The sequence below is a fragment of the Notamacropus eugenii genome, chromosome 6 (genome assembly GCF_028372415.1).
Source record: "Notamacropus eugenii isolate mMacEug1 chromosome 6, mMacEug1.pri_v2, whole genome shotgun sequence".
In the NCBI taxonomy this organism is placed as follows: domain Eukaryota; kingdom Metazoa; phylum Chordata; class Mammalia; order Diprotodontia; family Macropodidae; genus Notamacropus; species Notamacropus eugenii.
Window position 1 is genome coordinate 337875017 of NC_092877.1, and position 222926 is coordinate 338097942.

The 222926-nt window shown below is 38.4% G+C and overlaps 4 protein-coding genes, 2 long non-coding RNA genes and 1 pseudogene across 18 annotated transcripts; 4 read left to right on the plus strand and 3 right to left on the minus strand.

Moving 5' to 3' along the window:
- Window positions 1–11817: 11817 nt before the first annotated feature.
- HPS3 (HPS3 biogenesis of lysosomal organelles complex 2 subunit 1) lies at window positions 11818–53759 on the plus strand. Of its 4 annotated transcripts, none has more exons than XM_072618261.1 (17): window positions 11819–12089; window positions 17814–18314; window positions 19556–19742; window positions 19831–19916; window positions 22181–22373; window positions 25918–25999; window positions 28030–28175; window positions 31909–32017; window positions 33823–34004; window positions 34863–35043; window positions 37493–37726; window positions 40432–40617; window positions 40978–41166; window positions 42893–43000; window positions 46613–46822; window positions 49063–49153; window positions 52902–53759. In XM_072618261.1, exons 1-17 carry the CDS (start codon window positions 11867–11869, stop codon window positions 53027–53029), a joined length of 3036 nt encoding a protein of 1011 aa, XP_072474362.1. In that variant the 5' UTR covers window positions 11819–11866; the 3' UTR covers window positions 53030–53759. The 4 variants fall into 4 exon arrangements, with proteins under 4 accessions (XP_072474363.1, XP_072474362.1, XP_072474366.1 ...); XM_072618265.1 differs by having other exon boundaries at window positions 11840–12089; window positions 19543–19742; XM_072618264.1 differs by lacking the exon at window positions 11819–12089 and adding an exon at window positions 13051–13142.
- On the minus strand, window positions 42658–112736 carry CP (ceruloplasmin). 3 transcript variants are annotated; one of them, XM_072618258.1, is made up of 20 exons: window positions 112307–112736; window positions 99724–99974; window positions 98683–98895; window positions 95850–96017; window positions 94897–95151; window positions 93094–93244; window positions 90009–90148; window positions 86258–86398; window positions 85647–85864; window positions 81155–81305; window positions 79301–79513; window positions 77821–78031; window positions 75866–76005; window positions 73895–74023; window positions 70107–70213; window positions 67288–67504; window positions 66454–66593; window positions 57760–57922; window positions 45008–45112; window positions 42658–44140 (listed from the first exon to the last, which is right to left on the minus strand). In XM_072618258.1, exons 1-19 carry the CDS (start codon window positions 112450–112452, stop codon window positions 45015–45017), a joined length of 3252 nt encoding a protein of 1083 aa, XP_072474359.1. In that variant the 5' UTR covers window positions 112453–112736; the 3' UTR covers window positions 42658–44140; window positions 45008–45014. The 3 variants fall into 3 exon arrangements, with proteins under 3 accessions (XP_072474359.1, XP_072474361.1, XP_072474360.1); XM_072618260.1 differs by lacking the exons at window positions 42658–44140; window positions 45008–45112 and adding an exon at window positions 54840–54971 and having other exon boundaries at window positions 112307–112732; XM_072618259.1 differs by lacking the exons at window positions 42658–44140; window positions 45008–45112 and adding an exon at window positions 56905–57141.
- LOC140512925 (U6 spliceosomal RNA) lies at window positions 87570–87668 on the plus strand (annotated as a pseudogene).
- On the plus strand, window positions 93304–95934 carry LOC140510014 (uncharacterized). The gene is made up of 2 exons (XR_011969047.1): window positions 93304–94390; window positions 95775–95934. It is a non-coding gene; the product is annotated as an uncharacterized lncRNA (long non-coding RNA).
- Window positions 106760–194261, plus strand: LOC140510013 (uncharacterized). Of its 8 annotated transcripts, XR_011969040.1 has the most exons (8): window positions 108546–109987; window positions 113409–113470; window positions 113757–113862; window positions 118039–118116; window positions 118234–118335; window positions 137280–137330; window positions 183121–183195; window positions 193987–194261. It is a non-coding gene; the product is annotated as an uncharacterized lncRNA (long non-coding RNA). The 8 variants fall into 8 exon arrangements; XR_011969041.1 differs by lacking the exons at window positions 108546–109987; window positions 113409–113470 and adding an exon at window positions 106760–107639; XR_011969039.1 differs by lacking the exon at window positions 113409–113470 and having other exon boundaries at window positions 108565–109987.
- LOC140510012 (ceruloplasmin-like) lies at window positions 120915–175843 on the minus strand. Its single transcript, XM_072618267.1, has 19 exons — window positions 175055–175843; window positions 173514–173764; window positions 169185–169397; window positions 165243–165416; window positions 163253–163507; window positions 156362–156530; window positions 150978–151117; window positions 149050–149190; window positions 148421–148632; window positions 146631–146781; window positions 144132–144344; window positions 141240–141447; window positions 139958–140100; window positions 135003–135131; window positions 133741–133847; window positions 132361–132577; window positions 129400–129539; window positions 127801–127963; window positions 120915–121045 (listed from the first exon to the last, which is right to left on the minus strand). Exons 1-19 carry the CDS (start codon window positions 175210–175212, stop codon window positions 121029–121031), a joined length of 3201 nt encoding a protein of 1066 aa, XP_072474368.1. The 5' UTR covers window positions 175213–175843; the 3' UTR covers window positions 120915–121028.
- A 533-nt stretch (window positions 194262–194794) lies between the features above and the next one.
- On the minus strand, window positions 194795–209563 carry TM4SF18 (transmembrane 4 L six family member 18). The gene is made up of 5 exons (XM_072618266.1): window positions 208813–209563; window positions 205607–205696; window positions 201869–202011; window positions 199925–200105; window positions 194795–195405 (listed from the first exon to the last, which is right to left on the minus strand). Exons 1-5 carry the CDS (start codon window positions 208987–208989, stop codon window positions 195391–195393), a joined length of 606 nt encoding a protein of 201 aa, XP_072474367.1. The 5' UTR covers window positions 208990–209563; the 3' UTR covers window positions 194795–195390.
- Between the last annotated feature and the right edge of the window lie 13363 nt (window positions 209564–222926).

Sequence of the window (222926 nt, forward strand, 5' to 3'; positions counted from 1 at the left end):
CCTGATTTAACGCTATTCTTCTTAAAATTCACCTGTACCAAGGTACTCCTTCATATGTGTGTATATGTGAGTGTGTACATATACATATATGTGCGTGTATGTGTATATATACATACATGTGTATATATACATACATATGTGTATATATATATATATGAGTGGATCAAGAAATGAAGAGAATCTTCATTTTTCACCAACATTATTTACCTATACAGAATGGACAGATACCTATCTCTCATCCATGTAACTGTTAAGATATAGTCCTCAAGTTCTCAATATACATGTCTGTATATATACATATACATATGTCATACACATATACATATTGTAACATTTCCCATATTCTCCAAATGTTATATATGTATTACAGTATATAGGTATGTATGTACACATATATATGTATGTATATGTGTCAATTATATGATTTAATTTATCATAATTTTATTTGATTGAATATATAATTTATATACTTATATAATGATGTCATGTCACATACTTATATATACATATATAAGTATATAATATGTAATTTATTAATATAAATTTTATGTGATATGCAATATGTTAATATTTAACATACACATATAAATTATAACTATGTAAACTGTACAGTGAATTTGTATACATATAAATTAATTTTCACAGAGGAGTCACCCTCGTATCACTAAAAGAATGTTGGCATATTATCATCATAATCAGTAACTGTGTCTGAAGTCTAAGGCAGGAATTTGGAATTGCTATTTTTGCCCTAAGCCTGGTTACCATTTTCCAGAGTCCCCTTTCCCATTCCCAGATTGCCTTCTATTTGGGTGGATTCCCATAGAATTTCCTTATCAATGGAAATCATTTACACATTTTGTATTTCCAGATTTGTTCCAAAAACCCTGCTCCCAAAAAAAATCCCTTGGAGGCCCCAGGATGAGACTCAGTAACCTTTCACAACTCTACCATAGGACCAAGACCATGCTTCTTTCTCAAAAATTGTTAGTTTTTGTTTGATTCCATTACCCAACACCCACCCTCATTCTAACGCCCTGGCAGGAGTTCCCATGAAACAGATCTGAAACTGCTCTGAAACACCTACTTCCAATTTTCTCCAGTTCCTGATTATCCTTATATTGGAGTAAAAATTTTCCTTTCAAAAATAAGAATAACAATCATTACATACAGAATCCTGGAATCATACATAATAAAATGATAAATATTTATTAATTGATTAAAATTGATAGGGTCATATCAGATGTCATCTAGTCTAGCATTTCAAACTGTGGGTCGTGATCCCTTATGAGAGCATGAAAAATCTAGCAACAGTAAAAGATTTCTGAAAGTGCACCAACCAAAAATTAATTTAAAATCAAACATGCAATGGATCCAAGGTGTTTCCTGGTAGCACTTATATCTGCAGCTTCACTGCAGCCTTGGTTTTGAATACACACACACACACACACACACACACACACACACACACACACACACACACACAGAGCATGTGCACTTTGCACTTTGAGTGCCCTTAGACCACGAACGCCATCGAATGCTGGTGAAACACAAGATGGGGTCAGAAGTGGAAAAAGTCTAGGAAGCCCTGCCTAGTCTAACCTGTGCATGAATGAGAATACTCTCTACAATATAATATCTGCTAGTCTTTGTGTGAACAGTGTAGACTCTTAGGTTTTCAAAGCACTTTACAAACATTATCTCACTTGACCCTCATGACAACCCTGTGAGGTAAGTGCTGCTATTATTCTCATTTTACAGATGAGGAAACTAAGGCAAACAGAGGCTAAATGACTTAGCCAGAGTCATACAAGTAGTAAGTGTCTGAGGCTGGACATTAACTCATCTCCCACACTTCAGGTCCAGGCTTCTATCTACTGCACCACCCAACTGCCCCAACGTGCCCAAGAAGTGGTCATCCAGCCTTTGCTTGAAGACTTCTGGGTTGGGGTGATGGGGAGAGTGACACCCACAATTCAGGATACTTTTAAATAGTTCTCACTATTAGGGAAGGTTTTAAGGCTGTTTTTTGCCTCTGTAGCTTCAACCAATGACATAGAGCTCTACCCACTGGGGTCATGAAGAAAAAGGTCTTAATTCCTCTAACACATGAAAATCCTCACAGAGTTTTTTAAAATGATCATTTCTGCTCCAACTCTTCTCTTCAATAAGGCTAAACACCCCTACATCTTTCTATGTATGGTGATGATGGTGATGAGGATGATAGCTAACATTTACAGAATCCTTAATATGTGCCAAGCACTGTTACCTCATTTGGTCCAAACAGCAGCCCTGTGAAGTAGGTGGTATTATTATCCCTATTTTACAGATGAGGAAACTGAAACAAACAGAGGTTAAATGATTTGCTGAGGATCACACAGCTAGGAAGCATCTAAGGTGACATTTGAACTTAGGTCTTCCTGATTCCAGGTTTATAACTGGTTTCCTTTGTAATCCTATGAATTTATCTTGCCCATTTAAAAAAACATGATTCTGAGAAGGGGTCTTTATGTTCCATGTATTTTGCTTGACTGCCAAAGGGATCCTGGACACATAAAAAGCATTAAGAACCTGTGCTTTAGATGGTCTCCAGCTTCTCAAAGTTCTTTCTAAAATGTGGCATCCAGAAATGAACACAATATTCCAGCTGAATTCTGATCAGGACAGAATGCAGCAGGGCTTTCCCTTCCTTACTTCTGGACCCTATGCCTATCCATGAAGTCTAAGGTCTATTTACCACATGGCACTATTTCACTATTTGGGCAGGTAGGTGGCACCATGAATAAAGCACCAGACCTGGAGTCAGAAAGACCTGAGTTCAAATCTTACCTCAGACATTTACTACCTGGGTTCCCCTGGGCAAGTCACTTAATCCAGTTTACCTCAGTTTCCTCATCTGCAAAATGAGCTAGAGAAGGAAATGGTGAAACACTCCAGTATCTTTGCCAAGAAAACCCCAAATGGAGTCAGAGAGAGTCAGACAACTGAAGAAAGACTGAACCACAAAAAAAAAAAATCTATGTTACTAATTCATATTGAACTTAAGTTTCACTTTTTCAGATAAACAGTTGTCTATTCTGCCCCACTCCCTCCCCCAGCATCACCTTGTACTTGGGAAAATGTTTTGTTTTTGATGTAAGGATAAGGCTTTACAATTTGATTAGTGTACAGGAGGCTCCGATAGACTCCTCATTTTATATTTAGAGACACTGCATGGCGTTGTTTGTTTCAGAACTTTGTAACTCACCCTGTGAAAACATTCTTTTCCTCCCATTTTCCACATTGTCATTATTTCTCCTTTTATTGTTGTTACTGCTATTATTTCTTGCTTCCACTCACCAAAATAAATGGGGGGGGAGGTCTGAAAAACCCAGAGATACCAACACTGCCTTTCAGTGTTATCATGAAACAATTCAGTTTCCTGTTTTGACCATGTGCGGGGCATAGAAATTTACCAGAGGTCAATGGAGTCCTATCAGGAAATTCATTAATCAAAAACATTTAATAAACATAAGTGTTTACTATGTGCCAGAAACATCACTGGACCTTGCAGATACACAAAGACAAGCAAGATATTCCCTGACTTTAAGGAACTTACCATTAAATTATAAGCATCTCTGAAAAATGTATCATTGGATATTACTTGTGTTAATGTGTGACCATAGTCTTTATTAATATGCTAATGTTTACATTCTTCAAATTGAAAGATGAATGGTGAATAGAGGGTCAGTTCTGGGTACGAGAAGATCTGGTTTTAAGTGTTACCCTTAATAGACTAGCTATATGACCAAGAGTGCTGGGCTTGGAATCAGGAACACTCATCTTTATGAGTTCAAATTCAGCCTCAGACACTTACTAACAGTGTGATTCTGGGCAAGTCATTTAACCCTGTTTGCCTCAGTTTCCTCTTCTGTAAAATGAGCTGAAGAAGGAAATGGCAAATCATTCCAAGTGAGTGGGATAGGTTTAGTGAAGACTTCTCAGATTGTAATTCTTCTTCCAGGGGTGAGGTAAGACTGAGAGGCTCAAGGTTACTATATTTTTAGAACAGAATAATTCCATATAAGGATATAAAACTGTGTAGTACATTAGGGTCTCAATGATTGGATAAAGTTTACCTAATTCTTCAATGTCTTCATTTCCAAAGGGATTGGTTAGATTTCATGTCTAGAATGTAAGATCATATTTTCAGCTAATGAGAATAATGGTCAGTGGGCGGGGGGAGGGACTTGCGTTAGAGTCTATATAAATCACTGTCTTTTCTTTGTCTTCGGCTTTTCCTACTCCAGGTGAACTGGTGTAGGATTGTCCAGATTCTCGAGAATCGAATAAATCTCTTTTCTGTCATCACTTTGAGAGGCCTCTGAGTAATTGATTTATGTAGGGACCTGAGCCATCCCACACACAAGCAACCCAAATGGGGTCACCAAGTGTTGGACACAACTGAAAACTACTGAACAGCAACTTGACAAAGATCGTGGCAATTAACCTCTGTTTGCCTCCAGCAACACATCAAAGACCTTGACCCTATCAGAAGAAGACATAGTTTTATCAATGGCAATGACCTTTGAGAAGAAGTCATCTGCTTTGCCCCAGCACCCTAAAGACCCCTAGGCTTTTCCACTTGACTTACATTAGAAAGCTCTATTAGGATATAAACTCCATGAGGACTAGGATTTTCTTTCCTTTTTACTCTATTTTCAAGGCTTTCATTCATCCAGTCATTAAAACAGTGGATGACCAGAGTTGCTGGTTTGCATTGGTGAAGGGAGGCTGGGAAGTATCACACATCCACAAAGAAGGTTCTTTACACTGATGACATCATAGGTCTGAATTGCCCTCACAAAACTTTTTTTCAATTAAGTTGAAAATATTCCCTCTATAGTCAGCCCCCTTAGTTTTACCTCATCCTCACAAAGAGCAGCTAAGACTGCATATACAATGGAGAAGAAATTTGACTCATGGGTAGAGTTGGAGGTGTATTTTGCAATCCTGGCATCCAGTTGATTGCCTTGACAGCACTGGCATCAAACCTGCTGAAGAACAGAAAACTAGTGTGATTTATGAGTAACTCAGAAATAGACTTCAGAGCTTAATACCTAAACCCTAGGTTCTGGTCTAATTTGGGATTTCTGGAGGGGGACTCATCCTAAGTCTTCAGGTGGAGATCTAATGATTTCTTGGCAGAGATGTAAGAAGAAAAGGGTTGCCCAAATTGGGATATGCCTCTCATCAGTGGGGTATGTGTGTTCATGCTTCGTTGCCAAAGAAGACCATGCCATCAGAGAAATAATGATATAACTTGCACTTGACTTTGTTTTGAGTGAGGGGGGGCTGTGCAGGTCACCAGCCTCACCTCTCCTCCAGAGCCATCTGAATCCAGTGACCAAATATTCATCAGGATGACTGAAGATGACCCAGGATAAGGCAATTGGGGTTAAGTGACTTGCCCAAGGTCACACAGCTAGTGAGTTACAAGTGTCTGAGGTGAGATTTGAACTGAGGTCCTCCTGACTCCTGCACTGGTGCTCTATCCATTGCACCACCTAACTGCTGTAGTGGAGTATGAGAAGAGATCAGGGGAGGAGGGTAACACTGTGGAAAGAGTCCTGGATTTGGAACAGAGAACCTGGGTTCAAATCCTCGTTCTGCTACTTAATCCTTTGCTATTTTTGATAAGTCACTTCCTTTTTCAGGGCTCCCACTTCCTCATCTGTAAAATGAGGGTGTTGGGTGGATGGTGTCTAAAGTTCCTTCCTGCTCTAAATCATTGAACCCATAAAGCCCCTAGCTGATGATGTCCTGAAGAGCCAAAACGGGGAAGGAAAGGAGATTTTTCAGTGTTCCCAATCTCTGGTCCTAAATGGAGATGACTTCCCGATTTGCATCTCCATCCTCACCATTCATTCATTAAAGAGTGATTTATTTAGTACTTGTTACGTGTATAGAGTAACTGACTGTGCTGGGTACTCCAGATGTTTGCAAACAGAACCAACCCAAAGACTGGGTGGTGTCTCCAGGACACGTGCAAAGTCTCCACCCCCTTTCTATGATGCTGAGGTTTCTGCTATAAAGTTTTGGCACTAACAGGGTTTCAGATTCACCCTGCCCACTAGGCTGGCATGGGACATTTGAAGTTGTCATATGATCACTACATGACAAAGATGCCTTTGAAGAATTTAATGCAGCAACATTCTCATCAGAGATCTCTTCTTTCTCAATGTTTAGATGTCTGGCCCAGAAACTAATGATTAAAAAAAATACTTTTATTCTTAAAGCAAAATTTTTTTTTGTATAACAGGAAGGATTTATTAAAATACACTGTGAACAAATCTAACTTACACCATTAAAAATAGATCACTTTTTTTCATGTGTTTGGGACTTGATTCATTCAAATATATAGAAAAGTAATTTTTTAAAAAACAAGAATTTTTAAAAATTCCATTCACTGCTTTTAGGGGAAGAAGCTAAAGACGAAGCTCAGAGTGCTTGACAAGTTTCAGAGGCAGTCTGACCCATGTGGAGTCAGGGGACTGGGATTCCAATCCTGGCCCTTTCATTTACTACTTTTGTGAGGTTGGAAAAATTGCTTTACCTCTGATCTTCAGTTTACTAATTTGGAAAGTGAAGGAGTTGGGCTGGAAGACCTTTAAGGTCCTCCTCACCTCCAAATCTATAACTTGATAGCTGCTTCCTGTTGCACTGACTTATAACATACTTAATCACAATTCTGAAAGGCCAAGAAGACTCTTTTTAAAAATAAATTTTTATTGAGCCTTTTAAAATTTTAACTAATTTTATTATCAAAGTGAAAACATAAAAAAACACAAATCTCTATATACATAAAATAGAAAACAATGAGATTACATATGAAATTCTGAATCTGTATATCACGTGCTTGATTTTTAAAAGTATATATCATCACTACACATGAATAACCTATATCACATTACTTACCTTCTCAAAGAGATGAAAGAAGGGGGATGGAGAGAATTTGGAATTCAAAATTTTTAAAAACTAATATTAAAATTGTTTTCACATATAATTTTGAAAAAATAAAATATTCAGACAAGAATATGTTAGATTTAACATGGAAGTACCAATATTGTCCTAACTTTATCCAAATCCTCTTCGGAATTTCCTTCTGCTCTCCCCCAGAACAAGTTCTAAAACCTCGATCTCATCCCTAGGATCTGCCCTCATCCCACCTTTAGGAAAACTGGCTTTTCCTACTCTTATACACTTCACTCTAAAGAAATGCAAAGTGTGGGAGGGTGGGGGGAGGGAAAAACACTAGAGCTTCTAAAGAACAATTTTTTCCAATCTTTTTTGGAGTGCTACAGTTTTTTCTTATTTGTTTGATGCAGTTGGATGGTACTCCAAAAGTACTTTAATGACATGTTAATTTAAAATATGAAAAGTGAATTAAAATTTATTTGCAAGTTTAAACCACACTCAAGGTAAACAGAGGTATTCCGAACTGACTCATGAATGTGAGAATTTGGGAATCTCTCTCCTAGGTTCTGAATGTCTCTTTCTTTTGGAGCTGGCTGGGATAAACGGAGAGGTTTCTGAGTAGAGGAGTGAGGTGATCGAAGCAGTATTTTAAGTGTCTTTAGTCTGGTGAGGCAGTGGGTGAGGCCAAGGAAGGCACTGGAAATCAGATTAGTAGGCTGTTGAAATCTGGAGGGATGATGATGATATCCCGGGCCAGGGTGGTGGGAGTGATGAAATCCAGGATCAGGAGAGTAGTGGTAATGGGCACAGAGAGGAAGCCTTGAAGATGAACCTTGAAGGCTCTTCAAAGAAAGGCTTGAAAGCAGCTGAGGAGTGACTGAATTTGGAGAAGTTAAAGTCTAGGTGACAGGGAAAATATAGGTGCCATAGACTTCAAGAGCTGAAACAATTCAAGTTTTTAATTAGGTGTCAAAATGTTTGGTACAGACAGTGCCACTGCAGACCCAAGGGTCAACAGGTTATTTGGGGGCAGCAATTGTCAGGGGAGGCTTCATGGAAAAAGTGGAAATCAGATGAGACCTCAGAGAACGAAGAGGACAGGAAGGAGAATGCTGGTTATGAGAGCTCACCACCAACATCTGGCAACAGCATGTTAAAACCAACCTTGTTTCCAGTTCTTCTTTGTCTTTCTCTGTCATCTCTAGGATATTATTATCTAGAATGATTAATTAGGAATCATATGCGTGTGGAGAGTACTCAATTATTACCAAAACAATGTTTTCCATTGCTTCCATGTACCTGAAAACATGGCCAATGTTCCAGTTCTTTTGGTTCATCCTTATAGGATAGATACAACACTGCATTGTCCAGAGCTGCCTGGGGAAAAGGTCTATTGTTGGCCACCTTTTAATCCATCCCCACAGGAAGTCAGAACACCCCTGATCAATGCACTATAACCTGATACCATGCTCTGGGCAATATCGATTACTTCCCAAACACAGTTGTTGTTAACCTCCTGTTTATTGGTCTCACAGCAGGGACGCTACTAGTGGGTCCATGTGTATACAGAATTGAATCAGTGACTCAGGGTTATAATGGACCATGGAATCTCTCTCCCCACCATTCCATGCCAGGTGCTGGGCATCCAGCCTTTCCTTGAATTCCTCCAGCCATGAAAAGCTCACTATCTCACTATGCAATTTGCTCTATTTTGGATCAGGCTGAATTGTGAAAATATTCTCCCTTACATTCACTTAAAATCTATCTCTCTAGCCCTCCCAGCCTGATGACTTTTTTTGTTGACCCCATTAAAGGGGCCATGTTCTGGCTACCTCTTAAACAGTCCTATTCAATGAATGGGCGTTGCCTCACCCTAAGTGAGTACCTGCAAAGATCTTGGCCTAAAGGGGTCAAGGTCGCCCAGTGCATCCTGCGTCATCTCCAGTCATCCTGATGAATATCAGGTCACTGGATTCAGATGGCTCTAGAGGAGAAGTGAGGCTGGTGACCTGCACAGCCCTCCCTCACTCAAAACAAAGTCAAGTGCAAGTCATGTCATCATTTCTCTGATGTCATGATCTTCTTTGGCAACGAAGGACAAACACAACAGCCTCTCTAGCACTTCCAACTATTGCTCCTAATTAAGTCTTCCAGAAATACACAGGTCTTGTGTAATATCCTTGGAATTCTTGGTTGGATTGGATAGCCACTGAGGTCCCTTTCATATCTGAAATTCTGTGATTCTGTGCAATTCCTGGCAAAATATTAAAAACAGCTAACATTTCTATGAAGCTTTAATTTGCAAAATGCTTTCCATGTATTATTTCATTTGGTGGTCATCACAGCCCTGTTTGATCAGAGCTATTGTTTTCCTACTTTACAGTTAAGGAAACTGAGGCAGAGAGTGGTTAAATGCCCTGCCCAGGGCCACAGAATAGTGTCTGGGGTAGGATTTGAATCCAGGTCTTTGTAAGTTCAAGTTCAATGTCTAGAATATATTCGATGCTATCTGGACAGAAGGCACAAATGAATCCTCAAACCACCCGCTCCTCACAACACACACAGACACACACACAGACACACACACACACACCCTACCAAGAGTACAGAAGCAGCACACACACACACACACACACATACACACACACACACACACACACACACACACACACACACCTTACCAAGAGTACAGAAGCAGCTAAAAGTATCTCTAGGACTTCAAGGACTTCATCTAGCCTAATTATAAAAGGTGCTTTACGAAATTAAAGATACCTATAATCATATGAAAAAATATTCTAAATCATTTTTGATTAGAGAGATGCAAATCAAAACAACTCTGAGGTACCACATCCCACCTGTCAGGTTGGCAAACATGAAAGAACAGGAAAATGATAAATGTTGGAGAGGATGTGGGAGAGTTGGAACACTAACTCACTGTTGGTGAGCTGATCCAACCGTTCTGGAGAGCAATTTGGAACTATGCCCAAAGGGCTACAAAAATGTGCATACCCTTTGACCCAGCAATATCGCTTCTAGGACTGTATCCCCAAGAGATCATAAAAATGGGAAAGGGTCCCACATGTACAAAAATATTTATAGCAGCACTCTTTGGAGTGGCCAAGAACTGGAAATCAAGGGGATGGCCATCAACTGGAGAATGGCTGAATAAATTATGGTATATGAATGTAATGGAGTACTATTGCGCCATAAGAAACGATGAACAAGAAGACTTCAGGGAGGCCTGGAAGGACTTGTATAATTCTGATGCTGAGTGAAAGGGGCAGAACCAGGAGAACTTTGTGCACAACAACGACCACAGTGTACAAGAGTTTTTTCTGGTAGACCTGGATCTTCATAGCAATGCAAGGACTTAAAAATAAAAAAAATTCCCAATGATCTTCTAAGGCAAAATGCCTTCTACATCCAGAGAAAGAACTATGGAATTCAGTCACAGAATGTAGCAGATCATTTTTGTGTGTGTGTGTTTAACGTTTTGGTTTGTTATATGATTTCTCCTATTTATTTTAGTTCTTCTACACAGCATGACTATAGTGAAAATGTATTCCATAGGAATGCATGTGTAGATTCCATATAGAATTGTATGCCATCTTGGGGAGGGACGGGGGTGGTGGTGGGGAGGTAGGGGGGAAAAATCTAAGTTTTATGGTAGTGATTGTAGAACACTAAAAACAAATAAAATTAATATAAAAAAATAAAAGGTCCTTTAGCTCTGTTGGTGCATTTGTGGTCGAAAGATAGGAACAAAGAATTCCTAAAAGAAGAACTGCATATTCTTAATGACTACATGAAAGATGACTCCAAGTCACTAATAATAAAAGAAATGCAAATCAAAACAACTTTGAGGTTTCACCTCACATCCAGAAAATTGGCGGGGCGGGGGGGGGGAGGAAATGACAAAAAATGGGAATAGTGAAAGGTGAAGGGATCATAGAAAGATAAACATAAACATGAATCAAGAATGTTTATTAAGTGCCTACTACACACATGCTAGGTGCTAAGGATACCAGTACAAAGGATGAAACCATCTGTGGCAACGAGTGTGCATTCTAATGGGGGAGACAACAGGTACATATAAAAAATTCCTGTGTGTGTATCTGTACCTGTAGAACATAAATCTTAAGTTGGTGAGTTTCTTTGCAAAACAAGTAACATCTCATATAGTTGTGGGGATCAAATGAAGTAATGCATAATGGATGCAATATAAAACACTCAGCATTATCTATAATCAAGTTAAGATACACGTGTGTATATATACACGCACATACATATATACATACATGCAGGTAGCTAGATGGGACAATGGATAGAGAATCTATCTTTTAAGATACACATGTATACATACATGCAGGTGTGTGTCTATATGTATGTATAATGGATGATACACCTATCTTTGGGACACATATGTGTATATATGCATATATGCCTGTACATGTGTATGCATGTACATATATACATATACATGCAGGTAGGTAGCTGGGACAGTGGACAGCGAATGATCCTTCTACCCTGAAGATACACATGTATCCATGTATGGAGGTGGCTAGATGGGAGGACGGACGGAGGGACGCACCACGCACAGAATGACAAGTCTCTATCTGGTTAAGCTTACACTGGGGGGGTGTGGATGGGAGCGGGGCACCGCGCTCGCTCTCTCTAAGACACACACGCACAGCAGGGGGCCGGACCCGACGGCGGACCGAGGGCGAGGTCGGACGCACGTGCGCGCACACTCAGGCAGGTGCCCCGGGCGCAGGGCGCTCCCGCCGCGGTCGCTTTAAAGAAGGGGGCGGGCTCCGCCCCGCCGGCCCACGTGACGCGCTCGCGGCGCTCGCGGAAGCGGGCCCGGCGTCCCCTCCCCCTCCCGGCTCGGCGGGGGGCCGCGGCCCCAGCCATGGTGCGGCTGTACAACCTGCACCCGTTCGGCTCGCAGCAGGTGGTGCGGTGCCGGCAGGAGCCCGAGCGCGTGTGCTGCGGCGGGCAGGACGCGCTCTTCGTGGCGGCGGGCTGCAAGGTGGAGGCGTTCTCCGTGGGGGCGCGGGCTCCCGAGCCGGCCCAGCCGCGCTGCTGCTTCTCCACGCTGGGCCGGGTGCTGCACCTGAGCTACAGCGAGCCCGGTAAGTCGGGGCGGGCCCGGAGACCTCGGAGCCCGGGCGGCCCAGCCCCGCCCTCCTGGGGCCCCTCGGACGCGCCCCCCGGAGCTCGCGCCGGGCCCCTCGGGGCCCCCCCCAGCCCAGGTCTCTCCGGACCCGTGCCCCCTCCCCCCCCCCCCCGGTCGGGCTCCCGCAGGTGCTGGCTGTGGGCGCCCTTCTGAGCCCCGCATCCCCGCCCTGGGCGCCCGCAGCGCGGGGACCGCTCCCTGCTTCTGCCTCGGTGCCGGACGCCCGGGGGTCCCGAAAAGGGACCGATCCTGCCTGCAGCCGTGTAAACGGGGAAGCAGTTTATGCACGTGACCGAAAAGAGGAATCTTTTTCCAGAAACCCCCCTGCGGACTGCACCCTTTGACCCCAGAGGTCAAAGTGGACGAGTGCGTCCGCAGAGGCCACTGTGCGGCTGCGTGGGGCGGGGAGGCACGGAGCGGTCCGGACCGCAGTGACCTCTGCCCAGCCCCTGATAGCCGGAGCCCAGCCCGCGGTGCCCCTCTCGGACAGCCCCGACCGGACGTCTGGACACAGGGGTGCCAGGGTGGAGCATCGGTGTTCACGTTGCTGACCCCTCCTGGTGCTGGGGCCGAGACGATGGGGAGGGATCCCCGCTCGCCCTTGTCCCGGCCCTCCGGGGCCTCCAGGGGATGCCCACAGCAGAGGCCGCCAGGGTCACGGAGGCTCTTTGGCAGGGTCTGCGGGTATCCCTGCGTCCCCGAGGAGGGCTAGAGGTCAGGAGGTTCGCGAGCTTAGGCTCTTTTGGTCCTTTGTCTCTTATTTTGCGCATCAGCGCCAGGGGTGTTGGACTGATGACGTCGTTGGCATCGGCGATCTCCCAGGTGGGCAAGGACCAGTGCGGGCCAGCACCTTCCCTGCAGCATGCAGAGAGCTGGCGAGGTCTCTCCGAGGCTGCGGGCTGCCCTGGGTGACGCCAGCGTAGGTGAAGGGCAGCCCTTGAAGCAGAGGCGCTTCTGGGTGATGGCCTCTCTCCCTGCGTTATACCAGGCTGCTTGTCCTGCTATACATGTATGTATGTACACGCACCACGCACCCTGTGCACATGTAGGGGCGTGTGTGCAGGGGAAGCTAAGAAACCATTGTTTTATTTTCCTTCTCGGGGTAGTGGGCGAAAAAGGAGTAGGGAGATAACATAAAACTCAATTCCTTTCTACTTAAGACGTGTTTGAAAAAATTAAAAAAAAGCCTAGGTTGCGTGGAACCCGGAGGGTTGATTACACTTGGCTCCAAGGCATTGTTTCTGACGCCCCCGGGGTGTGTCTTCCTCTGAACCCTTTGGCCCCTCTTCCACTTTCACTTTTCTTTCATCAGAGTGGTGAAAGATGTGAAGTTAGAGCTACTTACATTGTCTTCCTTTGACCCTAAGTCCTTGAGTGAAAATCTTTTCTTTGCTTATTCCTCCCCTGAAATAGAGATTCCCCAAATCCTCCAGTTTTCATTTCTTCCCCCCCACTGACACCCTCAGTCAAAACGAGGAAGGTGTTATCTGTTATTGATTATACTTTTTGCATTTTAATATCTTACTTTACTAATAACTGTAGAAGAAAAGACTTCCTGCCAAAGGCATTTTATATGCATCAACTGGGGGGAAATTTGGGGATAAGGATGATTATCGAAATCATTCCTATGGTGGAGTTAACTTTTAACTCGTGGTCTGTTGAAACCCCCAGATTCTTTTTCATAGGAATTATGATACAGTCACACCTCCCCCATTCTGCACTTATAAAGTTGATTTTTTTAAACCTAGATGGGAATTTACATTTATTCTTATTTTCATTTTTAAAGGTTGCCCTTCTGCGCCCCCTCTCTCCCCCCAGTTTTTTCCTAAAGTCTGGCAAGATACTTTTGGATCCCTGTCATGTCGGTATCATCCACAGATTCAATTAGCATGCATCAATTCCTTTATCGAAATCTGTGATAAATGGCACATGGCCCACTGGGTCTTTCCATGAGAAATCTCTCTTTAAGTTAATGTTAAGCCCTTCAAAAATGTTCACTGGTTCCAATCGTTGAACAAACCGTACCACTGTGTAGCCTCCATCTGCCTTGCTGTAAGGTCTGGAATTCCCCTGCTTAGGGAACCCTGTGCCTCCCCCATAATCGTGGGGTATTTTGATACCACAGGAAGAGGCCAAGTGTCTCCATATTGTTTGTAGGTTGTAGTTTAATCAACCATGAATAGTTACAAAACAGGGACAATCTGGGGCAGCTGCCAAACAGTTCACTGAACCCCCAAAGTCCAGGTAAAGTCAGGAGGAGCTGAAGAGTGCATTACTACCGATTGGTGGTTATTTTTAGTTTTCTGCTTAGTTATGAGTTTGCGAATTAAACCTTTGTTATACAGCTCAAACATAAGTTTGTGTATCAGTCACATCCTAGTCATATAAAGGTCACAATATTCTTATTTTGCTTTTATAGGTCAAAGTAGCTTAAGTTTTGACCCGATGTCTAAAATATAATTTTGTTTCTAAGTTATGTTTGTAAACAGGTCGTATGTTCAGGTTTTCACCTTTCACAGGGTTTAAGTTTTTCTGGCTTTTCACTTGTTACTATATTTTATGGCTTTTTCTCAGTTAGGATTCCACACTTGTCAACTACAAGTAGAGCATTAGGGACTTTACCAAATAATTTGCTGAAACCTAAGTTTACTCTACATGTACAATTATTCCACTAATCCATCCATCTAAAAATTACTTTGTCAGGAAAGGAATTGAGTTTATCCTAACCTGATCACGATGAAGTAATGCTGACTTTTATGATTAGTGTTTCCTCTTCTAAGTATTCACAGGACATTCCTTTAATGATGTATTTTAGAATTTTGCCAGGATTAGAAATCAAGTTCATTACCTCATCAGTGAAAGGCGCCATCCTCTTCCATTTTTAAAAAATCAAAACAGCATTTGCTCTTTCCAGTTCTAGGCACCTTTATGGTCCTCCAAGGTATTTTAAGATCACCCTTAGTGACTCAACAGTACCTAAAGAAGTAATTCATCCAGGTGACTCATACTCATTGAAATGCCCTCAGGTCTCTCTCTCTCTTACTTTCTCCTCACTTACTGTTTCCATAAACTTACTTTGCCATTAATTAATGCTTATTCTAGCTTTCCCTGTCAAAAGACAAAATCAACAAGGATTTATTATGTGCCAATTCTCTGATGATGTAAGCTTTGGGGTTACAAAGATAAAATGGAAATCTATTGGGGGATTTTTTTGTGATTCTTCTTTCACAAAGTGACTGATGTGGAAATATGTTTAATATGATTTACATGTATAGCTCATATCAAATTGCATACTGTCTTGGGGAGAGGGGAGGAGAAGGAGGGAGAAAAAAATTTGGGACTCAAAATATAAAAGTGAATGTTGAAATCTATCTTTACATGTAATTGGAAAAAAAATAAAGTCGGGGGAATGTCTATTGTGGGAGCTAATACATACTGGTATAAATTTATGAAAATACATTTATATTTATTAAAATTTATAAAACTAAAAATTGGGGGGATCAGGAAAGGCTTTATGCAGAAGTGATGGTTGGACTGAGCTTTGAGGGAAACTTGGAAGTATAAGGATGTGTATCCAGGCATAAGAGACAGTGACCAGTACAAATTGATATTCTGCTGTATGCAAGGGCCAGCAAAGAGGCCAATTTACCTTGACCTTAAAATGCATGAAGGGCGGTGATGCATAATAATAAGATTCATACGGTCCTTTGAGGAATTGCACAGTTCTCTCCATGTTATCTGGTGTGATCCTGACAACAACCCCCTCAGACAGATACTGTTATTCTCATTCTGCAGATGAGGATACTGAGGTGGAGAACAGTTAGATGACTTGTTGAGGGTTACACAGCTGATGTCTGAGGCAAGATTTGAACTCAGGTCTTCCTGACTCCAATCCAGAACTCTCTCCACTCTATTTCACCTCGTTGATAGTAGTATATGGCTAGAAAGAACTGTTGAAATCTGTCATAATAGATTTGGAGCTGAGTAGGACCTTAGGCATCATCTAATTCACCCCCTTAATTTTCCAAGACCCAGAGACCCACTAAACATGTCACTAGCAGTGAACTTATGATAAGGAAATCCTGAGGAATGCTGGAAGGGAAAGGAAATGAAACTCTTTTTATACCCAGGAGAAAATTATTTATAGCCATAGGATGATGGTGATTGCTGACCTAAATTTTTTCAGTAACAATAAGGACATGGTATGGTTTGCCTCAGGGGCAAGGAGGAATTAACTGGTACTGATTACCTCAGCCTGAAAGAAGTGAAACATCTTACTCGAGGCAGTCATATTCTGTTCACCACCTTTTGTTGTGGAGTCTTGTCTGTTGCTTGAAAGGTGTGTGTGTGTGTACACATGTGCATGTATGTCTACATATGCATATGCACACGTATATATGTGTGTATATACATATATGTCTATATATGTCTATAAAACTGTAAACCTTAAAGCACCATAGAAATGCTAGTTATCATTGTTAATGATTATAATTCTTACATTAACAGTAGAGGGACCCAGATGCACCAACTGATGCAAAAATATTATAACTTTAATTTGAAATAAAAATGTTTATCTCTGTTTTCTTTAGTTTATGCAGAAAAAATGCAGTATCAATGGATAGAGCTTAGTCCTTAGAAGTATTCCTAAATTCTGGCCCTTCTAGTGTTAATGAAAAAATAATATCTATTAATTAAATAAACCATTTGGGTTGAGAAGAAACATGTCTTTCCAAGAGTCTACCCGTTTTCTGGGGATTCACGGATGGTAGCAGCTTGAAAGGCTTCAGCCAAGCCTGTAGTTTAGGTGGGATAAGCAAAACTACCTTAAATAACCAATTTTCATTAGTTTTAAAGTATACTTTGTTTTCCTGATTACTTTTTTTATGACTCATAGTTTTTTCTCATTTCTTCTCTATGTTTCTTATGAAGATGTGATATTTTGAAATAGAGATTCCCCTGATTCCTGCCAAGTTTTCCACATTGCACTTACCTTTAATATGTCACACAAGTACTAGAAAACCACGAGGAGAGGGGAGAGAGAGGAGGAGGACAGTTTGTCTCCCCTATAGATCCAGGGCCAGAACAATATTGACTAAGGAAATAGAATTGAAATTGACCACCTGCATGAATACTTTACAACAGTTTATTTTATACTCTTAACATTCCATAAATACAAATGCCTCATGGGAAGAAAAAATGAGGATCCCTAAGTTGAGATGACTTGATTTCTTAATTTTGATTTTCTTTTTTACTTTAACTGCTCTTCCAATCATATTCAGTAAGGTTTCCTTTCCCCTGCAGAGGAGACTCATGCCTCTTCTTCCACCCCCAAACACAATATCTTACATTTAGTAGCTGTCCCATAACCTCTATAGTAGAGAGTGCCCCGGTTTAGTGAGTAGAGGGCTGAGTTTGGGGTTATTGTGAGTCTGCAAATCACCAGACACCCCTTTGTCTCAGGCAATTGCCTAGAACAACTACCAAGATAATATTTTGAGCTCTGGAAAGGATCTAGAGTTCATTAAGGCTAAATTCATTATTTACAAGTGAAGAAACTTGAGACCCATAGATCACACAGGTAGGGGGTAGATCACAGGTCCTTCCTATCTTGTATGCAGTAAATGTGCTTCCAAATTTTAGGTTCTAATGACATTGCTATTCCCTCTTTTCCCACCTCCAGGAGACTACTTAGTGACAATTGAGGAGAAAAACAAAGCCACCTTCCTTCGGGCCTATGTGAACTGGAGAAACAGGACCACAGAAAACTCTCGAGTGTGTATTCGCATGGTGGGTCACCGAGTAGAGGGCTGCTTCAGGGAAGCTTCCAAAGACCAGATGTCCATCATTGAGATCCCTCTGTCCGAGCCACCACTCTGCGTTGCTTGTTGTCCTGTGACAGGGGATCTCCTCGTTGGCTGTGTCAATAAACTGGTGCTGTTTAGTTTAAAATGGCAGGTTGTCAACGAGGGTTTCTCCATGTTGGACTTCGAACGTGCTTTCATCATACACATAGAGAGTATTCTCCCCATAGAAATTTCATTTTGTTCTGGATATATTGCGGTAATGATGGATCTGGAAGTCTTAATCCTGCATTTGGAGGCTGCTCCTAAAGGTGAAGGAAATGTTGACCCGTCCCCAACGACAGAGGACGCCCTGGCCAGACAGGTCACCACTGAGGCTGGTAAATGTGGACTTTAGCTTGCTTTGGCCTGCTGGGGGAAAGTCAGTACTAGGTGACCTAGGCGAAGGGCTGATGCGTTTTATTTTTAAAATGTGACTATTGAATGAAATGAACCAGAAGAACAACATGGCCCTAGCAGATAGAGTGCCGGTCTTAGAGTCAGGAAGCCCTGAGATGAAGCTGGCTATGTGACTCTGAGCATGTCATGTACCTTCTTACATGTCTTAAGTAATTCCCTGTGACTTGCTTACTAATTCGTAGCCAGGTTATGATCGGCCCGGGTGGAGGGAGGCTACATACATACTTCATGCTCCCCACTGAAGAAATCTCTGGTGTTTTGCTTATTGATGTAGGACACTGAATGTGTGCTTAGGATTTAGGGGGCTGGGGGTTTGCGGAACTTCTAGTAGGAATCTTTCTGCTATGTGGCGATAACTTGGCCTACATTTTTTTGCTTATAGAATTTCCTTGTCAGGGGTAATCCCACCTAGGCTACCTATATCATAAGCTTTTTGTGGATGGGGATAGGGGAGGAACAAACAAGGCAAATGTATGTTGAAGCAGTTTGAATAATATAAAGTGCCATAGATTAGAAATTTGATATTCATTTGCATTAATAATAGCATGTTTTTGCTAGTACAGTGATGATCCCTGTAGAGTCATTATAATAACTACTAACATTATGTAGTGCTTTAAGGTTTAGTAAAGCCCTGTAGAAATATTACATCATTTTATCCTGACAACAACCCCAAGTGGTAGACATTACTTATTATCACCTTTTTACAGTGGAGGACACTGAGGCAAGCAGGTTAAGTGACTTGTCCAGGGTCACACAGCTAGGAAGTATCTGAGGTGGGATTTGAACTCAGTTTTTCCCAACTACAGGTTCAACGCTGTGTCTACTGTGCCACCTTTTATTTTTTATTAGAAATTAAAACAGTTTTTAGGTAGATGTATTTAGTAATGCTGTGAAGTACAGCTCATGTTTTTAAATTACTGATGGAGTCTTGTAAGCTATTGTGATGTGGGTAAAAAGAACATGGGAGTTAAGAGACAGGAGAGACCAAGGTGTTTCTTGTATTTTTCTCACTGGTTGTCACTAAACAGAGCCTCAGTTTCCTCACCTGTAATTCATGTAAAGTGCTTTATTTAAATCTTGAAGTACTATGTAAATGTTAGCTGGATCTATTCTTTGAAGCGGCTTGCTGCCTCTCTTTACTCTTCATAGCTTATTTTTACAGGCAGAAAGAGTGATGCCTGTACATTGTCAGCTCCTCAGCTGGAGTCAGAGGATTTTGTTATTTGTCAAAAGCCCACAGAGCTCCTTGGTGAGGTGAGCAGACAGTGTGGCTTATCGGTTACCTTGGAGTCAATGGGGTTAAATGATGAAAAAGCAAGTCCTTCCCAGTTACACTCCATCCTGTACAGGTACAAGGTTCTACTCTTACTACAACCTTGAAGTATTTTCTAAGCAGAAATGAGTTCAGCAATGAGTTGGGTCTGTTTTCTCCTGTAGACGTTTTACTCCTGATGTTTCCTACTATGCCTTCCCTGATGACACCAAGTTACATTCACTCCAGTTGCTGCCTATTTACCAAACAGGTCAGTGTGAAAGTGTGGGTGGTTGTGGGGTGGAAAGCACTGGACTCAGAGCCAGAAGTCTTGAGTTCAGATTTTCAGTTCTGCTATGTGCCAAGTAACATTTACTTACTAAGTACTGTGGACACAAGACCAAAGTGTTAAACAGTTCCTGTTCACAAGTTGCAGCTTTCATTCTAAGACCTGTTGGCATTATCTTCCTTTTTGTTTTCTTAGCTCTCGTCTTCCAGTTAATAGTCTAAATCAGGAATCAGCAGACACTGGCTGTGGGGCCAGATTCAACCCATTATAAACCATTCCTAGATCTTGGGCTATACAAGAACAGCCTGCAGGCTGGATTTGGCCCTTGGACTGCTGATCTATATTCTGTATCCATCATTCAGTGTACAAGAGCTCCTACGTGGAGGACAAGTTCCCTTCACAGAGATTAGTCTTATCAACGGAGCAGGGAGATATTTGCCCAAATTGCAACATTAAGGAGAGTGGGTTAAATATCATTAGAAAAGTGTTTAGGAAGTTCACCTGAGAAGGTTGCTTGGGAAGTGGCATGGAGGTAGATCCGATTACAGAATCACAATTTCAGAGCTGGAAGGGACCTCAGGATAGTCCAACCTGTACCCTAAAAGGGGTTCCCCACAACATTATGCTTAACAACTGTTCATCCACTTTCAGGGCTTCCAGTGAAGGGGAGCTGTGATTTAATAAGGGCCCCTCTTCCACTTGTAATGAGAGGGACTGCACCTGTGGTTTCATTGCCATAGGTAGGGAACCTTCTCAGGTGAGGAAACTCCTTTCAGCTCAGAAACTTAGAGTCCAGCTACCTTGAGCATTAGGAGCTGAGGTGAAATAGCCAGTACGCATCAGAGGCTGGCTCCAGGGCCAGCTCTCTATTCACTACACCATACTACTTAGCTAATATCTATGTAGTACTGTCAGGTTTGCAGAGTACTTGATGTATATTATCTCATTTGATTGGTAACATTTAGATAGGCAGAAAATTGGCTAGGATTTAGGGATAGGGAGTAGGGAAGAGGGCATTCCAAGAACCTAAAATGTCATGGGTTCCTTTTATTTTGAGATGATCTTGTGTGAGCTTAAAAAAAAAAAAAAAAGCATGTACCTTACAGAAAGTGTAGCCAAACTACTTGAATATTTCATGAATCCTCAGGGGCACCATATGTGGCAACTGCCAGAAATCACAGCCAAACCAAACGTGAATGGCATTGTGAAGGTGGTGAGGTAGAAAACGGGCCACTATTCCCCTAGTATTCTCACTGTGTGTCTTCTGGGTACCTCCCTGGTCTGATACATGCAAAGCCCTAGAGCCAGCCCTACCATGTGCTCAAAACATCTACCTTATACGCAATCAAAGTATTTTATTTTCTATGATTCTTTCTGTCCCTTGTTTGATCATAAACTTTTCCCTATCCATAGATCTGACAGGCAGTTTCTTCTTTGGTCTTATGAGTTGATGGTGTCCCATTTCATGTCTAAGTCATGCTTTCATCTTGGGTTTGTCTTGCTTAGTATATGGTATAAGATGTTGGTCTATACCTTATTTCTGCCAGACTGCTTTCCAGTTTTTCTCAGCAGTTTTTGTCAAATAATGATTCAACCCTGGTAGCTTTGGTCTTTGAGCTTATAGAACACAAGACTATTATGTTTATTCCTCTGTATGTTGTATAGGGAATATAGATTTGGTCCACTGACTGCTCTCTCTTTCTCTCTTTTTAAAACAAGTAACAGATCATTTTAATGGTTACTACTTTGTAGTAGAGTTTGAGATTTGATCCTTCTAGGCTCTTTTTTTCTACTTTTCTCCCCCCATTCTTTCCCTTAAAATTTTTCACCTTTTGTTTCTCCAGATAAATTATATGTCCTGCTGTTTCTTAGGACCTCTAAAGGAGGTCATCAAGTAGCTCTTTGAAAAGGGCATCCTTCTTACATTTTCTGCCTCTCATGATAAGATTGTGTATGGTTTTTTATTGTTTGCATTATTTATATGAATTCAGTTTATATATTTCCAGTGTCTCACTCCTGGTGTGTACTTTGTTTATTGAATTAAGTGCTGTGCTTTGTTAAAAAGTACCTCTTATGGTTTGGAGGTGGGATTTAACTAGTAAGAGAGTCAGGGATAGGTGAAAAGGGAAGAGGGTGAAGTAGCTAAGGAGCATTTTATAACTGGATTTATTTCTAGAATGTCTCTGAATGTTTCAGCAAGGAAACAATATTCAGAGTAATACTGCTTTCTTCTCTTTCTAATGCAGGTGCTGTTACTACTGATGGGAAGAGCTCCCCTCAGGAAAAAGAGTTGCTAAGTCTCTTCTGTTTTTTCTCATTACCTCACATTGGATATCTCTATATGGCTGTTAAATCAGTGGAATTAGTGTCAGTCTACCAGTACCCAGAGAAATGTCAGCAGGCAGTTCTTACCCCACAATTCCTGCACGTCATCACAAGGTATAGGTTGTCTGCCTCTTGTCCCTCCTTCTTTGTTTTGTGAATGATGCCTCTTATGACCTTGTAAACTGTATTTACATCAGGAAGGGATATATTCCAGACCCCTGATTTCTTGGATGTGGGGAACTCTCCAGTGAGGAAAGTGCCTTTACCAATGCAGACTGTCAACCACCCTACATAGTCTTAGAAAGTTACTTTGAACATTAAAGTCTAAATGACTTGTCCATGATTACAAAGCCAGTATTGAACTAGCATTGAGTTGAATCCAAGACTGGTCTGTGAGGCCAAATCTCTGTTCTCTATGCTGTCTCCCTTAAGGCATAGTAGATTATGTATTGTCTTAAATGAACGTTTCATATTTATCTTTTCAAGGCAGCATTTAATGACTCATTGCTGTCTTTTTACAGGCCAGTGCTTTCCCAGTCTAGGGGCTGAGGTCCACTGGGAACTATGAAATTTTTGCAAGGCATTTTTGAATCCATATGCTTATGGACCATTTTTATCTTGAGCTTTATTTACCACCAGCAAAATAGGCATCACAATAGCTTATATCAACTGAATAAAATGTCTTGCAGATATACATATTAGTGGGTTTTTGTTTGGTTCCAGATGTCTGTAGATGCTACTGTGTGTAATACGGTGTGGTTTCATTAAAAAGCAAGCTTTTTGTCAGTTTCTATTTTCTCAATTGACAGATAGCCCTGCAAAAATTTTTGGTGTTAAAAAGGGGACTTCTCATTGTACGTTCTTGGGACCTACTATTCTGCTCTTTTCTACATTGAACCTTTTTTTTCCTCTTCTTTTGGAGGTCAGGTTCTTTAAGTTTAGATATTTAGATATTATGTTCTAATCTATTATTATAACTACAATTAGAAATTTAGGCATTATGTAGATAAGTTTGTGTTTTTATTTTTTTCCCATTTGCCCCTTCATTAATGGGCTCAGCATGATACAATGTCAGGTAGCTGATTTGAGCTTCAAAAACCTGAGTCAACACCATATGGTATCAGTTTAAATGTTTTTTTCCTCAGGGTTTTTTAATTGTAATTTTTCCTGGTTTTAATCACTAGCACTTCTATTATTCTATTATGCTTTTACTTTCATTATTCAAAGCCAATTGAACATGATTCAGATATTTTTATCTGGTATGAACTGATGTGAACGTAAGAGTTATGACCCAGCTATCTTGTATTAGAGATAAGAAGACCATAAGACAAAGTCACTTCCCCAAGGTTTTCACTTAGCGTCAGAACAAGGTCCAACTCTAACTGGAACTTGAGTCTTCTAAAAACTCCTACTCTAATGTACTTCTTACCATACATATCGCACTGATTCTTCCTTAAAAACAAAACTTTCCCCTAGGATCTTTACATTTAAAGGAGGTTCAGGAATTTCTTTTAGTCTCAGGGGTTGGAAATACTGGGTTTTGTTTTTAGGAGTTTTGATCCCTCCTTTTTTTGTAAAACCATTTGTAAACCATTAGAATATTTCCGAAAGAACTGCTAAGTCATAACTATTAATAATGGCCTTCTGGGTTCCAAAATAACTAATCCATTCAGTTATTCATTTAGCCTATGTTTATTGAGGAAGAAGATGATGATGATCTGTTGTGTTGTTGGTACTGAGCTAGGAATAAAAAGATGCCCAAGACCTTTGCTCTTAGAAGTGTGCCTTGTAATCTTACTAGGTGATAAACAGTGTACATATAGCTATAATATTTGTTTGTGTGGGGTTAAGTGATACAGGAGTGGTAGCGAATTTTCTGGAGTCCAGATGAAGGAGAATTGTTAGGAGGGAGGGAGACTCTATGGAGGTACATGAGAGACAGACTTTTGATGAGAAGGGCTATTTCAATAGAGAGAAAGAGATAGGAGCAAAGCCAAAGACACAAGAATGTTTAGGGGAGGGCAATGGACCTTGTTTCAGTGGAATGAAAGGAAGTCCTGAACACTGATTGTGGCATTGTTATGGGCCTGAGTAGAAGGTAGAAGCACAGCAACAAGCATTTATTAAGCACCTACTGTGGTTAAGACACAGTGTTGGCACTGAAGATACGGTGATGAAAAAGCACACCCTTGTGTTTTTGACTGACACCTGCTTATTTTATGTGGTTAGTTTCAAGTTTTGTCAAAGTGAGACCTCCCTGACTTACTGACTCTTTAAATTTCACCTCCAAACCATAGGAGGTACATTTTAACAAAGCACAGCATTAATTCAGTAAGCAAGGTACTTAACAACAGTTTTTATATAAATAATGCAAACAATAAAGGACTTTCAGAATTGTTTGTTACTTTTAAGAGCAGAGCAGTGGTATTCATTGATCAATGTGTATTTTAAAAAATCTTTGTTGAACACCTTCCATCATGTTTTGCAATGGTCCCATATAGCCACTTTTCTGCTAGGAAGAGACATCATGGGTCACGCCACAAAATAATGGGTCAGAAGGGAGGAGACCCAGCTCTGGTTGAAGCTGGGCTGCTTCCAACAAGCCACTTAACCTTTTTACAGTCTTCGCATGTGTAAAATAAGGGAGTTGGGATGCTCTCTTTTGGCTCTGATATTCAAGGATTTTCATGTCGGGGACTGGATTCATGTTGCTTATTTTGCCTCCCCAGATCAATATGTTTCCTTCCCATTGACTCCTATCTTTGTGGCCCTGGGAAAGTCGGTCTCACTCTTGCTTCTTCATCTGCAAAATGGGAGTGTCAAATCTCAAGGTTGTCAAATCAATGAGATAATAGATGGAAAGCTCCTTCCAGCCCTTAGAGTGCCACAGAAATATTAGTTGTTGTTGTGACAGTGATGATGCCACTGTCAAAACTGGAAGGCTGAACGCTTTTGTCATCTCATATATTTGTGTCACTTGTTATTCTGCTTTTCATGGGGACAAAGACACTGATTTAGGTGTTCACAACTATATTTTTTTAAGGTAGTCTTATTTTTCTCAAGGGAAAAAAACCCCTGTTTTTGTTTTTCCTCCTCTTTCTTTTACTTTAAAGAACTCCCTTCTTAGAGGGGTTGGTGTGCTTATGTACTGTGTTGTCCATCAGCCTCACTTTTTATTCAGAACCCTCCCTCTTGGGGATGATTTCAGAATAAAAATACCTGGGAAAGCTTACATGAACTGATGCAGAGTGAAGTGAGCAGAACCAGGAGAACACTGTACACAGTAACAGCTACATTATCACAGTGATCAACTGTGAAAGACTTAGCTCCTCTGATCAAGACAGTGATCCGTGACAATTCCAAAGGACCCAAGATGAAAAATGCTTTCTTCCTACAGAGAGAGAAGTGACAAACTCTGAATGTGGATTGAAGCAGACTTTTCTCACTTAATTTATTTTTCTTGCTTTTTTTGCTACATGGCTAAATAGGAAATATGTTTTATGTGACTTCATATGTATAATCGATAACGTGTTGCTTGCCTTCTCAGTGGGTGCGAGAGGGTCTAGAGGGAGAGATTGCAACTCAAAATTTTGAAAAAAGAATGTTAAAATATAATAATAATTATTTTTCAAAGAACCCTTTCTGTCCTCTTTCTTAGTAACAACTTGCAGTGTTTCACAGTCCGATGCAGTGCAGCAGCTGCAAGGGATGCAGACCCCTACATGGATACCACGCTCAAGGTTAGTAAAATTTCAGCATCAATAGAAAATGTCTATTTTAATAATAGCTAGCATTTATATAGTGCTCTAAGGTTGGCAGATTACATTACGTCATTTGAACAGCTCTATCAGTCTGGAACTTTTATTATCATCCCGATTTTACAGATGAGGAAACTAAGGCTAAAAGATTTTGAGTGACTTGCCCATGGCCACACAAAGTAGTAAGTGTCTGGGGTAAGATTTGAATTCATGACATCTTGACTCCTTGCCCAGACCTATGTCCACTTCTCTACCTTCATGATTTAAAATAAATTAATGTTTTTATTGATGCCCTCATAGTCATTTCCCCACTTATCATTAATTTGTCTCTCCCTCAAACCCTTCTGCTTAAGAAGGAAAAACAATTAAACAAAATGGGCCATTAGAACTACCCTCCCTTGTAGCATCTGAATGCAATATTCCAAATCCACAGAGGAAGGAGGGATGTAAAATTTTAAAAGTAAAAATCAGTTTGAACATATGTGAATGCAGTTGCCATGCAAGTGTTAACGTCATTTTGCCAGGCCCAGCCCCATAGGACATTATTTGTTACAGACAGTATCTGTGTATTGTACAGTGTGTCCCTGCCAGAGTACTTGGTACCTGAAGACTTAGGACATGGACAGAAACTGGATCTGAGATTTTATTGCTATAGGCCACTCACTTCAAGCTTCCGAGCAGTCAATGTTGGTCAGCCCTTTTGTGCAGCTGATAGACTCATAGTGTTGCCTAGAACCTTGAGAGGTCATGTAGTAAGAGTCTAAGGCAGGATCTGAAGCTTGGTCCTCCTGGCTCCATGGCCACCTCTTTATCAATGCTAAGTAACATCTTCCTGTGGGCTAATATCACCGTAGCTTCTACTTTACATTGTTTTTCTAGTAAATTGTGAAACATTTGATATTGTGACCAATGTGGCAGATGTTTAATTTTGTAAACTAGAACATTCAAGATATATAGTTTTAGGTATTTATGATTTGTGTAGGTTGATATTTTTATTTTCCACATTTATTTGGTGAATCCGTGTTGGCCTTTTTATTTACCCTGTAATGTCTGGTGTTTTTTACTTTGGTTTTTTTTTTAATGTCTATCACAGGAATTGGTTAATTAGCCTAATGTAAAAGCTAAATCAATATTTCCAAGAGCAGAAAAGTAAGAAAATCACATTAGTAGTGATTTAATTCACCCACCATGATGTGAAAATACCTGAAAGATTAATTCTCTTATCATCTGAGAAGCCTCAGAAATCTCTCAGCATTTCCACTGTTCTACCCAGAGAGCCTAATGGCTATGCTAAATGGATACTCTGAGTCTACTGAGACAAGGCTAGTGCAGACTTTAAAAGGTTTTTGACCACAAAAGTTATCTATGGTGTTCGGTGACAGAAAGCACTATGTTTTTTGCCCTTGTATTCTGGGCGTCCAAACTGCAGAAAATCATTCAGATCCCATGATAGAAATGCTAAGTCTTTAAAATGATGCGGGATGTTCATGTGACTGTTGGTCATGAACTTTTGAGTTATGTAGCAGTGGGTTTGTTTGTTTTTGTTTTTTTTTAAGATGCTCATGAATTCTTTCTTTTCCCCTCCGTTACCCCCATTCACAGAGGAATCCTTTTATGGTGTCATGGGTGCCCAATCTTAAATTGAATTTTATAGTATTGACATTCTAGATAGAAAATTGGTCAAAATACGACCTTGGAAGCCCCTAGAGGCAGTTTTCCTGAAATGTCAGCTGTTGGCGCCTCTCAAAAATCAACAAAGGTTACTTCCAGAATGTGGACTGCTTCTGGCCATGGTGGGCTTCTTGTGGGCTAGACATCCCCCCTTTTCCTTCCCCTAATAGTTTAGCAAACTGGGGAGATCAGAAATCATTTATATCAGGTTTAATCTATTGGGATTATATTATAAAATAGGGCAAAATGTTTATTCGAAACACAACTCAGACCGGCCTGTGAAGACTCAAGTATATGGTCCCTGTTTCCAATTTCTAATGATTCTTATTTTTCTTTTATAGGCTTGTCCACCTGTTAGTTTGGATATCTGTGCCTTAAGAATGCAGCTCTTCATAGGACTGAAAGCAATATGTCACTTTAAAAATCATATTATCCTTTTGACCAAAGCAGGTGCTGGAGATATCCCAGAAAGAAGAAAAAGTCTGCTGTAAGTATATTTTCCAAACAGCCCAATGGGCCTGTGGCCTCACTGACACAGGTACTCTTTCCAGCTTTTCGTTTTACGGTGCATCCATGTCTACTCATCCCAGGCAGTTCTTGGAAGGATTGAGTTTGAATCCCAGCCGTAACACTCCCCGGTTCTTTGACCTTGGACAGGTCATTTGAATTCTGGACCTCAGTTTGGTCATCTGCAAAATGAGGAGTTTGCACTATGGCCTCTTGAAATTCCTTGCAGCTTTAAGGCTCTGATACTGTGAGGTCCATCCAACCTGTTGTGTTCTCTGGCATCTTGGTAGATTGGGTACCTGTGGGACACAACAGTAATTCTTTCACTTAAGCCTTTTTTTTTTGCTATTAACCAGCCCCCTTTGTCGCTCCTAAATTTCTTTGTTTCTTCATTTTTCCTTCATAATTCCTGGTTAAACTCAAATAAATAGAAGAAACAGCTCCTAGAGTTTTTTTGTTTTTGTTAATTTTTTTCAGTGAACAGAAATCTGTTTTTTTCTTCCTCTAACTTCCCTATCCCCTCATGTAATGAATATGCATAATTAAGCAAAACAAATTCCCATATTAGCCATTTCCCCAAATTGTATGTCTCAGCCTTTACCTTGAGCCAGGGGGGCATGCTTCACCCTGGGTCCTCTGGAGTCATCCCATAATACTTTCAAAGAAACTGTAGTGGACTTTTTTACTGAATGAAAATTGGCAGTTTTGTGGTTGAAATTTTCCTCTTCAGTTTCTTTGAAAGAATGCTGCTTGTATTCTTTAGAGTCTTTTTCTTTTTTTTCAAGTTTAAATGATGAGATGCATTTTTACAGCACTTAGAATTAACTGAATATCTTTTGGACAGTTCCTTTTATTTAGAGGGGAGAAAAAGCAGAAGGAAGGGTCCCCATTCTACTGAGGCTTTCTCTCAGAACTCTAAGAGGGAAGTGAATCCTACACAGGAATGCATCTGTACAAATCTGTGCTTTTACAGTTGAAAACTTAGGGGACATTGATATCTTTTGCAAAACAAATAAGGAAGAAGAAAAAAACTTTTATCATATCAAAAGTGAAAGTTTAGTGATCATCATTTTCTAATTTGGTCTTTTAGTTCCCTGCAAGTAGGGACTGTTTTATGGTCTTGCTTGTACGCTCAGTGTCTAGCACACAGTACCTGGTACATAGTAGGTGCCTAATCAGTGCTTATTGATTGAGCTGTTTTTCTTTTAATCTGAGGATTTTTTTCTGTGTATTTAAAAAGGAGTTGTGACACTGTATTCCCATTCCTGAACCCATTTATGCAGGTCTCCTTCAAAGCTTAATGACCTAGGTAAACTGTGTATTCAAGTCAAGTCAAATCAACAAGCATTTATTAAGCACTTTCTCTGTGGGGCAGCTAGGTGATGCAGTGACTGGGGTACTGGGTGACTTCAAATCCAGCTTCAGTCACTAACTCTGTGACAAGACAAGTCATTTAAGTCTGTTTGCCTGTTTTCTCACCTGTAAAATGAGCTGGAGAAGGAAATGGCAAAGCACTTCAGTATCTTTGCCAAGAGAACCCCAAATTGGGGAGTGGTTGGGGGACTGTTACTGAAAAGGTACAGAGCCTAGAGATGGAAAGTCTTGTGTGATGATCAGCAAGGGCACAGCACCACGTTTCTTAGAATACATAGAAGAGAGATCAGAAAGGTGAAAATGGACCAGGTGGTGAAGGGTGTTGAAAGCCAAACAGAAGATTTTAGGTTTGATCCTAGAGGCAAGAGGGAGTCACTAGAGTTGGCTGAATCGGGGAACAACATGGTCAGACCTGTACTTTAGGATGATCAGCTTGAGAGCTGAACAGTTGATGGACCAGAGAGGGGAGAGATTGGAGGCAAGGAGACCAATCAGAAGGCCATCCTTTGTAGGGGATGGTGGCGCTCTTGATCATAATAAGGAGGGTTTGGGGGGAGATAATGAGTTTAATTTAGACATGTTAAGTTTAAGATATCTACAGAACATCCACTTTGAGATACCCGACACGCTTGCCTACCATGTTGATCACCAGTTAAGCTTTGATGGTCTGGTGCTCTGGATATTCTAGACTCGCTACCCCCAAATATTCCCCTACCTTGCCCAAGGAATGCAAACTACTGAATTATTACTCCCGAGAGACCTGTTTAGAAAGATAGACTGATAGGGGGAAAGGAAACTACATAGTTCATGAAAAATAAAGTGCAGGATTTTGGAGGACTTTTCACTTCAGCATCCTTCATACCAATTCTTTTCTGTACCAACAAGGAAAATCAGAAGTTGCTTCTTATCAGTGAGGGTTTATCTTACTCTGGGTGAAAAGCTGTCCAGATGTGTTAGCCTTAGATGATCTTGCAGCTCATTTATACTATATCCTGTATGCAGTTTTTAATCTGTAAATATCTTGAGCAGTTTGTAAGATTAATGTACTTTGTCTCTGAAATAACATAGAAGAATTTTTAAAAATGTCTCTGGAGGACCAAAATGAGAGTTTACATGAAAGCATTCATTGGCTAATTCTTAAATTTAGGAATGTCACTTTTAGGCTGAAGAGAAGATAATACTTACATTCTATTTTCATAAAGTTTTCAGATACTTAGGCCTTGAAAAAAAATACATCCAAATATTTGCTGTTTCTGCAACTGGCCAACTAACTCCTCCGGCTTAGGAAGCTTTTTCCTGTCTCAGAGCCTTAGTAGCGAGAGAGGAACTGACTCCTATGCATGTCTTCAGTTTCAAAATGTAATGTGAAGAGCCAGAGATTATTTTTTTAAACAGTTTAGAGAAGTCCAAAATAATTGGTTTAGCAGTGAACATTGGAGTTATAAAAATCTAGAATCAGTCACTAAGCATTTATTAAATGCCTGCTGTGTGCCAGGCACTGAAATAAATCCCTGTTTTCAAGGAGTTTACTTTCTGTCATTACTTAGCACAGTACAATAGTAGGCATTTAACAAATGTTTATTGAGCTATAGATTGATTCCATCAGATGAGGCAAAATGTAGGCTTATGAGTATATGCCAAATAAATATAAAGAGAAAAATACAAAATAAGTATTACAGGAGTTAAAAATATAAGAGATGGAGTTAAAATACAAGCTAGCAGTGGTTGGGATCAGGAAAATCTTTGTGCTAAGGGACATGCTTGAGCTGTCTTGAAGGGAGAGAGGATTGCCAGGAGGCAGAAGTGAGAAGGGATGTATTCCAGTCCTAGTGGACAGCTAGAACAGAGGCAGGGGACAGGAGTTCAGAGTGCTGTGAATGAATACCTGAGAGGCTCATTTGATTGGATTATCATGGCAAGTCAGTGATTGAAGTAAGCACTTTACATATGTTATCTCCTTTGTTCCTTACCACAGCTCTGTGAAAGGATGCAGTTGCAATTTTTTATTAAAAAAAAAAAAATGATTGGCATCTGCTGTTTTGCATTGTTTTAAAGCCCAGCAGTTATTCCCATGTTATAGATGAGGCCAAGTGACTTGCCCATGGTCACACAGTTAGTAATGGTCTTTCCAGGTTTTCTTGACTAGGCAAATCTAACATTCAAATCTACGACAGGGTAGCCCAACTTAAAATAGAAAATTCACTTATTTACAAAAAAATTCTTATGATCTGTAAATGATTGTTAGTCTTGTTGGAAGGAATTTATTTTTAAGCCACTGACATTAACCTTGTAAGAGTAAAATATTTGATATCCATGTCAATTTGGTTGTTTACTTTCAGCTCCAGAAAAGATGGCAGTGTTAAACTCAAGACGCCTTCTGCCATGGAAGCCGGGTGGAATTTATATATTGTGAATACGATTTCTACTATGCAGCTCTACAAAGAAATGGTACCTTTGGGACTACTGGTTCTTGTCGATGGTATTAGCAGTCAGTGTCCCTTTGCATGTTAAAATGCCATTGATAGCCAGCCTCTAGGGTTTATGAGAGACCTGTCTCTGCCACATGGGCCTTGCCTTCCCTGTAGAGATTTCTTAAAGACAGGGTAGCTCTCTTCCCTCTACCTTCTGTTTCTTTCTGGAGCCTTAGTAAGCACTATTCCGTTCATTGGCCAGTCCCCCTTTTCACCTTTATACTTCTAAGAGGAAAAGTGGCCATTCTAGCCTTGGTCCCTATACAGCTGGCTGTGACCTTAGTGTTTTCCTTCAGAAGAAAGGACCAATAGCCTTATTTTCTTCCAAGAATTGAAGGATTGTCCTGGGGAGTTGGTCCTCGGGAGGCAGTATGGTGTGTGGAGAGTGTTGAGCTCGAATCACAGGACTTTGAGGTCAGATCTTGATGCATTCACTTACTCTTGCTCTTCTCATGGGCAGTGCACTGACTTAAATTCCTTGCAGGGTCTTCATCAGCAAAATGAGAGGGTTGGAGGTTCAGACTAGAGCTGGGCTTCTTAACCTTTTTTGTGGCCCCTTTGGCAGTCTGTTGAAGTCAATAGACCCCTTTTCAGAATGTTTTTAAAGACATAAAATCAAATACAGAAGATTTTAAAAGAAACTAATTATAATGAAATGTAGTTAATAAAATATTTTTAAAAACAAACTCATGGAACCCCTGGGTCAAGAAACGCAAGACTTAGTGAACTCTTAACATTTCTTACAGTTCTAGTATCTCTTCCAGGTAAATGAATGAAAACACATTTATTGATTATTGTGTACCAAGCGCATAGTGTCTATGATTCTTTGGTCTCTGCTATGGGTAGAAATAGGAAAATGAAAATTTCTAGGAGAATTAAAGGGAAAAAATGATTATATTATATGTATTATATTGTACTTGGAACATACTACCAATACTACTAGTAATAACAGTAGCTAGCATTATATAATGCTGTAAGATTTACAAAGTACTTTACAGATATTTTGTTTTATCCCCATAACAGCCCTGGGAGAAAGATGCTTTGTTACAATCCCTTCTAACAGGGATTACATTTTACATCCCTCTTAAGCTCTCTGCTTTATTTCTCTGCATTTTAGTCTCTGTTATAATGGATCACAATCCATTATAACAAAGAATTTAAAAGATTTTAAAAGCAGTTCAGCAAAACCATCAGCTACATCAGCTAAGTCTGATGTATATGTAGTGTTCACTGCTTAGTCCCCTGCCTCTGCCACCCCGCCCAAATAAAGAAAAGAAGGGAGGTGTAGTTTCATTTCATCAGGGCTCAGTTTGGTTATTATAATTACAAAGCATTCATTTTCACTTTTTTATTGGCTCTTTTCGTAAACATTGTCAGACTCGTATGTATTTTTTATCTGGTTCCGTTTACTTCTATTTGTATCAGTTCATATAATTCTTCTCATACTTCTCTGAAGGATGATTGAAAATTTCACAGCATAAGAACATATAGTATTAACAGTAATTATTACTCAATTAAAAGAGAATATTACTATCTCACCATCCATAAAACTAACCTTGTTTAAGCATATAGTAAAATCTTAGTAATACAATGACATCTTATCCCAAATTCCTAATGAGGAGAATCTGGATTTGTGACATTTTCCTTTTAAAATTGAACTTGAATTGACTGGGAAGTTTAGATTTTCTTTCTCTTACCTTGGGTTTTCTGAAGAGTGACTCAGACTTATGGGGGTCAGCATTTGCCAGTAGCCATCATGACCCATCTGTCCCCCTGTTCTAGGTAGACTACAGTAAGACCTACAAGAACGTGAGAACTCAGAGCTGCATCCATCTCCTCAGTGAGGCCCACCTGTTAGTGAGAGCTGCACTGATGGACCCCTCTCTCACAGAACCTGGAGAGAAAGAGGAACTTTTAGAAGCTTTCAGAGAAAGCTGTGGGCACCTTGGAGACTGTTACAGCAGGTTGGTGACTTGCAACAGGAATATTCTATCTTGAAACCATGGCTGTAGGCAAGGGACTCTTACTGCCATGGAGACTTTTTAGGTTTGGGAGCTGGTGGGGAAGTATCTGGGCAAAAAACTTATACATAGTTGCATGAATTTTTCTGGTCATGCCTTAAGCTGAGGTTTGTCTACAAGGGGTAGACTCCCTTCTCCCACCCTCCCCCCAAAAAGCCACAACAGAACAACAAAAACAGTAAGGGAAAATCCTTGGGATAGTTTGGTGGTCTGAAAGGAGATTGAACCAATGGATACATTTACAGCATCATATAGTGTTGGGGACAGGGCTTGGTATTTGTATGTTTGTGTACTTGTCTCCCCCATTACAATGGAAGGCCCTTGCTAGGAGGGCGGTTTCTTCTGTCGTGTTGCATTACTAGCACCTAACACAGCTCCTCGGAATACAGTAGGTACTTAATAAATACTTATTGGTTGATTGATAGATTCTCCACACAAGGTCCACCCAACTTAACAGAGGTCTTTCTCATTTTTTGTTGACATCACCAGAATATCAGTGGGCCACCCTTTACTTGTGTCATAGAGCCAGCCCAGCTGCATTTTTGTTGTTTGTTAAACCCATCTGTGCAATCATGAACCATCCTATAATTTTAACATTTCCGTTATAAGCAAACCCAAAGCACATTAAGATGTTTGACTTACGCATTACAAAAATATGTTGGAAAGCTCCTTTATACTATAATAGGTACATGGAGTAAAAGCAGTTTTGAGTCTTCTAGAAAAAGTCACCTGTCCTATTACTGTTTGCGCTTAGTTTGATGTCCTTTATTCATTCATTCATGATGTGTTTTTTTCATTTAGGCTTGATACCCAGCATTCTCATCTGGCCCTGCCTTATTATAAGATGTCTGGTTTATCTATGACTGATGTCTTAACCAGGATAGACTCAGTAGTAGAGGATGGATCACAGAACCCTGAGAGAGGTTTACTTTTCTACATAAACCATTCCCTTTATGAGAATATGGATGAAGAATTAAGTGAAGTAAATATGCTTTTCTGTTTGTTTGGTTGTTTATGTTTCCATCTAGGCATCCAGGTGTTCAATACATAGAGTGCTGGCCTTGGAGTCAGGAAGACCTGATGTTAAATCCCGCAATAATGATTAAAGTACTTTGCAAACATGGAAATATTAAGTATTAGCTATCATTACTTAGTTTTATTACTTAATCTCTTAGCTTCCCAGTTGCCTATCAGCAGATGATTGCTGAACTGCATTATTTTTGAGGAAGGTTCCACAATAGAATTTTCTTCTCTATATTAATTTTTTTATACAATTCAGCAAATTCCTTTTAAAGTTGTATTAGCTTTTTTGATGGGGAAAAATAGCAGATATTCTCTTTTCTCCTCCATTAATCATGGAATCATGGAATTACAAGGTTGGAAAGGCTTATCTCATCTAACCCCTCGCTTCCAGACCAAGAAACTGAGGCACAGATTGGTTAAATGACTTTCCCAGTATCAAGCAGGTTGTGGCAAGACTCAGGACTTCTAAAACCCAAAACAATGCATCCACCACACCACAACTGCCACACTCTCCAGAACGTTTGTGTTGGGGGCTGCTTGTAATAGACAGCAGCCAAAGTTTGTGAACTTCTTGGGGTTAGTTCGTTTAGGATTCTTTTTAGAAAGCTGTTATAGTAAATGGTTATGACTATGCCAAGTAGAGTCTGAGATACTAATTTATTTTTAAAGTTCAGCCCAAATGAATATTTTTCATCAAAACTTATCATATGGTTTGTGTGTAGGTATATGTGGATATTCACACATATTTGCGTATTTATGCCTATGCGTATATTATGTGTGTGAGTCTATCATAATACTATTGCCCTGGATTTTCATTGGTGTTGGGGACTCCCTGTACGGAATCTCCTTCACTGATAAACATTTGTGACTGGTGCCTGGGGCACTGGGTGGTTAAGTGATGTACCATGGGTCACCTAGTCACTGTATCAGAAGCAGGGCTTAAACTCAGGTCTTCTTGACTCCTAGTTCAGTCCTCTGTCCGTGATGGCGTTTGGCCTCTTGTATTTATTACCAGATTATAATTTTGCAGAATAGGATTTTGCAATTAAAATTTCCACTCCTCTTGAAATTATATTGGAAGAAATGCTGTTGGCTTCTACTTGTGATGATACAATCACTACTTGCCCCCCATTCCATCCTCATTACTTAATAAAGAGCAATTCAAGGCTGACACCAGAATATCGTGAGCACCTCATTGGACCATAGATTTCAGGTTGGGGAAGAATGTTAAAATTTAATTAGATTCAGCCTCATTTTGAGGATCAGGAAACTGATTTTTTAAGTGTGGACCTGGGCTTTCATCCATGTGGGGACTTGTGTGAAAACTACCTCCACGAATATAGGTGCTTACCTGTAATTTACATCCTTAAAAAAGGCCTGGATGCTGAGAATCTCAGGTGTTTGCCTAATGTCAGGTAGCTCGTACGTCTCAGGCAGTCAGCTCACGGTCACCATTGCTCATGTGGGTGTGAAGAAGGGTGACTTAGGATTTAGTAACATTATACAGGTGATGCATTTTTTATGCGTAATCTCTGTGGCAAGGAGAGATGATTTCATTCCTTGTATGTGTATATCCAGCACCTAACAGTGCCAGGCCCTTGTAGGCACTTGATAAATCCACAATAAATGCATAAATATACCATAACTATGGGGGACACTTAAATTTATTGATTGACATAATCACAGTAGGTGCTTATATAAATGTTTGTTGATTAATACACTTATAGTAGGCACTTATTAGTATACCCATAGTAGGTGCTTAATAAACACTTGTTGATTGTTTGACACTCCCATAGCAGACACTTATTAAATACTTGTTGATTGATTACTGTAAACATAGTAGGCACGTAGTAAATACCTGTTTATTGATTGTTACAACCACAGTAGGAGATTAATAAATATATGTTTATAGATTGGTAGATCCATAAGAGGCACTTACTACATTGTTTATTGAGCAATAGAGCCACAGTAAGTGCTTATTATGAATACTTGCTTCTTAACATAACCACAGTGGGTGCTTAACGAATATGTCTATAGATCGATATGGTCGTAGTAGACACTTATGAAATGTTTATTAATATGACTATAGATGTTTAATATGTGTTTATAGATTGATGTACCAATGGGAGGTGCTTATTAAATACTTGTTAATTAATATAAGCGTAATAGATGCTTAATGCGTACTTGATTACTGATATAACTATGGTAGGTGCTGTTTATTGATTGATATAATCGCAGTAAGTGTTTAATAAGTATATGTTTATTTATTGATATAACCATAGTAAGTGCTTAATAAATAACCGTTTATTGATTGATATACTTTTAATTTATTGGTTGGCACCTATCTTTCTTTGCTGACTTTATCTCATATTGATGTCTGCCTTTTTATTTCTTTCCATCCACTATAGGAATTAGCAGCCAAAGTGAGCCAGCTATTTAGTGTTGCCGAGCCCAAACAGCTACCCCATGCTCTCTGCAGTCCGTGCATGAAGAATATAGATCCTTTAACTGCCATGAACTACTTGAAAAAGCTGAATACATCTGGATTTTCCTCTGTCTTGGTGACCTTGACTAAGGCAGCAATGGCTCTGAAAATGGGTGATCTGAACACGTACAAGAATGAGATGAAGTGCCATACGGAGGTGAGGTGCATGGCCAGATTATTCTCTCTTGTGAACATGGTGGAGTATGGAATCTAATGTTAGCTCCAAGTCAGTTCCACAGGCATTTGCAACTTGGTCTCTGATTATTGCAAATAATGAATCCTCTAAAAGGGTCCCATTAATAGAATTGACACTACTGATTTCCACTGGGCTGTAACCAGTGACCACATTTTACATAATCATAACTTTGAATGGTGCAAATTTGATGAATACAGACAACCACTTCAAGGGATTCATGATTCACTTTAATCAGGACCCAACCATATTAAACTCCTACAGGGTTTCTAATGCAGATTAAAAAAAACCAAAATAACAAAAGCAGAATCATTAACATTTAGAGACAAGTAATGTTAGAAGTCATCTTATCTAATTCTCTTATTTTAGAAGAAACAGCAAAGTCAAAAAAGTTAAGTGATTTATGTGGTTTAAGTTAAGTGATTTATGGTATCTAGAGTTCTGGCCTTGGATTCAGGAAGACTTGGGTTTCAGTCCTGCCTCTGACACTTAGCTGTGTGAACTTGGGCCAAACACTTTAAAGACTTTAAAGTCTCTGAGTCTGAATTCCCTCATCTGTAAAATTAGTGAATAATACCCATAGCACCTATGACCAAATGAGATAATGTATATAAAGGGCTTTGCAGACATTAAATCAGTCTATATCAATGTCAGTTATTGTTACCATTATTTTTATCCAAGACCACAAGGGGTAGTAAGTTGCAGCATCAGGATTTGAACTCCTATCCTTAAGTAACTTAATTGTCTATTTGAAGGGGAAGTGGTGAAGATATAATGTGTGCTGATAAGCCTAGTATCAGACACAGGAACTCTAGAAGAAGGACAAGAGGCTTTTAGCTGAGCAGGGAGGGGACAAGTAAGGGCAGCTCAGGGAAGGATCCCCAGGAAGTGAAGACAGAGGGGAGGAAGGAGTGTATTCCAGGCATGGTGGGAGTAGCCCAGAAACACAAGGAGGATGGGCCATTCATTGCTGTGTGTGTCAACTGGACTGGACCTTAGAGATCATGCAAAGGGAAAAGTCTGCAGTGAGACTGGAAAGGTAGGCTTGGATCAGCTTGGGAAAGTTTTTGCAAGCCAAACAGAGGAATTGGTATTTGATCCCAGAGGCAGTAGGGAGCTGCTGAGGTTTATTGAATCTGGGATCAGGACATGGTCATCTCCATGCTTAGGAAAATCATGTTGGCCAGCCGTGTGTGGGGAGGATGGATGGAAGACTTGAGTCAGGAGAAGTAATGAGGATGTGGATTAAGGCAATCCCAGTATGAATAGTGAACAGGGAGGGGACAGACAGACATGAAGGGAAAAAAATGGCAAGATTTGTTCCCTGCACATGTGAGGGCAGTGCTGAGGTGGCAGACCTGGGAAGAGATCATAGGGCCTTTTATAAGAGATTTTTGGAAGAAAAAGAGTAAGTTTGGGAGGAAAAGATAACGAACTCTTGTTTGCATAAGTCAAATTCAAGATTTTTTAGGATAATAAGTTTGAAATGTCCAGAGGGCAGTTGGAACTCAAGAGAGAAGCACTAGATATCTTTTGTATAGAGATGATAATTAAACCCACAGGAGAAATAAGCAACAAGTATTAGAGAAAAAAGCTACAGAATAGAGAACTGACACTTGAATTTTAGAATCAACATGTGTTTGGCACTTTTCCCTTTTAGGGGGGTATGGGTGGGAAGAGGGAGGAGAGTGTTGCTTATGTTATCCGATTGGTCATTTTTGCTTAAGGGTGTTTGTGACAAGGGATGGTTCTTTGAGGAGCAGGGAAATATACTGGGAACTAGCACCAAGAATGTGTGTGTGTGTGTGTGTGTGTGTGTGTGTGTGTGTGTGTGTGTGTGTGTGTGTGTGTGTGTGTATACATATATATACACATATATGTACTATTAAGACTATATGTGTATATATATACGCATACATACATACACACAGACATACATATATACACATACATACACGGACACACACTGACACAGACACATACACACACATACGCATACATATATACATATAAAATTTATTTGGAACTGAATGTGATAGGCCATTAGAGACTCCTGGATGGATAGATTTGAAGTCCAGAAGACAAGTTTGAATCCTCCCTCATATACTTACTAGTTGTGTGACCCTGGACAGGTCACTTAACCTCTGTTTGCCTCAGTTTCCTCATCTATAAACTGGGATAATAATAGTACCTACCTCCCAGGGTGGTGTTGAGGATCAAGTGGGATACTTGTAAAACATTTTGCAAACCTTGTAACACCATATAAATGCTAGCTGCTGTAATTAGTATTAGTAGTAGCAGTTGTCATTATTTTTATATACCTCTGGAGACTGAAGCTGGCAGGTGATGAGCTTGGGAGTTCTGAGCTCCAGTGAACTCAGCTGTTCAATTTTCCTCACTAAATCTGGCACCATTAATGATGAGACCTTGGGGGCAGGAAGCCACCAGACTGTGTAAGGAGGGAGAGACTTGCCCAGGTCAGGAACAGAATAGGTCAGACCTTCTGTGCCCACCAGCAGCAGGGTCAGGGCCAAGATGCATCATGACACTTCCAGCTTTGGCCAGATAGGGAACCCCAGTCTCAAGAAGAAAAAAACATGTCTGGGAGATTTGAGAGCCTGAATAGGCTAGATGTTGTTTTTCTAACTTGGGTTTTTTCTTTTCTGAAGATGGAGTTGGTGTGTGGCTTTATTTTGGAACCCCGACTGTTGATCCAGCAGAAAAAGGGACAGGTTGTACCAACAGAGTTTGCGGCTCACCTGAAGGAGACTCAGCCAGGATTGCTTGTGGCCGCCGTACTAGGCTTACAGAAAAACAGCAAAATGGGAGCAGAAGAAGCAGATGCCTTCTTCAAGGTTTGTCCTTCGGGAAATGAGAAAGTTGATCTGTCTTGTCAGAATCTGGGCCACTGCTGCTGCCTTGGGGAGAAGAAAGGCAGACCACCCAAAGTAGCTTCTTCAAATATCTCCCGTAGAAGCCATTTAAGACAAACACGTACATTGAATGGCTCTTGAACCCAAGGAGGGTTTATGAGTGCACCCATATGTGTTTTCCAGTGAACATGGCACAGTTTCTTTTACTGTTAGATTGTGTTTGGCCTTGTTCTAATGGGATAATTGATTGGGTGCTTTGGGGTCCTGTGATATCGATTCTGTAGAAATGAAACTGATGTGTTTGTTTGGGTCTGGGGTGGGCTTTATTTTTATGTTTTCAAGGTGCTTTGTGGCAAAAATGAAGATGTCATTCCCCAGCTGTTGGTAGACTTCTGGGAAGCCCAATTGGTAGCATCTGTCCCTGAGATAGTACTCGAGGAACTTTTCTTCAAGCTTTTATCTCACTATATATGGAGACTCTCCCAGAGGCAGCCCCCGGATACCAAACCGCTGAGAAATCCAGAAGACCTGGTAAAATGCCTGGGAACACAGGGGTGCTCATTGTAGGCTAGAGTTAAGCTAAAGTCTCCCAAAGCAGAACGGTGGAGAATTGGAACTTTCTCTCCTTATCAGCTGTCTTGTTTAATCCACAGAAAACTCAGGAAAAGGATAGAAGCTGCCTTCAGGGCTCCTCTGGGTCTGCTGTCAGGACACTTAGAGCAGCTGTAGCCACTTCTAGAATTTTTACTATTTAGGTCTCCCCCAGGGCTGTTGGTCCAATGGGAGCCATGGCAACCCAGGACACAAGCCAAGGATACCACTTGGACCAACAGCATCCTGAGTCTTGTCTAAGATTTGGAGAGTTCCAAGACTTGTGTATGAGGCTGGTAGTACTGGCCCCAGAGGCAGGAAGACCTGAGTCCAAATCTGGCTTCCAACACCCTGATCAAGTCACTTAACCTCTGTTTGCCTCAGTTTCTGTATAAATTGGCATAAAAATAAGCCCTCCCTGCCAAGATAGTTTTGAGGATCAAATGAGATGATAATATGTCTGAAGTGTTTTAGAAACCTTAGAGCGATATATTAAGTGCTGTCTACAGCCTTTTGTTATCTTACTGAGATAGAGGGTGTGTGTGTGTTTGTGTGTGTGTGTGTGTCTGTGTGTGTGTGTCTGTGTGTGTGTCTGTGTCTTCTCTCTGTCTCTGTGTGTGTGTGTGTGTGTGTGTGTGTGTGTGTCTGTCTGTCTTGAAGGATGTCTTTCCCTTAAGAGCAAGCCTTTTCCATTGATTGCAAAAATGGAAGGAGGCAGATTAGGAGAGAGTCCCTGCAGCATCTATCTGGTGATGCCCATCTCCCCCACTGTAGTTGCCCCAAGTCAGATAATTAGGGATTGTTTGTAAAGTGCTTTCAACCCATAAGACACTTTGTAAATGCCAACTTTATTGCCAGTGTACTGCCACCAAAAATATATGTAGAATTTTAAGAAAATGTGTCCTATGTAAGAATATAGATAAACTATGTAGATAGGTTTATATGTATATATCTATAAATGTGTAGGTATGTATGTGCATCTACATGTGTAGGGTATATATAGATATATCTGTGTATGTATACTAATGTACCTCTACATGCATATACATATCCATCTACACACATATACATACATCTACATCTGTTTCAAATGTTACTACTGTTAACATTTTGGAATGGATTTAGCTGATTTATTAAATGTCCATCTTGTTCCAGGCATTGAGGTTGGCTCAGTGAGAATATGAAGACAACCCCCCTCACTCTCGACTCATTCCTGCTCTTCAAGAGCTCACATCCTAGCAGGGAAGATAGCATGAACACAGAAAAGAATTTACAGAAACACTCTTGCATTTTTTCACTAAAAAGCTGAATTGTCCTAAGCCTTTATTCCTGCCTCTTTGCAGTCACAAAAAGGAGAGCAAATCATGAAATTCTGGAACGTGTTTAAGGCCAATTTGTATAACAAAAAAACAATAAGTTAGTCATATTAACTGATATTTTAAACAACTTTTGTGTAAAATTTATTGAGACATTGATAACTTCAAAACTAATATGCATTTTAAATTGTTACCTAAGAAAATGTTAACTTAATATTACAGTTGAATTCTTTTAAAAGATAGCGTGGTGCTTATACATGTTAAAAAATACTTTCAGAGCAGGATAAAAATCATTTTGTGAGGTGGTTTGTTTTTTTCTGTCTTAATGGGAAATTTATTTTCCTTTTCAGATAAACTCCTGTAGTCATTATGGCTTAATCTACCCCTGGGTTACCTTCTTAACATCATCAGACTCCTTACATGATCAGAATTATGCAGAGGACCTTTCTAAATTACAGGTAATTTTATAGTATTTCTTTTCTTAGGAAGGTACATTCTATAGTGAATAGCTTTCTTTGACAAAAATCTCTGGCTAGCAACCTGAGAACATAGACTTGCTTTTCGACTTGCACTTCCTAATTTGATAATTTGTTTTTATTACTTTTGCTGTTCTGTGCTTCTCACATCTAATCAACTGCAGAGTTATTGCCAAGACTCTCTCCCCCCTTTGGAGGAACAAAGATCGGAACAACCAGTCCATCCAAGGCTTCTTAGGAATTTTGTCTTGTATGTATATTTGGATGAACACTAAAGGAAATCAGAATCTCCCTTTAATTCTATCACTGGCAGGAGTCTAACGAATAGGTGGAAAGTAGAACAGATTACTCAGAGTCCTTATGATTTGATTCCACAGACATTCGTTATTAACTGTCTACTGTGTGAAAGCACCGTTCTGGGGACTGGAGATACATAGACAAAATGAGAAAAGAGTCCTACCCTCTATGAGCTTATAAATTCTTCTGGATGAATGATCTTGGTTTAACACCAAGGACTATGAAACCACCACATTGGTGTGTTCAAATGCTTTTCAGTTCGGTAAACATTAAGTGCCTATTGTGTGCCAGCTACCATGCCACGCTCTGAGGATACAAAAAGAGGCCCCAGACAGCCCCTTAAGATAAGGAACTTAAAATCTAAACACTTCCCTCTCTGTTGTAAAGTGTGATGGGATTGTTCCCCCAGAATAGAGGTAGAAAGAGGTTTGGGGTTGGTGGGAAGGGCTTTACAAGGTGTTGGGTCAGAAATCTCAACAGTCAGGAGATAGGGGTCCCAGGCCAAGAGCTGGAGTGGTTACAAGATTGGAGTTGGTAGCTGGAGCGAGGATCATGGCAGGGTGGCATGGAGATGTCTGGAGTGTGCAGGGTCCCAGAGCAAGAAGGGTACTCAATATATTTAAAGGCCCTCTGGATGTTCCTGTTTGCAGATGGCATTGCCTTGATTAAGTCAAACTTCCAGTTGGTATGATGTGATCATATATGTTTATCAGAAATAGAGCTGACAGTCCATAGAGGGAAAATCAAGTAGCTGATACAAATGCCTGTTGTCCAGAATGTGATGTGCCGTTGGATGACTTGTTCCTTCGGTGATATGTAGTATATCTATATTAGGTTACAAGAAAATATTAGAGAATATATTAAATTTTAGAAGCCCTTTGGATTAGACGTGTTTTATTTCCCTTAAAATAATTTTGACACTTTAAAGCTTGTCCCTTATAAATATGTATGTGCATACACTGTATATGTGTGTATAAATACATACACACTATACATATACATACATGCGCACAAATGTTTATATATGTGCACACACATACATACGTTATACATACACACATTTTTGTGTGTATGGAGCATCTAGGTGGCATAATGGATAGAGCACTGGCCTGAAATCAGTAAGATCTGTGTTCAAATCTGGCCTCAAGAACTTAGTAGCTGAGTGATCCTGAGCAAGCCACTTAAGCCCCGTTTGTAAAATGGGGAGACACTGGAGAAGGAAATGGCAAACTGCTCCAGTATCTTTGCCAGGAAAACTCCATGGACAAAATTCCATGGGATCACATGGACTCAGACATGACGGAACTACAACAGTATTCATACTATGCATGTAAGGGGAGAGTGTGGTCTGAGTTGTTGGAGGAGGTTCCCTTCAGCTGTAAATGACCCTTTGATTCTGAGATTGACTAAGGGGACAGAGAAGGTGAAATATGTTGTATTATGTGTAAGTGACCTACCATCCAGAGGGGACTGTTGATCAGGGTTTGAGTTGAGGCCAAGCCATCACTTACAGCTAAGTCATTATATAGCTAAGCATTATATCTAGGCATCTTTAGGGATTGTCTAGCCCACCCTGGCCTCCAGGTAGGGCTGTGTGAAGGGGAATCCAGATACCAAGTTGCCTGACTCTTAAAACAGATATTAGGACCAGACAAAGAGAAAACCTCTTAATCATCTGTGTTAGGTACTAACCTTATTCTCAGAGTTGTCCCATGGTCGATAGCTGGAAAAAGACTGTTACGAGCACTAGGAATGAATATTTCACATCTTTTATCCTCCTGTGAGTCTGAGATGATCCTGTAAGTAGGAGGATGTTAAAAGATAAAAAATATATTAGGATCTATTCTTTAAAAAAGATCTTCTTTGTTGGTGGCCAGAGGGAAGATAGGGACAAATTTCATAGTAGAAACTGTAGTTTTTGTTTTAATGATTTAATGGATCAAAGATAAATGGATCATCATCATCATTATAAATTAAGATTTCTATAGGGCTCACGGTATGCCAACCACTGCGCTAAGTGCTTCACAAATACTAGCTCATCCGATTCTCACAGCCCTGGAAGGTAGGTGCTATTACTGACCCCATTTTCCATACGAGGAAATGGAGGGTAAGTGATTTGCCCAGGGTCTTGCTGCTAAGAAGTGTTTGAAGCCTTGAATATTAACTCAATACAATGTACCCAGTTTCTGATTTATACAAAATATGTGCATGCTTTCTCTTCTATTAGAATTTGAGCTTCTCGAAGGCAAGGACAGCTTCACCTTTGTCTTTAAATCCTGAACCCTTAATACAGTTCTTGTCTAGTCTTTGGCAAATGTTTGGTGATTAGATTGATGACCACTGAGACCGGGTGCCAGTAGAATGTTCCTTGAGTGCTTCTGTTTTTGCCCTCCCAGCTTAGCACAGAGCCTTGTCCATAGCAGACCCCTCACAACTGGTCATTCCATCTCCTGCTTTTGCATAGGCAGTATTTCATGCCTGGAATGCCCTTCCTCCTATGCCGTCCCTTGTGGAATCCTTTCTTCCCTTCACTTCAGCTTTGGGGCCACCCCCTGTGGGGGCCTTTCCTCATCCACTACCTAGTACTTAGTGTTTACTTCCTCTTCGCATGACCATTGCATATTTACTTACCTCTTCATGTGTCATTTGCTCCAGGAAAATAGAAGCACTTCAGGGAGCTTAGCTCCGTGCTTTGTATGTAGTGATCATTGAACTGAGTTGAGTAAATGTTTATTGAATTGATTAAATTCTTGGTGAAAAGTCCAAGAAAGAGAGAGCTCTAGTGTGAATCTATAAGATTTCAGCAGCCTTCTTTTTAAAATACTCTGTTCTATAACTTGTTCATATAAGAAATCTGGTTTTTTTAAAGCATTCATTAGATTAGTCATTTTAAAGTATTATTTAGCATTTACCTAATTCAAACAGGACTACCATAATGTGTCAAGTTTAGTGGAATTCATAAAATGCAGAGTAGTGGATACAGAATTGACCTTGGAACCAGAACGACCTGGGTGGTAATCCTGCTTCTGACATATACTGGCTCTGTGACTGTGGATAAGTCACTTTTAACCTCTCTGAGCCCGAGGCCACTATGCACAACTATAAAGGGGTAAGTGGACTCCATCGAGCACTTGGATGAGAGAGTTCCCACCCCTACGGAATCGTAGGTCTTTGACATGCTAATGGAGGCACCATCTTTTCTTGACCTTGTACATGTAAGCCACACTGAGAATTGTCTCCAGTTCCTTGACTGTGTGTATTCCAGCATCATTAACCCATTTGCTTTTCTGCCCCTAGTCTCTGATCTGTGGTCCTTCATTTGACGTAGCTTCCATTTTGCCTTTCTTGGAACCACTGTCGGAGGACACTACTGCTGGCCTCAGTGTGCACGTCCTCTGCCTCACCCGCCTGAAGGAGCACGAGCAGGCCATCAACTGGCTGCTGGACAGATGCCCAGAGGCTGTCATCCCCTATGCCCATCATGAACTGAAGGAAGAAGGCCTTCGGGTATGCTTTCATCTCTTTTAGCTAACTTTGCATTCCTTGACTCATCCCTCATGTTGTGTAGTTGGAGATGTTCAGCTGATTTTTTAGGGGTGTGGAAGAAATCAGCATCTCCAGTTCAGTTCCACAAAAGTTTAATTTCTAAAAGTTTAATCTGTGCCCCTTATTCCGATGTCACTTTCATTTCTGAATAGATCACCCTCTTTCCAGTATCTCCTTATTGCAAAGGCTTAAAAACAAAAAATATTCAGCGTAAAAGAACTGTTATACTGACTGCATTTGACAACATATTAGCAAACTTTTATTTAAGTTATGCAATATACTGCACTAGGTACTCGTGGAGGAAAAGACCTAAGTGGAATATACAATGGAAAGAGATTAGTTTTGGGGCTGGAGGAACTGGATTCAAATTCCCAACTCTTATACAACAGTCACCTATGGCCTCAGTTTCCTCATTTGTAAAATGAGAGGGTTTTGACTAGGTATTCTCTGAGGTCTCTAGATCTGTGATCAAAGACAACGTTCTTCCATTTCAGGGACTTATTATTTAGTGGGGAGAAGAAAGGATGTGTACACAGATAATAGTAATACAGGTTAGAACATGTTTACTGGAGATAAAAAGGAAGTTCTCACAATTCAGAGGCAGAGAGATCACTTGGGATAAGGATCAGGGGAAGGCTTCATGGAAGAGATGACATTTGAGCTGTGAAGGACAAGTAAGAAATCTCAGTATCAGAAGGTTGCGGGGGAAGTGTCTCAGGTGGTCAGAATAGTGTGAGTGGTAAGGCAACAGGGTGGCAGATTTTCAAGGTGAGAAATCATTTTAGTTGTGGCATAGAACATAGCAGCATTTCTCAAAGAGCAGTCTAGGGGCCTCTAGGACCCTTTCATTCAGAAGGCTTATGGGGATCAAAACTTTTTGTAATGTGAAAATATTGTAATTTCTAACACAGGAAGCATTATAGATGTAACTCGCACAAACACAAACTCTTGGGGGAGGTGGTCCTTAACTGTTTTTAAGTTTCTGAAGGAGTCCAAAAAGTTTTGAAAACAATTAGAATATAGAATAAAACAAAGATAAGTTAGAATCACAAATAAAGTAATATAACGTTCATACTTTACAACAGCCTTGTGATGTTGTCTGAGTAAGTTAGAAAGCATTTATTAAACACTTATCATTTGTCAGAAACTGTATATTCAAGCTCTGGGAATAAAGAGGAAAACATGACCCTCATCCACAAGGAACTCTAGTTGTAATGGGGGAGATAGCATGCAAAAAAGTGAATATAGATGATCCTGGAGAGAAGGTATGGGGATGGGGTTGGGCTAGACTGGGAAAGGCTGCAGAAGGAGGACTTTGAGCTGAATTTAAAGGAAAGCAGGACATAGGCATGAGGAGAGAGAGCGTTTCAGACATTTGGGACAACCATTGGCAAATGCATGAGGTGGAAAATCTTGTAGAAGGAATTAAGAAAGCCTGTGTCACTGGATGGTAGGTATGTGGAGAAATAAAGTATATCGGGACTGGAAATGTAGGAAGGGAACAGGCTGTGAAGAGTTTTAAATACCAAATGAGGGTACGACCAGGACTTTTGGCCAAAGTACATAATGATGGAAAATTTGAAGTGCAATCATTTAATTTATGAATGTTTTCCCTTGAAGGAATTTTTACACTTGAAATCTGGTCCCTTGTTTCGGTGCTGTTTTCAGTACTTAATTCCAAAGCATGCTACTTTTTTCATGAGACACTAGAGGGTGCTAATGTGACGTGTCTTCACTTCTGGATGAAAACATACCACTTTCAAATCCTCTCTGTGAACACGTGTGCAGTACACTCAGGACCAGATTTTCAAGCCATGCAGAGGTGTGTGTGTGTGTGTGTGTGTGTGTGTGTATGTGTGTATGTGTGCACACGTGTGTATACACACATGTATGTATCATCTACCATACATGCACATTTAGTAATACATGTTAGAATATGCTTACTGGGGATAAAAATGTATACACATGTACACATAGATACATACATACATAATACATACCTTATAAACCTCAGTTCAGACAGAGAAGTATTTCTTCTTAAGGACTGACTTCTGAGACAGATTCCTTTGTAATAAATTTTTGCCCTCTCATTCAGAGACCTTCCTTGTCCTTCCTCTTTGTTCTCTTGTCTACATATCTCTTGTTAGCTCACTTACTGGTTTTTATTGGGCTCTTCTTATAATGTGAATTCTTCATACCAGGCTTTATGGTGGAAAAAACTGCTCCCTGACCTTTGCCAACGAATCAGAGAGGGTGGGGAGAAGTATGAAGTGCACCTCTCCTCTTTGAAAGGTAAGGTGTCTACTTTTACTGAAATGTAAAGAAACAGAGGATAATTTTGGATGCAAGGATTTGCTGAGATGTGTGTATGTGTTCGCATGCAAGTGCATGGGTATATATTGGGTATGTGGTATGTGTGTCTGTCCGGGGGGATAGAAAGTGTTCTTAGTGTCCAGAGCCTCCATTTAAAACTCTGCTGTCAAGATTGGCCTATAGGCAAACCTGTATAATACCAAGCTCTAGTTGGCAGAAGTGACTTCATGTTTGACCACTAATTGACTTGAAAGTTTACCAGGAAGGTCCTGTGCACCAGCTAACTGGCTTGGTCAGCTACAATTAGGCAAAGAATGCACATTTAGCAAACTTCATCTAATCCATGTGTGCACTATTAGTAGACCTTCCCAATCATAGTGCCCTTGTGGCCAGTCTGTAAGAGGGGTATCAGAGTCCAGAGCTCCCTCTGACTGGGGACTGCCCCTAAGGTCTCCCTCCTACTCAGACATTGTGAATCTGCCCAGCAACAGTGACCAGAAAGAAGGTCAGAGACCCAGAGATCTGGGTGCTTGGTTAAAGTACACAACCTACTTTACACTTTAATGGATCTTTGGGATTGTAGAAATGGAGAACCACATCCTTGCATTCCCACAAGTTAAAAATTGTTTGACTCATAATCCTTGAGTGCTTATGTTCCTTCTTGGTACCACCTCACCCACAATTTTCTCACCCCTACTTTGATGGCACCAAGGCAACCTTGGGCTCTGGCAAGCTTGAGCATGGACGAGGGTACCAGCGTGAGCAGGCTGACTACAGGGGGATGAGTTTTTACCAATTGTTGAAGACCATTTACTAAATCAGAAAAAGGTTGAGAACTACACTGATGGAGCAAGTATCCCCATGGAAGAAATTCTGGAGTTCTTAACCTTTTTATGGCATGGCCCTCTGGGGAAGTCAGTGGACCCCGCCTCAGAATACCTTTTGTTAATGTATAAAACAAAATATATAAAATTACAAAGGAACCCAACTACATTGAAATATAGTTATCAAAAGATGTTTTTGAAAGTTCATGGATTCCTACGTCTAAAACCCCAGTAGAGTCAATATGACATGAAATGTGGAGTCAGGAGCACCTGGCTTCAGGTCTCAAGACAGTTGTGACTGTGTGATCCTGGACAAGCCACTTAACCTCTTTGTGCCTCAGTTTCCTCACCTGTAAAATGAGAAGGCTGGTCTCAGTGGCCTTCCAAAACTCCTTTTGACTCAGAGTCCATGAACCTGGTATGATTATCCATAGTCTCTTGAAGTGTCCTGAGTACTGGGTTCCACTTCATTCCTTTTTTTGTGTGTGATGCTGAGTGTATTAGCAAATCAAGAAGCATTTTTTGAGAGCCTGCTGTGCCATATCACAAAGACAAATGTGTCCCCTCATCACATAGAGCTGGTGATTTACCGAAGTGTATGGGACAGCTAGGATTTTTTCAGATGGTGATGGCCATCATAAATTCACCAATCATATTGAGAAAGACAGTTGGGGACTTTCCAGATTCACTGCTCTGTTAGCCCGTTTTTCACAGGCCACCTGTGGTTTCATCAGGGTAAGTAGGTCCCTCTTCCAGTACAGCTGTTTTTCAGCTTACAGTGCTTGAAAGTTGCCTGGGTCACTGGGAAGTCAAGGGATGACTAGTGACACAGTGTGTACAGGTTGGAACCTAGGTGGATGCCTAGGTACACCAGTGTGGTGTTCTCCAAGAGGAGAGGAAAAGACAGATGGGCATTAGACCACTTACTTCATCTAGCCATAGTCTACTGCTGTCATTTCCATGACAAATAGAGTGGCCATTAAGGGATCATTTCATATTTGTCTTTACATCTCCTTAGGATAGTGTGGCATTATGCATAGTAGGTACTTAATAAAGCCTTTACTAATGGATATGTTCTGCTGATAAGTTTTTACTTGAATGGATAAGTGTGGATGAATACATTTTACTGAAATATTTAATAATGTAGAATGTTCCCATCAGTGGGGGTTTTGTGTACCTGGACTTTCCTTCATCCTGAAATGACTGACATCTCTCATCTTTACCTTCTCCATAGTGAACCCTAGCATTTCTTTTTTTTCCTGCATTTCTCAAGCGCTTGACTCTGCAGTCATAGTTCACTCATGTCAGCAGAAATTCCTGTTTTTGGTCAAGTCAGTCAACCGATCTGCTTGGAACCAATGATTACTCTGTCACAACAGCCAGGGACGTGGTTTGGGGAATGAGAGTGATTTGTTGGTCTTACTTCAAGCCTCTACTTCTGACCTAGAGTGCTAGTTGTGAAGGTCCCTACTTTTATGGGAGAAGTGATCCGGTTTTGATAAGTAAGCTGGTTCTGTATTCATAGTCAGCTCATGAAATAAACAAATAACAAGCCACCTTACCAATGCCCAAACTCCTTCCTGGATTAAAATATCCTGTTACTGTTGACCAAATAAATCCCCTAGGGAGATTCTTAAGGTAGACCTTTACTGTAGTCACTTTTATTTGTAATTGCCTTTATGTGCACAGAGGAGAGCATAGAAGGAATTTCAGAAAGGAACCAAAAAAGTAGGGCAGTGTTGCTACTTCCTTGTTAAATTTAATATATCCTTTTAAAAAAACCCAAGATGTATTAATAGAGATTGATGATTTCATAAGCGATACTATATTTCTGCCTTCTTTATATGGAAATGTTTATGTTTGTCTGTTACGTAATTTAAAGTTTTTAAAATATAAGGAGAGAGTATAAGAATAGAAGAAACACAGTCAAGCTTTCTATACTCAGTATCGTTTCAGAGCTATCACTTTCAGGGTGGAGGGAAAAACTGGATAAACCAGTTTGAAGAACCTTCTTTTCAGATGGAGTTAAAGGAGGTGGCTGCTTCCTGTGCTATTGTTAACCAGCCTTTGGATTACAGTCCTAGGAGCATTCAGTTTGATTGGGAATTTAGGTTTAAATCTTTGGTTCCACTAATGTGGAATTTTCTGTGAAAGTATCCCTCACCCAGCTGTAGCTCAGGTGTCCTATTTGTCAACTGTATTCTGAGATTTAGGTGTAGTCATAAAAACAGGACCGTTTTAGCGAAGCATAATTAGAGTAATAATAAGTAGTCAGCTACCCAGAATGTCAGTTATAATTCCTATTCTTAAATCTAATAATCTCTTCTTGCCCCACTAACCTCAATCTCTTGCAATCATAAAACTGAAAATTTTTAGAGTGACCATTGAGGGACAGTTGTGCTGTTGCTAAATGCTTGTTAATAATTAGCAATAGGTATTGCTCATTTTCACATGACACATGTCCTCTTGCAATTTTGAGAAATGTATGTTGTTTCAAGAGGTTTTTTTAAATGTTGTTTATGTATGTTTATTTTAATTAATAAAATGTTAGTATTCATTTCTTAAAATGTTAATTTAAAAATTAAACATTAAAAATATGTGTATACATATATACACATGCATACATAAAGAAGAGATTTAGGAATCTGTTACCTAAAGGTTTATCATTCTGGCAACTAACTTTGATAAATGAACTGCTGTTGTAGATCTGACTTAAGGCAGACAAACTCACACAATTTGGATATAAAGCTAATGGGACATGACTGAAAGAGGAAGACAGCGCACTAGGTAGCAAGCTATCCTTTGGGGCTCAGATATATGACTTCCCAAAATATTCTCTGTTCTAGTTGATGTTTCCATCACAAATCTCAAATTCTAACCCATGGATTCTTTCTTTTCAATAGAAACATTGTCCGTTGCTGCCACGGAGTTAGAACTAAAGGATTTCTTGAATGTTCTACCCGAAGATGGAACAGTAGCATTCTTCCTACCTTATCTCCTTTATAGCAGTAGAAATAAATCCATGATGTGAATACAACAAAGTATTATATATGGAAAAAAATGCCACCGCAGTATGGAGACCCCAACAGGAAATCAGCCAAATGAGTGGGTCTCAAGTAGAGCAACTGCAAATAAAGGACTGTATAGACCCAATTTTCCTACTACATATGTGTATTCTAGATCTGTGCAGCACTTGAGTGGTGATACTAGTCTCTAAATTTTTAGTGACTTGAACCAGTTAAGTTTGTAGTGTGAAAGAGCTTTAAGAAATGAGAATCGTGTAAAGAAGCCATATTTCAGTAAAGTCAGAAGGCTGATTTTTATGTATCTCGAACTCACAGCTGGATGCAGGGCAGTCTTTTTGACTTCAGGAATGCATAAAGGAAACTTTTTTTTTTACAACAATATTGAAAATTCCAGGTTTTCCAGAGCTCCATTGTTTTCCATCATTTTCTGAGACAGATCGTAGGAAAGGAAACTTCATGCAGGCCTCAGATTTCCGGACTAATATTTTTCTAATTCTCTTATAAGTTGTGAAGGAGAATATAAAGCTGGTTTTTTTTTTTGCAGCCATCTAAGGTTCCCAACCTCTTTTCTTTGAGAAATGGGAGCTACTCTCATCACTGTTTATTTGAACGTCATTAAAAGAGTTTACAAAGCTTTCAGCCATAGGATTTGTGGATATGTTTTCATTGAAGGCTTTTAGTTTTACTGAAATATTCTATTGCTTTGCCAGACAGAATCAATGTAAAGTAAACGAATGCTCTGTGAACAAGTGTGTCTTCTTTCCCACCATCTCTTTACAACGTAAAAGGTGATGTTCACTCATATTCACATACCTTTACTTGTTCTTGAGATACCACAGTTTGAAAATGTCCTACCCATGGATGCTTCACCTCCTTCATGACTGCTCTGGGAAAACCCCTCTTCTTTCCTCATAATGAAGTCCTGGTCCCCCTCTATTCATCCTACAGTCTAAGTTTATAGGATTATGGGAGCCATACAAGATGTTAGATATACAAGATACTGTATTTGCAAGATTACTAGGTGGTATCAGTCAGGGTACAGAATCAGGAGGCCTGGGTCCTGTTCCTGGCTCCATCACTTGCTAGTTCCTTAGGTCAGGTAAATCTAAAGCACAAAACCTCTGCCAGCCTCAGTTTCCTCAAATATAAAATGTGGATGATAACAACGCCTACCTTCCAAGGTGGTTGCGAAGATCAGATGAGATATTTATAAAGCTCTTAATGCAGTGCCTGGCACATACTGTATACTTAAAAATTCCCCTCCCACCTTCCTTTCTTCCTTTGGCACCCTGAAAGAGGAAGGGGCAATTGATGTGTATCCTAAGACTGGAGAAAATGGCTAAGCTTCCATGGTAAGACTGTTCCTTGTCTTAGCTCTTCTCCAGTCATAACTGCTTTTGTGACCCCATCTTGGACATGCAGAACATTACCTGGCCATGGCTTTGCCTACCCCACACCAGGGTGCCCAGTCAGATCAATAAAACCAGTGAGAAATAGATGACAGAGACCTAGCAGAATGCCCATAGGATGGGGAGGTCAAGAATGTAAGCCAAGTAATGATTATCGCCATATTTGTATGAAGATTCAAGAACCATTTTGGCCACTAGTGAATATAATTTGCTGAACCCTCTAAAATAATGTATTTGTTGCCTCTGTGGTAATTATAGCCCATTTTGCCTCCCCATCTTAGGTACAGATTTTTAATTCCATCATTTGCGATTAGATTTAATATACAATTAATCATTTTTAATCAGTCATCTTTTGACCTATCCAAAAATATTGTCACTTCTCAAAAAATGCGCCAAGCCTCAGTGGTTGTGTTTTTGAAATGTTTTTTTTTAATGCACATAAATATGCCAAATCTGCATTTCTACTCTGTTTTTTAATTTGTGTTGTGCTGCTATCGGAATTTTAGCATCTTTTGATTCCTTCAGCCAGACTTTGTCTCTACAGGAAAGAGAGTTCAAAGAACATTATTAAGTATTCTAAATTTACATTTGAGATGTAAAGTTAGATCATGATATTTCCAAATGAATATTCAAACATGGTAATTTTTTAGAAGGTTAAAGACTGTTTTAGTTTAGGCCTCATGAAATCCTTTAAAAGAAAACTTAAGTTTTCCCATATTCTGTCTGTTTCCTTGCTCTGTTTTGGGTTTTTTTTTTTTTACTCCCAACACCACTTTCAAGAGTCAAAAAGAAAATGCTTCTATTAAGTAATCTCTTCATCATTCAGTATTATATTTTTTGAAAGTGCTGCATTGAGGGGCTGGAGCCAAGATAGCAGAGTGAAGCCAGCATTTTTGCCAAGCTCTCCCAGCACACCCCCTTAACAGCTTAAAAGTGCTGTATTGGGTACTAAGAACTGCATAGAAATGCAGAAGATGTAGTCCCCTGTGTGTGATGGGAGACAAAGAAAAAATGCATAAAATTTCTCATAATCCAAAGGTCGTGTTTTCTCTTCCTTAGTCTATTACTTTCCTCCATCCTCCGTTTCCTTCTGCCTCCCATTCCCATTCCCCTGGAAGAACTAGTTTGTCTTCATTTTTCCTGATGAGCATCTTGTGTATTTCTAGAAAATTACACGATACTTTGGAAATAAGTTCTAAAAGAATTTTTTTGTAAACAAATTTTTTTTAAAGCAATGGAAAGCCTTTAAAAATATTTTTAATGATGGGGTAAAAAACATTTCAATGTAAGACAGCACACCCAATGTTGTTTTCTAAAGATACTTGTTCCTTAAGGGAAGAAACTCTTTTTCTCAATCATAAAATGTTTGCTACATTTGGAAGGTACCTCCCCAGAGATCTGACCCTTTCATTTTACAAGTGGGGAAACTGAGGCCCAGAGAGAGAATGTGATACTCAAGCTACAGTTCAGTGACTCTTAGGTTAACATTCTTCAATTATATCTTACCATCTCTGCATGTTTCATTGTGTCTTTGAGTGTTATGTTGTGTTTCTCTGTCCTGGTACACCTTCTAAATCTGTGCTAATAATGAGGATTAACGAGATTGCCCAGAAGCATTGTATTGCTTGTACCAGCTTGTAACTGGAGCAAAAGTCAGACTATTCAATTGGACTCTGATTTTCCTTTTGAATCCAAGTCAAAAGACTTTCTTTTCAATGCTTCCTTTACCTTGAAGGCTTGGAGAGTTGTATTCTCTGCTTAGGTCATGCTTCCCTCCCTCCACCCCTCTTTGAGCTCCTCCTTTATCCCTGTTCTTCCATAATTCTCTCTAACCCTACAGTAACCTTCCTCTTGTCAACCGACAGCTCATTTCCCTTCTGACCTTCAAGATCTGTATACAAAGAAATGCCTTCTTAACTTAGACTGCTAGGATGTGACTCTTCTAGAACTCAGAATGTATCCTTTCCGGCCACTTTTTTCTCAGTCAAGCCAGACTTCCTCATAACCCTGTTGGTAGAGGACCATGCTGGCCCTGCCTTTCTCAACTGGGGCTCTGGCCTTCCTGGCCCAGAAGTGAGTTTGTAATACCCACACACAATAAAACCAAGGTTATGTCTGTTTGAGGCATTTATGTTTCCAGTAATGCTGCTAAACAAACTCCATAATAATGTGACCAAGGGAGAAGTTTTGGTGTCACTGTTGGTTGCAATTGTCAGTGGATGTTATGCAGATTTAGGAAGTCAGGTTATTATCACTTAGGTTAATTTTTCAGTGCTCCTTACTTAACTCATGGAGTTTTGTGTATGTGGTATATAAGTACACATGGTCTTTTCCTGCCACCCCCCAATTCTAAGGAGATGCAAAGATTTTTTTCCCTTTGCATAATTCCTGCCTAATGAACTTCTCTTGTCAATGGGCCCACAGGAAGACTGGTGCTTGCAATCTCAAGGTAGAATTTTATATTGAGATGATTTTAGGAAGTCGATATTTATTGTTTTTTGTATACCTGGATATGAGGAGAGAAAGGGGGAAGGTCATTCCGTACCTCACCAGGATTTCACAAACACTAGTGCTCTGTGCTACCGCTGCTAAGCAGAACAGAGGAGCCCAGCTAGGCTACAGTCATTGCTTGGAGTTTGAGTCATGCGTGGCAGGGCTTTCTTGGAAGGGGTATTTGTGTGTGTGGTGGTTGCTGTTCTTACACTTTTCTAGAGAGAAGATTAGGAGAAGCAAAGGGATTAGGGTGGTGTTCTAGTTCTATATTTAGTCCATATCTGTGGGGTGGAGCATCCCAGTGTGGAAATGCTCTCCACTTATGCAGATATGTTTGCCTGGAGTATTGAGGGGTTAAATGCCCAGATTCACACAGCCAGCATGTAGTAGGGGTAAGAATCGAACCTGAGTCTCTCCAACTCTGAAACCAGCTTTCCAGGCAATATATCACGCTGCCTGCCTCTGATGAGAACAGTATTACCATGTAATTGTATATACATATTCCTTTCCCACTCTCATCTTTCTTTCTCATCACCACTTAACAGTTAATATGTCTGATTAGCCATTAACTAAATAAATGGAGATACCTTTCCCCTCATAGGATCAAAATTCTAGGGAGCCTTGGTCATCTTATTCAACCGATTCATTTTATAAAGGATGAAACTGAAGCCCAGATAGGCTAAGTGACCCTTGTGGAGGATCACACAAGTACTAAAGCATTAGACATGGTAGGATTTGAACCCAGGCCTTCTGCCTGGGTTTACACTCAACGCTATACCATGTTTGTTAACTACATCACTGTTGTTAAAATGGCACATATTAGTTATCATTACCTTTATTTTTAAGGACAGTGTAGGTAGTTTCCATTCCAGCATGAATGTGGTCAGCCACGTGACAATGAAGCAGCCAAGTTCCAGGCACATTTGGATACATGTCTATCGTTTGGAATGTACCAGGGAAGAGGTCAAAGACATCTGAGCGATAAACTCCTCCGAGCTTAATTAGAAAAAAAAATGCAGTTTTATGTTTGAGGGAGTCCAGGATCCAATAAAATTGCTGCAACAATCTTAGTGACCAGCTGTGTGACGTTAACAGGCACAGTAAAAAAATGGATAGATTTGAACTGATTGTGATCTACATTTATAGGAGGAAAAATATACATTGATGAGATCTCAGATAATCAAGAAGCATTTTTTTTTAAACACCTACTGTGTGCCAAGTACTGCACTAGGTAAACAGACAGAAATAGCGACTGCCCTGACAGAGCTTATATTCACCTGAGGTGAAACAACAAGTAACCTGAACCACTGAAGTTTTATGGAAGTTCATTGTCAAAGCCTTTGGGCACATGTATAGAAATATATAACTTTTAATCTGGATATAAAAATGTTTTGTTTTTATTACCACAATATGTAGAAGGAGTAGACTATAATGATGGATAATTGAATCTCCTTATGTTTCCTTAACTCGTACCCTAAAGGGTCAGGGTGGTGCTAGTTGCATCTCAGCCCACAGTTTGTTTGCCCATGCTCTTCTGCTGACCCAAGCCACTGTATGCCCCTTTAAAACTTACATTGAGAGAAAGAGTGCCTGAATTGGAGCATGGAGGTAAAGAAAACAGAGAATGAGGTTCCAGAAGGGTCCCAAATGGGGTGAGGTCAGAGTTGGAAGCAAGAGTGGTTGTAGGTGTTTCAGAGAATGGTTGAAATAAATTTAGATGGAGATATTGACCATTTTTTAAGATTAGGTCAGGGCTTAGAATTGGAAACAGGGTCAAGAATAAGAGCTATTGAGACAGAAGTCAAGGTTTTGGCTGACACAGTCTGGTAATTTTCTATTCTGGAAGCAGCTCTTAGAATGGACAACCAGGCCAACAACAGGGCACAATTGGAAAATGACTGTTGAAATACAATTGCTTCCTTTATTGAAGTGTGATCTGTTACCCATTTTGTTCATGCCACAGTGGCAATTGGACTCAAAATGTGGAATGTACAGAAGATGCCAATGAGTAGAACTACACAACAACCCACTGGATGTAGTCTATAGTGTGTATGTATACTGTATATGTAGCTTAACATATACATATTTTATGTACATATGTACATAAATAGATTCATATGTATAAAAGAAAATTCCAAAGCAGTTTGTCAGTATTTGAGGCTAAAGTTTTTTGTTTGTTCATTTGATTTTTTTTCAGGGAAAAGATAACACTTAAAAACTGTATTTAAAGGAAATGACAGATTTATTGCTGGGTGGAAATGTGATTTTTTTTCTGACTAAAAGGCAGAATAGGAAAATTTTAGAGCACCTTCAGTTTCCAAAAGAATAGAAGTAAGTAGAATTAGAATGTGTTTTTACCCTTCTGTTGCTCACTACGTTTAAACAACCACCCTGAAGACACCAGGCAAACCTTGTTATCAGCCGCTAGACTGGGACTCCCAGATTCTAGGTGAATCCCAATGTACTCTCAGAGAGAGGAAAACTTGTTTCAAAATTAGGAAGCAACTGAAAAGTAAATAAAATTTAATGTTTTCTGTGAATGCTATGATGAGGTAAAGGGGAAAAAAAGAAGAAATGAACTTAGCCTTTGAGTGATTTGAAAGGAAATAGAAAAAGAGTTATACCTTGAACCCTTCAGAAAATTACAGTCTCAATCAGTTTTTTTCAGTAGTGTAATTTCTATTAGCTCTAATTAATATTACTGTTAACTCTAATTAATATAGTTTTAATAAAAGCAGATGCTTTAAATCAAGAAAATATTACACCACATATCAAAGGATCTTTCTAAGGCAAATCATTGTTAATAGTTTGACAATGAGGCAAATTTTATTATAGATGTAATTGCACAATAATCTGCTTGAATTAGTGAAAATGGCATAGTCATTAGGGAAGTCTCTTCAAACATCAAAGAATTTGTAAAAGGTAGTTTAATTTATATTTAATTGAACCAATATGATGCTCACAGTTACATCCCAACACTTTTAGTCTCATCGTCAGTTTTCTACATGAGTTAATTTATTTTTTAAATTAAAGCGTAAGCTAATTGATAACAGTGGGAACTGAAATTTGATATCCTGGTAGTTAATTGCCCTTGTGAAAACTGAGATTTTAAAATTATTAACTTTAGTGATTATATTCTATACTCGATTTCAGTGAATCCAAAATTAAATTAGTGTGATAAAGATTTCTGTTCTCTTAAAATCATTACAAAATTAACTCCTCTTTGATGAGAGACAGACCTAAAACTTTTAACTGCTTAATTAGATGCAATAACTTAATAATCTACAAAATATCACAAACTTTGTAAAAAGGAAGAAGTAATTAAAAACTAAGACTATTCACAATCAAGGAAAAAGTGCTTAGAAATTTCTTTACACATTTAAGTTCCAACACCAAAATGAAAGACTTTTTTTATATGATGCTATTTAACCGCAGAGAAAAGGAAACAGTTAAAATATGGAGAAAATTATAGTCATAATAACTTCCTATTGTGAGAGGAGGCATAGAGACTTTTTGAGGTTCCGATATCTGTGAGGTCCATGTGCCTTTCCTGGACTCTGGCTAATCCCTCTGGTCATTGCCAAGTAAACGCCTTTGTGAAATAGGTGGATGAATGCTTCTCTAGCATCAAAAACATTACCACTGAGCAGGAGCTAGATGATTTATTCTCTAGAGTCATCCTGCTTACTGAAATCTGTGACATTCTACAATGAGGGACCTTAAACTTTCTGAGTGAGTTGTATTTGGTCTTATTTTATTAGAAAAACTATTGTAACCAATTCTAATTGACCACGGGCCTTCAAATAAATTGGAATGAATTATGTATTTGTAAGCCTTTAAGAACACACACACACATCCGTATGTGTGTGTGTATGTGTGTATATATATGTATATATAATATATAAAATAAATGTGACTAGTGCAATCAGTTGGTTTTGTGTAATTAAAAAAAGTATTAACTTGTGAATGAAAATTCACTAGAATGAAGATTAATCTGTAGACAGTCTTGGATATAAGGAAAGAAGAAAGTTTAAGCAAGTGGAGATGAGAGGATAATAAAGAGTTCAAGGAAAGCTAGATTCTGTTTGTCCTGACATGATGTGAATGGAGAATTTGAAAGGAAAGAGATTTGAAAAAAGGTTTTTATCCCACTGAAATAAAAAAAAAAAGATTTGAGGAATTTAGAGAAATGCCTCTTTCTGCCACTTCAATCAATATAAGGTTACAAAAGGAATTTCATGAAACTTTGAAGGAGTAAGTGAAAGCTTAACAAATACATATTAAGTAACTGATTGATACGAGAAAATATTGTTCCTTTGGTCTGGTTTAAATAGTTATACTAAAGCCCTTTGCAAAAGAAATTTAGTAAGTTTCCTGCCTGGGTTAAGAGGAGATATACCATTTATACTTAAGACACACTGATGGGGTTCAATTAGGAAAATAAAAGGAATTGATGGGTTCCTTGTGTGATTGAAAGAAAGAAACAGTTATGGAGAGCTGGGAATGCCACTATGAGTTCTTTCTTTTTAAAAAAATTTATTTATTTTTGGTTTTCAATATTCACTTCCACAAGATTTTGAGTTCCAAATTTTCTCCCCTTTCCTCCCTCACCCCAAGACTGTGTACATTCTGATTATCCCCTCTCCAATCTATCTTCCCTCCCTTCTATCACCTCCCCCGTGCTTCTCTTATCCCTGTCCCCTTCTGTTTTCCTGTAGAGCAAGATAGATTTCTATATCCCATTGCCATATCTTATATCTTATTTTCCAGTTGCATGTAAAAACAATTTTTAACATTCATTTTTAAAACTTTGAGTTCCTAATTCTCTTTCTCAGCCTCTCCACCCACCCTCATTGAGAAGTCAAGCATTTGATAGAGGTTATACATGTGTAGTTATGCAAAACACTTCTATATTGTCATATTGTGAAAGACTGTATTTCCCTCCATCCTATCCTGCCCCTCTGCATCCCCATTTATCCTGTTCTCTCCTTTGACCCTGTTCCTCCTCAAAAGTGTTTGCTTCTGACTATTCCTTCCCCAGATCTGCCCTCCCTTCTATCATTCCCTCTTCTCTTATCCCCTTCCCCCCTACTTTCCTGTAAGGTAAGATAGATTTCCATATACAATTGAGTGTATTTTATTCCCTCTGTAAGCCAAATCTGATGAGAATAAGTTTCACTCATTCCCTCTACCCTTCCTTCTTCCCCTCCACTGTAAAAACTTTTTCTTGCCTCTTTTATGTGATATAATTTACCCCATCCTACCTCTCCCTTTTTCCTTCTCCCAGTACATTCCTTTCTCATCCCTTATTTTTATTTTTTAGCTATCATCCCTTTATATTCAGCTCACTCTGTGCCTTCTGTCTACACACACACATATCAACTACCTTAATACTGAGAAAGATCTCATGAGTTACAAATCATGAATAGTAGGCTCTTGGGGGGAAATGGTATTTAAATATTGTCAGTAATTATAAATCAAGAATTTAATTTTGTTGAAATTTGTGTCCTGAAACTAAAATGTAATGTGATCTCATTTACAATGACATGATATATTTGCATCTACCTCCCAGGGTAGTTGTGAGAAGCACAAAGTTATGAGATGCTTAACCCAATTCCTTTTCAGATTGTAATGTTCAGACCTAGGAATTCACTTGGACAAAATGCTCAGCCACTTCAAGGATACTTTTAATAAGAAAAATTGGCATTGAAGGTTAACACATTTACTGATGCATTTCAGAAATTCAAATCACAACTGAAAAAAATCAAAACCTAAACATTTTAAAGCATACAGATAGCTTGGATCTGAAACTCTTTAGATTAAGCTTCTCAAACCAAGAAAAAAGCCTGGCGTGGGGAAAGCACTATAAAAACTGTTGTTGATTGTGATTATTCCATACTAGATTAAGATGTGACTAGTATAAAAATGTCATGTGTTTGAAATTTGACTTCCCTTTTTTTTAATCTGGATTCTGTTATGAACTCTTAAAGAATGTGACAAAAATGTTTGACAACCGTTAAATATTTAAGGGATTATATGTTGTTTTAAACTAGAAAATAATAATGATGATGCCTCTGTTGGGAGAAAAGACTAGCAAAATCCTCTTAAGAGATCCAAGCTGGGTCACAAGATCTTACCAGACCTGACAGCATGTTGTATAGCTCTGCAGTATTGTAGTCTGAGGACCTAGGACCTCTTCCAGCCAAAGTAGAAAAAAATTTCAAGTTAAATAAAGAGTGAATTTCATTTAAGATCATTTAGAAAATCATGAAATTGTATTTATAATAATTAGTATGTAGTGAAGTTACATGTATCTGTTGTACACTGTATATGAGTGAAGGTCCAGAATGTAATTATTCTTACATGAAAGATCAGTAGAATGTCCCAATATTTTTTAGGCCATAAGAAAAGTGATAATAATCTAGCTCTAACACATAATGAGTGAAATTTTGCTTTTTGAGGAAAAGTTTCTTGAGACTTTAATTTGCTGCTATTCTAAGTTTTCATTTTAGGTATAAGTGTCTGATCTGTCATAAGGCCACTGGTCCATCATTCAAAGGAAAAGTCACGTATTCCTATAGTCTGAGGACTGTAACGAGTGTTTGGGCAAGTTGAGGGAATGACCTTGTGAAGGTGAAGGGAGGATTCTCTTAACTTAGTACATTTTCCAACCTGTGTATATCTGAGCCTGGCTGTGATATCCTGTGGCTCACAAGGAGCCTTTCTGTATGACTGCCTGTTGGCTATGTCTCATATCTGAAATCAAACAAGACTGAGGAGCAATACTGATTCTAATCTCTACCTTTTTGTGATCTTTCACATAGTAAATTCCATTGATAAGGGCAAGAATATAATCATGCCTGATTTTTCATTGTAATAGGAATAAATCCTATTGGTGACTTCTAATTGAGAAGTAAAGGTCGTATAGTACTACTACAATGAGGAATCATTTTAAATTGTCATTGGAGTTACAAGTGATAGAGATGGTGAGGCCTTACGACTGATAGGGTGTTTAGTTTATAGTAGATTGATACTACAGCATCTTTTTGTTATGTTAACATAATCAAAATATCTTCTTGAGGGGGGAATGAGTTGGAATCAGGTTTAGTTAAAAATGAAAGATAAAGATGAAAAAAGATGAATGTAGATTTAAAAAAAATAAATGGAGCATATTACAAGGGTTATATGTTGTAACCAATGGGATTTATATCAGGAATGCAGGGATGGTTTAAAATAAAGAAAATTATTAACATTGATTTTATCACTAACAAAAGTAACAAAAATCATATGATTGTATCAATAGATGTAGAAAAAGCTTTTGACAAAATACAACACTCATTCCTACGAAAAACTCTTGAAAGCATAGGTGAAAATGGATTTTTTCTTAAAATGAGCATTTACTTAAAATCATCAAGAATTATTTGCAATGGAGATAAGCTAGAACCTTTACAGTAAGACCAGGAGTGAAACAAGGATGTCCATTATCATCAGTATTATTTAATATTGTATTAGAAATGCAAGCCAAAGCAACAGGAAAAGAAAAAGAAATTGAAGGAATCAAAATGGACAATGAGGTAATAAAACTATCTTTTTGCAGATGATATGATGATATCCTTGGAAAATTCTAGAGATTTAAATAAAAAGCTAGTTAAAACTGTTAATAATTTTAGCAGCATAGTAGGCTATAAAGCAAACCCACATAAGCATTTCTGTATGTCATCAACAAAATTCTGCAAGAAGAGACAGTAAGAGATATCCCATTTAAAATAACCATGGACAGCATAAAATACCTTGGAATATATCTTCCAAGACAAATGCAGGAACTACATGAACATAATTATAAAACACTTTTTACACAAATAAAGTCAGATGTAAATAATTGGGGCAACATTAATTGTTCATGGATGGGCAGAGCCAATATGATAAAAACAGCAATTCTAACAGCGAGGGGACAGCAAACCTAAACTAATCTATTTATTTAATGTCATCTCAATTAAATTACCAAAAAAATTATTTCATTGAGCTAGAAAAATAATAACAAAATTCATTTAGAAAAACAAAAAGTCAAGAATATCAAAAGAATTAATGAAAATAACTTAAAAGAAAGAAGTTTAGCAGTACCACATCTTAAGCTGTATTATAAGGTGGTAATTAACAAAACTAACTGGTGCTGGTTAAGAAATAAAAAGGTGTTACAAGTGGAAGAGTAGACACACAATACACATAAGAAGTGATTATAGCAGCCTTGTGTTTGACAAACGTAAAGATTTAAGCTTTTTCAGGTATTTGCTACTTGATAAAAAATTGTTGAGAAAACTAGACCAGTATCTGACATCATTTATCAAGATAAGGTCAAAATGGATACATGACCTAGATATAAAGGGAGATATCATGAGTAAATTAGAAGAACATGAAACTTTTCAGACTTATGGAGAGGAGAAGAATTTATGAATAAACACGAGATAGCATTGTAAGATATAAAAATTACATTAAATTCAAAAGGTTTTCTACAAATAAAAACAATGCAGCCAACATTAGAAAGGAAAGCAGAAAATTAGGGGACAGGGAGGAATTTACAGACAGTTTCTTGGATAAAAGTCTCCTATCTCAAATATATAAAGAACTTTGTTAAATTTATAAGAATCTAAGTTATTCCCCAATTGATATCTGGTCAAAGTATATGAATAGGCAGTTTTTGGATGAAGAAATCAAAACCATATGTAATCATATAAAAAATGCTCTAAATCATTATTGATTAGAGAAATGCAAATTAAAACAACTTTGAAATATCTCATACCTATCATAATTGACTGAAATGATTGAAGAGGAAAATGACAAATGTTGGAGGGGATGTGGAAAAATTAAGACTAATATACATTTTGGAGAGAAATCTGAAATTAGGCCCGAAACTATGTATACTGTTTGACCCAGCAGTACCTCTATTAGATCTGTTTCCCAAGATGATCAGGTCAAAAGGAAAAGAACCTATGTGCTCTAAAATATTAATAGCAGCTTCCTTTGTGGTGACTAAGAACTGGAAATTGAGGGGATGCTCATCAACTGGGGAATGGATAATTGTGGTATATGGTTATGATGGAATGCTACTGTGCTGTAAGAAATGATGAGCAGGTTGATTTTAGAAAAACATGGAAAGACTTGTATCAAATAATAAAGAGAAATTAGCTGAACCAAGAGAATGTTGTATACAGTAACAGCAATATTGTTCAAAGAATAACCATGAATTATTAAGCTATTCTGGGAGTTATAGTCAAATCAGCTACAAGGGACCTATGAGGGAAGATGCTGGCCTTCTCTACTGCAGCGAGGGGACAGAAGGAAGAAGACAGTTTAGAACTTAAAATGTAAGAAAAAAACACAATTAGATTTAAAAAAAATTAAATGGAGTACACAATTTTGAGGAGCAACGATATACGTGTACATACATAGCCTTGGTTCTCAAATACAAATGGTTTTCAAAAGAACTGGGTTTTCCAGTTGCAGAAAATTTTAAAACAGAGAAAACATACCTTATACTCAAAGCTGTGTCCATGAAAATGCACACTATGCAGGTCAATTTCATTTCCCATGGCCATCAGATACCAGTTGACTTCATCTCCAACATGCATTGTCAGGCCGTGTAAATTTCCAAACATTAGTCCATTAATTGCTAAAAAAGAAAGAATCAATTTTTAAAAAATCTTTCATCTCATCATCTTGTTTCTAACATCAGAAAGTATTTTAGATGTTTCATGGAAAATATAGGGTTTGAATAAATATGTGAAATTCTTTCCAAGTAATAAAATCTTTGCACATAGGAAGTGCCGAATAAATTATTTCATTAAGTTCAAATGAGGGTAGTTGATACTTTTGAGAAGTGGTAGTAAGAAAGGCAAGGTCAGAAGTCAAGAAATCCCTTTCTGGGAGTTAAAAACAACTCTACTTTAAATTTTGTGAAAATGCAATGAAATCTTTTTTTCATTTTTCTTTGCTTTGAATGGGTTAAAGGAAATTATTCTAAACATGGGAGATTACCTAAAATGAGGGATACTGAACTGGAAAAGGCCTTAGAAGCTAATGAGTTAATTCTCCTTATTTTACAGATGAGGAAATGGACACAAAAATGAGTTAAATGAATTTGCCAAAAGTCACACAGCTAGTAAGTGTCTGTGGCAGGATTTGACTCAGGGCTTTCTGACTCCAAGTGTTGTGTTCTAATGGATTCTAGTCAGTGGCAAGGGTAAAGGTGGATGAGGCTCACGCAGAGAGTTACAAGTTACGTGTTCATAGACCTCAAACTGATAGTGTAAGAAAAAAAAAAGAGAGAAATGTATCGATATTTTAAATGTCATATTAGATACTACCATGCATTTTGTTGCTTTCTAGAAAATCTTCATCTTCCTTGTTTACTTTTTTTGGGTCAGCAGAGTAAGTTTGAATATTTTCATCTAAATACCAAGATTCATTTTCATCAAAAACCAAAAATAGGAGAGAAAACTGGAGTTTCTTTATGGCTCCAAATACAGCTCTATGATGTCTGCGGCAAATAATCAGAGGACCAATTAATCCACTGTAGAGATCCTGAAAACACAGACCAAGGGATAACCTTAGTGATTTTCAAGCAATTCATCACTAAACATTTTATTAAATATTTACTATATGCCAAGCACTCTGCTAAGCATGGGAGATGCAAAAATGATAGTAAAAAAAACCTGTTCTCAAAGAGCTGACATCCTTACCAGAGAGATAACATGTAAATAATTATGTGCATACAAGACACATACAGAGTAAAACCAGAGTATTTATCATCTTTCTAGCATAACTACAGGTTTCAAAATACTTTATCTTACCAACAACAATCACCTTAGTAGCTAACCTTCAATAGTGATGGATAGCTAATAGTGGAATCCTAATTTGTAATGGGGAAATTGATTGAAGTGATATGAATGGGAGGCGGCATTATATGTTAGATATGGTACTTAGTCCTTTACTCAGGAAGACCTGGGCATGAACCTTGCTTCAAACATTTACTATGTGACCCTGGACAATAATAATAGCCAGCATTTATATATCACTTTAAGATTTGCAAAGAACTTTATAAATATTATCCATAATATTTGTAATAATATGTAATGTATGTTAAATTATGTATATTAATGTATTGTTACATCAATGTCATTAATGTCACATTAATATTGTGTGTATTAATAAGAATACATACAATATGTGTATATTAATATTATATTATGTGTATTAATAATAATGTAACATGTAATACATAATGTATGTTATATTATGTATATTAGTATGTTGTTATATTAATGTCATTAGTGTTATATTGATATTGTGTGTATTAATAAGAATGTACATAATATGTATGTATAAATATTATATTATGTATATTAATAATAAAATAATATATGTAATAATATGATCCTGACAACCACCCTGGAAGTTTACAGACAGAGATAAACTCCCAATTTACAGATGAAGAAATTGAGATGAACAAGAGGTTAAATGACTTGCTAGTCACACAGCTAACAAATGTCTGAGGAGGGTTTTGAACTCAGCTTTTCCTGTCTCCGGGTCTAGCCCTCTGTCCGCTATACCACCTAGTGATCTCAGAAGTCAAATCAATTAAACCTCCTTCTGTCTCATTTTCCTCATCTGTAAAATGATGACCTCTAAAGTCCTTTCCACCTGTAAATCAGTGCTACTCTGAGCCTCTCCAAATGTTTTGCTTCTTTCCATAGGCTAGAACGATCTTCAAACAATGGTATATGGTCAGGAGATCACTGCAAACATACATTTTATTTCAGTGAACACAAATCTAAATTTGCAAAACTCATAAGCAGCAGTTTGAAAAAGAGCCAAGCTGTCCTGATCTCCTGCATCTCTGGAGTGCCTGCTGGTTCACATTTACGAACACGGCTGCCCATTATTAAGAGAGATGTTTGTTATTAAGATGCCTTTTTTGTGCATGTAAGCTAAGTAGGCACTCTTTTTTGTTCTAAAGTATTTTCATGACTATAGGAACTGTATTTGCTTTTATCACTGATTTATGCAGTTAGAAGCATGTTGCCCAAGGTCCAGTAAAAACCATAATTAAGTTTCAAGGTCCTGCCCTCCCCGCTACGCCCAGGTGTCTTTAGTTTTAGATACCAGCTTGTCTGATCTCCTGTGATGGTCATGTCAGCCAACAGCAAATACTGTTCATCGGTAAGTTAGCTACCTGTGGTTCCTATGGTGATTTGAGGCAGTGTGTATGGAAAGAAAAGCAGATGTGTGCCTCCATTTTTTAGCAATCATTTCATTTACGTTATTGTGGTCCTTTGGCATCTCCAGCACTTAGCACCATGCCTGGTGTACAGGAGGTGCTTAATGAATTCTGGTTCACTTGATTTGGCTCTTGTTTTCTTGGTTTGCCCCTCTCACATTTTCCAAGTTTTCCCATGTTTCTCTGCATTTCTCCTCTTTGTCCTTTCTTACAACACAGTACTATCCCGGGTGTACTCATGTCCCACACCTTGTTCAGTCGATGGGGACCCATCTATTTGTTTCCAGTTTTTTGGTGCCCTCCTCCCACACTCCCAAAAGTGCTGCTCTGACTGTTTGATAGTAAGTGGGATTTTTCTGTCCTTGGCTTCCTTTGGGGCATATTCCCAGGAGTAGGATGATTGGGTCAAAGGGCTGTAATTGTTATTTATATAGTACAGCGGAATCATCTTTGGCCTTGAAATGTTTCACTGAAAGGCAGCAATTGTTTGCATCTGCTACAATGCTGGTCCTGTGGCCTATCCTTCAGATTGTTTATCCAAGTTCTGAAGTTTTTGTACAAGTTGCTAGTACATAGTTTCCTTTGTTGTCTCCTCTTTTGACTTCATGCTTATTTTAAACATTATCGTAAAATGCCGTTTTATGTATTTTATACCAACTTTAAAAGAAAACTAAGTATTTGATTCATTTTTATTTTCTTATTTGTGTTGCCAGTATCAGGAATCGTCATGGGCTTAACTGTTCCTTTAACAAAATATCAAAGCAAAATGAACTGACAAGCAGCCTGTGTTCCTGGGAAGTTAGCTTAGATCCGGACATGGAAAAAGGCTGATCTCGTTTTCCTTCAATTGATATCTATTTTAAGAAGATGTCAGGAAAGCAGAAATAGGATACAGATGAAACATACCTTAACTTGATCTACAGTTGAATAATAAGCCCAGGGAATACAAGGAGAATCTTCCCTTCCAGCGCCAGATCTTAGAGGGATTTCCCAGATATAAGTTTCTGTTTCACCTGAGTTAATTGAATGTATGAGTATAGAGTTAGATCAGTTGTATTTGTCCAGTTTTATGACACTTCCTTAGAAATTTTTCTAGAGTACTTTGATAACTCAGTGACTTGGTAAAGAAACATTCATAGGATTAGGTTAACTCCCTCCCAAAGAAGCAACAACCAAAATAACCCCTAGTATGTCTCAAATGGAATATAAATCACATTGTATTTGATGTTACCCACTATCCCCTTTAGGGCAGCTAGGTGGCCCAGTAGATGGAGTACAAAGAATAGATGTAGATGTAGATTAGATTTAGATGTGTGTATGGGTATAGATAAAGGTGGGGCAGCTAGGTGACAGAGTGGATAGAGCTCTAGGCCTGGAGTCAGGAAGACCTGAGTTCAAATTTGGTCTCAGATACTTACTAGCTGTGTGACCCTGGGCAAGTCCTTAACCCTGTTTGCCTCAGTTTCCTAATTTGTCAAATGGGCTGGACAAGGAAATGGCAAACCATTCCAGTGTCTTTGCCAAGACAACCTCAAATGGGGTCATGAAGAGTCAGACATGACTGAAATGAATGAACAACTACCCCTTCAAGTATTCAAAATCAACTGATGGTTACACCTACGCTGTCCCTGTGGTATCCGGAAGCTGGCTGCCCCATTTCTTCTGATTTGCAAAGAGATACCATAACAGATATTCTCTTACCTTGGATAACAATAATCCACACTTATATAGCCTTTTACAGATGACAAAGCACTTTTCTCACTATAATCTTGTGAGATAAGAAGGGCAAATATAATTCCCATTTGAGAAATGGGAAAATAGAGGCACAGAATGACTTGTTTAAGATGATACAAGTGTCAGAATCTTGGATTTGTCCCCATTCCCCAGCCCCACTTCTTGCCTTTAATGCTAATCTACTTTTCAGTAGATCTCATGGCCTCTCATAATAACTAACACTGAATATTTATGTCCCACTTTCCTCACAACAACCTTGTGAACTAAAGTATGCTATTATTAATTCTCTTTGACTTAGTCTCCATCATGTGACTTTGAATAGGTCAATATGCCGTTATGGGCTTTTGTTTCTTCAGCTATAAAATGAAGACTTTGGATGAGATGGCTTTTGAAGTCTCTTCTGGTCCTAGAGCTCTGAACTCATGAACTTCCTTTCTTGTGATGTTCCATTTCCTCAGCTATAAAATGAGAGGGGTTGGACTTAGGTGGCCTTTTCAGCTGGCCTTTCCAAATCTGTCTATCATCCTTTGGTCCTGTTAGACCCTTAGAGCTGGAGAGGTAACTCAGGCACAAAGTAGTTTAGCAGAAGTCGAGTGTCTTTTTTTTTTCTTCCTAGGTCAAGTGGGTTTTTCCCTTTTCCTAACTAGCATTCTTTTCTTCTTCTCTCACTTCCTAATTTTTATCAGCTCTCCAGAAGCTTCTTGCTCCACCAGAAATAGCCAATAGTTATTCCTCCTCCCCAGTGAATCTCGGTTCTGCTTTCCACCACCATGTTTCCTCCATCCATGATCTCTTTCCTATCTCCTTTTGGCTTCCCTGGCTTTCTTCACGTCTCAGCTCAAAATCCACCTACTCCAGGAGGCCTTTCCCTGTGGTCCCAGCTGCTAGTGTCATCCCCTTGGAGGTTACCTTCCATGTGCTGTATATAATCATTATATACAGAGCATGAGTATACATAGTGAACAATGGGTACATGTACTCATTGTTTACATGTTATTTAGAATGTGAACTAGAGGGCAGAAGCTGATTTTGCCTTTTTTTGTATCCCTGGTACATGGGCATTAGTTGTTGACTGACTGATCTCTATATTTAACTCTTTGGACACCAGCCTTTCACCCCTTCCCCTCATCCCCACAGATGTCAGATCTCCTTACTACGTTATTCATACCCATGCATTCTACCTTTTACTTCCTAAATTTACTCCAGACCAACCCCCTTCCATCATATTTCATGGAGTCCTTAGTGCATTAGGCATCAGATTTTTATTTCCTCCCCCCAGCTCCTCACTCTGAACTACTCCTCTGCCACCTCTTATGAAAACTTCTCCTCCTAATCCATCCTCATCACTGAGATAGAAGATGAGAGATAGACCTTAATTTCCCATGCTACTACCCCTCTCTTTTTCTCATCATTTACCATACCACACCATATATGATATACCATTTGCCATATCATGTACCATGTGCCATATCAAGGTCATTGCTACTGTTTTTTACCACTTCCTAAAACTCATTGTCACCATCTAAGTCTATTGTGGAACCTTCCTGAGTGAACCCAAGATTCAGGGATGACTGTCTACCAGATCACTTAATCTCATTATAAAATATAAGCTCTTTAGGAGTAAGGATTGTTTCATTTGTATTTTTATCCTATCTTCAGTATCTAGTACGTGCTTGGCACATAGTATGAGTTTAATAAATACTTTTTCATTGATTGATGAGTCTTTGATATTCTTAACTCTGACCTATTCTCCACTTTAGCAATCAAAGCACTCCCCGGACCTTGTCAACACAAGCCACTGTTCCACTTACATCTCAGACTTGATGTCCCACCGTCTCTTTCTCTGTCACTCCCCTACAACCACTGGTATTGTCCTTCACCCAGACCTTCCCTTTAATTCTTCATTCCTCTTATTACACCCTGACCATTAGCAGCTCTCTTCTGACTAACTCTGATTCCTTATCTCTCCTGACCTCTGTCATTACCTACACCATGGTCCTCATGTTGTTTTTCAGTCTTCATTTTTGAAGAAGACCAGTGGCATCATGGATTATGTCTTGACTTACTTATGAGTTGGATTGAAGTGAGGCACAGTTGCACAAAGTTATCAGCCTCATTCTCTCTCCCAGAGTCATTGAATTCCAGTGGCAAGACAAAAGTCAAGATGACTGGTGATGATCCGGGATGTAGTGGATGATCTTGATGTCTTTGAAGCCTGATGGAGCTCTGAGTGCTCCACAGTGCCTGCTTCAGCTGCCTCCATGGATGTTGAAACTCATTCACCCATTTGGATGGGAAAATCTTCACATGCTTGGGATGGATAGCCGCTTAACTTAATGAGAAGTTTGAAGTCTATGGATCACCCTCAACCTGGCTTAGCCCATCTCCCTATGTGTGTGGCCACTGCACATGCTATAGCTTCTTGGAACCACAGGTGAGACTTGGGTGGAGGTGGACACAAAAGGTGAATAATGCAAATGGCTCTGCAAACCCTCACACCATAGATGTTAAGTCCTCCCTGAGCACCCCATAGCCTGACCTTTGTTTTCAGCTGTATCATCATTCTTGTACTAGTCTAGATTCATGTTCCCCTTTCATGTTCCATACTTAGCCTGCTTTTAGCCTCACTTTCCTCATTCTCTCAGGATTGTTGTGAGGATCAAGGTAACACAAGTAAAGTGCTTTCTAAAACTGAAAATACTGTATAGAAGCTTATAACTGTACAGTGATAGTTGTAATACATTTTACTAATCCTTCAACCTGGATTCCTTAAAGATGTGATCCCACTCCTCTTTCCGAAAAGAACTGTCATCCAACCATCAATTCCCCTCAAGTTTCATTTATAAAGGAGGTTCTAAGGAACTTTTTATATTATTGTCTTGTATGTTAGAAGTATAATCATTATATATTACATTACATTATTATTTATATTATAAAATGAATCTTCTCTAAATGATTACCTGGTTGTGTTGGAACTACCACAGAAGTAGGAGTTTTAACTCCATGGGCATGTATTGAGTAAGCTCTCGATGCCATATTTTTAAAGACAATCTTAATTCTGCCACCAACATATCCAAAAAGTTGTGGACCTAGTGGGAGGAAAAAGAAAGAAAAATTATTGAGGAAATTAAAAGGCACAGAATATATTGAAATCATCATAGGGGCAAAATACCATACACCTTCCTTATTATGTAGAGTATGAATTCTTCCTACTTGAGACCAGAGAATTTAGAATTCCAACAGATTTAGCCCTTGCTAGAAAATGACTTTCTCTGAAGATGGAGATTTGAATTGACTTCTTATGATCCAGAGTTCTGGAAGACCTTCCCAAGACCTCATGGACCTCTTTCAGGTTCATAATCTGATTGTGGATCATTTTCTCATTGACTCATATCAGGACTCCCAAGCTTAGAGTAGGAGCTTCCCAAGAGTCACTCTTCAGTTCCCTGTCTTCTCTTTGCTCAGGGCTTACTTTCCTAGAACTTAAGTGAAATGTAGGGGTCACTAGAAATCTTGGTCCCTCTTCTCTCCTGGGAGAAATCTATGTGATACCTTTACTCTTTTTTTGCTTGAAGCTTTAGTTTATTAAAATAAAAGTGTCAAGAATAGTTGAGTCCGCAGGAAACCCAAGAAGCAGGAAATAGGTAATAGATATTATGATCTTTTATGGTCAACCTCTCTTCTCCAATGACTAGTTTTCAAGAGATCCCCAAAGAATTGAATTTTCCCTGCGTTTTCAGAGTCCCTTCAACAATCACCAAAAATCCAAAGGCGGCTTCTCACTGCCTACCATAGTGATATACCTTTTGTCTCATCTTTCTATTTTGAACTGATGTCCCAGTTATCCATATATACATTTCTTATGGAACATCTGTATATTTCTTCTGAGAGGCAGCTTTGGGTCTTTGAAAAAATAGTTGATAAATTGCTATGTCCTTCTAGTGTTTCACGCGATGGAGTGTTTTGGTGGGGGGAGGGCTGGAGGCTGAAGAATTTGGGCAGCACTGTAAGGTTTGAAAAATACTTTATATTTATTATCTCATTTGATTCTCACAACACTGTAAGGTAGAGGCTCTATTATTATTCCTATTTTACAGATGAGGAAACTGAAGTTAAGTTCTTGGTCCAGGGTCACAAAGCTAGTAAGTGGTAGAGGTGTGATATGAGCCAAAGTCTTCCTGACTCAGGTCTAGTACTCCATGTTTTGTTCTACTGAGATCCCTAAGAAGCAAACCTAACTTAGCTGTTAAGAATCAAATTGGATTAGTGATGCTAGAAACCATGCCAACAGCCTCAGTGCTATCAGTCTGGAGGGAGAGAATTGTAATAGTGTAATGATAAATGGCAGTCAGCTAGATGGCTCAGTGCATAGAGTTCTGGGTCTGGAATCAGAAAGACCTGAGTTCAAATCTGGCCTCAGAAACTTACTGGTTGTGTGACCATAGGCAAGTCACTTAACCCCATTTGTCTTAATCTACGAGAGAAGGAAATGGTAAGCAACTTCAGTGTCTTTGACAAGAAAACCCTATGGACAATATGGGTGCATTATGGTCCAGTGGATCACAAAAGATAGATCTAAACGACCAAGCCAATGATAAATTCAGTATTTCTGAGTGACATAGAAAACAGCATTTTATTTCACTTAAGGACCTTTTTTTTTTTTTTTTTTTACTGGTTTGGGATTACTTTATGTTTTTTTTTACACAAAGTACATGAACTCAATTATAGACTTTTTTTAACTTTTAATGAATAATTTCTCATATGTGGGGCCAGAAATAACTAGAAATAACTAGTCAAATATCTTGACTATTCCTATGAGTCAATAAAAAATGAGGAACATTTTATTTCTTAGAATTGCTTACAAGCCCATTTTTTAAAAAAAAAATTAAAACTCGTGATTTAGACTTTCAGGTTTAGTACCATTCTAGTACCTAGAATTCCCAAATGTTCCTCCTCTTCTTTTCTCTGTGTTGGAGTACTGAATGTACTATCAGTGTATTGACGGTACACAGCTTTCTTGTACTTTGAGCCTATGAAGAGATCTCCTTTATCTAAAAATGCATTGGAAACACTTAAAGAAAAAAGAAAGAAAAATTTAAGATTAGATACCACAATAATTTTTTTCAAAGAAGAAAAAATTTAAATTGTACAAGGCTGGGTAATGAATATAGGAATCGTGTCTTAACTAAATTTTATATCTTCTCCAATGCCATAGGTACTTGATAAATGTTTATCAACCAAGTACTAATTTTCAGCATAATTTTATCCTAGAGAGACAAGAATAACACCTTCAAAAGTAATATGGTAGCTGAGAGGTTGGCTTAACCAATCATCAAGATATTTCACATATGAGAGAATCTGCAACTGTTTTTACATTTATTTCTGCACGTAGCTCCAATAATACTACTCAACTGTCTTCTAAACATATCCTTTGATTTTCAAAAGTCTTCAACAACTCCGAGTCTCCTTCCCAATGAAAGATTTTTGCCTTAGCCTTTTCTATTATTTGACTCATGTTTTCAAGTATTCATTCATTTGCTCATTCATTTTTTTAAAGATGATAAATAATACAGGATTTCCATCATCAAGGAACTTAGGATCAAGGAGAATGAAACATGTATGCAGATAAATAGAATATGAAGTAGAATTTGGTAAGCAAATAAGGAGAGTATAAATAAGACTGTGCGAGGGAGAAATTCCTTCCATTGGAGAAGGATGCTTGCATGTGCTGTTTTTGTTGCCTAAAATATCTTTTATGCTCATTCTATTACATTATAAGTTTTGAGGATCAAATGATATAATTTTTGGGAATGTGCTTTATAGAATGTATTGGTGTCATTGATCAACAGATTACACAAAAGATGACCAACCAATATTAGAATACAACATTTCACAATCTATGAAAGTTTTGCTGACTACTGTACCCTTTAAGTATTTATTAGCATTTGTTTCATTTATATAAAATTGTTTGTCTATGGTTATATGGCTGCTTCTGTTAAATTGGAATTTTCTAAAGTTGTCTTGTCTTTAGTGTTCTTGAATACCTCCCTATAACCTATACAAGGAGAGATGGTTAAGATACTATAATGATCAGGTGTGTCAATGGCTGCAAAAATTTTTGACACTTAAGACTTAAAAATACTTAGTTATTTTTTACTTCATACTTTGTGACTTTTTCTATGTCTTTGTGACGAATATTCCTTAGCATTCTAAAGACTTTTCGAATAATGAATGAAATAAAACCTGTGATTCTGCCTATAAGGATGGGAGGGGTCAAATGAGGCAAAAGCGTAATTAACATATTATATGACAAACTCAAGATCCAAAAAGGACCTTGACAGGCTAGAGCCCAAGGCTGAATCTAATAAGATGAAATCAAATAGGTGTAATTGTAAAGTCTTATAAGTAGATACAAAAAAATATTAAATCTGTAAGTGCAAGATGAGGGCAAAGTGTCATGGTTAGATGGGAGTTTGTCTGAAAAAGACCTTCAGGTTTTAATGGACCCAGAATTCAATGTGAATCAGGTTGGTGATGTAACCAAATAACGTCAACAACTGATGTGATCTTGGACTGTATTCTACTTTAAGATTCTTAAGATAGACAGAGATGTATTAATATATTTCAGGAATTAGGAAGTGATAGTCTGACCAAAACAAATGGGAACCAAGTGAGATACAAGATTTCAGAGTAGATAAAATGGAAATCTGCCTGATAGAAAGTGGGAAAAGACATAGACCTAAAGTATAAGAGTAAGTAAGTTTGTGGAAATTTAAACCAATTAGAAAAACTGGTGTGCTTCCTTAAAATATTCTCTCCCGACCAGCTGAAAGAAAAATAATTCTACTCCATGAGAGATCAAACGAGTTTGGAGCTGCCAAATTACTTGTGTTGTTCCTGTAAATGATACAGTCCTTCTTCCCAGTCCCTCGTTGGGGAGTAATCCCACTCCACCTCCTGAGCAGCGATGTAGTAGACTTTCTCATGTAGATAGAGTGTGTTTTCAGCTGTCGACGTCTCACATTGTCTCACTTGATATTTCTGTTTCATGCCTCCTGTGTAGTGGTCTGTTGTTAGGCACTCAACATCAAAAAGTCCTGAGGAGGCCAATCATGACAACAGCAATAATTTCACATGGTGAAACCCACACTTGTGGCAAGTAGCATACAATAAGAAATGTATGGATTGGAATCATAACTAATCCTTAGGTCATGCTTTTAATTTGTAAATTCTCTTTTATCTATTTTTTTGGTTTTTTTTTGGGGGGGGGGTGTTCCCTTTGAGGGGAAGGTATAAGACACTGGATGGGATAGGAAAGGCTGGAGTTAAGATCCAGTCTCATTTCTTTCAGGTCCCAGGTTTGTGATTCTATTACAATGTGAACGGCTATTTCTAGGATGAGAAAATTATCTGATAGACATTAGGATGGTAGAACAATGATCTCAACACTTGATAAGCATAGAGTGAGTGCTCTAGATGTAAGGGGTACCCTGTATTTTGGAAAATTGTGACTTTGGAGTTCTAACGGGAGTCTTAATCAATCAATTAATAGACAAATATTTATGAAACAAATACCTATTATGTGTCAGAATTTGTCCTAAGCTCTAGGCATACAAAGCCAGAAGTGAACCCTCAAGGAGCTTATATTTTAACATATAGAAGAATATTTAGAATTTATACAAAATGAATACAAGATAATTGAAGAGAGAGGGCATACCTAGCTAGGGAGAAGCAGGAAAGATTTTATATAGAGGTGCTGATTGAATCTAAAGGAAGCCAGAGATTCCAAGAAGTGGAGGTAAGAAAGAAAAACTTTCCAGGGATATGAACCAGTGATGCAAAGACAAGGATGTGGGAAACAGAGTGCTGTGCATAGGAACACGAGGGAGGTCAGTGTGTCTGGACCATAGAGTGAGTGGAGGGGAATAATAAGTAAGAAGCTGCGAAAAGTAGGAAGGGGGTAAATTGTGCAAAGATTTAAATGTCAGGAAATCTATACTTGATCCTAGAGGTAATAGTTATCTTGCAGTCATCCCCTAATAACATGGAAGAGTCTGAAAGGCACACCAAAAGGAAATAAGGGGACCCCCTTTGCAGTGGGTACCCCACATAGTCATTACTGATCCATCTACCAGATGCACTCACTTTCAGTGTTTAGAGACTGGTTAGAGTATAGGGTAGAATGAAACATGGGAGACCCAAAGCAAAAGAAGTTATACTGAGATATTTTCACATTCTCTAGAATCTTCTGGGGAAGGTGCTCACCACTCAAGGGTTCTGGGCACAGCTTGACCAATGAAACTTAAGGGAGTTCATTAGAATAAAAATTACAAAGAAGGGAAATAATCGTAGCTCAGACTACTCACCTGCAGAATCGGGTGTCATAAGGAGTGTAACAGATGTCTGAGGGAAAAGGTTTGCTGTGTCCCTCCGTTCCTCTTTAGAGAGGAATGTGTTTCCTGTAAAGTATATCCCATGTATATCAGCTTCATTTCCAGCACTGAATAAATGCCATGAAACAGTATCTCCTAGGCACATTTCAAGTCCAGGCTGAGTCCAATACATGAATCCATTAATAGCTGCAAAAAAAATTGTGATGATGAAAAATCTTCCCCAAACTGCTCACTAGAGTGTCCGAAGTATGTCCCTTCAATATCCCAGAATCAGCTCATATTTATGCTAATTAAAGAGGACCCCTTCTTCCTTATTTCTACAATGGGAGGAATGTGTCTGGAGCAAGGATCACAGATGGGGGACCCATCTGTGTATTTCTCTGGCAGCCCTAGGAGCGAGATGTAGGTGCAGAGCAGCCTGAGGTGTATGTGTTTGCAATAGAGCTGCCATTGTGTTCTCTGGCTACCCCACCCCTCACTTCTTCCTATATCTCCAAATGGCCATCTCTTCTGGATATGGGGGATCCATGCTTTCAAGTCGCTCTTCTGAGGCATCATTACTTCATGAAATTCATTACTTGCTCAGACTACCCAGGAGAAATGCTTTCTTACATCTCCATAGGATTTAGAGCTGAGAATGAGTTTACAGAAACTCTAGTCTACCCATTTCAATTGAGATATGAAGAAACTGAGGCCCAGAAAAGTATGTTCCTTTTTTTGAGCCAGTTGAGATTAAGTGACTTACCCAGGGCCACATAGCTAGTAAGTATCTGACATCAGATTTAAACTCAGGTCTTCCTGACTTCAGGGCCAGTGCTCTATGCACTGTGCCACCTAGCTACCCCCATAAGTCTTAAAGGTAGCTACTAGCAGAGTTAGGATTTGAATCCAGATCCTTCAATACCAAATTGAGCATTCTAGTAAATGATCATACCCTGCACAGCCCGCCCTCATTCAAAACAAAGTCAAGTACAAGTCATGTCATCATTTCTCTGATGGCATGGTCTTCTTCAGCAACAAAGGACTAATACACATACCCTTCCAACTGTAATATCAAAATGAATATCTTGGAGATAGTGTATATAATAATTCATAACACTCAAGCTATATAGATCCAATACTGGAACATAACTCTTTAAATCTACCATTTAAGAGCATTATTAAAATATATCCACTTCTTGCCCCTCCTCCTATATGGTGTACTGATTTTCCCATAATGCCCATCAAGAGGCAGTCCTTACTGAGCTATAATCTACTTGAGAATGTGGTCTGTACCTTTCTACATGCTGCAACATTTAGTTAGTGTGAGTATTTCACATTTCTGTTACTTATCATGGACAATCAATAGCATTTTTAAATGGTCCATTTTCTGTGTAGATTGAAAGGATTAGAAAACAAAATGACTGGCATCTCAGGCAGAGAAATAGCATAGCATGGTGACTATTGTGCCTGATTTGGAGTCAGGAAGACCTAGGATTAAGTCCCACCTCTGAAATTTACTAGTTATGTGACTATAGGTAAATCACTTCACTCTGAATTTCAATTTTCTCATCTATACTACTGGAAAAAATGATAACTCTTATACTTACCTCATATGCATGTTGTGCAGATCAAATGAAAAACACATACAGTACTTCACAGATTTAAATACTATTATTAAATACTAAATTGAATAGCAAAGAGTGTTACACCTCAGGCCATTATTTTAAATCAATACAATTTTGTTTCAAATTAAACTAATGGGTAAAGTTGTGGATAATCTTGTCCAATAAAAAATATGTATTCTGTGTTGGTATTCAATGGACCACCGCTTAATTTGGAACTCACAGTGCATCTTATTGGATTCTTGAAAATCAGCATCTTCTTTATCCACCTGGTCAGGTTCTTTTGCAAACATTTTGATATTTTCATCCAGGTACAGGCTTTCATTCTCATCGAATACTACGGGGAACAAATAGAACTCCTTGTCTATTCCTATCTGTGAAACAAAAGATCAAGAGGAAATATCAAATGAAGCCTGAGCAGATGTCCTCAAATAATTACATTTGTGTTGAAGCAAGTGCAAGCTGAGTGTGTACTTTTTCAGGGTGTCCCAGAGGTTCTTGTAAACTGAAGCTTGAGAGTGAACGATAGCCACTAAAGCAGGAGTTCTTAACCTGGGATCCATAGATCCCCAAGGGGCCCATGGCTAGATTTTGGGGATCCATGAACCTGAATGATAAAAAAAATTACATCTTTAATTTCACTAAACTTTAACTTAAATTTGTATTTCCTTTGCTTATGAATGTAGGCAACAAACAATATTTTGAGATAGGCTTTATCAGTTTGTCAAAGGTGTCAATGAACCCCCAAAAGATTAAAAACTCCTGCGCTAGAATTTCTCGCTTAGAGTGAACTTAAGGGCTGGAGATCCAGAATTAGGTCTCCCTGTTGGTCTAAGCTGTCTCCCTCCTTGAATTTCTCGTAATGCTTTTGTAGTTGTTTCTAATTTGCATTATATTTGTTTGAATCAATGCATTTCCTCTTCTAACTCTTTTGTAAACTTTGAGTGGGATTGGAACTAGGAGACTGGAAAGAGTATTGACTACGGTCAAAAGACTTGCCTTCAGATTTCTCTTGTGAGATCATTGTTCATGGTAGCAGAGACATTGTGTAATGATTCACCAGGATGGACTTAGCTCTTCTCAGCATTACAATGATCCAAGACAATTTCCAAAGTGCTCATGATGGAAAATGTTATCCACATCCAGAGAAAGAATTGATGGACTCTGAATGCAGATTGAAGCATACTATTTTCACTTTTTTAGGTAGTTTTTTCCCTTTTGCAAATTGTAATTTTTTCCAAACTATTTCTTCTTTCACAAAATGACAATATGGAAATAGGTTGTATAAGATTGCATGTATATACCAGATGTCAAATTGCTTACCATCTTAGGGAATGGGAAGGAAAGGGAAAGAGGGAGAAAATTTGGAACTCAAAATTTCATTAAAAAGAGTGTTAAAAATCATCTTTACATGTAATTGGAAGAAATGAAATACTATTGAAAGTACCCAAATTCCTGCTTTGTTACTTACTACCTAGGTGACTCTGGGCAAGTCACTTAATCTCTCCGTGCCCCAGTCTCCTCATCTACAATTTTAGGACTTTGGAGAAATCCCTTATTCTTTCTAGATCTCAGTTTCACAGCCGGTCAAAATGAGAGGTTTGGACTTAATGACCTCCGAGATCTTCTAGCTCTAAATGAGGATCTAGCTCCAGGGCCCTATGACTCCTGGAGGGAAACAACAGCAGACATTTCTTAGACCCTTGACATGCAAAATCATAAGATCCCTGATCTAAATGAGAAGAAGCCTTAGAAGTCATCTGGTCCAACCCCATCATTTTACAGACAAGCAAAATAAGGGGAAAAGAGGTATATGACTTGCTCCAAGTCACAGAGGGAGGGAATAAGTCTTTGACTCCAGGTCCTCTGACCCATTTCACCATACACTTGTCAAAATGGCTTTGTAGAACCTTAAAGTGCTATGCAGATGAGAGTGATTTTAGAATAATTTTTTTCCAACTGAATTGAGGTCATCCTATTTACTGAATAAAATTTGACATGTTAACAAGACTGTCTCTCAGTGAAAGGAAACTGAGATGAATGTGCTGATATGAATTAATCTATCAATCAATAAGCATTCAGTAAGTGACTATTATTGATCCAGTACTGTTGAAGATTTCATGAAAACAAGGATTTTCCCTGCCCTCAAGAAGTTTATATTCTCACAAAGAAGAACTGCATTGGCAACTGCCAATGCAACTATTTAGAACTGTAACATAAATCAAAAGCAGATGCAAGTTAATATTGAGAGGATGGGATGTTCAGGCACTGTGATAATAGGCATGGAGCATGAAAAGAGACTATGATAAATGCACAATAAAAGATGATAGTAGAAAAGGGAAATACAGTCCTTGCAATTATATTATATATTCCTCAAATTAAGAGACAAAAATAATGGAGTCAGGATTCAAAGGAATCATAGCTTTAGGGCCCATTGTTTTCCCTTGCTTTAAAAGACTATTTTCTAACACTGGTTCTTTTTTGCACTTTTTTTCTATCCAAGTTTCTAGCTCCTCATTGGTGGGTGCTTTGTTTTTCTCCTTCCTGCTAGCAAAATGCGCCTATTTGGCCACCAATGAGGAAGAGAAAGTTAAGCAACATTTCCATGGTTAATTTTTCTAAATGGAATGAAATTATTTGAAAACGAAGTGAGCAATTCCACAAACTTAGTTGGTCAAGCCCAAAATGAATGTTATTTTCATATTTGGATAATGTTTATTTCTGTGATATAAGAGGTGATATGACATTAAATCATAACCTAATCTAATTTAATTTAATCTAATTGTATGGCATAATTCAGATTTCATGGAAGACTTTATTGTCAACTTATCTTGGAATGAGCATATTCTTTTTTAATTAATTAATTTATTTGTTTTTAGTTTTCTACAGTCACTTCCATATATCTTAGATTTCCCCCCCTCCCCCCTCTCTCCCCGAGATGGCATGCAATCTTATATAGGTTCTACGCGTGTATACATCTTATTAACTACATTTTCACCTTAGTCATGTTTCATAGAAGAATTAAAATGAATGGGAGAAACCATCAAAACAAAACAAAACATAACACAAGAGAAAATGGTCTGCTTCATTCTGCGATCTGATTCCATAGTTCTTTCTCTGGATATGGAAGGCATTTTGCCTTAAGAGTCCACTGGGAATTTTTTAGGTTCTTGTATTTCTGTGAAGGGCTAAGTCTACCAGAAAAATGGAATATGCATATTCAAATGAAGAGGATTATAGAATCAAAGGTCTAGAAAGGGATCTCAAAAATCATTCAGTCTAGCTCCCTTTGTTTTACAGAAGAGGAAACTGAGGGCCAGAGAGATAAGGTGAAAAGAGCTGAAGAGTCCTTCAAAACTCCAAAGATCTATGATTTCTCTGTTGGCATACATTTCCCATCAGTATAGATGACAACTATTCCACCTCTTGATACACAGTCTTTGTAGGTTTCTATAATTCAAAAATTATCACCTGTAATCAGTCTGGTGATGAACTTCCTTATACATAGTTAGGTTGATTCTTGGATGATAAATACATAGTCTGTTGCCAAGATCCTACTTGAAACTTTTCCAAGTTGTTATAACTTACCAAAGTTTGTACCTTGCCAGAATAGCCTTCAAGAACTCACAATGATACAGAGCAGTAGAATTTTAGAGGAGCTACATAATACTTAAGTCAATAGCTGCGCAACAAACTTTTTATTGGTTTATTTTGGAAGGAAGACCTAAAAATCTAGAATTCTCTCTTTTGGATGATGAAGACTCTAACAGATGGTTTGATGATAACAGAAACAATCCCAAAGAAATCAAGGAAAAGATCTATATATTAAAAAATATTTATAGCAGCTTTTTCCATAGTAGCTAAAAATTGGAAATTAAGTGGTAGTTCGTTTATTGTGGAAGGGCTAAGCAAATTGTAGTATGTTAATGTAATGGAAAATTATGATGACACAAGAAATGACAAAATGGACAATTTCAGAAGAAACTAGGAAAACCTTCATCAACTGATGGAGAAGAAAATGAACATAGAGAAATTTATACCATAATTTATATAATGTTGCTTATCCAACAGCATTATAGAGAAAAATGATTTTGAAAGAATTTTTGTGAAAAGTTGCTTCTCAATTAATTCTTCTAAACATGAAGGGAGCTAGCAAAAATAATTTACTTGGAAGATTGGTGGAAACCATTCTTAACCATAGAAAGTCATAAGAGCAAATTCTGTTTTTAGTCAATTTTCTTATAAGCACTCTTATCAGTGCAATAATAAAATATCACTCCAAAAGATGAAGAACAGATACACTGCTTACCAACAGATGTGATGATCTTAAAATACAGAAAGAAATAGACATTTTTTTTGAACATGGCTAATGTAGGACTATATAAATATTCATTGATTGATTTTTTTAGATGCTAAAAGGGTAAGAGGAAGATTAATAAAAAAATACTCGTTACTTGAAAGATAAAAATAATCTGAAAAAATGAGACATTAATAAGCTCCTAAAAACATTAGCATAATGTTGGAAGAAACCTTTGTAAACAGATAGTCCAAGTACCTCATTTTATAGATGACAAAACCGAGGTCCATAGAGGTTAAATGACTTGCACAGAATCACAAAGGAGGTACATAATAATACAGCCCAGATTTGAACCCCAGTCTCTGACTCCAAGTGGAGCATTCTTTCCATCATACCCCATTACTACCTTATAACTTACCTGTCTGCCTTTAGAATTCAAACTTTCTTTCCTACATATGATGAGAGGGCCAACAAGCCCAGTAAACATGTCTTTAATGGGATTTACGCCAGAGTAGTACATCTTGGTTAAACAGTTGGGATCATTGTATGTGGGTCCCACTTCATCTGGGACAGTCCATTCATAGGTAAACTTTGTTTGGGGTGCCACGTGTGATGAAGAAGGAGCAGAAGCAATGCCTAAGACAAGATGAACATTAAGAGGGTTGAAATGTTACTCAGTACTCCAGGTGAAGTGTAGGCTATGTCCATACTACAGTAACTCACTTCTGAACTCAGTCTTTTGGATTAGAATGGACAAGAATCTTGGCGATCATCTGGGGATTGTATGTGGTTAAGGGATTTTTGTCATGTCTGAAACTATATGTCTCATTCTTAACCTTGAGTCCATGTGCCTTCTGTTAGGAGATCACTATCAAAAAGTGTTAAACCAGTATAGAATACTGGGGAAAGGGCTTTCTTCTCTTATGGTAATATTTTCTTAATAAAATTTGACTAAGCTAGGAAATTGGTTAAATCTAGTTCTTAACACACAGTGGACACTCCATAAATACTAAGGAGGATTAAACTCACCTCCATGGAGCGAATTGTAATGGGAGCCTTCATTACTCTTGTTGAATCTCACACCAGTTGGTTGAATGCTGAGGGGAAAGGGACTCTTATTAAAGAAAGTAACTTTGATGGTATCTCCAACTTCTGTCTTAATGACGGGACCTAGAGTTAAACAAAGAGTGATTTTTCTTCCTTACCATTGTAATGATATGAACGAGTTATGATCATTCCCCCCTCTCCCCATTCACCTGGTATTTATTTTGTGTTTGTGTATACATACATACATACATACATACATATATATATATCTTCTCTCTCTTAAGAGAATAAAACTTCCTGGAGGAAAGGAATGGATGCATTTTGTCTTTGTGACCTTACTATCTTGTACAGTGCCTAGCACAAAGTAAGTATAACTTTACAAGCTTATTAATAAGCATTAAGAAATGTTTGTTAATTATTTTTCTTAGTTTTTTTTTTGAGAGAAATATAACTGTATATGCTATAGGTAAGTACATTCATCTCACATGAGGGTGGCAGATGGTTTCGGAGGTTATTGACTTTGACCCAACCTTTATTTTGTTGCTATTAAAACAAAAGAATTTAATTCAATACCTGAATGGGTCAGCTAGTTTTCAAACATACAAACCCAGAAAATTCTTTCAAGAGTACAAACTGCTCTCATAACCCATGGCTACTCTGTTATAAATGCAACTCTCTGGTTACAAGAGAGAGGAGACCTCTAATCCTTCATTATCAAAGGCACGTGACCAAAAGTTTTGTCTATGTATGTGAAAGATAACACCTGGAGATGAGGGTAGAGGCAATACTCCTGTTTTGAATATCGTTAATTCAGTTTGACATCTTACCCAATAAATGTTGAATTAAATTGTTGAGTTAGACAAAAACTTTGTTGGGGGCAGGGTAGGTAGGAGGGATAGGGAATCACCAATACTTCAATATCTTTGTGATCTCATTGATGTGTATTACTCTGTCAATGAACATTTATTAAGCACCAACTATATGCCAAGCACTATGCCAAGTGCTGGGTATTACCTCTAATGATATAGGTAATAAGAGTTCATCCATGCAGCCATTTAGATGATCCTGTGACTCTGGTGTTGTTGTTGTATAGATATCATTCCTAAAGGTTCGTTGGTTGTATGTGCTATCCTTGATATGAGCTTTAACTTTTGTTGATTTGGAGTGCTTTCCTTCCCTTGCACCCAGGTGCCTTGCTAAGTATGGAACCAATAAATAATTTATGTCTAGGAGAAATGTTTTAATTTCTAGAATGCACACAGGAAGACACACTATTGAAAAGAGCAACAAAGGCTTGCTTCTGTAGCATGTATACTGAAATGAGACCCACACCCAGAAGACTGGCATGGTTCCTGGGCAAGAATGCCACTTTTATGAAACATTACATATTTTTCTTCTATTTGGTGATAGTGATTAAAAAGGAAAAAGAGGAAAAGAACATCAGTAAAACCTATAAAACATATACAAGAAAGTGGAAGGAAATTCAGAAGGGGACAGAGATAAGCAGGGTAGTTACTAAAGTGTTAAACTGAATATAAATTTTAGAAGAAAAAACTACCTAAATTCAGTTTCGTATCCATTCCTTTTTTTCTCTTCTGTCCTGCTTACTCTTCAGACTTTCCCTCCTCCTTCCCAGCAGCCTTCTCCACGCTGTAGCTCTCTCTTTTGATTGTTGAATTCTTGGCCCAAACCACCATTTCATGCAGGGCTGAGGCCATGTTCTCTTTGTTCCTAGCACCACTCCCTACTCTCTAGGCATTTCTACCTATTCCTCAGAAGTCTGTAGTAGACTGTCTTCTCTCATTGGAGTGTAATATTCTTGAGGGTCATGATCTGCATTTTTTGCTTGTGTATGTATTCCCAGTGCTTAGAACAGTGCCTGGTACATAATAAGTGCTTGACAAATACTCTCTTGATCACTCACTTTCTTTATCAACACATTCATATCTATGGCTACAAGTTGTTGTATTTGTCCTTCACTTTTGAAGATGACCATGACATCAGGGAAATGATGACATGATTTGCAGTTGACTTTGATTTGAGTAAGGGAGGACTGTGCAAGGTCACCAGCCTCACTTCTCCAGAGTCATCTGGGTCCAGTGACCAGATATTCATCAGGATGACTGGAGGTGGCCCAGGAGACAGTGGGAGACCCTGGCCCTTTTCAGCTAAGGCCTTTACAGTTTCTTACTTCGAGTGAGGTAAGGCCCAGTCAGTGAATAGGCTTCTTTAAGAAGTGAGTCAAGGGATGGACCCTCTAATTAGAAAAATTAAAAAAAAAAATAAGCTGGGAGGGGAAGACCCTCAGGGTTGCTGTTCCAAAGAGAGGCAGTTACCATTGACATTCACTCTAAGCCAGGAGTACCCAAATGGTAGCCATTAAGTGGAGCTTGGGCTGGTACCCATTATGGTCCAATCTATAAGCTTCACAGTGAAGCTTCACTGGGTTTAAGGTTTTATAAAAGCAGAAAGACAGGAAGGAAGGAAGGAAGGAAGGAAGGAAGGAAGGAAGGAAGGAAGGAAGGAAGGAAGGAAGGACGGAGGGAGGGAGGGAGGGAGGGAGGCAGGGAAGGAAGGAAGGAAGGAAGGAAAGAAGGAAGGAAGGAAAGAAGGAAAGAAGGAAAGAAGAAAAGAAGGAGAGAAGGAAAGAGGGAAGAAAGGAAAACTGGGTAGCTTCTGGCCATCAAAATTTACCTTCCTTTGGAGAGGAGAAGGAGAGGGAGAGGACGAACTGAGTTACCCAGCTAGCTGAGTCCCCATTCAAGCAGCTTGGTCTACTCACAGGCTGTTTGTCCTTCGCTTTTGAAGAGGACCATGACATTAGGAAAATGATCTACTCAAGTCTTCCTGACTCCAGGCCTCAGTGTTCTATCTACTATCACCTAATTGCCCCACCTGTATCTATACCTATACATATATCTATATGTACATTTATATCTATTCTTTGCAGATTGAAATATTTCTGTTTATTGTTTGTTAAGTTCATAATAAAAAATAAATTAGAAAAAATGACAGCAATCAGCAACTTAGGTTCATTGATAAAGAACTAGATGCCGCCTTAGAGATTAGATTACAGATGCCAGGGGTGTTAAACTCTTTCATGAATAATATCTTATTTTTTCACTAATTAGACATAAAAGCAATTTTTAACATTTAAAAAAATTTGAGTTCCAAATTCTCTCCTTCCCTCCCCTTCCTCCTCCCTGATATGGTAAACAATTTGATGTAGGTTATACATGTGGAATCATGCAAAGCGTATTTCCATATTAGTCATAATGTGAAAGAAAGTGCAGATCAAAGAAAAAAAAACAAAATCAAAACAAAATAAAACCAACCACCAGTGGTGTAAAACTCCAATAGGAACCGAGACTGCTAAAGTTTGCATAAGGATACCTGAAGGCTACATATTGATTTGGAAAACCACATATTAATATTATCTATATTCTATTCTATTTTCATTTATTTATTTTGTTAAATATTTTCCAGTTATATTTTATTCCAATTACATTTTCATCTGATTCAGAAAGCTCTTGGGAGTGTTGCAGCCTAGATGTGGCCTGTGGCCGCGTGACACTTCTGGTCCAATCTTTTCATTTTATAGATTAGAAAACTCATACCCAAAGACATTAACAGTGACTGGACCAAAGCCACACAGATAGTAAGTGGCCGAACTGGAATTTGAATCTCTCATTCCAAATCCAGTTCTCTTTTCACTGTTCTCCACCAGTCCTACCTAGGATGCCCAGATGTTCTTCTTCAGGAAGTCTGTCTTTGCGGTGGGTGAAGGTATCATCTCTGTACTCGCGGAAAACCAGCTTTTTATAAGTTCCTCCAATTCTATCAGGTCCTTGTTTGAAAAATACCTCTGAGGAGCTGTGCAAATACATCAACAATGAACAGTTGCTTAAACTTCAAAGTTGAGTATCAAGAAAAACCAAGAATTCAAATGGGAAAGATGACTGTTTTGGAGGTAAAGACTACCTTGATGGTCAATGATCATTTTAGTAAAATTTTAGTTGTTATTTCAAATACAAGTATATGGGTGCACATCAAAGAAATTTCTAACTGATGCTTACATAAAAAGAAGACTGACCCAGGGGCTGGATGCTGGACCTGGGTTCTTGACCTGCTTTTAAATTCCATGTATGACATTTCTGTGGCCATCTAATTTCTCTGAGTCTCGGACAACTCTCTGAGTTTTATCTATTAAGCTAGAACAATCTACCTCATTGGTAGAGGGCGTTCATATACTGGTAAAAAGATATAATTAGTATCTATAATTTATGTCAACACCAAATAAGAGGAAAGAACCAAGCATTCAAATATAATAATAGTAATAAATTACTAGCATTTGTATAGAAACTATGTACCAGGCACTGTGCTTCATAAACAGAATCCCACCTGGTCCTCACAAAAACCTTGTGAGGTACTTTGACCCTGCAATACCACTTCTAGGGCTGTATCCCAAAAAGATCATAAAAATGGGAAAAGGACCCACATGTACAAAAATATTTATTGTAGCTCTTTTTGTGGTGGCTAAGAACTGAAAATCGAAGGGATATCCATCAATTGGGGAATGGCTGAACAAGTTGTGGTATACGAATGTAACGGAATATCATCGCGCTATAAGAAATGATGAACAGGAGGACTTCAGAGAGGCCTGGAAGGACTTATGTGAGCTGATGCTGAGTGACGTGAGCAGAGCCAGTCAAATACTGTACACAGTAACAGCCACAATGTGCGAGGATTATTTTTGATAGACTTAACTCTTCACAGCAATGCGAAATATTTCCAAATATTTCCAAAGGACCCATGATGCAAAATGCCATCCACATCCAGAGAAAGAACTATGCAGTCAGAATGCAAAATGGAGCAGAATATTTTCTCCTTTGTTATTTTTTTTTTCTCCTGGTTTCTTTCATTAGTCTTAATTCTTCTATGCAACATGACTAATGTGAAAATGTATTTAATAGAAATGCATGTGCAGAACTCATATAAGATTGCATGCTGTCTTAGGGAGAGAAGGGGAGAAAATTTGGTGAAGTGGGAGGAGTGGGAAAATTGGATGGCTTTGTTTGACCTGGTCCTGGCTTGCCTAAGAAACCAGACCTGTTTCTTAGAGACCAGATATCTCAGCACCTAGATTATGCTGACCAGAAATCCAGTCAGATATGAAGATGAACGCATGAAATGTAAAGATTTTCCTCCCATTATACATCTCAACCATACCACATGTCTTAATCTGGAAACTTGTCTCCATGATGGTCAATCACCTGTTGTTTCCTTGTTCCTTCCTTTGAATCCCATATAATATGTAATTTATAAACATTGAAGGGAATAAGTTATCCCTTTTTCAGTTGTTTCTTCTGCTGGAAGATTTAATAAACTTCCTCCTAAATTATTTTAGTTTAGAAATATTTTGTTCTCAGCTAACAGAGTATAGGCACAAAAAAAGGCTGAGAATGAAAAAGTCTTCAGGGAATGATAAACTGGGATCATAGATTTTTTTCAGTCATGTCTGACTCTTTGTGACACCTTTTGGGGTTTTCTAGGCAAGGGTAGTGGAGTAGCTTTCCATTTCCTTCTCCAGCCCATTTTACAGATGAGGAAGCCAGGGTAGCACAGCTAGTGTCCGAAGTCAGATTTAAACTTCTGAAGATGAGTCTTCCTCATTCTAAGCTCTATACACCATGGTGCAATCTACTGCCCTAGGAGCATAGTGTTAGAGGCTAACTAATACAGCTCCCTTATTTTAGAGACGAGGAACTGAGCCCAGAGAAGTTAGATAATTTGTCTAATGTCACATAGCTACTAAGTGGGTGAGATGGGATTTGAACTCAGGTCTTCAGGACTCCAGGTTAGTATTCTAGCCACTATTCTAAGCTGACCAGTTTGGCAAGAACATCGAATTTAGGAAGGGGCAAAACAGGAGTTAAAATTAAATGCTAAATAAATATTTGTTTACTGAATGAACAAATATAAAATTTCAGTAAAAATTGTTACAAGATTATTAGGCATGGGAAATTCATTGTCATTATAGTTTTTCTCAGAAAAATGAATTATTTGATTTAATTGTTACTTTGTCACATTATTTGCTTACTGGCTATTTTTAGAACTTCTCAACATATATCAAGTTCTTATGCAATTTCCTAAACTTCAAAATTCCAATAGACCCATGATGTTGTTAACATGGATGTGTCCTTCAGTGATGCAGATCACAACCCATCTATAACTTCTTGACTAGTAAGACTCCTACTCAGTAGTGTGCTAGAGCCAGCTCAAGCCAGCTCAAATCAGCTCATGAGAGCCAATTTAAATTTTCAGTGTGAGCACTTATACTTCAGAAATTAGCAAAACGACACATCAAGGCTAGATTTATTGTTTGTTGATGATTTTAACTAAAGAAAGTGATGAAAGATGTTAATAATGAAGATTAAACTGAAAAGTGTGTCGTGGTATATTTTGGGGAGAGAGTTTTGGGGAGAAGGTTGTTAAATATTTATCAGCCTACCTTTGTCCCTGTTCATATTTTCTCATAAAGTTTACCTCAAGAGTTCCACCCACAGGAAAACAGAAGGCGCTCTCTCTATTTCTCTTGAAACTCTTATTTTGAAAAATGAATTAGGTTTAAGTAAAAGTAATTTCCACAATAAAAAAAGGTAATTTTAACAGTAACTTACTCCATTCTAAACTCATTCTTTAAATTTTTGATCACAGTTAATTAAAAACGTATTAATGGTACACTTATGCTGAATGATATTAACATTGGGGAAGAGGTGGGATAAATTACATGATATTCAGTGTTTATTCTGAATTACCTTCCAGGTGTGTCTAAGTCTTTACCAGAAGGGGCATAATTCCAGATGATTTCTTCAGCTGAAATGTAGTAATGCTTAATATTTTTCCCACTAACATTATCAAATGAAGGTTTTTTGCAATCCTGCACCTGGAAAAAGGCCTTCAAACCAGCTGAAATCAAGAAAAGAAGAACGCCAATTAGAAGACAAAAGAGTGTCACCTTTTTTGACAATTCCCAATACTTTCTCCCTTATCTTCACCTTGGCATCAGAGAAAGAGAGGAGTCAATGTTTGTAGATGCTTTCAGTTCTGAATTTAGATAATGGGGAGAAAGATCGCTCATGGACAAGACAGTTAATGTTGAGAAGGATGTTCAGTAGAAGAGGGACATGAGAAGAGGTGTGGAAGAGCATGTGTGGCCAGAAAACCTCAGGGTGAGGATGGGGGTGGAGGTGGAGAATCTGCTCATGGACATAACTAGGGATTTTGGCGCTTAGGGCAATTCAGTGAGGGAGGCTAACTCCAGAATATTTCCATATGGTGGGAAGGGTGAGGGGAAACAGAGACCCAAGACGCCCCTGGTGATTAGGCCACAATACAGAATAGGAGACTGATTGAAGTAGACAGGTCATGCACAAGCACACCTGTCTTGTGGTGACAATGGGAGACGAAGCAAAATCCAGTCACTTTTTTCTACTTTAATTATTCTTGAGGAGCAGGTAGTAAACTACATTGTTTTTATGCTTCAGAAGGAGTTGGAATGTTTATGGTGCATGCATTCAACAGAAAGAGACAGGTAAACAGATAAAGAAATATATGATAATGTGAGGAGGGAAGGAGAACTAAGGTGATCAGGATAAACTTTCCATGAGAAGTAGCAATGAACTAATCCATGAAGGAAAATAGAATTTCTGAGAAGCAGAGGTGAGGAGGGAGTGCATTCCAGGTGTTACAGACAGGCAGTAGAGACACCAGAGTGGTAAATTGAATGGTGAGTTACAGGAACTGCAAGGTGGTCACTTTTGCTGGGACATAGAATGCATGAAGGGGAATGATATTAAAGAAGGTGGAAAAGTAAGCTGGGACCAGAGTAAGCTCCACGACAGTAAGAATCATTTCATTCTTTGTATTCTCAGCTGTTGGCACTTTTCAGTTCAGTTATTTTTCAGTCGTGTGTGTCTGACTCTTCATGATTCCAGTTGGAGTTTTTTTGCCAAAGATACTAGAGTGGTTTGCCATTTCCTTCTCCCTCTCATTTTACAGATGAGGAAACTGAGGCAAATAGGGTGAAGTGACTTGCCCAGTGTCACACAGCTGGTAAGTGTCTGAGGCCAGATTTGAACTCAGGAAGATGAGTATTCCTGATTCCAGACCTGGCACTCTATCCACTGCACCACCTAGCTTCCTGTTCTGGGGCACATAGTAAATGCTTAATAAATGCTTGTTGATTGATTAATTTTGAAGGTCTGTAAGTGACAAGCTGATAAGTTTGAGTTTTATTCTAGAGGCAATTGGGAGCCACTTAAAAGAAAGAGTGACATGGTCAGACCTAGGCTTCAGAAAGATTAGCTTGTCAACTGCATAGAGGAAGGATTGGAAGAGGCAGAGTGGGGAGAGACTAGAAGCCAGGAGTCCACTGAAGAGGCTCCTGCAGTTATTACTTCAATATTATTAGTACTCAAATAAAAGAAAGCAACCAGCTAAGACAAATTTTATATCTTAAAGTTACCTTCAATAAAATCTTTGGGACGGTACTGTTAACTAAATTATAACTTCACATAGATGGCAAAGAAAATTTTCATAGAAAAATCAAGAATTCCTACCTTTCATATGGTTGAAATTCTGACAGCCAAGCAGCCATTCTCCAGGGTTCTTTGCCACCATAAAAGCATCCACCAGTGTGGCAGGGAATAGATTGATGGTGTCAACTCGATGATTCTGGTTAGTCAATGCTTGCCCATGGAAGAAAGCAGCATGCACATCAATTTCATTACCCATGCCAAAAAGGTACCACTTCACCCTGTCTTCTGCACACATGGTGAAACCTGGGAGGCTTCCAAAGGCGTATCCATTTATAGCTGTGGGGTAAGAGAAAAGAGCTTCAAATTCAGGGACATTGATTGGTGCTAGGTTAACTATTGAACCTGGGACAGAAAAAAATCATTCATCGATCCTGTTTTGAGATATGGTGCTTTATTCCATGTGTAATTATCAGCATAGGAATGTCAAAGGCCATAATCTTTCTTGAAATTTAGGGAAAATTCAATCAACAGTTAAAGAGCATGTCTTCCTTTCTTCCTTCCTTATTTTTTCCATCTCCCCCTTCCTCCTTCCTTCCTTCTTTTCTTTCTTTCCTTCTTCCTTCTTTTTTCTCTCCTTCCTTTCTTTCCTCCTTTCTTACTTCCTACCTCCCTTGCTTTTTTTTCTGTCTCCCTCTCTCCTTTCTTCTTTTCTTTATTTTCTCTCTTTCTTTTCTTTCTTCTTCCTCCCTCCTTTCTTTCCTTCCTTTCTTTTTCTTTCTTTCTCTCTTCATTCATTTACCATAATTTCTAGTATCATGATTTAAATGTTTTCTTTCTAGTATCATTGTTTAAATGTTCTGTTCTTTAGAAATATCTGGTTTTATCTCTTTTAGAGACCAGGATTTTCCAGTTGAGCTAGATATTAATTTATGTTTCAATGCATCTTATTCATGAGACAGATTTAATCTGAGGGAAGCAACTCGGCAAGATCGTTGGACCAAGGGAAAATATAGAAAGTCATGCGATGATCTTACAGTACATCTGATTGCTCTCTTTGAAGTCCTCCTTGTCCGGATCAACTTCTCCGGAGCAGTAGGTCTCAATGTTGTCCTCTAAATACCAACTCATATTTTCATCCACCACAGAAAACATCGCAACAAACTCTTTATCGATATTTTTTTCCTTGTCATTATCCAATGTATCTGAAACAAAGAGAGTCATTTCCTTACATTCTGGCTGATAATAAAACAGATCTTGGTCCCTAGCACATATTTAACTTCACACTTGTGAAATAATTCAGTTTTATTTGTTTTTATTAATTCTTCCTACTAACGAATCCATGTTTGGTCTGAATTTTTACTCATTTTTCAGATATGAAAATTGATTTTATGCCTATGCTATACTTCAGAAAATCTCATGTGTTCAAAAAATTTGGTCATTCAATATCTTCAGATGACATGCCACAACTTGGGGACCAGTGTTTCTGAGTTTCAGCTTCTCATTTAAAGATGTAACAGATTGATGGCAAATTGGGAGATTAATCTTGGAGTCATGTCCATTTCCTCCTTGTACAAAAAGCTACCATAGCCTATGACTTGCTAACTTTGTCAAGGGCCATATTAATTTACTGGTCACTATACTAAGAATCAGAACATCTGTGATCTAAAGTTGCTGTGCCATTATTTGCTAAGAAACCTTGAATAAGTCATTTCCTCTCCATTGAGCCCTATTTTCCTCATTTCTTAAAGAAGGCAACTGGATTTAATTAGTTAAAAAATAAGCATTTATTTTGTCTCCTATGCATAAGGCACTGAGTGCTACACACAAGGGACATAATTAGATTGTTAGATCCTTGAGTGCCTCTCAATTGTTTCTATTTTGTATCCCCAGTTCTTTACACAGTTTCTCCCAGCATGCTCTGCTCTTGCCTCCAAAGAGTCATCCCATATAGTAAACAGTGTTTTTTAGAGACAAAAAAAGAAGGTAACAATTAACCTACTGATGAATATATCACTAATTTTTTAGAGACAATAAAAGGATAGGGAAAAATCAACATAACTGATCAGCGTATCACTAAATTTCTATTTTTATGTATATTTCTAACTTCACATAATTTTATGTCCCTCCATTACCTAGAGTTAACAGCAACTCTTTTTCAGGCTTTGTTTGTCACTCAAGGCTAGATACTGCAGAAATACATTTAATCCCTGCTACTTTCACCAGAAAGTTGTCAACAAAGACTGACAGAATCTCAAAGCCAAGAAGAACCTTGGAGATGTACTGCTCTAAACCGTTTACTTTCAAGATGAGGAAATGAAGGTCCAGAGAACTGAAAGGACTTGCCTGAAGTCACACAACCAGTAAATGACTGAGTCAAGACTTGAATACAGTTCTTCTGGCATTAAATCCAATGCTCTCTCTGGTACAACATGGCACAGATCATCCTATCACTATTTTTAAAGTAAGTGGGAGATTGGTCACTGCCACTCCCAAGACTGCCTTCAGAAGCAAGCACAGCAGAGACCTGGTAGAGTTGCTGGTTTGTTTTTTTTCCACAATAAGACCCCATTTTTTTTCTTTGCTGAGCTTACCGATGCTACACTGGGGATGGGAGGGGTCAGAGATAGAGAGCAAAACAGGGATTTTTGCTTACTGTATGTCTTTCTTTCCCTTAGGAATGGACTTAAGTTGTATCTACATTTTGAAACAGGTATTAATGCATCAGAGACTATCTCGAGTATCAGAGTTCTTCATGGAAAAACTAATCATGAAAAGCGTTATCATGCTCTATACCATCTTTCAGGAGCTCAGTGCTTTACGACGTTCGCCCAAGTATAAACTGCTCACTTTCCACACCTATACTTGAATTTGCAATTTTGCTGTCGTTGTCATTCCGTTGTTTCAATTGCATCCAACTCTTCATGATCCCGCTTGGGGTTTTCTTGGCCAAGGTACTCAAGTGGTTTGCGATTTCCTTCTCCAGTTCATTTTACAGATGGAGAAACTGAGGTAAAAAAGGTTAAGTCACTTGCCCAAGGTCACACAGCTACTTAAGACTGAGGCTGGATATGAACTCAAGGGCTGGTACTCTATCCACTGCACCACCTAGCTGCCCCTAGATTTTTTTTTAACCTGGGACAAAATAAGTTTGAGGGTGGACATGGACGCTGAGGATAGTCTGCCTACAGGTATAGTTGTACCTAGAAGGGATCGGAAAAGGGTATGGATGATGGTTGCTGTGCAGACCTCCAAAGCAAGACCCTGAAGATGTCCCCCAAAGCATACCTCTGAAGCATGTGATCTTGGTTACTCTTGGAAGCAGGTTGCTCAACCATGTGTCCCTAGATGACTTCTGATGGATGTTCTAACTTTGGGGCAATGTCCTATTTGCTAGTTAGGGCTCTGATAAGTTGGATACAAGAAACTGGCTAGGATAAGAAATGATCTCTCTGTTTGAATTTCAGTGATATTTTCCAAGTAGACTTCTTCAACCAATCAACAATCAAAAAGTATTTATCAGGTGCCTTCTAGATACCAGGGGCTCTGCTATGTACTGCACGTAGAAGTACAAAGAACGCATGAACCCTATACACATTGAACTTGGACTCATCCCTGGACTCCTTAGTCTTTTCTTTCTATCCCTTTCCCTCACCCCTTTGCTTTCTCTTTCTTTCACCTGCTCAAGCTCTGAATAAGGGACTTAAAACTTAAAAAGAAAAGAGAGAATAACAAATAATCTCCAAAGATAACCAATGGGCTTGATTGCTTCTAGGTGACTCCATGACTAACTGACAGTCTTTCTCTGTTTATTTTGTGTAAGTCTCAGAAGTGGCATGGATAGCAATAGGAAAATAATATTTACTACACCTTTTTTGCAAATTATCAAAGGGCCAATGAGTCCGGATGCAATGTCTTTTGGGGCATCTATATGTGAGTGGTAAATCCTGGACACACAGTTACTGTCTCCAGAACCAGGCGCATGGTCTTCACTGACAAATAATTCATATGTGTATTGCTTTCCTGGTTGTATTTTGTCATCTTCCATGAGCAGGCCCGTGGTGTTATCAGGATAGACAGCTCCTAGGAAACATAAGAAGCATTGAAGTCCCACAATGGCAGTGCTTGCAACAAAATGGCAGAGTAGTTATCAATATTCACATAGCTTTCATTTTATCTTGACTTCCAAGCTTGTAGCGGGCTGAGCTGCCACCCGAGGAGAGTACCATCTCTTATCTCTATGATAGCATTTACACTATTATAATGATTAAGAACAGGGACACTTAGTCCATAGCTCTCGAGCTGTGTGTCTGTTTTATGTGTAACTTTCAAGGTCTTTCCTTTTTTTTCTTTTCTAGGGTCTGACTGGCAATGGAGGTGGGTGAGGGGTGCTGGAAAAGTCAGGGCTCAATGTCTAGAGACTCATCTAATAACTACACTTAATAGGAAAATACTCTTTCCCTCTCTTTTCCTCCTGTCTCACTTGGCGGCATCCTTACCTATAAATTTCTTCTCAGCCTGGCAGTTCAAGCTAAGTAAAGGGAGAACATGTAGAAATCCTACTTGTCTGGATGACTACCTGCATCAATCTGGTTATTCATTTTCATGCTTGTGAGATAGGATAATCAGCCTCTGTACTTCATCTTATAGACTTAGTGGGTTGTCTGGAGCAACTGTGTCAGAAGTTGGATGGGGTTCTAGGTTGTCCTTATTCCAAGGATGGCCCTCTATCCACTAATCCTTGCAACCTTTTTAATATTATCATTAGTACTCAGATGATTTAGCTCTAAGATAAAAATGAAATTTTTACAGAGTGATGTCTCAATGTGACAACTTTTTAAAATCTTCACATTTAGAATTCATTAAAAAACCAGGAAAATTCCAGGAAAACATTCAGGAAAGATATCTTACCTTCATGGTCCTTATAGTAGATTACCCCGTGTGTATGGAAAGTGTAGGCTCGAGAAGCAAAGTTTCTTACGTGCACGATAATTTTGTCTCCAGTCTCTGCCCGAATGATGGGGCCAACATACCCCAACCAGGACGGTTTTTCAATTGTCCTTGTAAAGAGGTTGTCGGTGTATTGAACATATATGGCTTTCTTATATGTACTTCCTATTCTGTCTGGCCTTCTTTGAAGATAGAATTGGGACTCAGGTTCTCTGCAAAAGACAAATTAGTCATCAAGAGTTTATTAAGTGTCTACTCTGTGCCAGGCATTGTGCTAACTGTTGGGGATGAGAGAGAGAGAGAGAGAGAGAGAGAGAGAGAGAGAGAGAGAGAGAGAGAGAGAGAGAGAGAGAGAGAGAGAGAACATGATCCCTAACCTCAAAAGCTCTCATTCTAAAGGGAAAGATAATGTGTAACAGTTATACGCATACAGAATACATAAAATCTAAATGGAAGGTACTCTCAGAGGATAGGGAAAGTCACCATTTGTCAGAATAACATTTGAATTTAATAGTGTTCAATGACCACTTAAACAGGACAAGCTTGTTTTCTGATATCATCTTACGGCAAATAAGCATCAGGAGGAACTTTTGGGGTCACCGAGTCAATTCCCTCATTTTACATATGAAGAAGCCAAGATCCAAAAAAAAATAAGGAACTTGAACAAGATGAAAAAGCAGCAAATTCCCTACAAAGCCTGCCTGTTTTCTTCTCATGCTTCAATGATAGTTTCTATGAGTACACAGAAAATCTTTTATTTTTGGTCCAGACCTGTGATTTCATTGGTATAGGGAACTCCCAATGAGGAAAATTCCTCTGCCAGTGATGGTTACCTGCAGAGCAGGCCTGTACAACATGCCCATGCCCTGCTTGTGGCCCACCAAAGGATTTTGGGTGGCCCATGAAAAATGTAGAAGACGTAAAAGAGGCCTATACAATATATTGCCTGTGGGTCATACGCTGTGCGGGCCTGTTTTAGAGAGTTGGCTGGGGGACCCTGAAGAGCGAAATGATTTGCCCATAGTCACACAGCCAGTTTGTATCAAAAGCAAGACCTGAAACTGACTCTGAGACCAGCTCTCCATGGACAACTCCATTTTGCGTCTTCTTCCAAGGGTTTCATTACCCTTATCTGAAAGATTTCCTCCTTTCATAAGGAGTCCTACTAGACTTGGAGCTTCTCTGACTCATTGGCTCTCATTCTTTTGTAGATGTAGCCTCAGCACCTGTCCCAGAGCCTGGTACATAGCAAGCATATTCATTGGTTTGTGTTGATTGAATGGTCTTAACACACGCTGGAAACAACAGCATTTCTTTAATGGTAACACCGTGTTCCCTTCATAATCACTCAGGTTCACAAGGCTTCAAACACAAAATAGATTTTATTTATACAATAAAGAACACAGAAATGACTCACATCGAAGCCCATGCAGAGAGTCCAGCCCCTTCTACTTAAATGGAGCTATGATTTTGCTGATGTGGGCATTATCTTTATTGGGGCAGGATGAATTTCCTTCATGCCTCCTCATCCTATATGACTTATACCCAGGGCTTTCTATAAATTCCCTACCGAAAATGAACCTAACATACTAAATGAATCTAACATACTCTTGTTCTCTTAGTAACTTGAACACTTGACTTGCCATCTAGACTTTTCTTTTTTGTTCTGTGCCAGTTTCTTCTCTTTTTCCTTGCTAATACATTTTATTTTAATTAGAGCACGTAAAACAATTTTGGCCAGCTTCTTTTGTCTTTTGGTTTATTTTGTAGTGGAAATGTAAATATGGATGTCTTTCTATTCTTCTAACAGCATGAAAATTTACTCATCATTGAATAAGATGACACATTAGAAACAGTAAAAGTTGAGTTAACATTTATAATTGGACAAAGAAATTGGACAAAGAAAGTGTAACTGATACATTCTATTCCTCTTTCTTTTATTTATTTATTTTTGCCACCCTTTCACAATCCCTGGGAATGTGTGGCATATGACTGAAGGTCATTTTGTAATATTGTCTGTTTCATGCATCACCCCATCAAGGTTTAGAGATAACTGACAGGCTATGCCAGTGGAGGGCAAATTCAGGTGGGTTCTCTCAAGCTGGAAAATCTTTGGTAAGAGTCCCATGTGAAGTGCTGACACACCATTTAGGTTTATTGAGGATGAGCATAGAGCATCACTACCAGAAAATTGGTCATAAGAGTAATGAGTAATTGAAACTACATAAGACTATACATAATATCCCACCTTGTTTTCCTTAAGCATATGGCCATGTTTTTCCTCTACTCAAAAATTTTCAGTGGCTCTTTACCTTAACCTTCTCTTCCCTACCTCAGACTCCTTGGCTTGGCTTTGCAGACTTGCCATAATATTGTAGAACTCTACCTTGCTAGCTCCATATATTGATGCTTCTCTCTGTGTAGTCTATACTCAGGCTAATCTGAATTACTCCCTGTTCTTTAAATACATCCTCTGCTTTTCCACCTTTTAACCTTTGCTGAAATTATTCTTCAAACAGGTATGTACTACCTCTATTTTTCATATGCTGAAATTCTACCTGTCCTTTAAGTGCCAAATCAAGCACTACCTTCTACATAAAGCCTCTCCTAATACATTCAATCAGTAATGATCTTTCTCCACTTAGAACACAAAGCACATTGTTTGAAATTCCTTAATGCATTACATAATATATTATTGTGTATTATAGTTTTCAGTATATTTATACTTTATCCCTAATTAGATTATGAGTTCCATTAGGTCAAAATTATGACATCTAAACTTTGAGTTACATCTAGCATAGTGTTTTGAAAATGTTATACTCAATAAGAGATTTTGAAATTGAATCCATTTGAAACTAATAAAATAATTATTTAAATGTTCTGAAAATTATTCAACTTGGGAAAAATATTAAATATCTGCAATTGTATTTTTGTACTGATTATTACCACAAACATTGCAGAGCCTATTGGGTAAGATGCTTCATCATTCAAAAAAAACTTAGCCTATTCCTTGCATTCATTCATCAAAATCTTCTGGAGGAACAAAAGGTCAAGACTAGTAAGGCGATCAATGAAAAAAATGTGAAGGAAGGGGACCAAATCTCAAACTATAATTACAAAATTTTAATAAAAGAATTTGGAACTGAACAGGAAATAGAGTGGTTGATCCATTAATATTGAAGCCAACTTATAGAAGCATATGCGCACCATAGGTTGTTATTTAATAAATCCAAAGATCCTAGCTATTAGAACAGGAACTTATTATTTGACAAAAACTGCTGAGAAAACCAGAGAAAATTCTGGCAGAAACTAGGCATAGACCAGCATCTCTCACTACATATCAAGATAAGCTCAAAGTGGGTACATGATTTAAATACAAAAGATTATATCATAAACAAATTAATGAAACTTGAAAGAAATTACCTGTCAGATCTATGGATGGGGAAGAGTTCATGACCAGACAAGAAATAGAAAAGTTCAAGAGAAGTAAAATAGATAATTTTAATTATATAAAATTAAAAAGTTTTTGCACCACCAAAACCAGTGCAGTCAAATATGAGAAGGAAAGCAAGAAACTTGGAGGTAAAGACATGCTGCAAGTTTCTATGATGAATGTTTCACTTCTCAAATATGAACCAAATTTGTGAAAGTAGGAGACATTCCCCAATCGATAAATAGTATACGTTGTGTGGACAATGAGTTGGGCCCAGAAATAAATAGGAGGAGGCCAGTAGACTATAGCAATAATGACCTCCCCAAGTTTCTCCCTGATAGAAAGACCTATCTTTTGGAGACAATATTCTTTGAATGGTTCTGTATAGCTACAAGTCATGGAATGCCACATGTGCTAGGAGGCTGGGCTGTTGCAATTTTGGGGGCTCAGCTAGTCCTCCTCCCCTCCTCCCATGTTAGCTAGCTGCCATGGTGCTTTACAGATCAGGGAGTTTGAAATAGAAAAGGATCAGTGGGGTGAGAAAGGTCATCTGAAGGCATTTCCTTCGCTTCAAATGCCAGGAAGTGACTTCTTTGAGTTCTTGATGTGAGGACTGTGAAGGGAGAGTCTTATCTTAATAGCCTATTTTATTTTTGGATTGTGTGCTTTTAATGTTTATTCATTACTCATTTAATTGGATTTTATGGTTGACAAGTGCCTGCTGCATTAAAAAAAAACTCACAAAACCTTGAACCAAAATTAAGCTGAAATGAAACCGAATTTAGACTATAGCCCACAATGCCGCAATTCCTGAAGAATTAAAGTCATGTATCTCCAAAGAGTACTGGAAAGATGCATGAAGGGTGTGAATAGGCTATAACATAGCACCAATCAAGAACTGTATAAGAAATGGAATGTAAAGGATACTATTAAAGAGATAATGGGTTGGGGAAAAAAGGTGGGTTGGCCATGTGATGAAAGCAAGGCTAAATGATGGGCAGCTTATGTATTCCATTGGTATCCACATAACAGAATGAGAATTACCTGTAGAGAGGGTCTCTGCCCTCTCCAAATGCATTGTATGGGTCATTTGTGGAGGATTTTCAGATAACATGGTCAAGAGTAGTAAGAGGATATGAGAGGACATGGGAAAAATTGCTATTTAAGTTGTTGGCAGGAATATGCAGGCAGAATTTAATTATTATATAATTGAAGTCCTAGAATTTGTGCCATAGTCTTTTCTGTTTCATGAGCCACCATAGGCAAAGAATTAATTAATTGGTAATCAACATGTAGGTTAAAATAATTGTTTAATATTATCAAGTTCTTTCATTGAGTCATTGAGTTTGCCAGAATGTGTGTGCTCTCTCTCTTTGGGGAAATGGGACTCCATCCCAAAAGGAGGCATTGAGGCAGGACTTGTGTAGTAAGTAGTAAGATTATAGTTTTTTCTCTTTTTTAATGTAAATTGTTTTTTAATAGTAACTTAAAAATATACCAACAAATGTGAACATTTCAATATGCAATGAACAGAAAAGAGAATTGTGTACGAAACTCTAAAATTATCTCTGTACATTTTTGTTAAATCCTGTTACTTGTTGGACTTTCCAAAATTCAGGTTTTCTTAGTTTTACTGTGACCTGTAATCAGATTCTTCTACCTTCCCATAATATTGTGAAACCAAATTTGGTCTGAACATAGACTTGTATCATGCAATACTCTACCGGAGGCATATTTACACTCTATGGCAAGGTCAAAGGGCCACAGCTTTGGGAAAACGGGACAGTTACTGGAAGAGTGCAAGAAGTTTTGCCAACTGCTTATCAAACCAGAAGAATCAATTGTAGCTATTCAATCAACCGAATAAATAACATTCTGCTATAATCCTTCCAGCTGGCAGCTGAACACACTGGATAATGTCACCACAAATCCAAAGCTCCAGTTAAGATTCCTGGAAGTGAATTCTCATGAGGAGTGAAACAAAAAATATATAACATTGCTACAGATTGTCAGGAAGCTACTTAGACAAAGTAATCATGTCATCTAGGCAGAATCCACTTTTAATTATTACCATTTGGTGTTCTAAGTTTAGTATTTCCTAATAAAACTGGATTTCACACACACACACAAACATACATACAACGTATGCCCCTATTTAAAATATAATGTATATGTGTACCCACAGATATGTTACATATCATATTACATTATAGTATATTGTGTTATGTCATGCCATGTCCTATTGTCTATTACATATCATGTCACATCACATCGCATCAATCACATAACACCACATCATATCATATCACATCATATCATGTCATATCATATCATATCTCCAGGACCAGTGATTTCACATACTATAAATATATTCTACATGTGTACATATGCCTGTATCTACAGATATAGCTATACTTCTATTTCTATCTACATCTATAGCTTCTATTTCTATCTATGTTTCTATCTATTATGCCTACCTCAGTCCTATTTTTTTCCAACTATACTTCTAAGCCGATTCTTCTAATCTGTGGTGGACTGGAATTGCCAAGACTCCATTGTTTTGGAGGCAGAATGACTTTTGCATTGGAGAGATATTTTCCATATGTGGGGTTGATTGTAGCTACAGCTGTATGGGTAAAGTCAGGCTTTTATTTTCATAGTTATCAGCAGAGCACGGGGCAGAGGCAGAGTCCAATCTCATCTCTCCCACTTAAAACTGAGTCATTTTGGGCACATCATCCCAGTTCTCTGGACCTCTCTTTTATTACCTACCAAATAAAGAGGTTGGATTGTATGATCTCTGAGGTTCCTTCAGCTTCTAATGCTTTGAAATGAGGTAATCAAGTCAGGCTGTCAACAAGCATCTATTAAGTGCCTACTCAGGCACTATGCCAAGTCCTGGGCATATGAAGAAAGGCCAAATTAATGAGGAAAAGTATGTTAAAACCATCAGTTCTCTGAATGAGTCATGACTCTGACCTGAGTTCAGGAACTCTGACACAGTAATCACACTCAAAATTTCTTTTAATAGCTGGAAACATATTGTGTGTAAGTGGGATATTATCACAATGATACTATAATATTATATATAATGCTACTTTATGTATAATACATATGCTTATATATCATTATTGTTATGAAAGATGTGCTCTTTTGTGTGAGTACCACTACATTCCCAACTATACTGGAAGCCCGTTGAGGGCAGGGAAGAACTTCAGCTACTTCTCTGTTAAGGAGGATAATGTTAGGTGCGTATTTGCTTTGTTTTTTTTTTTTTTTTTAGGGGGAGGGGGTTGGCCTGTGATTTCATTTAGTACGGGGAATTCTTGACACAGGGAAACTCCCTCTACCGATGCCTGTCAGAAAATACCTTACAACTTGGTCTTTAAAAGTTATCTGGTACACCACTTCCTTGGGCCAAAAGTGAGAGTTGAGCAGAGTTCTCCCTAACTCTAAGCCAGGCTCTTTCTGCTACTAATGGTAATGTCATCACCATCATCATCTTCATCCTCATCCAAACAATACTAACTATAACAATTATTCGTCTTTATTTAGTGCTTTTTTATTTTGTGTTTTCAGTACAAAGTGCTTTAAAAGGATTATTTCATTTGATCATAAAGCCTGATGACGTTGTGTCATCTGGTGATTTGAGTGTACCGAAAGGTTCTTTCTAACTGTAAATCAATGATACTGTGATCCTATGATCTGGGATCTAACTGTGGATGGCAGTCAGCCTGAGATTTGTACAGTACCTGGTACATAGTCAATGATTATTGATTTTGGAAATTTTTAAAAATCTTAATCAGCTAGCACACGTGAAATAATAAATTTACTGTTGTGTAAGACTGATGTCAAGAATCATGTTAATAGGATTAGATGATTTAGTAATTATTATTGAAGCTGAATGTAATTATTTATGTAATTGAATTATATTTAACTGTTAAGTGGTCTTCAGGGTCACATTCCTCACACAACTCACTCAATGTGGAATTCTGATCACATGACTTCTAACTGAACACTTTGGACATCCCTAATCTAGGTTAATTATTGACTACAAATGGAAAAACGGTGGTATGGATAACTTGGGGTAGAAAAGAAAATGTCTTAATACATCTAAATACCATAGTATTAGTTCCATATTTAATATTTACTCTTCACACATGGAAGGAAAACCATAGATATTCTGAGTGATTTTCCCCACTCCCACCTCCATCAACTGTGTAATTAGAGCACCGAATGCCATCACAAGAGATTACCAGGGTAGTGAGGGAGACATTTGAGCCTGGACCCACCCCTTGTAAACATAAAGGTTATCCATTACACTAAAAGTTATTGCAGTTGTCTTTAGCAACAACCAAACCCAGAAACTTCACGGTCACTTTATTCCCTTTATGCAACAGACAAAGTCTAAGAATAATTTTATATAATGAATATGTGACAATAGGTAAGTACTTGCTTTCCCACGATGCCTGGCCCCAAAATTCATTCTCAACAGAGAAAGAGATGAGATTATTGGAGGGAGAAAGTGTAGAGAACAGCAAAAGCAGATGCTGCCTTATCCAAGGTGGCCAACTCTGCTCACAGTTAGTCTTTATTGGTGTTAAGAGTTTTCCTTCAATGGGTCTAGGGGATCGACGCTTTCTTGAAAAGAAGGAAATTATCTTTTCCCTTGCTAACTGATCTTGGGTTTCATATTCCATTTTCATTATGTGTTTTATGAAAAAATGTTTATTGGGAACTTATTGATTGTGTGTGGGTGGAGGAAGGGAACTTGACTGAGTCTTTCAAGGAGAGAAGTAGGAATAAACCAAATTCAGATATTCCTGGAGAGAATTTTGGATAGATACAAAGAAAAGTCATATCAATTGCTATCAGAGAATTTTTTCATGGTTAAATTTGGTTAATCTGTCTTCAATAAACACATGAATTATACTTGTTTTTAATAGAAACACACTTAGATATGCACCCTCACTTATGTGCAAACACTCAAGCAAAGCAACATTCCTGATTTTTTAGTCTCTAATATCTGAAATTAGACTCTTTTTTGGTCTAAAGTATCTAGTATAGTGCCTTTCACACAGTAGGTTTCGACATATATTTTAAATTTAAAATCTCACGAGCAGATTTGTTGCCCATATTATAAGAGAAAGGATCCCAGATTTGGAACTGGGAGATACAGGTTTTAGCCTGAACACTGAGTGTGCAGAGTTGTGTGTCTCTGAGAAAATCACTTAATCTCTTTAACCTACAGTTTCCTCATTTGTTAGAATAATAAAAGATCAAACTGAATAATTTCTAAAATTCCGTTCAATATTATATTTGATTAATCTAAAGGATCTTTTTGTATGTTTGCTTTTTTCCATATACAAGATTCAAAACCATCATATAGTTTACATTGTATTTAAGTGGAAAAAATATTTTAAAAATCCGTAGAGGTTCTTTTGTTTCAGCCATTTAGAAATAGTAAATAGTCTTAGCCCAAGAGAGACGGGAAGGACTCAAGGACTGGCCTTGCTCCTTTCTGATGTACTGACTGTGATGCTCAGTGTGCCTACTTCTTCACCTCTGACATGAAACCTTTCCTGATTCCCCACAGCCATCAGTTCCCAGTCCCTGACAGATGACCTTAAATTTATTTTGTTTATGCTTATATCCATCCATGGTTTATTCCTGTGTATAATACGAGCTCCTTTAGGGAAATGTTTTTTTGTATCCTGAGTGACTAGTGTGTAGTAGGGCATTGGTGGGGGGAATTTCCTCACTGGCAATTCCTATAATGAGGAAATCATAGGTTCGATGTCAGCCTCCCCTAATAGCGTCTATCGTAGTGCTATAACTAACATTTATTTTTAAAATGTAGTGATATATTTACTCAGACTTTGTCATGATAAGGAACTCTTAGTGATGAAACTTCCTCTGCCAATACAGATCTCTAAACATTCAATTAAACATTTATTCAACACCTACTACGTGTCAGGCATCATGACTTCAGAGCTCAATTGCCTGACAAATATAACACTAAGATTAATAACGGAACTAGATTAATTAATCACTTAAGCAACGAACACTTATTAAACATGTACTATATGCCAGGCACTGTATTAGGTGCTGAAGATAATAAATAAATAAATAATGAAACAGTTCTCAACTTCAAGGAACTCATGTTCCATTGGGGGAAATACTATGTACACCTATAAGTACATAGAAAAAAATAAATTCAAGGTAACTTGAGGGGTTGGAGGCAAGAAACTGGCAAAGTCTTCAAGTAGGAGATGGCAGCATCTGAGCTGATCTTCTATTATTTTATGCTATTATGGCTCAAATTCCATTACAGCAAACTTTGAATGACATATATGGAAAACTAGGAGAGGGAAGAGGATTCTGAGAAGATGATGGAATAGGTCAGAAAACGTTTGACTCTCCAAATTTCCTACACAAAAAAAAATTGGAACATCACCTCAGAGCAGCAGAAATAAACATGGTAAAACAGATGTCCTTTTAAGAGAATTTGAGATGACCCCAGGAAAGATCTGACCTCCAGGGTCAAAGGTTCTGCTTGAGTGAAGTACAGACACCTCCAAGACTACTCTGAAGGAATCAGCAAACAAGTCAGCTGGGTTGAGAGGCAGCATCAGTCTTAGAAACCTTCATTTCATAGAAAATGTCAGGGTCTGATGCCTGAGTAGGAGAAGACTGAAGGACCTCCCACTGTTGAGGGTCTGTAAACACAGCTATGCTCAGCAGAGGCATCCTGGGCTTTGGCTTCCAGGGGAAGGAGTTAACACACTCCTGGTAAGTGCAGTATTGGGGGATGGGGACTCTGTTGGTTGTGGGCACTTGCAGAAGGGCAGACTCCCTGGTTTCAGTTTCAGAGCAGAGAGAACAACTGTAGTTTGCTGAAAGGACCAATGGGAGGAAGATTATTTGCAGGACAGTGTGACTGGGGGCTCTAGTTGGGGTTTAGGAGTGGAGAGGAGAGCCCTAAGTTGGGTCCTGAGACAGACCTCAGAAAATAACCACAAGAAAGATCTGAGACTTGGGACATTATTTCCCATACCTTGGGACTACAACTTGAATACACTAATAGCTTCTAAAAGCAAAACAAATAAATACACACATATTATATATATTGGGCATGGATTAAAGAGGGAAATATATATATTATATGTATATATACATATTATATATGTATAAAAGTCTTCTAAATTCAGAAAGAAATGAGAGGACAAGGGGATAGGGTGGGGGGAGCGGATAAAGTAGGGATTTTTAGAGAGGTGGTCGGGTTAGGAAATAGGAGGGCAGGGTAGCAGGTAGAAGTAAAGCAGAGGAGTGAGGAGAGATAGGCTAAATAGGGTGAGAAGAGAGTGAGGAAAAATAGGAAGGAGAAATTCACAAGTAATTGCCGTTAATAATGTGAATGAGACAAATTAACCCATAAAACATTTGGATAGCAGATTAAAGATTTGAATTCAACAATATGTTAATTTCAGGAAACATCATAAAAATGAGAGATACACACAAAGATAAAATAAAGAACAGGAGTAGAATTTATTATGTAAAAAAACAGGGATAGTAATCATGTCTAAGACAAAGGTAAAGTTAAAATAGATTTAATCAAAAGTGAAAAATAAAGTATACTGTGTGTCAGCAATATTATTCAATATTGTTTTAGATCACTTAAAATACCTAGAAATATAAAATGCCTGAGTTTGTTGGCCCAAACAGACACAAGAACTATATGAATATAAACATAAAACACTTTTTATACAAATAAACTCAGTTCTAAATAATTGAAGTAATACTTATTATTCATGGATAGCAAAACCAATATACTTTTCAAAAGGACAGTTTGACCTAATTAATCAACCTATTCAATGTCATCCCAATTAAATTACTAAAAACATGTTTTTACTGAGTTAGAAAAAATGATAAAGTTCATTGGGAAGAGCAAAAGTTCAGGAACTTGAAAGAAACCAGAAAAGAAGATGAAAAGGAAATAGATTTAGTAGTATCGGACCTTAAACTATATTATAAAGGAGAGCATTGTTGAAGTATGAAAAGGATAATTTTGATTATTTTAAATTACAATTTTCTTGTATAAATAAAACCTATGTAGCCAAGAATAGAAGGAATGCAGGAAACTGGGGGAAAACTTTTATAGACAATCTCTCAGATAGGATGTGATTGGGTTGGAATACTGCTGAGGTATAGGAAGTGATGAGCTGGTTGATTAGAAACACATAGAAAGACTTGGATCTATGAAGGAAGATCTTCCATCTTCAGAGAAACAGATGACAGGTGGAAATAAGCATAGTATGGTCTTACATATATGTATATATGAGTATATATGTATATAGATATCTATGTATATGTGTGAATATATGTACACACAGTTAATTGTAGCTTTCTTTAGGGTGGGGGTGGGTAGGGAGGAGAATAAATAATATAAAAAGTGTGCAGTAGAGAACTAAAGAAAACCAACAAGGAAGCAAAGCTGAGCAACTTTGAAAATAATGTGTAATATTTATTAAATAGGTTTTCGTGAAATGGAAATTTATTGTTTTATATTGAATCCTTTTTCATGGTCTGCTGTATGCATGGCAATGTTTTTTTTTCTCATTTTGTATTTAAGTTTAAAATTTAAAAAATTACAAAAAAGAGAAAACAAGTAGAAATACATGAGCATTGGATAAAGATACAGATTTTTTCTTTCATCTTTTTTGTTGTCTTTTTAAAAAATGGGATTTGACCTGTATTCATAGTTTTAAAAAAAGAATTTTAATGTGTTTAATAATGAATTCTAAAAGGAAATAAAAGCTAGATTCAATCCCAAAGGGTTTGATATTGTTCCTAATAGGGATTTGTAGCTCTGCTACCTAAAGGGAACATAATACTAAGATGAAGTAATGCTCAAGAGAAAGAAAAGAAAGGAAGGATAAGAATTCCAGGAAGAAAACAGCCATACATTCTTAGAAATTAGTTAATAGGAGATGAACATTTAAAAATACAAACTACTGATGATTCACACGTAGATGTATATATACACATATTTGTATATATACATATATGGGGGGTATGTATGCATTCAGAAGCTAGAAAACACTGACTTACAAGTCTTCAAAACTCGACTTCTTCTCTTCACTGATGGGAGCATAGTTCCAAGCTGCTTCAATAATCCCAATATAGTAGTGCCTCTCTCTTGCCCAGACTTGGGTACTGTAGAAAAACAGAAAGCTGACAAGGAACAAAAACTGCATTTTTCAGGCTTGGAACGTAACAATGAAATGCAAACTGAAGCAGGCCATTTTTATGTCAGGGTTTCATCCTTTATTTGCCTGATTGACACAGTTCATATTGCACAACCTTCAACTGCAGTTTCAATAAGGCAAATACCAATTTTCTTCTTTGTTCTTTGGCCCAATTCTCAGAAACAAGCTAGGGGAAAAAACCAAACCCAAAATAACCCTAACAAAAAAAATAGGTCGTTCTTTGTCAATCCATTCCCTTTACTAACAAAATCAACCGTTATTGTTTTAGGAATTAGAAACTGCTTAACTCTATCATTTCTTTCATTTACATTGGCAGGGATCTTCTGTGTTTTAGCTGTAATTCCCACAGTGCTGTGCACACACTAAATAAACAGAGATGACGATGGAAAATGAACCCAAACATGGAACTGTTAGTCATCACCAGGAGACTGATGGAAAGAACAACTTGCTTACTTGGGGATATAAAACACCCAGACTAATTGGATTAACTAAAAATAAAGTTTCAACACATAAAGTAGGCCCCCATTTTGTGAAGGAGCCATTAAATGCAATAGATTGGCAGGTTCCCCAGTTGATGCTTTATGCAAATATCTAGGCTCATTTTGTTCTATTTTCTTTTGCTACTGGACACTTTGTTGTTGGTTACATCAATTAGTCCTGTCTGACTCTTCAAGGCCCTATGTGGGGTTTTCTTGGCAAAGATACTGGAGTGGTTTGCTTTTCCTACTCCAGTTCGTTTTACATGGAGGCCAATAGGGTTAAGCAACCTGCCCAGGGTCACACAGTTAATAAACATCTAAGGTCAAATTTGAACTCAAATCCTTCTGATTCCAGGCTCAGCAGTCAGTCCATTGATCCACCTAGCTGCCCTGCTAGCTACTTTGACTTAATGAATATTGGAGCTCATTAATAAATTCTTACCTATTGATCCTTTTCTCCCAAAGGCAAAGAGCCCTCCTCCTACCCCAACCCCAATCACACTCAAGTGGAATGTTAACTCTTTGAGGTAGGTTCTGTTTTATTTGGGTCTTTGCCGTTCACCTAGTCTGAGCTCAAAATCTTTTTGAATCGAAATTTGTGTAAATAAAAGGAATGTCATAAATCTATAAATCTAGACCTTTTTGTTTTTGGTCTACCTTAAAAACACATTTCTGTAAGAAAGAATTTTAGTAGTAACAGAAAGTGTGTGGTTTTATGATTTTTCTAGCTGTAGGAGAGGCTGAATTAGACCATAGGCTCTTTACATGGATCATGCTCAGAGTAAACCTTCTTATTTCTGGTTGACCATGTAGGTGCTTTAGAACTGCTCCTTGGAATGTGGTGGTATCCCAGAGCTGGGAGGTCCCTTGGTCCTCTTCCCACTGAGGATTGTGGCAGGAAGATGAAGTGCTGTGTCAGGTAAAAGAAGAGTCAGGTTCTTCTTGGCCTCTTGGTTATGGTAACATGTGACAAGTAATATACTCTGTCTCTAGATTCCCCATGGTGGGGTCTAAGGGATGGAGCTGTGACCTTTCTTCCGCCCTGATGCCACTCTCACATAGAACATAATCTCAAACAGAAAAGCTAGTTCCTGGACCCTAGGCTGTGCTTTTTGCTCTATGTTTCCTTTCCTGAATGAGTGACTGATCATGAACATCAAGGTGGATGTGTCCAAGCTTGGAGGCAACTTTCTGAGTTAGATCCCATCAAATTGGAGTTTACGGATGGCAGGGAAAGTTTTTGCATGAGAGAATATGGCCACTGACAGGAAGGTTGGCCTAAGCCTGATCATTTTATTCACTGAGAATTATTTAGACAGTACAGAGCTGAGGTGAAATATAAAATGTCTAAATAGGAATACTTTATCTTTTGATAAGGTATAAGTATTAGCCTCCCAAAAGCCTGAAATATTAGTAATATACTGAATCCAGCTTTGTTTGTTTTTGTTAATATGCCTTGTAAGTTTTACATGTCTAGCATTACTTATATGCATAGAAACAAATTTCATGTCTCCTACCTGATTCATACCGTATACTGGCAATGTCTTTCCTCTCTTGGGGAAATCTTTCATATAAGCCATAATCTAAATTACAGGTAAAATCTCCAGGATGTTGGGGTAGATGTGTAATGAGCCAATGAATGTGAGAAAAAAGAGCCCCTTTTCATTAGAGGTCAGGATCCCTAGGACTGAACTAGACCAAGACCACATCCTTGGATACAAAATAGGGAGTGGGCATATTACCTCACACACCCCAGTGTGTGAGCAGAGAAGACATTCTTTGACTTTAGATATTGCTGTTCCATGTTCCCCCTAGAATAGTTTGTTAAATTCATGGATCTGACAAGTGTAATAATGCATTATAACCCCTGCTTTCTCACAGAACCCCCAACAATAACTATTTCTGTCTTTTATCATCTTTGACCATGGCCTTCTTAACTGATACTGATAAGATATATTTGGTTCTAATGTAGCACTTCGCATTGGCAGCTCTTGAAACATTATGTGATGATAGATGTATCTGTTGGTTTTGCTGAAATGCTTTCCCCTTTTTTTCTTAATCTTTACTACCAGGGATAGCTTGCTGGGGAGGAAACGAAGGAGGGAAATATTTGGAAATGAAGATGGTGTAAAAACAAAATATATCAATAAAAATAAGATTAAAAAGATAAAAGAGTCCCCCTTCCATCTTTTTCCTCTGCCCCCAATGAAACATTATGTAGATATTTTTGTGTCTATGTTCACAGTAGATATCTACCTGCTAAGAAGAGAGTAGAGTATTAAAATATTTAAGGATACTAGCTATAAACTGGCTGGGATTAGAATATGAATAAACCTGTAGACATTTGGGGATACTCAGGTGGTGCAGTGGATAGAGAGCTGGGTTTGGAGTCAGGAACACTCATCTTCCTAAGTTCAAATCTGGTCTCAGACATTTATTACCTGTATGACCCTGGGCAAGTCATTTCACCCTACTTGCCTCAGTTTCCTCATCTATAAAATGACCTGGAGAAGGAAATAGCAAGCCATTTGCTATCTTTTCCAAGAAAACCCCAAATGGGGCTATGAAGTGTCAGAAACAACTGAACAACAACATAGACTTTTTTGACCTTCTAGGTTGATACTGGCTTTGTGAGTCATTCTGTCATTTCCACCACTCCCTTTTTCCCATCTTAAGCTTTGATTCCCAAAAAGACTCTGAAGTGCAGAACTCAAAAGATGAGGGATTAGAGCTGGGATCCTTTCCTTGTTTTGTGTCTTGGACCTTTTGACAATCAGTAAGGTAAAACCTCTCAGAATAATATTTTTAAACACACAGAATAAAATTAATGAAATTACAAAGAAGTGAATTTTATTGAAATATAGTTGTTGAAATAGACAAAGAAGTTATGGACCCAGATCAAGAACTCCTAGAAGCCAGTTTTGGGGAAGGGAAGTAGAACATGACTACACATAGTTGAGCACCCACTATATGCAGGGACTTAAATATACCTCTAAAATGTGTCAGAAAAGACAAAAACCCAAGCTCCAGTTCTGAAGTCCCTTGGGCAAGCTAGGTGATACAGTGCATAGAGTGGTGGGCCTGGAGTCAGGAAGATCTGAATTTAAATTCCGCCTCAAATTTTGAAAGACCCTGGGCAAATCACTTAACCTTTGTTTGTCTCAGTTTCCTCAACTCTTAAATGGGATGATCACAGCAGCTGCCTCCCAGAGTTGCTGTGAAGATCAAATGAGATACCCACACGTACAAAAATATCTACAGCAACTCTTTTTGTGGTCCGAGAATTGGAAATTGAGGGAATGTCCATCAATTTGGAAATGCCTGAGCAGGTTGTGGTATATGAATGGAATGGATTACTATTGTTCCATAAGAAATAATGAGCAGATGAACTTCAGAAAAAAACTGAAAAAACCTATATAAACTGCTGCTGAGTGAGAGAAGCAGAACCAGGAGAACATCGTACACAGTAACAGCTACGTGACGTGGTGAGAAGACTGGCTTTGATAGACTTAGCTCAAAGTCTGAATGCAGATCGAAGCATATTATTTGCTCTCCTTTTTTGTTTTGTTTTTTCTTTCTCGTGGTTCTTTCCATTGGTTCTAATTCTTCTTTACAATATGACTAACGTGAAAATATGTTTAATATGAATGTATATGTAGAGCCTTACTAACAAATCAGACATTAATAGACTTTGAAATAGAATGAATTTAATTGGTACAAAATTGCAAAGTAAAGTAACAAAAAGAAAACATTTCTTTCGTTTGCTACCTTGGGCAAATCTCTTGACCTCTCTGGGCCTCAGTTTCCTTGTTTGTAAAAATAAAGGTTTTGGACAAGATGACTTCTAAGGTCTTTTTTAGTGCTCTCTTTGACACTGATAGAAGTCATTTTTACCTTTATAGGTCTCAGTTTCCTCTTCTGTAAAATGAGAGGGTCATAACTTCTAAAGTCCTTTCTGGTTCCAAGCCTATTATCCTTTTCATGCAAATCTTCAGAATTCCTGAGGGCTCCCCTCTAACTAGAATCACTCCTACAGCTTGCCTGATGAGTTCTGGGTTAAATCAGTAGTGGCCAGCACATTATCTCAACATTTGCATGAAATAATTTTTAGGGCCACAGATTCTCCACTTCATTTTTACAACTAGTTTACTACTTTCAATTATACCCCCAAATAGAGGGGTTAGGTCAGCTTTGAACCTGGGTTCAAGTTTTGTCTGTGAATAATATTGGATGTATGACCCTACATAGAGTTATTCAATCTCTCAGTGTCTGAAGAAATTCTCTAAGAATGTAAGCTACAAATCAATTGGTGGTCACCAATAGGGTATTGGCGGTATTGGTATTGGGCAAATTCTTTGTCTTCAAATCCCCCATGGTCATGAGCAGATAGATTCTTTAAGAAAGTTTCAATCAGGGATGTAAGTAGGGCAGGGTGAGTATAGTAGCTGCTGTGTAGTTCACCCTAGAAATGGATGCATGGACAGAGGTCAGGGTAGTAGAGTAGGCATTCATGACCACACCCTCTACTGTGACTGTTCACTTCTCCTGTAGCATATGAATCAGTTCTTGTGGATCTTGCTGAATGAATGAATGTTTATGAATAAACCTGTAGCTTAAATAGTACAATACATACTCCTCCATGTGCTGAAGGACAATACTTGCATGTTGGCCAGAATTCGAAATAAAAGGCAGCAATTTTATTGGTGGCAATTATGCATAATAAAGACAGGCATGGGGGATGGGAGCGGAAGCTGATGTACATAAGGCACTGAGTCTGAGATCAGGAGATTTATTGTTGATTGGAAAGTTTGTTGGAAAAATGCACGTTTTACTTCATGTGTCTTTTATTTAGTTGGTACTCTTGAGGGCTTTGGATATATTAAAATTCCACATTCGCCAGACCGTACAGCTTTAGTTCATGCTTTCAATGAATTCCTAAGGTATAGCTGAAGCCAACTTGTTGCAGGTAGAATCCTTCAATAACAAAGTGAGAAAAGTGTCTTTCAATTTGTAGTAACCATAGAATTTCTATGTAAAACAGCCAACAGTGGAGTCTGCCAACAGCCAGTTGCTCCAAATTGTTTTCTTTTTACAGGAAATTGTGTAAAGAATTGTGTAACTCTGGAATTTTGTCCGAGTGTCCTGTCACGTACAGAACTTTGATAACTCAAAGGTAAGGTGAAAGCTTATTTACCAGCTGCCTTTTGGGGGGATCTGGATGATGCATTTTAATGTGAGTTGGTGCAGTGCTGACATGACTATTTTTCCTTTTTTTTTGTTTCTATTCAAGCCAGTTCTTTATTATTCAGAGACTGAAGGTGGCCTAGTTTGTGAATTAAATAGTTTCTGTGTTTTTTCCCTCTGTGACTACTTACTACCTGTGTGACCGTGGGTAAGTCATTACACTTCTTTGTACCTCAACTTCCTCATTTATGAAGAATGAAGGGATTGGCTTAGGGTGACCTCTGAGGTCCCTTGAAGTTCTAAATTCATGATCTTTTTAAGCATCCCTTGAGAATTCCATTGAATTTTATCCCCTGGACTGTAATAATTCCACAGGCAGGGGAAGGGAGAGATCAAAAGCAATTTAGCTCATTCCCCTACTCATTGGTAAAAGATTTGATGTGGTGGAAGATCAAACCTACTGGCTAAAATGGGTTCTTCTAAATTATATGAAGATTATCATTATTCACGCCATTTTTTCATTCCTTCATTCAACATGCATTCATTATGTACCTACTACATGCTTGCACTGTAAAAAAGGAAAACAGTTCCGGCTTTCAAGAAGATTGCATTTGATTTGGTAGAAATAACATTTACCCAAAGAAGTGCACATTATACATGATTCTGTTGGGGGAGGGGCAGAGAAAGGTCTAACAACTGGAAGATCAGAAAGGACCTCTCATAGGAAGGGAAGGCACTTAAACTGCGTTCTGAAGGAGACTGGGGATCCCAGCAGGTGAAGGTGAGAAAGGAGAATATTCTAGACACAGGAGAGGGTTTGTGCAAAGGCACAGGAGTCAGAGAGAAAGTATCATGAGAGGGAAGTTTTTTGCTGGAACACAGAATACATAAAGAGGACTAATAGGGAATGAGTTCGAAAAGATAAGTTCGAGCCAGATTATAAAGGATTTTAAGTGACAAAGAGAAGAATTTATATTTTAGGCAAGTCTTTAGAAATTTATATTTGATATATTTATATACTTCAGAAGTGTTTATATACTTCTATATACTATAGAAGAATTTACATGCTTGAGAAGTTTTTTCTTCCCCAATGGGCAATGAAGTGGTTAGATTTGAGTTTTAGGAATATCATTTTGGCAGCTGCATGAAATATATATGTGTGTGTGTGTGTGTGTGTGTGTGTGTGTGTGTGTGTAGCTATAAACATATACATATCTGTATCTATCGATGCCATAATCGCATTACAGTAGTTCCAGATGCATCTCTTTCTGATTCCGAAGTAGCCTCTGGATTCAACCCTCCTCTTCCTGGGGGAAGAGGTCCCTATGCGTTTGGAGAAGTGTCTCACCTGACCTCCCTGACCCTCTAGAGGGTGCTAAGGAGAAGTTTCTTCATTATTTGAATCCTTCTCTGTATACTGTAAAGACAATTAACTCTAACAGTCCAACTGTAGCTGGGGGATGGGCTCTTCTTGGAAGCTGCTTGGTCCTCCTTTTATTACTCTTTTCCTCTTGGCTTCTATGGAATCTAACCAACTTCCTACTGAGTGATGGACAGATGCATGTGATGCATGTATATTGTCTTTTTGGGACTCTGAATATCCTCTAGAATTGGTCCTCATGGGTATTTTTTTTGGTATGTTTCAGATATTCTTACAAGGCTATAACCTTCATGTGGGTAGGCATCATTAGACCATAGATCTAGAGTAAGAAGGGACTTTAGAAGCTCTCTACTCTAACCTTGACATTTTGTAGACCAGATCGTTGATAACCACTTACACAATGTTCCAGAGTTTAGTGAGGATCAGAAGAAGGATACAAACCCAGGTCTCATGCTCTTTCCACATGTTGCCACCCTTACCCAATGAGCCTTGTTCCATATTTGGATACTGTCCTGGTATTTAGAGAAGGGTAAAAGATCAGGAAAAGGGATCAAGTGAGACTGGCCAGACTTCTAAGGAGAATTCAAGGGAAGACTTTGAAAAGACAGAGAGGATGAAAAGGAGTGGATGAGTTGGGAGCACTACCAGTGCAGGGAGTACCCTGAAATTTGGGATTCAAGATCCTTTGAAACATCTCCCCTCCCCAAGGATGTAGCAGAGTGCTCAGCTTACAATGAAGTGCTTAATAAACGCTAATTGATTGGGAAGCATTCAAATGTTTGTGCCCTTCAACATACGTTGGAACGAAATGGACAGCTGTTAGGAAATGAAAATCACTTTGAAAGCATCATGTAGTCTCCATGAGATGGAGAAAGGGATCAAGACTCCACCCAATATCGTTGAGACTGTTCTGAAGAGATGGATAATAGCCACATTTTATCTCATTATACTAGAATCTGTGTTATCTCCAGATAAGTACAATGAATGTGTTTGCCCTCTGTGCAAACCTTTCCTACCACTGTTGTTAGTCATTATCCCTAGTAGAGGGTAGCTAAGTGGAGCCGTGCATAGAGTGCAGAGTCTAGAGTCAGGAAGACCCAAGTTCAAATATGGGTGCAGAGACATACTAGCTGTATGACCCCAGGCAGGTCACTTCACCCTATTTGCCTCAGTTTCCTCATCTTTAAAATGAGCTGGAGAAGGAAACATCAAACCACTGCAGTATCTTTGCCAAGAAAACATCAAATGGGGTTACAAAGAGTCAGGGACGGCTAAAGCAACTTAACAACAGCAGTCACTAAGAGTGTCACATTCCCATGACAAAATCCTCCTGAAATCTCCAGCAGCTCATACTCAATGCTTAACAAGAAAGTTTTAATTTTTTTGTTATTTATTAAAACACTCCATTATTAATGATTACATTCATAATTTAATTTAGCTCCTCCAATTTTCCTTGGCAGGCTTGAGTTTTTACTTTTCTTCTATGCTAGTACCATTGTTGTAGGCTCATCAAAGTCTCTTCATGAAGTCTTTTGTGCTACAGAACAGAGAGATTTGAAGAAAAATTCCACATTAAAAAGTACCCAGCAAACTAGTTTACATACTAGAATATTGAATTATGGAGTAGTTGTACATATTTCAACAGAAAGATTATATGGCATGTGTAATTCTATGTGTAATTCAACCTCTATGTAATTTCTGCAGAAGTTTTTCTGTTTAAAATGTTGCTCTGTGGGGGCAACTTGTGGTACAGTGGATAGGGCACTGACCCTGGAGTCAGGAAGACCTGAGTTCAAATCTGGCCTCAGACACTTACTAGCTATGTGTCTTTGGACAAGTCACTTAACCCCGGATTGATTTCAAAAAATAATAATAAAATCTTGCTCCTTAAACTAATAAATGCTTTGGGTGTTTGCTAGCCATCAATAGACCTTCTCTGAATGGGCATTACCTCACTTTAAGTGAGTACCTGAAAAGGCCTTAACCTAAAAGGGCAAGGGTCTCCCATTGCATCCTGGGCCATCTCCAGTCATCATGATGAATATCTGGTCATTGGATCCAGATGGCTCAGGAGAAAGAAAGAGAAAGGTGACCTTGCACAGCCTTCCCTCCCTCAAATCAAAGTCAACTCCAAGTCATGTCATCATTTCCCTGATGACATGGTCCTCTTCAAAAATGAAGAGGACAAACACAACAATAACAACCACACAAGAATGTGGTGTTTGTACATCTATCCACAGTCTCTAATGTGCAGGCTGTGTTCCAAAAGTTCTTTGTTTGGAACAGAGAAGAATTTTTTTTTTCATAGAAACCTTTTAGCGCAAGCCATAAAGGCCTGCTAAATTTGAAATGTATTATTTAATCTACGACACACATTTTTCGTAAGGCTTTACCTTCTATTATAGAATGATGAAATCTGAGAGGTCATCAAGATACATTGTCACATGGTCTTCCATTAGTACTCATGCTACCATTAATATCTAATTGCTAGTGAGTCTATGTTTTATATTTATATTGTGGATGAAATTAGCTTCTATGGGAGAATGTGTCTTTGCCTCAGCAGAGATAGGGGATCTTGGTGGCCCAAAGGCAGGTCATCACATTTGATAAGGTGTGAGGTCATGGTACCTCAGGAAGGAGAGCTCTTTGTTGTACTTTGTGGTTCCCAGTGGAGGCCATCCCCCACTCTTAATAAAATATGACTAGATGTGACCTAGATGATTCTAGGTAGAGGATGCTCATAAATAAAGTATTCATAAGTTGGTGGAAATCTTCATTATTGTTAATCACTTTATCTAGCAGAATTTAAGTTCCTTGATGGTAAGGACTTCTTATTTGGCTTTCTATCTGCTGTGACTAGAGCAGTACCTGGCACATGACAGGTATTTGTTGAATTGAATTCCATTCTGTAGGCTCACTGAATATTAGAGCTTCATTTCTTAGCCCTGCTATTGAAGGAAGCTCTTTGTGAATTGTCAAGGAAGGTTCCTGGTGGATAGTGAAGACCTGGAGTGGAAGCTGCCTGAGAAAGTGGAGACCCTGACACATCCTCTTGGGGTCCCACAGGAGTCTGTGCAACATCCCTGGCCATTCTCCCTTCTCATTCACACAAGATTTAGGGATATGCAGAGGCTGCTGTCAGGGTGAAAGCCATTTTCCCCTGGTGCTGAAGAGAGATACATTCTAATAAAAATATAAGTATGAGATACAGCTGTGCTTCCCTTTGCTGTGAATTATTCCTAGCATTGAACTGACTGAAGGAAGTGCCAAGACTTTAAGTCCTTTGCCCTATTGGTTAAATATCAGAGGTGAGAACTGGGTTTAGGTCTTCCTGACTTCAAGCCTAACTCTTCACATACTGTGGCATTACTGTCTTCACTACTACACCTAAAGCCAATAAGAGTAATAACTGTTGATGATTAAATAATGCTTTGAAGGTCTTCAAACACTCTGTATATGTCAACCAAGGAGAAGAAGGGAGAGAGATAATTTTCCATTCTGAATGCCCCTTGCAATGTAAATCTCCTTGCACAACAGAACCATGGATTTAGAACTAATAGAGACTTTAAAAGTCACAAAGAAGAAAAACTGTCCTCATGGACATGAAAAAAAGAAGAAATATGTCAGGGCCTTTTGAAAAAAAGGTCTAGTTTTGAATTCTAGATGAAAAAGAGTTTTCTTTGTTTTTCTTTCTTTTTCATAATTTTCCAAGTAGATACAGTTATTACATCCAATCAAAACAAATAAGATATACACCATTGAAAGTTTGTTTATATGGATACCTCTCTTTCTTCAACAAAAGAGGTGGTTAAGACACAGCAGGCACAGTGGAATGTGTTGAATAGATGTTTGTTATAGTGCAAATCTTGGCACTTTTTCTATTATCACATTCTGTTGCTGTTGAAACCTGTGATTTCATCATTCTAAAAGATGACCAGTGTGGAAAATTCTTTCATCTATGCAAATGAACAAATCCTTCATAATTGATAGAGAGTTGTCTGGGCATGGAGAAATTTGAGTGATTTGCCAAGGGTCAAACAGCTGGCAAGGGTCAAACATTGAATTTGACCTGTTCTTCCCAATAGCAGACCTTTGATCCATTATACAGTGATGGGCTTTCATGAAGTTCAATATATCTATCTTGGATTATTTTAGGCTTAATTATATTCAGAGGATTTTAGACCTAGAGTTGGAAGGGACATTGAATCCAACCCTTTCATTTTTGCTGATGAGGAAATTGAAGACAAGAAATATGGAAGAATATTTGAAAACTTTTTGGTTTCTTCTTTTTGGTTTCTCTAGAATATTAAGAAGTAATATCTCTTTGGTCATAAGATAGGATAAAGATGTTTAGAGACAAGATAAGTCAGGAACAAAAAAGTCTTTTTTATAAAGAAATGGAATAAGAGTGGAAATCAGACTTCTAAAAAAGGGTAACTCTGGTCTTGTTAAGAATATTATTTGGCAGAGAAAGGGCAGGTTTTCACTTGAGCTCTCCCAAGTTCCCCTCCAAACGACTCTAAATAAGGCCTCAAAACAAATTATGGAGAAGGAGAACCTATAAAAGGATGCAGTGAAAAAGTTTTCTAGTCCACAACAACTTAGAAGATCAATAAGAAAGGTCTATCACACTGGAGTGATAGTGGAATGCAGGCTGTGTCATTACAGAGTGGGCCCCAGCAAACTAGCCTTGGGAACAACTGAATCAAGAGTGCCAGAATCTGCTTTCCAAGCTATCAGCCTATACAATTGATCAGAAGGAGATTATAGGGGCCTCTTTGCTAGCACAGAGGCAGAACTCTGTTGTTTTGCCCATACTTGGTTTTGCGTTGCAGTCCTGGATCAAAGTCCCACGGCAAGGAGGAACACTAGCACACCACAGATTGTGGCCTTAGAGGAACAGGGACCCTAGTCACTGTTTCAGGGCAGAAAGGAGTGCTTGTGATTACTCACAGACCAAAGCATAGACCAGGGTAGCAGTAAATACACCTCTCCTAAGATCATGCCACCTTGTAAGAATTGAAAACTTGCAGACCCCCAAAACTAGCTTCACAAAAACCCTGAGATTTTGGACAGTACCTCTGTACTTCAGGAGTAGAAGTCAAGTTAAATATAGAGTTAAAGGTCAAGAAATCAGCTAGAAAAAAGAGTAAACAATAAAAAAAGATCCTGACCATAGAAAGTTACTATAGTGAGAGGGAAGATCGAAACACAAACAAAGAAAAAGACAACAAAGTCAAAACTGCTACATTCAAAGTCTTAAAAGAATTGAATTGGTCTCAGGTCCAAAAATAATTCCTGGAAGATCTTAAAAGGGATTTAAAAATCAAACAGGGAGGGAGAGGGAAAATTGAGAAAAGAAATGATAGTGATGCAAGAAAATCATGAAAAAAGAGCCAATAGCTTGGTAAAGGAAGCACAAAAAAATACTGACGAAAATAACACTTTAAAAACCAAAATTGGCCAAATGGTAAAAAAGGCACAGAAAACAAATGAAAAGAAGAAAGTCTTAAAAGTAGAATTGGATAAAGATGTACAAAAACTCACTGAAGAAAATAATTCCTGGGAAATTAGAATTAAGCAAGTAGAATCTCATGATACCCTGAGACACCAAGAAGCAATAAAACAAAATCAAAAGAAGAAAAAATTAGAAGAAAATGTTAAATGTCTCATTGGGAAAACAACTGACCTGGAAAATAAATCCAGGAGAGATAATTTAAGAATTATCGGACAACCTGAAAGCCATGATCAAAAAAGGAGTCTTGGCATCATTTTTCAAGATATTATCAAGGTAAACTTCTTACATTCTAGAACCAGAAGGTAAAATAGAAATTGAAAGAATCCACTAATCACCTCTTAAAAGGGATCCCAAAATGAAAACTCCCAGGAATATTATAGCCAAATTCTAGACCTCACAAGTCAAGGAGAAAATATTTCAAGCAACCAGAAAAATATAATCCAAGTATTGTAGAGTCACAGCCAGGATAACACAGGATTTAGCAGCTTCTACATTAAAGGGCTTAGAATATGATATTCAGAGGACAAAGGAGCTAGAATCACAACCAAGAATTACCCACCAAGCAAAACTGACTATGATCCTTCAGTGGGGAAAAATGGACATTTGATCAAATAGAGAACTTTCGAGCATTCCTGATAAAAAGAACAGATCTGAATTGAAAAACTGACTTTCAAATACAAGACTCAAGAGAAGCATAAAAAAGGTAAACAGAAAAGAGAAATCATGAGGGAAAAGGAGATATAGAATGGGATAAATTACCTCACGTAAAAGAGGTTCAAAAGATCTTGTACAATGAAAGAGGAGATGGGAGAGAGAGGAGCACATAAACTTTACTCTCATTGTTACTGGCTCAAAAAGGCAATAACAAACACATTCGATTATGTTTAGAAATATATCTTACCCTACAAAAAAGTAGGAGAAAAAAGGGATAAGAAAAGTGAGCAGTGGTGCTGATAGAAAGAAGGGGACACTGGGAGAAGTGGTAGTCAAAAGCAAAACACTTTTGAGGATGAACAGGGTGAAAAGAGAGAGATTAGGATAGATGTGGAAAATAGGATGGAGGGAAATACAGTTAGTAATCAACTGTAAATAAAATTTTACAAGTTTCTTTGATAAAGGCCTTATTTCTCAGATACATAGAACTAAGTCCATTTTATAAAGATAAGATCCATTCCTCAAATGATAAATGATCAAAAGATATGAATAGGCAGTTTTCAGGCAAAGTTTTCAAAGCTATTTAGCCATACAAAAATGCTCTAAAACACTATTGATTAGAAGATGCAAATTAAAACAACTCTGAGGTACCACAGCTATTAGATTGGTTAATAGGACAGAAAAGTAAAATGATAAATGTTGGAGGGAATGGAGCAACTATATTATTTTGGACATTCTCTCTCTCTCTCTCTCTCTCTCTCTCTCTCTCTCTCTCTCTCTCTCTTTCTCTCTCTCTCTCTCTTTCCTCTTACTCCCCCCATCTCTCTGTTGCTCTCTGTTTTTTCCCCTAACAGAAATGGCTTGTAATTAGATTATTGTTAAATTAAATAATCTTTTTTTCTATAAGCTATCTCCAAAATGAAGTGGACATTATAAATAGTGTTTCTTTGACAGGAGTTTAGGTGAGTTGCCATACATAGTAAGCATCAAAGGAGTGTTTGGATTCCAGGACCTCTGCATCATTGTTCCTTCCTCTGCTTCCCATTCTCTGTAATGGGCTAGATGAGGAGATTCCATTCCATCTCAATGGTGGCACTGTTCATTGAGGACAGGCAAGTTTCCAGTGGATTTGAATCCTGGACTTGGAATGTGGATCCCTGGCTTTGCAGTTCAGCTTTGGCATTCACTACTTGTACGGACTGGGACATTCAGTTAAGTTCTATGGACTCCAATTCCCTCTTCCTCCAAACAGTAATAGAAATACGTGCACTATCCACTTTGCAGGATTGTAAGGAAAGCATTTCATAAACCTAAAATGATGGATCCTCCTCCTCCTCATAATGAATATTAATATTATATGGTCTAGGAAATGGAGTTTGGCTCGAGCTTTGCCACCATACATAGCTCCTTTCTTTTAGACATCCTACTCCTCTCTCTTGAGAAGACCTCCATTCTCTATCCCAAAGTGAGTTGCTTGCTTCCAACTGTTTTCCATCGAGAAAATTACTTTGCAAAGTTGGAAGTTGTGCCAAACCTGATTACCCATGGATAGGTGATGCATACACAGTTTCCATATTGCCTGCCTGAATTCAAGTAAAACTAATCTAGAAATAAGTATAGAACCCACTTCTATAAACAAGGACTATTAAGGAAACAGATTGATTCCAAAAGTCAAAGCCATAAATATTAGTCATGGCTTTATGATTATGGATTGCTTAGTGATGCATTATCCACTTTAAAATATAACTGGCAGGAGGTAGATTTAGGTGCTTGATTCAGAGTTCGCTCACCTAGGTTCAAATCTGCTTCTGGTTTGTTACCTCTGTTATCTTGGGCAATTCACTCACGCTTCTCCACATTTGTAAAATGAGGGTATTAGACTATATGGCCTTCAACATATCTCTTCCATTTGAACAATGTCTAACACTAGAGTTCCTGATATTTGATAAAGAAGGACTACTTTAGATTTCATCTAAGAAAAAAAAAAGCAGTGTCTCTATCTTTACAAGAGAGTAACTTCTGATGATCTCTCAACAAAGGATGTTCCTTCTTACTTTCTACAGATACGTTAAGCTGCCGTGGTCACGAAAACATTCTTCAAGCCCCTTAGTTTCCTTTACCTTCTCGCTGTAAAACAGTATAAGTGCTCTCCATTCCACTACTAAGGTGTTCACTAACATGACAGTGGAATAACCAAATTCCAGCATCTTTTGGAAACATTTGAACGGTTTTGTATACTCCAGGAAGAAGGTCGTAAACATCTGAGCGATAAAATCCAGCACCCTGAATGAGGAAGATGAAATGATGTCAGTGTATTTATTCAAGGTAGTTCAGGTAATGGCATAATTTATAACCTACTGACTTATAATGATTAATCAGAGTCCCTCAAATACAGGTTTCATTAAGGTCCCTAAGGCCCTGGGTACTTGGATTTTTGTAGGCACTTTGGAAAAAGCATTTTTTAAAAGAGCATCAGATTTTGTGAGGAAACAAATCTTGAAAAGCTCATTTCTTTCATTTTATGGAAAAATAAAGATTGGCATTAGCATGACTGTTTCTCTAGGTAAATACTGTGCTTAATTTTCAAGGTCCTGATTAATCTGAAACCATCATATGACCCCTCCAACTCCTCAACACAAATGCTAATTTTATCAGATGACTTATTTTACCTTCCTTGGAATGTGGCATATCCCGTGGTTCCCTTTTTCATCTCTTTGCCCACTTTCCATTGAATTGGAGTTTCCTGGTCACTCTTTCTGTCTTCTTACCCTCATTCAGATCCTACCCATTTTTTCAAAGCTTAGCTCATCTCGTTCCCTCCCAGAGAACTACTCCAACCCCCATTAATCTGCCCTTCCTCTGTACTCCTATCATATACATAATGTCTACCAGCCAATTCAGAGCTTAATTTTGTCCCATCTTGTACTGTCTTGTAATTGTCTCATGCATAATGAATCTTGTCTCTTCAGTTAGATTGTTGAACAACCCATGTCTTTTCATTACTCCAGGTGGTCTCCTACCTAATTTGCTTTTGAATTTTTTTTTATTCAGAAGCTAGCACAGTGCTTAGCAAATAGAAGGTGCTCAATAAATACATAATTGTTGATTAACCGATCAAAGAGGTCCTGGGTTCAAATTCTACAATTGAAACTTACTATTCAAATGACTGTGAGCAAGTCAAGTAAGCTCCTTGGGCCCCATTTTCCTCATCTATAAAAAGAGGGGGTTTGGGCATAGTGGCATATGCTTGTAATCCCTGCTATGAGCAGGTTGTGAAAACTGGTGGATTGTTTAAGCTCTGGAGCTCTGAATTGCAATAGATGCACACACAATTGGCTGTGTGCATCAAGACTGCACTAATATGGTGAATGTCCTGTCGCCAGAGGATACCAGGCTGCCTAAGGAGAAGTGAATCAGTCCAGCTAGGAAAGGAACAGAGCTTCCATGATGATCATAGTTCAGGAGTCTGTGAATGGTCATTGCTCTTCCAGTTCTGGGATAGATAGGAAGACTCAGTCTTTAATAAACTAAAATTTAGAAAAATTAAATGACTGACTAAATGAATAAATTAATGAATAAAATGAGAAAAATTGGACCTTTGAGGTCCCTTCCAGTTTTAGAGCTGTGATCTTATGTGTCATTTCATAATTCCACGCAAGTCCAGCAATGAATTCACCAAGTAGCAGGAAAAAATAAATCTGTGGGAGATCAGTGTGTACCTTAAATTTGAAGCTGTGGCCATGGAAGTGAACAGTGTGGATGTCTACGTTGCTTCCCATGCCAATCAAATACCAGTTTACTGTATCTCCAATATGCATCGTCAGACCTTGGTTGTTTCCATAAAGTCTTCCATTAATTGCTGAGAGACAAAAAGTATCATTAGATGTGTTTTCAAAACGAAGATTTGAAACAATGGGACATTTTCTAAATAGTGACTCAGAGGCAGTAAAGATTCTCAAGCTGCATTACTAGTCCTTCTAAAATAATCAATCCATTTTGTTCATTTAAAAAAGCCTCTAATAGTAGAGTTTTCATTACTAAGGAAAGCAAAACAAACATTGTTTTATCATTCCCTGTTGAACTTTGATCTTTTATAAAAAAAGAAAGAACCCTCCCCTATTTTCTCTATTCATTGGGAAAGCTGTAAGGATATGGAAGGTTTCAGCAGCTAAGGGAATCCTGCTGTGGAAATATTCTCCAGTAATACAGATCACAATCTGTCTAAGGCTAGGGAGTGTGTGTGAATGTATACACACACATGACGTACATAACAAGCATGTATATGAATATAGAAAACATGTATTGTATATATTATAGATACATATGTATAGACATATATAGTTTATGTGTGCATCTCACCTCAGACACTTGTAACTCACTAGCTGTGTGACCCTGGGCAAGTCACTTAACCCCAATTGCCTCATCCTGGATCATCTCTAGTCATCCTGATGAATATCTGGTCACTGGATTCAGATGGCTCTGGAGGAGAAGTGAGGCTGGTGACCTGCATAGCCCTCCCTCACTCAGAACAAAGTCAAGGGCAAGTCATGTCATTATTTCTCTGATGGCACGGTCTTTTTTGGCAATGAAAGATGGACACACACACACACACAGAGCATGTTCCTATCATAACTATACCTATCTATGTACCTGAAGATATAAGGCAATTTCACAGTGAAAAGGACAGCACCAGTAACTAGTTGGGGCAGGGAGATGGTCAGTAAAGGGACAACCACAGGGATCAAGAATGGCCTCATGTCAAAGGTGGCACTGTAGCTAAGGTCCAAAAGGAGTAAGGGATTCTAAGAGACAGCAGAGAGGGTAGAAAGCATTCCAGGCATGGAACTGAGTTGGTTCAAGGGCACAGGGGTTGGATAGGGAAAATCATATAAGAGGGAAAGCAAGTAGGACAGTTTGATGTTAACATGAAGTCTGTGAGTGGGAGTTAAGTGAAATCAGTTAGGGGAAATAGGCTAAAGTCAGATTACGAAGAATTTAAAATATGAAACAGATGATTGCAGTTTATTCTATCTATCTATCTATCTATCCATCCATCCATTCATCCCTCCATCCATCCATCCATTCATCCATTCATCCCTCCATCCCTTCATCCATCCATCTATCCATCCATCCATCCATCTATCATCTATCTATCTATCTATCTAACTTCTACCTGTCTATCTCTATTTTCTTATATCCACCTATCTACTTGTCTGTCTGTATATTCTCTCAGTGCCTCCAAGCAACACTAAGAGGAGTTACCAAACTGTATCAGTGAAGAGAGTTCCCTTCACTGGGAATTCTCCATAATGACTAAAAAATCAAGGTCTGTGTGCATTAAAACATTTGTGTATATTGTATGTTGAGTATATATTGACATACACAACAAATAATCAAGAATTTCAATTTCCATTTATATTGTTGACTATAATATCAGCATTCATTATCACGTAACACTCAGTTTCTGCTATATAAAGTTGGCAACCTGCTGGTCTGTATTTCTGAGATAAAGTATTTTGCATACATGCCTGAATTTCTCCATGTGTGCACATATATGCATATTTAATTTTCCCCATATGTATATATAATATACATACACACATATATGTATACATAAACATAAACTCTTCTAGCAGTTTCAAAATAGGATTAGAATGCAATTCCAACTAAAATGAAATGGAAACTGAATATGTGATTAGTTCAATTTTAAATTTTCATTATAATGTGCATATCCTTTGACCCAGCAATAATCACTTCTAGGGCTATATCCCAAAGAGATCATAAAAATGGGAAAAGTTTCCACACATACAAAAATATTTATAACATCTCTGTTTGTGGTGGCCAAGAACTGGAAAGCAAAGGAATGCTCATCAATTGGGAAATGGCTGAACAAGTTGTGGTATATGAATGTAATGGAATACTATTGTGCTATAAGAAATGACAAACAGTCTGACTTCAGGAAAACATGGAAAGACTTACATAAACTGATGCTGAATGAAATGAGCAGAACCAGGAGAACATTATACATAGTAACAGTCACAGTGTGTGAGGACTGTTTCTGATAGACTAAGCCCTTCACAGCAATGCAAAAACCTAAAACATTCCCAAAGGACTCTTGAGGCAAAATGCCATCCACATTCAGAGAAAGAACTATGGAATCAGAATGCAGAATGAAGCAGACTATTTTCTCTTGTGTTATGTTTTGTTTTGGTTTTTCCCATGGTTTCTCCCATTTGTTTTAATTCTTCTATGCAACATGACTAATGTGGAAATTAATAAGAATGTATGTATAGAGCCCATATAAGACTGCAAGCCATCTGGGGAAGGAACAGGAGAGGGAGAGAGAGAAAATTCAGGACTTCTGGAAGTTATTGTTGAAAACTGAAAACAAATAAATTAATTTTAAAAAAAATAGCTCTAAGTTTTAACTAGTTAACATTTGCTCATTTCTATTTGGATTATTCCATTCAGGATACTGGCATATTCCCTGCTGAAAGGAGTCAAGCCACCTATTAAGTTGCATGATTGTATGAGGAAGGATATGAGATTCTGTATTTGTAGTTATATTTCTATAGAAAGATATGCCAATTTTCTGTGGTTCTGGATTCTCAGTCTCCCTTTCTAAAACAAAGTGACAGTTGGCTATTGTTGATTGGATTAGTTGTGAGACATAGTATTACCATGCATTTGGTTGCTTAAAATAAAGTGTGGATCATCTCTTTTTATGTCCTCTGGGTGTGAAGCATACTTTTTGATGTTTTCATCAAAATACCAGGATAGATTCTCATCAAAAATAAGAAAAACAAGAATGAGGTTAAGAATATGGCTAGCATCATGGTTCTTGGTGACGTTTTGGCGACAGACTAGCAAAGGTCCAATTAATCCACTGTTGAGATCCTGAAAACACAAATCAGATGAAGACACTGAGTTATAGGCTATGATAGCAACTAACTGTGAAAGTAAAAATTTTGGTGGTGAAATGGATAAAGAGTTCTGGGCCTCAGATCAGGAAGACCTGAGTTCAGTCTTCTTCCCTCAACACCTAGGACTATCTATGTGATTTCGGGTAAGTTGTTTAACCTCTGCCTACCTCAGTTTCCTCTTTTGTAAAATGAGGATACTACTAAAAGCACCTTCCTCACAGGGTTGTTGTGAGGATCAAATGAAAATAATTTTTGTAAAGCACTTAGCACAGTGCCTGGAACATGGTAGGCATTTAGTAAATGCCTGTTTCTTTCCTTCCAACCACATCCAAAGAAATCTAACTAGATCTAGCTGGGTAATAATGCCTATATACTTAGCATTTGCAATTTTCTAGTTGAAGGAGAGTAATGCAATGTGAAGACATCTGAGATTGCACAATTAAAAAAAGAATTAAACCTTTCTCAAGGATATTTTTTAATGGATTTAACTCTAATTCTGAGGTTCTGAATTCATTCATTCTTCAATCAATGAGCATATATTAAGAACCTACTATGAGAGATAAAGAAAGATGAAACATTCCTAGATCCCAGGGTGCTTACATTTTATGAGTTCTTCGTAATCATAGTATGATCATTGTATTCTATCTTTGAAAAGCTCAAGCCTTTTAGGTATTATTCAAAAGAAGAAGTGAGACTTTTTTTTTCAGTAGGCAGTTTACATAAAATTGGACTTTTTTTTCATTTTTTAAGACTAGCTCTCTCTGTCCCAATCAGGCTGGATGTTTAATGGTGATTCATGGATCTGGTGCCATTGCTGATCAGTATGGAAGCTTTGACCTGCTCCATCTCCAATTGGGCTGGTTTGCCTCTCCTGCTGGAGGCTCCCAGTTCTGAGGGAGCTTACTATACTAGTACCAGATGTAGTGCGCATGCCTGATGGGTCCTACTGCACCTCAGAACTCCTAAACTCAAGCTATCCACCAGCCTTAGCCACCTCAATAGCTGGGATTACAGGCATAGGTTACTACATCTGGCTTTGGCTAGATTTTTTTTAAAGATCCACTTCATTTTCTTTGTATCATGTGTCTGTCTACATTAAAAAATATCATGAAAACAGCCGTGCACTGGACAGCTTACCTTAACTTGATCCACAGTTGAATAATAAACCCAGGGTATGCATGCAGAGTCATTTTGGGTAGGCCCAGATCTTTCAGGGATTTTCCATTTGTATACTCTTATTTCCCCTGTTGAGGAAAATATCTTCCACTTAAATCATTTCAATTCAACAATTATTCATTGAGTATATTTAATTACCTAGAATGTTTTCCCTCTTCACCTCCACCTCATAGAATTCTTCCTTTCCTTCAAACCACCGCTCAGTCATCACCTTTTACAATAATACTTTCCTGATCCCTCCACCTGCTAGTTTCCTCCCAAACTACCTTGTAGTTAACTGCTTTGTATTTATCTTCTTCCTCATCTACCACTCATTTCTCCAGGTCTTGCAAACTGGTTTATACTGATAAAGAAATCTCTTTGCAAATGTATTTATTGGTAGATGTAAATTTGCAAAGCATTTGAAAAAAAATCATCATCCAAACATAATTTCTAAACTTTACTCCCCCCAAATTCTCTGGACAAGATATCTTCCTTGAAAGGTATGGATTTGTGGATTTAAAAAAAATCCTAGTCTAGGGTTAGGAATACTTGAGTTCTAATCCTGCCTCAGATACTTTCTAGATATGTGGCCCTGGACAAGTTACTTAACTTCTGTCTGCCTCAGTTTTCTCTTCTGTAAAAATGGGTCAATAATACCATCAGATTCCCAGGACTGTTATGAAGATGAAATGAAACAATATTTATAAGGTGCTTCACAAGGCTTAAAGCATTCTATAAATTATATGAAACATTATATAAATGCTAGCTATTATTAATGTTCATCTGATCCTTTACAGCCCTCCTCCACTCAAAACAAAGTCAAGTGCAAGTCATGTCATCATTTCTCTGATGGCATGGTCTTCTTTGGCAACGAAGGAAGAACATGATGATTTGGTGGGGTATAATACTCATCATAAATCATTCCATGTCTTGCCTCAACTAAGATTCTATTTCACATCACAGTGTGGAGGTGACCCTGGGTTCTAGCTCTGACAGATCCTCATAGCCTGGAAAGGTTCAAGAATGGGTCTGTTGATAAGCCAGACTAACTGAATTGGAGAGGTCCATTAAGAGGCTCATCAAAGTCCCATAGAGACTCTCAGAAACCATCTAAGAAATCAGAGTAAGTTTATGATTTCTTTTTGCTAAAAAGGAGTCCTTATGTAGAAAAAATGATAACCCCCTTAAAGCATTCAAGAAAGATTCCTTATCCTAGATGACTTCTCTCCCCAAATAATTACCTGGTTTTGTTGGAGTAACAGTGGAGTAATCTGTTTTCACTCCATGAGCATGCACAGAATAAGGTCTACTGGCTTTATTGTTAAAGACAATAGTAACCGTAATCCCAACGTCTATCTGAATTATTGGACCTAGTGGGAGTAAACAGAGAGATATGTTGGTGTTATTTCACTTAAAATATAAATGTTAAAACCATCTACCCTCCCAAACATAAGCATAGTGATTTTCATCAATTGTCTTTTTATTCAACTGTAGCACTTCTGCATACCACAAACTTTCCCTTCCCCCTCACAAATGAGTTCCCCAAAAAACTCTAAACAAATGTGTTATTGCTGCATTTTTCATGTGCACTTTGTTAAATGTCTTTGCTATGAACTAATTGTGTACTCTGGCTGATAAGTAAAAGCAAGCACATTGATGGGGGCTCATGAATGTGTGTGTGTGTGTGTGTGTGTGTGTGTGTGTGTGTGTGTGTGTGTGTGTGTGTGTGTGTGTGTATGTGTGTGTGTGTGTGTGTGTGTGTGTGTGTGTGAGAGAGAGAGAGAGAGAGAGAGAGAGAGAGAGAGAGAGAGAGAGAGAGAGAGAGAGAGAGAGGAGTCTGAGAGGGAACTGTAAAACTACCAAAACGAATGCAGCAAATAAGGAGTTCATTGTTGGTGTACAAAGCATGGCTTTCAGCTGCTTTCCAGACTCTGGTGACCTAGATTCCAGAACATCATTTTTAGAACAATGGCCTCTGTAAGATTTGGTACATCAGATTGCAGCATTCTTGAGAGTTTAAAAACTGAGACAGCTCCTTTTTTCCTTTCTAATGAACCAAAAAAAAATGTCATGTCAAGAGACTAAGAGATAGGAGGAAAAAGGAACATTTTTTCTTGATCTCTCCATTCTGTCAAAAATGTGATAACCTGCAACAATTGTTGATGAACAGAATTCCCATCGTGGCACCAAAGAGACAAGATGGTTCAGCAGGACAAATTGAAGGACTGGAAGTCAGGGACCCTAGCTCTGAGTCTTGTCCCTGACATTTAGGATTATAGATTGAGAACTAAAAGGAGTGTTAGCCATAGCCTAGTCCAACCTTTTGGTTTTACAGGTGAGGAAACTGGCCTATGCAGGTGATATGACTTGTCCTAGGTCACAGATAATAAATACCACAACCCAGGGCATCTGATTCTCAAACAAGTATTCTTACAAACTGTGTGGTCATGGGGAAATCAATGAACCTTTCTGAGTTGCACTTTTTCTATCTGATTCTTAAGATTGTTGTAGGGGAAATATTTTTGTTTTGGCTCCATGGCATGGCTTGTGAGAGATACAAAGACATTTTTCAAATCTAATCTCTGAAATTTACTAGCTGTAAGTTTTAGTTTCCTCATCTGTAAAACAGGCATAACTTGTAATACCTCCATAAGAAGATTGTGATGAGAGTTTGATAAAGTAATGTCTCTTAAACACATTGCAAACTTTAATGTACTATACGTGGTAATTGTTCTTAGATGCTTATTTTATGTTCTCCCTCTTGCTTGCCAAGAGCTCTGCAGTTAAAGCTTGCTATAGAGTGTGCTTCTGGGTAACACTGGGCTAGATTTGGTGCACCTAGCTAGGAATACTGAGACAAAGCAGTTTCAGAGCAGGCTGGACACTAAATAAGACCTTTCCTTACATTAGCACAGGGTTTATACTCTAGAACCAGGAGTTCTCTGTATGAAGTCTCTAAGTAGGCCTTATACTTCTTGACACAATGCACAGCATGCTGGTCTTGGAGTCAAAAAGACCCAAGTTGGAATCCTGTCTCAGACTCTGACTAGCTATTTGACCCTGGACAAGTCACTTAACCTCTGTCTACCTCAGTTTCCTCACTTATAAAATGGAGATTCTGATATCACTTACCTAATAGGATTCTTGCAAGGTTAAAATGAGATAAGATACATAAAGTGTTTTGCAACATTAAAATACTGTAGAAATATTGGCTCTTGCTATTATCTTTTTAGGATCCCCCAACTGCTCGTTTCTTCTTTTCTAAAGTGCCATAGAGTTTAACTACTTGCATATATTTGTATTTATTTGCTTTGTATTTAGGATGCATATATTTCCCTGTATACTTGTCACCTTCATTAGAATGCAGACTCTTTGTAAATGTGGATGGTTTCATTCTTTGTACTTATGTCCCCAGCACCCTTACCAAAAACCTACTGACTGACTGATTAATTGATTAGTACTTTTAAATTTCAACAAAATAAAATTTTCTTGACATTTTCTCTGTTCTTTTCCACCAGAGGACTACTCTGCTACCCATCCTAGGCATCATCTGGTCTTTGGGGCATAAGGTAATATAACAATTTCAAAGAATTGTAAAGTCCAGAAGTATATTAAGTTATCTGCCCTGTTACTTTTGACCCAAACTATTATGATCATTAACAAATATTGTAACCTTAAAAGCCAAATGAAATCCTACAAAATAGGAAATAAATACATAGGTACTACTAACCAACAATGCTTATTTTAGGATGCTGAGGAGGGTGTAAAAATTTCATACATGGTTGCCAAACATTAATTAATTTTCCAAGCTCCCATCTTTCTCTGGAGTTTGAAGACCTCCCACATTTGGGGAAACTTTCTCTGCTGATAAGGAGGACAAGGGCAGATGAGGAAACCAAAAGAGTAACATCCACTTAAAAAGTGCCAGCACATCATCCAATCAGCTGAGGATTCCTAACCTCAAAATGGTATCCAACATACTTAACAAAACCCATAAAGGTTCAAATGTGATATATGTCCACATAGGATACATATGTCCACATATGTCCACATATGTCCCACATATCTGGGGAATTCAGGATGCAATAGAGAGAGAAGGACACTCTTGACTAAAAAATTATGCTACTTCCCTCTAGGCTAAGGTTGATTTTTAAAAGTTATACCTAAACAGCATTTCTAAGGTTTCTTCCAGTGTTAAAATCTGAGTCCCAGAAGAAATAGTGAGTAGAAGTTACAAAGAGGCAAATTCAGACTTGGTGTTAGGAGAAAGAAAACCACCCCCCAAAATAACAACAAATTTCATAGCAATTAGAGTTGTCCATGAGTGGAATGAACCATCCCTAGGAAGTGTTGGGTTCCCCCACATTGGACTTCAAACACAGATAGGATGCCTGCTTCTCAAGTGTGTTCCAGAGGGGATACCTACTGTATATGGGTTGGACCAAGGGTATCTGAATCTCCTTCTGACTTTCAAATTCTTTTTCCTATGTCATTGTGATTCCTCCATTAGACCATGAGCTCCCTGAGAGCAGAGACTGTTTGGTTCTTCTTGTTGCATCTGCAGTACTTAGCATGGGGCCTGACACGTAATGACACTTAAAAATACATCTTGACTGATTTCTAAGTCTTTCCTTTTTCTATGAACTGAAAGTGTTGGAAGCTATGTTCTATCCATCTCCTACTTTAAATGCCTATAATCCTATGATTACCTGTTGTACTGATAATACATTTTTGCTTATTGTTAATATAATTTTGCTTCTTAATGGGAAGATCTTCCTCATTCATTAATGGGCCTGCCCATTAAGGGAAGTTTGATTAGGGAAGATTTGTAGGAAGACCCACACCTTATTAAGGAGGCACTGGTTCTCAAGGGTTGTGATGGCCTCTGGCTCTAAAAAATGTATAAATACTCTGAGGTGAGGTTTTACTTTGGGGCTTACTGACTGGAAGTATTTGTTTGGACAGAGACTCTGGGCAGCCACTAAGGAGCCCCCCAGCTTTGAAATCACAGATGTTGGTGCTTCTCTGTCTGCTCACTATGTATGTACGTAATGGTCAGGCAGTTGGATCTATCTGTTGATCTATGATGTATGTATTGCTTATGTCAGACAGTTGGAAGCCATGTCTGTTGATTTTGATTTCTCTGTATTTTCTCTGAAGTTCAAGATGCTGACTTTTCCCCCTGAACTAAGTGAATGATACACGTGCTTGATTAAAGTGATTGTTGACTCCTCGAAAGTTGCTTTCCTTTTAGAAAAGCAGGTGAAAGAACCTGTGATGGCAGACCCTCTCGTGTATGTTGGAATCCTTGCTTTTATACCTGTTTATCTGTTATTCATCTTAGCTGGATAAAAAATGTTTTCAAGCATAAAGTTTCAACCACATGTATATATTTACATGCATATGTATATATATATAGAGAGAGAGAGAGAGAGAGACACATACATATGCATATTAGTATATGAAACTAGAAATGTCTGTAATAATCCAACCTGTTTTAAAAAACAGTATATGATAAATTCAACATGTTACTTTCAATGCTATTCTGCTTGTTTAGTTTTTTTTTATATTTTGAGTCAAATGGGGATAAATGATTAGCCCAGAGTCACACAGCTACTAAGTGTCTGAGGCCAGATTTGAACTCAGGTCCTCCTGACTCCAGGACAGGTGCTCTATCCACTACACCACCTAGCTGTCCTTGTTCAGTTATATTTTAATGAATAATCCTGCTTCTAGAGAAGTTTTCCTCCCTCTCTGAGTTTTAGTTTCTTAAAGTGTAAAATTAAGGAATTGGGCTAGGAGGTGATGTTGAAGATCCCTTCAAGTTCTAGATTCTACAACTCCTATTTTACTATGTTGTGGTCAAGCCTTGGCAGCTTGATGTGAAGATGACAATGATGTCCTTGGAATCATATAAAAAGCAAAGTTATATAGTTACAGGCAGTATTTTATCCTCAGAAGCTTGAGCTAGTTAACCTCATTGAAACTGAATTATAAAGCTATCTTCAGGGTCCATTCTGTAGGGTTGTTGTATTTTGTCAATATGTGTAGTAAGACTCTAATTGACTGGACAATGCTCATTCTTGTGCAGATCAGTTTGGGACTCTTCTGAAGTGGAACCACTTCTGGTATCAAAGAAAAGAAATATCTGACCCAGGTTATAGAGAGCAACCAACCAAATCATACAGTTCAGTACCTAAGATATCCAGATGTTTATTTTCTTCTGTTCTGGGTTTCGGAGTCTTGAAGGAGTCATCAGTGAACTCAGTGTAAACAACTTTCTTGTATTTGGAACCAAGAGAAGAACCATTGACTTTATTCAAAAATGTATCCGTTTTACTGAAACACACAGACACACACAAACTTAAAGTTTAGTTCATTTCATAATTTAAAATAGGCAAAGTGCTCAAATTAAAACTTCCATAAAAATAATATTATTTGAAGAATAAAGATACTATCTTAATGGAGTTGTTATTTCTACCCCTGTCGTCCTACCCTTAATTTGGAAGAAAGAATATTGGACTTTCATAGCTTTTATTCTGAAATATATTTTCAGGAACAATCCAGCTGGTCTACCAGCTTTCCCTGTACATGGGTTCCATCTTCCACTACCTGCCTGGTCTTTGCTTTTCAGAACCCCTAACTTCATTCAAAGCTCTTGGGCTACCTCCTTCCTACGGGTGCCCCCTTCTAGTCATTAGTATTTTTATCTTCTTGAAATTATGTGTATTACTTTGTACAAACTTTGTATTTCTTCCATTCATAGGATGTTCCCTCTGTGGAAAGTAAGCTACCTGAGGTCAGAGACTAGCTAGCCTATGCTTGTCTTTGTATTCTTAGCCTTAGGACCACACACAGCACCTAACAGGTACTTAGTAAGTGGTGGTAGAACAGAACCTAAGCAAATTTTTAAGAAGTGAGTGAAAGACTTCAAATGATGTGAGGAAGAAAGTTAATATTGTTAGACAAGAGTCAAACCCTGCAGCAGAAGTGAAAGCCCTTGTACCAAGGGCACTAAACAGTGTGAAAGAGTGAGGAGAAAGGGGAATAGAAAGAGACATATTTGTGTGTGTGTGTGTGTGTGTGTGTGTGTGTGTGTGTGTGTGTGTGTGTGTGTAGAGAGAGAGAGAGAGAGAGAGAGAGAGAGAGAGAGAGAGAGAGAGACAGAGACAGAGAGACAGAGAGAGACAGAGAAAAACAGAGAGGGAAGGAGAAATATTTCCATAATTAAAGCTTGTGGAGATTTTCAATCAGAGGGTAATTCGAGCTGAATCAAACTGAATGTAGCTTCCTACAGAATGTAAACTCCTAGTTTTGGTTTTGTCTTTGTCCTCCCCCAGTGTCTAGCACAGTATTTCACCAACGCTTGTTGGATGGAATAGGAAGACATATATACAGAAAACTAAGAGGAAGAAGCATAGGATGGGGCGCATCTGCTTACAGTTAGAGCTTGCTACCCTCTGCCACCTCTTTCTTACTTTTTTCCTTGTAAATGAAGCAGTTCATCTTTCCACTTCCTACTGGGAGCATAATCCCATTCAACTTCCACTGCTGCGATATAGTAAACCTTGTTCTTCTTGTAGTTTGTGTTGTCATGAAAAGTCTTGTTGCATGGTTTCACTCGGTATTTGTGTTTCATACCTGTCATATAGTGGTCCGTCGTGAGACAAACAACATCAAACTCCCCTAGGAACGCAAAGAGAAGAGATGTCATTTTGAAGATTTTACGACTGATGAATTTACCAGACTCCCCTTCACTACAGGAACCTATTCAAAAGGCATTCACGTAGTATAAGTGCCAATAAAACTTAGGCTCCTTGAGGGCAGAACTGTTTGGTTTTTTCCTTTGTATCTCTAGTACCTAGCCCTGCCCCTTATTCACATAGTAGGCACTTTACTGGGTGCTTGTTGAATTGAATACATAACAAAAATGTGATGAGATAACAAACAAGTCAAATCCTTACTAAGCTTCTATCTCCACAACAATAAATCTTTGTCCTTTTATTTCCTCCCACTCCTTTAGGCTAAGGGATTTCTAGACATCGCATGTTTGTATATGTTATGCTTTGACACCGCTTTTCAGTCCGTGTTTTAAGAGACCTTGTATTCTCTTAATTCAGCGAAAAGTTTTAATTTTGGTAGAAAGCGAAAGGATTTGGAGCAATTAAAAGAGGGAGAGAGAGAGAGTTAGAAAGGAAATTTACACAGAATAGATTTTAGGAAAGAAAAGGCGCAGAGGGAGGCTTTTGTGGTTCTTGGAAGGGTGGAGGGAGTCTAGCCAGGGGCAGAAATTTTTACAGCCACAAGTTTATGAAGACAAAAAGAAAAGTGAAGAGGAAGCAAGTGAGGGAAGATAAGGACGTCAGAGATGCACAATTATTTTGGGGAGGTTCCAGGAGTGCAAAAAAAACAGTTGGAAGAGACCTTAGCTGTCTCCTTGTCATCCAACTCTTTCATTTTGCAACAGAGGAAAGCGAGACCCTAAAAAGTTCAGTGACTTACTCAAAGTCACACAGGTACCCTGGGGACATTTGAACCTACGAACACTGAACAATTCCATGGGTTTTTTTCCACTATACCACACTGCTTTCCTAGATAATGTTTGTTCTTTTTCTAGACTCTCACAGTTTTACATAATTTTACATAATTATGTAATAATTATATGTAATAATTTACATTATATATATATATATATGATACCACATGACTATCATAAGGAAAAAATAAAAGTCAGTAGAACTATTTGGCACCATGTGTGAACTCAACCTTATTTATAGTTGCCATTCAACTGAATACAGCTTTCATTGTTATCTTTTGTTATTATACCGACTTTATTTCTAAATAAAGTTTTTCTCTTCTCCACCTCCACTCACTAGAGAACCATCCCTTGTAAGAAATAATAAAAAAGAAGGAAGTAGTTTGGCAAAGCTAACACACATAAACCAAGTGTGACAATATATGCACTGTTCCATATCCATAGTCCCCCATGTCTGAAAAGAAGGGAAAGGGGTATATTTTCTTCTCTTTACTTTGGGGTCACACATGAAAATTATTACACATCATCTGCTATTTAATGGTTAATTTGTGTAGATCTACTCGCAATGCCCTGATATTGTGCCATCCCCTAGCTGAAATTAATGTGGACCTCAAAGCACAGTTCTACTCCTAAGAAGCCAGGGAATAAGTGGTGCTATGTGTTTACAAGCAGGAAAGTGCTTTATAACTGTGCAATAAAGAGGCTAATGATACTAGGAGGAAGGAGAATTGCAATTCTGGTAACTTTGGTGGTGTATTAGAAGGCAAGATTTGACAAGTGGGTACAAGCAACATCTCTGAGGCTTCGGGCATGCAGGGGATCTTTACTAATTTCAATTTATTTTTGGACATGTCTTGCCAAGGTGTGTATGGGAAGGAACATATGAGGGGAATAAGAGTTGGAAAGCAGAGGAAAACAACAACTAGGGAATGAAGTAAAACCAGAAGGTACATAGAAGAAAGTGAAGAAATGATTATTTTGAATATTTTCAAATTGTTTAATTTCAATAAGTATGGACTCATGGGAGGACATGGATAAAAACAAGGTGGGATGGGCAGGGTGTGAATCAGTAGTGACTGACACTGTTGAAAGCAAGGTCTACATTGGATAAGATTCTAGATCTAGGTCTGGGAAAGATCTCAGAGGAAATCAAGTCCAACTCATTCATTTGAGGAAACTGAGACAGAGGGAAAAAAGTACTTTGTCCACAGTCCTACACATAATAAGGTAAGATTTGAACCCAGATTCCAAATCCAGTGCTCTTTTGTATGCTGGAGTATATGAACATGGAGACCCCAAGGAGGAACAGGAGGAGAATCATAGGAGCCCCAGACAATTGTACGTCTATGAAAAATATTGCACAAATTAACCCAGAGAGGCAGAATATCGGAGCAACAGGATAATCTTCCATGACGCTGTTTCCTTCTGATGTTGTTCACTGTAAAACATCCCTCCTTGGTCACTACCTGTGTGACTTTGAGCAAGTCACTGAACCTTTCAGGGTCTCACTTTTCTCCTCAGTAAAATGAGGGAGTTGGATGATAAGAGGGCTGCTACGGTTTCTTACAACCTGGAATCTATGACTTTGTTCTTTTACTATTATTAATTATTATTCTTTTTGACACCCCTGGAGCCTCCTGAAATTAGTTGTGCATCTTGGATATCCATGTCTCCCCTCCCTTTCTTCCTATTTGCTCCACTGCACGACCTACACCATCCAAATTAAAATTCACTTCTTTTGTCTGGCTGGCTTTTGTCTTTTGGCTGTAAGAATTCCTGGTCCTGGTACCTCCAACTGGCTAGACAAAAAGCACTGGACGGTAAAATTATTCACCTGGGGAATCTGCTGTCATGAAGAGAGTCCGGGAAATTTGTGGGATCACATTTATAGAGTCTTTCCTCCCTCCTAAAGAGACAAAAGTGCTTCCTGAAAAATATATCCCATGCATATCTTCTTCTGATCCCACACTGAGGACATGCCATGAAATCTTGTCACCTAAGCACATATCAAGTCCTGGTAGATTTCCAAACATGTATCCGTTTATGGCTGGAAGAGTTATGGAAAAAGAAAAGGTGTTTATCATTATTTTCATAAATACATCAAAATATCAAAGGGCCATGATTTCCTTGGCATGGATCCTCTCTCTACCAATACATATCACACCCCTCTATAACTGGATAGCAATCTAATGACAATTCCCATGGCCAAAATTGTTTCCTATCTTTTTGGGGTTCTTGTATGTGTTGCAAGTGAGCAAACTCGATCGCACTTCATAGATCTAGAACCTAAAGAGATCGTATAGACGTTCTAGTGCAATTCGTTCATTTATCTATGATGAAAGTATTAATTGAAAGGGGTGGGGCTTCAGTCCAGGTTTTCTGACTCCAAAGTTAGTTCTTTTTTCTTGCAGTGTCAGGTAGTGAGGTGACTTTATCATTGGGCCCGTATTGTTAACCCCTTCAGGTACCCTTTGAGCTCCTCAGTTTCATCTCCATGAAAGTGCCAGAGTAATTTTGACAAGAGATTATCAATCCTAAATATTTTCACTTGAAAATTTTAAATAATGAAAAACCATACTCTTCTTATTATCACGCCTTTCCCTTGAGGTTCTTTAATAGCATTATAATGTCATCTAATGCTTTTATATAACCTATTAGGCCCTAATCAGTTAAGTTTATCCCTCCCTTTGGGGGCAGGCAAAGTTATAGCAAGTTGCTCAGAAAGCAAATTGCTTGTCTTTAATGAAGCAAACAAAGCAGTATTTGTTGGGGATCAGAACTGGAAAAATCCAAAAATGGAATTGTCTGCCCTGAAACTTTGCCCCACAAGTCATTAGGAAAATTAAAAACTGCCCAAGGCTTCTGACTTTTTCTTCTCTTTTAACCACCACCAATCTGTACTCCCTCTCACTGGCTTCCATATTTTTAAAATGTCCTATGTATTAAAATAACGGCCTAGTTAGTAGTAAATAACCCAGAATTCAAATTTCTAACTGACTTGAACTTTCACAACTTCAGCTTATCTGAAACTTTCTAAAGTCTCAGAACTGTAGGCAGTTAAAAGGAATTTTAAGACATTTGATCCAATCTTCCTCCTTCATGCAGGTGAATGAGTAACCCAGAGATGGTCATCTGCTCCCTTAATAAATCCCCCTGATAAATAATTCTCGTACTTTTCTTATCCTTATGCTTAGAAACTCTGTTCAATGATTTCATTCTTTTTTATTTATTTGAGCCAATTCTTTCATCAAGAAATCAATTCAGCTGTATTTTCAATCTTCTTTGCTCATTCTAATTGAAAGGATGGAAAAAAGTTGTACCACACTGTCCCCAATATGACTCAAGTCATTATTACTATTGGGAAAATTATATTCAAATAAAATGGGGTGAATTAGGAAAAATCATTGCTTTCCTGCTTGAGAAATAAATTTCAGTGAGCTTCTATTATTCTTATGACAAATCTCAGATTTGTTGAGCATTTAAAGTCCTACACAATCTAACTCCACCTTATCTTTCCAGGTTTATTACATATTGCCACACAGTATTATATGAGACAGAGAAGGGAAGTGGACCTTCTTCACCTATTGTATATTACAGCCAAATTATCTTCTTATTCCTCACTAAACTTGCTTGCCTCAGTTTCTTCAACTGTAAAATGGGGAATTTGGAACTCCATTCCTTTGCTCTGTCCCTTTGTCTCTGCTGTACCCCAATGCCTAATATGCATTCACTTCTCATCTTTGCCTCTTAGAATTCCCAGTTTTCTTTAAAGCTCAGATAATGTGCCATCTCCCAAGACAAGTCTTTTCCCCAACCCACTTTGCTGTGGATGTTCTCTCAGTCTCTCCATCTTCCTGTAATTATCATACTTGTTTATATGTTGTAAACCCCAAGTAGAACATTAGTTTCTTTTGTACAGGAGTCATTTCATCTTTGTTTGGTTACCCCCAGAGAGATGGCATGGTATAGGGAACAGAGTGCTATCTTGAAAGCCATAAAGTACCCACTGGGATACATACTGACTACATTACTCTAGGCAAGTGTCTCAGCCTCCAATGTCTCAGACACCTCTCTAACACTATATAGAGAAAATATTGACTGGTAGAGAGAATGTCCTCACTTTCAATATCTCCCTCTCATTGAAACTCCAAGTCCATCCTTAGCCCCAGTGCCTGACTCATTCCATAGCAGGTTCTCATAAATGGTCACTGGATTTAAATGGATTGTTTAAATGTCACTAACCCATTCCCTAAAGACTGTGAAATGTAGGCTACAGAGAAAATGACATTCACTACTTCATTCAATTATCTGATGAAATAAAACTCTTCCTTACAGGACATTTTGTTAGAGACTTGGAAGCCTGGATCTTGCTTATCCACTTGGCTGGAGTTTCCTGTAAATTTTCTTATATTTTCATCCAAGTACAGGCTTTCATTCTCATCATATATTGTAGCTAGAAGGTAGAACTCTTTGTCCACACCTTTCTGTGGATAAAATGAGAAAAGTAAACATAAGACAAGGAGGATCTTTCTCATGTACCCACTAGGTAAGGACAAATCAAAGGGCAGCGCAATCTTGAAAAAGGGACTTTAGATTCATGATAAATTTGACTGCCTCAATTCTCATTGTTATAGGCATTGAATTAAAAATGAACAGAGAAACAGTTAATATTTAAAAGAGGATCTATTATAGAATTAAGGTTGGAAGGGTATCCCCTTGAAAGAAGTGATCTTTGATTTCTAGAGGCAAACATTCCACTGGCTCCAGGGGGGCATTTTTCAGGATTTAATCACCATGAATGAACCTCATGGAAGCTCTACTTCAACTTAAATTTGTTGACTCCATTAGGAATACATTTCTTCTTGTTATGCCCATTGATGGAAATGGAGTTCAAATGGAGGGCAAATGATCCACGTAAGGAATTCCTAGGGTCTGAACACCTTCCAACAACATAAATCACAATTCTTCTATGCGTTAATCAATAAATTTAGGGAGCTGCCTGAAGGATGTGGAGGTTAATAATATCTTAAGAAGATAATCTCCAGATTACATTACTTAATGAGAAAAAAATCCTATAAAGCTTCATTAATCCAAAATGTCAGAGGTCTAGAGAACAACAAAGCTCTGCACAGGTTGCTCAGAGCGATGGTACCCTAACTGGCCAACTGGCTTTCCATATGGCACCTCTCAGCACCATGCACCAATGGACCCCAAATAGCAGTTACTGATGGTGATAGCTGCAGTTCTTGTGAGAAAGGTGCTCTTGATTAAGGTAATGTGACATAATGGGTAGAATTCTGGTTTTAGAGTCAGGGAGACCTGGATTCAAATCCTACTTCTTACACTTCTCTAGCTGTATGACCTTGGGTAAGTCCTCCTTGCCTCAGTTTCCTCAACTATAAAACAGGAATAATAACACCCACCTCCGAAGGTCATTGTGAGGATCAAATGATATATCTGTAAAGTGCTTAGCACAATGCCTAGTACAGAGTAAGAATTATATAACTGTTAGCTATTATTTTTAAAAAAGTACTCAGGCCATCTGGGCTCACTGCTCACTCCAGAATCTGCAGATAGAGGGAGAAAGACAAACAGACAGATAGATAGAGAGGGAGAGAAACAGATAGACAAGAAGGAAGGAAGGAAGGAAGGAAGGAAGGAAGAAAGAAAGAAAGAAAGAAAGAAAGAAAGAAAGAAAGAAAGAAAGAAAGAAAGAAAGGAGGGAAGGACAAAAGAAAGAAAGAATGAATGAATGAGAGAAAGAAAGAAAGAAAGAAAGAAAGAAAGAAAGAAAGAAAGAAAGAAAGAAAGAAAGAAATCAGGGTCACACTGACATTTTGTATGAAAACTCAATTCTTCCTGATTCTCATACCACCTCTCCATTATGTCACACTGCTCTATTTCTCGAATACTAATCTTTTAAGACAGTTTGCATCTTAACACATTAAACTTTAAATAAAACAATTTCACCTTTAAATATTGTATATACTACATAAAATGAGAATTTGAATGTGCCCACCTTTCACATAGACCAAGAGCTCTGTGGATAGCTCCTTTGGTCAGACCCTAGATCAGATAGGACAAATACACAGGCCTTTTGATTTTTCCATATTGTTACCTTACCAGTTTACCATCTGCCCGAAGACTTCCTTTCCTACACACTAGAAGAGGCCCAGACAGCCCACTGGTGACTTCTCTAACCAGGTCCCCGGCAGAATAGTATATGCAGGTCAAGCAAACTGGATCAGCAGAGGTGGGACCCACAGTTTCTGGAACAGTCCATTTATAAGTAAAATTTTTCCCGGGCTGTATACTTGAAGAAGGTGGAGGTGTACCTGGGAAGAAATAAATAACTTAAGAAGCCAGAAGCTATGTCACTAGGAGCAGGCAGGGCTTCTTGAAAAATTGAATCTAACATTTTAGGTAAAAGTTCGTTTTCTTGCTCTAATTGTGTTGGAATAGTGCACAGAAGGACCATAGGGTCATTGAGGCAGAACTGGCAGGGAAGGCCTTGGAGGTCATCCTGTTCCAATCAATCATTTTACAGATGAAGGAAACAAGATCCAGAAAGGATGACTTACCCAAGGTCATAGAGAGATTAGGTGGCACAGCCAGGAATCAATCCTAAGTCTCCTCTCTCTCTCCTGGTGCAACGCTTTTTCGACTTTAGTACAGTGCTTTATCTACTGAACTGCTCAATTCAATTGAACAGACCCTTGTCAAGTGGCTGCTAATGTTTCGTGGCTACTCACCTCCACTAAGAGTCATGTAGTGTGAGCCTTCATTGCTCTTGGTGTACTGCAAGCAGTGAGGCTGAATGCTGAGGGAATAGCTAGCTTTGTTGAGAAAAGTAACCAAGATGGTGTCTCCCACTTCTGTTTTAATGACAGGGCCTAGAGACAAACAGAAAATGAATTCTTAATACATAATTCTTTTAAAATGTGGGCAGGTTATATTGCCTGATAATGACTGATTTTTGGGAATAACCAACAAGCATTTATTAAGAACCTACAACATATCAGGCACTGGGGATACAAACTATTGATGTTCAGCTATTTCACTCATGTCTCACTCTTCATGACCCCATTTGGGATTTTCTTGGCAAAGATACTGGAGTGGTTTGCCATTTCCTTCCCCAGCTTCTTTTACAGATGAGGAAACTGAAGCAAACAGGGTTAAGTGACTTGCCCACAGTTCCACAGCTAGTAAGTGTCTGAGGCTGGATTTGAACTCATGGAGATGAATCTTTCCGACTCCAGACCTGGTGCTTTATCCATGGCACCACCCAGCTACCTCTGGTATAAAGAATGAAACAATTCCTACTCACACAAGGCTGACATTCTAGTGAGGGAGACAAGGACATTCTGATCCTGAAAAGTGCTCAGGTATGAATGAATGAATGAATGAATGAGCACATACTAAGCGCCAACCACTGAAATAAGTACTAAAAGATGAGATATATAAAGAGGCAATCCCTGCCTTCAAGGAGCTTACATTTTAATAAGGAAAGACAAGGGTAGTCGTGGTCAAGGAAGAGAGTTTTGGGACATGGAATCACAGAAGTGGTGAGTTGATGTAGAGGAGGTTCCCTTTCCATAAGCCCTAGCATTATTGATTTGATTACAATGCCCAGAGCAAGAGATAGAAAACAGGTGATTTGAGGGGACCAGACAACCCTAGGATCCTAGGAGATTCCATTGGTCTCATCAGAGGACATTAGAAACATTGAATTGGAGATGCAGATGTGGAAAAGATCATACAGTTCATCTAGTCCAATGCTCTCAGCTTACAGGTAAAGAAACTGAGGCCCAGACTAGTCCAAGGTGACAAAGCAAGAAAATGGAAGATGTAGGATTGGGATTCAGGTCTTCTGACTGAAAATCTAGCACTGTAACATGCTGTTTCCTTATTTATCTTAATATAATTCTTGAAACTTTTAATAATTTGCATTGTTGGATGAGACAAAGCTTATTACTGACATTGATATGTGAATTGGTTAGGAATAGGAATAAATCCTATATAGGATTTATATTACAGGTGTAGGATTTATATATATATATATATATATATATATGTAGGTATGTATATATTTATATATAGGTAGGATTTATATATATGTATACACACATGCATACATATATGTATGTGTGTGTTTTGTATGTATATGTTTATGTATATCTATATCCATACTGCTGCATACATATGTTTGCCTATATTGATTACAATCTTGTATATATGCAGGAATATGGTGAAACCTGTTCAAACCAGCTCCCGGTTTTCAGTTTCAGCATTTATAACATGGAAATCAGCAATTGCTACCAATCAAGGCTTGACTTGTCATCTTGTTGACCACAGACTTAAGAGAGTGAATAGAGAATGTGTTAATGTTGCAGATTAAGCTGAAAGTGCGTCATGCACACTTTAATTTTTTCAGTTTTGAGAAGCAGTATGGCCTAGTGGGTAGACAGCTAGTCTCATAGTCAGGAACATGTGAGCTCAAGACTCACCTCTGACAGATTCTGGCTGCATGATCCTGAGCAAGTCCCTTGACTTCTCAGAGTTATTACCAAAGTTACCAATTTTTTTTAACAGAGGAATTTTCCTCAATAGAAATTCCTGATACCAATAAAATTACAAGCTTGTACCACGCCCCCAAATCCTCAAAGTTCCCCAATTTTACCCAAAAGTCCAAGATGTCTTTCTTCAGGGAGTCTTGTTTTCTTTCTTAGAAAGGAATCATCCGTGTATTCCTGGTATTGCAGCTTCATGTAAATTCCTCCAATTCTGTCAGGACCTCGAATGAAATAAGGCGCTGATTCACTGTGTAAAGATAGTAGAAAATGACAATTTCAAACTGCAGAATCACAATATTCAAGAAATGATACAGATCTGTCTTAATTCCTTTCTATAAATTTAGCCTTTGTTTGCAAACGACCTCATATTTTAAAAGATGCCAAGTCTGTTTTTCCCAGATTGTTAACCAACTTTTATTTTTAATTTACTGTGTGTAGAGAAGTTACTTGTATGAGTTTAAAATGTTTTCAGTCTTCATCTGTAAAATGAGGGAAGTTAGAGAGAAGTGTCTAAATGCTGTGTACTAGCTGATTTTATACTCCAGTGAACTTTCATAATCTGAAAATGAATGAATGATGGATAAATGAAAATCCATTTATTCAGCATTCATCATATGCTAGGTACTATGTTAAGCACTGGGAATACGAATAGAAAAATTTGTATTTTTCTACTCTCAGGGAACTCGCATTCTAAGAAAGAGAGAGAAAAAAATTCAACACATGGCAGATAGAAAAGCTTAGATATCTTAAGAGTACTGTAGCAGGGTGACTAGCTAGACTCAAGGATCTTTAGGTTACATGAACAGATCACATGATGGAATCTGGAATTTGGAGGTCATAGAGCTAGGAGGGATGGTAAGGCTTGGTGGTCCTCTGTCTCATCAGAAGGAATCAAGTTAGTGACTCCCATCTCATCCAAGCTCTGTAGGTAATTGAGTTACCCAGATAGGGTCCAGGCTGTCCCAAGACTGGGGCTGTGGTGAGAGGATGTCAGGAGAAGCCTGCCCCCACTGGTGGTCATCCAAAAATCATCAAAACCCAGAGTTGAATGAGAAGAGATTTTTTTTTATCAACTAGAATACCTCTGAGTTGACAACATGGTAGGATTTCAGGATCCTGGGAAAGGCAACTAGAAGGAACATCAGAGAGTATCTAAAACAATCCTCATTGTACAGATGAGGAAACTAATCCTCAGAGAGATGGAGTGATTTGGTCAGGGTCACAAAAATAGTGTGGAATAAGTGCCAAGGTTACCTTTATCCTGTGCAGTCAAATCTAATTCTAGAATGGCAGAGCCAACAAAATTCAGAGTGAGATATTTCTTCCAGCCCAAAACAACATAGGAGGTCAGAGAGAGAGAGAGAGATGTATAAAACAGAGGAGGAAACTGAGCTTATATGGATGAAACCCCAATGGTAGGACTAGTGGTGGCGACAGAAGCAGCAGCAGTTGTGAGAGTTCTCAAACCAGAGATGTTAAAGAGACCTGGCAATTGATCAGAAAGACATTACAGGGTACCCCTGTGCTAGCACTAGAAATGGAACCAGGTGCCATTTGGTAGCTTTATTGCCTACACTCTCTTCTGGGTCATAGTTCAAGTGCAGAGAAATCTACTTTTGGATGAGGGAAACCCTGAAGGAGAGTAACACTTCCAGCCCTAAGGGATCAGACACCTTTGTCTCCTATCCCAAATGAGGAGAGACCCTGAGGAGCAGCAAGGGTAAGGGTCAAGACCAGAGTACAGACCAAGAGAGCAGTGACCACACCTATCCCCAGATCACAATACCTTGAAAGCATCAAAAAATTCTAATCCCTCCCCCCAAACTGAAAGCAGCAGTGTAGAAAAAGTCTGAAATTTGGGATAAGACCCTTCCCCCCACATCGGGAACAGAGATTAACATTAACATAAAGTTTTAAATCAACAAATAGGGTGAGAAAATGAGTAAACAACAACATAAAAGAACTTGACCATAAAAAAGCTGTTATGGTGACAGGGTAAATCAAGATACAAACCCAGAAGAAGAAAGCAAGTCAAAATATCTACAAGCAAAACCTCCAAGAAAAATGTGAATTGGACACACACCCAATAAGAATTCCTAAAGGAGCGAAAAAAATGATTTTCAAAATCAAATTGAGTGGTAGATAAAACATTAGGCAAAAAAATGAAAGCGAAGGAAGATAATTATGAAAAGACAAATAACTCGGTAAAAGAGGCACAAAAATACTGAATAATATAACACCTATCCTATGCAATTTTAAATTAAGAAGAATCAAGAAAAAACACAAATACTATTATAACCAATAAGAATCATAAAAAAGCCACCAAAATGTATAATTCCAGTAGGTGTATTTTATAATAACAATAATACTATAGGAGGGGGAGAGGTAAGACAGCTGGATCTCTCATTTCTATTTCCACAATTGCCCATATTTCACAATTGCATGTGTTTATATCTTGTCCTCTATTAAACTGAGACCTCTTACTGAATCTCATGCCATGAGTTCACATCTAAAAGCAGGATCTGTAGCATATTTTTCTTTGTAACTCCCAATTCCCTTGCTTATGGGGGATTTAATAAATGTTAGTTGAATTAAATCAATTATTTATAATTTAATATGCCTAGCTCTTGAGTTCTGAGTCTACGAACAACAAATAATGGATGGATTTACTTGAGATATTTACATTTCATTGACATTATTGAAATACTTTATAGATTTAATGCTCTTTATTAAAGATAGGCTTAATACTCTTTACTAAATACTCATACATTTTTAGTGTAAAGTAGGGAGGATTTGATTCCATTCTTCCAGCTCAATTGATATAGTCACAGGATATAGCCACACATGATGAGGTAATGAAGCATGAACTTTTATGAGGAGTAAACACCTCTCTGATTGCGCCAGGGAAAGGAACAAGGTGATTAATTGAGCAAACAAATTAGTTATTTCCACGTGGGCTTCATGTACCTAAGTACTAAAGAGTTTGAGGCAATTTCAAGTCAGCAATCAGTAGTAGTGAAGTATGATTCCTACAAAGAGGTGGAGAGAAGAATCTCTGTCTCTCTCTGTCTCTGTCTGTCTGTCTGTCTGTCCCTCTCTCACTCTCCCCACCCCCTTGCCATCCCTACTATTGACTTTTGACTATAGCAATAACTTGCCTAAAAAAGACAACCATGAAGCAGTTTGAGAATTTATTCAGTTTCAGACATAGTAGAGGGAGCAGATAGAGGAAGCAGTTTAGAAGAAGGGGACTCCTGGTAGTAGCAAAGAGGACCAAAAGTTGTAAGGAGGAGCAGATCATGGGAACTTAGAGCAATTTGTTTAGCAGAGATACCACACCCAAGACAAAATGCATGAGGCTTCTGAAAAGAGGGAAAGGACTTCTAGGTTTTATATTTCAGTAGTTCTGAATTACCTATTCCACAAATGCATATTGCCTCACTACTGTTAAACTCTGTTTCCACTTTTTCCATTTATACTGTATAATTGGAAGAGTACATTCTAGGTTTATGTTGGGAATATCATGTAGCTAAAGTCTTTGCTGTGACAGCTAGGTGGTGCACTGGACAAAGTGCCAGGCTTGGAGTTAGGAAGACTTATTTTTGTGAGTTCAAATCTGGCCTCAGTTGCTAGCTGTGTGACCCTGGGCAAGTCTTACAATCCTTCTTGCCTTGATTCATCATCTGTAAAATGAGCTGGAGAAGTCAATGACAAAGCATTTCAGTATCTTTTCCAAGAAAACCCCAAAGGGGTCACAAAGAGTGGAAATGACTGAACAGCAGCAGCAACATCTTTGTTATGTTGCCTTTGTAAATGCTATTGATAAGAGCTAATTTTGACTATTGACTCATAGTAGGAAATACACTGGTGGGGGCTCATCCATGAGTATTACCCCTAGAACCTATGAATGCAGTAACCTCCCTCTGGGAATTCAGCTCTGTGAGTGCAAGTGCAAATTGGGGAGGTAGTCCAGAAGGCATAATGCATTAGAATGTTGACTTTTCCTAAGAATGCTATTAAGCCAATGTTAGTCATCACCTTGAAATTAATACAAGTGCTTATAAAGCCAACTTCAACTCTCAGAAATTTAAAGTCACTAAATATCACTTTACTCTAGATTGAGTGTAGAAATTAATTCAGCTTCACACACTTATTACCTATGTGACCAAGGGTAAGCCATTTCACCTTCTTTTGACTCAGTTTCCTTATCTCTAAAATGGGGGTAATAATAGCACTTCCTTCCCAGGGTTGTTATGAGGATGAAATGAGATATTTATAAAATGCTTCATGAATCATAAAGTATTATATAAGTTCTAGATTATGATAATGATTATATGATAGAATCTCAAAGTTGAAAGGGAGTTTAGAGGTCATTTAGGTCAACCACTACTTGTTCAAGAATACTTTTTACAAAATACACACAATTTGTCATCCAGAGGTTTTGCTTTAAGATCTTTAGAGACGAGACCCACCTCCCTTCTGTGGCAGCATGTTTCACTCTTGAATTGCTTTAAATTGCTTTATATTGCACCCAGATTTGCCTCTCTACCATTTCTACCTATGTTTCTTAATTTTGGTCAAAATTGACAAGATTCGTTCCTGCTCTATATGGCATCTTTTCGAATACATAAATATAGATTGTTATTATGTATACTTCAAACTTCGTGCCTTTTTACCCTAGAAAGAGTACTTACCCTTAGCTCTTGGGGCCTTATCACCCTGGAACATCTCTCTGCTACGTTGGCCCTATTAGTGAGTTTCTTATGGGGCCTCCATTTTGGAATGGATCCAGGCCAGCCACATCAAATCCCTCTGAACTGGGATTCTCTTTCTCTGGTCTTTGCTACCATGTTCCTGTGCGGGTACCTTTTCTCTTTCCCATTGCTTTCTATATCCCTTTTATGTTTTGCCTTCTCCCACTGGAATGCAAACTCCTTGAGAAGTATCTTGTTTTTTGTGTTTTGTTTTGTTTTTTTTTGCCTTGTATCAATATCCTTAGTATTTAGCACAGTGCCTGACATGTAGTAAAAGCTTAATAAATGCCTGTTGTCTGCTTTCTTGCCTGCCTCTTCTGCTAAGCACCCCCATTTTCTTAAACAGAGTCTTATGTGGCATGTTCTCTGGGCTCCAACCATTTTGATCATCCATATTTGTCTACAGTATGGTTTATTGATGATCTTTCTCAAATATGGCACCCAACTCAGCAGAATACTATAGACATAACCTGATAAGGGCACAGTATAACAGAAAAACCATCTCTCTAACTTGGACATGACATTCTTTGGGCAATTTAGGATAGGATATTTCTTTTTGACTGCTGTTACACTCACATTGAGCTCACAATCTTCTAGAAGCCCCAGCTTTGACTCATACAAACCACTGTTTGTACCCCATCATCTTATACTTAGAAAATAGACATATTTTAGTATCATTAAATGCCATCACTTCCTTCATGTTTGCAATTTTACCATATTTAAACCAGAGTCCTTACCTCCCAGGAGCTGTTAAACTTTTGTTTGTATAATAGTTAATTCCAGAGGGGGCATAATTCCAAAGCACTTCCTCAGCAGCAATGTAGTAGTGCTTTACTCTTGTCCCTTTAACATTATCAGATGACTGCTTTTTGCAATCATTTATTCTGAAATAGGCCTGCATGCCCGCTGAAAAACAGAAAGTTTTGATGGTTCATTTCATTAAGACAACAAAAACATTTTTTAAAAAAAATTCTCATTTTTGCTTCTCTTTGTTTCTGAGAAATTTGGGGGACCAGTTTTTTTTGACTGCACATGGAAATGTATCAAAAAAAATTGTTATAAAACTTTTTTCTCCCAGATTTTGCCTCAGTAATTCCACTACTGAGCATCTATATCCTCCAAGAAGATCAAAGACAGAAATAAAAGTTTCATATACAGGAAAATGTTAACAGCAGCACTTTTTGTAGTAGCAAAGAATTGGGATTTAGATTAATTTATTTACTTAATCAACTTTACTCAAGTTACAATTTTCAATTAGATTATTTTTAAAAAAAGATGCATGATATTGCAACCAGAAGGGAGATGGAGTGGGGAATGGGAGTCAAAGGTTTAGTCTTGATTCTACCATCTATTATATGTCTTGGAACAGGTCTCTTGACCTTATTGAGCTTTGGTTTCCTCACCTCCAAAAGAATAAGTCATCTCTGAGGTCTTTATCTGCCTCTTCTGTTAAGCATTCCTATTTTCTTAAACCAATCCTAATATGGCACATTCTGAAGTTCTGTGATTTTACTGTATATAAAAGGATCACTTAAAGTTCTGGAAAGATATTGGAGTGAGAGATCATAAGGTAACTTATCTCCCTATCAAAATCAGAAATGGAAATACCAAAAAGGAAGAAAAACTATCAGAAATACTCAAATTAAGAGTTGAAAAAAAATCCAGCCCTCAAAGAAATGAGCAAACAAAAGAATTTCCAAAACAAAAAATAAAATGTGTACCCTGAGTTAAGAATTCCCAACTTACACAGTGTGATTTGAGGCTCCATTTGCAAAGAAGTGTCTCTGTCATGAGATAGAAATTCCTGTTTGGGGTCATTAGCGGTTAGACAACAAAGAAATGGGAAAATATGATGGGTTAAAAGAAGCTGGGGTAAACATGCCAGGAGGAAAAATAAATAAATACTGCCAAGAGTAGAATTTTTCCAATATGCAGCAAAATGGATCGCAAGTACAACAATGGAATCAAAATTAAGAAATTGAACATTAAAATTAGATTAAAGAGGTAGTTATAAAACTATCTGCTACCAAGAAGAACACAAAATATAGAGGATGTTAATTAGAATAATTCCTAGGATCAATGTGAGGAGTTTAGTACAAGCTGGCTGCCTTCTATGTGGATGGACTTCCTGGTAAACTCATTAAATTGATGAGGAAATTCTCTAATCAACTGCTTTAAAAAAAAAATAGACCAGCAGGATAGATTACTTTATAGAGAATTAGAAACAGTCATAAAATAGATTATATTTTGATAATACCAGATATAAAAAAATTAGAGAAAAGATTTCTCATTCAATACCAATCATTAAGAATATTGTACAGAAACATGGAACAAGATACACATTTCAACCATGTTATAATGAATTTAAAAAGAATCAGTAATTTAAGTACAAAGCTCATTAAAATTTTGTAGAAAAGGGATACTATAACCTGTTGCAGTTGTAGAAATAACAAAAATTCATATCTACTTGAAAACAGCAGTTGTAAAGGATAAAAGAGAAAGATTTGGGTATATGAAAACAGAGGTCCTCCCCCACCCCCACCCCACACATACCATAACTTAAAACAATGCACATAGGAAAAAATTTTAAAAACAAATTGGGGAGAAAATTTTACCATAAATATTTTTGATAAAAATACATTCTAATATTATGTGTATATGTATAGATATATGTCTACACACATGTGTATATATATATGTATACATTTTACACAACTGATTCAAATTTATGAAAGAAAGATTTATTCTTCAGTAGTAAGTGATCAAAAGATATGAACAGATTGTTTACTAAAGAAGGAGCATGATCAATAACCATCTGCAAAATGCTCAAACCCTTAATCAGATAATCTCAAATTAAAACAACTCTTGAGATAATATCTTTTACCTATCGAATTATTGGTTAAAATTATAAAATTCAATACTTTCCTAACTGTAGAAAAACGAGCCACTATGTACATTGACAATGGAGATACAAGTTGGAGTGATCTTTTTCGAAGACAGTATTGTATCATATAATGAACCACAAAACTATTTTACAATATTCCTGATGATCCCACTACCATTATCCCCTCTGGCTCATATTAACACAGGAAAAAGAAATTATCTGTACAAAAGGATAGCAGCACAGCATCATTTATAATAATAATAAAAACTGGATATAATCCACATATCCAGCAATCAGAGAATGACTGAAAAATATGAGGCATATGGATAAAATGGAATATTATTGCGTAATTAGAAATGACATATATGAGAAGATTTATGGGAAAGGATGGACTTAAGATCCCTCCTGGATCACTGCTTTATTATGGTGGAGGGGTTTGCATAGTTCAATGAAGCTGTACAGGGTTACCCAAGATGTACAGGTTATAGTGGAGAGTTCTGACAAAAGGTGATTCACTGGAGAAGGAACTGGCAAACCACTCCAGTATCTTTGCCAAGAAAATATCATGGATAGTATGAAAATGATAAAAGAGATGGCAAAGGAAGATGTACCCCTTAGATTGGAAGATGTCTAATATGCTACTGAGGAGAACCAGAGGACAGCACAAGTAACTCCAGAAAGAATGAAGCAACTAAATTCAAATCTAAAGGAAACTCAGCTGCAGATATATTTGGTGACAAAAAGAAAGTCTGAGGCTATAAAGATTAATACTGCATAGGAATGTGGAGCGTAAGATCTATAAACCAAGGAAATCTGGATGTGGTCAAACAAGAGATGGAAAGATTAAACATTGACATCTTGGGTGTCGGTGAACATAAATGGATGGAAATGGGTGAATTTGATTCAGTTGGTGATTAGATATTTGACTGTGAGCAAGAATCTCTCAGAAGAAATGGGGCAGCCCACATAGTCAATGAAAGGGTGAGAAAAGCAGTACTGTGGTATAATCTCAAGAAGGACCAAATAATATCTTTTGAATACAGAACAAAACGCTCAGCATCACATATGAATTTATGTTCCCATCACTGAGACTGTCAGTCAAAGTTGATCAGTTCTATGAAGACCAACAACATCTTCTAGAAATAACACCAAAAAAAAAAAAAAGATGTCACATTTATCATAAGGGATTGGAATACTAAAGTAGGAAATCAAAAGTGTGATCTTGGAATATAAAATAAATCAGGGAAGAGACTAATAGAGTTTTGTCAAGACAACTAGCTACTTATGGCAAATACTCTTTTTCAATAACCCAAAAGGCAGATCAGACATGACCAGATGATCAATATAAAAATCAGCTTGACTATATTCTTGGCAGTCAAAGGTAAAGAAGCTCTATGTGGTAAGTTAAAACAAGATCTGAAACTGGCTGTGGCTAAGATAAACATCTTATTGCAAAATTCAGGCTTAAATTGAAGAAAACCATCAGATCATATAGGTGTGACCTAAATAACATCCTTTATGAATATGAAGTGGAAGTGATAAATAGATTTAAGGGATAAGATCTGGTAGCTGGAGTCCCTGAAGAATTATGGACAGAGGTTCACAGTATCTTATAGGACACATCAGTGAAAACATTCCAAAGAAAAGGAAGAGCAAGAAAACAAAACAATGGTCTGATAAGGTTTTATAAATAATTGAGGAAAGAAGGAAAGTGAATAGAAAAGGAGAAAGGGAAAGATATACCCAACTGGATGCAGAATTCTAGAGAATAGTAAGGAGAATAAATAATGCAGAGAAAGAGAAGAAAATAATAGAACGGGAAAGACAAGAGATCTCTTCAAGAGAAAAGGAAACATTTTATGCCAATATGGGTATGATAAAAGACAAAAATGTAGGGATGTAAGAGAAACGATTAAGAAAGAGGTGGCAAGAATGTGAAAAAGAACTCTACAAGAAAGATCTTACATCACCAATAACTATGATGGTGTGGCTATTGACGTAGAACTAGACATCCTGGAGAATGAAGTCAAGTAGGCCATAGGAGTCTTGCTAACAATAAGGCTAGTAGAGGTGGCAGAATTCCACCTGAACTGTTTAAAATCCTAAACATGATGCTGTTTAAAATGCTGCATTCCACATGCCAGAAAATTTGTAAAACTCAGCAGTGGCCACCAGATTAGAAAAGATCAGTTTATTCCCTAATCCTAACAAAGGACAATTCCAAAGAACATTCAAATTGCCAAACAATTGGGCTCATCTCACAAACCTACAAGGTTATGCTTAAGATTCTGCAAGCTAGGTGTCAGCAACATGTGAACTGAAAATTTCCAGAAGTACAGGCTGGTTTTTGAAGAGGCAGAGGAACCAGAGACCAAATTGCCAACATTCGCTGGATTATGGGGAAAGCAAGGGAATTACAGGAAGACATCTACTTCTGTATCATTCTTTACACTAAAGCCTTTGACTGTGTGGATTACAATAAAATGTGGCAAATCCTCAAAGACATGAGAATACCAAATCATCTTACTTGTCTCCTAAGAAACCTGTACATGAGTCAAGAAGCTATAGTTAGAACAGAGCATAATTGATTTAGGATTGGGAGAGGTGTGCAACAAAGCTATGTGTTGTCACCTTATTTATTTAACTTACACAGAGCATATAGTGTAAAATGCCAGAACGAACAAATCAAAAGCCAGAATTAAGGTTGCCAGGAGAAATAACAACAATCTGAGATATGCAGATGATGTCTCTCTGATGGCAGAAAATGAAGAATTAAGAAGGAGAGTGCAAAAGCTGCCTTGAAGCTTAACATTAAAAAAAAATCATGCCAACTAGTTGCATCACTTTCTAGAAAAAAGAGGGAGAAGAAATAGAAGTAATGCAGGTTTTATATTCTTGTGTTCAAAAATCACTGTAGATGGCTACTGCGGTTGTGAAATGAAAAGACACCTGCTCCTTGGAAGGAAAGCTACAACAAATCTGAATACCATAGTAAAAAGCAGAAATGTTGTCTTGCTGACACAGGTTCTTTCAAACAAAGCTATGGTTTTTCCAGTAACAATGTATGGTTATGAGAGTTGGACTATAAGGAAAGCTGAACACCATGGAATTGATGCTTTTGAATTGTGGTGCTGGAGAAGTCTTTTGAGAGTCCCTTGGACAGCAAGCAGACGAAAACAAGTCGATGCCTAAAGAAATTAATTCAGACTATGTATTGGGAAGTCAAATACTGAAGCTGAAGCTTAAATATCTTGAACAGATAATGAGAAGACAGGATTCATTGAAAAAGACCCTGATGTTGGGAAAGACTGTAGACAAAAGGAAAGGGGGATGGTAGAGGATGATATGGATAGTGTCATGGAAGCAATGAATATGAGCTTGAACAGACTTTGGGACAGAGTGAAGGATAGAAGGACCTGGCATCCATGGGGATGTGAAGAGTCAGACACAACTGAATAACTGAACAGCAAATGAAGTTAAGAAAGCAGAACTGGAACAACAATATACATACTTTCTACAGCTATCTACGTAGATACCTCCATACAAAATACTCCTAACTTCCAAATGAATATGAAAAGCCTTCAAAGCATAGGTATCTTGATGATGAAATGAAAGCTCTATTGGAAGAAAACCATACATATCATCTTGGTCATCTTGTATAGTAATGGAATTATCTCAAAGATACTCTCTAGCCTACAGGAGATGAGGCTACATCTCAATATTTCTATTCATAGTTGCCCTATTGGACAGAATACACTGGAAATGGATGTCTCAGAACGGGAATTCCTAAGCCGTCTGTGCAAAAATGTCTGCAATTGTTCTTATGAGAAGCATTTTATTCTCCTATGCGGATAGGTGGTCCAGTGGATAGAGCAGTAGACCTGGAGTCAGAAAGACTAGAGCTCAAATCTGACCTCAGACACTTACTAGCTGTGTGACCCTGGGAAAATCCCTTAACCCCTGTGTAAAGCTAGAGAGAAAACAACAAAGCACTATAGTACTTTATTAAGAAAAGCCTATGGATGATTGGTCCACAGGGTCACGAAGAGTTGGACACGAATGAACAGGAATCCAAACAAAAATCTAAAGAACATTCAGCATAAAAGAAAAACAATAGTGTCGACTTGTCCTTGGACACACTCTCTCTGAACTTCATAAAAAAATGAGAAGAATGAGATAATTATAGAAATTATCATCAGCAAAATCCAGAGAAATACCCAGAAGAAAAAGTGATCAGACACATAGAAACAGACAGGGTATTTTTGAAGTCACGAAGCGAGGTCTTGATTAGTGCAGATAACAAATCCCATGAAGTAGTCAATTTTTAAAATTCCTAAAGCATTGTTCCATCGGCTGGCACAGAGACCCTCTTGTGCTTCATATTTATTTACTTTACTTTTATTTTATTATAACATTAAGTTGAGCAAATTAGAATACATGTGACCACTTCATAGAATTTATTATTCACAATAATTGGGACCTAGCTGTATATATGTGTATATATACCTATGTGTATATATATGTATATATATACACACAAACATACACACATATACAATGTATATATGTGTATATACATACTTTTATATATACATATATATATATATACATATACATATACCCTCAGCAATAGAAATTTACTGTTTCATGTACAATTTTTTAAACTTTTGTGTGAAACTACGAGTATATGGTTTGGTCGATATATGCTGTATTTATCATTTTTGAAAAGGTAATAATTTCTTACCATCAACGTGTTTGTTAATTTGACAGCTAAGCATCCATTCCCCAGCACTTTTTGCCACCATCAGGGCATCAATCATTGAAGCGGCAAAAATGCTGAAAGTATCCATTCTGTGACCCATATAGAGCAAAGTCTGTCCATGGAGAAAGATGGCATGTTTATCATGGAATGAACCTATTCCAAAAAAATGCCAGTGCACTCTGTCTTCCATGCACATGGTGATGTTTGGAATGTTCCCAAAGAGGAATCCATTCATTGCTGGGGGAAAAACAAACAAGCATCCACACACATTATTATGCTAAATATCACAGGAGCCATGAAAGAGAGAGAGAGGTAGAGGATGGTAGGAACAGAGGCATGGTGGTATATCAAGGGGATGCAAGCAGGGCTGCAGAGCAAAACATACTTAACTTTCACTGATGTAACCCAGGATGTGCCTAGGTCTAGTTTCTGTGCTTCCCAAATTAAGGTTCTAAGAAAAAGTGAGACTCGGAGACATTGAGAAAAACCAAGACTATGGAAGAGGATAAGGGAAAAGACCTAAAGAGGATCAAGACGGAAAAAAATCATTGGGGTAAGAGAAAAAAATATGAAGGGGACAGATTGGGGAGAAGAAAGCAAGGAAGGAAAGAGAGAGAGGGAAAAAGGGGGAAGAGAAAAAGGAATTGGAGGATTCCCAGGAGAGAGGTGATTAAGAGGTTCAGATTAAAAACTTTCCAGTAAAATATTTGGGGGAGACTTAATTTTGGTGAAATGCTTTAGTCACATTAGAATATACTGCGTTTTTCCTCACATATTTTGATAACTCAAAGTCAAAAGATTATAGCGTTTGAGCTTGGAAGTGATCTTAGAGCAAGGATGTGCTAGCGAATTTTTAACAATTATCATTACAGGGGAGAAAATGTACCCAAAACACCTTTTTAAGTTTAATCTGACTATTAACATTTTCTCCAGCACTTTCTTAAATCTTTTTTGTTGTTCAGTCATGTCTGATTCTTTGTGAGTCCATTTGGGGTTTTCTTGACAAGGATACTGGAGTGGTTTGCCATTTCCTTCTCCATCTCATTTTACTGATGAAGAAACTGAGGCAAGCAGGGTGAAGTGACTTCCCCAGGGTCACACAGCCAGGAAAGTGTCTGAGGTTGGATTTGAACTCAGGAAGAAGAGTCTTCCTAACTCCAGGCCCAGTGCTCTATGCACTCTGGCTCCACCTAGCTCTTCAAGTCCCAATTTGCAGTGTCTGCTGGTTTCTAAAGTATAAATGCTCACGATGAAAGTTTTATAATCTGCCCAGGAGCTGGTACAAGCTGACTCTAGCACTTCCCTCACATGGAGGTCAACTAGTCTAAACTCCCATTCTACAGATGAGGAAATAGTAACCCAGGGAAGCCTGAGTAATTTGCCTTAAATCACACAGGGGACTGGAATTTGAACTCCCTGGCTGAGTTTTTTCTTGACTTATTGGGTTTTATAATAGTTTTACTGTAACCAGGCAAAAACCCTCCATACAAGGAGAACTTGGTGTTCCTCACCCTATCTACTATAAAGTATTTGTTGGATGTTTTTGGCATTAAATAATTCAGGTTCATTTTTATGTACCAACTGCTTGTCTTTTTTTGTTAATGGCTGTTTTTTAATTGAATTATGTAGCCAAAGGGAAGTTGATAATCGAGGTTACCAAGCCAACAGTGAAAATCCCATGTGGGATCCCTTTTAATTCACTTATGTTCTTGGGGACCTGGTTTCTTCATCTGTAAAATAATAGGATTGGACAAGATGACTTCTAAGATTCCTTCTAGTTCTAAATCTATGATCCTATTAAAACTTTGCTTTTTTCTTACGTAATCCAAACCCCATTTTGACTCTCTCCACATTGGTGGAGACCATTGGCTTTGGAGAGAAGAGGAGAAAAGAGAGTAACTGTCTCTTGAGTTCTTCTGGCTTCCAGATTGGAGAAAGTATAGATGGGTGATGCCAACATGGTTTCACTTACAATGCATTCTGTTGCTCTCCACGAAGTCTGGATCACTTTTATTAACCTTGTCAGGTTCATAGCAATAGGTTTTGATATTTTCATCTAAATACCAGCTCTTATTTTCATCTACAGCATTAAACATTATAATAAATGAACGATCAATATCTTTTTCAGTGTCCCCATTCAGGGTCCCTGCAAGAAAAAATAATCAGTTAGGTAGCTTTCACGTGGTATGTTTAGTACTAATAAAATGTAGTTCCCTATTTTTTGAAATTAAAAATAATTTTTAATTGAAGTTGTGGCAAATTGAAAAGTTCAACATGAAGCTTTGGAATTCCATGTCTTTATACAGGGCTACCCCACTTAAGAATATTACTCCTTCAAATACTATACTTGTAAAAAATATGCCCTTTTCCTCTTCAGATCAGCTTCAACTTGGGAACCCTTGTTAACTTATATGCATGTGTGTGTATGTATATGTATATATACACGCATATGTATACATATATGTGTACACATATAAACACACATATGTATACATTTGTGTGTGCGTGTATATATGTATATACATATGTATAAGATTTATGGAATGAAACAAGCATTTCCCTTCTTTCCACTGAACCTTTTCCTCTTTATCTTTGCTGCACCATTGGCTGTTCCCTTACATGTCCACTACAGCTGATACCCTGCCTCATCTGGATTCTATGGTCAGTCCCATCAATTCTGCTCTCATCAACATTCTTGAAACCTTTGCTCCTTTACTTTTTGTCATATCTGCTTTGATGGGTAACCTCCACCATCTGTTTTTTACAGACCCATAACTTGTCCACAGAAACAAGGAAACAAGGCAAAAGACGCAACATCACGGAGCCCCAAATGTGAACCATGGCTTCCTCACTCTAGACAAATTACTTCACTTCCTAATTTAGCAAGAAGCTCCACACCATCGGTAATAGGGCTGCCCATTTCTCCTTTCTCCACTTCAAAATATCTCTGGATTTGTATTCATCTCCTGCTTCCCTTCTATCTCAATGAAAGAGGTGTCCATCTTCGTAACTGATGCATTCAATCACCCCCTCTTCTGCTACCTCTCAAATTATCGGCTTCTCCCATTGCTTCATTGCACTCTAACATCCTAAATTTTCAGTGTGCCATTGGCTCCTTTCTCTAGATTTTCAAACCTATTTAAGTCCCTCCTGATACTGTATAATAGCTATATTCCTATTTTTCTCATACTATTTACTTCCAAGTACATCCTACCTAAGTGTGATTTATACCTACTGCCCCATTTTCTTACTACCCATACATTACTTAATCCTCTGCAGCCACACCTCCATTCTCCCAAAGATCACCAATGAATCAATGACCAAACCTACTATTCTTTTTAAACAGTCCTTCATCTCTAAGTAGTATTTGATACCACTGATTACACCCCCTTTCTTGAAACTTTCCCCAGTATCTTCAATCGTTCCTCTTGCTTACCAAAAGGCATTCCTCAAGACTCAGCCCTTCCCATTCTCTTCTTTCTTCATGTGGCCCCCGACAAAGAACTCATTTGCTCTTATAGCTTCCATTCTCCTCTTTATACGAGCGATTCCCATATCCATGTCCATACCCATGTAACAAAAATAATGATGATGGTAGCCATTATCCACTTTCTTCTCACATTTTTCTTAAGCCATTACAATTCAGCTTCCAACTTTGTCATTCTACCGAAATTTCTCTTTCCAAAGTTACTAAGGATTTTCTAGTTGCCAAGTCCAGTGGCCTTGTCTCAGTCCTGATTCTCCTTGACTTCTCTGTGGCCTTTGACACTGTTGATCACTCTCCTTGTTTCTGGGATACTATTGTCTTCTAGCTCTCTTCCTACCTACCTGACTACTCCTTCTCTTTGTCTTTTGCTGTGTTCTCCTCTAGATTATACCCTCTTACTGTAGGTTTCCCTCATACTTCTGTTCTAGGCCCTCTTCCCTTCTCCCTCTTGGTGATCTCATCAGCTCCCATAGATTTAATTATCACCTTTATGATGATGACTCTCATTTCTACCTATCTTGCCTCAAACTTTCTGCTGGCCTCCAATTTTTCATCTCCAACTGCTTTTATAACATCTCAAGTGTCCAGTAGACATCTCAAACTCAATATGTCCCAAGTGAAACTCATTACCTTTCCCCTTAAACTCTCTCTCCCTGCATACCCCCTCTCTTGCCAAAACTTCCCCATTACTATAGGGAGCAACACTGGCAACTTATGAGTCATCCTGGACTCCTCACTTTCTCTGATCTCCCAAAATAAACCTGTTGTCAAGGCCTGTCGATATTACCTTTTAAACATCGCTTATATAAGCCCCTTTCTCCTATCTGACACTGCCACCTTGAGTGAAGTCCCCCATGCCTAGATTACTGCAGTACCCTGCTGGTGGGCCTGCCTGCCTCAAGTGTCTCTTTACTTCAATTCAGCCTCCTTTCAGTTACTGAAGTGATTTTCCTAAAGAACAGATTCAATCATGTCACTCGCAGACACACAAAAACACACACACACCAACTCTCCACTGAGTAAACTCCAGTGGCCTCCTGTTTTCTCTAGTAGCAAATACAAAATGCTTTGCTTGACATTCAAAACCCTTCACAACCTAGTCCCCTCCTACCTTCCCAGTGTCCTCATACCTTACTCCCTGACATGGTCCAATAGCAATGGCCTTTTAGCTGTTCCATGAACAAGATGTTCCATCTCTCATCTCTAGGCATTTTCTTTGGTTACTCCCACCCCCAAACCTGGAATTTTCTCTCTCTTCAACTCTAACTACTGACCTCCTGGGCTTCTTTTAAGAAATCCTACCTTGTATGGGAAGACTTCTCCAACCACTGTTAATTCCAATGCCTCTCTTTATCATTTTGCACTGATAGTATTGTGCAGTTGCTGGTATATAGTAGGCACTTAATAAATGTTTATTGATTGATTGATCTTATTTGAGCCTCACCACAACCCTATGGGGTAGATGTTGTGATTATCCTCCTTTTACCAATGAGAAATCAGACTTGGAGAGGTTAAATGACTCACCGAGGGTCATATAGCTAGTAAGTGTTTGAGGCAGGAATCGACTCCAGATGTTCTTAACACCAGGTCTAGTACCTAGCTACCTCCATCCATATCCATGTCAATATCCATGTCAATATCCATGCCTATGTCAGTGTTCCCATTCTTTACTTCTTTACTGAGTTCCATCTGCATTTATGCCAAATGCCTGTTGGATATTTTCAATTTATATCCCTAACCTTAATAATTAACAAGACTTTATTAAGCATAGACTGTGTGTCAGAGCCCTGCATTAACACTGCAATATGAAGGAGAGACTGCTGCTAGCTGAGGGTATGGGGAGGCCTTGACGGCTTTCTCTACAGCTCTACAAAACCCTGTTTTTTAGTCTTCGCCATCAATTCCCCAGTTCTCATTCAGTCGATCAGGTTTGAGCTGAGCAGATGTAGGCAACAAGCTTTCAAGCAGAGGGAAGGAGTTGAGGAAGTAGAGATGGCCTGAGGTGTGTTTGGGAAACAGTAAGATGTCCAGTCTGACTAGGATGGGTGAAAGAGAACTCAGATAAGCCTGGGGCGAAACTCTGTAGAACATGGAGTTTCAAAGTGGGGTCCCTAAGACTCATTCAGGGATCTGTAAAGTCAAAACCATTTTCATAATAATATCAAGATATTTTAATTTCTAATATGGTAAATATCAATATGTATCACTCACATTAACAAAAACTCTTGGGGTCCTCAAAAATTTTTAAGTGTAAAGGAGTTCTGCGACTAAAAGTTTGAAAACCACTGATTTAGGCCCTTGTAAGTAAAAATGACATTAAACTAACAGCTTCTAATGACATCATAGATTTTTTTTTCTTTTCAAAGCAACCTATATGTCATTAGATTGTATTTTTATTGCTTGAGATTTTTTAAGAGAATGTCTTACCTTTCTTACAAGTTATCAGGGGTCCCACGAGCCCAGAAGCCACATCCTTCACAGTATCAAAGTGTGAGTGGTAAATTCTGGTCACACAGTTATGATCCCCATCCCCAGGCCCTTGTTCTGGGGTTATGGACCACCTGTAAGTATAGTTCTGTCCAGGCATCACTCCATCATCTTTCTTCTCTTGCCCCTGCGTATTGTCAGGATACAGAGCACCTAGAAAACATCCAAGGCACAGCTTTTATCAAAAGTCCACATTCAAAGGAGAGACAAACTTTCCCTGTCAAGCCTTGATAGATACAGATTTAGACTTATTGAGGAAAAATAACTTTTACCATTTATTTTCTTTCTTTCCACTTGCTCTGAAGTGCTCTGAGCTGGAAGGTACCTTAGGGCCATTTAGTTCAGCTTTCTTATTTTATAAAGGAAGAAAGGGATGCCAAGAGAGGTGACATCATAGAGGTGACAAAGGTCACATGATTAATGAACAGGCATTTATAAAGTTCCTACTGTGTGGAGCATGGTGCTAGGTGCTGGGAATGTAAAACCAAAATTTTAATAGTCTTGACCCTCAAAAAGCTTATATTCTCTTAGGGGAAACAAGATGCACACATTCAAGCAAGCACAAAATATACCCAAAGTCAATACAAAATACCGTATTTTTGTGTGAGTAGAGACATTAGGTAGGATGGTAGTGGTGGTGGCAGAGATAAGGAGTGGTTCCATGCAGGAGGTGCTGCTTGAACTGAAGTAGGCATTTTAAGAGAAGCTAATACAGCTCACACATTTCCCTGTGCTGTCATCTCCTCCTTCATTTTGATCTTAGATGAAGTGGAAGCACTTCTTGCCAAGACTTAACCCATTACATGGATCCTTGGTCCAAACCCTTCTCTTCTTCTCCACCAAATTGATCCTACTGTCATCCTCTCTCTCTTTCTCTTTGTCTCTCTGCCTCTGTCTCTCTCTCTCTCTCTCTCTCTCTCTCTCTCTCTCTCTCTCTCTCTCTCTCTCTCTCTCTCTCTCTCTCTCTCTCTCTCACACACACACACATACACACACACACACACACACACACACATAATCTCTGTAATATGGCTTCCAGCCTCATCATCTAACTGAAATGATCTTCTCCAAAGTTACCAGTAATGTCTTAATTACTGATTCTAATGACTTTTTCTCAGTTCTGTTTCTTTTGACCACATGGCAGTATCTGATACTATTGACTATCTTCCTTTTCTGCATACTCTTTCTTCTCTAAGTTTTTAGCACACTGCTTTCTCCTAGTTCTCCTCCTATCTGTCCAACTGCCCCTTCTCAGTTTTCTTTGCTAGTTCATTATCCATACAGAGAACTATTACCTGTGGGCATCCCCAAAGTCTCTGTCCTGGATCCCCTTCTTTTTTTTCTCTCTATACTATCTCGCTTTGTGATCTCATCAGCTTCTCTATATTTAATTATTATCTCTAGGCAAATGAGGCAAATAAGGCAACCAGATGACACAGTAGATAGAACACTGGTCCTGAAGTCTGGAAGACCTGAGTTCAAATCTGCCCTCAGACACTTGCTAGCTATGTTACCTTGGAGAAGTCACTTAACCCCTATTTGCCTCAGTTCCTCATCTGTAAAGTGGGGTCACATTGGAGAAGGAAATGACAAACCACTCCAGTATATTTGCTGAGGAAACACCATGGACAAAGTCCATGGGGTCATATAGTGTCAGACACAACTGAATGACTGAATAACAGTGCAAATGATTCCCAACCCTAACCTCTTTCCTGAATTCCAAACTTGCATCTTCCACTTCCCCTTTGACATCTCAAACTGGATGCCCCATAGACAACTCAAACTCAACATGTCCAAAACAAGAACTCATTAACATTCTTCCCAAACCCTTTGCTATTCTAAGCTTTCCTATTACTGTAGAGTAATCATCTTCCATTGTAACCTCGGTGCCATCCTAGATTCCTTTATCTCCCTCCCTTCACATACGCAATCCATCACCAACTCTTGTTTCAACCTTCACAACATCTCTTCTATGACCCATCTCTTCCAATCAAACACCACTGCAGCCCTAGTTCAGGTCCTTGTTCCTGGACTGCTGCTTTATATAAGCTTCTTCCTACTCCAATGCCCTACTCAGCTGCCAAGCTGATTTTTAAAAATTTTAAATCATGTGCCTTATTCTTAGTTTCCAGCAGCTTCTTCCTATCTCCAGGATAGACACAAACTGCTCTTCTTGTCTCCAGCCTGCGTTTCCAAATCATAACATGTTCATTCAGTCTATGTTCCAGCTAACTGACTTTTCTTCATGCATAACATTCCATTTTCAGCCTCACTCTACAAGTTGTCTCCCATGCTTGGAATGTTCTCCAGATTTATATGCAGTCTTTCAATCAGTCAATTGGCCAGCAAACATTTATTAAGTACTCAATATGTACTAGATACTGTGATATGAAGAAAGAAAAAAAACCCACCAATCTCTGTTCCCAAAGACCACACTAGACATTAGACATGTGAGATTGTGTAAACAACCACATACATGTAAAATCTAGAGAGAGCAGATGGAACATAATCTGAAAGGGGAAGGCATTAGCAGGGAACGGCGCTGGGAAAAGTCTTCTGCAGGAGATGGGATTCGAACTAATTTTTGAAGGGAATCTAAAGTGCAGAGGTGAGGGGGGAGAGGATTCTTAGCCTGAAGGACAGCATATGCAGAGGAATGATGATTGGACATGGAGTGGAGGGGTTGTATTTGAACTGCAAGCAGGACAGTGTAGTTGCATCCTGGAATTGGAAGGAAAGGTCCAAAATATAAGGAGCCCCCTCCCCCGTGGTTCCACCTCTACCACTTGCCGACCATGTCACCATGGATGGGCCACTTAACTTTTTCGTGTCTCAGAAGAATCCCTAAGTCTTATCTGTAGATTCATCTAGAGGCTAGTAAAAGCAGTTCTCATGGCTGGTGTCTTCTAGAATTATATCATCATAATAAAAGCTGGCATTTGTGTTATAAGTATAATAACAAATAATATAAATAGAGCTGACAACTAAGATTCACAAGATTCTTTTTGTGTCTTGTCATTTGATCCTCACAACAACCGTATGAAGTCGATTGTTCAAAGTTTTAGTATCCCCATCTTGTAGATGAGAAAACTGAGCCTCAGAGAGGTCAATGACTTGTCTGAGATCACACAGATAAGAAGTGGTGAAATCAAAATATAAACTTTAGTCTCCTGACTCCTAGTCTAGTGCTGTCCCAGTATATCATACTACCTCTCATGCTATCCTTGTCTTTTAGGTTAGATATTTCCAAAAATCACTGATCATATCATCTTTCCTTCACAATTCAAAGAGTCCTGGTTTTCAAGGCAGAAGACCTTGGTTAAAATTCTACTTCTAACACTTAAACCCTGAGCACAGCAAATCTATTCACTCTCAAACCTATCCTCTATACTGCTGCTCAGATTAGAAGCGCCTGGTCCATACCTGACCATGCCATTTCCTTGCTCAGATAACTCCCATGGCTCCCCTATGACCTTTTTGTTTTGTCACTTTTTTTCCCTAGATGCGCAAGACTTATTTGTTTATTCTGCCTCCTCCTTCTTTCATTCTGGTCTGGTCTGCCAAGCCTAGTCATAAAAGTCTAAAGAAGAGACAAACCAGGAAAATGTTGCTTTCTCCTGCATTCATCTAATCTCCCTTAGGATAATTTAAGAAGAAAAGATCGATCTAGCCATAATAGGACTAAGACTGTTTGGGACTGAGACCTTGATGGTCTCTCCCTTCTCCTTTTAGGCCAGGGTACTTTTCTACAGGTGAAGAAGACAGTGTTTTCCTTGTCAATAATCTCACATTTGTCATTTCATGTAAGATAAAAAATTAAAAGGGGAACATCTGGTGGGCAGACATTAAAGGTCTCCAAAGAAAAGGTTGATTTATAACTATGGCAAATCTGTAACCACCTTTCCTTAGGATATCTATAAAATAAATTATATTTTTGAAATATCTATAAAAATTATTAAAGCATAAAATAAATTGTATCATAAAATATCTATAAAATTATAAAAGCATAAAATAAAAATATTGAGTATAATTGGATGCAAACTTGTTAATTTTTGCTAAACTTTTTACTAAATCACATCATAAATTTGTGGAATATTATCAACGTTCCTTGGTCATTCAGTGGCCAAACGTATGCTTGCACTATTTCAATGATCTCCTTTAAAATAAAACAGTGGTTGGAAAGGGAACTATTTTCACAGCTTTTAGTGTACTGAAACAATTACACCTTTTTTCTACTTCTATTCAGTCTTGGAAGGGAATTCATTGTACCTTCATTGGCCTTAGTATAGGTTGCTCCATGGGGATGCATAGAGTAGCGCCTTTTGGCAAAGTTTTTCATGTGCACAACGATTACATCCCCAACCTCTCCCTTGAGAATAGGACCCAAAAACCCTAGCCAGTTGGGTTTTTTTGCACGTTTTTTATAAGTTCCATCCGTGTACTGCACATACATGGCTTTCTTATAAACTCGACCTATCCTCTGAGCTCCTCTTTGTAGATAGATATACGAACGCAACTCTCTGTGAAAGATAAAAAGACAACAATAACAGATCTTGACAGAAACGAAAATGTTCAAATTGGTTGGAATAGGAAGTCAGGAAATACATAACTTAAATGGGACCTAAAATGACAAAAAGAAGGAGACTTATAGTTTAAATGGCAAAATGCCAATCCTGGAAAGAATAAGATGAAATGAGGTAGGAGGAAAGAAGAAGGAAGGAGATGGGGATCCCAAACAGCTTATTTGTTGAAGCATCATGTAATTAATTCATGTAGCATTTTAGTTGTAAAGCCCTCCCCTGAGCTTTGTACTAAACCATGTCATGAAATTGCAAAGCACTTTCAGTATACTTTAGTCATTTATCATGGGTCACAGATTTAGAGCTGGGAGGGACACCAGAGACTGTGGAGTAGCAGGATTTGATTCCATGGCTTTCTGACTCCACATTCAGTGCTTCTTCATGGTAGACATTAGCTCATGTCTATAAAAGCAAATGGAATTAATTATTTAGTGAATTTGGGCCATCAAGACCCAGAATTTGAATACATCAGAGCCCTTCTCCAACTATACCCTCATCCTCTTGCTGAATCATCTGGAAAGATAAAAGAAAATAATGTAAGTCATATTATTTATATTTTCTCATGTATATGAGAAAAAGAATTGCTTTTAAATACTTGTACACCCATAGCATTCATCAAAACACAGAATTACACAGAATTTCTGTTCAGAGGGTTTACAGCTTAAGCATCTGGGTGAATATAGCTGGGACCATACTGAAACTGGGCGTCTTAGCCTTTTCTGTATCACGGACCCCTTTGGTAGTCTGGTGAAACTGATGGATGAAATAAAATAAAATATAAGATGTCCTCAAAATAAAATACAAGGTGTCCCAGAAGTCATAATACAGTTGTAGGCTTTAAAAAAACTTAAAGCTTTGAGCCTTAAGGAGTAACTGAGGTTCACTGAGGGAAGAGTGATTTATCCACAGCCGTACAGATAATAAGTTGTCATAGACAGGACCTGAATCCAGGTTCTCTGAATCTAGAACCAGTACTCTTTCCGCTGTGCTAGGAAACGTAAGGAAATGAATTCAGAAAGGCTCTTGCATGTTAAATGTGCTACGTATGCAGACAACCTATGTATACATATGCATGCATATATAATATATACATGTCCATTCCTGACAACGAATTTGTTCTTAAAGAATTAATCCAACAAAAGTCATTTATCAGCATATTATCCATAATAATTAACTACCAGCCCATTCTATGGACACTATCATTTTCGAGGAAAGTTGAACATTACTTACATATCTTCGGAAATTAATTTTCCATTGACTATGTTTCTTCCAATAGGAGCATAGTTCCAAGTCCCTTCCCTAATGCCGACATAATAATGTCTTTCTTTTGCCCAACCTGGAGAATTGGAAAAAATCAGAAAAGAGGAGAACAGCAAGAGTCCTGTCATTTTCTAGCCTGGTGCCTTGAGAAATAAAATTGATGTTGGCCTGCTCGCCTTCCTTTTATGTGGTAGAGTTTCTTCGCTTCCTTGGAGTGCATTTGCATAGTTGTTACATAAGAGCAACTCTCCCTTCTTCATTCCCACAGATGCAAATCCCATTCAGTTTTATTTAGTTGGTCAAATGGAGTGTTGAATAGCCCAACTGGGCTGTTGCACAATTATCTACTCCAGATTGGCACTTCATGAGCCAACCGTTCTGGAGAGCAATTTGGAATTATTCCCAAAAGGCAAACAAACTGTGCATATCCTTTGATGCAGCAATATCACTGCTAGGTCTATATCTCAAAGATATTCAAAAAAGGGAAAAGGACCAATTTATACAAAAATATTAATAGTAACTCTTTTGGTGGTAGATAAGAATTGGAAATCAAAGGGATGTCTATCAATTGGGGAATGGCTAAACAAATTGTGGTAAGTGATTGTAATGAAATATTGTGCTATAAGATATGACAAGCAGGTGATTTCAGGAAAACCTGGACTTACACAAACTGATGCATGCTGAAGTGGACAGAACCAACAGAACATTGTACACAGCAACAGCAATATTGTTCGATGAAGAAGTGTGAATGACTTAGCTACTCTCAGCAATGTGATGACCCCAGACAATCCCAAAGGACTCATGATGAAGCATACTATCCGCCTCCAGAGAAAGAACTGACATTGTTTGAATACAGACTGTAACGTGCTATTTGTCACTTTCATTTTTCCCCTATTTGACTCTTCTTGTACAAAATTACTAATATGGAAAAGCTTTATATAATTGTACATGTATAACCTATATCTGATGATGGTTTACCGTCTCAGGCAGTGGAGAGGGGAGAGAAAGAGGAAAGAATAGAATTTGGAACTCAAAACTTTAAATAAACATTAAAAAAATGGAAAAAATATGTATCATTAATCACACTCCTTCATGAATGTTTCTTCACTAAGTGTTATGTTAAACTAGATAAGCCAATGTGTGAGCTATCAGTCTAAGACAGTCATTACAGAAGAAAAGTTAAGGATATACTTGAACTATTTCATAAATTAAGTACTGCATAAGATAATTGAAAAAAAGATTGTTAGGTCAGTTTGGGACTGGAGTGGAGCATTACCTAGAACCTTTATTTACTGGCTTATTATATTTTTCTGGAATTATTGCAATAGCCTCTCAACTGGTTTACCTTTCTCCACTATCTTTCTCTTTTAATCCTTTTAACCCTAACTACTGACAGACTAACCTTCTTATAGTTTAGTTGTTATATCTTATATCTTAGTGGTAGCATCATTCCCTTATTCAAACCTCTTTAATGGTTTCCCATTACCTGTAACATAAAGTCTACACAATTTAGTCTGATATGCAAGCCTTCTGTGTTCTGACTTCAGTCTTCACTTTTAATGAATGAAAAAGCATTTAAGTGTTTACAGTGTGCCAAGCACTGTGCTATGCACTAGAGATAAAAATAGAAGAAGTGAGATACTGCAGGGAGCTCACCCTCTAGGTGGCACAGAGTAGAGAACACCAGCCTTGGAGTCAGGAGGACCTGAGTTCAAATATGGACTCAGATACTTGACACTTATTAGCTGTGTGACCCTGGGCAAGTCACTTCACCTCAATTGCCTCAACCAAAAAAACCAAAAAGAGCTCACATTCTAATTGAAGCAAATAACACATTCTTAGGTGGCACCATCGGGTTGGTCAGTAGTCTAGATAAGTAGCAACAGGGAAGATGGTGTAGCATGATGGAGGATCTTAGGATGTGCCAAGAGGGCAGATGGTGAGGACTGGTGGTCCTCCATCTTGTTAGAAGGCTGTAGCTAACTCCCTGCTCATCCCAGTGAGATGAACACCATATTGCTTTTCCCACCTGGCTACACTGGTATGATTTAGGTGGTCCAGAATAGGGGAGGAGGGAAAGAGAATAAAGAAAGGGAACCCCATTGATGACTCTTTCTACCCCTTTTCCCCATATAGGGCAGGGGAATGGTTGAGGGAGAAAAGAAAAGGAAAGAGAAAAGTGGCTTTTCCTACCTGGTCACCTTGAATGGTGTTTTTCAGCCTTATAATCTCATGACTCTCTCAAACTAGTTTTTATATCAGTGGGACAAATTCCTTTACTGTCAAACAGACCTCTGTACCTCCCTGCCTCCACACCTTTACTGAAACCATGTTCCAGCTGATGATGTTCCCTTGCCTCCTCTCAATCTGTTACAATTCTACCCAGCCTTAAAATCCAAGGTTAAGCTGGAGAAGACCACACTGAATTTTTAGGGTTCCTTCCTACAGCACCATTGTCTGTCATTCTTTGGCCACTTTAATGCTTTCAGGATCTGTGATTTAAGCCATAGAGATTGATACCTCACTACAGATAGAGGCAGATCACTATCCCTTCAAAGCCCTTAGTGGAAGACAACGAATTACTGCAGTTCTCCCAACTCCATCACCTTCCATTAGAATGTGGGCTCCTTGAGGACAGGAACTCATTTTTGCCCTTCCTTGAATCCCTAGTATTTATATACAGGGAGTGGCATAGAAGTACTTAATAAATGCTAATTGACTGATAACAGCAATAATAGCTAGAACTAATATAGTGCTTTAAGGTTTGCAAAAACGCTTTACAGATCTAGCAATATGGTGGTCTTCAGACTGATGTCCAAAAGCTTTCTCCAGAGGAAGTTTAACAATCACAGAAATTCCAGAGTCCTAAAGAGACAGCTGTCAATGGCCATCTCTTATAAATTCCTCATTTGAATAATAAAAGGTGATTTTTAAATGATGCTTTAAGGTTCAAAAAATATTTTGCATATACTCAGAACTGAGACCCAGAAAATTTAAGCTATTTGCCCAAGGTCAAAAAGTCAGATTTAATTCCTGGACTTTCTGCCCCCAAATCCAGTGCTCATTTGATTACTTGTCAAGTCTACATCCCATTTGTTTGGATTCAGTCAAAAGGCTGCACTTGAGGACCTAGAGGGCCACATGCGGACTTGAGGTCTCAGGTTCCCCATCCTTGGACTAGCCAATTAAATGATTAGTGAACATTACAGTACTTAGCTGCGCTTGGATAATGCTCACTCTTGTCATTTATGCCTGGAACCTTTGGGAGTGATTTACATCTTCCCTTTAAGTCAGAGTGGTAGACAACTCTGGTTTTGGAGTCAGAAGACTTGAGTTAAAATATTGCTTTTACTGTTTATTACCAAGGACTGTGTATGCTTCTTAAATTTTCTGGGCCTCAGTTTCCTCATCTGTAAAACAAGATGGCATCTAATGTCCCTTCTGACTCTAAATCCATGAATTTCTGATCCTCCTAACGTCACAGGGCTCAGGATGGGTATATGGCCGATAAAAAACCACTCTCTAACATCCAGACAAATGTATGTTAAAAGAGTATCAGACATGGAGGCTTGTACATGTGAATAACCCAAAAGTTCACTAACTCACCCTTGGAAGACCTTTCAAAACGATTCCTTGGCAATCAGTTCCATTTTTGTGCACTCACCGCCTCTTTAGACAAATGAGCTGCTTCTTTGGCAAGACATTTTTAGTTTGAGCACCTTTGAACATTGTTCCAAAGCATATGAATATTAAAGTTAATCATTTTTTTTTTGCCACTCTGTTTCCTGCTTCCTGGATGACAAGATTCTTCTGAGTCTTTAGGCTGTGGCTGCATCATTTGTTTATGAGTACATATCCTTGATGTCTATCTTGAGGACATAGGGCATTTACCCAAACTCAATATTGTTATTCTTTGCTTTCATACCTATCTCCAGGTACCTTGCAGGAAAACCTGGTGCCTATCTTACTTTTCTGAAATTTGAAAAATCAAAGAAAGATAAAGGGCAAAGATTCATATAATTTCATCTAATTACTAATGAATATAATTACTAATCAACATAATTTTTGATATTTATGTTTCTAGATCACTTTATACTATGTTTCTATTATCAATAGTAAGAGCTGCTTTTTCTCTAGCATTTTATAGCTTACAAAGTGTTCTTGTTGTAACAACCCTCAGATACTTACTAGCCATATGACTGTGAGACCCTGAGGAAATCATTTAACCTTTATCAAACACAGTTTCCTTCTCTGTAAAATGGGGATAATAATAACTCCTACCTCCCCAGGTTGTTGTGAGAATCAAATAAGATATTTGCCAAATGCTTAGCATACAGTAAATACTTAATAAATTGTTTTCTCCTTCCTTCTTATTTCTTCTACGACTTTGGGCAGGTTTTTAAGTGACCCATTACTGTATCTGAGCCTCAGTGTCCTCATTTGTCAAATCAAATGTGTTTTTCTTCACGTTACCAGAAAAAATAAAATATTTCTTGAAAACACTGAAGAATTACCTCAAGGTTTGTTTTTAGTTTTGGTTTATTAAGGACAAAAGGAGGATGAAAGAAAGGATAGTGTCCCTGAGGAAGATGATGACAGAGAGATGGCAGAGAGAGCTGCCTCAAGACTGGGAAATGCAGATCAAAATTGGCCAATGGGAAGTTGGTACCCAAAGATGCAAAAGGCTCTATGACCTCATGGATGTAGCTGTACCCTCCCATGATACAAAGCACAACCTATCCTGCCTGCTTATACTGTGTATTTCTTGCCTATATTTTCTCATATATTCAAAACAGAAGGACCACCCAATTTACTAGGAGCTTCTCTCAATTTCCCTAGACATAGAGAGGATACCAATATTTATTTGATCTGTCTGTCTGTCATCCCTCATGCTCATCAGCATATTTAGCTATTTCCAATTGATAGATATCTCCTTTGTTTACATTTCTTTGCTACCATAAAAATGCTTCTATAAATGTCTTGATCCATATGGGGACTTTCTTTTTAACAATGAACTCTGTGGGTTATATACCTATTAGTAGAATCTCTGCATCAAAGAGCATGAGTATTTTAATCTCTTTCCTTTCATAATTCCAAATTGCTTTTTAAAATGGTTGTACTATTTCACAGCTTCACCAACAATGCATCAGTGTCCATAATATCTCCAGCATTGACTATTCCCATTTTTTGTTCTCTTTGCCAACTTTCTGAATGGAAACTGAAACCTTAGTGTTGTTTTGATTTGTATTTCTTCTATTAGTAGTAATTTTGTGCATCCTTATCTAGTTGTTGATAGTTTGATGTTTATATTGGACCTTTTATCAATTGAGGGAATGACTTTTGGTCTTATATATTTCTATTTGTTGTCTATTTATCTTGGATACCAAATCCATTATCTAAAAAAAATTGATACAAAGATTTTTTCTATTCAGTGATTTCTAATCTTATCCCAATTGTATTAATTTTGTTTACACAGTTGATTTTCAATTTCACATAATAAAAATTATGAATAAATTATAACATGACTTCCAAGGAATTTTAAATGATTTTGATGTATGAATGAGATTTGTTTATCCCTTGCTGGAAGAAAAAAATTAAAGTGATTTTTTGCTCTACTGAACCAAATGCTTTTTTTCATAAGCAACAAACAATAGACACAGAAGCATCTTGTATTTTATATATCTTTCAGTCAATTGTGAAATGGTAAAAATGTGGTACATTGTAGAATACAACTTTTGAAAGTCTGCTTGTTTCCTAATTTGAAGATGTCTCCAATGAATCAATTTGTTTTTATCCTTTATATTGCATATACTTATAGATTAGCTTCTTGTCTCCTCTGATCAAGTGTAAACTCCTTTAAGGAAGGGGTTATTTCATTCTTTACATGCCTAGCAATGAGGACAGTTTCTGTCACATAGCAGGCACTTAATAAATGTTTGTTGATTGAATTAATGTATAAATGAGTCAGACTTTTTGTTTAGATAGGAAAGTGAGTAAAGGGGTTATAGTTGATATTTTCTCAGTCCTCCCCCCTACCTTTTTGATATTTTATTATAAGGCAATCTATCTATGTCTTCTGCATAAAATTATGATGATACATGTCTATACACATTCATTCCATTTTTCACTTTTATTTTACAATAACTTGTTTGATAGGTCAAGATTTAGTTGTTTCAGAGGCACATCATATTCCTATTCCCCTCCCTCATTTTTATTCTTTCTTCTAGTTTTGCATTAATTTTTTATCTTTGCTCTAACGAGTTGGTGATATTATTGCCCACAGACAGCAAATTCAGAAATGACCACTGCACCAGTAACGGGTCATTCCTTATCCGTTAAAAACTTAGTTAATTTCATTTGTATGATGTTATTCAATGCTCATTGTGTTCAACACCTATTGATTCTCTTCCTAAAGAGATATTCTTCTATGATCTAGAGGGCATAAGGCTTTTGTATAGTCTACAAGTCTTAAGTCCCTCATCATTCTTCCCCCCCCCCAAAAACGTTTTCTAGCAAAATACAAGATCTAGCAAGTTCTACCATGATTGAAGGTTTCCCACACACAGCATGTCAAGACTGTATTCCAAGCACTGGGATATCAAGGATGGAAAGAATCATCACCAGTAGACTGGCCTCTTGATGATTCATTCTTTGGTCACGACAACCTTGAATACAAAAAAAAATACAAAATGACCCTCAATAATGTGAGTCCTCTTTTAATTTCTTCAGTGATAGTAGAAGAGTAGCAGAAAAAAGGGGAGAGGATGCTACTGATCATAAATATTTGGATTGTTTATAAACTTGACTTGCTTCTCTGAGACATATGGAGATCACTGAATGAATTTTAATTGATAATTTATTTTTTATTCAGATGCTCCAGGAATATTTTCAAGAAAATTGATCCTATCACAAGACATAAAGAATTTGTAAATAAATATAAGACCCACAGATTTTAGGCACCTGTTTTGTAGAGTATTTCATAATTAAAATAGTATTCAATGAGCATAATAAAAATGCATAAGAAGAATGATAAAAAGGTGCAGGCCTAAGTGGAGATGAAAAAATTACTTGCTTGAAAATGAATGGAAGTCAAATGAGTCAAAGACCAAATCAAAGAAACAATAAAAAATTATGTCAAGGATAATTACAATAATGATATACCACACTGAACAGCTAGGTAGCACAGTGGATAGAGCACCAGGTCCAGTGTCAGGAAGACTCAATTTCCTGAGTTCAAATCTGGCCTCAGGCAGTTACTAGCTACGTGATCCTGGGAAAGTCACTTAACCCTCTTGGCCTCAGTTTCCTGAAGTGGAAATGGCAAACCATACCAGTATCTCTGTCAAGTAAACCCCAAATGGTGTTATGAAGAGTAGGATATAACTAAAACTGGCACAACTATAACAAATAGCACATCAAACTTTATGTAATACAACTAAAGCAACTCTTACAGGTCAATGTATTTCCCTGAACACATATTAAATACAAAAACCCCCAAGTTTAATAAAGAAATAATGCAGTTTTAAAAATCAGAAAGTAAGCAAATTTGTATACCCTAAACAAGCATAAACAAAGAGATTGCTAAGGTCAAAGGAGAAAGCAACAGAATTGACAATGAATAAAAAATTACTGAAACCAAAGATTCAATTACATTGAACAGATAAAATTATGACTTTGCATCATAATCAATGTTTGGCACGTATATTTTATTGCTTAGGTACTTAGAACATTCAAATATTTAATTTGTCCATTAGGAAATAACAGTTTGGCATTTGTAACTTTCCTGCTTCCTGATTGATTGCCCAAAGACTGTTATTAGCTGTTCACTCAACTGACTATTATAATAAGATTATGCTGCAAACACAAAATGAACGTCAACAGATAAGCTGTGCATGTTTGGAACACCAGTTGGGCTTCTTCATAGCCTCTGTAATTCTATTTCCTGTGGCTTGATGAAGCAATGGCATCGTTGATCTTGGTCTAATGGGATGTTTGACCTTGAATCCTGACCGATTCAAAGTTTACTATCTTTTCAGAGACAGATCACCAGAAGATGAGGATCACTACACAGGAATTCTTCATCTGAAGACTGAGAGAACATCAATCTAAATGTGAGAATGCCCACTTGACAACCCTCCACAAGCAGTAGTCTTCTAATATCAAAAAGCAAATTTCTTTTTCTCAGATGGCTTTTCCTTATAATAATGATACTCTCTCAACACAAAAATTTCAAGAGAGTCAATGATAACATTATAAAAAAGAGGAGAAGGGAGAATTTTGTCTTTCATAACTTAATAAGTTATTTATAGGAAAGTACATGAGGCTAAATAAATGAATTTGATGATATAAAAATAAAAATTTTATACAACAAAAATAACGTAATAAGGAAAAAACAAATTGACTGGGGAAAGCATCACATGAAATACTTTTTAAAAAATGACATCTAAAAATTTCTTTTAAGGAACTGATGCAATTAATACAAGTAAGAGTTATTCTCCACTTGTTAAGTGAGCAAAGGATATGAGGAGGTGTTTACAGGAAAAAAACCCCAACAAATTATCAAGAGGCACATATAAGAGTGTTCAAAATCTCTAATATTCAAGAAATGCAAATTAAAAGAACTTTCACTTTCTACCTGATATTGGTCAATTGGCAAAAAAAAATAAAAAATGACAAAATGAAATTCTGATAAAATAAGTATACTATTATACTCTTCTTGTGAATTAGTCTAACATTTGGAAAGAAATATGAAAATATACAATGAGCTACAATAATGTGAGTAATCTTCAATCAATTATCCCACTAGTTAGGCCAATGCTTCAGGGATTGTTCATAAGAGAAACATGTCTGTATCTATCATCTACCTATCTATCTACCTATCTATCTATCTATCTATCTATCTATCTATCTATCTATCTATCTACCTATATCTATCACTTTGAAAGTATTCCTAGCAACACTGTTAGTAATAATAAAACTGGAAACACATACAGTGTCCCTCAGTTGGGGAATGACTGAATAACTGTAGTTTTTTAACAGAATTGACTTCTATTGTATTAGAAGAAATTATGACTGAGGAATTCAATGCAGCATCAGAAGAATTTAGATTTGAAGTTAAAGTCAGTTAATCAATAGGCACTTTTCAAGTGCTTACTATGTCAGATACTGTGCTAAGTGCTGGGAACACACAGGTTATGTATACTCCAATACTCCAATGGATGAGTGGTCCTATCAATTTGGATGCTTCCTCTAGTGATATAAAGGTTTGTTCATCCATTGTGACTCTTGTCCGTATCCTTGCACAAATACTCCATAGGGAGAGAACCAATGAGTTAGGATCTTTCAGATCTTTTTCCTGACATTTGGAGGATAGCAGTGAAGCATTTAGTTTACCACCTGTCTTCTCTTGCCTCCCCACATAACCAGATTACCTTTTCTTCCCATCATGTATATTCTCCTGATGATATATTTTCTTCTTCTTCTTCTTCTTCAAAGCTCCTTTTGGGTTATATATTGCAGGTTGTTCAGGTTTACCATATATCTTTTTCTTAGTCTCAGAGAGTATGGTGGCCTATGTCTTATAACCATATAACAGCAATAGAATATATTACAAAGATGGACTTTTGTTTCTGGAAAAAAAATTAGGGTCATTAAAGGCAAATAATTTCCTGAAGGTGGTCTAGCTTACTCTCCTCCTGTTCCATTTTCAGTTCAATACTTTGTCTATTTGTACTGTCTGTTCCAGATATACCTACTGGTAGACAAGTTCTATAGGTTGTATTTTCAACTGCTTGTCATAATCTGACAAGTAAATTTTTTCATCAACTTGATCTTTCCTGTGTGGATGGTAAGACCAAACTCTTTGAAGTGATTACAGATCTCTTCTAGGAAGTACTGAAATATTTTAGGGCTTGATGCAATTAAAACACTGTTATCCATGAACAGGAGTAACTGGGATACTTCAACATCCATATAGTATCCCTCTTCAATTTGGGCTCTATGCTAAATTTCCTCCATCACAGTGAAGAACTGCTTAGCAAATATATATCTTTCCGTTTTGTGCCTTGCCTAATGTTTACAATCAGAGGGTTGTCAAACAGGGTTATTTCTGTTTTCATATCATTTAAGGAATCTTGAATGATTCTGACATATATATGGGAATCATCTTATTGGAAGAAAACCTTTAAGGTGATGTTTTATTGTTCTGAACCAAATGCTTTTCCAAAACTAGCAAATACAACTATGCTTTCTAGCTACATACAGCAAGCCTCAGTGCCAGCAGACCTTAGTTCAAGTCTTATCTTTGATACATACTGGTTGTGTGAATCTGGGCAAATTACTTAAATTCTTAGCTGCTCCAGGCAGCTCTCAGGCTATCAGTTCCAGGGAAGGAACCAATTTGAATTGGTAGAGAGAGTTTCCTCATCAGAGAATTTCCTACATAAATGATATCATAAGGTCTAGTATCTATTCCCACATACACACACATATACTTATATATACAGAAATATATGTATAAGCATTGTGTATATATATATATATATATATAATAATGAATGTGTGTGTGTGTGTGTGTACATCTGTAGGTAAATATGCATATGTATGTACACACACACACACACACACACACACACACACACACACACCAGTTTTGTCCTGAGCCTTCTTCTTTTTTACCTCTATGTTGTCTTGCTCAGTGATCTCATCAGCTCTTAGGGATTCAGTTATCATTTCTACGTAGATGATTCTCAGACCTATTCACATAGCCTTAACCTTTCTCCTGAGCTCCAGTTTCATCTTTCCTATTGCCCATTGGGCATCTTGGACTGGATATCCCAAAGACACCCTAAGCTCAATATGCTTATTGATTTTTTAAAAATTTTATTATTTTGTATATTATTTTATATATATAATTTCATATATTATATTATATCATATATAACATTTATGTATTATTTTATTATTATTAATTTATTTATTAATTAAACTCATTATCTACCCCCACAAAGCTTCCCCTCTTCCTAATGACTATCACTCTCAAGGGCATCCTCAAAGTTACCCAGGCTGTCATACGTAAATCCTCCCTCTCACTTATCCCACAATCTATTACCAAATTCTGTTGATTACCTCCTTGTAACATGTCTTGTACATGTCCTCATCTTTCTCCTGACAATCCGGACTATTGCAATAGCCTTCTGTCTGACTTCCTTGTATCAATCAGCCCCACACCAGCCCAGCTATCAAAGTGATAAATGTCCTCAAAGTGCTAGCCTCGCCATGTTGCCTGCTGTTTCCATTCAGTCAATGGATCCAATCCCTGAATCCCTTTTGCCTCTAGAATCAAATGAACTATAGTAACTCTCTATCACCTTCAGAATCACATATAAAATCCATTATTTGGCTTTAAAAGTCTTTATAGCCTCATCTTTTCCTTTTTTTTATTTTTCACTTTTAACACAGTTCATATCACATAAAACAATTCCAACCTTTGGTCAGGTGATATTTCTTTTAAAGCATTTACAATATAGACTACAAATGAATTTTTTTTTTAACATTATCCAACTGAGACACAAATAATAACTATGTATGCTAACTTCATAAGCCCTTGACCTAATTGTCTCCACACTATTACTAAGAATTAGAGTACCCTAACTTATTGTTGTTGGTCTAAAGTCCTAAGTCTAATAGCTTAATTTTAGACTTGACCTCAGATGTTCCCCTACCAACAGTCTATAATTTAATTGATCTGGTATTAAGCTTACAAACCTTTTGACTATAGGAAATTGCCACCAAGAATAGGGACATTGCAGGGAAAAAAATATCTCCCCAACTTCATCAGTTCCAGCAGGAGCAGATGATCAACTTGCATTCAGTGAGGCTTAGAGTCTGCCAGGTGTCAGTGGGAAAATCCTACCTCAGCCCAGGCTGAGCAGCTGCTCTCCCACCCTTCCCATGAGATCACCTTTTTCAGTTCCTACCAGCATCTCATAGGCTTACTGGTATCCTGGATTGGAGGCTCAGACCACCTTTCTTGCTATGCAAATCTGGAGTTAGACTCAGAAGAACAGTCCCTTAATAGTCCTGTAGCATCTTAAAATAGCAAGTTCCAATGACCAGCTTTCAGATATGACTATAATTTCATAGTGGCTAAGGAACATCTTTTGAGGCAAGCCTTAAGTGGCTTACATGTCTTTCTATACCTGTTCTAGTTCCTGCTTAAATAACAATCATAAAATCAAATTTACCATTAAAACCTTAACTTTTCCATCAATGTCAAATTTTACCCGAAGTTACCTGCCTCTAGGAGATTTAGACTAAAATTCATTTCTCCAATCTAAAGGTGTCTCTGATTTAATCTCTGTAATTAATTCAGTCAATTGTTTTAATATTAATTGCTTTTACATCACTTTGCAACATGTTCAATTTTTCTCCCCATCTCTTCCTTCCCCCTACCCCCTAATTCCTTGCATTCTGATTACCCCTTCCCTCAATGGCCCTCCCTTTTATCACACCCCACTCTTCCCTTATCCCCATCTTCTCTCTTTTCTTGTAGGGTAAGATAAATTTCTATACCCCATTACCTGTGTTTCTTATTTCCTGGTTATATGCAAAAATAATTCTCAACATTCGTTTCTAATACTTTGAATTCTACCTTCTTTCCCTCCCTCCCTCCCTACCCATGCCCACTGAGAAGGCAAGCAATTCAATGCAGGCTATATATGTGTCATTTTGCAAAAGACTTCCATAATAATCATGTTGTGTAATACTAATATATTGCCCTCTATCCTACTCTATCCCCCCTTATTTTTTTATTCCCTCATTTCACCTTGTCCCCTCCCAAAAGTGTTTCTTTCTAGTTACTCCCTTCTCCAATTTGTCCTTCCTTCTATCATTCCCCTCACCTCACTTGTCACCTCCTCCCCTACTTTCCTCTAGTATAAGATAGTTTTTCATACCAAATTCAGTGAGCATGTTATTCCCTCTTTAAGCTATATGTGGAGAGAGTAGCTTCACTTTTCCCCTCCTCTTCTCCCTTTTCTCTTCCATTGAACAAGATTTTTCTTTATCTCTTTTACAAGTTATAGCCAGCCCCATTCCATTTCTCCCTTTCTCCTCCCAGTATTTTTCTCCGTCACCCTTTAATTTTTATTTTGTTTATTTTTTTTGTGGATATCATCTCTTCTGATTCAACACAGCCTGTACTCTCTGTCTATATTTGTGTGTGTGTGTGTGTGTGTGTGTGTGTGTGTGCGTGTGTGTATGTACAATCCCTCCACCTGCCCAAATACTGAGAAAAGCCTCAAGGGTTATAAATATTTTCTTTCCACATAGGAATGTAAACAGTTCAGCTTTAGAAAGTCTTTTATGATTTCTCTTTCCTGTTTACCTTTTAAGCTTCTCTTGATTCTTGTGTTTTAAAGTCAAATTTTCTATACATTTCTGGTCTTTTCAACATGAATGCTTGAAAGTCCATCATTGAATGACCATTTTTTCCCCTGAAGTATTATACTCAGTTTTGCTGGATAGGTGATTCTTGGTTTTAGTCCTAGTTCCTTTGACTTCTGGAATATCCTGTTCCAAGCCCTTTGATCCCTTAATGTTGAAGCTGCCAGATCCTGTGTTATCCTGACTGTATTTCCACAATACTTGAATTGTTTCTTTCTAGCTGCTTGCAGTATTTTCTCCTTGCCTTTGGAACTCTGAAATTTGGCCACAGTATTCCTAGTAGTTTCTCTTTTCGGATCTCTTTCAGGAGGTGATTGGTGGATTCTTTCAATATTTATTTTGCCCTCTGGTTCCAGAATCTCAAGGCAGTTTTCCTTGATAATTTCATGAAAGATGACATCTAGGCTCTTTTTTTGATCATGGCTTTCAGGTAGTCCCATAATTTTTATATTGTCTCTTCCTGGATTTATTTTTCAGGTCAGTTGTTTTTCCAATGAGATGTTTCACATTATCTTCTATTTTTTCAAACTTTTCGTTTTGTTTTCTAACTGCTCAGTTTATCTCAGTCATTCATTTCCCTGAACTCAATTCTCTCTTTCACAGAACTGTTTTGTTCAGTGAGCTTTTGAATCTTCTCCTCAATTTGGCTAATTCTGCTTTTTAATGCCTCCTTCTCTCCGTTGGCTTTTTGGACCTCTTTTTCCAATTGAGTTAGCCTCTTTTTAAAGGTGTCATTTTCCTCAGTATTGTTTTGGTTCTCCTTTAGCAAGCTGCTAACTTGCTTTTTGAGCTCTTGCATTTCCTGAGATCAGTTTAAGTTCACTTTGGAGGCCCTGGAGGCAGAGGTCTTAACTTTCTATGACAGTAAGCCTTGTTCTTCCTCATGGGAATGAGGAAGGAGACACTTGTTCACCAATAAACTAACCTTCTTTGGTCTTATTTTTTTCCTGTTTTTTTGTGCATTTTCCCAGCCAGTACTTCTTCAGACTTCTGAATTCTTTGTCAAGAGATTAGACTCAGCTGCTCATTTCCCCTGGCGTTTGGGTGGGGACTGGGCCATCACTCAAGACTGAGGTTTAGATCAGCTGCTCCCTACCACCAGAGGCTTTAAGCTGAGCTGCCTGAACAATGGACCTAGGTTGCTTCCTGGCCTCTATAGCTGCCTACAGTCTGGTGCTTTAGCCTCTACCATCACCTGGGGCTATTGTTAGAGAAACCCAGATTCCCTCTTGCCCAGCTGGGAAAGCCCTCCCCCACTGACCTTTGGCGCTTTCTTTGGTGCTTGTGGGTTGAGGTATCTGGGACCATCCCTGCTAGGAACTCTTCCTGGAGGTCTGTTCAGGTCCTCTTCCTCCCAGTGCTGCATGACCAGGGCTGTGCTCTGCTCCACTCAGAGTCCAGTGAGATAGACTTTTCCTCTCAGCCTTCTGGGTTACCTTTGGCTGGAAACCTCTTTTGCTCTATTGTTCTGTGTCTTCTGCTGCTCTATACTTTGTTGAGAGTCATTTTTACAGGGATTTTGTGGGCTGTGGGGGAAGCACTAGAGTATATGTGTCTTTCTACTCCACCATCTTGGCACTGCCCAGCCTCACCTTTTCTTAACTTTGCAGCCTTTTTGTATTTGATTCCTTCCCACACACTTTACAGTCTGGGCCATTGGCCTAGCTAGACCACTTGCTCTGCATTTCACATGATGCTTCATCTCCTGACTCCCCATATCTTTCCACTGGCTATGCCCTATGACTAGAATTCTCTCACTGCTCATCTCTGCCTCCTGGATTCAAGTCCTATGTTTTTCAAGAAGTATTGACTAGGAGCTCCACCCACCTGCCCTTTCTCCAATGCTAATGACTTCTCTCTAAGATTACCTTCAGTTTATCCTGTACAGAATGTTGGTCCTTCTGGAGCATTCAGATTGTGAGTTCCTGAGGGAAGGGCTGTGTTTGCCTTTCTTCGACATGTAACAAATGCTTTGCATTCTGTTATTGCAATCATTATTGACTTAGTAGCTATTCTACACATACACACAAACACAACCTCACACACCAGGAGAGGTTAAAGGGGGAAAGATTACGCACTCACACATATGTATGTATATCATACTACATAAAAATTATGTGATGCATATACAAATAATGTTTGCTGAAGATGAACAGGTAAAGAAATTCTATAAAGTACTCATTAAGATTCTCAAAATAAATTAGCATCAAATAATTTAAAATCTGATGATTGCCAAGCAAGGTGGAAATAGGTTAAAGATGGCAAGAAATTTACTGGAAAGTTTCTACAAACCTATTACATATGTTTGAATCTCATTTCAGATTCTTAACCAAACATCGACTGGAGGTCACAAAACCTTTTTCAGCCTCAGTTTCTTCTTCTGTAAAATAAGAATAATAAGAATACTCACCTCTTGACTTTCTCTAGTCTCATTCTAAGAGTCCTACAACCGCAACAGAAGTAACTATAAAAACTGAAGGTACAGAGCCTATTTGGTATACTAGGCAGGTGGTGTATCCCCAGTAACCATGACGTGTCAATTACTTAAGACTCAAAAATGGAGGCATACTCCCTTATAGTCTCTGAAAAGACCAAGCCTTGTTGACTTTGGTGGCAATATCTACTCATAACAGGGACAGATCTTTGCAGTTTGTAATTGCCAAGAAATACCATCAACATCAGTGAAAAAGCTGTCACAACTTCCTTGGTGCATTGAGACCCCAATGGTATTTCTGGAATTTCAGTTTTAAGCTGAGACAAACTCAAACTTCTTAGAGTGTGGGTGAATACTTCAGATAGCCTATAGGGGCCAGTTTATGAATTAAAAACTTGACCATCCAGGTTTCCTGTGCAGATGCCAGTCAGAAGAGAGAAGCCAGTATTTCCAGCCAACCAGACATGAGGGACTATTCTTCAGTCCATCACTTCAGGTTAACTTTGATCCCTCAGCTTGATCCTAGGGAAGTCTCAGCATGTGGAGTGTAATTTTTATGGACCTCAAGTGACTCATTTATCTGAATCAGCAGGTAGATTCTAAGGAGTCTGATTTTGGGAACTTCCCAGTGCTCAAGGAATGGAAAAATCATTGGGAGTACTGCCATGACAGAGAAAGACAACAATAGCTAGCACTTAGAAAGCAACCTAAGGTTTACAAAATGTTTTATATTCATTATCTCATTTGATTCTCATAACTACCCTGTGAGGTAAGTGCTATTATTTTTCCTATTTTACATATGAGGAAACTGAAGCTGAGACCTCTTGGTGACTTTCTCAAGACCTCACAGTTGAACTCAGGTCTTCCTGACTTGGACCCCAGATCTCTATCTACTATACATTCTGCTCTCTATCCACTGCTCCAGTTCTCTGTCTGACGTACTGAAGCTAAAAGCTTTCAATGGAAGCAAGCACAGTCTTGAGTCAATCCTTTATACCAGGATTGAACAGGAATGATAGGCAATGGACAGGTGTAGAGTGTACATACAAAGTGATGTACATACAAGTTGTACTTCTAGACATACATGTTTTTCCTCTAGACAAAATGGAAAGAAATAATTGGAGGAGATTAAGTGTAACTCCGGTGAATCTAAATTTGGAATTTATGCATGGAATATTTGGCATTTCCAAATGACAATCTCCAGGAAAAGGGACCATTCAAGGAATACAAAAGTAACTGTTGCTACCTAGAGACTCCCAAAACCAATCATGAGTCCTCATTGATTATTCTAGACACCTAGCTTGAGAGGAAATCCTAGGTCTGCTACAGTTCAGGCTTTGTTGACCTTTAAATGTAACTGACTTGATAACAAGCATGAACCAATTCAATATGATATATTCCTACTATGCACAGAGGAAGATACCAACCATTTGACCTGTTTACTTGAAGCATAAACATTAACAACCCATTATAGTCAGCGTACTTTTATTCTTGCTTGAAAGAGAATCAGAAAGACAGGGGCAGCATGCAGCAGTGATTTGCTCTCTTTAACCTATATCCACAGTCCTACCCATCCTGGAGTCAGAAGGGATCCATTATTGAAATTTTGAAAGTGAATTATATATGATGCCCAACCCCTAAGGACAGCAAGCAATCCTGATCATCCATAGCAGCAATTTAAGCTGCTGGTCAATGGGCCCAAAGATATTTCTCCAGCACAGATGAAACAGGCACTGAAAATTCTGAAGTGACAAGTCACAGAAGTGTCTTGATTATCTCACTGGGAACTAGGCCAATTTATTAGATTCTCAAGTTGAAAAGAGAAGATGCAATGTGTGTAGCAAGTACGTATTTACCAGACAGAATATTACATTGGACTGGGAGAGGGTAGAGTGGGCAGGGATGAAAAAGATAGAGTAGATATAGGACTGAATATAAATTTACCATGCACAAACATTATATGTCATCTACTCTATATGAACATATTTTATGTAATTGTTACATATGGTATCTGGTGGAATTTTCTGAGACTACAAAGATTTTTTAACTGGGGGGAATGTAGTCCCAATCAGGATTGTCCTTCTTTTCCTTTTCAGTGCCTGTCATACAAATAAGTCTTTATAAATTTTTTCTTCTTGACTTGACTAATTGACTTTCCTCTTCCTTTCAAAGAGAGAATGTGTACTAGGTAATCAGGAGTGTGCATTGTTTCCCCCACCCACCTCTTCAACATTACATATGAATGGTAACAGCTTAGGAAGATTTTAATAACCCCATATAGCTGACTCAATGAGATTCTTTGGAATTTGAATGACATGAATAGGATGTTTTTTTAGCTCTTGAGCAAGTGAGGATTGCAGTGTGGTATAGTGGAGAAAAGTGTTGGCTTTTGAGTCCAAGGGCAAACGTGTTGAAATCCTGGCTCTTACATTTGCTACTTGTATAATTTTGGTCAAGTTACTTAAACCCTCTGGGCCTCAGTTTCCTCATCTGTAAAACAAAGAGCTTATTCTAGAAGACCTCGAACACCCTTTCTACTTCAAAAATGCTCCTAAGATCTATGATCTTATGACATTCACTTGAAGGGAGGACACTTCTCTTGAGTGTCTGAAAAAGCAAAAATCAGTAGTTTTTAGCTATCATGTTTGAATGGGATATTTGGTGCCTGGAATGCTTTTGGAGATTGAGGGTGGTAGAGACTTGCTTCCAAGATAAGCAGTTATAAGGCCAAGGTCAACAAGAGTAGTAACAAAGAATAGACTTGATTAAATGAATTCTCTAATTTTGTACAATGTTACTAGAGCTATGATGCTCGAAGAATTATATCTCCTTTCTGACACAGTTTGTCAGGGCAGTTGCCCATCTCTGGTTGGTATTGTGCAACTGGGCAGTTGTTAAAATATAAGACAATGTGATGCCCAAACATACTTGAATCCTGCTTCATGTTTATGATCTAGAAATTTTGAAAGCCACAATAGGAGGAGATGGTGCCCATTGATGGAGAAAGATTTGTTATTTTTAGGAAATTTCAGACTGTGCCTAAGAACATCTTCTGAAGGTCCTTGCTGAATGCAATACCACTCTGCAGGGGAAACCAGGTGGACAACAGCGCCTGAAATTTCTAAATCTGTGAAGAACGAGATGATGCTTTCTAGGGATCTTGCCTACTCACGACTGTGACCAAGACTATACAGATATTATGAAGGCATTGTCCATTAATAGGTGATGTCACTTTCCAAGACACCTGGTGTGAGAGCAATGTTTTCTTTCAATAAAACTTCCTGTTTATTGTGTGAACTATGTGCTTGAAAGGGGAATTGGTGTCAGTCCCTTGGGTGGTGTCAAGTAGTGACTTTCCAAGATGTCCAGGGTGATAAGGTACAGGCAAGAAAGGAGGGACTTCTCCCAAAGTGAACCTAACAGCCCTCTCTGTGACACAAGTAACTGTTTGCTAGGCTAGCCATGATGCTCGGGCCAGGAAAATGTGAGTGAATGAAAGTGATTGCATTTGATTTCAAATTTATCTTGACCACTACTTCCTTTGTCAAGTAAAAGTAGATAATATAAATGAAAAGAATATTAAACATTTATAAAGACAGCTAGACTCAGATTAAAGGCCATGACTAATATAGTTCTTGTAGGATGGATGATAAGATACACTGCCCTTCTCTCAGTGGAAAGAGACCTATGGCAGCAGACTATTCCATCTGCCATCATTGTGCTGGTTGGCTTTCCTCTACTGTTTTCCCTTGCGTTGAGAGAGGATTCCATAGTGGGAACTGGTGTGATATCTTTGATATTTAAAAAGAAACAAAGGGAACCCATACAACTTTTAAAAAACTTCTTGAAAAGATTTTATTGTGATGCATGTGCAGAGACTTTATAGACCACACACTTTTTATTTCCCTTCCCTTCCTCCTCTTGCCTCTCAGGGGTGGGAATGACCAGAATAAAATGGAAGGACAGACTGATTAAGGGAGGCATCATGGTACAATGGAAACAGCACTGGCCTAGAGTCAGGAGATTTTGGTTTAAGTCCTGCCTCTGACTTTCACTATATGTGTGAGCATTTAAGCTCGCTAGGTCTCATTTCCCTCCTTTGTAAAATGAAGGAGGTTGTATGAGAAGGCCACTGAAGAGCTTTTCAGCTCTAGATCTGTGAGCTTATGATTAGCCCATAATGCAATGCCTGGCATAGGGCCTGGCACATAGGAGATGATAGTAAATGCTGATTGACTGACTAACTGATTAACAGTCTTGGTGAAATTTAATAAATTTTTAAATTTGTGGACTAAATAAATGGACCTTTAATAAAGGGGGAAGCTCTGGGGAAGAGTGAGAAGCATCAGTAAGAAATCACATCATTTGTATCCACAAGTCTATACACCTGAGGTCTGGAGCTCACGGAAAGGACTCTTTTCCTCATTCAAATGATTCCAGGCTGGAGAAATAAAGAAAAAGCAGGTTAGGTAAAATTGTAAATCTGGCTCGAGGAACAAGACAGAATCATGCGGTAGTTTAGACAGAAACCTGAGAAAAATGGTTTCTTTGTTTGTGGTGGGGAAGGAGTAGGAAGGAATCTTTTTATCTGGAGAAATCTAATGCTAAGAAAGATATTACAAATTTAATGCAGGGACTTCTGAACTTCCTGAAATATTAACACTCTTCCTTCTTGCTAGCAAAGCATTTGTTAAGCCATTTTTTTTTAACACAGATCCCCCTTTTTTAGTTTTTTTTGAGTTGAATGATTTCTCTGTTGGTTAGACCTTGCTTACAAAAAGATTTTGACATCTATTGACCTTATTAATATATTAGTATTTTAAGAGATATAGTTGCTTTGGTAGGATAAAATAAAGAAATCTCTCCCATTTTCTTCACTGTCCAAAATACTCACCAATATATCCAGGGAATAAACCTGAAAGAAAGGCTTTCAGTCTTTGGTCACCTGACCAAGCCAGGACCTGGGTTCAAATCCTGCCCCTGACATTTACTATCTTAAACAAGTCACTTCTCTGGGTCTCAGTTTCTTCATCTGTTATGTGAGTAGGTTGAACTAAATGGTCTTTGAGGTCCCTCCCAGCTCTATGTCTATGAGCCTTTCATCTTAGGAACTCTCAATTACAGGGAAATGTTTCCCTAGGCTTTGGGCTTTGTCTACTTTGCAGAGAGAAGAAGGAATTTCAATATGTTGCATGTATGCACATATATGTGTATGTACATGCCTGGGTGAATGCTGGCTTTATCACTCTACTTGTACCTGCTATGGTGGGTGTTCTACTGATTCACCATAGAACATCCATATGACTACTCCTCTAATTTTCAGGAACCTATGAGTGATTATTCCCATTAATGTAACTCATGATCTACCACCAGCATACTTCCCATTAACAAATCAACCACTAATACTCAATATTAACCAAAATATTTACTGAAAATGCAAATAAAATTTATATAACATTCTATTCTTAGATCTCAATTCCACTCTCAATGAATACAACATCTCTTGGAAAACTAGGCATACATCTTCAATCCCAGGGTAAGTGAAACACATATACAGAAAATACATATGACCAAGGCAACTCACATCTCGAAGACTGTAGACTTCTGCATCTTTTTTCATAGAGTTCCCTCCATTAGTATAGCTTCTGTATTGAATAGATGGTCATCTACAATCAGTGTCTCTACTTATTCCCTCTCTTTCTCTTTGTAACACATTGGCTTCCAACTTCATCATTTGATTGAAACTACCCTCTCCAAAGTTACCAATAATCTGTTAATTGTTGAGTCTAATGGCCTTTTCTCAGTTCTCATTCTTCTTGACCTTTCTTTTGTCTTTGCCTGCAGAAAATGAATCAATCACCCTCTTTTCCCTGACACTCTCTTTTCTAGGTCTTTGTGACACTGTTCTCGCCTCATTCTTGTTTTTCTCATACTTGTGTGACCTCTCCTTTTCAGTCTCCTTCATCCAGGTGACCGCTGATAATGATAAGTGTATCTCAAGGACCTGCCAAGGCCTGGAGATCTCATCAGCTCCCATGGATTCAATGAACATCTCTATGCAGATAATTCTAAGATCAAATTTTTCCAGCTCTAACCTTTCTACTGACCTCTAATCTCCTGTCTCCACTGGATAGCTAATAGATAGCTTAAATTTCAATATGACCCAAACTGAGCTCATTATCTTTAACACCAAATCCTCTTCCCAACTTGCCCAATACTATTGAGAGTATCACTTTCCTTCTAATCACTTCAGCTTGCAGCCTAGGTGTCAGTCTTCCATTCCTCATTCTCCCTTGTCACCTACCCCCCATATCGAAGCCATTGATAATTCTTGTTGATTTTACCTTTGCAACATCTCTATTATATGTCCCCTTCACAACAATATCTCTGCCACCACCTTGATCCAGACCCTCATCACCAATATCCTACGGGGGGTGGTGGTGGTGTATATTTCCTGACCCCCAGTCTTTCCACACTCCAGCCCATTCTTCACTCAGCTGTCAAACTGATCTTTCTAAAATACATCTCCTTGTAATTTACCCCTTCTGTTTTAGCTTCAAATTACTTATTACCTGACCTTTTCCTACCTTTTCAGTCTTCTTCTGCCTCAATTTCTCCATTTACTCTGTAATCCTTTGGCACTGGTCTCTTTGCTATCCCTTGCACAAAACACTCCATCTCCCACCTTCATACATTTTTACTGGTTGTCCCTCATGCCTGGAATGCTCTCCATCCTCATTTCTAATTTTTGAGTTCCTTGGCTTCCATCTAGTCTCAGCTTAAATGCTACCTTTTTAAAGAAGCCATTCTCAAGCCTTCTTAATTTTTGTGCCTTTCCATAGAGATTATCTCCAATTTATCATATATATGTATAAATATAAACATACATATGCACAAATATGTATATGTATACACACATATTATATATATGTATACACATATGTATATGTAGACACACATATGTGTACATATACATAATACACATACATACATATAATCATGTATATATGTATGTACACATAGCTATAGCTATAGGTATATCATCTATCTATCTATCTGTCTATCTTTCTATAAAAAATCTTATTTGTATTTATCCTTTGTGACGCTGTGGAACATAACACATTAATACTGTCCATGGGGTTTTCTGGGCAAAAATATTGAAGTGGTTTGCCATTACCTTCTCAGCAGATTAAGGCAAACAGAGGTTAAGTGACTTGCCCAGAGTCAGGCAGCTAATAAGTGGTTGAGATGAGATTTGAATTCAGGTCTTCCTGACACCAACCCCAGCACCATCCACTGAGTCATCTAGCTGCCTCCATATCTTGTTTGTACCTTGTTGTTTTCATGATTTCTTTCCCATTAGACTGTGAACTCCTTGAAAGCAGGGGACACACACACACACACACATACACACACATACACACACCACACAATTGCTTTCTTTGTATCTTCAGCACAGAAATGGTGCTTCATAAGTGCTTGTTAACTGAAACTTGTTTAACTGGCAAAGCACACAGCTCAAAATTGTCCTAGCAGGTTAATTAAGGCAGATCCAACTTCCTCTACCTGGAGGGGAAGGATCTTGAGTTTTGTGTCCAAAGTCTATATGATTTTTCATACTCCTATGAAATCTAGGAGTGATGACTTCAGAGAGATGATGGCACTTTAGTGCAGGTGATCTAACTTTCCTTCAGTTCCTGGCAGTTTTCAATGCCACAATAGAAACAGCCAATATTAGTCAACTTTCCCAAGGGCAGGATTTGGGCGCCTGCCTCCTGTACTGTATTACTGTAGTTTCAGCAATACTGGAGACATTGTAGAATAGACAATGAATACCTTGGTTTCCCAAATCCAGACAATTTGGAATTTATAAGTTCTAAAATTTTTGTTCATTCATTTACCTAAGGCTTCTTGAGAACATGTAGGGTGCTGTGAGGGGCACAAAAATGCCCAGGTCCTGATGTCAAAGAGTTGACAAACTGGCAAGAATTATAATAAACATAATACTACATAACAATATTCATGACTGGCTTTTATATGGTGTGTTACATTCTTAGCTCATTTGATCTTTACATCCAGCCTAGGAGTAAGCGACTCTTTGACTTATGATCTCCATTTTACAGATGAGGAAACTATGGATCAGAAAAGCTAAGTGACTTGTCCATGGCACACTGGATTCTAATCCAGATTCCAGGTCCAGCCCACTTTCATCTATACAAAATTACCTCTTACAAGACATATTTTATCTTATTGTTATTTTTATCTTCAGTTCCAAACTCTCCCCCTCTCTCGACCCTTCCTCTCACCCACTGAGACATCAAGAAATACACACATGGAATAATACAAAGCATTCTCATAAGACATATGCACAAATGACTTTTAGCTAATGTGTTAGAAGTGCTCTGTCTGTGGCACAAACACGGGACTTCAGACATGAAGAAAAGGAAGGAATTATTCGTGTTTGAGGAGATGCAGGAAGGAATCATGAAGGAAAAGAGAGAGGAGGAGGAGGAGGAGAAAAAAGGGGAAGAGAAGGAGGAGAAAAAGGAGGAGGGGAAGAAGTAAGGAAAGGAGGAAGAGGAAGGGAAAGAAGAGAAAAAGGAAAAGATATTTGAGTTGGACATTGAAGGATTGGAATATTTCCATAGGTAGAGATTAGGGAGATGGGAAGGAAGTCCAGGCAGAGGGGATGCAGAACTCACTGCACTATTCTGCCTTTCCAAAATGGGCTGCATGAGGAGAGTCCAGAGGCAGGGAAACAGTTAGAAGGCAGTTTATAATACCCCAGGCATTAGGTGGGTGATGTCAACAGAAACAGAATTGAAGGGATGGATTTGAGAAAAGTGTGGAAAAATAATTTACAGAAGTTGGCAAGCAGATGAATGAGGTGCATTTGAGAGACAGAGAAGCCCTGGCTCCCTCTGGCCTCCTGAGCCAATGTAGTTTCAGGAGCAGATTACCTGTATGATGACTGAATAGGTTGTACATAGCATCTTGCTGAGTTCAATGGTGACTTTGATGAGAGAGATGATCACTTGGAGACCACTGAGCATTATTAGAATAGAAAATAAAATAATGTTCCATTCAACAACATGAGCAGGTTCCAGGCACTGGCTCCATGTGCTAGGATCACTGAGGAAACTGTAGCAAAGGAGAAAAAGGGCAAAATGAGACTGGTGACTCACTCGTTATCTAGAACGAAGCAAAAGGAACTGAAAAATTTAACTTAAAAATTGAAATTAATTTAATTTAGTTAAATTTAATTTAAATTAATTTAAAAATTTAAAAACATTTAGAAATTTAAAGCTCTCTTAACATTCATTTGTTCCAGCCACAGGCATTCCCTAGACACTTTCTGTATTTGTTGCACTGTGCTAGCTGGTATGGGTTGTACCAAAAAAAAAAAAAAAATCAAAGACTAGAGGACAAAAGAGGAATAGGGCCTGGACCCAAGATTTCTTTGGTATCAGGAACTCCAGGGTGAGGGTTCCAAGAGAATACTGCTAGTGTAGGCTCATTTCTTGTTCTGCCTTCATATAGGTGTGGCATTAGGCTTAGTTTCTTTCTTTTTCTTTTTTTCCAAATCTGTGTTTGCAGGATTAAATATCCCACACCAAAGATTCCCTTGGTAGGCAGATTTAAATTTTCTTCTCTGTAAGTCATTTTGTGGGAAAAGGAATTATGTTACCTGATACTCTTGGAAAACAAATTCAGGGCTGAGAACTTCTCATCACTGTAAATATGAAAAGGTCAGGTTCTCTGTTATAGAAATTTGGTGTTAAATGAAGCATAGGATGAACACAGCCACCTCCTTGTCCTGAAGGTGAGAATCAAGAACAAAGGTGCTGATGGGATTGGAGGAACATGAAGACAGAACTCAAGGCTCAAAGTGGGGGACTGGTGATAAAGACAGGGATCAATCACCTATGGGTTATTTCAGGTTTCCTTCTCCATATGATGGAGACACTTCCTTCTTTCTCCATTTGACTGCCTTTCTGGGTCACTGACCAGCTATCAGCCAGGTGAGGTCTCTCAAAGCAGGAGCCTAGGCTATTGTCCCTACCTGTACCACCATGACCTTTCTCCCCTCACTGCCAAAAGGTAAAGGGCAGAGTAGGTGATTGTAACTGACTTAGTAAATAAAATTATTCACTCAACAATTAAATCCTATTTACCAGGAACTGTGTTAAGAAAGACAAAACAAAACATTCCTGGCTCCAAGGATATTCCTTTCTAAAGGAAGAGACAACATGTAAATAGCCAGACATGTACAACACAGAGCAGACCGAAGGTAATCTGAAGGGGAAGGTGCTAGCAGAGGGGGTGGGACAGAGGAACCCTGAGGGATCTCTCCAGAAGATGAGATTTAAGCTGGTTAATGACTTGACCAGCATCACAGATACTAATTAGTGTCAGAATACCCCAGGTCGTCCTGACTCCCATCCCATTACTCTATCCACTTTACAATGCAGCCTCTTACATCTGCCTATGCCAATGTGAAAGTATGCCACTAAACTTACATCCTAGTTCCGTCACTAACCTCTAATTTGCAACAGGCTAATTAATATGACCTTGCCCCCACCTTCCCCAGGTAAGCTCTATTCTAGGGCATTGATGAAATGTTTCCTTTATTTTATAGTTCTCTGATAACCTGTGAGTACTGAATAATCATGGTTTCCAATGATTGGGGGGGGGGGGGGAGAACATAAATATGTATATATTAAATTGCTCTCTTTATGCTTATATCTTTGAATAAATATTACCATTTTGGGGATCATCTTTAATTTTCAATTTGTAATAAAATCAATTTGCATTCAAAGATGAGTACCAATAGGAATTGTGAACAAGTGGGTGAATGCTAGAGCCCTTCCCTAGCTTCTGTGAACTGGGAAGTTACATCTTACCTCCCTGTGGTATCTTCAAAGACATATTCCCAGCCATTGAGGGTACGGCAGTATGGTCCTTGCACTAAGCCCAGTGCTGATATCACCAGGCAATATCCAGAGAAAGCAATTCCAAGGACAGAAAAGATGATGGAGAGTAAACTCTAAATTAAATACAGAAGAATTTTAGTGACATCAAACAAGACAGAGGGTATTTCCAGTGAATTAGCGCATGTATACAACTTATATATAAAACATAAATACACTTATACAGGTTATCCAGTCGTGTTCTCTAGTATGAAAAATTGGTTTATAGATTTAAATACAAATTCAAACAGACTTCACAAGGATGTGAGGAATACCACGTCACACTTAATACCGCATGTAAATTGTGTGGTCTTTTATTGTTTGCTTTCTTTCTATACTTATTCTTTCTCTCTCTCTCTCTCTCTCTCTCTCTCTCTCTCTCTCTCTCTCTCTCTCTCTCTCCCCTCTCTCTGTCTCTCCTCTTTCCCTCCCTGTCTCTCTATCGTTGTCTCTTTTTCTGTCTCTGTCTCTCTCCCTTTCTTCTCTGTCTCTCTCCCTCTTTCTCACTCTCCCTCCCTCTTTGTCTCCCTACTTCTCTCTCACTCTTTCTCTTTTTCCCTTCTTTTCCCTTCCTTCCTTTCTTTTTCTTCCTCTCCCTCTGTCCCCATCTCTTTCTCTCTCTCCCTTTCACCTTCTCCCCACCCCCATCTTTCCCCTTCTCTTTTTAAAAAATAAGAACATTTCCTGTCTCTGTTTGTTTACTAATGCTCGATAATTTAAAAAAAAAAAAAAAAGGAAGGATATTCTCTGGATAGAGCCCAAGACTTCGTCAGAAGGTTGGCTCAGCCATTAGCTTATCACTTGACCTTGGCCAAATCATTCCATCTCTCTGAATCTCAATTTCCTCATCAGAGATGACTGGATGAGATGATTACTGAGGTCTCTTCCAGCTGTGTAATATTCTATAATTCCAGATTTATCATATCATCAAAACATGGGGTAGACAGAGTGCAACAAATTCAGCCTAGAGCCCAGATTAAGAAAGAATCTATTCATTTAAAGGATTAGAAAACTTGCCAAGATATACAGAAAAATATTTAATAGGTTTCCTAGAACAGTAGAAATGATCCTCAAACTAACTCCCAGAACATTAAGTACAGTATGGTCTGTCTTTAGTAAACTGGCAAAGTTTAAAAAACAACAACAACCAGACACCATTTGTTTAGGTAAATGATTTCTGGGAAGGAAATTGCACTGTGATTATTAAGATTCTCCCTAGGAAAGGGGGTAGTAAGATATCTTTTGGGGGTCGAAGATTAGAAAAGTTTCCTCTGCCTCTCGAATATTCTTCTTTATCTAAGACTTAGCATCCTGGCTAAGGTAATAATTGTTTCCCACGTGCTTCCAACAGTCACATCTATTCCTAGAAAAGATCCTTACCCATGACTAAAGAATAAATAATGGAAACCTAGCTTACATATTACTACTGTCTCCTCTGCTTCTAGGCCTACACAATAGCTTAACAGAATATCTGAATTCAAGGGAGATCATTGTACAAAGACATCAGCCTCACTCTTTCTAAAATTCTAAGTCATCTAAGTCCAGTGGCAGGACAACAGTCAGGAAGGCTGGACTCTCCCAAGACCCAGAATGCCATTTCTCCTTTCCATTTTCCTAGTTCTGTCAAACAGAACTCATTTTTAAATCTTTCACTTGGGATATCCGAAGAAAGCTATCACATAGCTAGAAATTACTTCTTCAGGCTAAATATTCCCAGGTCCTTCCACTCACCTTTCTATAGCACGGACCCTATGCTATTCTCCATCCTTTACCCTCCTTTCTATGCTCTAAGGCTCTTAGATATGTCCTTTCTAAAATATGGTGCACAGCTATGAGCATGATACAACAGGTGTGGGCTGTTTTGGGGCTATCTTCTCATTCTTGGGAGATAGGCATCTTTTAATAGAGCCCAAGATCACATCAGCTTTTTATTTTGATGCCGTTGTTATCACTTATTTCTCATAATAAGATATTGACCCAAAAAATCAACAATAGATAACTTTTTAATTTTCATAATTGTAATTTTCATTGTTGTTGTTGTGTTCATCCTTTGTTGCTGAAGAAGACCACGCCATTAGAGAAATGATGACATGACTTGCACTTGACTTTGTTTTGAGTGAGGGAGGGCTGTGCAGGTCACCAGCCTCACTTCTCCTCCAGAGCCACCTGAATCCAGTTGACCAGGTATTCATCAGGATGACTGGAGATGACCCAGGATGCAATGGGAGACCTTGGGCCCTTTTGGTCAAGGTCTATTCAGGTACTCACTTAGGGTGAGGCAATGCTTATTCAGTGAGTAGGCCTCTTTAAGAAGTAGCCAGGGGATCATTATTGAGGAATGAAAGAATATTAAATCCTTAAAGACTTTTATCCTGTAGACAGCTAGTTTGTACACATTTGCCTGTGAATTGTCTCAGTTGGATTGTGGGTTTCTTCAGGGTAGCCCACATTGTCCTCTTTTTATATCTTCAGTACTTAGCCTGACACATAATAGCCTCATCAACATTTATTGAATTGACTTGAGTAGGCTCTCTATTCCTGGGGTCCCAGATCTTTTTGCCCTCCACTTTCAATAATGCTGGTAACAATAAGTTTACTTCACAAGGAGTATATGATTGTAATCTAGACTCCTTCTGTCAGGAAGGAAGCAAGTTTCAGGCTAGTGGGATTCTACAGACCTGAAGAGGGAGTGGGAAGCTGAAATTCTGGATTAGTTTCTACATTCCACCATCTGCATTAGTGCTTCTGGTTATTGTATCATAGTGTTGATCCATATTGAGCTTATGATCTGTTAAAAGTCCCAGAACATTTTCAGACAACTGCTTTCCTACTTACTACCTATGTGAATTTGGGCAAATCATTCATAGTCTGGGCCTCAGTGTCCTTGTCTGTAAAATTAGAGAAATTGGACCTTCACTTTTTCTTCAGGCCTGAAATCTATACTCCTATTTAGCCTTTAAATGGAGTTGATCAGGAGAACTCTACCCATCTTCCACTTCAATTTGATGAACCCATCTCCCCTCCTAGAGAGTAGGAGATGCCCATTGTTGATATGTCAGAATGGTTTGTCAAGAGTCACATCCATACTCTATGGGGGAGAAGTATGCTCACAAAATTGCCTAGGGGTGATTGAACAAACTCCTTCGACCAAACTTTCTCCCTTTGCTCACTGCAATGGTATTACTGAAAATTGTATAACTGGGATTTTGATACTGTTAAAATACTTAGTTTTGACCTTTTAGAAATAAATAATCTTGAAACCGGATTAGTTATTTGGTTAAGGCATTGGAATATACTAAAGCATCACATATTGTTACTGTCTTAGTGTTCTTTGCAGACACAGCCTAACTGAGAAGAGTAACTAGAACACAAACTTACTTAGAAGGGACAACTAGGTGGCACTGTGGATAGAGGGCTGGGTCTGGAATCTGGAAGGCCCGAGTTCAAATCCAGCCTCCAACACTTTCCTAGCAGTGTGCCCCTGGCAAGTCACTTAAGCCTGTTTGCCTCAGTTTCCTCATCTGTAAAATGAACTGGAGAAGGAAATGGCAAACCGCTCCAGTATCTTTGCCAAGAAAACCCCAAAAGGGATCATGATGATCCAGACACAAATGAAACAACTGAACAACAACAAAATCTACTTAGAAAGCGACAACAGTAGACTGCTCTTACCATGTACTTTTTGCTGCAGTTTTCGCTCTGACAGCATTTATATGGTGTATCCCTCTCCAATATTAGGAGAGCTGCAGCTACTATAAGCATCTGGAGGAGAGAAGAGGTAAAAGGTTTAAGAATGATGCCTTCACCCCCTGTATTCATCATATTGCTTAGCTTTAGAAATAACTTTCCTTCATTTAGTGACTACTAATGATAATTGGCAGCTAGATAGAGTAGTGACTAGAATGCTGGGCCTGGAGTCAAGAAAATTCATTTTTCTGAATTCAAATCTAGCATCAGACACTTTCTAGCTGTGTAACCCTGAGCAAGTCACTTAACCCTGTTTGCCTCAGTTTCCTCATCTGTAACATGGGATGGAGAAGGAAAAGGCAAACCATTCCAGTACTTTTGCCAAGAAAACCCCACATGAGGTTACAAAGAGTTGGGCAAGACTGAACAGTGACAAAGGAGAAGGAAATGGCCCTTGACTCATGGCCATTGACTAACGGACTAGTCTCATCGACTAATGAGAGAGAGGGGGTTTAGTATCCAGGTTAGTTTTTCCCATTTTCTCACTGACTCAGTGTGTAGATGTGGGAAAATGATTCACCTGAATTTTCGCTTTTGTTTACCAGTCTCTCTCCTTTAAGTGAAGTGGGTTCTCTGAATTATCCAGGTTGCTTGTCTGCATAAATCAAACCAATGAATTCAGTTCTCTCTGTGTAGCATTTTTGGTCTGTAGACACAAGGTTTAATCTCTGAAAAGGACTTTAATTCGTTTATCTTCCCAAGCCTCTGACTTGCTTCCCTGAGTATTATGAGACATAGTTTTGAAAGAATTCTCCACTGAAACATTAACTTCATTCCGGAAGCATAAACTGAGCTGATTTCCGCTTTTCTAGATTTGTAGCCAGAGTTTGACCATCTAGAGACAACACGGCTCAGAGAGTTGGCCGTGGAGGCTCGGGTTCATGTCCTGTCGCAGACACATGCTATCCCTGTGACTTTGGGCAAATCCCTTGCTCTCTCGGTGCCCAAGCCAACCCTGAGATGATAAAGTTGTAGAGATGTTACTGGTCTGAATTTGTGGAGGGGGTTTCCTTATTTAAAAGTTCCCTAGACTACTGGAATGCAAGTAGAGTCTCTATCCCTAATCTCAGCTATCTAAACTCCAGCCAGGTTAATCCGTTTAGTGATTTTAAGTATTTTCAAAGGCTCCAGGTGGTATAATCCCTGTGACCGATCTTTTGGCAAAGACAAGAAAAAGAGGTGCTTTTGTGAGCTGGCCATGAGGACACCCTTTACCAGGGCGCATTGCAAACCATCTCTGACTGAGGAGACAGTCCTAGGGATTTACCTGAAGCATGAGCAGTTGCTCAGTGTCATAGAGCTAGTTCCTGAGGGGGAATTTGAAACCAGATCTTACTGACTCTAAACCTACTACCCCAGCCTGTCCCTGACATAGCTGTCCCAAGCTTATGCTTTCCAAGATAACAGCAACTGACTCCCACCTCTCTTCCCAGATCCATTTTTTTTTTTAAAAAGGAAGTTAGTTAAATCGCATTTTAATTCTCTTTAGGGTTCCAAATGTTTCCATTTTCGGGAATGGAATTGTATTTTGTGCCCTTCTCATAACTGGGATCTAAGTTACCAGTTTTGTCTGTTTTTTTTCTGCTATCTCAACTCAGTTCTACATTACACTATCCTCTGGGTCCACACATTTGGTGAGACAGTCAGATGTTTTCTTCAGTAATTTATCCATTTTACTGGAAAAATCTCACATTTTCTAGGCAAACTATTTAATAATAAATAATAGAAATATTTTATAATAAATACAAATAATAATAGATAATATAACAATAATTAATAATAGACATAATAAAATAAATATAATGATATGCTAATAAAAATAAAACTAATAATAATAAAAGAATTTGTTCTGTGAAGTTTGGATTCAGTCAAAGGTCTTACTTGAGGACCTAGAGGGTCACATGTGGCCTGGAGGGTGCAGGTTCCCCACCTCTCTAATTTAAGCATTCTCTACGCTACCCTGCAGCAAGTGTATTTAATTATTTTTTAAAATTCTGACCTTAACTGAAACCAACTAAAATGAGCATTTCCACATATATAGTAGATCAGACAATCCTTCAGATTGGGTGGAAAATTGGAGTCACTGTTACGTATAACTTGCTTTTCTCTTTAAGTAATCAAATGAAAATTCAGCATATAACTTGTGAAGCTGTGCAGCTTGTCTACGATATTTTCTAGACTTCTGCTCTCATCTATGCATTTAAAAAATGATCCCATTATCCTCTTTCTTTCTTTTTTAAATCTGATAACCCCATTGCTAGCTCTTCTTTCCCTACCAAATAAAAAAAAAAAAGAAAAAATTTTTAAAAAAGAACCCTGAAGGTATATTTATATTAAATCTGTTCTAGATAAATGCATTATTAGAAGGTTCTAAGGTAGGACATCTGTGTTGGTAGAAATTTTACGTCGTCAAGGGGCGTATCTGAGAAATATTCTTTTAATGAGAGTTACAGTAGAAAGTGGGTGATGGATTTGGAGCCAGAGGAGCTGAGCTCAAATCTCAGCTCTCCAGTGGCATGACCCCTTGGAGGCTCTGTTTCCTCATCTTTAAAATGAGAGAGGTTGTATCTTATGGTCACTGAGAATCTCTTCCTGGACTATGAACCTCTGATGCTATGCCCTACCCCCTACCTAATTTTAGGGCAGAGTTACCAAATGGTCACATGCTAATCATCAACTAATTTTTTGATTTGAAAACAAAACCCAAAAGAATTCACCATACCAGACTGTTTAGAGAAGCTCCTGTGGGTCCTCTAGCAGAAATGCTAAGATAAATAAACTACTTAATAAGAGAATAAGTAAGTGAATAAAGAAACAAATAAATAGCAGGCTAGGACACGAAAGCTGCTCTCAAGGAGAGCAATATATCTGGAGGGCCAGCACCCTAAAACAAACAAACAGAAAACAAAACCTAAACCTAGGTTACCAAGGACTGTCTCGTCTTGTGAACCCAATTCCCTTCCAACTTCGTCGTGCTTAAATCACTTATACTGGTGACATAGAAACAGTTGCTTGACCAATCATGTCCCACTCTTGGCCCCCATTCTATTATTATAGCCCCTTCCTTTATCACTTTTACTTCAGAATAAGGCATTTTCCTGACAAGTCCAAACCCCCCAAACACAACTTACCATGACGCCTGAGAAACAGATCCCTTCAAAATACCATACATAATTGGTGAGTTTGTGGCTGGATGCATATGATGCCTGTCCATTTGGGAAATATAATAAGATATTAACAATAATGCTCCAAAGGGCAAGGGGAATTATCAGGCAACTGAGGCAGCCGCTGCATCTCTGAGCCCCCATCCTGGTATGGGCTGCACGGTGTATAGTCTGTAGAACTTGAGAGTGTCAAGAAGGACGTGAAGGCTTCTTTCTTTCTATTTCTTTCTTTCTTTCTTTCTTTCTTTCTTTCTTTCTTTCTTTCTTTCTTTCTTTCTTTCTTTCTTTCTTTCTTTCTTTCTTTCTTTCTTTCTTCTACCTGTGACTTTCTTTTCTGGGTCAGACTTTCACTTCATATTCATGAAGAGCTGGTTGCTTAGTTATAACTCCAGCCAAACATGATCAGTGTTAAATAGTAGTTTACTGTTCAGGGAACAATAGACAATAATCACTAACTGAAGAGCCTGCCTGGGCTTCATCCTGTGCCAGAAGTGATGAGGTGTGTTGTGCGGTGGGTTGTCTTTTTTTTTCTTTCTGGTTTTAATGTGTCATTTTCCTCTAGGTTAAAGACCTCCTGTTTTAACCCTGAGTGAGTTTTAAGAAGGAAGTTTGTAGAAAGGAAAGTGAAGCCAGGCAGCTTTCATCCAACTGCTGGAAGCAGGAGGTTTAGTGAAAACAGGATGATCTTCTGATACGTTAGAGAAGCAAGCCCTAAGGCACTGCGAATTCTCACAGCTTGACTTTATCCCTATGTTAGGTACCCATCTTCCTTCCCTGGACTATGTATGTATGTATATACAGACACATACATACATACACATCGTGTGTGTGTGTGTGTGTGTGTGTGTGCGTATACATATGTAGATATATGAGACAGAGAGAAAAGAGGGACACAAACACACACACGAAGAGGGACAGAAAGACAAAGAGAGAATGTGTTACAGTGGATGGAGAGGTGTCTTCAGAGTTAGGAGGATGTGAGTGCAAGTTTTTCTCGTGCTCCAGGCACATATCTGGTCCATTTCTATCTACCTTTCCATTCATTCATTCATCCATCCATCCATCTGTCCATCTGTCTGTCTGCCTGCCTCTCTGCCTATCTATTTATTGATCTATCGACCTACCTACCTATCCATCCATCCATCCATTTATCTGTCTGTCTTGACTATCTGTCTATCTATCTACATACCTACCTATCTATCCATCCTTTTATCTATCTATCTATCTATCTATCTATCTATCTATCTATCTAGATACACACACATACCACACGTATGTAATCTTCAGTATATCCCTGTTAAATAAGAACAAGTAGAAATTTGATCACCGCTTTAATTAGCAGGAATTAGAGGCAGGAAGAAATGAAAAGACCTAATAATTTAAGGGGTAGTTTAAAAATATAGTGCTGGACTTGGAATCAGGATGACTTGAGTTCAAATACTGTCTCAGATGCTTACTAGCTATGTGGGTCCGACCTCAGTTTTCTTGACTGTAAAATGGAAATAATAATGCCACACAGTTTACAGAATTATCATGAGGATTAAAGGTGATAATATTTGTAAAGCACTTTGTAGATCTTCAAGAGTCATCTAGATGCTAGCTCTTATTGACTTGGCCAAAATTATCTAGTAATGAGAGGAGAATGGGGTCAAGCAACTGCAAGACTACGGTATGATGGAGAGACAATTGCCTTTTCGAATCAGAGTATCTGGACTCTAGGTTTTTCCTCTGATGCTTGTTATCTGCGTGTCCTTAGGCAACTCACTGAACTCCCCTGGGTCTCATTTTCCTAATCTGTAAAAATAAAGAGATCAAACAGGTCAACCCGTGATAATCCTTTAGCATTAAATCAACGATCCCCTCATTTCACTCTCAGGCTAGTGAGATACTGTTTAACCCTGCCCAGAATCCTTCTAATCCCAGGTCTGATCAGGTACAGCATCACCACAGGACTTCATGCCATTATTCAGAGGACTTTCTTCCTTTAGCCTTATTCAATGGATACCTCTTAAGCAGAGTCCCTAAGAAAAAAAACCAACTTGGGTTTCTGACTTTTTCCCTACCCTATTGATCTACAATAATCCCACAATCCTTCTTTAGGCCTTCTTCAGTTTTTACTGTTAGTAACTAAGGAAACAGACAAGGACTGAAAACAATGCATCAAAAGGGAAAGTTTCAAAGGCGGAAAAAGTTTTAACAGCCAATCTTTACTTTTAATGAAACATAAACACAGCCTAGCCTGAGTCGTTTTAGTTCATTTATGTTTCATCTCAGGGGTCAACTCCACTCTCTCCTTCTCTTTCAATTTCCCAGGGATAGTCTTCATGAGTCCTCCCTATCTTCCCCATCAGGGAATATAAGGAAGTTTCTTCCTCTTTCACTCTATGCTTAATCTCCAAGCATGGATCCCAGGATAGAAAAATAGGTATCAAAAAGTAGCTTACTGGGTCTTCATTTATAGCTCAGAGGATACTCTCAGCCCTCCATCTCAATTTCTTCCAATTTATAGTGACAAAATCAGTCAATTCTTCACATAAAGATAGAGTGAATGATAGCTAAGAAAAATGTGTATACACCTTTTTAAAAATATATTTTTATCTATTTTGTTAAATATTTCCCAATTACATATGAAAATTTTTTTAACCTTCATTTTTTAAAAAATTGAATTCCAAATTCTTTCACTCCCTGTCATCCATCCCCCTTCTTTGAAATGTCAAGCAATATAATATTGATTATACCTGGGAAGTCTTGCAAAATGTATTTCCATATTAGCCATATTGCAAATGAAAACACATACCTATATGTCCAAAACTAGAACAAACAAGAAAGTAAAAGAGTGTGCTTCAGTCTGCACTCAGAGATCATCAGCTCTCTCTGGAGCTGGATAATGTTTTTCATCATGGGACCTTTGGAATTGCTGGTATCTTCTTAATGAGAGCAGCTAATCTTTCACAGGCTTATCATGTACATACTTTTCAAGGGCAGTTGTTTCATGTGGATACGGCTGAAATAGTAAAAACACAGCCGTCAGAAGTAATAGGCAAACATCTGTTTCCTTCTCTCCTCTATACCTCAAATCTGCTTTATGACTTCTTGCACCTCTGACCTAAACTTCTCACTAGGTTGAACAAAAGTGGGCAACCTGAGTATATAAATTATATACAGGTAGAACTCTCTATTTGACAAGAATTAATGGGAAAACTAAGAAATAATTTGGTAGAAATTAAGTTTAGATCTCCGTTTTATATCATATACCATAATAAACTCAAATTGACATGTGGCCTGAATATTAGAGCACATCACCAAAAAAATGGAGAAAGGGCATGTGAAACATTCTGAAATATGATGCTCTACCATGCTTTCTACCTCTAAAGTGCTTACCCAAATTGTGGCAAATCTTTAATACAGATGTAGGAGGTTTGGGGATTCAGGGGTGTCCTGGCATCAAATCATACACCCCTACATTTATGTTTTTAAAAAAAACAATAAAAATGCTTTACCTCTACATAGCAGATTTTCACTTTGTAAAGTGTTGTCCCATACATTAATTTCTCCAGGATAGTCTCCTTCCCTGATAGTTCTATGAGTTATATAGAACAGGTATTTGGATCATAGGACTACGGATTTAAAACTGGATCATCAGGAATCACACAGATGATATGACCATCACATTTTCAGATAGCTTAGCTGGGAGAGGCAGCTAACAACATGGATGATAGACCCAGGCTGCAGAAAGATCTTGACTGGCTCAAGCATTGGGCTGAATAGAATATGATGAAATTCAATAGGGATAAATGTAAACCCTAGGGTACAAAAATTAAGTACCACAAATTTAAAGTGGAGGAGGCATGGATAGATATTAGTTGTTTTGAAGAGTATCTGGGGATGTTAGTGGACTGCAGGCTTAACAGGAATCATCAGCAGCATTACCTGGGAGCCAAAAAAGCTAATACCACATTGGACTGCCTTTAAGAGTGGCAAAACCTCCAGGCAGAGGTTGTACTCTATCCTCATCTGGAGTAGGATATTCAGTTCTGGGATGCCCCAGGACATTGGTAGATTGAAGAATGTCCAGAGGAGAGCAACCAGAATGATGACCTTTCAGTCTTTGTTATATGAGGATTGGATAATGTATCTGGGCATATTTAGTCTGAGAAAGAGGAGATAGGAGGGGAAGCCTGGGTTCTAGGTCCCTCTCCACCTCCCCCATTTAACTTCTCTGAAGGAGGAAGATCTCTAAAGTCCATCCTAGCTCTAAAACATTCCATCCTGATCCTTCTACTGTGACACAGCCCTAGAATGTCAAAAATTGCCCAAGGTGTGATTGTCATCATATTTTTGATGAGAAGTTCCTATTTTATCCATGAAAGAAAATAAGGACAGACATGCTGGATTGACTCACCTGGCACAACAGTGGTAAAACGAAGTATGAAACCCAATGCTTGTGCTTCCCTTACCTTTTCTTTGTTTCCATGTGTGCACGTGCACACTCACATGCACACTCCAGCCGGTTAATGGCACAGTAGATAGAGTGTTGGGCCAGAATCAAGAAATCTTGAGTTCAAATCTGACCTCAGACACTTACTAGCTATGTGACTCTGGGCAAGTCACTTAGCCTTGTTTGCTTCAGTTTCCTCATCTGTAAAACAAGATAATAATAGCACAACTTCCCAGGGTTACTGTGAGCATTACATGAGACCATAATTACAAAATGCTGACACATGGTAAGCAATATATAAATGAACTTGTAAATGTAAAAAATATGTAATATAATAAAAATATGTAGATGTAAAAGTGTAAATGTAAGTAAAAATTATTATTAATATTATCAATATCTCTCATTTCTTAAGACTATTCTGAGGGCAAAATTAGATTACAGATGGAAAGTGCTTTGATAAATAAAAAGTAGTAATTATTATGCATGAAAATTTAAAAATATAATTATTTTTTAAAATAATTTTTAAATTTTTAAATAATTATTTATTTAAGCAATCTTTTTAAAAAAACATTGAGGTCCAAATTCTCTTTCTCCCTTTGGCCCCTCCACCACCCTTTGAGAAGTGAAGCACTATACATGTGAAGTCATGCAAAACATATTTTCAAATTAGTCATTTTGAAAAAAGAAAGCAAGAAAAATAAAGTAAGTATTTGCATGGCAATTTTTAAAAATCTGTTTTAGAGTTCATGGTATCACACACCTAGAAGTAGGTGGCACAGTGGATAGAATGTCAAGCCTGGAGTCAGGAAGGCCTGAGTTCAAATCTGGCCTCAGACACATACTAGCTGTGTGATCTTGGGCAAGTCACTTAATTCTTTCTGCCTCAGTTTCTTCATCTGTCACTTGGAGAAGGAAATGGCAAATCCCTCCAGTATCATTGCCAACAAAATCTCAAATGGGATCACAAAAAAAATCAGATACAACTGAAAATGATTACACACCACACTCCTTAGAGGCCATTTGAAAATGATTACACACCACACTCCTTAGAAGCCATCTGATTAATTGTAGGATCACAGGTATCAGAGATTTAGAGTTGGAAGGAAATCAGAGGTCATCTAGTCTAAACCCTTCATTTATATATTGAGGAAACTGAGGCTCAGATGACACGACTTCCAAAGGAGAGCTAGGATTCGCTTGCACCTAGGTTCCTTGACCCCAGGGCCATTCCATTGCTGTCTCTTTCTTCTTCTCCATCATACATTCCTTCCTAAAATGATGTATTTACTTGTAGTTCCAGTCTAATTGAATTAGAATGTAATTGAATTTTCATCATCCCGATGCCCGTTGGGCAAATGAAAGCCTCTTGAGCAAGGACATTGCTCAGATTTCAGAGCGGTGTCTTGTGGGCTCCCTCTGGTGGATGTGGTTTTTCAACATGTTTTCTGGCCATGAACCTGCAAATTTGGGAGGTTGCTCATTTTTGCCAGAGACATTTACAGAAACAGTAGTGCAGACATTTGCGGTAACTAGGAGAGCCTGGAGACCCACAATTAATCCTTTAATAGTTTCAGCTTCCTCCACCACCAAACCCTTTGGCAGAGCTGTTGATGAAGAGCAAAATGGTCTAATTTGAGTTTCATGCCCTTTTAGAGAGATTTTTCCCTGGGGCTCAACCAAGATATTCTGGCCCATATGGTTTTCTTTCCCAGACTCAGCACACACCCCTTAGGGATGACTCTGAAGATATTTCAGGAGCAGTGGATGAAGAAAAAGGACTTGGAAGGCTGAGTATGGGAAAAGGACAGGGATCTGGGAGGACAGAAAGAGTCTAGGCTGTTCTCCATATGCTAACCCTTCAAATACTGGAAGGTAGCTATCCACATGCAGGGAATATCTGCCCAGGAGAAGGCTTTGGGGTGTGATTATGGATGGATCATGGCATAACAGGGTCATGGATCCACATTTCTCCCATTAAGGACAATCCACATTCCCCTGCTGCCCTCTCTGACTTCTTCTTCAGCTCATTTTAATAGAATCAGATTATTTATGAATTTTCACCAGTGATCTTCAGGAGACAATGCCTCCTTTTCCACTTTCTTAACTAAACCCAACGAGTGACTGATGAAGGGAATGCCATACTACCAGTGACATGGGAGGACAGTTTGGGAGCTATATGGAGCAGCTGAAGTCTTGGCTTATCTCTGAGATCATACCATAAGAATGATTGGAAGAAGGGGGGGAAGAATGTCATTGTCTTTCCTGCTTTTTGCAAGATTGTAAGATTTGAGATCATCTAGTCTATTACAAAATGAGGCCCAGGAAAACTGACTTGTCCAAAGTCACTCAGGTAGGAATTGTCAAAGTCAAGATTTGAATACGGCCTCCAAATTCAGTAGTGTTCCTGTTTGCTCTGCCTAGGCCCCATCTCTATGAGCCATTTTTTCTAGAATATTTCATAAATGTGGAAAGCAAACTTAAGTCTGTAAACTGGGAAGATGGTATGAAGAAGGGAGTTGGAAAGGTCCTTGACCTTTCTTGCCATTTTGTGACTACCCGTCTGGGAAGGTCTGCTGTGAGGTCTCCATAATTCCCATCAGTATGTCTACCTCTCTTCCTGTCTACTACAAATCCTGTCTTAGATGATTTGTGGGTTCAAATCTGAAGCCTGCTGATGAATTGCCTACATAGATTCACTTTCCTCCAGTAAATGGCCATTTTCTTCCAAGGAATCCTGACTAAATCTGCATTTGTAAGCTGGCCTTTTACCTTCCCCAGAACTGGCAGGCAGGCCTGGAGTGATGGTTGGCCTGTTCTGGCCTCTGTTTCCTGTTCTCAACCCAAGAGCAGAGGAAATCCGCAGGTCTGGTGCCTGCTACCCGGGGATGTGTTGACTCCAAAGGAAATGCTCCACCTAAAATAATTCTGGTCTGCAACCTCTGAGTCATTTTGGAGTCAGGGTTGGAGTGCAGATGGATAACTAATTAACCCCAAAAGGACTTGGGGCATGTGTATGTGTGTGTGTGTGTGTGAGCATGTGTGTGTGCATGCATGTGTGTGTACATGTGTATGTACGTGTGTGTGCCTGTGTGGGTGTGGGTGTGTGTGTATAAGGGAAGAGTAGGGACAAAGAATATAAAAATAAAAATAAAAAATGCTTATCTTGCATTTGAAAACTTGCAAAATGATTTGTTCACATTTGAACACAAAGACCGGTCAGTGATGGAGGGTCTGTAAACATTTTTATCTCCACAGTTTACACATGTGGAAACTGAGGCCCAGGAATTGTCAGCAGCTTGCCCAATACCATACAGCTAGTAAGTCTCAGCGACAGGATTGGAACTTAGGTCTTCCTTCACTTACTCTCTCCACAGTGCCACACCACTTCTATGAAGGTGCCTTGACATGAAAATGTTAAAGATAAAAGTTTGGTGTCAGAGTCTCAGTATCCTGAGAGCTTTTATTTGGAGAGAAATTCCAGCTTAGGAGTACAGGTGAAGTTTTTCCCATTGTCAGAAGATATATTGGGAGCTTAAGATATGTACATATATATGTACATACATATATAAGAAACCTGTGAGCTCATGTATAGGACATGTATGTATATATACATGTAGAAAATATATGTGAGTTTAACATAAGATGTATTATAAACATACATAAGGAATATATACATATTAACATACATAGGGTAGATGCATGAGTGTAGTACATATTATATATGCATGAAATATCCATATCTAGGAGCTTATATAAGATAGATAGATAGCTACAAGTACTTATATAGCATGATACATATACACATAGCCTATATAAGCTTCCAACATACCTTCCAACAATGAACAACTTCACTTGACATATGTATATATAATTCTATCATGTATATGCATATGCACATATATAAGGTACCTGTGTTGTGTGCATATATTATTTATCTACATGCTGCATAATATGTACAAGATAGATTATTTATGTAAATCTATATATTTATATACATTACGTGCATAACACACATATGATTATATATAATTAAATATGTGGGTGTTATGTACATTATTTATGTGCACATGAATATATAATCTCTTGTAAGCTCCCAACATCATATGTAAAATGAATATATATGTGTACATGTACATATACATATATACATGTACACACATACATACACACATATAAGTTTATGTTATATAAAAATATAAAGAGAGGCAGGGGGGCTGTAGTACTTGCGATTGGCTTGAAAGTCAAAAAGACCTAGGTGCAAGACTTGTTTCAGACGTGCTGGTTGTGTGACCTTTCTCGGGGCCTCCAGGAAACTAAGATACTCATTAGCATTGGCAAAGAGTTCCCTCAGCAGGAAATCACTGTCCAGGACCAAACATTAAATAAATATTGGGAGTTCTGAGGAATTCACTTCCTAGTCAAAGATTGATCCTTTGAGAATTTGCTCAGATTACATGCGTTCTTTGGTTTAAGGAAGATCAGGGGAGTAGCGGAGAACCAGCTGAGTAAACACAATGGGAAGGAGGGTGCTTGTGAGGTGTGCCCCCAGGATCTGAACCTCTGTCCTGCTTTAACCTTTTATGAATTCCACATTTCACAAGACTCTTGTCATCTTGCCAACCAAGAAGACAGAAAGGAACTCATTATCTAAGCTCAAAGCCTTCCCTTTGTAGGATGAATGAGTCCTGTGCTTAGTTTGGGTCCCACTCACCAAACCACTTGAATTTTACTCAGAGAACTAGATCCTGAATTCAAGTCTTTAGGTGAAACTATGTTTAGAAATTTTGAGATCTGGGATGTAGTTGTCAAGAGAGAGTGATCCTGGGATACCACAAGACCATCAGATCTAAAGAGAGGGCTAAGGGTGGGAGTAGGTGGAACCAATAGGGAAAAGTTTCTCATTGAACTAATTATTTTTGCCACCCAGATACAAAGCTCATTTTTCTGCTCACTGCAGGGGGAGTGCACAGTGCCTGGCACCTAGTAGGTCCTCAACAATATTGATTGACTGATTATAGCACTCTGTAAATTTTGGTGTCTTGGTCCACAGGTCAGCCTGTTATAGTGACATCCTTGCCTTTAGAATCATCCCAAAGCAGCGTGGAGCTCTGGGTCATTCCTTGGTCACAAAAAATCGCATTGTGGATCTCCCTCCCTTCAATATTTTTACAGGTGAAATCTGATTAAAAATTACCTCAAGAGCATCCTTAAAGGGGCAACACATGAAAGGAAGATAGGTAACCCGGGTACTGCCATGTGCCTAGGTCATGATGGAGGATACGAATGAATGAATACATAGGGTAGAATGAAGAGTATTAGACTGAGATTCAAAAGACCTGAATTCTAATCCTGACTCTTCTCACCTCTCCATGTATCCTCACTGCTTTAGCAAGAGGATGGGACTAAAGAACCTCTTGCAGTTGGAAATTCTGTGGTCTCAGAGGATACTCCCAGTGAATTATTGTGTGTCTACCAGTGTACGTAGATAGAGATGCATTAACACATGCTTTGTGATGTTGTCAAGGATGTCGTGACTCAGTAACTAAAAATCATGAATACAGAGTGAAATCCAACCCCTTCATTGTGTAAAAGAGGAAGTTGGCAGTGGGGTGAAGGGTCCCAACTGAAGTCACCCAGGTGATATGTATGGCGTAGTCAGGATGGGAACTCAATTTTCTAACTCTAAACCCAAAATTTAAAATTTCAATCAATTTTTTAAAAAAAAGGTTTGATAGTTTTCATATAGAAACCTAGAATGCTAGAGTTGGAAAAGATCCCAGGGATCCTCAGATGCAGCTCCCTCATTTCTCCGAGGAGGGAACTGAAACTTATAGAAAAAAAGTTGTTTTATCTAATGCCACACAGTTAATGGCCAGACTGAGACTGGTACCCAAGTCTTGCTGGACCTAAACCTCTTTCCACTACATCTCCATCTTTCATCTCAAGCTTTTCCAGAACACCCTTGACTTCCTGGAGAGTTCAGGGTCTAGTGGAGGTACCCAAAGAATTGAGCTAATGGATAAATTAAAAGGGAACCAGGAAGAGTTCTGTGGTTGGTCAGTCAAGCACAGTCATCTCTTCCACCAAGGCAATGTTCACTGTGGACTGAGAGGCCGTTGTCCATCATCTTGGCTTTTGTTTTACTCACTGGACTCTGATGACTCAGGAGGAGAGAGTGAGGCTGATGACTTTACACAGCTCTGCCTCACTTAAACGCAATGATGCACAAGACATCACACTCATGATGTCACTGGTCCTTTTTGAGAAAAGACAAACAACAATAGTGGAAAGAGCCCTTGATTTGGGATTAGACAAATAATAGGTTTGAATCCTGCCTGAGACACTTACAAAGGGTGTGACCACAGACAAGTTAATTTGGTCTACTCAGAGTCTTAATTTCCTTATCTGGAAAATAGGACTGGGTGGGTGGACTCAGTGACTGCTAAGGTGTTTTGCAATTCTAAATCTATGACCCTATGACCTGACATCATATCCCAGACCAAATTTGTATCTGAAGATGGCAAATAGCACCTGGTAATACTTTCTTTACCATTCTGAATGACCCACTCCCTACTTCTACTACACATGAAGTCCCATCCAGGTCTGCCTTCTCAGTTTTACCTGTACAGGGTTGATTAGGGACATTAGTTCCAGAATAAAATTAATGATTTAAAACCTTTGCTTGGGACTCTGTATCTTCCAGTGGCAACTGTGGACATGCCCACTGAGAAGATTTGGGGATATGTATTGGCAGATACCTATTGTCATTGAGGATGAAGGCATCTCCTTAAGTCTCATCAGTTGGGGGTGAGATGATTAGTTTGCACTGTTGGAACTCAAAGCTGGGACTTTGGGTCCATTTAGCATATGTAGGGGGCAGGGAGTATCCATTGCAACACTGGCTTTCCCCCCTTTTTTTGTCTTGTAAGAGAGTTCTAGAAAGAACACAGATCGGAGATCTGAGAGTATACTTTGGCCCCTGGGGACTGGCACAACTGTCTAGGATAAGGGTTTTTAATTTGGGGTCCTTAGACTTCAAGGGTCTATGAACTTGGATAGAAAAACAAAATATAGCTTTATTTTCACTAATCTTTTAACTAAAATTCAGCTTTCTCTTATTGCTCTTCACTAGACTGCCAAAGGGGTTCATGGCACCAGAATGTTGAAGAAAGCAATTGACCAATCATTTCAATCCTTTTGGGGCCATATTTTGGTCCCAAAGATGGTAGAAATGGGGGCTATAAGAGAAGAAGGACTGCAGCCCCCTTGACAGAGAAGGGGGCTTTTCCTGAACACCCTTGACTTCCTGGAGAGTTCAGGGTTTCAGAATTCTAGTGAGAGACAAGGAGATACTGGGTAGCACCCACCTGAGCATCACCTTTTCAGTAACCCCAAATTTGAAAGTTCTAGGACTTGACTTTTAATGAAAAAAGTGGAGTGCCTGGAAAATGACAGCTTCTTGGGGAGAAAAAGATTAAGTGCGTGACCCCATAGCTGGAGGAATAGAACTGAAGTATGTGTGAGAGAATGAAAACTCATTTAACCCATTATAACCCTCCTCCACCATGCTTCACAGCCATCTGTGAGGAAATCAGAACCTACTCAGTGCTAGCATCTTGCCATCTGCTGTCACATGGCATACATATCACCTCCCCACCTTGCCTTCTACCTCCTACCCTTTCAAACAATACTACTGTCACTACTTGGCCAGCCCATTGGAATTGTGCTTTCTGAAGCATCGTTTGAATACTTGGCAGTTCAGCTTGAGCAAGGACATCAGTGTCTGGTACCTTATCCTGCCAGGTGATCCTCAGAATCTTCCTAAGACAGTTCAAATGGAAGTGATTCAGTTTCCTGGCATGACGCTGGTAGACTGTACATGTTTCACAAGCATATAACAATGAGGTCAGCACAACGGCTCTGGAGACCTTCAGTTTGGTAGTCAGTCTAATACCTCTTCACCCCCAAACTTTCCTTCAGAGCCTCCCAAACACTGAGCTAGCTCTGGCAATGCATGCATCAACCTCATTGTCAATGTGCACATCCCTGGAAAATACACTACCAAGATAAGCAAACTTATCCCCAGCATTCAAAACTTCTCCATTTGTTGTAACCATTGGTTCCACAGATGGATGGTGTGGTGGTGGCTGATGGAACACCTGTGTTTTTTTGGTATTAATTATTAGGCCAAAATTAGCACAGGCAGCAGAGAATTGATCCATACTTTGTTGCATCTCAGCTTCAGAGGCTCATGTGCAGACAGAAAATAATGGACCAACACTCCTCCACTTTGGCCATGTTGTTTGAATGCACAATGCACGCTTGCCAAAAAGACTATTTTATGGAGAACTTGCATGGGGCAGGCGATCACATGGTAGCCAGAAGAAATGATGCAAAGACACTCTCAAGGTCTCTCTCAAGAACTACATACAGACTCTCTGTGCCCAATCTGTGATAGAGCATTCCGAGCTCATATTGGTCTGATCAGCCACAGTCGGACATGCCAGGCCTAGAGGCCTGAGGGCTACCCGAGTCTTACCTTATCTGTCCCAAGTCTTCGGTTGGCCAAACCGGATAAACGTATGAGAGAAGAGACTTTCCGGAGTCGAACAAGGGTTAGGCTTTATTCAGGGTCCTGGTTACATGTGCAGGGGGAGCTCTTCCTTAGGAGGGAGAGAGAAATCTCCCAAGGAGGCAAAGATCTTACGGTAAGAGATTGGAAGTAGAAGTGTAAGTGGGGAGAGAAGGGGAGGGGAGAGCGAAGAGAGGAAAAACGGAGCCTTCTGTCCTGTCAGGGCCCCTCCGAGCTAAGAGCGCCTTCAGGCTTTCCTGACCCTACTTAAGCTCTCCGGCCGCGTAGTTTGCACCTGAATACCGTGCCTGTTAGATAACAATAGGTGTGCCCAGACCCGGGCCAATCTCGAGGGCGGGGAGAGCTCTCTCCCATCACGTTTCTCACGGGAAGAGGCGGAAATACACGAGATAGCTCGGTCTCACTCCTCGATTCCCTGCTGTTTTCTGGGGGGCCTCATGAGAACTCTAAGATTTAAAAGTTCCCACCTTTACCCGCCCGAGACTGTCCACATGGAATTGAGCTTCCATCCCCAACACGGACACACTGAAATTTCACTTTACAATGGTGATGTCATTTAGGTCTTCTTCGAAGATGAAGGACAACAACCAACCATTGTCACCACTGGAAAAATCATGACAACCAATTACTCTATGGCACCACTCACAGTCCCTCAGACTAAAACCACTTTGTCTGGCTATCACTCCCTTACATATTGATTCTTTCTGGAATTATATAAGTCCTTTATATGATTTTTCTGCATTTTCAGTGGGGATGAGATAAAGGTTCCCTCCTTTACCTGATGTTCACCTTGAGTGTTTGCACAGGATTTGGGGTCCCTTTTACTCACATCTATGGAAACCTAGAGGTGAACTATATTTGAGTTGTATTTTGAGATTCCCAGAGGAAATTCTGAGTAGAGTTAAAGAAATATGGTTTTGAGTGGAAAGCACTAAGGGTAAAGTCTGGCATTATAAACCTTAGACCTGATACTACTAGGCCATGGGATTTACACACTCCATTCTGAAGACCTCATCAAAATGTTCCTGTCATGGGTTTCATTCCCAGCTT

Excerpts from the sequence above, each read along its gene's own strand:
- HPS3 (XM_072618261.1), top strand. The coding sequence starts at position 11,867 with ATGGTGCGGCTGTACAACCTGCACCCGTTCGGCTCGCAGCAGGTGGTG. Across the intron at positions 26,000-28,029 it reads ACATGGATACCACGCTCAAG|GCTTGTCCACCTGTTAGTTT; the intron begins GTTAGTAAAATT and ends TTTCTTTTATAG. Across the intron at positions 28,176-31,908 it reads GAAAGAAGAAAAAGTCTGCT|CTCCAGAAAAGATGGCAGTG; the intron begins GTAAGTATATTT and ends GTTTACTTTCAG.
- CP (XM_072618258.1), bottom strand. The coding sequence starts at position 112,452 with ATGCAGTTTTTGTTCCTTGTCAGCTTTCTGTTTTTCTACAGTACCCAA. Across the intron at positions 99,975-112,306 it reads AAGTCGAGTTTTGAAGACTT|AGAACCTGAGTCCCAATTCT; the intron begins GTAAGTCAGTGT and ends TGTCTTTTGCAG. Across the intron at positions 45,113-57,759 it reads CACTGTCCTTAAAAATAAAG|GATCATCTCAGACTCACAGG; the intron begins GTAATGATAACT and ends TCCTACTTACAG.
- LOC140510012 (XM_072618267.1), bottom strand. The coding sequence starts at position 175,212 with ATGACAGGACTCTTGCTGTTCTCCTCTTTTCTGATTTTTTCCAATTCT. Across the intron at positions 144,345-146,630 it reads AGTCTCTAACAAAATGTCCT|CCATAAACGGATACATGTTT; the intron begins GTAAGGAAGAGT and ends TAACTCTTCCAG. Across the intron at positions 140,101-141,239 it reads CTTCATTTACAAGGAAAAAA|TAAAACGGATACATTTTTGA; the intron begins GTAAGAAAGAGG and ends TGTGTGTTTCAG.
- TM4SF18 (XM_072618266.1), bottom strand. The coding sequence starts at position 208,989 with ATGGGGGCTCAGAGATGCAGCGGCTGCCTCAGTTGCCTGATAATTCCC. Across the intron at positions 205,697-208,812 it reads TCTGTTTCTCAGGCGTCATG|ATGCTTATAGTAGCTGCAGC; the intron begins GTAAGTTGTGTT and ends TCTCTCCTCCAG. Across the intron at positions 202,012-205,606 it reads ACTGCAGCAAAAAGTACATG|AGTTTACTCTCCATCATCTT; the intron begins GTAAGAGCAGTC and ends TATTTAATTTAG.